General features: G+C 47.8%; 6 protein-coding genes and 1 long non-coding RNA gene across 11 annotated transcripts; 2 read left to right on the top strand and 5 right to left on the bottom strand.

Moving 5' to 3' along the window:
• Positions 1-23,928: 23,928 nt before the first annotated feature.
• Positions 23,929-33,710, bottom strand: LOC122097161. 2 transcript variants are annotated; one of them, XR_006145486.1, is made up of 3 exons: positions 31,193-33,710; positions 28,764-29,488; positions 23,929-27,361 (listed from the first exon to the last, which is right to left on the bottom strand). It is a non-coding gene; the product is annotated as an uncharacterized LOC122097161 (long non-coding RNA). The 2 variants fall into 2 exon arrangements; XR_006145487.1 differs by having other exon boundaries at positions 28,764-29,484.
• Positions 33,711-34,353: 643 nt separating this feature from the next.
• Morc2 (MORC family CW-type zinc finger 2) lies at positions 34,354-76,657 on the top strand. Its single transcript, XM_042667640.1, has 26 exons — positions 34,354-35,184; positions 41,950-42,003; positions 43,049-43,083; positions 49,839-49,907; positions 50,417-50,507; positions 54,114-54,222; positions 57,854-58,013; positions 58,121-58,232; positions 58,669-58,794; positions 59,231-59,310; positions 60,585-60,667; positions 60,874-60,959; positions 62,481-62,621; positions 62,715-62,869; positions 63,009-63,137; positions 63,712-63,817; positions 64,132-64,264; positions 65,621-65,695; positions 65,777-66,157; positions 66,715-66,840; positions 67,688-67,766; positions 68,410-68,551; positions 68,656-68,880; positions 68,972-69,065; positions 72,553-72,741; positions 74,347-76,657. The coding sequence occupies exons 1-26, from the start codon at positions 35,117-35,119 to the stop codon at positions 74,413-74,415; spliced, it is 3,117 nt and encodes a 1,038-aa protein (XP_042523574.1). The 5' UTR covers positions 34,354-35,116; the 3' UTR covers positions 74,416-76,657.
• An 11,249-nt stretch (positions 76,658-87,906) lies between these two features.
• Positions 87,907-208,219, bottom strand: Osbp2 (oxysterol binding protein 2). Of its 4 annotated transcripts, XM_042667653.1 has the most exons (15): positions 207,591-208,219; positions 187,727-187,935; positions 112,554-112,810; positions 100,326-100,518; positions 99,696-99,813; positions 97,451-97,482; positions 97,359-97,387; positions 96,965-97,111; positions 95,738-95,983; positions 94,926-95,046; positions 94,580-94,683; positions 93,830-93,925; positions 93,530-93,714; positions 89,793-90,019; positions 87,907-89,423 (listed from the first exon to the last, which is right to left on the bottom strand). In XM_042667653.1, exons 1-15 carry the CDS (start codon positions 208,217-208,219, stop codon positions 89,281-89,283), a joined length of 2,736 nt encoding a protein of 911 aa, XP_042523587.1. In that variant the 3' UTR covers positions 87,907-89,280. The 4 variants fall into 4 exon arrangements, with proteins under 4 accessions (XP_042523587.1, XP_042523586.1, XP_042523584.1 ...); XM_042667652.1 differs by lacking the exon at positions 97,451-97,482 and having other exon boundaries at positions 97,353-97,413; XM_042667650.1 differs by lacking the exon at positions 97,451-97,482 and having other exon boundaries at positions 87,907-89,426; positions 97,359-97,413.
• A 9,880-nt stretch (positions 208,220-218,099) lies between these two features.
• Positions 218,100-228,144, bottom strand: CUNH5orf52 (chromosome unknown C5orf52 homolog). The gene is made up of 3 exons (XM_042667679.1): positions 227,856-228,144; positions 222,609-222,717; positions 218,100-218,531 (listed from the first exon to the last, which is right to left on the bottom strand). Exons 1-3 carry the CDS (start codon positions 228,101-228,103, stop codon positions 218,340-218,342), a joined length of 549 nt encoding a protein of 182 aa, XP_042523613.1. The 5' UTR covers positions 228,104-228,144; the 3' UTR covers positions 218,100-218,339.
• Positions 228,145-228,369: 225 nt separating this feature from the next.
• Dusp18 (dual specificity phosphatase 18) lies at positions 228,370-233,398 on the top strand. Its single transcript, XM_042667672.1, has 2 exons — positions 228,370-228,554; positions 232,646-233,398. The coding sequence occupies exon 2, from the start codon at positions 232,705-232,707 to the stop codon at positions 233,269-233,271; it is 567 nt and encodes a 188-aa protein (XP_042523606.1). The 5' UTR covers positions 228,370-228,554; positions 232,646-232,704; the 3' UTR covers positions 233,272-233,398.
• Positions 233,399-245,776: 12,378 nt separating this feature from the next.
• On the bottom strand, positions 245,777-253,551 carry Slc35e4 (solute carrier family 35 member E4). Its single transcript, XM_042667636.1, has 2 exons — positions 252,278-253,551; positions 245,777-246,714 (listed from the first exon to the last, which is right to left on the bottom strand). The coding sequence occupies exons 1-2, from the start codon at positions 252,894-252,896 to the stop codon at positions 246,281-246,283; spliced, it is 1,053 nt and encodes a 350-aa protein (XP_042523570.1). The 5' UTR covers positions 252,897-253,551; the 3' UTR covers positions 245,777-246,280.
• A 3,900-nt stretch (positions 253,552-257,451) lies between these two features.
• Tcn2 (transcobalamin 2) lies at positions 257,452-272,492 on the bottom strand. Its single transcript, XM_042667635.1, has 10 exons — positions 272,478-272,492; positions 271,945-272,141; positions 268,428-268,620; positions 266,495-266,664; positions 264,323-264,484; positions 263,339-263,511; positions 263,029-263,215; positions 260,602-260,773; positions 259,056-259,171; positions 257,452-257,911 (listed from the first exon to the last, which is right to left on the bottom strand). The coding sequence occupies exons 2-10, from the start codon at positions 272,012-272,014 to the stop codon at positions 257,850-257,852; spliced, it is 1,305 nt and encodes a 434-aa protein (XP_042523569.1). The 5' UTR covers positions 272,015-272,141; positions 272,478-272,492; the 3' UTR covers positions 257,452-257,849.
• Between the last annotated feature and the right edge of the window lie 11,177 nt (positions 272,493-283,669).

Genomic DNA, 283,669 nt, shown 5'->3' with positions numbered 1-283,669 from the left:
ATCCTGATAAAGTGAGAGGGGATTTGGAGGGCCAGAGACCCATGGAGAGGAGGTAGCATATAAACACGGGGCCAGGGACTAGAGTTGTACAGTTCCCATAAACCAAAGAACGCAGATTCCTGGAAGCTCCCCAGAAGCAAGGAAGGATTTCATTCAGAAGGAACATAGCCATGACTTGACCATGGCCTTGGCTTGAACTTGGATGTCTGACCTCCAGAACCATTTGAGAATAGACAGCAGCCCCAGAGTAAGCCACACTAGGAATCGGACATAGGATTTGTTATATGATTTCTTGTACTCGAGTTTTTGAAAATTCCCATAATAAAAAGTTAAAACAACAACAACAACATTGCCAGCCAACTCACTGTCTTCCATTTTGGAGCTGGTAGGGAGGGGTAGAGACTGGCACAGGCCCAGAGAAGCACATGCTCCAAAGCTGTTCTCTCAGCCTGATGCCTGTAATCTGAGATCTGTAGGCTGAGATCTGAGGATCCTGGTTCAAAGCCTGCCAGGGCAGGAAGGTGAGATGCTAACTTCCAATTAGCCATCAGAAGTGGAGCTGTGGCTCAAAGTGGTAGACAGCTTACCTTGAGCAAAAGTAGTTCAGGGATAGCGCCCAGGCCCTGAGAATGACAAAAAGTGGGGGATATTTCTCTCAGCTCTGGTGATTTTCATACTCTGGAATATGTACCCAATAGTTACAGAGTTTCCAACTGATCAAAAGAAACTGGAGCTGGAGTTGTGGTTTAGTCACTTTGTTTCTTTTTTAAGACAAAAAGAAAAGGAAACTGGGAATCCTTGTTCTTAAGATCTTCAAAATGCTTGTAACTAACTCAAGATCTTAATAAAGTACAACTTTTTGAAGCAATAACATGGTGTGTGTGTGTGTGTGTGTGTGTGTGTGTGTGTGAATTTTTTTTTGTCTTTTCTAGTGGCACTGGGGCCATTCAAGTGGCCTTCAGCTTACACTCTACCACTTATGCTATGCCTCAGACCTTTGTTTTTGCTTGTTTTTCAGATACGGTTTTGTTCTTTTGGCCATGGATGGTCTTGGACAGAGAGCCTCTGTCTCTGTCTTCTGAGCAGCTGGGATTACAGACATATAGCACGAACCCCAGTTACTTTTGTGTGATTTCTTTACATCCATTCATAAAAGAAAGCATGATGAAAGAGGTACCTCCTTCCCTAACTCACACAGATCTAAGATTTCAGCTGGCCGGGCTAAGACTTGTAATTAACTCCAGTAATCTGGGCTCTATAAGTATTATATGTCAAGCCCTGTGGGTTTTATAGGCTGTTTTTCATTTAATCATTATTAGGTCAATATTCAGCTGGGATTTATTTTTATACATAAAGAAACGGAGGCAAGAAGTTTTCATGTGTACCTGCTCCAAAGTGCTGTTTCAAGAAGTCTGATCAGCCAATAAATGCACCAAACAGATGTGAATTCATGTCTGTCAAGTTGAATATTTGACATGTATGATTTTCCTCTTTTTTTTGCCGGTTGTGGGGCCTGAACTCTGGGCCTGGGCGCTGTCCCTCAGCTCTTCAGCTCAAGGCTAGCGCTCTACCACTTGAGCCACAGCGCCACTTCCGGCTTTTTCTGCATATGTGGTGCTGAGGAATCGAACCCAGGGCCTCATGCATGCAAGGCAAGCACTCTACCACTGAGCCACCTTCCCAGCCCACAATGATTTTCTCTCTGTAGGAGAATACTCAAGTCCTCTGGGCCTTAGTTTCTCATATATAAGAGGACATGAGTACTTCATTCATGGGGTAACTAAAGGAGACAGTAGACAGTATAGGCTACATCTTTTATTTCTTATACATACAACCAACAGCTAGAGAGAATTAAGCTCTCATTATGACTTGAAGATAAAATAACATTGCTTCACCTTAGCTACCTCCTAGCACATTTAAAATTTCTGACTTAAAAAAATCCTGCCAAGCCGGGCGCTGGTGGCTTACGCCTGTAATCCTAGCTACTCAAGAGGCTGAGATCTGAGGATCACGGTTCAAAGCCAGCCCGGGCAGGAGAGACCGTGAGACTCCTATCTCCAATAAAACCACCAGAAAACCGGAAGTGGTGCTGTAGCTCAAGTGGTAGAGCGCTCGCCTTGAGCTGAAGAGCTGAGGGACAGTACCCAGGCCCAGAGTTCAAGAAGCCCCACGACCGACAAAAAAAAAAAAAAAAAAAAAAAAAAATCCTGCCAACACTAAATTTTCTAGAAGATTCTTTTGGAAAGGGATCTTTTGGTTTTGTTTCAAAATATATAAAAACAGTTCTTGGGGATGGCCTTGAACTACAAACCTCCTTGTCAGTATCTCCCAAATACTTGGGGTTACCAGAACCACTGTTTTGGGGCTGGGAAGGTGGCTCAGTGGTAGAGTGCTTGCCTTGCAAGCATGAGGCCCTGGGTTCGATTCCTCAGCACCACATAAGTAAAAAGAAAAAAGCCGGAAAGTGGCACTGTGGCTCAAGTGGTAGAACACTAGCCTTGAGCTGAAGAGCTGAGGGACAGTGCCCAGGCCCAGAGTTCAGGCCCCACGACTGGACCCCCCCCCCAAAAAAAAAAAAGAACCACTCTTTTATTTTTATTTTACTTTATTTTGTTTGTTAAGTCAAATTATTTCTGCACTGGCCATTGGGAGCCCTTTCATTTGGATATCATGACACAGTTTTCGTCAATTTTTTTTTTTTTGGGTCCGGTCGTGGGGCCTGAACTCTGGGCCTAGGCGCTGTCCCTCAGCTCTTCAGCTCAAGGCTAGCGCTCTACCACTTGAGCCACAGCACCACTTGCGGTTTTTTTCTTTTTTGCTTATGTGGTGCTGAGGAATCGAACCCAGGGCCTCAGGCATGCAAGGCAAGTGCTCTACCACTGAGCCACCTTCCCAGCCCTCGTCAATTTTTTTGAGCCTCTCTTTCCTTCCTTCCTTCCTTTCTTCCATCCTTCCTTCTTCCCCCCACCCCTCTTTCTTTTTTGGTGCCAGTCCTGGAGTTGGAACTCTGGGCCTGAGCACTGTCCCTTGGTTTTTTTCATGCAAGGCTAGCACTCTACCACTTGAGCCACAGCTCCACTTCCAGCTTTTGGTAGTTAACTGGAGATAAGAGTCACACAGATTTCCTTACCTGGACTGACTTTGAACCACAATTCTCAGATCTCAGCCTCCTAAGTAGCTAAGATGACAGATATGAGCCAACAGGTGCCTGGCTTTCTCTCAGATGAATTTAAATAAGAAGAAAATCTTGGTAAGCACTGAACATGCCTATGGAGGTAATTCTGTTGAATGAACTTCTCTCCGACTTGCTAGAAAACAGGATTTTCTTGTGTCCATGACCCAGAAATTGAAGATCCATTTGCAGTCTGCTTTGTGAGTCAAGAATCTTTGTGAATTCCGAATCTTGCCTTATTTGGTACCCTCCCTTCCATTCTTTTCCCCTTTATCTGTTTACTTAAATTTGTGCTCAGACCTGTGGAACTTGTGCTGGAGTGACAGGGCTCTTCCTTGCCAACAAGGCAATCAATGAAGCTTTGTTTTACCTTGCTTCTTGGTTGTCTTTGCTTCTCAGATCATGTGCATTTTAGCTGACTGTGACTTTCTAGCATAGCTTTTTTTTTTTTTTTGCCAGTACTGGGGCTTGAACTCAGGGCCTGGGCCCTGTCCCTGAGCTTCTTTTTGCTCAAGGCTAGCACTCTACCACTTGAGCTACTTCTGGCTTTTTCTGTGCATGTAGTAGTACTGAGGAATCGAACCCAGGGCTTCATGCATGCTAGAAAAGCACTCTACCACTAAGCCACATTCCCAGCCACTTGCCCCTCCCCCCTTTTTGTCAGTTGTGGGGCCTGAATTCTGGGCCTGAGCACTGTCCCGCAGCTCTTCAGCTCAAGGCTATCACTCTACCACTTGAGCCACAGCACCACTTCTGGATTTTTGTGTTTATGTGGTGGTGAGGAATTGAACCCATGGCCTCATATGTGCAAGGCAAGCGCTCTACCACAGAGCTACCTTCCCAGTCCTTCCTAGCATAGCTTTTGTCCCCCTAGAATTTCCAAGTGCACTCTCTCTTTCTCTCTCTCTTTACTTGGCAGTCAAGGTTTCATCTTTAAGAACTTTCAGATTTTGCTGGGCGCTGGTGGTCCAAACTTGGAATCCTAGCTACTTGGGAGGCTGAACTAGGGGACCATCACAGTTTGAGATCAGCCTAGGTAGAAAAGCTCATGAGACATTCCCTTCTCAACCAAGGGCTGGGCATAGTGGTGCTTGCCCACTGTCCTAGCTATAGTGAGAAGTCTACATTAAGTGGCAGCCCAGGCAGGCTCCTAAGTAGGAAATAAGACTCTACTTAAGAAATAACAAGCAGAGAAAGGAATTGGAAGAATAGCTTTGCAGTAGAGTGTCTACCAAACTGTAGGTAGCCTTTGAGTTAGAGCCTCTGCTGTACTTAAAAAAAAAAAAATTCAAGATTTTTACTTTTCCTATTTATGCAATTATATTTTCTTCTTGAAATTTTTGTCCCAGACACCCCTATCTTCCATTTCTAGTTCTGATAGATTCTAGTTTCAGTCTGCTGCATTACTGTCCGTGTGTTTCTTCTTTTTTGAGTAAAGGTCTTACTATGTAGCACAAACTGGCCTTGTACTCACAATTTTCTTCCTTTTCTTCCCAAGCAACTGCGACTATAGGTTCTTTCTTTCTCTTCCTTCCTCCTTTCCTCCCTCCCCTCCCCTTCCCCTCCTTCCCTCCTCCCCTCCCTCCCTCCCTTCCTCCCTCCCTTCCCTCCCTCCCTACTTCCTTCCTTCCTTCCTTCCTCCCTCCCTCCCTCCCTCCCTCCCTTCCTCCCTCCCTCCCTTCCTTCCTTCCTTCCTTCCTTCCTTCCTTCCTTCTTTCCTGTTGTGAGGCTTGAACTCTGGGCCTGGGCGCTGTCCCTCAGCCCTTCAGCTCAAGGCTATTGCTCTACCACTTGAGCCACAGCGCCACTTCTGGTTTTTCTGGTGGTTTATTGGAGATAAGAGTCTCATGGACTTTCCTGCCCAGCTGGCTTTGAACCGTGATCCTTGGATCTCAGTCTCCTGAGCAGCTAGGATCACAGGCGTGAGACACCAGTGCCTGGCAAAAGTTTTTTTTTGTTGTTGTTGTTTGTTTTTTTTTTAAAAAAAAAACTGTATTTTTTTTTTTGTCTTTTCTTTTTTAGTACTGGGGATCAAACCTAGGACATTCAAGTGCTTTGCCACTGAGCGACTTCCAGCCCTCACAATTGTTAGGTTTTTAAAAAGAGGTAGCCGAGTAAGAACAGCACCACGCACGTGGTATTCAGGTAAGGGGTAGGTTTATTTAGTAGACCTGCTGGGACCAGGCAAGGTTGGCACTCCATGAGGCTGGGAAAGGAGAGAGTCTGGCCCTGGGTTAGGCCTTATATAGGGTAGAGGTGGGGAAAGGTGTGTCCAGGTAAAGGGAAGTGGGACCAGGTAAGAGGTGGGACCAGGTGGGAGAAAGGTGTGGCCACATCAGATTCAGATGTGACCTCAGCTGATGTAGATGTGACCTCTTCCAGGTGTCCCAGTTGCCTAGATAATACAGGTACTGGGCAGGGTCTGCTCGCCATCCAGGAATGGACCTTACAACAATATTTTTCAACCTTCTCCTGCTTTAGATTTTACTGTTTTGTTTGTTTGATTTTACAGTCATGGGGCTTGAACTCTGGGCTTGCACTCTACCACTTGAGCCACAGTGCCACTTCTTGCTTTTCCTGCTTATGTGGTGCTGAGGAATCGAACCCAGGGCCTCATGCATGTGAGGCAAGCACTCTACCACTGAGCCACCTTCCTAGCCCTAGTTTTTGCTATGTTTGTTCCCAGACCTCCCCCCACCCTCCAGAGTTCTTTCTTTTTTGTGTGTGGTAATAGATTTTGAACTCAGAGCCTTATACTTATTCCATTGGCATTTTACCACTTGCCCAGCTTTTAGTGGGTTAACTGGAGGTGGAGTCTTTCAGACTTTTCTATCCTGTCTGGCTTTGAACTGTGATCCTCTGGCTCTCAACCTCCTGAGAAGTTAGGATTATAGGTACATGATCACCAGGTATGTGACTTTTCTAAATTTCTTTATCAGTTTGTTGAAACACATCCTTAAGTAAGTTATTTTCAGTAAGGGTGCACAGGGAGAAAAGTTGTTTGGTTTTTTTTTTTTTTTTGATTGGTCATGGGACTTGAACTCAGGGCCTGGGCACTGAACTCTTTTGCTCAAGGCTAGCACTCTACCACTTGAGCTCCACTTTGAGAGGAAAGTTTTTGAGTCCACTTGTTTTCAAACATCTTCTTTTGCCTTCATACTCACTTAATAGTATGGCTGGATGTTCGGATTTTCAGTTTAATTCATTGTTCCAAATACAATGGTTTCTGTAACTCATCAAAATGTCATTATTTTAACAATGGTTAACAGCTCACTTAAGTATTATCTAAGGGATGAGGAAAATATACCAATAAACTCTTATGGACGTAAGGAGAGAGGTGTATGGAAGAAATCAGAGAAAATGAAGACTGGCTCCATTGCTCATTATGAGTCAAAGGGTGGAATTTGTACTGGTTCTATACTCTGCATCCTTCCCTCCCTCCTTCTTCTCTCCCTCCCTCCTTTCCTTCCTTCCTCTCCTTCCCTCACTTCTGCTGCCAGTACTAGGGCTTGAACTCTGGGACCTCATGCTTGCTTAGCTGGATTCTGTGGCTGGAGTTCTACCATTTGAGCCATACCTCTAGCTCAGGTTTTTGCTGGTTAATCAGAGATGGAGTTCACCAACTTTTCTCCCCAGGTTGGCTTTGAACAGTGATCTTCCAGGGAATTAGCCCTGAGTAACTAGGATTTCAGGCATGAGCTCCTGGTGCCAGCTTTGCACTGGATTGGAGGGGGAAAGAGAGGAGTAGCTAAGGGTCTATGAAAAGTGGATTGTGTTGTGGTAGCGCTTTTGAAAAGATCTGTGTCCACAAATCCTTTTTACTCTTCAAGAAATGAATCTAATTTTCTTTCCTTTGAGTGTAGGCTAGACTTAAGAGATCCACTACTAATGAACCCAACAAAGCAGAAGCTGTGGGGACTAGGTTTCACAGGATTCCTTCCTGTTTGCCTTGACAAGGCCCAGTAGTTTCCACTTCCTCTTTATTAGAATGCTTGAGTTGGAGAAAATCAGTTCTAATGCAGAAGTCTGGCTTTTCTAAGGCCGCCATGCTAAAAGGAAGCTCAACTACTATGTGCAATCACAGTGATCCTCAAGTTACCTCAAGTTACCTCTGACTATTCCCAGGCCATGGGCTGGACACGCTTAACCCAAGAGTCATATCATGGAGAGTAACTGAGAGTTTGGGCACATAACCTGAGTTAAGCTGTCCCAGCAGTCATCAGCCTTCCTAAGCTTACCCATCAATGCCTCAGATGTCTAAGCCCAGAAATGAGTCACCTGTTATGCTCTGATCCTTTCCTGCTTTTATAGGGATAAATATATGCTATAGTTTGGATATGGAATGCTTCAGAGGCCCATGTGTTAAAGACTTGGTCCTCAGCTTGGTGCAATTGAGAGGTAGTGGGAGGCCTTAGGCCATTGATGTGCTAGCCTTCAATAGAGATGATGAGACCCCAGTCCCTTCCCCCTTCCCCTATTCCTGGCCGTATGCTTCTGCCAGCACATGTTCCTGCCATGATGAGTTGCCATAAACCCCAAGTGATTAGGTCAATTAGTCATGGACTGAAATAAAAACTATAAGTCCGATTGAACTTTTCTACTTTTTTAGTTGATCTATCTCAGGTAATTGTTATAGAGATAGAAAGCTAACTAACACAGTATACAATAAGTTTTGGAGTGTTTTGTTATTCAGCAAGAAACTTTGGATCAAGTAGTTTATAAATATCTAACGAAAGCATTTTTTAAAAAAGTTCGTTGTGAAACATTTCCTCTCCCCTCTCCTCTCTTCACCTCTTCTTCCCTTTCTTTCCTATTCCTTCCTTCCTATTTTTCTCCTTTCCTCTACTTGTCTTTTTCTTTTTTCTTCCTTTCCTTCCTTTTCTTCCTTCCTTCCTTCCCTTCCTCACTTTCTCTCTTTCTTTCTTCCTTTCTTCTTACCCCCTTCCCTTTCTTTCCTTCCTTCCTTCCTTTCTTCCTTCCTTCCTTCCTTTCTTCCTTCCTTCCTTCCCTCCCTTCCTCCCCTCATTCCTTCCTTCCTTCCTTCCTCCCCTCATTCCTTCCTTCCTTCCTTCCTTCCTTCTTTCCTCCTTCCCTCCCTTCCTCCCTCCCTTCCTTCCCTCCTTCCTTCCTTCCTTCCTTCCTTCCTTCCCTCCTTCCTTCTCTCAGACTGGCCTCAAACTCCCTATCTGAGTGCTGGGATTAGAGGTGTGCCTATGGTAGCACCAAGCTACCATATTTTCATTGCAAAGGAACCCCCATACATTGTGTCACATTCAAACATAGAAGTGTTGTTCAGGACTAGGACATCATCTTCCCGTCCTCTATAACTTCCTTGCCTAGCATGGGACTTAAACCTTTCAGAGGTTTAAGAGAATTTATCAAATGAATGATTCTGCCTCTTTTTTTTTTTTTTACCTTCTCTTCCCTTATTATCTTTCTGTTCACAATGAAATGAAGGTCAAACTCTAAAAGTTCTAGAATGAGGCTCCAGAAGTCAAGCTTCTACTGCTTTAGAGGCCAAAGGAGAATAGGGGCCTCATGGATGGTAGGCTCGTCAGGTCTCAGGCAACAGGGTTCTGGCTTCCAAAGTTCAAGTTCCTCTAAATACCTCCCTTGACTGGAGAGGCTGCAGATTCCTACGAAGTAAGCTCTCATCAGAACTTCATGTTTGCCAGCTTTGGGAATATAACAGCTAAGCTAGTGTTCTGGGGAATTTCAAGGGGGAAGAAATCTTTGGGTGCCCACGGGTTATCTGTTCCTGGCCTTGTCCTCCTTTCTCCTGGCTCAGATTCCTTCTTATGAAAAGATTCCTTAGCTGAAGCCCAATCTGGAAGAAACCTGAGGTCATTAAAGTGGGATTTGGCAATGTCCCAGATTGCCAGGAACAAATGCAACCCCCCATGATGTTTCAAATTCTTTAGCAAATGTGGGCTGATGGTATGGAAAGAACATTACAAAACAGTCTGCACAGAGTGTTCCCTGTTAGAAACTCTATCCAGCCTTTCTGCAAAGCACTAAGTTGGAGACGGCTGTTTGCCAATGTGTTATCTGTGGTTATCTGAGGGGGCAGAAATTTCTGGGTCTTTTTTTTTTTTTTGGTGTGCTTTCAAATTTTCGTACAATGATACATCTATTATTTTTCATAGTCAAGATATTGAGAAAACATTTTTAAAAGCAGAGGCATTTTGGCACATTGTCATTCTGGAGAACACACAAATGGCTTCTAGGTAGAAGTTTTAAAAAAGTGAGGGATTATTGACTAGAGTAGGTATCTAGGAGGTGGAGCTTGTGGAGTTGGGTAACTTATTTCATTTTGCTAGTACTGGTGCTTAAACATGGGGTCTTGAGTGTGTGCTGGCATTCTACCGTTTGAGCTATGCCTCCAGTGCTGCCTTTTGCTGGTTATTTTGGAAATGGTGTCTGCCTTAGCTGGCTTTGAACCTTGAGTCTCTAGGTCTCTGCCTCCTGAGTAGTTAGGATTGCATGCATGAGCACTAGTGCCTGGTGGGTTTTCTAATTTAGCAGCTGTCAGGTGCTGTGTAATGAATAAGCACAAAATCACACTTATTATATAACAGTTTCTATGGGTTCAGAGAATAAGCATGGCTTAGAAATGTAGAAAGCTACATCAAGGTTTGGACTTGGTTGTGTTTTCACCTGTTGTGAATGGTGCTATACTTTGAATGTGCTTCCCAAAAGTTCATGTGTTGGAAGTCCAGTGTTGGTAGGTCATGCTTATAATCCTACCTAACTCAGGAGGCTGAGACTTACAGGATTTTGGTTCAAAGCCAATCTGAGTCGTTAATGTCGATGAGACTCTATCTCCAATTAACAAGCAAAATGTCAGATTGGAGGCACTGTCAGCGTGGTATAGTGGCTGCCTAGCAAGTGTGAAGCCCTGAGTTCAATCCCTATGTACCAGTACCCACAAAAATAGTTTATGCATTGGAAACTTAATCCTCAAAGTCATATGTAAATAGTGTTCAAAGTGGGGGCACTTAGAAGGTAATTATGATTAAACCTGTCATAATAGTGGGCCTCTATGATGTTATTAGTTGTCTTATAAGACTCTCTCTTATCTAAGAGAGCGTGCTTGCCATGTGATGCTCTCTGCCATGTTATCATGTAGAAAGAAAGCCCCTACCTGATAATCTACAGTGGCTGGCACCTTGCCTCCAAAGCTGTAAGCAATCAGTCTTTTTTTGTTTTTGGTTGGTCATGGGGCTTGAACTCAGGGCCTGGGGCGCTGCTCCTGAACTTTTTTGCTCAAGGCTAGTGCTCTACTACTTTGAGCCACAGCTCCACTTTTGGTTTTCCGGTGGTTAACTAGGAATAAGGAGTCTCACAGGGACTTTTCTGCCCAGGCTGGCTTTGAACCATGATTCTCAGATGTCAGCCTCCTGAGTAGCTAGTATTATAGGCATGGACAACCAGTACCCAGCTAGTGATCCATGTCTTTTTCTTATCAATGACCTAGTCTCAGGTATTTTGTTATAGCATCAGAAGATAAACTGAGATAAATCAGGGAAAAAAATTCATTTTCATAGTCACTGAGGTTATTTGCAGAATTCAGTTTTATTTGTAGAAGAGAGGCCCAGCTCTTGTGGTCTTTTCATTGGTCACCCTTTGTGTCTGGGAGGCGACCCAATTTTTTTCTGGGTTTTCCCAAATATGGCCACTTTATTCAAAACAACAGCAAAGAAGGCTGGGAATGTGGCTTAGTGATAGAGTGCTTGCCTAGTATGCACGAAGCCCTGGGTTTGATTCCTCAGTACCACATAAATAGAAAAAGCCAGAAGTGGCACTGTGGTTCAAGTGGTAGAGTACTAGCCTTGAGCAAAAAGAAGCTCATGGACAGTGCCCAGGCCCTGAGTTCAAGTCCCAGGACTGGCAAAAACAACAACAACAGCCAAGAGAGCTTCTAGAATAAGTGTGCTAACAGGTGTGCTTTGTGTAATACAATGTCTTATAGAATGCGATAAACTCACAGGGGGACATTCTATCACCTTTACCAGACACTATTGGTTAAAACAAATGACCTGTTCCAACTTTAAGATTACATCCAACTCAGAGCGCTCGCCTTGAGCTGAAGAGCTGAGGGACAGCGCCCAGGCCCAGAGTTCAAGCCCCATGACCGACAAAAAAAAAGATTACATCCAACTCAAAGGGAAAGGAATACAAAGGTATTGTTGGGCTGGGATGTAGCTTAGTGGCAAAGCACTTGCCTAGCAAGTACAATGTCCTGGGTTTGATCTCCAGTACCAAAAAAAAAAAAAAATACAGTTAAAAAATTTACAATAAAAAATATTAAAAACCCAAACAAAGGTGTTGTTAGAGACTGAATATTTCCAGATAGTCACGTGCAAGTTCTAGTCTGTAGTACGATTATATTTGAAGATGGAGCTACTAAGGAAGTAATTAAGGTGAAATGATGTCTCAAGGGTGGGGCCTTGAGCTAATGGGATTAGTGCTCCTGTTTGGAGACCTAATGAAGAGCTCTCTCTGCCTCTTTCTCTGTCTCTGTCTCTCTCTGTCAGTCCAGAGGATTGAACTCAGGGCCTGGGTGCTGTCCTGAATCTCTTTGTGCACAAGGCTAGCACTCTTATCACTTGAGCCACAGCACCACTTCCGGCTAGTGCTCTATAGATTTTCCTGCCCAGGCTGGCTTCGAACTGCAGTCCTTAGATCTCAGTCTCCTGAGTAGGTGTGAGCCACCGGCACCCTCTCCGTGTGCATGCATCAAGGGCTGTGTGAAGACCTACTGAGATGACATCCATCTACAAGTGAGAAAAAGAGCCCTCAACATAGATCAAAGCAATACAGAACCCTGATGTTAGGCTTCCAGGCTCCTAAAAGGCAAGAAGTGAATTTCTGCTGTTTAAACCATCCAGTTCATGGTATTGTTAGAGCTATGAAAGGACATGGATTGTTGGATTCAGGTGGAAACACTTTAGGGCTTATCCGTTACCTTTAATATTGTGAGGCTGTCTGGAATTGGAGAAATTCCATTAGTTCCTAGGTAACCTGTGGAATTTTTTTAAAATGCAGATTCTCTGCAAAGATTTTTTTTCATTCAGCAGGCTAGGTTGGGGGCTGGGAAGTATTAAATGAGCCCTCTCAGTATGACTCCAATGATGGAAGCCTGTGGTCTGATGTTGAGGAATGTGAGATCAGTGCGGAAGTTTTGAATCTTGATCATGCCATTTCCCAGCTCTAGACCATAGAGCTTCTTTCCCATCAAAGGTTCTTCATCTGATGACACATGGCAGGTTATTGAAAGAAAGTATAAGACACCTTGTAGCATTAGCAGGTTCCGCTCCTAGCCTGCTCAGCAAAAGAAGCTGATATTGTTCCTTCATACCCCATCCCCATGTCCTTAGTGTTTAGTGTTTCAGTGATTGTGTGTGGTAGTGCATTCCTGTAATACCAGGAAATGGAGGTAGAAATAAGGAGGGTCACAGTTTGAGGCCAGCCTGGGTAAAAAAGTTAGCAAGACTTCATCTTGGCCAACAAGCTGGGTATGATGGTACACATTTTCAATCCCAGCCACCTAGGAAGGTGTAGGTAGGAGGATTTGGGACTGAAGCTGGTTCTGGGCAAAAATGTGAGAATCTATCAAAATATAATTAAGGGCTGGAAAGATGGCTCTGTGGTAGAGTGCTTGCCTTGCATGCATGAGGCCCTGGGTTCAATTCCTCAGCACCACATAAGCAGAAAAAGCCAGAAGTGGCGCTGTGGCTCAAGTGGTAGAGCGCTAGCCTTGAGCTGAAGAGCTGAGGGACAGCGCCCAGGCCCAGAGTTCAGGCCCCATGGCTGACAAAAAAAAAAAAAAAAAGCAAAAATAGGCTGGGAGTGTGGCCTTGGGTTTAGAGCTCCTGCCTAGCAAGAATAAGGCCTTAGATTCAAACCCCAATACTAGAAAAGAAAAAAGGAAGAGAGAGGAAGAAAAAAAGGAAGGAAGGAAGGAAGGAAGGAGGGAAGCCAGGTCAGCAGGAATGAAGGAAGGAGGGAAGGAATGAAGGAAAATCAGAAGGAGGGAAGGAAGGAAAGAAGGAGGGAGGGAAGGAAGAAAGAGACCAGGAACCAGTGGGTCATGCCAGCAATCCTAGTTACTGAGAAGGTTGAGATCTGAGGATCACAATTCAAAGCCAGCTGTGGTAATAAAGTCTGTGAGACTTTTATCTCCAAGTAACCACCCCAAATCCAGAAATAGAGCTATGGCTCAATTGGTAGAGCACCAGACTTGAGTGTAAAAGCGAAGGGTGAGACAGCATCCATGGCCTGAGCTCAAACTCCAGTTACTGGCACAAACAGAAAAAAGAAGAAAGAAACTGGGAGAGGTATCCAGGCAGAGGCATAAACACAGCCTGAGACCTTTATTCCCTTTTTGGGTGCCCCAGGCTAGAAGAAACAGCACTCCATTTGGCTAGGAGCTAAGAACAACTTGGTATCAATTTGTGTTGTGGCTGAAGCCAAGGATGCCTGCTATTATAGACTTGAGGTTTCCTGAGATTTTTGCAGTTATTTTTCATCATGAACTTTTCCCATAGTTAGACATAATGCAGTCTCCCCAAAGAGGCTAGGGGTGAGGAAGTGCTTGCTTTGGGCTAGGAAAGAATGGAAGTAGTCTATGTATGTCTACCTTGTTTCTCTGGAGGACCTACAAGACATATTTTGCTATGCCTTTCATCAGAAGCTCATCTATTAGAGTCTGTGGAACTGGCTTTGAGCAGGTTGGAGGTGTGGCTTATGTGGTAAAGTGCCTGCCCAGCAAGTGCAGGGTACTGAGTTCAAAGCCTAGTACTGCCAAAAAGGATAGGGAGGGAACGGGGGTTGGGGTGGGGGAGGGAGTCATATTAGTGTTGGCAGCAGCTGCAGTGTGTGTGAGAGTGTGTGTGCAGGTTTGTATCACCGTAGGCTGATTCATACTATCTTGGTCATATACTTTCCCAAATCGTGGTCTCCCTTAAATGATCCCATTGGAAAATGAGTATTGTAGAATATATTTCAGCATAACTGTGCCTGTCATGAGATAATAAGCTTTAATTCACAGTGTACTCCAGATGTGGTTTCTGAGGGCAGGATTTGGGTTGAACACTGTCTTGAAGGCTGGCACCGTAGAGCATGTCAGCGAATATCTGTGATCACAGTGGTCTGGGCCTGATAACCTCTGTCCCCACACGTCTATGGTCTTCCTGCTGTGTCTCCTGAGTCTCGCATCACACTGGACTTATATTTTTTCTTTGGCCAACCATCTTCTCCTGCTCAAGTCCCAGTCCTCTGTGTTAGAGGTCAAGTGCTGTCTTTTGGTCCCACTTCTGTTGCCTCAGGAGAATGGAGGCTTAACCTTCCCCAAAGACCTCTCCATGAGGCAGATCATGGGCCTGACTTCTCTACCCAGTGGATCCAATGACGAGCTCTCATATCAGCTATTTCCTGTTGGATATGGATGGCAACCTGGGATAAGTCTGTGAAGTCTTCTGGGCTATTCTAATAGTTTAGAATTACACTTGAACAGAAAAAATATTTTTTTGGTCATTCATGGAGTTTGAACTCAAGGCTTGGGAGCTGTCTCTGAGCTCTTCAGCTCAAGGCTAGTGCCACTGTGCCACTTCTGGTTTTCTGGTGGTTTATTGGAGATAAGAGTCTCATGGACTTTCCTGCCCAGGCTGGCTTTGAACCATGATCCTCAGAAGTCAGCCTATTGAGTAGCTAGGATGGTAAGTGTGGTGCCTGGCTGACAGGTGTACCATTATGCCCAGCTCTACCCTCTTGTTGGTTTTTACTGATTCGTTAATGTTTCTGTAACAGGGAGCAGATAAGTGTACCAGTCCTGGATGTGAGGTAGTTGAGTGGGTATTTCATTCATCCATGGGGAGTGTGCAGGCTACCAGCAGTGCCCCCCTCCCTGCTCCTGAATCCAGGCCTCTTACCCAATTTGCTAACAGGCCAAGTAGCATGGGTGGCATCCAAGAGCCTCAGACTATGAGAAAAACAGAATGTGACATGTTTTGTGTTACTAGCATTCCTGTCAGGAACGAATTTCTCTTACAAAAGAGATTGAATGTGAGAGTGTATGCATGGCATGGATATTGGCCATTGAAGCTGAGGTTCAAAAGATGGCAAGGAAAAGCTGAGGGCTGAGTTGAGTCTTCCAGCATCTGATCTCCACAGTGACATTACTAGCAATTGTCACCGACTGAGGGCCTACAATGTGTATGCTCACCATAACTTCCTTTTTTATTTTTATTTTTGGTGCTGGTATTGAAGGCCTGGGTGTGGTCACTTAGCTTTTTCACTCAAGGCTAACATCATACTACTTGGGCCATAGCTCCACTTCTGAAATGTAGTGGTTAGTTGGAAATAGTCTTGTGAACTTTCCTGCCAGGCCTGGCTTTGAACCAGGATCCTTAGATCTCAGCCTCCTGCATAGCTAAGATTACAGGTATAAGCCACTAGTATCCAGCTACTATCCTACTTTCAAATCAATGGTCTCTGAGGGATGGATTGATGCTATTCTTTTTTTTTAATTAAGGTTTTTATTGTGAAAATACTGTATAAAGGGGTTACAGTTATATGAGCAAGGTAATGAGTAATTTCTTATCCAGCATTGTTGCCTCCTCCTTTGTTTTTCCCCACCATCCCTTCCCTCCCACCTCCTCACCTACTCCCCCTCTTCCCCCCCCCTCCCCGCCATCCTGATGCTATTCTTTTGATGAAAAAAAAAAAACCACTCAAAAGTCAGTTTGCTTAATGTCCACCGCTTTGCTAGTGCAGAAACTTTCTTGGTTCACTACCCAAATAGGCAGGTTCTAAGTTTGGGCCTCTTATAAATGAATCTCACATTATTTTCCCAACACCCACTATTGTGTGTTGCTAATTGGTTGAAGTGAGGATGGTTGAATCAGGATTGCCCATTTCATGAAGATACCACTCATTGAATATGTGCAAATTGGCTCTACTGGCTTGCAAAGGATCCAAGATTAGATTAGCTTCAGGCATGGCTAGATCTAGGAGATAATAACATCTTTAGAAACTGTCCCTTTGTTTCCTGTGTAGGTTTCATTTTCAGATGGGCAATCACTTTTGGGTGACAAGAAGGCTGCCAATCACACAAGGTTTAGCTTACAAATTTAGTGGATTAAATACCTTGTTTCATTGCTTGGAATAGCTCCATTTGCATAAAATTAGCTTTACTTCATCACATATTTCTTATTCTACTATCCTGGTAATGGGTCTATGATGTTCTGCTAAGTCAACAGTATTGTGTTCATCTCTAGAACAAGGAGTAGTTAGCATATAGCTAGATAGTGGAGGGTTGGAACTTATATGCATTTACTAAAAGACGTAGACAAGGATACAAGGCAGATGAAAGCAAGAGATATTCATAGCAATGAGCCTCTTGAAACAGAGGAGTGCTGTCTAGCTAATAATCAAAGGAGCCAATTTGTTAATTTATGATGAGAGATATGATTGGTTCATAACTCAACCAGTGTCCACCAAGGGCAACACCCATTTGTTAGTGAGTTCCGCTAAAGGCAAGTTGATTCAGAAATATCAAACTATTTGTGGGCATAGTGGTTCCACCCTCGTGAGGAACTTCAACTTTTGATGTGGTCTCCATCAACATTCATACATGGTCCAACAGGGGCATGCTCAAGTCACAACCATCAGATCCCCAAGAAGCAGGACTCTTAGAGCAGCTAATCCTAAAAGTTGCTCATTCTTTCTTTGGCTACGATTTAGACAGTGGATGTACTGGTTAATTTTAGGTGTCAACTGGACTGGATTAAGGAGTACCACAAAATCTGGTACAACAGTATATTTATTTACTTGCCAGTCTTGGGGCTTGAACTGAGGGCCTGGGCGCTGTCCTTGAGTTTCTTTTGACTCTACCATTTGGGCCACAGTGCTACTTCTGTTTTTTCTGAGTCGTTTATTGGAGGTAAGTCTCATGGACTTTCCTGCCCGGACTGGCTTTGAACTGTGATCCTCAGACCTCAATCTCCTGAGAAGCAAGATTATGACATGACCCACCAGCACTCTGCCATAAACTTGTGTCTGAGGATGTGTACAGATTAGTTTGCCAGTCTGAGTGGATTAGATAGGGATGACCCATATTCAATCATCTGGGGCCTAGGTAGAACAAAGAGGAAAAGAAAATCAGTCCATTTGGGTATCTTCTTTTCTTGCTCTCTTGAATATTAGAACTCTGGGTTCTCCAACATTTGGAGAACCTCCATTTTCTGCTTCTGACTTTCTGGAAACCTCTAAAACACTGGTTATACCAATCTGCTGTGGAGGCTGGGAAATGTGGAGTTTATTTGAGGAAGAATATGTATTGATGACAGGTGTTTGTCAGAATATGGAGCCTTAGTGGTCAGCTCTTTCTCTGCTGTAGGGAGTGGCCTACTGGAAAGTTGAGGGCCAATCAACTGGAATGCAGCATCTTCAAAAGGCAACTGAATAGAAAAGACTTCATTAATACTCTTTGTGGACCTTTTGGGGGAGGGGGGGTCAGTCGTGAGGCCTGAACTTCTTGGCCTGGGCGCTGTCCCTCAGCTCTTCAGCTCAAGGCTAGTGCTCTACCACTTGAGCCACAGACCACTTCCAGCTTTTTCTGCTTATGTGGTGCTGAGGAATCAAACCCAGGGCCTCATGCATGCAAGGCAAGCACTCTACCACTGAGCTACCTTCCCAGCCCATTGTGGACCTTTTATTGTCATAATCTAATCTGAAAAAGTCCAGGTACAATTTAGTTGCTCTAAAAATTATGTTTAAACTATTTCTTCAGAAACCAGTAATTTTTCTGTTGGAGAAAAATAACACAACAGAACAAAAATATCATCAGAGAAACCATGTACGTATTGTTTCTCAAACTCCTCATTTCAGTAGCAGCCTGATGTGTCCCGTTTTTCTCTTTCATTTACATATATTTGTAGTTTTTCATGTCTGCAAAAATGAGTTAAGATGATATACATTACTCTTGAATTTTCTTTTTGCTGAAGAAAATAAATCATGGACATACCACAGGTTAAGAGATCTGATCTACTTGTTTTAATGGCTACATAAAACTCTAGAGTATATTGTTAGCTTAATGGCTGGCTGACTCATTCCCCACTGGAAAACTTTCAGATCTTTTCCATTTTTCTGCACAGTGAACTTCTCATACTAATGTCCTTATATCTTGGTACATTTAGCTCTTTGTGTTAGTCTTCAAAATAGGAATGCTCTGTTAAGACATTTATATTTTCAAATTTTAATCAATATTGCCTAGTTCTTTCCTAAAAGTTCTCATTCCTACCAACAACATACACAACTTTGGTCCATTTATTCTCCATTTTGCTAGCACTGTAGGTAACTGCTATTTTTGCTGGTACTGGGGCTTGAGTTTGGAACCTCATGTTTGATTAGCTGGTGCTCTATCACTTGAGCCAGTCCAGCTTTTTGTATGTCTCATGAGCTTTTCTGCCTCAGCTGGCTTTGGAAAGTAGTCTTCCAGATCTCAGTCTCTTGAGTAACTATGATTGTGGTTGTGCACCAGCAGAGCCTGGCTAGTAACCGCAGTTTAAAATTTTGCCATCTGATGGATAGGTGCTAAGTGGTACCTTGTGGCTCTGATTTCCATCTCATTGACCGTTTCAATCTTATTTATTTTCACATGTGCTTAGAGAAATGCAGAGGAACATACTAGTTCAAGTATAGATTTTCAGTCTTCATCTGTTGTATGACACGGGCAAGTTACTCTATCTCCTTGAGCCCGTTTATTTAGGTATAAAACAGGGATAATGTTACTTATCTTGTAAGGTAAACTTGGAGAGTTAAATGAAATAGTTATGAAGTGCCTGAAACTAGGCCTGGCACAGAGCAAGCCATAAATGATGTGATTACAGGCATGTACCACATATTTCCATCAATAAAGACCACATACCATGGTGTTCATGAGCTTAGTGATGTCACAGATGTCTTAGTTATATAAATATACTTACTCTCTGATGTCTATATAACAAAACTGACTTAATGCATTTTGCAGAAGGTACACCTGTCACTAAATGATGCATGCCTGTCATCACTGAAGTTAATTTGGAGAAATTCTTTGTATAAAGGATATTTTTTATTTTTTTCTGTTACTTTTGTTAGAAATAGAACCACTTCCTCAGTCTATTATTACATAGACAAATAGATCTATAATTCCCTTACAGCTTCTATGTTCCATTTTAGAAAGATTTCCAAGGTCATAACAGCTACCTACCTAGTCTTCCAATAGCTCATGTTATCACTTAAAGCTGCAGTTCTGTTGGTACTTGCTTTGTAAATGTTGTTAAGCAGGGATCTGAAGGATGTCTGAGCATGTGACTACCACAACTCTCTAAATTGTTACACAAATCAGACTTAGAGGAAGATGTCATGGTAAGAGGTATAAAAGAAAATAAATTATATTCTGTTGTTCAGAACAATCAGTAGGTTTCAACTTATTATTTTTATTTTTTGTTGATCATGGGGCTTGAACTCAGGGCCTAGTTACTGAACATGAACTCTTCTTCTCAAGGCCAGCGCTCTACAACTTGAGCCCCAGCTCCACTTCTAGCCTTTTGGTGGTGAATTGTAGATAAGAGTCTCAAAGCCAGGATTGTGGTTAGTGGCACAGTGCTTGCCTAGCATGCATGAAGCCCTGTGTTAGATTCCTCAGTATATTTAAAAAAAAAAAAAAGTCTCATGGACTTTCCTGCCCTGACTAATCTCAGCCTCCTGAGTACCTAGGATTACAGGCATGAGCCACCAGCATCTTATTTTTTTTTAAAAATAGGACTTTCCCCTATTTTTTTTTTCTAAAAAAAGATTGGAATTCTTCTTTCAAATAAAATATTACAGGAAATTCCAACATACAAAATGGAGTCACTCCCATTTGAAGTGGTAAAAGATGAGACTTGGAAAGTTAACAATGACCCTTGCAACCAGAATATACTTAAGATTTTATTATGAAACCAAGGATCTATGGGAAGGTTCTAAGCAGAGAAGTGGCACAATCAGATTTGTGTATCAAAGACAACTCTCCCTGCTCCAGAGAGCACAGACTGTACAAGGACATTAGCCCAGGGAGACCATTAAAAGACAATGCATAGTCCTAGCAACAAATATTCCCTTAGATGGACTGATTGAAAGGATCCATCACATCCATGCCAGGGGACCATGCAGAGGCAGGCAGGCACAGGAGAATTATTACAAGGTTTATTAGAGGAGCCATATTTGCCTCAGAGAGAGAGAGAGAGAAAGAGAGAGAGAGCACGAGCACAAGCAGCCTCCACTATCTAGGTAGCAGCAGGGTCTGGGGGCTAGGAAGTGAGGTAGATGGGAGTTCAAGTGGGTCCAGATGGAGAGAGGAAGTGGCCAGCAGGTCTAGGTGGAGCTGAGGACCAAAGGTGGGCATAATGCTTACAGTGATAGAAGCAAAGATGTTTTTCAAGTATATTTACATGAGAACACCAAAAGAACTTAGTACCTAATAGTGATGTATGAGGTAAGAGAAAAAAGCATGAAAATTGCTGTATTCTGGTCTGAGAAACAGCATCGATAGTGGAACCTTCTACCAAGAAAGGAAATCAATACCTGAAAGGGAGTAAGTTTTGAGCAAACATGAATTAGGTGTTTAATATGAGTATGAGAAATGGGATGAAGAGCATTTTATTTCTGTTAGCAGACCAGAGGACTGTAGCTACAGTTTATCTTCACATATATGATTAGACACACATACATACATTTTAATTACATGTAACATAAAATTTGTCAAGGATTTTTGACCCCAAACTTTCATTCCTGAGATGTTTTCTTTTTTTTTTTTTGCTGGTCATGGGGCCTGAACTCTGGGTCTGGGCGCTGTCCCTCAGCTCTTCAGCTCAAGGCTAGTGCTCTACCACTGGAGCCACAGCACCACTTCCGGCTTTTTCTGTTTATGTGGTGCTGAGGAATCGAACCCAGGGCCTCATGCTTGCAAGGCATGCACTCTACCGCTGAGCTACCTTCCCAGCCCCTCCTGAGATGTTTTCAAGGTTGAGGTTCTCTAGGTTTTCTGAGTGCACCCAAATACCAACACTATTTTCTGATTCTCAGAAGAGATTTCAGTAATGCTCCAAATTAGACTAACATAATTTAGCGATTTGCAACATCAATCTCCAAGTGCTAGTTTGAACTCAAGCACATAGGAATTCACACAACCTTGACAAAAAGGCCCTGGGTCTTATTTTCTGCTTTAAGGTTTTAGGTTTGAGCTGGTTCTTCTTGTTTGAATTATCCAATGGGATCCAAGTGACCAACCCTGCTCTATATTTGGCACTTGAATCTGCATGAAAAAGGGAGGGGAGACTGTTAGCAGTTTCATCACAATAGAGTGTTGCCACTACGGGGCACAGAGCATGTTACTGATCCTTTTGATTCCATCACTGGGTAACAATCAATTCCAGATCCTCTTTTGTTTCCTGAAGCTGTGAAGACTATTTAACTCTCTGCTATCAACTTGTGGAATTGATCTGGTTTCAAGCAATAGAAACCCACTGTGGTTGACAAAAACTTGTAAGAACATCCAGTAGACTATAGTTAAGGGGGAAAAACTAGATAATCAGGTCCCAGAACAGAGACACAGCTATCAGAATTAACTTGTGTCACTTCTATCACCCCGCTAAAATTCTTTTTTTTTTGCTGGTCATGGGGCTTGAACTCTGGGCCTGGGCGCTGTCCCTCAGCTCTTCAGCTCAAGGTGAGCGCTCTACCACTTGAGCTACAGCGCCAGTTCCGGATTTCTGGTGGTTTATTGGAGATAGGAGTCTCATGGTCTTTCCTGCCCGGGCTGGCTTTGAACCGTGATCCTGAGATCTCAGCCTCCTGAGTAGCTAGGATTACAGGCGTGAGCCACCAGCGCCCGGCTAAAATTCTTTTTTTATGTAGTACTGAGGAATTGAACCCAGGGCCTCATGCATGCTAGGCAAGCACTCTACCACTAAGCCACATTTCCAGCCTTCTCTAAGTTTCAAAGTCCTGGTAAGTGTGGGATTTTAATAGGACAAGCTTGAATTGCTCAAACCTTAGCCAGAATACCCTAACCTATATATCCACCAAAACCACACACAACAGTAAGGAGTAGCTTTCAAAAGTGGACTGGGGAAAGGGAAATGATCTGAGCAGGCCAAAGCAATTAATATCCATCACACCATTTAAGTGTTGGGAAGACACTGAATTGCAGCAATAGCCAAGAACTTGGGATGAAAATGGCTTTGTCACAACCCTTAGGGAAGATGCTAGTGGGGGTTGCCTTATGTGCTGCAAGTTGGAGCAGGGCAAGATGCACATCCAATAGGTTTAGAATAGAAAAGGTTATTGATCTTCAGTGTAAGGACATCATAGTAACTACAGTATTAAAAACAAAAGTGACTTCTTTCTCAATGCCTAATGTGGCTACATGAGAACTGAAATAATCTTCTATAAACACTGAAATCATAAGGCTTTGTAACCTGAATACTAGCATTTGAAAGACATGCTTAAAAAATTCAGGAACAGTTTCTGAGCTGAGTTCTTCAAAGTGTTGCAATATCACCTAGAATAATAGATGAATATCTTAATAGTCATTAGCATGAAAATAGGTTTAAAAAAAGATTGGTACTGGGCTGGGAAGGTGGCTCAGTGGTAGAGCACTTGCCTTGCATGCTTGAGGCCCTGGGTTCGATTCCTCAGCACCACATAAGCAAAAAGAAAAAAGCCGGAAGTGGTGCTGTGGCTCAAGTGGTAGAGCGCTAGCCTTGAGCTGAAGAGCCGAGGGACAGTGCCCAGGCCCACGACTGGACCCAAAAAAAAAAAAAAAAAAAAAGATTGGTACTGGTACTGGGTTTGCACTTGCTAAGTAAATATTCTACCACTTGAGCCACACTTCTATCCTTTTTAAATAAAAAAATTTTCTTTTGGTGGGGGTCTGAGCTCTGGGTATTTGATAGTCAGGTGCTTTACCACATAGCCACACCCCAAGCCTTGAAGGAGGGTGTTTTTGATCATTTGATCAAAACGGGCTCAGGGTTAATAAGCAACTTGCCAAGGTCACAGAGTAAACATTACATACCACACACACACACATATGCTTTAAAATTGTGTGTGTGTGTGCTGGTGCTGAGGCTTGAAATCAGGGCCTGGATGCTGCCCGAGCTTCTTTTGCTCAAGGCTGGTGTTCTACCACTTGAGCCACAGCACCACTTCTGAGTAGTGCTTTTTCTGAGTAGTTTATTGTAGATGAGTCTCACAGACTCTTTTGCCCTGGCTGGCTTTGAACCGTGATCCTCAGAAGTAGGATTGTAGGTGTGAGACAATAGTGCCTGGCAAAATTCTTTATTTTTAAGTAAGTTTAAAAGTGTTCTGTTTCAAATACAGAAGTGTATAAAGTTGACATACATGTAATCTACTGGTCAAAGCCACTGACTTTCTATGCATTTACAAACAAACATGCACATTATTTGGAGTTCATACTATATACTTTTCTATCAATGTTGTGTTTCACTTAATATATCATGGCAATGTAGATCTTCTTATGTCTGAACTGTTATCTTTCTCAACCAGTCCTTCACTGAATTTTCTACCATGTAATTTTTATGCTTCTTGTTTTCTTTAGAAATACATTTGTGTGACCATTACCTCGATTTTAGTATTTAGACCTATTTTTGAAGTTGGTAAATACCAGTTAAGACTCAGTTCCAAGTAACAGAAACCCAACTCAAAGTAGCTTAAGCAAAAAAGGGTATTTATTGGTTCACATAACTGAAAAAGTCCAGGGGATATACTAGCTTCAGGCACAGCTGGATCCAGCGGCATACACATTGTCACCAGGACTCAAGTCTCTTCATCTTTTGGCTCTGTTTCCCTCTGCACTGGCTTTGTTTTCTGACTGGCTCATTCAACATACTGATAAACTGGTTTGAGTTTTTTCATCCGACAAAGCTAAAACATCCTCAGTAAAGAGAGTTTCTCTCCCATAGTTCAGTAAACTTCCTAGGGCTGAGTATCACTGGACAAACGAGTCAAAATGGGAAGAAACAGTTCTGAGAAACATCAAGGAGTTGTCACGACGAGATGGAATGGATGCTGGGCAAAAAAAAAAAAAAAAAAAAAAGAATGTCCATGATAAGCCCAGATACTGAAGCCCAATTTCTGACTGTTCAGTGATAACAGCTAGCATTATTTCCTTAGTAGTGGAATTTTTCTAAAACAATTTTGAGGGATGTTTTGTTCTGACCTCAGGAAGCCTAGCTAAAGTCCACTGGGAAGGAATACTCATGTTGAAGAGCGTACTTGGGGATCACACCACAGTCTCTCAGCACAAGCAAACTCAACTGAGTGCGAGAGTTTCTGCCTGGGTGTTATAAAACGGGATAGCTAGCCTCACACTAGCAAATAGTTCTGTGAGGCTGTGTCAGTTGTAAATGGAGTTCAGTGGAAACGTTCTTGTTTTCCTGTTAAGTCTTCTGCCAAGTTGAACTGGTACAATTTTTGTGAATCCAGATGAATCAATCACTTTTCAATTACTGCAGAAGAAATGGGACTCTGCTTTCAATCCATTGTACTCCTTCCCAATTTGGTAGCTGTCCCAGGTGCTGAAAATGATTAAGCATAAGACTTACTTTCCACTTAACAGCAATGTCCTTATTGTTGTGAATATTAAGTTCTGGCCGGGTGAGGTGTAGGTTGCTTCTTGTTCAGAAATCCTTGGTGGAATTGGGCACAAGATTGGCTGAAATCAGTTGTTGTCTTCTCAAGGCCAGTTGGATTGCAACAACATGTTAAAAAAAGGCAGGTTAAGAGCTGATTCAGGTTAATAGACAAGCAGGACAATTTCAGCAGGGTAGGACCAGCCATACCAATAACCAAGATATAATCTGACAATAGGTAGATTAATAATAATGAAGCCCTATAAATTAATGTTTATCTTGGGTACTCCAGAGTAAACAAACAGGACTTACTCTGGATATAATTTTCTGATTGTGAAGGGCTAGTGACAGCAGCTTGTATTTTCCTGCGTATCTGCCCAAGAACTGTCAGCTCAGGAAGGCGGCCATGTTCTCAATCCAGACTAGAGGTTCTGTTTAGGAGTTTATGCTACATCTGGGAGCAACAGGGTCGGTAGGGCCAGGTTTGTCAAAATTGGCTCTACTTTCTTTGGTAATCAAGTCTTCATCTTCTGTAACTAAGCCTATCTCCAAGAACCATTTTACAAGCAAGTCAAGGCCTCAGACTGGTTGGATGGCACTGTTGAGAGCTTTAGAAGAGATCTGAGGCATGGAGACAGTAGGCAAGCCCCTAGGTCTTTTGCCTTAAGGTTTTAGGCTTTTTTGTTTATTCAGTCACCAATTCTTATGTACAGCTTACATTAGACTGAGATGATCTTCCTCTTAAGTTCCTCATTTTGACCACTGAATATGGTGGGATCAGAGGGAATGACTGGCAGTGTAGAACATTATCTTTCTGTAAGAACAGGAAGAAGCAGTGGGGGAAAAACAGCTGACAATTTTGAGACAGTAGAAGAGTAAGCTGGTTGCTGATTTCTTCTTTATAAGCAATAGTTGTATATATATAAACAGAAAAGTCATCCAGATTCTATTCTGCTGAGGGTCAGCAGTCTTGAGGAAACAGCCCTAAGCCTTATTTGATCATCTGTAGAGTAAATCATGCAATCACCATTAGAGAGTAAAAAGACAAAGAGATAAAGAAACCATTTCCATTAACCAGTGCATTCATTAGATTAGGTGAAGATAGCTGGTCCTTAAATTGACTGTAAAGGAATGAGATTTTCTCAAGACACAAACAGAAGTCTCCTTTTTCACGATAATATGATCTGGGAGTTCAGGAAGTGAATCCTTTCTACAGAAATAAGTTGTCTTAGTGCCTAAGAGTATTTCATAGTCAAAAATGAAAGTCAGGCTCTCTAGAAATCAGTGTAGATCAACAGTATTGAGAAAGATGTGCTTCCAACAAAAGATCCACAAGGACAGAAGCTCTTGAGACTGATAAAATCCTTAGCTGCCATCTTTGATTTTTTTCCCCCCAAGTCAATCTGCATTTCCAGCAAAAAGGTAGACAACATATTGTTTGAGGTGCCAAGCAAGTATGCAGTCATGGCCAACTATCACTGTCACATATAGCTGATGGTACCAGTTTTTTTTTTTTTAAAGGCTATAGTTTAAATCAGATTTATAAGAAAGGTTGTTATCTTCAGGATAGAGATGAGGAGTCATAATTCTGAAGAATAGGCAGACATGACAGGAACTATTTTGTTTTTAAAGGCTATTAGCTCATTTATCCTGGAAACAGTAAACTGAAACCAAGAAGCAGTGTCCTTAACTATGACTGAACTATGACTGAACCATATATGGATTTGTACTTTAAGATGAATAACCACCAGGTACTGAGCTTCTTTAGGGAATGTTGGCCAGGATTTGAATTCTGCTTTCATAATTAACAGTTAGTCTTTGGAGTACCATGGCCAATGATGAGAGGTCAAATGTTCAAGTTGTTCTAAGATGGTCTCAATGTGGCATCAGCTTCAATACCAGCTTGTAGGCAATTTGTATATCCGAGGAGGATTCAAGACTTCAAAGTCATGTATTCAAGTACCACTAGTACATTTGGAGTCTGTGCAAATTGTTTAGTGGGTTTGTCAGTGTAGGGTGCTTATGGATTTCTTTCTGGATATATCCAATTCCAGGAATCACTCTAAGTCCATCTGGGGTGGAGTGCTAGTAGTGAAGGTTGCTTGACGCCACTTTCAGCCCATACGCCCATTCTCTGGGGTAAGGGTATGCCCATCTTCTTATACTTTTCTAAGTTCACACACAGTTAAGTATTTCTAAAAATGTTCTGTATCAACTTAATACAAACTATACTGAATAGAGGTACATAAAAGATCAGAATGCCATTCCGGTCAAATATGTTGTCTAGGGCAGTGGCTTTCCAACTGTGTCCTGAAGAATCCTAGAAGTTGTAAAGAAGTCCCTGTAGGTGTCACCAGGGTGGTGATGGCTGTGGCAGACCCCAATCCTGCTTCACTACGTCATCCAGAGAAGCTTCACTGTTACTCTGGGCTTCCACATAGTGTTCAAAGGGCTTCATGGCCACAAAGCTTTTGGAAAACCAATGATCTAAGAATAAGTTGTTCACAAAATGCTGAAATACAAAAAATAGGTCACACAAACCAGAAAGAGGGTAAGCAAAGCCTGTAAGACAAGGGATTTCCTATTTTTCCCTGATGTAGATAATGATATAGACTGAAATTAAAATTTCAAGTCTGCTTCATATAAATTTTTTGATTGCCTGCAGTTGGACTTAAATGCCTAACACAACAAAACTATTGGCTTTAAATTTCTATAGCAATGGATCTTTAAAAATAGGTACAAAATTCACTTGTTTCTTTGGAAATATTACTTCAAGAAGTCCATGGCTGGACAACTTCTCTTAAGCAATAATGAGTTACAACTCTCAAATTCTAGACATACCTTCTCACCTCTCCCCCTTATCTCCCCTTTCCAACCTCCTCACTCACCTGAGATGCAATACCCTTAAAGTTTACATCTTAATTCTAGGGAGTATATTGCTAAATGTCATGGAACTCACCCAATCTGGAGACAGAATTTCCCACCCCATCCCCAGTTCCAAAAGCAAAGCAGTTAATGACAAGTTTTGAGAAGAGGGGGTTTCAAAGACATTGTATTTATTATGAGGTCTCCAGGTCAACCTGTTGTTAATCAGGAAGTATTGGGTATGGTGCTCTAAAGCAGTTTCCCATTCTATGAAAAGGAATGCTCAAAATAAAAAAAATTAGCAATCTGTATTTGAAACAGGAGGCAAGGGGCTAAACAACTAAATGAAACGTTTTGGTGCAAGTCCTCTGAGATCCTTTAAAATATCACACTGTACTTGAGGTTTGGGAAAGGGACATATATTACAGTATTTTAGCCACCTTATTGGCTAACAGAAATTCTCTACATATGGTACATACACAGATATTTAAAAAAAATGGATGGCTCATTTTCTATAAATGGGGGCAGAATATTATAACCTCTTGGTGTCCAGGAGCACTAATAAAACTTAAAGTTTTATAAACAGGGATCTCTAATAGGCCATCCTTGAGAAAAATAATGAAAATGGACAAAGGATCTAAAAGTGGTTCTGTTTCATATAGTCTTATTTGGTGAACATTGCTGATTTGACTGGACAATCTAACACCATGGGAACAGTCTGCTTCTATAGGCTGCCATGCAAACTTGATCTAAATCACATGATTACATTTATAACACCCTACACAGATTAGGAAGTTGCAAAATTCTACCAGTTCCCAATCTCTCATTTTAACACTGTAAGGAGACAGCTTACTTAATGTCAAGGGCAACACTGGACTAGGAGTCAGAAGGCCTTGTCTCTACCATGTTGGAACCTTGTACAATTGTATAATATCTTAAATTTCTATTCTCTCATTTAAAAAAGGGTTAGGCTACCGTGATTATAGAAATAAAATGTATGTAAAAGTGCTCTGAAACTGTAAAGTGCTAAATAAACAAGAGGGGATTACCATATAGGTTTTATCTTGATGTATCAAGTAGCCTTTTCTGACTGGAGCCTTGTGAAATGCTGTTAGGTTAAGGGATTCCTTGGTAGAATTTCTTATATTTGTATGAAACGTTCTGGTTCCTGAGTAATCCCAAAGATGATGCTAGGAGTTCACTGTGTCTTTGTTTTGATCCCAATGAATCAGAATATCTGCTTTATCATTCAGTAGGCTACTACAGAAGTGAAGTAGAAAAAGATCAGGATCCAGTCTTGATGTGTTCCTAATTAATTCATGAACTTCATATTTGAGATTGTGGGGTATGGTCCAATGTTCTCAAAGAGAGGTTGCCTTTCTTCAGAATATACTGATAATGAAAAGTCCCCTGGTCCATACTACGTGTGTCTGCAGGCTTCAGCTGAAGAAATGAAACATATTTAGGGGAACAAACTAGGCTTTTGTTGTGATAAAATAGCTTTAGCTATTTGGCTTGAGAACTCTTGCATTATAAAGGGCTGTGCTGAATCTGGGTAGTAAGGACAGGAGTGGAGGTAAAGGCCACATCATGATGGCTGAATGCCTTTTGGGTCACAGTGGTCCACTGGAATGGTGTCTTCTTCAGTAGTAAGGTGGTAGGAATCATCCTGGGCAAAAATCCAGACACCAGGTCTACAGGCTGATGGAATAGCAGAAGGCAGGTCATCAGAAGGTCCAAGTGCACATTCAGCAATCAGGAGGTACAGGACTGACTAGAAGAGGAAGGGGAAAAAACAGGGACAAAAATGCATGGAATTACAAACACAAGATTTTGATAATGAAGTAGGTTTGCTGTCAGTCTATCAGCTGCTTGACATATACTAATAATGCTTGAGAAGCCTGGCTTAGAGATTGATGGGTGATAAATGTGTTAAGCAAAAAACAAAAACCTGACTAATAATCACTGATAATATAGTTTCCTGGCAAAGACAATCTCCTGACTCCTGAGAGCGAACTGTATAAAGGATACACCCACAAGAACACCCTATCATATTCTGTGATAATAATTTGAGTCTAGTCAGGCTGCCAGTTTTGGGGAATTAAGTTTTTTTTTTTTGTGCCACTGGTGGCAGAAGTGAGACTTTTTACCAGTAAGAAATCAAAGGAAACACTGCCTTCTTTTCTTTGTGGTTTCAAATTATATTATGACCTTGACTTTTACAAAGCTGTTTTACTTTAACAAGATTCTATATAAAGTAAGAGTAAGGGCTTGGTCCTTGCACCTTCTGTATTTAATACCCCACCAACTTAATCAGTTCTTCTTGTCTGAAGGAGCTCCCTAGATTTAACTTACTTATATTGGAGACAGGTTTTCACTGTATAGCCTAAGCTGGCCTTGACCCTGATGGCCTCCTGCCTCAGCCTTCTGAATGGTGAAGTTAAATGTTTGAGTCACCACACCTGACTCTACATCTTTTTAAATTTAGAATTACCATGACATGAATTGCTCTGCTCCACCATGATGACTAAACTTTCTGAAATCATCCACTGGGCTGAAATTCTCATTGATGATGCAAATAAGATGTATATATCCCACACTTCACCAGAGACTACTCTGTGAAACACTTGATAATTAAGGAACCATTTGTCAGGGACCCATATACCTTCCCTTAAAAAAAAAAAAAAAAAAAAAAAATCTCCCATAAGGCCAAGGATGAGATGGTTTTGGGAAGGCGAGAACTCATAATCTTCCAACATTTGAGCTTGCTAATAAAGCTCTTTTCTTTGTTCACCAAATAAAATGGTAAAACATGAAAATATAAGAAACATGACCCATAGTTGTGACTCCTTTTAATCAAGAGTAATTTTAGTTATTATGCAGTTGATTACACACACTATGTACTGCCCTGCTCTCTAAACTCATAACAGATTGCTTTATCAGAAGTGATGGAATATGTGGACAAAGGTGCATAAAACTAAGATTCTTCCTTTCCAAGAATTTGTCATCTACAAAGAGAACAGGAGCATGCAAATAACTATTTTGAAAGGTTTTTGTGGACTGGGAATGTGGCTTAAACTACCTGCCTAGCATGCATGAAACCCTGGGTTCGATTCCTCAGTACTAAACAGAAAAAGCAGGAAGTGGAGCTGTAGCTCAAGTGATAGAGTGCTACCCTTGAGCAAAAGCAGCTCATGGACAGTGCCCAGGCCCTGAGTTCAAAGCCTAGGATTGGAAAAAAAAAAAATCCACAAAACAAGATTTTGCATATAAAGATAGACAAAAAAATTATAAAGTTTTAACCAAAGTTCTATTCTGGCTAAAGGGATTCATGGGGAGGACAGCATATAGGTTGAATACTGAGGAAAATGGCAGAGCTGTGAGAAGTGGTGAACCAGAAAAAGGCATTTCCAGAGAAGAGAAGAGAGAACATAAATGCAGAAATAGCAAATAAGGGATTTTGGAAAATGGCAAGTACCGTAATTCACTTTGGATGGTGTGGTCAGTTTGCATGAGTCTGGACAGAAATTCAGGTCTTCTAATTTCCAGTAACAGCGCTGGTGTCAGTGCATACTCAGTTGTTCTTTCTTTCCTCACAGCAAGGTCCACATTTCCAAAATTCAAAAGTAAAAAATATCTACCTCCAGAGTTCCTGCCCCAACTTGACAAACTCTTCTGGGTTATAGGTCCAGTTCTTGAGAATCCGGAGTCCATGGCTGTTGATAAACTGAAAGATATCTACTCCAACAACTGCAGAACACCGTAGCAAAATCTCTTCAAGTTGCAATCTTGCACATCTCCTGTCTTGTCACAGACCTTCAAGCTTTGGAGTTCCGGTTGTTATTTCCCCCTCCTTTCTCCAGAGGAAGGTCGCTCATCACCACAGTCTTAATATTCTTTTTGAGGTACATCCAGATTACAAAAGAGCTAAAGGGCAATACATGTTTCTCCAAAACAGTCATTTCTCTGGAAGTGAAATCATATCTTTGCCTGATTCTTTTCAGACATTTGAATGAAATAGAATTAGCAAACATCTAATCAGATAAAATACACTCAAATGTGTTTAAGAAATGTTCACTTGCTTAGAGCTGTACCACTTGGTAAGCACCACTCCACAAAATGAAAATGTTTGAAATCCAACTGTTCAAACATTTTTAGTGTTTGCTGGAAAATGACCTGGACTTTTGATTAAAAAAAAAAAAAAAGCAGCTGACAAGTAACAAAGAAACAAAACATAGCATTTTGCCATCTCAGTACCACACTGGCAAGCAATTAGAATACAAGGCAGGCCAGAAACAAACTGTGAATCACTTCCAAATCTACTAATATTGAAGTTCAGCAGTTCTAACAAAACGTTTCAGAACAAGTTAACTTCCAATTAGCAAAGGGAAAAAGCTCCCGAAATATCTTTCAAGTTTTCCATTCCTGGTTCAGTCAGTTCCAGTGAGCCCCCTCGCTTAAAATCCACGTGCACCATTAATTAGCTGGGCTTGACAGCACCATTTTAATAAGCCTGTTCACTACCAACCACACAAACTAGGGATACAAAATAGGAGCAAGCGACAGATGGCAACCACGGTCAATGGGAAACAGTCAATGAAAAAGACAGGACGGTAGTCAGGCACCAGTATAAGCAGCAGCAAACAAACGATTTCTAGGCCAAAGATTAAATACGCTTCTTCATACTGCAGAACACACCCACTTTGAATCGTAGCTGCTTTATATTGGGTGCCATTGTACCATACGCATCAGACAACCTTCAGGCACCCCTTGGTGACAGGACTCAGAAGCCAAGCAGAGTTGGGGCAAATGTTACCCCATATTCATTGTGCACAGAAACAGCTCACATATCCCAGGGACTCAAACGGGGGTGGTGGGGGAGGGAAGGAGGTGTTTCTAATTGGTTGTGAAGGGTCCCAAATGACATCTAGGCCTCAGTTTCCTCACTGCGGCATAGAGGAAGTGTTAACTCTTCTGGGTCACAGCCCCCTTTGAAAACTTGCTAGCGATGGATCATCATTCCCTCAGCATACACGGTCCCATACATTGGTGCATATAAACGCACGGAGTCTCAAGATCTCCAAGGTTTCCCAGGGTATCAAGTTCAGGGAATGGGCAATTGCTAAGTTTTCTTACAACTCAAGCATTAAAAACTCGCACACACATACACGTTACAAACAATAATCATCCTTGACACATAATACCGACGCTTTATAGTTTAAGAAGCGCTTTCAATCCCACACACACTGATAGGCAGAGGAGGAAACTGAGGCGCAGACAAATTACTGAGCGACTTGCCTAAAGTCACTCGGCCAGCTGATGGCTGGGCCCGGAAGCAAACCCAGCTCTTCCGACTCCGGAGCTCGAATCCCCACCCCGGAGCTGCCGCCAGAGCTCCCGCCTCTCACTAAGGGGGCATAAGGAGAAAAAGGCAAAGTAGGAAGCCCACCACCAACCATCCTCCAGCTCCCTCCTGTCCCCCCAACTGGGTCCTTGCAGGCCCCGAAGGGTGACGCCAGGCCTCCAGGCCCGAGCCGGCCACCCCCGCCTCCCCGGTCGCGCCAAATCCCGCCGCTGCCGCTGCCGCCGCCGCCGCCGCCTCCCCGGGAGCGGGGCGGAGCAACTGCCCGCCGCCGCCGACCACCCGGACGACTCCTCGTCGAATCGCAAAAGCATAGGCCGCCGCCCGAGTTCTGCGAACGAGAAGAAAGACGCGGCGCGAGCGCCAACGGCCACCGGGCGCACGCCGCGGCGGCCGGGCCTGCGCCCCAAGAGCTGGATGCCAGAGCAGGAGAAAGAGCCGCCAACCGATCGCTCGATCGACCGCGCGCCCACTCCTTCGCCCTACCAGACCGGGGAGGGGGGGAGGGCGCGCCAGGGCTTCTTCGAGTTAGGGGCCTGACTCCCCGGCGACGAGACAAGATGGCTCCTCCGGTCCGCGCTGCAGCTACCGTCCCGGCTGCGTCGCTCGGCCCGCCCCCGGTACTGTTTCTTTAAATGGCGGAGAGGGGTCAGGAAAGCAGGAAGAGAGGCGCGCGCTGTCACGTGACAGGGGCGGGTTTGGCCAACCAAGATCCGGTCACGTGGGCTCACACTGCCCGCCAATTAGGAGGCGGGGTAGCAGGGCGGAGGCGGGAGGAGTTTCGGGCTTTGTGATTGGCTGAATGCGCCGCGGAGGCCTCGGGGGTTTGGGGCGTCGGAGTGAGTGAGGTGGCCGGAGCTGTGTGCACTTAGCGGAGACAAAGCAGTGACTGAGGCGGTGGTAACGGCGGCATCCGAGGAGGAGGAGGAGGAGGAGGACGTGCGGGGGGGGGAGGAAAAAAAGCAAAATTTCGAGGCGCTGAATCCTTCCAATTCATCTAAACGCAGCGCTAGAACGGCGGCTGCGGAGGCGCTGGCGGCGGCGGCGGCGGCGGCGGCGGAGGAGGCGGCAGCACATGGTTCCAAGAGCGCGCTGCGGTTGTTGAGTTCAATTCTGCGGGGAGGGACAAAGGCAGCTGCGAGCGCCGGGAGACGCCCGAGACCGCGTGGTGCGCGCCCCTTAAGTCTCCATCCGGGCCTTGAAAAGCCGGGACTAACTTCTCTCCGCGAGGAGGCGGCGGCCGCAGGACGGAGGCGCGGGGGAGGGGCTGAGGGTAGTGGGGGAGGGGCGCGGCGCGCCTGAGGGGTTCGGGCCGGGACTGTCGGGAAAGGCCGTTGCATCCGGGTCTTTGTGAGGTAATTTGACCGCCCACGACGCTGCTGTGGAGATCGAGGGCGCCGACGCCGGCTGGATTCTCGGCCAGTTTGCCTCTCTTCAGTTGGGAAGCTGAGAAACCGGAACTGGCGCCATACGTGCTCTAGCGACCTCGTGGTCTCCGGCCTCCGGTCTAGAGCCTGTTGAAGGATCTTGACGTCACCGGCGGCGAAGACACGAGTGAATGAATGTTCAATTTTATGACAGAATTGGGTAAATAATTTAGGGTTGGTAAGTTTTCCTAATCAAGGAATTTAGGGGAAGAACAACAATCATAAATCACATTACAAATGTTTGAAAAAGAAAAAGACTCGAAGAATGTCAAGATGAAGCAGTAATAAACCGCCAACTCCAAGACCCGCCGTCGACTCCAGAACCTTCTACACGGACTTGGATTGTCTGAATTACTGAAACGTAACGCTTCTAAGTCGTTTAGGACACAGGTTTATGACGTAATTCCAAAATATTCCATCATAATCGTTGAGAAGAAGGACTCGATTGTAGTTCTTAATATCTGGCTGTATTTTGGATAGATTTTTTTTAGGCAACTTGTTTAGCTGATATTAAGCACACAGACATAACTTTACTGGACTGAATCCTGGAAAAATCCGTTGAGTTCCATGTCTTTCTGAGCGGTGAATAGAAGATTTGGAGACCATTGCAGTCATGGCTTTCACAAATTACAGCAGTCTGAACCGAGCTCAACTAACTTTTGAGTATCTGCACACAAATTCGTAAGTATCTTACAGGGGCCACTCAGGTTAATATGGAAATCCTTTCAGCAGGAAAAAGCTTTTTCTTTTATTTTGCATTTTCACTCTAGGATATATCACTGGAGTGTATCATTGGATATCTTGAGCTCTGTATTGAAGAACTGAGATTACTGAAATATTGGTAATCCAGAAGAATCTGATGTTCATTTATTGGATCAAAAATTCTAAGTACAGATTTTATGTGAAGTCAGTTTTACTGAGTTGTTTAGTAGGAATTCCACAAGTACTGCTCTTTGGATCGTCAAAAGTTAGACTATTTTAGCACCAACGGTTCTTCGTCTAGTAACAACAGTTTGTAGACAGTAAAGTTTATAACAAGTATTTCTAACCAAAAAGAAGACATTTAAACCATCTTAGGAGAAGAAAACTTTTTCTTTTTTTCAGCAAACAATTGGCTTTATCTTCCTAGTACATTCCAGTATGGTTTGTACTACCTAAACCCTGTAGATAGCCTGGAATCACAGATACATGCTGTGTACATGGTTCTTCAGTTCATCCTGACATTATCACTCCAATTTGGTCTGGAATATTTTAGGGCTAATACTTAAACCCCCCGTCTTTTAAGTTGTCCAGTGAGGTCAAAACTTTTTCTGTTTTAATACATTCACCTGTTAACTGTGAAGATGAAGGTAAGTTCTACAATTATACTGAGAGATGAGGTGATGGAACACCTAAATGAATTGTCCAGAGTTAGCTGAACAACCACTTTCAGATTTGAGTGTTCACTTATTCTTTAATCATACACCAAGTTTTATCTTTTGTGGCAAAGGCTATTATTTAATTCTATGATGAATTCCATGAGGTCCAACTTTTTTTTCCTTTTTTCTAGTCAGAGAAATAACTTTTTTTTTTTTTTTTTGAGCAGTGGTTTGTCATACTGAAGGTGGTTTTATTTAGCTTTCTTTAGAAAGTTTTTTTTATTGAGTTCCGTTGTTTTAGAGAAGGGTACCTCAGGTGAATTCCCGAATAGAGGATTAATCTAGAACCTAGTTAGATGGGATCATGGGTCAAAGGCTGTAGCACAGCAATAGGCAAAACCTTCAATGTCCTATGTTCAAACTGCCATATGTAAAGAAGGCTTTCACATGAAGGCTTCTTAGATGTCAGTCCATGAATGACTTGTGTTTTGGATTTTTGAATAATAGTATATCAGAGATTATAAAACTCTTGGAAGACCATAAAATGGCTTTTAGAATATTGAGTTCCTGTTTCAGGTTGGCTATAGGTTTTATGCAATAAAATAATGTCAACAATTGATTGCTTCATGCTGATAGCTGTTTTAAATGTAATTTTTAAAGTAATTGGTGATTGTTTTTGTTTTATATTTGAGGAAACAGGCTCAAAGTGATAATAGTTACATCTGCTGAGTCAGTTGGCTGAATTGAGAGGTACCTTGAAGTATAAGAAGATTGATTTGACCTCAGTGCTTTTAAACAAAAGTGCTGATCCAGTCAGTCTTATTTAGCTGGGCCTGCTTTCTTGTCTATAAAGCACTTTAAAAGATTTTACTTTCAATTCCAGTGAGTTTCTTAATTTGAGGATTATGAGCTATTTCTTCTTGCCTTTTTTTTTCTTTTGTTATTGCATAGGTTATTAATGGTAAGTGGGCAGTATCAAGGCAAAGAATCAAATATTAAGTTACTTGTAAGTTCAAGGTAATGTTGGAGATTTGTTTGTGTGTGTGAATTTTACTTGCTCATAATGAACTGGAACTAGTTGCTTGAACATAGTGAGGTTGGGCTCTCATTTTGGAATGTCTGGAATTTCCTATCTGAATCACAACTTTGACCTTTGAAGTTGTTTTGCTTTTGAATGTGTCTTGTCGTTACAGAAGAAAATAGCAGTAGAACAGTTTTTGTTTTTTTGTTTTGTTTTGTTTTGTTTTTTTGCCTTTTCTCGTTGAGACAGGTTTAATAGGTAGCACAGGCTGGCCTCAAACTCCCTATTTACTTCAGTCTCCTGGATGCTGGATTTTTTAGCACATGACACCATACTTGGCATCTGGGTTGTTTCGTTGGTAACTAATTTCAAGATTTTTTTTTTTTGTTGTGATAACTTGAGTAGAAGTTTATTCTCAGAAGAAACGAAAAATTTTAAATTCTCATCTGCTATGACTTTTAATGTTAATTATAAAGGTTGAAGATGAACTTGTGAGACACCTTCAGGGAAGAAAGATTGCTCTTACAGTACCATCTCTGTTCTATTAAAATGTTAAACTACAAGACCATTCTAAGATGTGTGACATATACAGTATTGCTAAATTATGAATTGTGAAAGGAATGGTGCCTTGTTTACCTTCTATTTAATGCAGACTTGCAAAGCCCAAAGTAGAAGGATGGACCTCATTGTGGTTTAGTGAAAAGCCTGGTCTTGGGAGCTAGTTTACCCTGGATTTGACTGGCTCATATCTGGGTCCTTGTACATCAGCTTCTTGAATTTCAGTTTCTTCCTCTATGGAGTTAATCTGGTAGTGTAGTGCTTAAAAGACACTGTCCAGTGATATAAAGGTCTTAGCTCATACATGGTACACATCGGATAATGGGGATATATGTGTTTAATCTTAGGGCCTCTCTCACCCTTGGCTTTTTTGCTTACAACTGGTATTCTACTTTTTGAACATAGCCTCCAGTTCTGCCTTTTTGCTAGTTAATCAAGAGAGTCTCAAGGATTTGTCTCCTGGGCTGACTTTGAACTTGATCCTTAATAATTTCAGCTTCCTGAGTAGCTAGGATTATATGAGCTATCTGTACCCAGATATTGTGTTAGTTTATATAAACCCAAAGTTAGTGTTTTGTGATTTTGGTCATTAAGGCAGATAAATTTTTAGTAAATTTAGAGTCTTTACATAAAAGGCATTTATACTGTCAGCTACACTTTATGGTGGATTTTATGAATATTGTTGTTACTGTAGTGGTGGTGTTATCCTTCAGCATAAGGTGTATATATATATATCTTAAATCACTTGATTTGCCATTCCACTGTGTGGTCTGATAGAGTAGGATACTTAAGTCTTAAGAAGGCTGCTTTTTTTAATATATATTTTTAAATTGGCATTTATTAAATTGTACGTAGTTATACCATGACATTTCCAAACATGTATATGGTGTATTTTGATCACAATCCTATTTTTTTCTTATCCCTCTTCATCCAAGATGGCTATTTTTTATGTCTTTGTTGGAACACTGAATAATTTACCTTGGACATACAATATTTCTAAGTTGTTTTAGCCATATGTAAAGTGAACATAGAGAGTACTGTCAACTCAGAGACTTCAATTTCTAATCGTTTACAAGCCATTTGAATATAAAATAGTCACTCTAGAATTTGTATGTGTTTGTCAGTTCTGGAGCTTGAACTCAGGTCCTGAACATTGTTACTAAGCTTTTTTTTTTTTTTTTCCCTTAAGGCTAATGTTCTACCACTTGAGCCACAGCTCTACTTCTAGGTTTTTTTGGGTGGCTATAAAGAGTTTTAGACTTTCCTGCCTGGGTTAACCTAGAATTTTGATCCTTAGCCTCCTAAGTAGGGAGGATTACAGATGAGCCACTAGAACCCTGTTCTCACATTTCTTTTTTTTTTTTTGGGGTCCCGTCGTGGGGCCTGAACTCTGGGCCTGGGTGCTGTCCCTCAGCTCTTCAGCTCAAGGCTAGCGCTCTACCACTTGAGCCACAGCACCACTTCCGGCTTTTTTCTTTTTGCTTATGTGATGCTGAGGAATCGAACCAGGGCCTCAGGCATGCAAGGCAAGCGCTTTACCACTGAGCCAACTTCCCAGCCCCCTCACATTTCTTTTTAACTAAGGCAATTAACTCTCTTTTCAACATAACCAACTCAGCAAAAACTGCCACTGTGTTATGAACTTGTGGGTAATCTGTTGGTTTAGATTCAGCCTGACTATAAATAGGGAGACCATTTTCCTTACATAACAAGCTAATTAATTTACACACGAATTTGTCATTGGAAATGCTGAGCTGCAGAACTATTTCTACTATGGCATGACCAGTTGAAAGCAGAAGTTTATAAAAATAAATGTCTTTTTCCAGATGGCTGATCTTTCTTGGATCACATGCAAAGGATTTTTAGTTCTATGAAGAAAATAATTTCTTTTGATATCTATCTCAAATGCCATCTAAAATGAGTATCCCTCTTGAAATTGAATTACTGTTTACCAGAATATGTATTTTTTAAAAAGGAACTTTTGCAGTTGGTATGCTTTCAATTATTTACCAGATATTTCAAACTATCATGTTAGCATTTGAGAGGTCCATCATTAATTAATTGAATCTTTGTCACAAAAGCCTTTATTTTATGATGTGCACTGCCATCATAAAAGTACCCTTGCTACCTTTAAAGGTATCTGTTATTTTATTTAAAATATGTGTGGACCAGCATTGATATTGTGTGGAACAAGAAAAACTTTGGAATTTTTTCAAGCCTTTGGAATTCTTTATTAGGGTCCACATAAAGGCTCATTTCTAAACTTTCGTACAAAACATTGAAAATTTATAGGTACTTTGTGCTTGCCCTTTTGTGATCTTACTGGATTCTAAATACTGCTTTCACATGAAATTATCAGAAATAGGTAGTGCGGGAATACAGTTGATATTTTATTTTTGGTTTCATGTCTCCATGGCAGAAGATGTCAGAATTAATTTTTCTGATAATTCCTATGCACTGTTCTTGCCAGCAAAGGCTAGAAACTTCATTTTTTAAACTCACATTCTGAAATTAGTGCATTTGGGTATTATGGTTATTCTTAGAATAGTTGTGCTTTTTTTCTCTTTAGCACTATATTTTGAGATTACTTGACTTAATGTTAAAATACTGTTTCATTACTAAGTACGAAATATTTGGTTATTTTGTATGTCTAGGCAGTAATTCTCAGTTAAAAGAGTTTTAACTAACTTACTTTGAAGTTTATAAGTCACTTATCAATCAGAGTAGGAGACAACTCAGAGCTTGAGAGCAAATCTTACCTCTTTTTGAGACAGAGTTTCAATATGTAGCCCAGGCTAACCAAGGATCCTCTTGTCTCAGCCACTTGAGTGCTGAGATTACAAGCATGTAGCAGCATGTCTAGATGAAAGTTAAATATAACATAGAGCTCTTTTAGGTAGTTTTCCTTTTAGACATTTAGTTCTTCCATGTGAAATAGTTAAGAATTGCACTTTAGGGGTTGGACGAATGGCTCAGTTGGTAGAGCTCTAGCCAGTGAGCAAAGATGGCAGGTACTGAGTTGGAGTCCCCATCTTGGACCTAAAAAAGAAAAGAATTACATTTTAGTAGAAGAATTCAAACTCTGTAAGTTATTTGATGTATCTTATTGGTCTGTTTTAGCAGATTAGCAACAAATATGTTCACTGATCTTATGTGGGATAAATTTTAGGATCTGGTAGTTTTAAATTCAAAATTCTTAGAAAAATTTGAAGAGTTTCTTGAGGAAAATCAAGTGTTCCTGGACAATTCAATCAAGTATTTATTTTATAAACAAATGTTTTACAGTTTATAACAGTATGAGGATATAACAATGTAATGATATGATTAGAGATTTTTAGATGCTGGTTATTTAATATTGTTGTGTTCTAAATTTTTAGAAAAATTCACTTTGTGTATTGGTTGAAATTTTGCCCAAAAAAAGCAGAAATAGTTACTTGAATATTTAGGAAAAATTGATGATGGTAAATGTTGTGTGAGTTAGGGATTTTGCATTTTCTCAGGCTGAAAGTCAGGCTGGTTTTCCTAGATGGCTCTATGTAGCCATATGCTACTAGATTTAATGAGAACTATTCAAATGAACAAATTAAAGAAAGCATGAATTGGAAAAGGGAATTAATGTGCTTTTGTATAGCTTAAAAAGCAAGAACATTCCTTTTGAAAACAGGAGAGAATAATAGTAATCTTGACTTTCTCAAGTTTTGGCTAACAACATTGAAGAAAGGAATTCAATACTCTTATCCTTTCTAAGGACAAGATCTTAGTGTGGTTTCCAGGAAAACTCCTTTAAGAAGGAGGAGCCAATGATCATTTCTTTTAGGAAATGGCTGAAAGTTCGGGTTGAGAATATGCCCAAGTACTAAATTATTCAGACTATAAAAATGTACACACATAAAATGTATGCTTGTAATTCTTCCCACGAGGTGTATAGAAACTGACAGAAAAAAAAATAAGGAAACATAAAATAGACATTTTTTGACACAGAATATCTCTAAGTATTTAGTACATGTGAAAGTTTTAATGCTTTAGAGTAGATTTCTCAACTCAAAATAAGAATAAACATTTCTCAGCAGATAGCAGGAGTTGTTTAATACTTGAAGGGAATTCTACAAAATCTTGATTTAGACATTGAAATTTCAATTGCATAGCTGGGCACTGGTAGCTCATGCCTGTAATTCTAGCTACTCAGAAGGTAGAGATCTGAGGATCATGGTTTGAAGCCAACTCAAGCAAGAGACTCTGTGAGACTTATCTCCAATTAGCCACCAGAAAACTGGAAGTGACTCAAAGTGGAGCACTAGCTCTCAGCAAAAGAGCTCAGGGACAGCACCTAGGCCCTGAGTTCAAGCCTTAGCCTAGAACTGGGCACACGCACAGTAGTATAAATAATGAAAATGGAGATTTTTAGATGCCCTTTTTCCTAAAATCTTTTAAATATTTAGCATTTCAGCTTATTAGGAATTATCATCCATTCGTAATTCTTTTGCTGAGTGTTTGCATTTGTAATTTCAGAACTACTCATGAATTCTTGTTTGGTGCTCTTGCTGAACTGGTTGATAATGCAAGGTATGTAGTCTTCTAGCATATAAGCTGCTTGGAGTGGAAACTTTTTTGGATCATTGTGACCTTTGCTCTCTGAAGACTTGAGATGAAGACATTTCTGTACTAGCTGCAACTCCCAGGAGGCCTGTTAGCAACAAAAAAATTTTTTAATAGAACATTAATTGGTGCTTGCACTTTGTTTCTTGATTAACTTAAATTTGTTCATTATTGTTCCTGTCCTAGCCTAAAAATAGTGAATATCATCTCCCTAACCACCTTCCTTTGTGTATTAGAGTATAATATTTGTGAAAAACAGAGAAATATGATAGAAACTTAGGAGGCAAATTAATGGGACAGATAAACTGTGATTTTGTGTCCAAAACAGTACACTAATGAGTGTGTGTGTGTGTGTGTGTGTGTGTGTGTGTGTGTGTGTGTAGTGTGGTGTGGTGTTTAACTAGGCCAGAGTTTTGTATCTTCCCAAAATGTTATTGTTAATAGCTGTACTTGGAAGGAATCACTGTTTAGCAGTGTTAATGGTTCTTAGTGATGAAAGCATATACATATACTGTGTAAGACTAAATACAAGTTTGGGTTTACTCATAGACCAAGACCTTAGTCAATAAAGATTTTATTTATGGCTATATTATAAAAAATATTATCTTGGGGGCTGGGAAGGTGGCTCAATGGTAGAACACTTGCCTTGCATGCCTGAGGCCCTGGGTTTGATGCCTCAGCACCACATAAGCAAAAAGAAAAAAGCCAGAAGTGGCGCTGTGGCTCAAGTGGTAGAGCACTAGCCTTGAGCTGAAGAGCTGAGGGATAGCGCCCAGGCCCCATGACCGGACCCTCCAAAAAAAAATTATCTTGGAGTTCTTATTCTTAAAAATAGACATAAAATTCAAACATGCCATTTATTGGCCATTCTTGATTGTGAAGGAAGATGATAAGAGTTCATAGTAATACCTTGAAATAGTTCCTAAGTGAACTTGCTTATAGTTACCAATGCCTGTGTAGTTAACCTGATAGTTCATATTCTCCTTTGGCTCTTGCCTTTTTTTCTTTGCAGAGATGCTGATGCCACCAGAATAGATATTTATGCTGGTAAGTCTGACTTTAAACCTTTCTTCTAATGTCCAGTTCTTAGTGGGTACCCAGGAAGATGGGAAATAATTGGTTTCTGCAGTCTGGGAGATGGCAAAATCACTGTCGTAGGTAGAAACAGGGTAAATCTGGTCAGGCATGTCTTGGAAACCCAGAATACTGGTTTTGAAACTAAGAGTAGGTCTCCTACTCTGTGGAGACCAGCAGTATTGTGGGGTTATGGAGAGAGTTGTGGGGAATGAAGTGACCGAGTTCTGGTTGTCTTGCTGGAAAGGGATCTTGTTGGAGTTTTTCCCCTGCCAAATAAGAAGTAGACAACAATTCCAGCCAGGAGTGTAGCTGGTGTCCATTGCAGAAAACAGGTGCCGGTTGGGATAGCACTGGTTTTGCAGAGATGACCTCAGATAGAGGTGTCCTTGATAGGAAGGAGGAATGCCTGGCTTGGAATTGGAAGCTGTAAACAGCTACTTTTTGATTAATTCTCTTGTTTTATAGTATGATCTTCTCTTTTTCCTAGAGTGGTTGAAACAATGAAAAAAAAATCCTTAGTTAGATCAGTGGCCTTTTATTTATTTATTTTTTACATTTTGTGCTGGTCCATGAGCTTCTTTTGCTAGCTCTCTACTACTTGAGCCACAGTTCTACTTCTGGCTTTTTTGGTAGTTCAGTGGACATGACTTTTCTGCCCAAGCTGACTTTGAGTGGGATCCTCAGATTTGTCTGGCCTTTCATTTATTTATTTTTTTTAATAGTTTGTTGTTTGATATTTGCACCAGCACCTTTTTAGGTCATTTAGACATTAAAAATCTGGAGACAGAATAGAGGAAGGCAGCTCTTAAATCCAATTTGACTGGTGTGATTTATTTTGCTGACACGTTCCTGAAATCTTTTGAAAAGTTTGTAGATATGTGTGTATTTATACAGAGTTATCTAATCTACATATATATACACAATGTACATTGGAAAAAGTACTTGGTACTGTGGTTTGAACTTAGGGCTTATTGCTTGCTAGACAGATGCTCTATCACTTGGGGCCCTTTTGCTTTTATTTGGGGGCTAGGTTTTATGTTTTCTGCCAAGATGGATCTATGTGAACATTCTCTCTATGGTTCCTACATAACTGGAATGACAGGTGCATACCACCATGCCCAACTATTGGTTGAAATGATGTCCTGCTAACTTTTTCCCAGCTGACCTCAAATTGTGATCCTTCTCATGTTTGTCTCCCAATTAGCTAGGATTGTAGATGTGAGCCACTGTACCTGGCTGAGGTCATATTTTGAGTAACATTGTCTTGCTTCTGAAAGTCTGTGTGTTTTATGTGTTATACAGTTATATGTGTTATACAGTTATCAACCCCTCTTCATGGGCTCACTTGGTGATTGGGAATAAGCACACAATAATTCTCAAACCTTTAGTATCATATAATTATGGAGAATCTCCAGATAGATGCTGAAGTTCTCATGCCTAATATGCCTGGAGCAAAGAAAATATTCAGAACATGTACATATCACCTGCACTTCTTCAATTGTGAAAGTCCTCTTTTGGAAAGTGGTCTCACTTTTGAGACATGGTCTCACTTTGTGATTCCTTTTTGATTTAGAAACAGGAACAAGGGGTACAACAGAAGAATGTTAAGAAGGTTACTAAAGCCAGGGGTGCCTTTTCCAACCTGCACCTGAGTGTACTTTCAGCAATGGTAGCAGTTACCTTGAAAAGAACAGAGGCTGTTTTAACCACTGCACAGATGATAAAGCAGTAAAAATAGGTTTTTACTCCAAAGATGTATGATATCAGCAACAAATACTCATAACTGAATATTTGTAAGAACTTTAAAAGAAAAGATTACCTTTCTCCCCTGCGCCACCTTCAGTGGGTGAATTTCTAGAAGGAAATTTAGTTCTTGTTGCTCAGAATGCTGCAGTACAGTTGGATTTCAATTTAAGTGAAAAATGTCCAGTGCTCATTTGTTCTGAGCTTAGTGTTCCTCCTGTTGTGCTTTGGGAAATTTATAGAGGATGAGATTAGGCCTTTGCTCTGAGAATTTAGCCTCTAATTGGAGAGACAATTAACACACTACAAATCATTAGAGAATGGTAACTAGATCTTAAGGGAGCAGTCAGAGTTAAGGATTAAATGGTATGATGGAAGCAGAAAGCAGCATAGTGTTTTGGAAGAACACTTGTTTTAACTCTAAGTACGTTGAGATTGCAAGATGGGCCTCTACAAAGATGTGTGATATCAGTAATAAATACTCACAACTGAATATTTGGAAGAACTGTTCTTCAGAAACTAGATTGATATTGTGTTTGGGAAGCTCCTCAAATATAACATAGGGACTGAAGTCACCATAATAATCACATTTTAAAGACTTCATTTAATCTGAGAAGGGCAAGCTGAGCATGGTAGCACACTACTATAATCTTAGAAGTAGAAGGCTGAGGCAGTAAGATTGTGAATTTCAATCCATCTTGAACTAAATAGTAAGACCTGTCTTTAAAAATGAACAGAAACCCCCAGCAACAACAAATAAACAAAAGCAAAAAAAAAAAAAAAAAACCCACAAAAACAAAAAAATAAAAAAAGCTAAGAAGAGAAAGGAGCCAGTCTTTCAAAGTACAGAGATATTCACTTACCCAAAGAAATCTTATTAGTTACAGCCAGACTATGAAGATGTACACATAAGTAATAGTTCTCAGTTTTTTTTGTTTTTGCTTTTTGTTTTTTTTTGGTCGGTCGTGGGGCTTGAACTCTGAGCTTGGGCGCTATCCCTCAGCTCTTCAGCTCAAGGCAAGCGCTCTACTGCTTGAGCCACAACGCCATTTCCAGTTTTCTAGTGGTTTATTGGAGATAAGAGTCTCACGGAGTTTCCTGCCTGGGCTGGCTTTGAACCTCGATCCTCATATCTCAGCCTCCTGAGTAGCTAGGATTATAGGCGTAAGCCATTGGTATATGGCCTAGATTTTGAGTTTTTATTGACTTTCTTACCTTTCTCGAAGCATAGTACCAACTCCTTTAGGAGGGATCCCTTTTGTGATCCAAGACAATGGTTAATAAATGGAAAATAAGTGAAAGTGAAATAAATCAATTCTGCTCATTTGGAGCATGTGAAGTTTAAGATTGCAGAATAAAATGAAGAACTTGATTGTCATTTCATAGCAACTTCTGTAAAGGACACCATTATTTATCACCTACAATTTTGACTTAGAGCTCTGTTTTATTTCTTTCCACTTTCTTTTTTTATTTTCATTTAAGACAGGGTATCATTATATAGCCCAGGCTGGCCTCAAGGTCAAGATCCTCCTACCATAGTCTCCTAAGTGCTGGAATTTCAGGTGTACACCAATACACCTGGCTCTTCACCTATTTCCAACTCAGGATGAATTAAATGGAAGGATATCAGGTTTGGTTGGAGAAGCTAGACTTTGTAAGAGTTAGAGGAGTTTTGAAGTTCAGCCTTTTGCTGGTATGCTGGTACTTGCCCATAATCTCAACCTTTGAGAATATGAGGCAGAAGCATCACAAGTTAATTAAGTAGTGGATTGTCTGGGGAGATAGTTTTGAGCAGGGATGACTGCTTAGTTTTCTTGTTGGTTCTATATCAGTGTTTCACCCTCATAAACATTTCAACACAGGAGAAATGCATATTCACAGACCCTACCTTAGATCTGTGCAGTCAGACTATCTAAGGTCCAACCCAGATTCTGTATTTTTATAAGCTCTTCAGGACGTTCTTAGGCACATTACACTTTGCTCTTGTGGCTTCTTTCCCCACCTTATCCTTTAGCCAACTCCTGTTCTTTATCTCAGGTGCTGCAAAGAGTGGCAGAAATTAGAATTATTAGACTACAAGCTCCATGAAGACACTGGGCACATCTGTCTGTATTGGTCACTGCTCTTGTCCCTGCCATAAGAGGTTTTCAGTAGTCATTAGGTAACCAGTGGTTTACATGTACCTCACCACCAGGTGAAGACATCATTCTATCTGTTTATAAATTGAAGTTAATTTTGAATTATCCAATCTTTTCCTGCCCTGAGGAATTACTACATGTACCATGGACCTTGACACTCCTGAACATGTACAGTAGTTATACGGCCTTACCATATGGTTTCTTACTCTTGTAAAATACATTAAAAAGCTCTTGAGCCCACTATTAAGTGATGATTGTGCTGAAACAGCTTGCAAGCCTAGAAAGTAGCTTCTTAGGTACTTTGAGGGATGCCAGTAATCTTGGGGACTTTTCAGTTGCATTTGGCTTAAACCAATTTCTAGATCCTAGAGTTTCACATACCTTTTATGGCATAGTGTATGCAAATGGCTCTAAGCTAAAGTTAGAACTCTATTGCCAGCAGACTTCATGCCTGAGCTAGTTTGAATCTCAGTGTGGCATTTTGCTTCTGCCAGATGGAAACACAGATATTGTCCCTCTCCTCACCCCCCAACTTTTCTTTCTTTTTTTTTAAATTTAATTTAATTTTATTTGTGAACATACTGTACAGAGGAGTTACAGTTACATGGGCAGGATAATGCGTACATTTCTTACCCCCCCCCCAACTTTTCTTATATATGTTCTTGCTTGCCACATCTCATTTGGACTCTCCAGTAATAGGAGACATTACAGTGGGAAAAATTTTCTTCTCTACCAGTAGTACTTCCAGGAAGACCCTCTACCCTGAACTTTCAAGAGGCACTTGTAATGCATATTCAGCTTCCTGAACACTAAGAGATACTTGAAAATCTCTGTGGTTTATAGCCCTTTCAAAATAACATTTTAAAATTACTTTAAGCAGTCTGTTTGCCAGGGGGCAGTAACAGCTCACTTGAATTTTTCGCCTGAGGGGAGGACAAAGAGCATTTAAAGCAGATGTGCCAGCATTAATAGTTATACAGATTTGGTGAACTACAGCTAAGTGTGAGAAAAAAAAACCCTCCGTTGTGAAGAGGCTCCAAGCACCCTTACCTTTGTCCTTTTCATACATAAAGATTTCCTTCCTTGTTATTAGCAGTGCTATTTTTGCCCCTGTGCCAAACAGTGGACCATGAACAGCAAGTTTTACTTGGGTTGATGTTAGCTTATGTGGGTCCCCTTCCTCCACCTCTGTTTCAGGCTTGCTTTCATGTCTCCATATTTCTAATTCCAAGACTAGCACCTACTATTGAGTCAAAAGGCACCTTGGAATCTAGTATAACACCTTCCCTGTTTGGAAATCTCTTCTCCATTGTCTTTTTTTTTTTTTTTGGTCAGTTGTGGGGCTTGAACTCTGGACCTGGGTGCTGTCCCTGAGCAATTCAGCTCAAGGCGAGCACTCTACCACTTGAACCACACAGTGCCACTACTGGCTTTCTGTTGGTTAATTGGAGATCAGAGTCTCACAGACTTTCCTGCCTGGGCTGGCTTTGAACCACGCTTTTTTTTTTTTTTTTGGGTCCTGTCATGGGGCCTGAACTCTGGGCCTGGGCGCTGTCCCTCAGCTCTTCAGCTCAAGGCTAGCGCTCTACCACTTGAGCCACAGCGCCACTTCCGGCTTTTTTCTTTTTGCTTATGTGGTGCTGAGGAATCGAACCCAGGGCCTCAGGCATGCAAGGCAAGCGCTTTAACCACTGAGCCACCTTCTCAGCCCTGAACCACGCTTTTGAACTGCGATCCTCAGATCTCAGCCTTCTGAGTAGCTAAGATTACAGACATGAGCCTGACTCTCCATTGTCTTTGACGTGCTAGACCAGACTGCTTTGGGTTCCCACATGTTGCTACAGGAGACATCTGCTAAAAGAAGTTCTTAATCTTCCCATTGGAGTGGCAGCTGCTATCTGTTGTGTTTCCTTCGTGTCAGCCAGGCTGTCTTTCCTTGGCTATTGGATCTTATTGTCAGAAGACTGTTGTAATCAGGTCCAGCCACTGTACCTGGTGTCATCTCATCCCCTTTCAAGGACCCATTGCTAGTAGGGAATATGATGGATACCAATTAGCTCCCAAACTGTAGTTGGCCTGGAGAGAAGCATATATTAGTTGTCACATAGTAATTCTTTTAGATGGCAGCTGCTTCCATTGTACCATATCATGGCCAGCTTCCTTTTTAATAAAAGTTTTCCCAGATTATAATCACAAAAAAAATGGGATACCCACTTAGGTTGAGTAGTGTAGGTAAGGTACAGTGTGTAATAGAGTACTTCACTGATTATGGGCATAGGGCAGATAGTAATCTAGGCTGAGAGACAAGGCTGACTGATGCTATGTGTGAAATTATACATACTCAGTGGTCTCTGGTATGATTAGATCCTGGACTAGGTAGTATGTACCACCTTCTTAAAGATTCTCTCAAATATTTGTCATGAATTAGCATTGCGGCTGGGAAGGTGGCTCAGTGGTAGAGCGCTTACCTTGCATGCATGAGGCCCTGGGTTCAATTCAGCACCACATAAGCAGAAAAAAAAAGCCAGAAGTGGCGCTGTGGCTCAAGTGGTAAAGCGGTAGCCTTGAAGTGAAGAGCTGAGGGACAGCTCCCAGGCCCAGAGTTCAGGCCCATGACTGGACCAAAAAAAAAAAAAAAAATTAGCATTGGAACAACTTTGAGATAAGATTCATACCCTGAAAGGTTTTGAAATTTAATTTACGTTATCTAGGACTAGTAGGAGAAGATAGATTTGACCTGACCCTTTTGTGTTAACCTTCACATTGATGATTCTTCGGTTCATACCCATATTGCTGACCTCTAGTGAATAACAGCCTACTAATGGCAGCTACTTCTTTTCATAGAAAGGCGAGAAGACCTTCGAGGAGGATTTATGCTTTGCTTTTTGGACGATGGAGCAGGAATGGATCCGAGTAAGTGATGAAATCATTGTTTTTCTTTTGGGAAGGATATATCCATTTTTATAAAACACTTACTATTAAACGTGGTTTTCTATGGCCTCACTGTTGCTGTAGGGGAAGTGAGAAACCTGAGAAGAAGACCAGTTGCGACATCTCAAGTTTAATTCCACTGTAGATCTGCTAGGTCCTGCCCTAACATAGGAGATACAATCTGAATGGCAACTTAAAGTCAAATTACCTGTCTCTTGATGTGGTATTCATCTGTTTGTACTACATCCTGAGGCTAGAAATTCTGAGGTCTCCCCCATCCTGTTACCGTGTTCTGGTAACAGAAAATATGGTGCACCCATGGTACTGACAAGCCATGCATGTGACCTCCATGTGAGTCATGGTTGCCAGTTTCCTCGGAGAGAGGTTTTAACACACACAAACCTAGATTTAACAAGGCTTAGACTTTAGACTTTGAGAAGCCTCGAAGATAAATACTAACTTCTCACTTTCTCTTGTGTCTGCCACTTCAGGTGATGCTGCAAGTGTGATCCAGTTTGGGAAGTCAGCCAAGCGAACACCAGAGTCCACTCAGATCGGGCAGTATGGAAATGGGTTAAAATCGTAAGTATACTAGAAGATTGTCCCAGGGCTGAAAACAAAACCACATGAAGCTTTCTCTTACTGTCCTCCCACTAATCCTTTCATGACCAGGACTCCAGAAAATGATTTGGGGGTAGTTTATAACTACTTGTCCAGCTCAGTGTGCTGTACAGAATGGAAAACATAAGTGTTCAAAATAAGTTGATAGGGAGAAGCTGTGTGTTTCTCTCCGCATGGTGTTCTAGAACTGTGTCTCTCCTTGTATTGAAACTTCTCCTGTGTTTGAGGATGTGAGTAATTCTTTTATGGGGTTAGGATGCATAGAAGATGGTAAGGGGTTGACCTTATGGTATAACAGTGTTTCTGAGGGCCTGCAGTGTGTCATGCTTTGTGCTGGGTGCTGGGGAGCCAGTGTGTGTGAGAGAGAAGCCCTCCCCCCAGTCGATGCGGTCTTTCATAACTTGAAAGGCCCTTACCTCATGTCTCCAGCTCCCCTGAGACCTCTCCCTCAGCCCTTAGTTCCCACTTGTTTATAAAGTGTTTGGAATGTGTTGTTCTGGTTTTGAGTGAAACCCCAAGAGAAAGGTTTCTATTTCTGAAATGCTCATTTCCAGCTGTACATACCTTCGATGGAATAAGATTTAGTGGAATTGGAGTGTGTACAAATGGAATTAGGAGTCACGTTTCTAGTCATGCTGTGGAAACGGGTTGTTTTGAGAGAGGATCTATCAACAGCCATTATTGGGCCTCATATACCATGTGCTTCTGGTGTGGAGGAGAAAGAGAGTGCTTCCAAAGAAATCAGGGACCTGGTTCCTGGACTTTCACAAGGTTAGAAACCAGATGGTAATAATAAGAACCTACCCTAGGTGAGGCCCTGCTAAAAACCTCACCTCGGTGGTCGCACTTAATCTTTATCACCCAATGATACACAGGGACTGTATTCCCATTTTCAGATTAAGAAATGGAGGTTTATGTGGGTGATGTGACTTGCCCAAAATTTTAAGTGTCTATTTGGACAGCTAGGCTATGAATCAGGTCTTTCTAACTGCAAAATGGAAGCTGATGTTCATTTCAATAAGACAAAGTAAGGTTCAAACCATACCCATTTCTGTAAGCTATAGTTTCTTTTTTTGTAAATGGAGATTATAATGTATAACAAACAATTAAAGATTAATTGCTATCATTGCTGTGAGAGTCCCTGGTCTGGTTTCTAGCTTCTGTCTCTTCAGATCTTGCCATAGCAGGCTTTTACTCTAATTAAGCGAGGGCTTTTGTTGTTAGTCTTTTGTTGTTGTTGTTACTGTTTTTTTTTTGTTGTTGTTGTTAGTTCTGGGGCTTGAACTCAGGGTGTTTTGCTCTTGCCCAACTTTTTTGCTCATGGCTGGCACTTTACCAGTTAAGTGATGCCTCTAGTTTTGGTAGATGGATTCTTAATGATTTTTCTGCCCAGGCTTGCTTTGAACCATGATCTTTCAGTTTCCTGAGTCTCAGCTTCCTGAGATAACAGGTATGAGCCTCTTGTGCCTGGTACTCAGTAAGTCTTGATAGGACCAAGGGAACTGTGTTTTTCACAAATGAAGTGAATCATTTGGGAACATTCTCCAGGGGGTTCTCATACAGGTGATCTAAAACTCAGGTTTTTCTAGAGTCAGTGGAAAGTCTGATTTCCCAACTGGATTGAGGGTTTGCCTTTATCTATCTTGTCCTATCAGTTCTCAGGGGCTCAGTTTCATTTTTCTGAGGGTATCTTTCCTAATCTAGAAAATGAGGTTTGGGCCAGGTCCCAGTGGCCCATGCTTATAATCCTAGCTATGCAGGAGGCTGAGATCTGAGGATCGTGGTTCAATGCCAGCCCGGGCAGGAAAGGCCATGAGACTCTGATCTCCAATTAACCACCAGAAACCAGAAGTAGAGCTGTGGCTCAAAGTGGTAGAGCACTAACCTTGAGCCAAAGAGCTCAAAGACAGTGCCCAGGCCCTGAATTCAAGCTCTACAACCAGGGGGGGAAAAAGATGTTTTGGCCTCTGACATTCTCTCTTACACAGGGAGGTTTAGGAGTAAGTGAAATGCAACTCAGAAGGGCATAGAAGACTGGAAAAGAACACATATATTCAATAGACTAGTGCAGGTTCCATTAAAATGGGAGCCACCTAGTGTCTGTTATGGACAATGTAACACTAACAGTTCAGGAGTTGGAAAAGAGTACCAGGAAAAGGTGACTTGTGAGAAACCATCAGGTTTTGGGGTTCTTGGTATCAAGGCCCTATCTATAGTAAGCATCAAAGAGGAAAGAACACAGAGAGAGAGAGAGAGAGAGAGAGAGAGAGAGACTTTGCCAGGCTAGAGCAAGCATAAGCTTTTTCAGAAGGCTACTCTGAAAGCTTGAGTGAAGAAGGAGAAATGTGAAATTAAAGAGGAAGGAGCTCTGCCAACCCCCCAGGTGCTGGAGGAGGAAAAGAAACAGGATTTGGCAGCCCCTAGGACATCTCTAGAGAGTGTCCCAGGAGTTTTTCTGTTTGGAGAAATGGGGCATGACATTCATTTGTGTGCTTGGCATGCTAGTCTGGTTTGTATTTGTACTCAGATGAGAGTAACAAGGCTTCCACCTCTGTCATCTCCTGGGGATGTTGTGAGGACTAATGAGATAATAGCCATAAAGCCCCAGAAGCTGCTCAGAAGAAAGAAGCTAAACAGCCTTCCTATTGAGTAGGCAGTTCTCCTCCTAATGCTTCATGCTTCTGCTCTTCCTCATGCTACCTAGTAAGGCCTGTCCCTGCCTGCTCCCCAGAAGGATTAATGTAGCTAAGATGGAAGGAAACCATCAATTCCAGACGTTTTTGCTTGTGGAAGGCTCAGTTCCCAGAAACTGGCAGCATCTGAAAGTAAGGACCTGCCTGTGTCCGAAGGAGCTCAAGGCGTCAAAGCCATTCTGAGACAGAGGATGGCTGTGGTTATTGGACATCAGCCAATCGTAGTCCTCCTTGAACACAGTTGTCAAAGGACCCAGTGTTTGCTTGAGCCTTGACTTCATTCTAGCTTTTGGAACACGCATGAGCATAAATATTGAACTGTTCCATTGATGGTGCTGCCATTTGCTAAGTGGACAGGAGACATGTTTGTGCTAGTGAAGGAAGGCTAGAATGGAAACTGAGTGTGGCCCACACAGAGAGATGATGTGTTCATGGTGCTACCTAATAAAATGGCATCCAATGGCATAGAGCGCACAGTGGACCTCGTGTGGCTGGGATGAACTCTGAACTCAAGGGCAATTACTGTTCATCTTGTGGTGATAAGCTAAGAATCCGACTAATATGAGGCTTGTGGCCAGTAATAAATATCTGAAAAGATGGAAAGATGAGAGATGGAAAAATGAACGATGGAAAGAGCCCTATGTGGAGGCTAGGTATGGTTGAGAAAGTTGGAATTACAAGCTATCAGAAAAGCAAAGGAAAGAGTGTTGAATGAATGAAGACTGAACAAGAGCTGTGGAACTCAGCTTAGAGGCCTTGAAGAGAGCTCTCAGTTTCAGTCACATGGTGGGGTTGGGGGTGTGGTTTATTCCTCTTAAGGATGAGAATTGAATTTCTGGAAGAATAACCAGTTTTCTCCTTTCTTTTTGTAAAGAGGCTCAATGCGTATTGGGAAAGATTTTATTCTCTTCACCAAGAAAGAAGATACCATGACCTGTCTCTTCCTGTCCCGCACCTTTCATGAGGAAGAAGGCATTGATGAAGTAGGTCACATCCCTGTGGCCTGAATTGCCACTTGCAGATTCCTGGGGTTACAGGGTTGTAGCACATAGTCATTGTTATGGGACTAGCTTGTTGCATGAATTGTGAGAGGAAGCAAAAGCTCTCTTTTGTGTGTATGTGAGATCCTGGGATTTGAATTTAGGGCTTCGCATTTGCTAGGCAGGCACTGTACCACTTAAGCTACACCTCCAGTCCTGTTTCCAGTGGTTTGGGCTGGGTTGTAGTCATAAGTCACTGTTAGGGGCAAGAAATCAAATCTCAAAGCACTGATGTGCTATTCTGTTTCTGAGAATCAGGCCATCAAGTGGCAGGAGCCAAGAGTTGGATTTGCAGCTCCTCTAGACCTGCAGCATCCTTTGGTTCTCATCTGTACAGGCTAACACTTGTGTAGAGCTGTGTTTTCTGTGTTAGCTGTGAGGAATTTTGGGGGGCTTTCCTGGCTCTGGGTGAAGTCATAGCATACAATAATAGTAGATAACAGTATAATGGTAATTTTGTGCATTGTGTTGTCCTTTTGAGGGAACATGTTGTTCTGATATAGCCTATATCAGAAGTCCCAGACCAGACACCTACAAAGCCCTCACAGGTAGCGAAGTGGACAAGAGAATGGAAACCATCATTTGTGAGTTCAGTGGAAGTGGCAGCTGCCTCCTGGTCTTACTTCAGAAGTGGCTGCTGGAAGAACGGCCTAATAAATCCAGTGTATTTTTTTTTTTTTTTTTGGGTGGGGGTCCAGTCGTGGGGCCTGAACTCTGGGCCTGGGAGCTGTCCCTCAGCTCTTCAGCTCAAGGCTAGCGCTCTGCCACTTGAGCCACAGCGCCACTTCCAGCTTTTTTCTTTTTTTGCTTATGTGGTACTGAGGAATTGAACCCAGCGCCTCATGCATGCAAGGCAAGCGCTCTACCACTGAGCCACCTTCCCAGCCCCCAGCGTATTCTTATTTTAAAAACATTTTAGTAATTAATGATGTAAGCTACACACATACGCAGTTGCTTCTCTTGGTGGCTAGGTAGCTCAGATATCTGCAGAGCTGTTTCTTAATTGAGGGGAACAGGAAAGTTGTGTCTAGCCTCTGACTGGACTTACCTCCCTCCATGTGTGAGTAATAGAAGTCAGAGCTTGAGAGAAGTTTTGTAGAAAGAAGTCCATAGTGCAGATAGTCAAATTCAGAATGTCAGTCTAAGTCTTCCTTGTTGTTTAGTTGTGAGTGAATTTGTACTGGTTCTGTTGAGACCTAAAATTATGTTAAATTAAAAAAAAAAACATAGTGGGCTGGGAAAGTGGCTCAGTGGTAGAGTGCTTGCCTTGCATGCCTGAGGCCCTGGGTTCAATTCCTCAGCACTACATAAGCAAAAAGAAAAAAACCAAAAGAGCACTAGCCTTGAGCTGAAGAGCTGAGGGACAGCGCCCAGGCCCAGAGTTCAGCCCCCACGACCGGACCCAAAAAAAAAAAAAAGACATAGTAAACTATTTCATGTTGAGAGTGGCAGCCTATCTTTTCTTACTGTCTTTCCTTAGCAAGCCTGTGGATTTTTCCATCTTTTTGGTGCAGTATGTCACTTCAGTCAGCATACCTGGAGTGAGAGGTATGCTATAGCAACAAAAAACAGGCTTTCTAGAGAAAGTAGGACAGGACAACGTAGCCTGGACTGGGGTGTTGAGTAATGTTTCCTGGTGGAGAACTGTTCAAGTCTGTGTAACAGCCTGCTCCAGGCCCTCAGGTCTGGTGAGGGTGGGGCTGCTCAGGGGGTCTCTGGGAGCAGGGAGGCTTTACCTCAGGGCTTTGTTGAGTGAGTAGGGTTTTATTAAGCAAGAGTGTGCTAGTGTCAGATACCTTCATCAAAGTCTGTGTGGTTACTGTGTGATGATCAGCTTACAAAGATGGAGATGTGTGTAAATGTTGAAGTGGACAGCTGAGAAACCCTGGCTGTGCTTTCCCAGTGGGAATCATACATAGCAGGGGTGGTGAGAGAAATAAAGGAGGGGTTGGGAATGACTTAAAGGATCTGGTGTGGCAGTTGGGGATGGTGTACTATTCAGAGCTGGGAAAGAATGGCAGGGGGGCAGTTTGGAAGGGAGAGTGTAAGCTTGTGTAAGTGAAGTCTGAGTCTGGACTTGGGAGAGGTTTGGGCTCAAGCAGAGAGGGGAGTGAGCAGAAGACCTGGGAACTGGGTAGGCCAGTACAGAAAGGTTGGGGAGAGGAGAAAGCAGCAAAGGACACAAAAGGTAGGAGAAAAAGCAGGAGAATGTGACATTGAAACTGAAGGAAGAGTGCCCAGTAGAAGTGAGTGCCTTTGTGGAAAGGAGTGCCCACAGTCTAAACTGATGCCGCTGTCACCAGCTGCTGCCATAAAGAATGGAAATGAAGATACAAGTTCATAGAACATAAATGGCACTCACTTCTATTGGTGGAAAAGCTAGGTTGAAATTTTTTCCTTACTTGGTGCTAGAAGGTCACTATTTTGGATTGTACTCTAGTGTGAACTCAGCCAAAATTTCAAAATAAAGATCATAGTTTAGCCTAGGTGGAATGTGTCCAAACCAGCCCTGTGGTTGAATGCTTTCAGCAGGAAGCTTCTTAGAAACCAGCAGTGTTTCAGAACTCTTAGCAGTTTATCATCCTGGCACTTGTGGAGATACAGAGTCCCTTTGTATAAGGATAGGCCATCTGGCTCAGACCCCTGAGGTACCTCAACTAGATTGTTATACTCTACTGGACTCTGCATGGGGGTTGGCATAATTAGGGGGAGTAATGTTTGAAGTAGGAGTTCTAAGAAAGATAATATTTTTAAAAACATTACTTAGAAGCAAAATCTATACATGTGGAAGAATGTATTAAAATAAATATACATTTGAGAGTATAACTATAAACTCAGCACTCATAATTGCCATTATAACAAGTGTTAGAAGTTCCCTGTAACCTTCTCACCAATCAAATTCCTAACTTTGCCACTGGAGGGAACACCTTTGAGTCTTTTTGGGGATGATCGTGTTCTTCTTTTTTGTATACATCTATAAATAGTAGTTTACAATTTTAATTTAGTTTTACATAAATGAAGTCACTTTTTGTACCTTCTTTCATTAACATTGTTTTTGAGATTCATCCATGTTTGATGCCAAGTTGTCAGTGTGTTCATTTTCATTGCTATGTGATTCTCTGGCTAAATATTCCATAATTTAATATATCTGGTCTTTAGTGCATATTTATTATTCCTACACCTGTTTGTAGGTACATATGTAAAGTTTCCTGGAAGATATAGGGTATTTACTCAGGAGTAGAATTGTTGAGTTGTAGATTATGTGCAGTTTTAGATTCACTAGGTAATTGCAAGTATGTTTTTCTTAGCTATAAGAGTAATATTTTAAACGAAATTAAGAAAGTAGTCAGGGATATCCCAAGCAGGCAATTGCCCTTGCAGCTGGACATAAACCATTATGAATCTTAGAAGATTGTGTGGTGAAGAAGCCACAGAAGCTCTCTGCTAGACTTCAGTGCATGGGCCTTAACTCTGGGCTGTGTGGAATCATGGGAAGGGACCAGATGGCTGCCTCTTTTGGGGGAAGGCTGTTCTGGTTCCTTACTCCCAGAGTGCACCTGTGCTTACTCCAAAGGTGATAGTTCCATTGCCCACCTGGAATTCTCGGACCCGGGAACCTGTCACAGACAATGTAGAAAAGTTTGCCATTGAGACAGAACTCATCTACAAGTATTCTCCTTTCCGCACTGAGGAGGAAGTGATGACTCAGTTCATGAAGATTCCTGGGAACAGCGGTAAGAAGGCTTTGAGCCTCTGCAGCCTTTAGAATCCAGGATCTCCATGGCCACAAGTGGCATGGGCCAGGGTTGGCTGGCAGAATAGAAGGATTTCTGTTCCCTAGGAACCCTGGTGATTATCTTTAATCTCAAACTCATGGACAATGGAGAGCCCGAACTAGACATAGTCTCAAATCCGAAAGATATCCAGATGGCAGAGACCTCCCCAGAGGGAACGTGAGTATGGCTGGGGAAGTGTGGCAAGCCTGAAATTCTCCCTGAAATCCTCCTCTGGATTTCTCTCTGTGGCTGCACCAGAGCTATTGGAGCTGAGAGCTGCCTGCCTACTTGCCACAAAGCATCAGGGCTGTGTAGCAGGAGAGTAAGCAAAACACTAAACTAAGAGTAATGATTTAACAGAAGAAACTCTAGGGAAGAAGATTGCCCCCGTGTCTCTGGTAATGGCAATGCTAGGGCAGGTGAGCTGTCCCTGGGCCACCTGTGCTGGAGACATGACCAGGCCTAGTGCCCATGTTGAGGGAGCACTCTGCCTCAGGCCAGCAAGAGATGACAAAATGTGAGGTGGAGAGGAGGGGGGCCCTGTAGAGAGGCCTTGGTTGGACTCACTTGGGTTTGTTGTGGGACAAATGACATCGCTCCTTTCTGCCTCCAGGAAGCCAGAGAGGCGCTCTTTCCGTGCCTATGCTGCTGTGCTCTATATTGATCCACGAATGAGGATATTTATCCATGGACACAAGGTGCAGACCAAGAGGCTCTCCTGCTGCCTGTACAATCCTAGGTAGGGGCCTGCCTACCTTGGTTTAGGCTGAGGACAGAGCCTGGCTACATTTTGAGAGTGATGGAGTGTGAGTGAGGGACTGTTTGTGTTTGGCCAGCCTATGATTTGCCAGAGTCACTGGGTCCTGAGGGAGAGGCAGGGGTGAAGGGTCAATTGAAGAAGTCGGCTGGCCTGACCCTTTTGAGGTAAAAAATGGCAGAGTAAGCTCTTAGGGCAGTGCTACACAGAAAGCAAAGGGCATCACTTACCAATGGAGGCTTGCTTCTGATGTAAAATTAACAACACCCAGGTGAATAGCAAAGACACAGAAATATGATCTTTTTGGATAAAATAAGCTCAGATTTGCTTCATCACAAGGGTTGTAGAAGGAAGCTGCTCAGGCTGGCCACTGGCTCCCCTGCTCCTCAGCCCTTAGATTGCTTTTTCCATTGTTCAGGATGTACAAGTACACATCAAGCCGTTTCAAGACCCGTGCAGAGCAGGAGGTGAAAAAAGCGGAGCACGTAGCTCGGATCGGTAATGCCACTCCCTGTGTTGGGCAGGGTTTGGGTGAGTGGGGTTCACGTGGGGAGCCAGCCAGGGACAAAGCTGCTCAAAACTAGTTCCTCTGCAACTATTGCCTCATGTCCAACCCCTCAGCACTTTTCTCTCCAGACTCTACTCTCCTTCCTTCATCATTTATAGAGACTTAAGTGTCAAGAAGAATCCTACACTGCCTCCTGTCCCAAATACTCATTTAATTGTGTTTTTTTGGCTCCGGGGCAGAAATCTCAAGGTGTATCCCCAGGGCTCCCAGCTGTCTTCTTAGCTGCTTGATAGGAGTGATTGAAGACTTCTTTAGCCTCCAGTTTATGCTGAAGGTTTAACTCGTATTGCCTGGAGTGTTTTTTGTGAAGTTTGAAAAAGCACACTTCAAGTATAAATAGCATCTATCCCTTGAGCTCTCCATTAATATTATTTTTTTAGTGATACTTGGGTTTGAACTCAGGGCCTTATGCTTGCTTGGCAGGCATTTTAAAACCCCCAACCTTTAAAAAATTTTGTTTGCTTTAGCTATTTTTCAGGTAAGCTCTAGTGTTTTTTTTTTTGTTTTTTTGTTTTTGCCTCCAACCTTCTGCATAGCAGGGATCATATGTACAGACCACCATAGGTATAGACTTATTGATAAAGAGGGGAAGGGGCATGTTTTGCTAAGGTTTTGCCTTGGCTGGCCTTCAACCTTGATCCTCCCTATTTCTGCCTTCCCAGTAGCTGGAGGACTGCAGCCATGAGTCATCCCTTGTGCCTCTATGATCTTTTGAATGACAGATTTTCCTTTCTGAAGCAACTCTGCAGCTCAATCCTGGAGGCTTTTCCTTCATTACCCAGCAGCTGTTGTTGCTGTACACACTTCTTGTGTAGCAGTGACTGTTCACACTTCTTGTGTAGCAGTGATTGTTCTGTGAATCTAAAAGGAAGGACAACTTGGAACCTCTGAACTTACTTATTTTTTTTGCAATACTGGGGTTTGAACTTAAATTAATAGGTAAATATCCTACCACTTAAGCCCCATACCCCTAAGCCCTCGTGGCTCAGTGGTAGAGCGCTTGCCTTGCATGCATGAGGCCCTGGGTTCAATTCCTTAGCACCACATAAGCAGAAAAAAAAAAAGCCGGAAGTGGCGCTGTGGCTCAAATGGTAGAGCACTAACCTTGAGGTGAAGAGCTGAGGGACAGTAACCAAGCCCAGAGTTCAGGCCCCATGACCGGACCCCCCAAAAAATATTCTTTATGATTTCTTCTGGTTTTCAGCTGAAGAGAAGGCTCGGGAGGCAGAGAGCAAAGCTCGGACTTTAGAAGTACGACTGGGTGGAGACCTCACGCGGGACTCTAGGGTAAGGCCCCAGCCCTGTGTTATTCTCTAGTGTTTCTAGCACTAGGAGCCCATGGCAAGCTAGCCTGCCTGGTCAAACAAAATAGACTACAGGTTTGTCTCTGTTGGCAGCCATTTTCTTCAGAAAGCAGGAAATATGTAGATGTGGTTTTGCATCCATATCGGTGAGATTTTTTTAGATATAATGCCGTAATACTGTATTGCCAGGTGATGTTGCGGCAGGTTCAGAACACCGCCATCACCCTTCGTAGAGAAGCTGATGTCAAGAAGAGGATTAAGGAGGCCAAACAACGGTGAGTTCTTGGACTTTCCTTTGGTCTTCTAAAGTTACATACCTTTTGTACTGATGGCCAGTTTGCCATTGTGACAGTAGGATTACTTTGAGAAAATGATGAATATTGTGATCCCAAATGCTTGTCAAATCCCCTTTTAGGACAGAGGTCTAACCTTGAGCTCTCTCTCAGTCTTTGATTCTGTATGAGAAAGGACAGACCTGACACCTTGAACCACCAAGCCACGTTTGCTAGTTCTGAATCACCTCTGTCTCTGTTTCTGTCTCTCTCTCTCTCTCTCTCTCTCTCTCTCTGGTTCTACAAAACACTCATTGTATAACATTTAAGGAAAAAATTTTAAAACTTACGCTTCTACCACCTGGTAATATCTTCTCTTAATCTTTTATGTTGCATATATTCATAATTTATTCTGCCCTCATTGGCTACAAATGTGGCATACTGATATAAGTTGACTTTCTTGTTTAGAATGTGTTGCCTTGGGCCATGATAGTAGTTCTTTGTCCCTGGTCCCAGCTCTGTGTGGAGCTGCCTGGGTTCTGAGGCATGAATTGCTGGTTTGCTTCTGGTTGGTCTCCTTGCCCTAGGTCTAGGTTTCAGGTTTCTTCCATCTAAGTCATTCCATTGCTCATCGATCTGCTTTTCTGTTCCAAGATTTTTTTGACACAATCATGTGGTCGTATCATAGGTGTTTTTAAATTTTTGTCCTCAAAAATTAATTTACCAAGGCTGAGGGCATGGCTCGAGATAGAGCACCTGCCTAGCAAGTGTGAGGCCTTGGATTCAGACCCCAGCATTGCTCTCCAGAAAGTTGATTTATGAACTGAGGATGTGGTGGTACATGCTAGCACTTAGGAAGCTTGAGGCAGGAGAATTGTGAGTTTGAGGCCAGCCTGGGCTACATAGCAAGGTTATGACTCAGAGAAGCCACCACAATAAGAAGTCACTATAGAGAATTAATTGGTGGAGAGTCAGAGAAGGAATGAAGTAACTTTGTGTTCTACCATGTAACTATCTTTGCAAAGATTTACAGCAGCTTCATACTAACCCATTAATAGTCCATTCCTATTTCATTGCCAAAAAAATGAAAAACTGTATAGTTTTAGTTACGGAAGGCTAGAGTCATTGCACAATGCAGATTCTTAGCAAATCTAATACATAACACATTGACTCTTGGAGATACGTTCTTGGTTTTTTTGTTGTTTTTTTTGGGGGGGTCTGGTCGTGGGGCCTGAACTCTGGGCCTGTGCGCTGTCTCTCAGCTCTTCAGCTCAAGACTAGCGCTCTACCACTTGAGCCACAGCGCCACTTCCAGCGTTTTTTCCTTTTTTTGCTTATGTGGTGCTGGGGAATCGAACCCAGGGCCTCATGGATGCAAGGCAAGCGTTCTACCACTGAGCCACCTTCCCAGCCCGCGTTCTTGTTCTTTTGGTTTACTGTATCTAAAGTTTAAGCTTAACCATCTTTATCACCTTGGTGTTTGTGTTTTTGACCATATCTATCTGATTTTTTTTTCTTTCTTAGAGCACTCAAAGAACCTAAGGAATTAAATTTTGTTTTTGGTGTCAACATTGAACACCGAGACCTTGATGGTATGTTCATCTATAACTGTAGCCGCCTCATCAAGATGTATGAGAAAGTAGGCCCACAGCTGGAAGGGGGCATGTGAGTAAACTTCCTCCGGGGACCTTTCCAGCCCGATATGGATGCAGGGCTTTGGTTAGTGAGGTGACAGCTGTGTCTGCTTTCTCTGTGCAGGGCATGTGGTGGGGTTGTTGGGGTCGTTGATGTGCCCTACCTGGTCTTGGAGCCTACGCACAACAAGCAGGACTTTGCTGATGCCAAGGAGTACCGGCACCTGCTTCGGGCAATGGGGGAGCACCTAGCACAGTACTGGAAGGACATTGCCATTGGTAATGGGGTCAGGCCCCTGGGCTTCTGCCCTTTTTCTCTTTACCTGTAGCTTTAAGATGCTCTGATAGCCTGAGAGGGTGAATTTCAGAAGAGGGTGAGATTGGCTCCTAATGTGACAGGTTTGTATCTACCTTACAGCCCAGCGTGGAATCATCAAGTTCTGGGATGATTTTGGCTATCTTTCTGCCAACTGGAACCAGCCCCCATCTAGTGAGTTGCGTTTCAAACGCCGGAGAGCTATGGAAATCCCAACCACTATCCAGTGTGGTGAGTTGAGTGGTTGGAACCCTCTTCTGATTTTTTTGCATAGTAGTCCACCTACCTCTCTGTCCATCACAGTGCTTGCCTTTCTGGTCTGACTTGGCTCCTACTAGGGATCTGATTGGCTGTGGTCCTGGAAGTATAGTCTTATGGCTGTGCCTCCTAGATGAGGCAGAAAGTCACCTAACCTTCCAGGCCTCTCCCACCACAGCTGGGCCAGGTGCAATGGATTTTATACCATTGAGTGTATGAGGCAGGCAGGAGAGAAGCTAGGGACATTAAGAACCCAGAATACTGGGCTGGGGATGTAGCTCAGTGGTGGAGCACTTGCCTAGAATACATAAAGACCCGAGCTTAATCCCTAGCACCAAAGTAGTACAATATTAACTTTTCATTCTTGTTTTAATCACTGTCCCCCAAAACATTTACTGCTTTATAAGGACAGAACAGAGTTGGAGCCAGAAGAAAGATCATTGTGTGAAAAGTCTGGAGCATCTTTGCTTGGGCTTGGCTGTGAGGAAGACTCCAGATATTGCTGTTGGGTGTTGTTGGAACATCTGTGGGTTTTTCTTTGTTGCAGATTTGTGTCTGAAGTGGAGAACCCTCCCCTACCAGATGAGTTCAGTGGAAAAAGATTACCCTGACACCTGGGTTTGTTCCATGAACCCTGATCCTGAGCAGGACCGGTGAGCCCTAATAGGGTTTGTAGGTACTTCCCAACTCATATACACATGCACACCCAGCCAATCATCCCTTTTCCATCCACTCTTGAGATAAGTAACTTGGTGTTTCTTAAGGTCATTGCTCATATCCTTGAATCTCTGTCTTGCTGTACATAATAAGCACACAGGAGGGAGGAAAGAGTATGTCCCGTAGTACATGCCAGTTCCATGCCCTGGAGCTCAGCTGGTTGCTCCTGTCTCTCCTTTGAGAGACATCAGAGTTGGCTGAGGAACAGGGCTCTGTCTGGTATGACCTCCCTAATCTCTTCTCTCTCCAGGTGTGAGGCTTCTGAACAGAAGCAGAAGGTTCCCTTGGGAACATTGAAAAAGGACACAAAGACACAAGAAGAGAAGCAAAAGCAGCTGACAGAGAAAATTCGCCAGCAGCAGGAGAAGTTAGAGGCTCTTCAGGTGTGTAGATCATGGGCATTGGGCAGATGGCCATCCTGTGTTGTGTCTGCCTGGCAGTGGCTTTCAATGGCTCTATGTGCTCTCCATGGTGTGTGCTCAGCAAGGCTTTCCAACCTGGGCTTCTGGTCCAAACATCCTGTTTTTTAAGTACACCTTGCTTATTTTTTCAAATAACAAACTTTTTTGTTTATGTGCTCCAAAGTGGTCCAGTTTATTTAGAGAGTATAACTCCAGAAAATACAGTCACTCTTAACTAAATATCATTCTAATTTTTCATGTATCACATAGTATTTATTCACACATAGATAAATATATATGTGCATGTACATATTTTTACTGTTTATCTTTCTTGATGAGTTTCTAGATGTGAAATTCAAAAAAGTTTGCAGAACTTCCCAAAGTTAATTTCTGCATATGTAGAAGATAGGCAAAGATACCCATCTTGTAATTTTAATTTCATTTATTTATTTGTGTCAGTCCTGGGGCCTGGGCACTGTCCCTGATCTTCTTTTGCTCAAGGCTAGCACTGTACTTGAGCTCTACTTCCAGCTCTTTTGGTAGTGGGGAAAAGAGTCTCACAGATTTTTCTGCCCAGGCTGGCTTCAAACCACAATTGACAGATCTGTCTTCTGAGTAGCTAGGATTAAAGGCATGAGCCACCAGCACCTGGCTTTTTTCTTTTTCTTTTTTTTTTTTTTGTCGGTCATGGGGCTTGAACTCTGGGCTTGGGCGCTGTCCCTGCATTCTTCAGCTCAAGGCGAGTGCTTTATCACTTGAGTCACAGCGCCACTTCCTGGCTTTTTTTTACATTTTTAACATTGGACAATTTCTTTGTATGTACACTTGTATTTCTTTTAGAATTCTTAAATTTATTACATCAACATTTATTGTTTTCTATTTTCTTGAGCTATTTACTAGATTTTTTTAAAGATTTTTTTTTTCTATTGTGTCGATTACACAGAGCGTTTTCCTTTCTGGCTTTAAGCAGTGCTCTAACTTATGTGTACCCTCCATCTGCTGAAACTCACTTGTTTTTTCTGGCTTTGTCAGAAAAAGTTTTCCTCTTCCGTTAGGCCTTTTCCCCCTTTTGTGGCTCATTTTAGAGAAGTTTGTCCATTGATACTTTCCCTGTCTCTCAGTTGCTGCATCAGTCTCATAGTATCATGTAATTGCAAATAGTCTAGACTTCATGTAGTTTTTGACTCTCCAGTAAGAGTAGGAGGTTTGTCAGGACTATGTTTTGACTCAGGTTTTGTCTATTTACTGTCTGGGACACATAGTGAAGGTCCAAAAAGAGTTGAACTCTTTCTGGACTCAATGTACCAAGATGTACAACTTCATATGTTTTGCTTGCAGAAAACCACACCTATCCGCTCACAAGCTGACCTGAAGAAATTACCCCTAGAAGTGACTACCAGACCGTCCACTGAGGTAAAGCCCAGGACATGGTGGGGCTCTTCCTCTCTTGTTATGCTGGTATCAGTGTTCTTGCTCCTCATGGACTCTTTTTAGGAACCTGCGCGGAGATCTCAGCGTCCTCGGTCGCCCCCATTACCTGCTGTGATCAAGAATGCCCCGAGCAGACCCCCTTCCCTGCAGACTGCCAGATTAACCAATCAATCTCGAAAGGCTCCTGTCATCAGCAGCTCCCCAAAGCCTCCTGTTCTGACAGCCCGGGCAGAAGCCAGTACCTCCAGGCTGCTCAATTCAGCTGATCCACCCCGAAAGCCTCTGAGTGTTCCCATCAAGGCTGCATCCCGGCCTGCCCCTGTGGTGCAGCCATCGCCATCATCTCTACTGCCCAACTCCAAGAACCCTCGAGAGATCCCTCCCCCCAAAGCCATTAAGAATCCAGTGGTCAAGAAACCAGAGCCGCCAGTTAGACTCTCCGCGGTGAGATGCTTTGACTCCTCCAGGCCCCTAATTACTGCAGGTGTTATAGGAATAGAATCGTGCAGTGTCAAAGCTGTACTAGAGGAGCCATAGGAAAGTCACCAAACCTAGCAGATTTTCTGCTGCCCTGAGGAGGGAGAAAGAACAAGAAAGCTAAAAGGACTTGCTCAGAGACATGGAGTAGGTTTGGTTCCCTATCCAGGGAGTTCTTCCTGCCTAAGCTTTGATGTGCCACAAATGGAGTCACTAGCACTGGCTTTTCATAGTGTAGGCAGAGGTTAGTGGCTTGGGGACAGTTGGCTTTAGTGGGCTGTAGTAGTTGTCAGCATGTGTCAGGGAGTGTACAACTGGCTAGCCAGGCAGGCAATCAGGGAACAAACTCTGAGCAAAGTTCCTCATGGTACAAGAGCCAGGATGTTGCTTACCTGTGTACTGAGTAGAGTCATGTAGGGACAGGGTGCAGTCCCCTCTGGGAATAGCCTCCTTTAGCCACACAGAATCTTCCTGTGCCTTTACACCTCACAATCCCTCACATTCCCACTCTTCTCTTACACTAGGCTAATCGGAAGCGGAGTCTTGTGATCTCTGATGAGGAAGATACTGAGGAAGAAGCTGAGAAGAGGAAGGAGAGGTGCAAACGGGGCAAGTTTGCTGTGAAGGAGGAAAAGAAGGAATCAAATGAGGTGGGTAACTGAGATGAGCTTCTCAAAGCCTCCCTCTCTGTGGCTGTGTGCTGGCTGTGCTGGCTCCCATTGTGTTGATGATCTGAGCCTTCCACAAACCTAGGACTCTGAAGGATTCTTAGTCAACCAGATGACTACAAATGCAGTGTCAGGAAAGACTGAGAGTGAGAGTGGCTCTAATGACAGGCCCAGAGCTCAACTGGTGACCTGGTGGGGTCCAGAGAGATCACTTCTTTTTTTTCCCAGACCTGGGGCTTGAACTCAGGGCCTGGGTACTGTCCCTGAGCTTCTTTGGTTCAAGGCTAATACTCTACCACTTGAGCCACAGCGCCACTTCCAGCTTTTTCTATTTCTGTGGTGCTGAGGAATTGAACCCAGGGCTTCGTGCATGCTAGGCAAGCACTCTACCACTGAGCCACCTTCCCAGCCCCCAGGGATCACTTTTTCCCCATGTCTGTGATATGCCTTATGCCTTAATTTTTTTTATTATTATAATAAAGGTGATGTACAGAGGGGATTACCACATTTATTTTATTTATTTATTTTGGGGTCTGGTCGTGGGGTCTGGGCGCTGTCCCTCAGCTCTTCAGCTCAAGGCTAGCGCTCTACCACTTGAGCCACAGCACCACTTCTGGCTTTTTTTTCTTTTTGCTTATGTGGTGCTGGAGAATCGAACCCAGGGCCTCATGCATGCAAGATAAGCGCTCTACCACTGAGCCACCTTCCCAGCCCTACCTATTTTAAAGATGACATGTCCTAGCACTATGATTTTAGAGAGTGAAACTGCAGCTCCAAAAGACACACCGATGACTGTGGGTGGCCAGTAATACAGAAGTCTTTTTTGCAGGTCACTGGAGATGCCTCCTTGCAGCAATCAGACAGTGCTGGGGAAGAGGACCAAGCTGAACTCAAAAATGCTCAGAAAGGTGAGCTTGGAGAGGTCCCCACAGCCTGCAATAGCAGTAGATCTTTCACTTGTAGCAGTTTGCTGCAGAAGGCTTAGAGGTCTTGCTTAGGCTTGGGCCTGATGCAGCAAGTGATTTCAGTCTAATCCCAAGCAGAATTCCAAAGTTAATATCCCCTTTGCAGGGTTTTTGTTGTTGTTGTTGTTTTGCTTGTACTGGAGATTAAACCCAGGGCCTTGCTCTATCAATGAACCATCCATGTTCTCAACCCCACTGTATGATCTTTTTGTGTGCGTGTGCACGCACACATGCTCTCATGAATACTATGCATGTGTAGTATTGTTTTGAGATAGTCTTCCTATATAGTCAGGCTTGCTTTGAACTTGTTGTTGTTGAACTTGTGATCCTTTTGCCCAGCCTTCTGAGTGCTGAGATTTTAATTGTATGCCATGATGCCTGGCTTTTTTTTTTTTTTTTTAAACACTTAATCCTTTGATGTTCACTCATCCTCTTGCTTCCCAGCAGCCTCGTGTCAGGTGAAGGGTGGTGGACTGGGTCCCTGGGGCAGTAAGGCAAACATCTGGGGCTCTGTGCTCCAACTCCCCCACCTGGCTAAATGGAGACAGTAATCTAGTTCTCTGATCTCTTGCTTCTGAATTCTCAGATAAAGGGCTGCACGTAGAGGTTCGTGTGAATAAGGAGTGGTACACTGGCCGTGTGACAGCTGTAGAATTGGGCAAGAATGTGGTACGGTGGAAGGTGAAGTTTGACTACGTGCCTACAGACACAACGCCAAGAGACCGCTGGTAATGCCCCTTTCTGGGAGGCCAGGAACAGGTCAGCGAGGACAAAGGGAGGAGGCAGCATTTAGGATCCCAAGATGTCCTGACACAAGCTCTGTGCCCCATAGGGTGGAGAAAGGCAGTGAAGACGTGCGGCTGATGAAGCCACCTTCTCCAGAGTATCAAAGCCCTGACACACAGCAAGAATGTGGAGAAGAGGAGGAGGCTGTGTTGGTCCAGCAGCCTGTGGCCTTGGTGGAGCCCTCTACCTCTGACTGTGCCCGCATAGAGCCAGATACCACTGCCCCAAACACCAGCCATGAGACCATTGACTTGCTGGTCCAGATTCTCCGGTTTGTGTCTTTGGCTTTCTTCTCTGGGCTGACAGTAACACTCCACATCACACTATTCCAAGTTCTCATTCTCACCTTCTTTCTTGCTTAGGAATTGCTTACGGTATTTTCTGCCTCCGAGTTTTCCCATCTCCAAGAAGGAGCTGAGTGTTATGAATTCACACGAGCTAATATCTTTTCCTCTGGTGAGTCTGACCCGCCTTTGGTATTACATCCCCATTCCCTGTTTGTGCTTGTGATTGCTCCTGAGATTGATTGCTACCTTTCAACTTTGCACTCCACCTCAGCTTGCTTGTGTGTGTGTGTGTGTGTGTGTGTGTGTGTGTGTGTCTTGGTACTGGAGATTGAACTCAGGGCCTGGGTGCTGTCCCTTACCTCTTTCACTTGAGGCTGGTGCTGTACTGTTTGAGCCACAAACTCTACTTCCTGGCTTCCCTTTCTTCTGCTCAGAAAAAGAAGGAAGAGACTGTGTTGTGGAGAAAACGTAGTTTTGATACTCACCGTAGAGGCTAGATGTTGAGCATTCCTTGTAGTCAGAGACATGGTTTAACATTTTAGTCAAGTACATGCCTTTTTTATTCTAGTTTATTCTAGTACAAGTAAACCTGTCCCAGGTAACAGAAAAGTGTAAAACTTGGGGCTGAGTGTAGGTAGGCTGACACTGTAGCATATGATGAGCACCAGGGCTCAGGTGGCCCAGCAAATGTTGATGTGTCACCTCCTCCAATCCTTTCTTGGACACTTAAGATGCATTAGAGACATGCTGAACACAGTGAGTGGTGGGCAGTGGCTAGAGCTATGGCAGCCAGGGAGGGAGGGCGAAGAAACAAGGTTCTGCTAAGTGCTTCATTTGTGTAAGCAAGGGGGGGCGGGGCGGCTAACTGAGGTGAAGACTCCAGTGGCAAAGGCTCAGGTGGGGGCGGGGGAAGGCTGGCAATAGGGTTAGGGCAGCAGGTTTTAAGTTAAGCATTTAGGAGAGAAGAGGCTGGAGAGTAGGAAGCGGTGCATTTTAGGTGTCTACTGTAAGCGTGCTGGCCTAACCTCTGTGCAGGGAATGGATGGAGGGCCAGCAAAAGTTTGAGCTGCAGGAACCATCCAGTCTGCACCATGTCCAGGGCGGGGGCCTATAGCTTTTTAATAGGCCAGTTAGCAAGTACAGCTTTTCAGACCATCTAGTCTCTATGGCAACTACTCATCTCTGCCACTGTAACATGAAAGTTGATTTGGTCCAGGGGCTATAGTCTGCTGCCAGTCTCTGCAGTGGGTATCTTTAGTAGTAGCATGTGTGGATAGGATTGATGGATGTTGAGATAGAGGCAGAGAGGCTAATTGTAAAAGGTCAGAGGTGAGAGGATGGGAATGGAAGCCAGGACTATGGGAATGGGCAGAGGGTGAAAGGACTGAGTGCCAGAGGTTATTGACAAACTCTTGTCATTCAGTGACATGAGACAGTAAAAGCAGATTTTTAGGCTTGTATGCAACTAGATGTTATTTTAACAGAGAAAACAGGGCAAGGGTAAGGAAAGTGATAAGCTGAGGTCTGTGCTGCACCTGTTTCTGGTGATGTGCGAAGGGCCAGCAGAGATGAGAAGCCAGGAGCTTGGTGTCATCCTCCTGATGTGGGACATTTATATGATAAGATTTTCTAGGGAAGGGAAGAGGATGAGAATAGAAATTGGATTAGTTTATCCTGAATGTAGATCCTCATGTGGAAGCCAAGTTCTTGATAATAGTTTGCAAGAGAGAAAACATGGGCTTTATTTAACTTTTCTATTTTCAACAGTGAAATAAGATAGTAGTTGAAGAACCTTAGGCTCAGAGAGAGAAGTGAAGAAGTCTGTGAGTTAGAGACAGCCCAGATTGGAATTCAGGCACTTCTTCACACAAATCTGATTCTTGCCACAATGCGGTCTTGCTGTCACAATGAATGAATGAATGAATGAATGAATGAGAGGGCAGAGTGCTTGAGGAGCCCATGACAGCCCATGACAGTTTCTTCACAGAAAACTCCAGGCTTTGGCTTTTGTCCTTGTTTAGCCTGTGGGTGCCCTGGGCAGATCCCAGGACAGCAAACAGCTGATAGGACAGCTGGGTCTAGCTGGCATCTTCTTGTTGGTCAGATTTGTTGCTTTTGTCTTAAAGTTGTTACCAAACTCAATGCAAAGCCTGGGGACAGCAGGAAGTCTGCAGTGAGCCTTGACTGCTCAGCCCAAAACAAAGTGAAAGTGAGTCTGTGTCTAAAAATAATAGCTAGCTTATTTTACAAAAAGAAGTATAATTCCAGCATGCATCACTGAACTTCTGGTTGTTGTGATGTCTAAAACTTGAGGATGGGCCAGGGACTTTGCTAAATTCGTATGTCCTTATCAATCTGCGAATGCTGGTTCTTTTTCCTGTTATGCTAGACCAGGGGCCCTGCAAATACATTATCATTTTTAAAAAAATTGAATATAGGCTTCCAGCCAGGCTCAGATTATAGTGCACTGCATGGGCTGCCAGGAGAAGCATGGTGATTTCGAGCTGACTCTGGGCAGTAGCAGTGCAGCTCTCAAGGTGGCAGTGGTGCTCACCCTTGGGCTTCCAAGGACTCCTAAGTACTTAGAAATGATTGAGTTAGATACGGGAGATGTCACTCAAGTTTATATTGCACTCTTGGTTTTCCTGGACTTCATGGAGAGTCAAGGTTGGCATGAAGTAAATTGAGAGTACCAGAACTACAGTTCATGTGTCTCATTGGTCCAGATAGAGAAGGGGAATGGTTACAGACTATGGTGTTTACTCCCATCTCAGCTTGAAATCCTGCAGGCATCTCAAAAACTGCAGAGGCAATCCAATTCTTTTATCTTGGCCACAGTGGAGTCTGATTCTGTTATAAACATACTGATGTGTTTGTACTGCCAGACCCTCAGATCGTAGATGCCTTGTATTCACAAAAGATTGGATCTGTACTGTCAAATAGAGGTTGCTGTGGGGATTTCTTACTGCATTTGTATGCACATTATGGCATGTGCAGAGAGTTGAGGCCGTATGGTGTTACCACTCTCCTAGCTGTCACTTTGAGCTCATGGTTGAAGCCACTTCCTCCCTTCTTCTTTCCCTTCCTCAGTCCTTTTGTGCCTTCTGGTCATCCCAGCCAGCTTGGCATGGCAATTCACATGGCCTTAGACAGCTGAAGAGTCGACTGCTCTGATTTCATTCCCTGTAGAAGGAGTCTTTCAGTTTGATTCTTTTCCTGTTGCATTTTCCTCTTCGATTAACCTCAAATCAGAACTGAAAATAGGCTCCTCCAGACTGAAAATTTACACATGTGTACTAGTTAGGACCTCTGGTTACTATCTACAGGAACAGTAGGCCTTCCGTTACACCATCCTTATATCACAGTTACAATACTGTATGAGACGTGTAGAAGAGAGTGTCAGCCCTACAAATGTCTTTATTACCTAGATTCAGTGGTTCCATTTTTCTTAATCCCCCTCAATGTAAAAACAAAACATACCTGTTGCTGCCTTCAGGACATTGTACACTTCAAGAGGCAGCCCTGTAAGATCGGTGCTGAGGTCTCCCCGGATCCTGGAAAACTGCTTGCCTCTGTACTAAGATGGTTTCAGTGCACGCTCCCACTTACAAGAGCCCTGTGAACTCATGTGTCCTTCCCCTGGCTTCCTTCCACAGAAAGAATACTTCAAGCAGTACGAAGCGGGACTCCAGAATCTGTGCAATTCCTATCAAAGCCGTGCTGACTCCCGAGCCAAGGCCTCTGAGGAGAATTTGCGTACCTCTGAGAGGAAGCTCCGTGAGACAGAGGAGAAACTGCAGAAGTTGAGGACCAACATTGTGGCTTTGCTGCAGAAGGTCCAGGAGGTGAGCCAGGCAGCCCTTCCATTGCAGCTAGACCACATGGTCTCTCAGGCAGGGGACCTGGCACCTTCTACCGCCATCTCACAGGACTCTGTCTACCCGTAAGAATCTCTGCTTCCAACCCTGGCTGCACAGCATCCTGACCAGAGGGTTTGAAGTGGGCCTTCCCCACCAGAGCCACCGAACCCGTCTCTGTCCCTTGTTTGGACACTCCCATGTACAGCCTGATTTGAGCACCTTCCAAGCCATAAAGAAAGTTCTTGCTTTTCCAGATGATGTCCCGGGTGGAATTGCGAGTCCGGAAGTGGGAAGGACCCTTTAGGGTACTCTAGGCAGTGAACACGGGGTGTCTATTCTGTGCCTGTTCTGGGGCCCTGGGAGAGGAAGACAAGGCACTGAACACGGGGTGTCTATTCTGTGCCTGTCTGGGGCCCTGGGAGAGGAAGACAGGGCAGTGAAAACATGGGGTGTCTATTCTGTGCCTGTTCTGGGGCCCTGGGAGGGGAAGACAGGGCAGATGAAGTCCCAGCTCTCATCCCCTCGTAGTGTAGTGGGTGAGTGAGTTAGTAATGGTGGGTGTTTGACCACGGTTGTTTGGGTGGCATCTGAGGAGATATTTGAGCTGAGACTGGAAGCTGACCATCACAAGTGTGGGACCTGAGTACTCTAGGCAGAGGAAAATCAGCAGGATTTGGCCTGAGTGGGGAGTAGTGGGCAGGAGGGACAGGCTGGTGTTAAAGTGGGATTTGATCCTGAGAACAGCAAGTCACTAGAAGCATGTGGGGTGGTCCACTTTTAAGTATAAGACACTTTAGTTGGAGGCATGCAGTTTAGAACCAGGGAATCTGGTAATAAACTTCCCACATTGTGAGAGCTAGAAATAGTAGTGACCTATACATTGGATAGTAACAGTGAGAAGGAAGACGTCTAGTATGGGATATAGAGGTAGGGCAAGAGAATGAAGCCTGGATAGGGATTATGCCAACATCTCATCTGTAATCCTACTCAAGAGGCTGACGTCTGAGGGTCCTAGTTCAAAGTCAGCAGGAAAGTCTATGAAACTCTTATCTTCAATTGACCAGCAAAAAGCTAGAAGTGGCTTGAATGGTAGAGCATTAGCCTTAAACTAAAATGTTCAGGGACAGTGCCCACACCCTGAGTTCAAGCCCTAGAATTGTCCCCTTCCGCCCCCCACCCCCCAAGAAAAAGACAGGAAGACCAGGCATGGTGGTTCTTGCCTGAAATCCCAGTGTAAAATGAGAGGATTATGGTTCAAGGTCAGTCCAGGAACATGAGATCTCATCCCAACCAACAAGCCAGATGTGGTGGTATATACCTCTTATCCCAGCCAGAATAGGCTGGAGGCCATAAGTAGGAGGGATTGTAGTCTGAGGCCATCGCCAAGCAAAAACACAAAACCCATTCTGAGTAATGTACTGAAGGGCCTGGGAGTAAAACTCAAGTTAGCCCCAAGTTCAAACCCTGATATAAAAAAAAAAAAAAGGTTCGACAGCTAAAGTGAAGAGAATGAGAGGGAACCCTGGCCTCCGCTCCAGGAACCACTCACTTTGCAGCCCCAGCTAACCCCTCCACCATGCTCTGTTCCAGGACATAGACATCAACACAGATGATGAGCTGGATGCCTACATCGAAGACCTCATCACCAAGGGGGACTGAGAGGCCGGGAGCCAGAGATCCACTTCCCACTCCCTGCCCTTCAATACAGCAGTTTCCTGGGAAGGAGGGTGCCTTCATGAGCTGCTGGACTGATACTTGTTTTGACTTATAGGACATGTGTGCTTTTGGAGGAAAAGACTCTTGAATCTTCCTCCCTGTTTATAAATATTTATTTTTTAAAGAGACGATGCTGCGCCTGCTGTGAGACCATACATTTTGTGCCTGTGACTCTCAGGCACAGGATGGAAAACCTTCCCATTTTTGCCACACTGGGTGACTGAGCCTGAGCCACTTCAGCTCCTGGCTCCTCACAGTAGTGGTGAGGCTAGTGCCAGGGTAAGGTTGGAGAAGCTCCAGGGATGGCAGAGGTTTCTCTCCTAGGGGATAGAAAGTGGAATCCGGGGGCCGCAGGTGGGCAAGAGTCCTCCAGAGCTGTGTGATCCCAGGAAGCCCCTTTCTCGGGGACCCAACAAGGCTGTGGTCAGAGCAGGCTCAGCATCTGAAGGGACTCTTCCCTCATAGCTCCTGTCTTTTGTCTGGGGTCCTCAAGTCTGCAATTAACCCACGTGGTGGTGGCATTGTCATTTGGGGAAGAAAGCTCTGTTCAGCCTCCCTGTGCACCACCTAAGTTTTCTCTGGGGGAGCAGTTCCTCAGCCACGGACCACCAGGTTTCCAGTCTTGGTAGTTCACATCAAGGTTGAGGAGCAGATACTCTGATGGGTCAGCCCTCTGGCCTGAGTAGCACTCCAGGTGTTGAGTCCAAAGGATTGATTCCTCAGGGAAGGTGCAGGAGTGTGAAGGTGGCCTCTCAAGGAAGAGGCCTCCGTCCATGGCTGCCTCAGTGGTACTGGTTCCTGCTGCTTTTCTACTATCTCTTGTGCCCCATGGAACACAAAAAGGAAGGGACCAGGGAACCTCTCGCTTCAGGGACTTCAGCAAGCACACTTGGCCTTCCCTCCTTGCTGGGTCACAGCCCCAGAAGCCGTGTCCTTTAGACAACTTCTCAGGGTCAAAAAATGCTGCTGAGTTTTCTCTAATGAACATTGGAAGAACTGGTTCCATTCCCCACCACTCTTTTTTTCCTACTCCTTATCCGGGGCCTCAAGGCGTTAAGAACTTTGGCCTGTACCACTGACCTGTGATTCATACTCTCTTGGATGTTTCTACAATTTACCTACCCCAAGTCAGCAGTGGCATCCTGCTGCCCAGTGCGGTCTCCAGAAGTCAGGGAAGCCATGCACGGGACCTTGGCCGCAATGGAATCTGATGGCCTTTCCCACTTGTGCGGGAAGCACTTGTGACAGGTAGGTCCTGCATTTCCTCAGACCAGGTCCCTGGGAGAAGGCTGGGGCATCACTGCTCAGAAGTGATCCTCTTCCTCTGGAACATTTTAAGCATCTGGGGTTTCTTGAACTGGCAATTCCCACTTACCCAGCTGTCAGATGACCCTTAGGCAGTTAGTTTGTGGGCTACTTTTGTCCCCAAACCTGTTTCCATCTGAAAGGAAGTTGATCCTACATTTTTATTGGAGGGTTGAATTAAAATATTCAAGTTTTTTACTTACATGTCATCAAAATGCAATACTATAAACTCTTCATGAGACTCCCAAATTGTGCTCTGTGAAATCCAGTATCACCTTCTTCTATTTTCTTGTACCTTGTGACTCTAATGGTGTTCAAGATCTTTCCCATCTCCACTCATTTCAGTTGCATTCTCCCAAAACACCCACAGAAAGGGAAAGACTGAACTTGCCAAATGTTTTAGCTTCACTCTAGAGGTGTGTGATCCAACTTCTGCAGATGTTTTACCAGGCAGAGCTGCTGGTGTTCTGGATAGGAAGACAAAATGCAGTGCCTGTGTCCCTGTGGGCCAGTCAGCATGGAGGGGGTCTAATGATGTAGGAGGGCAGAGGTGGGCTGGGTCCACCTGTGACAGAAGGGCCTCAGGCCTGGCTTGTAAGTAGAACATGTGCATGGTAAAAATCCAACACTACAAGGCTGGGCTGTGGAAAGCAAGTCTCTGGTGCGCGTGTGCGCACACGCACACACCACACACACACACATACACCCTTCTGTTTCCACCTGTTTTACCAAGTGTATCTTAAAGCCTGTTTCAAAGTGATTTATTATATGGGTCGTCTTTATTCTGAACCACCCCACAGGGAATTTCATTGTCTTTGGTAAACTGTCATTTAACAGTTTTCCGGAGTTATAAACATTTGGGTTTTGAACAGTTTTGAAACATGCTGTGATTGTGTTTTCATTAACATATCTAATAGAGGGTAGATTTCAAAAAAGGGAGGCTGTCAGACAGTGGGTGCATTAACAATTCAAAGATACATTCCTGAACTGCCTTCCAGCTTCTACAGACAGCATGCCCCCTCCTCACTTGCCAGTATTGTAATTACATCCCTTTCAGCTATTTACTAATGTGAAAAGTGATAGATTTCTGAGTCAGTTGGAATTAACTGATGAGATTGACTTAATTAGCCAGTTGTGTTTCTTTTCTGGGACTGGGCTATGTGTGTTTCTGAATCTTGGGTTAGGTTGCCTTTTCTAAGTCAGATGGTAAAACAAGGGGTAATTTATCCCACAGCAAAGTATCCCTTAGCCCCTAATTATCCCAGGGATTTATTATAACAATTCCACCTCGGAGTAAGTGATGTTTTTTGCCAGTTCACAGAACAAGGGCATGGCATTTTTATTTACTAAAGGAAGGCAAGGGTCAATGGCAGGTTGATTAAACCTTTTTGGTTCCCTCTTTTGAGAAATACTGCCTTTTGGTTTAGAGGCTTTTCTCTTGTTGGGTCCAGCTTCCTTTCCTGAATCTGGGTTCAAATAAGGTTGGCCAGAAGTGCACAGTTAAACAGACCAATAAGGCAAGCCCGATAGAACTCCAAACCTGCTACTTACATATAGTTAAGGGCTGACTTGAGTGGTCTAAGCCTCCAGTGGCTACTTGTCCCCGTTGGAAGGTCATTCTGCAACTGAGCCAGGTTTTAAGGGAATCATTGATAGTTGCCAAGGTGCCAGGAACTTTCTGAGAATTCCACTGCAGTGTTCTTTCCATTGTTGGAGATAGAACTCGGGCTCCTTGTGAAATGGCCATGTTGTGCTTGGTTCTCAGAGTCGCTGCACAGCCAGCCTTGGCCCCAGAGGCAGAACCAGTTTTGTGCTAGTCCTGGGGCTTGAACTCAGAGCCTGGGTGCTAGCCCAGAGCTTTTTTGCTCAAAGCTAGCACTCTACCCCTTTAAGTACAGCTCCACTTCAGACGTGATTAATTGGAGTTAAGTGTGTCTTTCCTGCCCATGTTGGCTTCGAATCGCCTTCCTCGGATCTCAGCCTCCTGAGTAGGACTACAGGCGTAAGCCACTGGTGCCGGGCTACTCTTGCCATTTTTATTCAGTAAATTGCCATGTGCCAGGCCAAACTAGGGCCACTAATGATGGGTCTGGCAGAAGCTTCCTCTTTCCAGGTTACAAGTCACGGCTTTGCTCGTCTCAAATAACGGGGTTGGGGTGGCAGGGAAGGTTTTCCCTCTGGTTCAGCCAGAGCGCCCGTCCTGGAGCTGCTCACGGAGTCGGGGAGGGGCGCCGGCGCCTCTCGGTGCCTCGGCCTCCGTGCAGTGCGCGATCCCCCGATCCGCTGCGCTGGCGTCCGGGCCGCCGCCCCCGAGGCCCGGTCGGGGTCCTCCTTACCTGCTGTGAGAGCCGGGATCCCCCTTCTCCGAGGCAAGGCCTCCAGAGGCCTCGGAGGCCCCCTGCCCTACCGCTGCAGCTTCCCGCCCGGCTCCACCGGCCACTTGCCGAGCCTCTCTGGGCGCGGCGCGCCGGCCCGGCCCCGCCGGTGCCCAGGCTCCCTGGGCGGGCGAGGGAGCGGACCGCGGCGCGGCAGAGGGGCCGAGTGTCCTAAGCTCACCGGCGCCAGAGCGCAGGGACGGAACCCGTCCGCGTCTCCCGAGACCTAAGGGGCGGCCGGGGCGCAGCAGTCCCGGGGGGCGCAGCCCTGCGGGGCGCAGCCCTGCTGCTCAACGGCTCTGCCCCGGGCGCCCCAGGCGCGCGGCCCAACGGAACCCGCGCGGCGTCACCAAGGCCGCTCGCCCGCATCCTGTGTTACGCGTGTGCGGCCGCGTTCTGCGCGTGCGCCATGCGTTCACGGCAGCATCAAGGGATGCCCTTCCCTTAAGCAGCAAAGTGAAACTTCCTTCTTGTTTTTACCTCTGAAGACGTCACTGCCTTCTTGAACTTTTTGTATAGGCCTCGGTGCCCTTCTGACCAAGTGCCCTTATTTCTCAAGGTGGTGGACTTGGAAAGAAAGATTCCAATTTACAAGCAAAAAGGCTAGGCTGGAGGCCTGGCTCACGTGGTGGAGCCCCATCTGCGAGCTGGAAAGCTCAGAGCACAAGGCTCACCTGAGTTCAAGCACCAGTACCAGCATCCAAACAAAAAAAACCAAAAAACCTTTTTCAGGTTAGAATTTGTTCTCATGAAATTTTAAATCACTTTGCAAATTCTGTTCCACCCCAGCCTTTTTTTAAAAAATGCTTCTATCGAGATTTAAATTTTGAGTGCATAAAATTTTAATATTTTTTAGATTTAAATTTTTATAATATTAAAACTCCCCAGAGAATATGAAATGCTTTTTCATTTGCTTAAGACTTCTTTTGTGGGCTGGGAAGGTGGCTCAGTGGTAGAGCGCTTGCCTTGCATGCATGAAGCCCTGGGTTCGATTCCTCAGTACCACATAAGCAAGAAAGAAAAAAGCCGGAAGTGGTGCTGTGGCTCAAGTGGTAGAGCGCTAGCCTTGAGCTGAAGAGCTGAGGGTCAGCGCCCAGGCCGAGTTCAGGCCCCACGACTGGACCCGCCCCCCCCCCCCAAAAAAAAAGACTTCTTTTGTATTCTCCAGTGGTATTTTCTATTTCTTCATAAAGGTCCCATAGTTTCTGGCCCAATAAACATTTGTAATTTCTTTATACAGCTTTTTAACTTTCTGATTAAATTCATATATAAATGTTTTATGATTTTATCACTAGTGGAATGGAATAATTTTCCCTGTCACTACTCTTTTAAAAGTTTTCAAAATAGAGACAATTTGTAAATTTGCCAGTATACGAGCTTAATTACAAATTTGTCTTTGAGATAATCTCTGAAAAAAATGTAAATAATTACCTACGTATTGTTCCGAATGTGAAGGGAAATCCGTGTGTGAGAATATTGGTCTGGTATGAGTAAAATGGACTTTGAAGTGTCAAGTTTTGTTTCTTTTCTCTTCTGGGACACATAGCTACTTGTCCTTCCTGAGTTAGGCACTAGGGGGCAGCAGGCACACAATAAAATGAGGGTTGTGTTCCTTAGAGACTGATTAAATTTTCTCATATGTTTTTCCACTATTAAACACACACACAAACCCACAGATAGCCTATCATAATAGTTCACTTCCTCAATCCCAGCAAGTAGGAGGCTGAGACAGGTGGATCAGGAGTTTGGAGCTGCCCTGGGTCAAAACAACAAAAATCCCCCCTCAAATTATATAGAGCATTTTCCTTTAGGGTGTTGCTATAATAAACTACTTTTACTAGACAGTAGTGGCAAAGTTTTCCTTATTAAGTATTCTAAAGTAGAGATAATATACAGTCTTCTTGGGCACCATTCCTCTCTACTCAGAAGAAACTATCATCCTGAATCTTTTCTGTGATTTGTTACACTTTAAAGACTTAGATTTGCGTTCATAATTATTTGCTTTGCCTATTTTCCAGCATAGATGGGCAGAGGAGGCTATTTACTACATGGCAGTTTTGGCTTTTCAACATTATGTTCCAGAAATTCACTTGTGTTGTTGGCTGTAGGTATAGTATTTTACACAGTTAATGAAAATAAGAGAAATATACTTAAAACCTGTGTTTTCTTTTTCCTTTTATTTTTCTTCAGTAACTGGAGTTTGAACTCAGGACTTCATGCTTGCCCAATGGGCACTCTTCCTGCTGAGCCATACCTCCAACCATTTTTTGTTGGTTATTTTGAGATAGGGTCTTGCTTCCTGCCACGTGATATGTTTAGGTCTCGATCCACTTAAACTAGATTTCCTGTTGTACTTAGGATGACAGGTGCTCATCATTGTACCCAGTTCTTCATTGAGAAGGGGAAAATCTCACAATTTTTCTGCCCAGGCTGGCCTCAAACCTTGATCTTCCCAGTCCCAGCCTCTCATCCTTGTAAGTAGTGAAGCTTACAGGTGTGAGCCACTTTTGCTGTGCATGCAAATAGGACTTTGAAGCAGATTTACTGAGTCACACTCATGCCCGTTGTAACGTTACTAACTTTACTTGCAAACTAGCACTTGCTGGCCTCTTATACCCATCTGCTTCCTACTTCTTTGCCAACACTTGATATTGCTAGGTTTGAGATCTTTTGCCAATCTGATCCGTGTAGAGTGGCATCTCATTAAGGGTTCAATTTGCATTGCCTTATTAGTTTTTTATGATGGTTGAGCACCTTTCAAATGTTTAGGATTTGAATTCTGGGCTCTACCATTTGAGCCACATCCCCAGACTCTCTTCCCTTCCCCCCCTCATTTCTTCCCTTTCTCTCTTCCTCCCTTCTTTTCCTTCCTTCTTCCCCTCTCTCTCTTTCTCCTTTTTCTGGTTGCCTCAATGCCCCTTATTGGAAAGTCCTGTCATTTGCTATCGATCCTTAGTGATGCTACTAATATATCAAATGTTCCTATATGTATGAATCTTACTGGACTTTGGGTTATATGTATTCTCTCTAAACCAACACTGATTTATTTATAGTATTGTAATAAAGTTTTTAAATCTAATACAGCCAGTTCTATGTTTTTCTAAACATCAAGACTATTTTGACTGCTTAGCTTTTTGCATTTCCATATATGGCTTAGAATCATCAACTCCATGAGAAACCTACAGGAGTTTCATGGTAATTAATCAGATCTATCTTCAGCTTGAGAAGAATTTATAAATCTTTCAACCACTTTAACTCTCCATTAATTTAGATGTTTCTTTAATCACTATCAAAAATACATATATAGTTTTCCTTTTAGAGGTCTTGTTAGATGTATACTAAGTAAATCTACTTTTGTAATGCCATTGTAGATGACTTGCTTATAAAAGTTCAAATGAGAGGGCTGGGAAGGTGGCTCAGCGGTAGAGTGCTTGCCTTGCATGCATGAGGCCCTGGGTTCGATTCCTCAGTACCACATAAACAGAAAAAGCTGGAAGTGGCGCTGTGGCTCCAGTGGTAGAGTGCTAGCCTTGAGCTGAAGAGCTAAGAGGCAGCTCAGACCCAGAGTTCAGGCCCCATGATCGGCAAAAAAAAAAAAAAAATTTCAAATGATTTTTGATAATTAAACCCTATCATTATAGAGGAGAAGACATAGTATATAAATGGTTGTGCCATTGATGATTTCAGACATCTGCTGAAGGCCTTGGGAAATCCTCTGTGGGTAATGGGGTATTGTCTTTTGTTCTTGTTCCATTTGTTTCTGGTCTTTCTTTTCCTTGAGTTTATCCTACTGTTTCTTACTCAGATTGCATGTTAAACTCATTAGTTTTCCTTATATAACATAAGCTTTTTTCCCTTTTTTTCCCCCCTGTCCCTGGGTGCTATCCCTGACCTGTTTTATTCCAGGCTAGCACTCTACCATTTGAGTCACTTCTGTTTTTTTGTTGATTAACTGAAGAGTCTCATGGACTTTGCTGTCCAGGCTGGTTTTGAACTGTGATATCAACTTTGTAGCCTTCTGAATAGCTAGGATTGCAGGCATGAGCCACTGGCACTTGGCTAACAAGATTTTTAAGTACTTAGGTTTGAACTTAGGGCCTTGTACTTACTAGGTAGGCAATCTTCCTCTTAAGTTATGTTTCTGGTTGACTTCTTTCTTTTTGTCAGGCCTAGGGCTTAACTCTGGGCCTGGGCGCTGTTCCTGAGCTGCTTTTTTTGTTCAAGGCTAGTGTTCTACCACTTGAGCGACATCACTTCTGGCTTTTTTGAGTAGTTTATTGGAGAAATGTCTTCAAACATCGTTCCTCAGATCTCGGGCTCCTGAGTAGCTAGGATTACAGGCGTGAGCCACTGGCACCCAGCCTGCTTTGACTATTTTTAAGATAGAGTTTTATATTTTTTCTGACCTGCCCTGCATCAATCCTCTTATACATACTTCCTTCCATAGCTGATATGACAAGGTGCCACCACACACAGCTTTCTTTCTCTGTTGAGATATGGAATCTTGTGAACTCTTTGTCTAGGGGGGCCTGAAAGTACAATCCTCCCAGTCTCAGCCTCCCAAGTAACTCAGATTATACAATAGAAACATATGCTATAAATTTTCCTCTGAATACTGCTTTACCTGAATCTTGTATGTTTTGACATGTAGTATTAATTTTTAACTGCTTTAAAAAAAAACTTTCTTCCTTGACCTGTGAATGACTTCAAAATATACTTGTTGATGTTGTCATGTTTTTCCCCTGATTATCTTTTGGTGGTTGATTTGGAATTGACCTCATTACTTTTTAAGAATAAGGAGCTGCATAGAGTTGATCACTGATGTTTTTTGACTGGCCCAGATGTGTGATTGATCTTCAAACACTTTCCATGTATGGTTACATGTAGTGCCTTGTATGTTGTGTCTAGGAGCTTAACTGGTAGTTTTTGTTTGAGTTCTTATTTTACTGAGAGAGACATGTTAAATTTCACTCTCATTATGGACTTATTTCTCCTTGGGATTTATACTTTTATATATTTTGAGATGTTACTTAGTGAATAAGTATCTTTATAGCTTTGTGACTTTCACCTTTAAAAATATCTAGTAATTGATATCTAGAAGATGATTTTTTACCTTAAAGGCTGTATTGTCTGTATAATTATGTTTTACATTTCAGGCATATTCCTGTGTAAATACCATATAGCCTGCCTGCCTGCCTCCTTCCTTCCTTCGTTCGTTCGTTCCTTCCTTCCTCTCTTTCAAATTCAAGGCCTCATACTTGCCAAGCAAGTGCTCTACCACTTGAGCCATGTCTCTAGCCCTTTGTTTTGTCTTTAACCCAGATTTGTTTTCAACAGAAGCTATTTAGGTCACTGAAATTTATATACATATTGGTATTATTTTTGCTGGTACTGGGACTTGAACTTGGCTTTTTCATTCAAGGCTCGTGCTGTACTGCTTGAGCTACAGCTCCACTTTTGGCTTTGGCTGGTTAACTGGAGTTAAAGGACCTCATGGACTTTTCTACCCAGGCTGGCTTTAAGCCTCAATCTTCAGATCTTGGCCTCTTGAGTAGCTAGGATTACAGGCATGAGCTACCCACACAAAGATCTTATTTATTTTGTGCCAGTACTGGGGCCTCAAATTCTTGGTCTTTTTACTCAAGGCTAGTACTACTCTACCACTTGAGCCATACCTCCAGTTCTTTATTGCTGTCGTTTTATTTTTATTCCTCTGTGTCTCTATTTCTTGTACTTTTCTTTTGCCTTCTTATCTTCCACTTCCCTTCCAAGTCCTTCCTTTCTTTCCTCTTGTTTTTGCTATGTAGAAGATTGAACCCAGGGACCTTGACATACTAGGCAAGAAATGTCCGACTGAGTAATTCTCCAGCTCTTTTGTTTGAGATTTTTTTGTGGTGTGGTGGTGGTGGTGGTGTGTGTTTTGCGCATGCGCCCATGCACCAGTCCTGGGGCTTGAACTCAAGGCCTAAGCATTGCCACTGAGCTTCTTTGCTCAAGGTTAGTGCTCTACCTCTTGAGCCATCGTGCCACATTTGGCTTTCTGGGTAGCCAACTGGGGCTCTGGGTCTCCTGGGCTTTCCTTTCCCTGGATGAACTTGAACTGTGATCCTGTTGAGTAGGATTTACAGGAATGAGCCATCAGCACACAGGGTCTTGCTATGTAAGTCAAGTTGACCTTTGGGCTTGTGAGCTTTCTGCTTCTACCTCCCAAATACTGGGATTACAGAAATACGGCACTGTTCCTGCCTTCCTGACTTGATTTAGACTGAGATTTTCTACCTCTCATTCAATATATTTTATCTGTTTAGGAAAGTAGTACTTTTAATAATTTCAAGTTTTATACAATGATTCATCAAAGCCTATGCCCACAAGAGACTATTAATAGTGTTTTAATAAGTTTTCATTGAAATAGTGTTTTAGTATGTTTGTGTTAATATCTTTGTTTTGGTTCTTAAAAGATACTTTGGGAATACTAACATTTTCTCCTCCACTTTGGAAATAGATTTGATTGTTCTTTTTTTTCTTTTGGAGATTGATCCTTAATCTAATTGGGTTTTGTTTTGCCATTCTACCACTTGAACCATGCCCCCAAACTTTCTTGCCTTATTTTCTTTTTTGGGGAGGGGTCCGTCGTGGGGCCTGAACTCTGGGCCTGGGTGCTGTCCCTCAGCTCTTCAGCTCAAGGCTAGCGCTCTACCACTTGAGCCACGGCACCACTCCCAGCTTTTTTCTTTTTGCTTATGTGGTGCTGAGGAATCGAACCTGGGGCTTCATGCATGCAAGGCAAGCTCTTTACCACTAAGCCACCTTCCCAGCCCTTGCCTTATTTTCATATAAGGTCTAGGGCTTTATGCTCCTGTGGGCTTAGACTTAGATCCTCCTACCCATATCTCCCACATGCCTGGAATTACAGGTGCAATCTACCATGCCTGAACTTGAGATGGGATCTTGCTATTTACGCAGGACAGTTTTGAACCCAGATCCTCCTGGTCTCTGCCTCCTGGGTAGTGAGGCATGAACTACCACACCTGGCTACAAGAGAGTATTTTCTAGGAACAAGTCCACCATATTGCCAGAAAGGAAAGTCCTCTTTCAACTAGATGATGGAATGTCTTACCAGGCAAAGCTTCCCCAAATCAACCATGTGTGCATGCGTGTCTGTAGCAAACCCTGCTTGGCTGGGCTGTATTTCCTATGGTCTTCGATTTGTGAGAATTTTTTTTTGGCAGTACTGGGGATGAAACTCATTGGCACAAGCTGAGAAAGTACTCTATGCTGGGCACTAGTGGCTCATGTCTGAAATCCTAGCTGAAGATTGCAGTTCAAAGCCAACCTGGGCAAAAAAGCCCATGACACTTTTTTTTTTTCCATGAGACTCTTATTTCCAATTAGCTACCCCAAAAGCTGGACCTGAAGCTGTGGCTCAAGTGGCTGAGTTCGAGCCTTAAGCAAGCAAAGCTCAGGGACAGCGCCCAGGCCCTGAGTTCAAGCCCCAGGACTGTCAACAAAAAGAAAAGCCACTCCACTCCTTAATATTTTTTTTATATTTGATCACTGTCCTTTTTTGTTCTTTGAAGTTACACATGTCAGCCGGCTTTAGAAAAAGAATACCGTGTCCTTCCCTCATGTTGCTAGAGAAGACAGGCATGCGCTACTCCACCCAGCCATACAGTGAGATGGAGTCTTTGTGAACTTTTATGCCCAGGCTGGCCTGAAACCATTATGCCCCTGCTTCTGCCTCCCAAGTAGATAGGATTACAGGCTTGAGCCACCTCACCCAACGAACTTGTCCAGTGTTTGAAAGATATAGATAGAACTTTGATAAGGGACCAGTTTAAATGCTATTTTCTGGGTTACATACTCTTCGGAACTTGCCTCTGTGGCAAGTTTGGGAGAATGGGGAGTTGCTCGGACTCTCCTGAGAGACTCTCCCAGCTGCAGCCATACTGCTTGCTGCCTAGGAGGCTGCCTTCCCGGGCCTGCGGGCTCTAGCTTGTCTTCCTGGCCTATTCATTCAATAGTCATTTATACAGGGCCAGCCACTGTGGGTGTGGCAAGATACCCACCCTCCTGGAGCTCACAGCTCCTGGTGGAGTTGAACAAATCAGCAGAGGGCTCAGTATGCCAGATAGTGCCCAGTATATTGTGCAATGCCAGAGTACATTGTTTGGGCTTTCTAACTTGTTTGGGTATCTATCTGTATGTCAAGCCCTTGTTGGTTTTCTCCTGTCTTGTGTTTCTTTTTTTTAAATGTTAGCAAGGATTTGTTTTAGTATAACAGCATTAGGGGATGGAGAAAAAGAAAGGAGAGAAACAGATTTCTTGCTCCCTATGCAAGAAATGGGAGTTACTCTCCTGATTTTTTTTTAATGTTGAAAAAACTTTAGCCATTTTTTTTGTGTGCAATTATTCTTCCATTCATAGAAATCTCACCAGCTTGTCAAATTATTTTCTTTTTGGCAGTCTTGGGGATGGGACTCAGTGCCTTATGCTAGCAAGACAGATGCTCTACCACTTGAGTGACACCTCCAGTCCACCCGCATCATTTTCAAGATAGGATCCTGCTTATGCCCCGGCTGCCCTGGGCAGTGATCCTCTCATCCGTATGCCCCGTGTCACTTGGGACGACAGATACCTTCCCCCACACCCAGCCATTGGTGGTGATGAAGTGGTAAGAACTGTTATGCCCGGGGTTGGCTTTGAACCACAATTCTTCCGTCTCAGCTTCACAAATAGGCTTACACCATCTCTCCCAGCTGGCTTAATTTTTAAAACGATATTGATAAAACTTCAATAAGGGACTGTGTTACACTTGTAGCTTTGGAATCAGCAGTGATGGCCCATCTGTGAAGACGGTAATTTGCCTCTGAACTCAAGGTATCTTTCAATCATCCCCATAAAGGTTTTTGACATACTTTCCACTGCTTTGTGGGATCTGTCTATGGTCCCTTGTAGTCTATTACATTGCAGATCCTTTAAATTTTCTATAGTGGTGGCTGGTATACAGGGTTGGTCTGGTGGCTCTTGTTCAGAGTTCCCCTGGTCCAATGCAAGCTCTTTGGTCACCTCTAGGCTGCCCCCAGACAGTCTGTTCCCTGCCCTGACCAGCTTTTCCTCTCCCCTCAGGGCCAGTTCCATCCCCGGGCTACCTCCTCCCTGCCATTCCGTGGAGAGCTGCCACTCCAGCTCTTTTGTCCCCACTCACCAGTGGCCTCCTCCCCATAGGCTTGAAGCAGCTCTGCAGAGCCAGTGTGGATGGTGTGGTGCTGGGCATCCAGGCAGCAAAGGAGAATCTGGGCTCCCATGTCCCTGTGGCGTCTGGCCTGCCTCACCCCTTCCCCTGGCCTCCAGCACTGGGCCTCATCTCAGCAGATTGTGACCCACGTTGCCTAGCAACTGAGGCAACAGAAGCAACCAGGCCACTGTTGTCAAGCAACTAAGCAATGCAGAGGAACTCCCGGGCAGGCCGGCCCTCTTGAAGGGCGGTGGGTGCCTTGGGCTTTCCCTGGGCAGCCTAGGAACCTGAAGTTGGTGGTGGCTACAGCAGGGGGCAGGGATCTGTGCCAAGCTGTGATCTTCCAACCCCCACAGGCCTGCCCCCTGCTGCTTGGGACCTGGACAGAATAAAGCCCCTGGCTCCTCACGCTGCTGCTGCAGTGAAAGGTCACTGTCCCTTTAACACCTGCAGCCCCTCCCCACTTCTTCCCACCAGAGACCATGGAAAACTCCAAAGCCAAGGGTTTTGTTGTTTTTGTTTTTCAATTTTTATTACAGTCAGAAGGTGCTCACTCACACACAGTGCTGGGGAAAGAGGTACACTCCACAGCGCTGAGGAGAGGCAGATGGACACCCCTTTTACTCCCCTCCAGAGTGGCATCATAAGGCATTTCATACATTGGTGTTTTCACTTTTGTGTGTTTTGTTTTTGTTTTTAATAAAAAAAAGAAATCCCAGTCCTGGAGTAGAAAGAAAAGCTCGAGATGAACTTTCAGGACCAAACTCAAGTGGGAAGGGGGGAGAGGGGGTTTCTGAGGGTTGGGATGTGGTCACCATGGTCCAGTCCTCCCCAAGGCTGGCAGAAGCCACTGGAAGGAGCAGGAAAGGGCAGGGCACAGCTGACCGGAGGCTAAACTCAGACAGGAATGCTGTCTTCATCATTTTTCACTTTTACATATCATAGAAATTTAAGCAAAATAGCTATTTTATATATTTATATATCATATATATATATAAATTAGGCAAATAAAGAGTCGGGGGGAGGGGTCGATGAGCTGGAGCACCCCAGATCAGGACAAGGAGAGGGAGGCGCGGGGATGGGCCCCCGGGTCACCAGCCCAGGTCGAGCCGAGGGTTTGTTCCTTATTGCTGATTTGGGGCCCTGTTCTCGGGTGGGGAGCACCTGCAAGGCCCTGCCTTCCAGCCTTCCTGGCCTCTTTGGGGTTAGGGTGTTGCCAACACCCTCTGCAGTCCCCCTGTCCCGACCCCCCTGCTATGGGGTGTCTGTGGGCTCCAGGCTCTTGGGGAGGGGGCTGGGCAGGACCTTGCTGTGCTGAGCTACCAAGTGCTCCCAACTCAGGGGGTCTGGCTTTTCTGATGTCTTTAAAAAAGGGGGGGGGGCAAAGGGGAAGGGAGGTTCTTGCCAGGGCAATCAATGTACGGCAAGGAAGCACACTTGGAGAGCTAGTACTAAGTGCTGTGCTAAAAATATTACTAAACCTCATGGCTGGAAAAGAAATGCAAATTTTTTTTTCTTAAAAAAAAAGTCAAAAGAGGCTCCCTACGAGGGGCTGGTGATCTGGGCCGCCCCTGGCCCGGGCCAGCCGGCCTGAGTTGTAGGAACTGGGGTGCCCATGGGGCCCCCAAGTCCATGAGGAAAGGGGCGCGGGTGACCTGGTGCACCTGGGGGCTGAAGAGAACCCAGGTCGGCCCTTCCCCCTTCTAATCGAAGAGAGGAGCCCCCCAAAAGTTTCATTGTAGGAAAAGGAGAAAACAAGGGTCAAAAAAAAAAAAAAAAAAAAAGAGGAAAGGAAATGAATGTGGGTGGGGAGGGCCATTCAGTATTCAATTGAGTGCATTAAAGAAAGGGGGGACCTGGCTGGGCAGGTGCCTGATGGGCCGCAGAGGGTGCTCAGAAGATGTTGGGGCACATGTGCCAGTCTTGCCGCTCCTTGGCCTCCCAGTAGCCGCCCTTGTACACACAGGCCGTCTCCCCGGTCAGCGGGTCCAGCCTCTTCTCGAACCACAGGGGCATGTAGTTGTCAGACTCCTTCTCTGCTGGGCCGGTGGTGGATTGGGGAGTCAGAGGCCAGCTCCCAGGGCGCCCCTGCACCCTGTCTCCTGGCCGTGGGAGTCTTCTCTCTCTCTCCCTCTCTTCCCCTCATCTACCCCTCTCTCTCCACCTGACCCGCGCACGCACACACACCTCTACCTGCTTGATCCTTCCCCTCTCTCCCTCGTCTCAGCACACCCGCCTCCACTCCACCTGCCCCTCCCCCTCCCCCCTGCCTGGCCCCTCCCTGTTTCTCTGTCACTCTGTCCTCCACCTGCGCTCTCCCCCCTTCCTCTCCCGCCAACCTGATCTCTCATCTCTCATCTCTCTCTCGGTCTCTCCTCGCCTCTCCCTCCCTCCAGGCTCCCTACCTTCCTCTGCGGCGCAGCCCGAGGCGCACGACTCCATCCTGCGGCGGCGGGACAGGCGCTGCTTCTCCTCCAGCCGCTGCTTCTCGGTGTTGGCCTCGTCCCAGCGCCCCTTCTCCATCAGCCGCTGGTCGGGCCGCAGGCGGCTGTCGGTGGGCGCCACGCCCTCCTCCTGCTCGTTCAGGGTCAGCGCCAGCTCCGAGAAGTAGTACATGTTCTCCGCGTTCTCCCTGCGAAGCGAGGGGCGGGGGGCGGGCTTGAGCCCCGGGGACCCCCGGACCCGGCCGGGCCTTCCCGCCCGCAGGCCCAGCGCGCCGAGCCCCGCCCAGCGCGCCGAGCCCCGCCCAGCGCGCCGAGCCCCGCCCAGCGCGCCGAGCCCCGCCCAGCGCGCCCAGCCCACCCGCCCCGCCCAGCGCGCCCAGCCCACCCGCCCCGCCCAGCGCGCCCAGCCCCGCCCAGCGCGCCCAGCCCCGCCCAGCGCGCCCAGCCCACCCGCCCCGCCCAGCGCGCCCAGCCCCGCCCAGCGCGCCCCGCCCACCCGCCCCGCCCAGCGCGCCCCGCCCAGCCCCGCCCAGCGCGCCCAGCCCACCCGCCCCGCCCAGCGCGCCCAGCCCCGCCCAGCGCGCCCAGCCCACCCGCCCCGCCCAGCGCGCCCAGCCCACCCGCCCCGCCCAGCGCGCCCAGCCCACCCGCCCCGCCCAGCGCGCCCAGCCCCGCCCAGCCCCTCCCAGCGCGCCCAGACCCGCCCAGCGCGCCCAGCCCACCCACCCCGCCCAGCCCCGCCCAGCGCGCCCCGCCCCGCCCCGCCCAGCGCGCCCCGCCCCGCCCGCCCAGCCCCGCCCAGGGCGCCCAGCCCCGCCCGCCCCGCCCAGCGCGCCCAGCCCCGCCCAGCGCGCCCGCCCCGCCCAGCGCGCCCCGCCCCGCCCGCCCAGCCCCGCCCCGCCCGCCCAGCCCCGCCCGCCCCGCCCAGCGCGCCCAGCCCCGCCCAGCGCGCCCGCCCCGCCCAGCGCGCCCAGCCGGCTCCGCCCGCAGCCGCAGCTGCTTTGCACTGCGGGCCCTTCTGGGCTCCGAACTCGGTCCCTCGGGCCCCCTCGGGGCTCCCCGCTGCGGCAGGGCGCGGGCGCGGCCTGGTCTGCACTGCACGCTGCTGCGCATGCGTCCCTCACGTCCCAGACGCCTCGGTCTCCGGCGATTTCTCTTGGCTTTCCTGCTATAGTCTTTCCTTTCACTTGGCTGCAATGCATTTTGCATTTCCCTTTCGCGGGGAGGAGCCCGGGGCTGGAAGTCGGGACCCTGTGCTGGCGGGGAAGCTTTGCTCACACCCACCGCTCGCTCTTTAACGTCGGGGGCTGCTGCGCTCACTGTAACCCGGGAATGCTAGGGCCGCAGTCGCTCCAGGCACCGTGTCCTACCACTTTTGATATGTGTTGATTTCATTATCAGCCAGGTAGACGTTCTGATTTCCTTTGTATCTTCTTTGACTATAATAGGTTAATTGGAAGCCCATCCCCCCCTTTTTTTTTGGTTAGTTGTGGGACTTGAACTCAGGGCCTGGACGGTGTCCCTGAACCTCTCTCTACTCAAGGCTAGCACTCTACCACTTGAGGCACAGCACCTCTTCTGGCTTTTCCTGACTAGTTTATTGGAGAAAAGAGTCTCACAGACTTTTGTGCCTGTGCTGGCTTTGAACCGTGATCCTTATCTCTCAGCCTCCTGAGTAGCTCGAATGATAGGCATGAGTCACCAGCGCCTGGCTGGAAGTACATTTCTTTTTTTCCTTTGTGCTTATACTTAGGCCTGAACCTAGGGCCTCATGCTTTTGCACAGCTTTGGGCTCACAGTTGGTAATTTACCACTTGAGCTACATCTCTTGCCTAGCTTTTTGCTGATTATTTTGGAGATAAGAGTCTTGAGGACTTTTCTCTCTGGACTGGCTTTGAACTTCAATCCTAGTCTACATTTCAGACTCCTGAGTAGTTAGGATTACAAGCATAAGCCACATCCAGCTTCTTGGGTCATTTCTGTCCACTTTCATTTTTTTAAGGTTCTCCTTTGGCCTCGCTCTCAGGTGCTGTAGTATTGCCACTCATCAGGACTGGTCTACAGTTCCAGGATGAATCTGTAGTTTCCTAGATGTGTTTGTTTTTAGTTTTGGTTTTTTTCAGCTAACTTTCTAAGAAACGTGAGAGCATATGTATTTTTTGAGTCCATGTATATATGTAAATGCCTATTTAAAATCAGTCTAGTATGCCCTGGAAAAAAAATTAAACAAGATTACAGAATGTTATTCTTTTTTATACATGAGGAGACTGCATTTTCAGTTATCTTGCTTTGGAAGTCAAATGGAGGTAGAATGTTACTACCATTCTCTTAGCTTGATCTGGTATAAGAGTTGCTTTGGCTTCAGAATAAAAGTGAAGATTATTTTCTCTTTTTTCCTGCTTAGTCTGAAAGACTATATAATTGGGCTAACAAAATGTGGAAGATACATATCACTTGGCTGTCTTCCAGCTCTTAGTATTGCTGGAAATAGCTAAGAGGGCTCTGGTGCTCACCATGTAATATCTTCTATAAATTGGCTACTTTAATAGATGTAGAAAACTGCTAGGCCTGGGTGTGGTAGCTTATGCCTGTAACCCCAGTTACTTGGGAGGGGGAGATAGGATGATCAAAGTTTGAGACAAGTTTAGATAAAAAAATGGGAGACCATATCTGAAAAAATAAATCAAAAAGCCCTGAGTTCAAAGTCCAGTACTTCTAAAAAAAAATAAAACCAGACAAACCCTCTGTTGTTTGGGGCTTGGATTAGGACACTCAACTGTGCTGTCTGACTTGCTGAGCTGTGAGGCTGTCCAGAGACACTGAGAGTCACGTGAAACCTCTTCTCCCACTTGCTGTCTCCCCCAGGCTTCATCTTTGCTGCAGTGTGGTCATATATGCAAGAGATGTCATCTATTGCTCCTTTATTTCCTGTGCAGTCTCCATGATCTTCTCTTTGCAATCTTCTGTGGTACTTTTTTGTTTGGTTGGTTGTTTGTTTTTTGTTGGCTGTGGGGCTTGAACTCTGGGCCTGGGCTCTTCAGTTCAACACAAGGGCTCGAGCCACAGCGCCACTTCCGGTTTTCTGAGTGGTTTATTGGAGATTAGAGTCTCACAGACTTTCCTGCCCAGGCTGGCTTTGAACCGCGATCCCCACACCTTTGCCTTCTGAGTAGCTAGGATTACAGGCATGAGCCATTGGCGCCCAGCTAGTTTTGGTTTTGTTTTGTTTTCTAAAATAAATAGCTCCCTGTAAGATATTTTCAATGTTCAAGGACAGCTCTCTACCGCTTGGGCCACAGCTCCACTTGTGGCTTTTTGGTGGTGTATTGGAGATAAAGGAGTCTCACTGACTTTTCAGGCAAGGAACCGCAATCATCTCTCAGATCTCAGCCTCCTGAAGTAGCTAGGATTATAGACGTGAGCCACGGGCATCTGGTGTCCTGTCACCTTTTAAAGAGCCTCTGTCTGGCCCAGGATCCGAGGCCACCGGAGAGTTTCACGCTTGCTCACTGTGGGGCATGGGGCTTTTACAGCAATGACAAGTGCATGACTTTATTCTCCTACCATGTGCACGCATGCGCAGACCGAGACCTTCCAGCTGGTCAGGATTTTTTTTCTGGGAGGGGGGTCCTCTGCCTGTCCCCTGCTCCCTGGCCTCTCCCCCACAACCCCAGGACGGTTCCCCACCCCCAACTCACGGCAGCGGGTACTTCTTCCACAGCAGCTTGGCTGGCAGGGTCTGGTACACGGTCTTCTGCTTGCCGTCGGAGCTGGGGCTGCTGGGGCTGCTGTGCACGATCTTGGAACATTCCATCTGCTCATCCCACGAGCCCGACAGCACGTAGTGGGCCTGGCCCTGGCTGTCACTCACCACCCCGGTCACCTGTGGACGCGGCAGGGCCCGCGTCAGCGCAGGCCGCGCTCCCAGCCCCCCCTTCTCCTCCGCCCCCCCCCCCCCGCCCCGGGGCCTCCGGGGCTGCGGTGGGGGCGCCGCTCACCTTGCGGGCCGCCTCTTTGGAGAAATAGCTGTAGGGCACGAACTTCATCTGGCACCGGTCTTTGGTCTTATGGTTCACGATCTCGATGTCCCCTGACTGGTTAGGGCGGGCGGTGGTCAGCGCGGCCCAACCCCGGGCCCGTGCCCCCTCCTCCCAGCCCTGTCCCCCGCCTCCCAGCTGCCCAGCCCCGCCCCTCCACCAGCTCCACCAGCTCCACCCCCTCCGCCCAGCCACGCCTCCCAGCTCCCCGCCCCGCCCCTCCACCAGCCCCGCCCCTCCAACCAGCCCTGTCCCCGCCTCCCAGCTGCCCAACCCCGCCCTCCGCCCCGCCTCTCCACCAGCTCCACCCCTTCCGCCCAGCCACGCCTCCCAGCTCCCCGCCCCGCCCCTCCACCAGCCCCGCCCTCCTCCCAGCCCTGTCCCCGCCTCCCAGCTGCCCAGCCCCGCCCCTCCACCAGCTCCACCCCCTCCGCCCAGCCACGCCTCCCAGCTCCCAGCCCCGCCCCTCCACCAGCTCCACCCCTTCCGCCCAGCCACGCCTCCCAGCTCCCCGCCCCGCCCCTCCACCAGCCCCGCCCTCCTCCCAGCCCTGTCCCCGCCTCCCAGCTGTCCAACCCCGCCCTCCGCCCCGCCCCTCTACCAGCCCCACCCCCTCCGCCCCATCCCGCCTCCCAGCTCCCCGCCCCGCCCCTCCACCAGCCCCGCCCTCCTCCCAGCCCCGCCCCTCCTCCCAGCGGCCCTCCCACCGACCTGGTCGATCCAGAGCTTGCCCACGATGATGTTATGGACAGTCGAGGTGCTCTTCCTCCACACGTAGTGATTCCCACTCCCCTGGAATTCTAGGTGGATGGCACCTGGATGGGGGGGGGTCAGAGGTCACGGTGCCTCCCTGTCTGGGCCTCTGGCCAATCCATTCACAGGCCCAGGGTGGGAACCAGAGAAATACCCATGCAGACTGGTGCCAGAGCACAGGTGGGGAGGCTGTGGGTACTGGTGTGGGGGGAGGGGCAGACCTGCACCGCGGTCTCCCCTGGGAGCCCCAGGCCAGCTTTGGGGGGGGGGCAGAGCTCCCAGTGGGCCCCCCGTCCCAGCTCACCCAGCGGCATGATGGAGATGTATTTGCCCCGGAACTTGCTGGCGATGGTGATCTCCTGCCAGAGGCTCCAGCCGTTCTTGGAGAACACGTAATGGGCCGCGGAGGGTGGGTGGTGGCTCACCTAGGGCCAGACCACACAACGTGACCTTGGCTGGACGGGAAGTCACCCACCTTCCCAGCCAGGGGCCCAGCTTCCTCTGGGGCCCAGGGGTGGTCCTGGACCCAAGGCAGGGTCCAATGGCAAAACAGCACGATATGGGGGCCCGCAGCCCTGCCCAGCCCACCCAGTGAGATGAGCTGTAGCTGAGTGTGGCTCTGGGGGAATAGGAAGTGGGGAGGGGTGGAGTGGGTGGGAGCAAGTCCTCACCAAGTCCTCACCATGGGCGGGGACGTCCAGGGACTTCCTCTCCTGTCCCCCCCTTGAGCTGCCCTTCCGCAGCATGGGCGCCCCACTAACCCCACTTCCTGGACACCTGCCCTGGCCTGTCTCAACTCTCCACAGCTTTTCCTCACTCCACAACACGGGCTCTGTGGGCTCCCCTCACTCCCTCGGGCACCCCAAGGTTTTGTGGCCTTTGCCAGGCACCAAGCCCAGCCTCGCCCTGAGCCCCACCGTGGCCACTGCTGTAGTAGTGTCCTGTCTGGTGAGTGGTCTCCTCGCCCACCCCCAGGCTTTGAACGTATAGGCCCCCCCCATGCCAGTCCTCCGTGTGATGGCTGTGCTGTCCCTGAGCCCAGCGGCTGGTCACCAGTGGTTTGGTGGTCGGTCACAGGCCGGAGGGGCAGCGCAGGGCCAGCCCGGGGGGGCTCACCTGTTCGCAGAGGGAGCGCAGGCCCATGTCCTCGAGGCGGTCCAGCTCAAAGGTCTCCCCCAGCATGGGGTTGAAGGGCTTGGCGATGCGGTGCACCGTGGTGGAGTAGGAGGACACAGAGAAGGCGGCCACCAGGCACATCTGCTCCACCGAGCTGGCGCAGTGCACCGCCTTGTCCAGCAGGTGGTGGTACTCCAGGTCCTCTGTCAGCCGCTGGAGCATGGACAGGGGCTCATTGAAGTTCACCTGCCCATGTGGGGGGAGGGGGAGGCGGGGGGGGGGGGGGAGAGGGTGGGTGGTCAGCCCAGAAGCTGGCCCCTGGGTCACCACAGCACCCTTGCTCTTCTCACACTCTTAAGAACATCCTTGCTCTGAGGGGCTCCTTCCCCTAGATGTCCCTTTGTCCCCCTGCCATCCAGCACTGTGGCCCCACCTCCGCTTTCTTCCTCACTTTCTGCTATGCTCTGATGACATTTACTCCCCCCCCCCCCCCCCCCCCCGCACCAGTATGTAAACTGTGGCCAGGCCACTGCAGGTGTAGGGCCATCAGGATGGAGGGACAAGCACTGGCTCAGCCATCCATAGTGGAGGCGGGGGTTTTCTTCAGATTCTGAGCTGTGGTTTTCTTTTGAGGGCCCCAGTGCAGAGGCCTGCACAGGATGGGTGGGGTGGGCCTCAGGCAAGCACCCCCGCCCCCCTCCCATCTTCACTGTAGTCTTTTTTGTGCTACCTAGCGCGATACCCCAGATTCTCAGCAGGGGGCGCTGTGGCTCCACTGTGAGATCTAGACACAGGCCAAAGGTAGGAAGGGCTTCAGGAGTCCTACAGTGGAGCTGTCTGGCCTGGAATCCTCAAGCCCGTTCATGGAGGAGAGGCCACTGCAGCCTGGAGACACAAGGACCCCCAGCTCTGCCCTTGGACCTTTGTGTGACCTTGCTTGAGCCTTTATTTCCGGGTGCGGATATCAGGAACGACCCCTGGTATGAGGGAGAATTTCCCCTCTATTAGCAAAACCCGCTCCCACCACTTTCCATCCACCCAAGGCCAGGACAGCTGGGACCTGGCGCGGCCCTGTCTGCTCCGGAGTCACTCCCTGTCTCCCTCCTGCTATCTGGGGGTTTGGTTGATGAACACCTTGTTCCTCGGGTGCCATGAAGGAAATGACACCCCAGGGTGGGGGGCACCCAGGTCCCAGCCCGGAGGGCCCCAGGTCCGCCGCGCGCGCACCGGCATCGGGATCCTGGAGAGCTCACGGCCGATGCAGTTCTTCATGATGCTCCAGAGGTTAAGGCTGTAGTTGGGCTTGTCGGGGATGCGGGCGCGCCTCTTGACTTTGGATGAACCCTTGGGTTCAATCGAGGCACTGCCTAACACCTGCCAGAGAAGCAGGACACGCCTCTCAGCAGAGGCCCCCAGGTCACCCCTGGCCTTACCGGCATCAGAGCTCACACTGCTTGTGGGAAGAGCAGGTTGGCTCTGCCTGTCTGTGGCCTGGGAGGCAGATGGGTGGGGGGTGGGTGGAGAGGGTCAGGGAGTGGGGGGTGTGCCCTGGGGACTCTGTGCCCAGAAGACCCCCCAGCTTCTGCCCCATGCTGCCTCTCGGCTGATCTCCCACACTCACATTGTCTGACGAGGTCCAGTCCACGGAGCCTAACACAGGTCCCTCTTCTGTTTTTCTGCAGGACACAAAGGGGGAAGGCAGGTCAGAGACACTGGTACCCCGCCCACCTTCCCAGCAGGCTTCTCTGAGGGCCCCAGGCAGTGATTCAGACTCAGCCCAGCCCGTGTGTGCAGCCCCTGTGCCCAGCCTCTCCTGGGGACCATGACACAGGACTAGGAAGAGGTGGGGGATGACCATCACCCTATGAAAGACTTGTAGCTCTCATAGAGTGGGTCCCCAATGGGCCCCTTTCTGTCTCCAACACATATTGCATGACCTTTCAGTATAGGCATCTTTCAGTATGGGCATCTGACTCGCACGCCAGATAGGCTCCTGGGGGCAGGAAATGGGTCACCTACATCCCTGTGTTCTGCAGGGTGCTGGGGGCTCACACCTGTAATCCTAACCACTCAGGAGGCTGAGATCTGAGCATCCTGTGAGATTCTTATCTCCAATTAACCACCAAAAAGCTGGAAGTGGAGCTGTGGCTCAAGTGGTAGAGCACTAGCCTTGAGCAAAAAAGCTCAGGGACAACACCTAGGCCCTAAGTTCAAGTCTGAGAACGTGTGTGTGTGTATGTGTGTGTGTGTGTGTGTGTGTGTGTGTGTGTCCTGACACTTGTTGCACAGATGGCCAAAGCAGCAGGGGACACCACGGCCAAGGGGTCAGCAAGCCCTATGGGGGCCTTGAATGGCAATCAACTCAGCCCTTGGTGGCCAGGAGCTACTTGGAAGATTGGAGGAGCCCAGACCTAGGGGCTTCTGGTGTGGAGGGGTGGGCAGGGGCATCCTGGCTTCAGAGCCATGAGCGGAAGGAAGCTGAGGAGGCAGGACAGACAGGCTGCAGCTTAAATATGCTACTGAGAGGTAGGAAATGGTCCCAAGCTGGAGTTGCAGGGCTGACGGAAGGGGAAGTACTAGCAGGTGCGTCCATGGAGACTCCAGCCCCAAGGGAGCAGTGGCTGTGTCCAGCCCATTTTTAGATTTTCCCTCTGTACCCACACCCAGAAAACGGACAATGTGTTCACTGCCAGCAAGTGCCCTTTCAAGGTTGTACTTGAGTGGATTAGAAACATTCTGAAAGAAAGAACAGTTTTTTTTTCTTTCTTTCCAGTATTGGAGTTTGAACTAAGGGCCTGCACTCTATTACTTGAACCATGCTCTATTTTTGAATTCTTTTCTTTTCTTTGTTGTGGGGCTTGAACTTGGCCTGGGTGTTGTCCCCGAGTTTTTCTGCTCAAGGCTAGTGCTCTCCCACTTTGACCCACAGCTCCACTTCTAGTTTTCAGATGGTTAGTTGGAGATAAGAGTTTCACAGACTTTCCTGATCCAGTTGGCTTCGAATCATGATCCTCAGCCTCTTGAGTAGTTAAGATTTCAGGTGTGAGCCATCAGCACCTGGCTTGAATTAAGTTATTTTCAAGCCTAGAGTGGCCTGGACTTCAATCCTCCTACTGAGCTTTCCCTGTTAACAGAAATATGCCACCTTGCCCAGCCACTGGCTGAGATGGACTCTTGTGAACTTTTATTTATTTATTTATTTTTTGGTGCCAGCTCTGGGGCTTGAACTCGGGGCCTTGAACTCGAGGCCTGAGCCTCTCTGTGCTCAAGGCTAACTCAACCACAGTGCCACTTCTGGCTTATTGGAGATAAGAAAAGATTCTCACAGGCTTTTCTGCCCAGGCTGGCTTCAAACTGTGATCCTCAGATCTCAGTCTCCTGAGTAGCTAAGATTACAGGCCACCAGTGTTTTGTGAACTTCTTTTTGCGTGGGCTGGCCTCCAATCTTGATTCCCTGATTTCAGCCTCCCAGGCAGCTATCATTACAGGCTTGGAGAGCACACTTTTTATAAATAATTGAAGGCAAATAAAAAATAATCCCTTAACATTGTGGATGGGACTAGCTGTGGGATCTTCAACTGCTCTGAGAAGAAAATGAGCAGTTGGCACCTGCTGGGTTTCCGCAGCTAGTTCAGTGAGTGCCCATTCTCAATAGAAGGGAAAGCTTTTGGCTGTGCTGGGGTCTGAACTCAGTGCACTAACATTTAGGCCCCATCCCCAGCTCTATTTTTCAGATGCATTTTTGCATAAGGCCAGCCTCAGACTGCAGTCCTCCTACCTAAACCTCTGAGTGGAATTACAGCTGGGAGAATAGAATCTAAGCCCCCACTCCACCTGGAACAGACTTAAAGCCTGAAGAACATAGCTGGCCAATAGACCAAATGGAGAGAACCAAGTGGGTTCAAAGCTGACCCTCGGGATGGGTAGTACCTCCCGTCCCCACCTGCAGAGGGCACACCTGTCTTCCTTGGACTCTGTGATCACAGTGATGAAGGACGTGGAGTCTTCCATGGCATCGAAGTACTCGGTATCTTCATCTTCCTCACTGTCCTCTCCTTTAGTGTTCAAGAGGCTTCCTAAAAACACGCAGAGTCCCCGGCCCAATTTACTGTCTCAGAAAGGAAGATGAGAGCCAAGGACGTCCAGGCCCTCTCCCTCTGCCCGCCCTGACCTCCCCTCCCCACAAGCCTGGACTGTACGTGCTAGCTCTCATTCCCTTCTTCCTTTCAACACACAGCTGCTCTGATCCCTCCTCCTGGAAGCCTTTCCTGATCTCTTGGCATGGTGGACCTGTCTGAGGCCCAGCTTCCTTTCCTGACAGAACCCTGTCCAGGGTGCCTGTAACCTTTAGCCTGCCACAGAGTAGATTGATGGGCTAACTGAGCTTCAGAGAATTGGAACCAAAGCATGGGACATCCACCACCATTGAGAGGCAGGCTGAGGTTGGCCAGGCAAGCTGTGTGTGTGTGTGTGTGTGTGTGTGTGTGTGTGTGAACTGGGGTCCACAATGAACTGTAAGCAAACCTGGTGGGCAGAGGGAGGCTGAGGGTAGAGGATGGCCTCCTGAGGTCCCTGAGGCCATGCTTACCCTGGCTGAAGCTCTGAGTGGGGTCGGTGGTCCTGCCGGGGGCGCTACGGAAGGCTCGCTCGAGGCTGTTGTGCTGTTTGGCCAGCTGCTCGATGGTCTCCTCCAGGTGGACCCGCTGCTCCTGCTCATACTGCAGGGCCCGCTGCCATTTCCGGCTGTGCGTCTCCGCTAGTTCCAGGAAGTCCCTGCAGGCCTGCAAGGGACCAATCCAGGCCATCACTGCCTGTCCGCTGAAGCTGGGGGCTTCCAACTCAGCACTGCCTCCTCCTCACGGGATGCCAGGCCTCTTGAGAAGCAGAGACGGGTCATTGTGCCTCTGTCCCCAGAAACCAGGCCTGGGCCCTAGCCAGTCCTGGAGAGCATGGAGTCCAAGCCAGGAAGTCCTAGCTTTGCCCTCTCTGGACACCTTCACCCAGTGGGAGGGGTCACATTTCCTCCATGGTTTCTGGCAACCCCCCCTCCCCCACCTCATGCCAGTCACCTTGAGCTCTCGGTCCAAAATTGGTCCAAAATTCGCCTCTGTGACAAAGACCCACCAGCCTCCGCACCAACAGCACATTACTGAGTTTGACCAGTTTCTCTGATCGCTTTCTAACCCTCTTCCTCAGGGGTGCCCCAATACTCAAGGTGATGATCCCCCAAAAGAAAGAATATAAAATGTGCAATTGTTAGGACCAGGTCAAAATTAAGCAGATAAGGTACTGATTAGACCAAGGAAGAAGAAAACTGAACTGGGACAAACAAGTCCCAGGTAACCCAAGAAACACAGGTACAGACCTAGGGAGGAGGACAACACTGTGGTCTGCCAGTTACCGAGACTTGACCGTTTATATTGACTAAGAATAGGGCCAAATGTTACATTTCAAAGCTAAAGGCTTGAGTAGAGAGTTAAGCACCAGGGTGGCTGTTCTAAAGGATGGCCTGTCTGCCTCTAGGCCATTTGGGGAGCAAATCAGTGCTTCCTGCAGTTTGGGGAGGTCAGACATCATGGCCAATTGACTGATGGTGTTGGTGCCTCCGTTCACTGATGGTGGGTTTGAGTCGCACTGGCCCTAGGAAGCTGGGATATTTCACTCAGCAGGTATTGAGATCTGGTCCTGGGGCTCAGACTGGTGGGGATGAGTGTGATGGGGGGTGTCCTGGGCTGCCCCTGGAGAGAAGGAGGACAGGCTCCCCAGCCTGGAGGATGGCAGCCCCTCAGGGACAGCCTGGTGGCCTAACTGGCTTGGGGTCCTTGAGAGGACTGCTGGCCATTACCCAGGCACCGTTTGTGTGTGTGTGGGGGGGGGGGGGGGGAAGGAAAAGGTAAGGGGGGGAGAGGAGAGAGAGATCGTGTATTATGGAGCTTGACCTCAGGGCCTGGGTGCTGTCCCTAAGCTTTTTTTTTTATCACTCAAGGCTGGAGCTCTACCACTGAAGCCATAGCTATTTCTGGCCATTTTTTAACTGAAGGTAAGAGTCTCTCAGGTTTTCCTGCCCAGGATGGTTTGGACCCCGATCCTCAGGTCTCATCCTCCTCCTGAGTAGCTAGGATGACGGGCATGAGCGGTCAGCAGCTGGCTCTGCACCTCATGCCTTTTAACAGGCCCAACTCTGGACTGCTCCTTCCACCTCCTCTAATACCTATGGTGGGGCAGAGCAAGGCTACTCCTAACCCTATTCTGAAGACGCAGAGATGGGTCTGCTTTGCCCAAGGGAAGCAGCAAAGCATTGTGGGAAAGGGCACATCATTAGGAGTTGGAAGAATGGCTCCAGCAGAGCCCCGGGGCCCTGGCAGCCCAAGTCCTCGTGAACAGTAATGTCAGACACAGTGTTCCCAGGCTGCTCTGTCTCAGCTGTGAATCGAACTTTCCCCATCAAGTTCACAAGGTAAGGGCATTCCCTCCATCCTCAGGTTGAGGGTTCTCCTGCCCTCTCCCAAAAGGCCTGGGTGTGAGGCCTGGCCACACCTAAGCAGAGATTCGTCCTGACCTGGCAGCGGCCGGGCGGTGGGAATGGGAGGGGGGAGGGAATCTCCTTATCTCATGCTCTTAACAGCTCGCAGGTGGGAGGGGCTGCATCCCTGCCATTGGCTCGTGAGCTAGTCAGTCTGTAAATGTGGGGTCTGTATGGCTCCCCCAGGGCGGGGTGGACACCTCTTCAGCCAGTCACGCCTGGCTCCCAGACTGACTCTGTTGTTCCCTGGTGACCCTTTATCACCCTGCCTCCTGTGGTCTGCCTGCCCCCCACAACCCTATCCCCCATCACATGAGGGAGGGGACCCCCATGACACACACAGCAAAACCTCCAGACCAGAAGACACCCAGGCTGGCCGGGCCAGTGGATACAAGAAGTGAAGGTGGCGTATCCTCCCCCTTGGATGCTGAGAACATTCCAGACCCCACAGAGGCCCTGCTGGATGGGTGGACGGACACCTCCACCCTGCTCCAAGATGGTGGAACCAAGATGTCGATGTGTCAGAGCAAGGTGGCTACAGAGCCAGACCCGGAGCGCAGGTCCTCAACCCGGAGCCCCCTCTGCCTCCCGCTTGCCCGGCTGCTCCCTGTCACCCATGCCAGGGCCATACGCTTGGCCTCAGCATGCAGTCTAGTGTCAGCCCCTGCAGCCTGTGTGCCCACCAGAGTGAGGCCCTGGGCATGGCGAGCCGCTATGACTGCCTGGCAGCGTGCTGGGTGGGCCAGCACGGGCAGGAGAAACTCCACAGGCAGGGGGTTGGGCTACAAGGTTCTTAGAACTTTGCTTCTTCCTTGTATACCTCCCTTCATGCCACCCCCCCAAACCACAGAACTGAAGCTGGGGCTGCCCAGGTCAACAGGGACAAGCGCCTGGGAGCAAGCATGCAGAACCAGGCGCAGATTCTCAGGGGTTTGCTGGTCTGTGGGTGGTCCGTCTCCCCCCCCCCATTGCCCTGGTCCACCCCCTCTCTCTCCCCAGCGCTCCTCCATCCCATCTGCCCACCATTTTCCTCTCCAGCCCCTGAGAGCATCATAGCCAAGCAGGCAGGAGCTGTGCCTTATAAATGAGCCACACTGGTCAAGAGCAAAAGCAAAATACAAGCAAACCCAGAGCACGGATGAAGTAGGTTCCCTCTTCCTACGCTTGCTGCCTGCAGGCTCTAGATACTTTAGGCATGATCACTGGGGGGGGGGGGGGGGGGGGGGTGGATGGGCTTACACCTGTAATCCCAGCTATTTGGGAGGGGGACAGTGGGAGGATCACAGTTGGAGGCCAGCCTCCGCAAAAAGTTATTGAGATTCCCTAGCTCAACCAACAAGCTGGGTGTGTGGGGGTGCACACCCGTGATTCCCAGCTACCTGAGAAGCAGAGAGAGGAGGATTGGGGGCTGAGACTGGCCTCTAACAAAAATGCAAGAACTAATCTTCAAAAATAAGACAAAAGAAAGGGGGGGGCTGTCGAGCAAGAGTGAGGCCTTGAGTTCAAATCCCCCAGTACTACCGAAAAAGACTATTTTCTCATCTGAGGGAAAAGAGGACATTCCGCTCACCCAGATGGCCCCAGCTGATCTGAGATGTGGCTCCTAATCCCTCCTAGCCCATCTCTGACTACACCCGCTTCCAGGCCCTCCCGATTGGCCCACCACATTCTTGTGCCTCCTTGCCCTTCTTGGCTCCATCCCAACCACATCTGGTTACCCTGGCCTGGCTCACTTCTTCCCTCCACACCCCCTTCTCAGGCTGCTTCTCACAAGTGCTCACCAAGCCTGACCCGGGGGTAACGCGGGCTTGGGCGGTGAAGGGCTTGCCCCAGGCCACAGAGAGGTATGTGCAGAGATGGGGTCTGAGTCTCGGCGCTCCACCTGCCTACAAGGCTTGAATTCACTGCGCTTTCTTGGTCAAGGCTGGTGATTTACCACTTAAGCTACCAGTCCTGCTTTTTGCTAGTCCTGGACTAGGCTTTGAACTGACCTCAGCCTCCTCAGTAGTTAGGATTACAAGTGTGAGCCGCTGGTGCCTGGGGTACAGCTGGATCTTTGTTGCTCTCTGGGGAAGGGGGTGTCCCTTGAGGTGAGGGGCCTCATGGCTGTCCTCTGGTGGAGCTGGGATCTGGGGATGATAGCCTTGTACAACCTGCCCTGGCACTGTCATCAAGGCCCGGGAGTCAGGCATGACCTCTGTCTACCTCAGTTCTCACAGGGCCTACAGCAATGCAGCATGTTGACAGGAAGTCAAGTCCCCTGGGCAGCTGGGTGGCATCTGAAGATCACAGAATGTCATGGAAGAGGGGGCAGGTTGTGACTGTCTGCGTCATTCGTGTGGCTGGACCTAGGGATTCTGCCCCTGTCTCCGGTGGGGGATGCCTGCAGCAGATGGCCTGCCCTGGTCAGCCCGTGGACTGCAGAAACCCATTGTCCCTGCTCTTCCCCCCATTGCACCCACCTGGTGTCCATCCCCAACTCCCAGGCTCTCCTCTGCGGCCGCTGGCCTTCGCCAGGTCCCATCCTGCCACTGCTATGGAGAGAGCCAGGTGCTGGCCTGGCCCCTCTGTCCTGGAATGCTGAGCTGGGTGTGTGTGGTGCTCTGTGGGCTGTGTGCTCACTAAGCTGGGTTAAGCCTGGGGCCCATGAGGGGGGCCCGTGAGGGGAGGCTCCCCAGGGGCCCAGGGAAAGCCTGGCTGACTCAGCCAAGGTCTCTGAACGCGGTCACATTTCCCCTGAGACAATCCTACCCAGATGGAGGTTTGGGCCCATCCAGAACCCCTAACCTCCCCACCCTCCGTGTGCTGAGTGACTGAGGGGAGTGGGTAGCATGAGTGGAAGGCCCAGGTCTGGGACTCCTGCGGAGATCATGGTTCTGGGATTTGTAGGGTCAGTTGTCCTCAGGATGTGGACGAGATTCCAGGCCCCTCCCCTTCTTCCCAGCCCCAGGGCTGCAGAGTGATTTCTGGTGAAAGGGCATGGATGGTGGGAATGCTGCTGAGATTCAGAGGGATGGGCTGATGTCCCAGTCTGCAGGGTCTGCTGAGGTACTGCTGAGGTGCCCAGGGTAGCAAAGGTGGGCCTCCCCTAGCAGGTCTCCCTGCTCAGCTCCCAAGATGGGGTGTCCCCGCCCTGCCTGCCCATTGGGCATTCCCTTCCAGAAATCCCTGAGCTGGTAAAGGAGGCTGTGAGTGAAGTCTGCCCAGGGGAAGCTGAGCCACCCATGATGCTATGGGCTCCATAGCAATTTTCTCTGGTCACCTTAAGAAGATACAGAGTGTATCTGACCTGGAAACCTCTGCCCAGCTGTACCCCACGAAAGCGGGGGGGGGGTGTCTCTAATCGCTTTTGCTGCTCCTAAGCCTAATCCTTCCAGTGACCTGGCTGCTCCTCAAACACAGGCAGGAGAGCAGGAGTTGGGTCTGTGTGTGACCTCCCCAAGTTGGTGGAAGGTCTGCAGAAGCAAGGACCCTAATGGGTGTGGCCTTCCAGTGGTCACTCCAACTGTCAATCTTCGCCCCAGCCAGAGGACTGCAGGATGTTGGGGTGGATGGCAACTGAATGGGACAAATACTGGGAGGGCCCAGGCTGTGTAGCCAGCTGACTCCAGCCAGCAGGTCCCAGGAGGACCAGAGAAAGAGCCATGTTTCCAGCTGCGGCTACAGAAGCACCTGCCAGCCACCTGACATCTCTGGTGGCATTCGAGCCCTGGGGTGAGCAGGTGGAGGGCCTTCTTACACCCCAGGTGGCTAGCATTGAGGCCACCAACCCACCCTGCTGTCATTACCACAGCCCCTGCCACCCACTGGCCTGGGCTCCCAAAGGTGGTGAATAGGGAGGAGATGGCAGAGGCACCCTGTCTCCTGAAGACCCCTTACTTAGCCAGACACTCAACCCAGGGGACCCAGTGGGGGTCTCCCCTCCCCTTCCACTGGGGGATTAGCAGCATTTCATTTACCCAACAAGAACCCGACGCTCAGAACAGCTTGCACAGGAAGAAAAGAGAAGAGCTGAGACTCTGGTACAGCAGTCTGCCTAAGCCCAGAGGCCGCCATCCCAGAAGACATAGGGTTATCTCAAGTGCCCTACCCCAACCCTGAGGACGCCTGAGCTCTGTGCAAGGGTTGAACTCAACTGGAGGTTCTCCTGGCAGGCCAAGCCACCATGATCTGTGCTATTCCTCTCTGGGATCCCGCCAGGCTGAGCTTCCGGGGTAGGGTCCTGCGGGCCATGGGCCTGTGCTGGCTACTCCTGTGCAGCCTGGCCTGGCCAGCCCTTCCCCCACACTTGTGGGCTCCCCTGGATGTGACTCTCCCTGTGTGGGAGAGCCAGCTTTATCTGCTGCAATGAAAACTCTAAAATAGCTCTTTCCACATTCAAAATAGTTCACCCCTTTGCAACACAGGAACTGGTGCCATCTGGCTGCTGGTTTGCCAAGTGACTCGAGACCATTTTGGAGTCTATTTTTACCCATCTCCCCAGGCCCCAAGTGAGCAAGCTGCTGGGAGCAGAACAGCGGTCAGCTGGCAGGAGCCCCAAGGACCCCTGAAGCCTGGGGCAGCTCCAGGCCTCATTCCACAGCTGGCCTTGCCAGAGGAACCACACACGTCCTCCTGGGCAGTGAGCTATGTGTGACTTTTGGGAAGCTTCTCGTATTCCAGAAGTGAGCAGCTCCTTCTGACCTTGCCGTTATGTCTCGGATGCCCCCAATAAAGGCCTCTGTGCTGCCCACGTTCCCCACGCATTTGTTTGAATGCTCGGTACCTGTTCTCATCTTTCTCCCCTATCTGTTCCCCTCTCCCCTGCAAGGCCTCCTACCATTCCCCTCGCCCTTGACCTCTCTCCAACCAGACTGTCCTTAAGTCCATGTGGGTCCTGGCTGGGCGGGGTGCCCCTCTTCCGTGGACTCTCCCACACTTTTCAAAACTTCTTTTTTATTTTTGTACCGATCCTGGGGATTGATCTCAGGGCCTGAGTGCTGTTTCTGAGGGTGTGTGTGTGTGTGTGTGTGTGTTGCTTAAGGCTACTACTCTGCCACTTAAGCCACATTTTAACTTCTAGTTAACTTCTGGCCCCCTACCCTAGTCCTGGGGCTTGAACTCTAGGCCTGGGCACTGTCCCTGAGCTTCTTTTTGCTCAAGGCTAGTGCTGTAACGCTTGAACCACAGCACCGCTTCCAACGTTTTTTTGAGTATTGGAGATAAGATTTTCCTGCTCTGGCAGGCTTTAAGCCATAATTCTCAGATCTCAGCTTCCTGAGTAGCTAGGATTACAGGCAGGAGCCACCGGCATCCAGCTCCTCCCACTTCTTATACCAGGATTTCCCAGGTACCCTCAATTCTACCAGCTGTGAGCCGTTCCCCCTGTTGGTAAACTCAGGGGCCCAGATTCAGAGCTTGGCCCCCTCCCTGTTCTCTGACCTCAGTGTGCACCTAGATGGCCCAGATCTTCTGTGGGGTTGTCCTCTACCTGTTCCTGTGTATCTGTGGGATATCAGAGGGAGGTTGGAGAAGAAGGGTCTTGTTTATCTGTGACTCAGACCCACACTTCGGGGGACTTTCTTTTTTCTTTTTTGTCAGTTGTGGGGCCTGGGCACTGTCCCTCAGCTCTTCAGCTCAAGGCTAGCACTCTACTATTTGAGCCATAGCACCATTTCCAGCTTTTTCTGCTTATGTGGTGCTGAGGAATTGAACCCAGGGCCTCATGCATGCAAGGCAAGCACTCTACCACTGAGCCACCTTCCCAGCCCTCAGGGGACTTTGAAGGCCTTACTCCTTACCACACAGCAGCTCTGCCAGCTATGCAAGAGTCGTCCCGGCCCCCCTTGCCAGCATCAGGGTCCCTGTCCCCAACCACCAGGCTACCTGGCCCCACCTGGCTCACCAAGCTGTGGGGCTTACATTCGGAGTAGAAGGTAGAGGCTAAATGAGCACTGTGGGCCTCAGGATGGCTTCTGAACAAAACAGATGATGAGAATGACAACAAAGCTCTAGTGACATTCACTTCATGCACAGACATGAACTACCCTCAGCCCTCAGGCCTGTCCTTCAAGCTGAGCACTGGGCTTCAACACCAAGATAACCTTAGAGATGGCCCAATAAGCCTACAGGACTTCTTGGCCCTATTTTATAGGAAATGAATTCTCAAAAGCCTGGGCTGGCCGTGTGCACTAATCCGACCATTCTCACCACAGGCTCCGGGTCACACCATGGGCAGGCTCTGGTTCTGAGGCCTGGGACTTTGGGAAGCAGGTCCCCACCCTGGGCAGAGCACCTCTGCTGGCACACAGGCGTTTGTGGCTCCTCAATGGCAGGCGAACTCTCATCACTGGCTGGCCGTTATTCGTGGAAAAACTCCTCACAGGGAATCGGGCCATTCATTCCTTTGCTCCTGGGCTCATTTCCAATTCTCTCCCGACTTTCCTCTTCCTCTCCTCTCCTCTCCTCTCCTCTGTCTGTCTATCTCTCTCTCTTTCTCTGGCCTGTGTGCTGAGGTTTCTGGGTGCCAGGCCTTGTGGCAGGCATGGAGATTACAGGAAGGCCAGGGCCAGTGCTGAGGTAGGAAAGCCCACAAGGCACAGTGGACCTGCCGATGGGGTGGCAGGTGGCGCTTACCTGGAATGCAGGGCGATCCTGCCCTCCTGCTCTCAGCCAAGGGGAGGGAATGAGCCCAGGGAGACCTGGGCTCCTATCCCTGAGCCTTCTTCCCCCATGCAAGCTACCTCTGCCCTCTACTGGCCGTCAAGGTGCAGAGACACAACTAGTACCCAAGGTCTCTCCCCCTGGGGCTGCAGATGACCAGGCCTGAGTCTACTTTCCAGCCTCTCCTATAATTGGCTTCCAAAGTGGCCATGTCAGCTGTGGGCCCTTGGGTGACATTCCTCTGGAAGTTTACACATCAAACATCCACAGGACATTGTTTCATGAGGAAAGTTGCTGGATGAGGGATGCGGTGGGAGTCCAGGGCAGCCACCCTCCTGTCCCATGCGGAGTCCCACAATGGCACAGGTATGGGCAGGGCTTTGTGGGAAGCTGCTGAAAGGTCTGAGTTAAAGGCCCCCAAGGGCACTGGGTGCTGGGGATCCTCGCTGCTCGGGAGGCTGAGATCTGAGGATCATGGTTCAAAGCTGGCCTGGACAGGAATGTCCCTGTGAAGCTCTTATCTCCAGTTAACCACCAGAAAACTAGAAGCAGAACTATGAGTCAAAGTGGTAGAGATCAGGAGTAAAAACACGCAGGGACAGCTCCCAGGCCCTGAGTTCAAGTCCTAGGACTGACAAAAGAAAAAGGCCAAGGGCAGGACTACCCTAGACTGCTTGAGCCACATGACCATGGTCCTACTGTGCGGTGAGAGGGCGGCAGGGCATGAGCAGAGGTGTCATGGGGAAACCCTGGGGTTACTCACACCCCCCGTTTGAGCACCTAGCTCTCACCAATGGGGAAGAGGCCATGCTGGGTGAAAGGTGAGGACGCTGCCCCAACTCTTGGGGAGCCAGTGGGCATCTGGGTGTGCTACACCACTGGCCATGGGGCCTGGCCTCTCAGAAACTGTGCAGGGATCCCCACTGATGGTTTGGGATCCAAAGACTTAGGCTACTGATGACCTTTCCTGAAGTTAAAGGCATTCTAAAGACTGTCAGATACGGTTGTCATCCTAGCTACTAGAGGCAGAGGTGGGGAGAATTATGGTCCGAGGCTATCTCAAATAAAAAGTTAGCTAGACCCTCATCTCAACTAACAAGATAGATTGTGGTGGTGTGTGATTGTCACCCCAGCGACCCTGGAGGCTGTGGGTAGGAGGACTGTAGTCTAGGCTGGCCAGGGCAAACGACCCACAAGACTCTATCTGATAAATAATAACCCAAGTAAAAAGGGGCTAGGGACATTGCTCAAGTGGTAAAGCATCTGCCTAGCAAATGTGAGGCCCTAAGTTGAAACCCAGTACTGCAAAACAAACAAAGAACAACAAAACCAGGTCCCCTTACTTTTCTCCTCAAGTCTGAACACAGACTCCTTGCCATCTTGGGAAAGTGAGCTGAAGCAGCCGCCCTGGGCTGACCTGAGGCCTCTAGGGGGCGCTTTTCCTGGGGAGTTTGTCAGACCAGCCGGCCCCTACTTCCTGTTCCATCATGAGCCACTCTGTCAGAGACACAGGGTGGCAACTCTCAGCCTTCCGCCAGGCCAGGAGGAGAAGGGGACTGGTCACATCCCACGTGGGAAGAGGCCCCCCAGCTCAGGCTAGAAGCTTCCCTCACAGCCAATGTTGGGTTGGGGTGGGGGGCAGTGGACAAGCATCAGACTCCTCGCAGCGGGGAGGCTGGGAGATGGTATGGGGGCTTGCATCTCTGGGTCCCCAGGTTTCCCAGGTGAGGCCTCAGCCATGTGGATCAGCAGCCACATGGCTGCTTACAGGTAAAAGCTGTGCCAGGGAGTACGAGCTCCTGGGCCTGGGAGACCAACATGAGGGAGGTGGGAAGCCACTGCCTGTGACTTCAGAGGGCAGCCATTACGAGGGATGGGGCATAGAGCGCTACAGCGGGCCACACACTCCCGTATCCTGGCCTGGTGACACTGGAGCAGCTTAGGTGGCTTCTCTGAACCTGCTCCCTCTCTGGCACTTCCAATTGCTCATGAACCCTGTGAGGTGCAGGCATGAATAGGGATGGGAGGGGGAAGGGGCACAGTTGTGGTCCAAACCCCTGGCCAAGGGTGACCATGTGTCCCATGGCCCCCAGCAAGCTTGCCTGTGGGGTCCCTTCTCCCACAGTGGGGGTCTGGGCAGCTGACTGACAGCTGTGTGTACACAGCCCTTCCAGAAAGGATCTGTTCCTTCAAGATGAGGGGCAGATGCTAGGAAAATCCCAGGGGTGGGACCTTGGGGTCACTGAGTGCTCCCTTCCCTGCCTGAGTGGCTCCTGTCACTCCAGGCTGACTGTTCCCTGAACTAGAACTGCAGACAGGCCTCGGAGGCAACCCCAAGGGGCTTCACTTCTCATGAAACAATTCGTCATGCACTTAGACCAGGAGAGCTGTTTTATGGCTTTGTGAACAGATGAGCCCCTACTGTCTCATGAAAGACGGCGCTAGACCAGAGCCTGCCGTGAACCTCATTATCTTGGGAAAGCCAGACCTTCCTCTCCAAGGTCAAGTAGCTTCTGTCTTGGGTGAGAGGCAGTGCAGGTGGACATGGATGGGTGGCTGGTTACAAACACAGCTACGTCATTAATTGCTTGACATTCTGGGAATGTCAAGTACAGAGACCGGGCGCACAGAAGCTGTAAGGAAGATGGTGGTTCAAGAAAATGAATGGAGGGGGGAAAAATTGGTCAGGCTGTTTTCCGGTAGTCTGGGAAGAACACTTAACGTTTTTGCTTTGTGCTGGTCCTAGGGCTTAAACTCAGGGCTTGAGCACTATCTCTGAGCTTTTGGCTCAAAGTTGGTGCTCTACCACTTGAGTCACATCTCTACTTTTTGATGATTAATTGGAGAAAGGTGTCTCATAGACTTTTCTTGGCTAGGCTGGCTTTGAAATTCAGATCTTGGCCTCCTGAATAGCTACGATTACAGACATGAGCCACCAGCACCTGGCTCAAAGGGTACTTCTGGCTCCCCCTCAGGCCTCAGAGTGAGGATTTCTGAGGCCATGTCTGAGCTTCTAGACCTGAGCATGCCTGGGCAGGTGTAGGTGGCTTGTGGCCCACCAGCCTCCCAGCTGAGTTTTGCATGCCAGGGGTTCAGGCTGGTGATCTGACCCGCTTCCTCTCCCGTCCGTGAGTTTCCTATCCCAGCCTGGCTTTGCTCTAAGTCCTGAGTTTGGAGCTGGACACCAGAATTACCCATTGTTTCCAGCCAGCCTAGGGCCTTCCTGAGCCACACACTGAGTGGATCTTGACTTCAGCTCTGTAGCAACTTCCGTTTTTGCACACTTCCAGACTCCATATGACTAGTGCCTCTGGCCTGGGTGCCTTCTCTGGCTGGGTGGCTGTCCCAACAAGGACACTGTGGTCAGACCCATGTCTGGAGAGTGACAGTCTGGGGAACACTCAGGCAGACGGAGAAAAGGGTCCAAAAGTAATCAAATGCTATACTCAACAGCACGGAGACACTTCCCCACTCCCAGTTACAGCAAGGCAGCTTCCAGAACCCAGGGAAGGCAGCCCACTCCCATGGCTGTGCCTGCCAGGTTCCAGACCTGATCTGTCTGCTGTCATGCTGGCATGATCCTGGGCAAGCCCAGTTGCAAAACTCTTCTGGCCCAGTCCCCACCCCACCACCAGGGGGAGCACGACTCACGTTGATCATAGCATTCGACGTGATGCGGAAGAGGGTGGCCCGCTCGTTCACCACCTTCAGTTTCTCGCTGCTGTCCGATGGGATCTTCAGGCTGTCCAGCTCATTCAGGGAGCGCTGGAGTGCGGCGCCATGCTTGGCAATGAGGTCATTGCACGTGCTGAGGTCATCTAACTTCAAGGAGAGGTTCTTAAGAGTGTGGTGGAGCTCGTTCTTGTCAGCTGGGGAGGCAGGCTCTTCGTCGTCGTCCCCAGAGTCATCTGTGAAGAGGAAGGAGAGTTGCTGGGACTTGAAGGCGTAGCTTGAGGGGCAGAGAGCCTGCCTGGCAAGCCTGAGGCTCTGAGTTCAAACCCTGGTACTGCCAAGAAAGAATTGAAGTGATTTGTTTCCAACCAGTGTGGTATGCGATGGCCCTGCCTGGATGTGGAGAGTAGCCACTTGAAATGGTGAGTTCTATTCATGGTGCTGGATGCATGAAGACATCTCAGGTATAGCAGTGCACCTGCCTAGCCCTGGCTGGCGCAGGCCCAGTTGAGTCGATGGGAGGAGACATAAGGCAGAATGACAGAGCTTGGATTGGGCTGCTTTGTCTGTAGGGAAGTCACAGCCTGTAGGCAAAGGAGGGTGGAACTGGGTAGAGAGGTGAAGGATTTCTCAGTGGGCACAGACACCCCGAGAAGAGAGCCAGGGCTCCTCTCCTGACCTTGCAGGCCTATGTAGACTGACTGACCTCTTCCTGGCCAAACCCACTCAATATCTGGTCTCTTCTCCCTTCCCACAACCCCATCAACTAATCCTGTTATGGGCACACAGACACTTGAGTGTGTCATTGCTTAGGGACTTGCCCATTGGGTCCCCACAGCCTAGAACTTGCTCTCAATGGCTCAGCCCATTCATCCATGTGAGGCCCAGGGGCAATGCCAGCCCCGTCTCCTGAGTCTGCCTGCAACACCCTCAGGCCTAGTTATATCCTTTATCTCCCTCCAGCCAGCCTACACCCATGCAGAACCTGGTGTTGTGTGTGCAGACAATGGATGGGGGTTGGGGACTAATGAAGTAGCTGACATCCTGAGAGGGAGCATCATGCCCAGGCTGCCCAGGTTGCTGGCCCAGGCTCTCCCTTCCCCATTCTCTACTTCTAGCTCTCACACTGTGGCCCAGGTATCCTCAGTGCTCCCTGTCCTGCCAGCCCAGCCTGGGTTCCCGGGGCAGAGAACACGGGGGGGGGGGGGGGGGGGCGGGCCTCTGCAGGCAGGTGGCCTGGCCCAGCTGCTGCTTTAGTGCTGGGTGCCTGTCAATCCTGGAGCCCTGTGTTTGCCAAGGGGTTTCTGAAATGCCTCATTTCAGACAAAGAAAATCTCCAAGACTTAAAAAAAAATTTTTTTAGATGAATAAAATCTGTAACCCAACATATAAAATTAAAAGAAGGAAGAAAAAAAAAAGAATACATATTTTGAGAGAACAGCTTTCTTCCCACGGCAAGCAAGGTGCGTGGGGGTGGGACGCAGCTGATTTTCTGCTCCCAGTGTCCCTGAGCGCATGGCAGGCCATGGCAGGGCTGGGTCAGCCAGCTGTGTGGGGACCGAGGGAGGGGGAGCCGGGTGTGTGTGGGGGGGGTGTGTGTGAACTGCACACTTTGTCTCTGCTGGCCACAGAGCCTTGGACCAGCACCCAGGCTAAGGGCAGAGACCCTCCCTCTGGGCCAGCCCATCTGCAGCTCCAGAGTGCCCAGTATCTGGAAAACACATGCTGGGCCACCGTTTTCACTAACTGGAGCTCTGAGTCTCCCAGTGGAGGCTTGGACAGGGGCTCTTCCTCCCTTCCTGAGAAGGAAGGAGACAAGCAGGCTCCAAGGATTGGCACTGAATTGCCCAGGGCCATCAGGCAAGGGGATTCTGGAACAGCTTGGTCTGTCTGGCATCAGAACTTAGATTCTGATCATCTTTATAAATTCTCTCCCTAGTGTAACAACCCGACTGAGCAGCCAATAACTAGACATAATGGCCACCAACTGGACATCAAGAAGGCCCTGCAAGGACATACAGATTGCAGATGACCCGCAATATGATCCCCAGTCCTCTGAGCAAAGCAGAGGGAGGGTGACATACAAAACCCCAGACAAGGAAGATAAGACTTAAGAGTCACTCTGGGCCTGTGCAGGAAGTGGCCTCTTTGGTTCCCTAACTCAGAGCTCAGGTGGCCTGGGTCACTTCTTCCTGAGGAGGAGCTGGGCTTTGTTCCTGATCTTAGAGTTAGCTTATTCTCTGGGTTTCTCCTTTGCTAATATCTGGTGCTCCAGCTGGGTGCTGGTGGCTCAAACCTGTAACCCTAGCTACTAACAAGGCTGATACTTGAAAGATCATGGGTCTAAGCCAATCTGGGTAGGAAAGTCTGTGAAACTCTTATCTCCAAGTAACCAGCAAAAAGCTGGAAGTATAACTATGGCTCAAGTGGTAGAGCATTAGCTTGGAGAGAGAAAAAAATAAAAGCTCAGGGACAGTGTCAAGACCCTGAGTTCAAGTCCCAGGACTGGCATCAAAACAAACAAATGAATGTAGAAAACATCATTTGGTCCTGCTGTCTCTGTTTAGAGCAACCAGGGGCATTTGCAGATTTCTCTGGCCTTCTAAGAAGGAAGTCATTCTAAGGGAGGAGAGCCAGCCAGCCAGGGGCACACGTCCTGTTACAGAGGTGATAGCCAGAGCACCTGGAATTCCAGCATGGCTGCAAGCTCCTTCCCCCTCCTCTACCACTGCCTTCTCCCATTCTGTCAGTTACTGTCAAGCCCAAGCAAGGCAGCAAGAGATATCCCGGTGAATCCTGAGCTATCGGTGACCCTCGTTCATGAATGTCCAAGTCAACCCTGAGAGTGCAGTCCAGGCCATGAACAGGACATGTCAGGTCAGGTCTGGTCCATCTAGGTCCAAGCCTTTGTTTTCAGATGCATAAACTGAGACCCCGGATCAAGCAGAAGGGTTGAGCAGAGGGCAGGGGCCAAAGTAACGATCACCAATCTCCGGCTGGAGCCCCTATCCGAATAGAAAAGACTAGTCTTTGAAGGCTAGATCCTCCGACATCCCGCAGGCTTCCCTGGCAGGAGAGAAGAGGACACGCAGCTTGGGCACTGCTCCTATCAGAGCCACCCTGTGGTGGGTTGCTGGCCTTTGATCACCTGCTGTGCCCCAACAGGGAGCCCACAGAGGTTGCCAGCACTGTGAGGGCCCAGGTCTGTAGCAGCAAAGGACGCTGCTCACTTTCCTTCTCTGCAGAGGAAGGCAGGGGTGAGCAGGTGCTGGGCAGCAGCTCAGAGGAGGGGCCAGGCAGAGGGACACAAAGTGCACCTGGCACCTGCTCTCCACCGGGTGGGGGGAGGGGTCTTTGGCCTATCCTTCCTGTCCAGTTTCATGCCTGGTTGGCCTGAGGCATTAAACTCCAAGAAGGGAAAGAGAGCAGGGTGCCAGTGACTCATGCCTTAATCCTAGCTGACTTAGGAGGCTGAGATCTGAGGATCATGATTGAAAGCCAGCTGAAGCAGGAAAGTCTGTGAGACTCATCAACAGTTAACCACCAAAACTCTGGAAAGTGGAGCTATGAATCAGGTGGTAGAGTGCCAACCTTGAACACAAAAGCTCAGTACCCAGGCCCTCAGTTCAAGCCCCAAGACTGGCATTAAAAAAGAAGGAAGGAAGGAGGTAGAGGTCCTGGTCTTCCCTGCTAGGCAAAGGAGGCTTCAGCACCTTCCAAGACCAATGACTCCTCCCTGATGGTAGGGAGTTGGGCCTGCACCCCACTGTGCTTCCCCCTTTATATGGTATTCTTGAACCTACCCCACCAAAGTGACAAAGACACCAGGCTGTGGAGTGCAGAGGGAACAAGGGATTTGTCTCTGAGCCAGTCACAGAGCCTGGAAATGAGGCTCCTCTCTTGGATGCTGGAGCAAATGACTATGAAAGACACCTTCCCTCCTATTCAAACATGAGAACACCAATTCCTAAGATACCTATCAGCTTTAACCAGTCACATGGGAGAATGAATTTTTTTTGTTAAAAGAGAATCAATTAGCTAGGCGTGGTGGTGCATGGCTGTAATGCCAGCTACTTAAGAAGATCAGGAGAATCACAATTCGAAGCCAGCCCAAAAAGTTAATGAGATTGGAAAAGGCAAGGGAAGGGGTTGACCTTGTCCAAAAAGAAATGTACTGTACTTGATTTATGTAATGGTAAGCCCTCTGAACATCACCTTTATAACAACAGTAACAATTTTTTTAAAAAAGCTAATGAGATTTTTCTCAACCAATAAGCTAGGTTGGGTGGTATATGCCTGTGATCCCAGTTACCCAGAAGGATTGTGATCCAAGGCCCTGAGTTCTGGGGTTTGAACAAAAAGAAGATAAATCCAGAAAACCAAGGCAGTGGTCACAACTTCTCTGTCATCTTGGTGGGGCCAATAAAGGGTGGCGTCCTTGTCCATGGGAGTGGGAGTTCCCAATGTTTAGTGGCTGTCCCCCACCCCAAATGTATGCCTTGTCCTGGAACTTCAGAACTTGACTTACTTGGAGGCATGGATGCAGATTTGTTGGGGGCTGTCAGTACGGTTTGTTTTGGCACACTTCCCAAGGGGTGGTCCTGGGACCCCTTTCTGGACACAGACACCACTTAACTCTCAAGTCTCTCAGGCTCCCCTAAACGCCTGACACACATACCACCCTAGTTGGCCCTCTACAGGGAGAAAATGGCCTGCAGCACAGTTGGAGCCAAGTGTTTCTGCACCCAGGCTCTCACGATCTGGGCTCAGCATCCCAATTCTTACTGGGTATTGGGGGCATGCTAAGTATCCAATGTATGACCAGCACAGTGTTGAGATCCCATACCTACCAATGCCTTAGGGCTCACCAAACCCTCTGCCTCTCACCCAGCTCAGCACAGAAACCCCCTTAAACCGACTTCACATTAGAGACCAACACCAGAGAGAGCTCTCTGTTCTCTGTGACACCCTCTTCCTCCTCAGCGTCTTTCTTAGCAGGATCTGGTTTAGGAGCCCCTGGGCATCTCCACCAGGTTCAGGACCCTCTTTCTCCAAGTCTCTTAGGAAAGACAGGTTGCTGTGGCAACTGTGGTGCCAGGTGGGCTATTTTTAGAAGTGGAGCTTTCTTTCATCTTTGAAGAAAAATGAATTGAGGGGAAGCCCTATTTGGGAAAGAGGTGGGGAGGAGAGGGGAAAACTCTGGGAATTTAAGAAACGAAAAGGAAGGGAGGTGATTGCAGAGGTCCTGTGGCCACCCCTGTGTGCTTCTTGTTTCATTGTAGGGAGCCCTGTCCACCAGCTCCTCGGGGGTCACGGTCCAAGATGGCCTGTGAGGACCCCTCCTCTCACACACAGTGCATGAGAGCCACGTGGGCGGGGCTTCAGCTCCCATCTCCCACTGCGCCCACTCCCAGAGCTGAGCTGGGAGAGTCTGGGGGAGAGGTATTGCAGAGGGGTGCGGGAAGCCCCAGCAGGGTCCTGAGCACACACCGATGCCGGGATTTCCTTCCTCCTCCTCTCTGCCCAAGGCTTCAGATGGGTCACTTCAGACTGAGCAGTGCCGGAAGCCCTGGGGCTCCCTCCCCCAGCCCCTGTGTGGCTTCCAAACACTTCAAAAGAGCATGGGGAAAAGGTCCCTCACTTACTGGTCTCTGCATGTCCCTGGGGAAGGCCTTGTCCTGCACCCCATCACTGCCCCCCACAACCACAGCAGGGGAACCTGAAACTATGCCCTCTGGGGCTCCCCTGAGCTGGCTGCAGGGCTAAAGAGAACGGCCCCTTCCTGCCAAATTGACTCCTAAGTGTAGGGCCTAAGCCACCCTGGGTAGCTTCGTGGCCCTCTCCCCAGCAGCCTCTTGTCTAGGGCTCTCATCAAAAGGCTACGAGCCCCCTCCATCCTGGGCTCTACAGAGTGACACATCTATCCTGGGTTCTTTCCCAGCCAGGCTGTGCACATGCCCCATCCATGCCTTGAAGATGCAATCCAGCAGGGGGATGGTTTTAAGCAAGAACTGCAGAACACAGCCAATTCTGATCTGTATCATTTGTGTCTTGGGCATGCCACGACTACAGCTTCGGTGGCTTGTATTTATATCTCAGGTCTGGTAGGCAGCCCAAGCTCCAGCACGGAATCCAGTCGGCAGGATGAGGCTAACAGACAGGGACCGGCCTTGAGGTGGGAGTAGGGCGGGCATGGCCAGTGGCGTCAGCGCATCTGAGAATCAACAGCCCAGTTGCTCAGTGGCTGCCTCCTCTGCACAGGCATACGTCACCCCATTCCAGGTATCATATATAGAATTCCACAAGTGACTCCCAGAAGTGGCCAGGGTGGCCTGGGTCTTGTTGTGCCCAAGACCCAAGGCCTCTTTCTAAGTGTTGCCGTTGGGATGGTTGTGGGATCATCGCAGAGAGCCGGTGGCACCTGTCACCCCTGTGCTCTTGGAGGCTACCTGCACCTAGGCTACAACCACAGAAGCTCCGCCCACTCAAGCAGTGAGAGGTGGAGCTTGAGAGACCAATGACAGAATGGAGGCAGGGCTCTGGAAGCATGGGGCAGAGGCAGAGATGACATCACCTGGGGGTGGAGCCCTGCGAGGGTAGGATGTGGAAAGGAAAGAGCAGCAAACTCAGGACAGAAGCAGGGACAGGCCAGCACAGCTTGAGCAGCCAGCCAGCCAGTGGGGTGGAGGCTCCCACAGCATAGGGAGCCACTTAGGGCTCCAGAGAGCAGGGACAAGACCCTCTGAGGCACTGGCCCACTCTTCTTTTCTTTTAGGTCCAAAACTGGGACTTGAATTTGGCACCTGACCCTTTCCTCATTGGCTAGTGCTCTCCCAACTGAGCTATGCTTCCAGCCCGTGGCCCACCCTTCTGACTGGGGGAACTTGGAAGGATAACAGGTCTGCCTTCCCTGTAGGCTGAGGATGCTTGCAAAGGACAGAAGGATCTGAGAGGCTTGGCCCTGCCACTGGAAGCTGAGTCACAACCTAATCTGATGGAAAATCAGATGATGATAAATAATGAATTGCACAACCCTGGAAGGTTAGAAGGGAAACATCAGCCAGGCTCTTGGTGAGCTCTTAATCCTTCTCTGTGGGCCCATCCTTCTCCTTTGCCCAATGACCACACAGTATGCTGAGAGTGTCCGAGAAACTACTGGGGCCACATCTGGGCCTCTGCACGGGGAGATTTCCTCACCAAGGGACAGCTAGTACCAGGGACAGGTGGAGCCTGAGGCCAGAGCTCTGGGTTCTTCCAGACAGAGGTCATTCCACCACCCTGCAGGGCTAGAAACCTCATCTGATGAATGTGAATCCTGAGTCTCAGTGTGGTGGTTCACATCTGTAATCCCAGATACACAGGAGGCAGAGATCAGGAAGATTGTGGATCATTGCCAGCCTGGGCAAAAAGTTAGCGAGACCTTGCCTAAAAACAGCTAAAGCAGAAAGGGTCGGAGGAATGGCTCAAGTGGTAGAGCATCTGGCCAGCAAGTTCAAGGCCCTGAATTCAAATTCCAGTATCTCTCCTCCCCAAAGCACTAATTGTGAAAGCTGGTATCTATAGACACCAGATACTGAGACTTTATCTTTGCAGGGCGGGGGGGAAGTTCCCCACTGGGCTAGAGAGAGACCAAGAATCACAAATCCCAGAGATAAAAAAAGAAGTGTTTCCCCCAGTACTGGAAGAAACTGGAGAGTATATGGTTAAAGCCATGGGCAAAAAAAAAACCCACAAAAGGCTGAAAAATAGCATGCCTTCAGAACTATGATGTCTCAGTGTTCCATAGAAGGCCAAGACCTGGAGTTGCACGCTTGGTCATCCTTGGCTGTCTTCGGGATGACGCTGGCTCTGGGCAGCTGGGCCCACCTCCAGGGAAATAAACACAGGCAGAGATGCAGTGCAAAAATAGAGGCACGGCCTCCATTTATGGCATCTGCTGTGACATCGAAGGCGACCTGCCACGCACAGCCTCCTCCTCCTGGGACAGAGCGCTCCACCCACCTACAGCCTCTACCCCGAGGTTTCCAGGAGCCTCCTGGAAGGGATGCAGGTGTCCTAGTGCTGTGGAGAGTTGACCCTTTCCAGGTCACCCAGGCTCCCTTCCTATAGCTGTCCACTGGGTACAGCATGGGCAGCTGCAGCCGGGAGGGGCCCTGTGGCAGGGGCACTTGAGAAGCTGGCCACAGTGACACAGCTTGGTCTCCTGGGCTGGTCTCAGTGGAGCTGGGTGCTGGTCCTCACCTGGGTGATGCGTGTAGAGCTGAGGCATACGGCTCCCTCCCCTTCCTCTGCCCTGCTGGGTGGAGATCTCTGCCCTGCCTATGGCTCAGCACTGGGGGGCACTTCCCCAGGGACCAGCCGCTCCGGGTGTACCAGGCAGGTGCCGGCCTCCATTGTCTCCACCATCTCTGCCCATCTTTCTGCCTGTTCACCTGCCTGCTCTACAATCTAATGAGAAACTACCTGCCAACTTGGAGGTGGGGAGAGCATCTGTACTTTGATTTAATTCATTTATGGTGCCAGTACTGAGGCCAACTCCAAGCCTCAGAGTCTGGGTGCTGTTCCTTAGCTTTGTTTTTATTTTTTGCTCAAGGCTGGTGCTCTACCACTTGTATTGCTGGGGCACAGGCCGATGCAGCCAGCCTCCCTTGGCTGAGATGGGAGACTCCAAGACTTTTCTGCCTGGGCCTAGTCTAGAACCAGAATGATCCTCCCAATCTCAGCCTTCCACGTAGGATGACAGGTGCATGCCACGTGTCTAGCTATGGGTTGAGAAAGTCTCATAAACTTTTCTGCCTGGGTTGGCCTCGAACCAGAATCCTCCTATTCTTAGCCTCCCAAGTAGCTAGAATACAGGTGTGAGCCGCTGGCTTCCAGTGTGGTTGCCGTTTACAACTATTAGTCCAGAAGTCTTCTGAGTTGGCTGTCTAGGAGCAGCTACCCAATCTTCCTTCAGGTTATGGGCTGTGGCCTTTCTACCCTGGACAGACTCAGACTGCAGCTTCCTCAGAACCTCTGGCCCTACCCATGGGTGAGGCAGACAGGCTGGATGGAGGCACCTGGGGTCAGCCCACCCTGACGAGAGAAGAGTCCCTTCATGGGCAATGAGAAGGCCCCTTTCCACACGAGTATTTCATTGGGTGTACCATCCATCCCTGTCTCAAAGCCAAAGCAAGTGGGACTCAAATCTAAAACAAGCATCCGGTGATCCGCAGGGTATAGCCTTTGCCCCGTCTCCAATGGCACTGGCACAGTTACAGGTCACTGGAAATGACTAGTTTACATTTTCCTGGCCTGAACACAGCCATGGCTGCTTCTCCTTAGATGACATCTGAGGTGCACACCATCACACTCAAGAGTTTTCCACCAGTGGCTGCGGCCAAACATCAGTGATGGGGGGCAAATGCTGGCAGGGAAGGAGCCATGGGGCCCTAACAGGGCAGCTGCTGCGCAGATCCACAGATGTCCACCCAGAAGGCACTGGGAGAGCCAGCTGGAAGAACACTTGACCCAGCACGTGAGGAGCCGGACGATGTGTCTGCGAGTGCGAGCAGTCAGGATGCTGGTGCTGTGGGGTAGGAGAGGAGTTGGGCTGTGGGGCCTTCCTGTGGGCCACCCCTGTCTCTTGAACCAATCAAGGAGTCAAAAGCAAAATGAAAGCTGGATGTGGTGATGCACACCTATAATTCCAGCTACTCAGGAGTCAGAGGTTGGAGGCTGGACCCAGGTAAAATCACAAAGACACTCTATAGATGACAGACTGAAAACAACAACAACGACAAAAAGGGATGTGGGTGTGGCTCAAGTGGTAGAATGAGGCAGAATCTCACCAGATCAACCGGGTCCAGTGGCTCAAGCCTGTAATCCCACTTACTGAGGGATAGGGATTGGAGGAGTCGCATTTAAAGCCAGCCTTGGCATAAGATGTTTATGAGACTCCATCTCACTCAATGGCTGAGTATAAGTGTGTGCACTGTACTCACAGCTACCAGGGACACACAAATAGAAGGATGGCAACCTGGGGTGGCCTAAATCTAAAGTGAAACCCTTATCTTGAAAATAACCACCTTCCCAGGTGGCTCAGTGGTAGAGCGCTTGCCTTGCATGCATGAGGCCCTGGGTTCGATTCCTCAGCACCACATAAGCAAAAAGCCAGAAGTGGCGCTGTGGCTCAAGTGGTAGAGCGCTAGCCTTGAGCTGAAGAGCTGAGGGACAGCGCCCAGGCCCAGAGTTCAGGCCCCACGACCGGACCCAAAAAAAAACCAACCAAACAAACAAACAAAAAAACAATGAAAGTTGGGCGCTGTAATCCTAGCTACTTAGGAGGCTGAGATCTGAGGATCACAATGCAAAAGCCAGGTGGGGCCTAAAAGTCCCTTGAGACTCTATCTCCAATTAACTATTCAAAAACCAGAAGTAGAACTGTGGCTCAAAGTAGTAGAGCACTAGCCTTGAGCAGAAAAGCTGAGGGATAGGGCCCAAGCCCTGAGTTTAAGCCCCATAACTGACACAAAAAAGAAAGGAAGGAAGGAGAAAGGAAGAAAGGAAGGAAGGAAGGAGGAATGGAAAATATAATGGTTCAAGTAGTAGAATACCTGCCTAGCAAGCGTAAGACCCTTAGCACCATGAAAACAAAAGTCTCACTCTACCAGATAAAGGGGGACAGAGCTGGCCCTGGCCTGAACGTTGGGGCACCCTTAGTGGATGGCCCAAGTAAGAGCCCTTCTCCCCTCTTAGGCTGTTTTCTTTGCTATTTCTCAGCCCTGCAACCTCACACATTTTCATCATGTCTTAACTCTCAGGATTCATCGCTACCGTGGGTTCATGCCTGATAACCCTCTTCATCCATGGAAGAGCCATAAAACAGACCCATGCTCAGAGGATAAAAGCCAGAATGTGCCGCACAGAAAAGTGCACCATTGTGCACCTCTGCCCCCAAGATCTGATGCTGAGGGAGGCCCCGCCCTGCTGCACCTGCTGCCCCTGCCTGGGGGCTCTCAAGATCCAGCCAGCGACAGGGCTGGGGGTCGGGTGGGGACTCTTGTCCATTGAAAGGCTGGGCATCCTGTTCCCTGCCAGCCAGTCAGCTGGCTGATTCCCCAGTCAGCTCCCCCCTTCCCCCTGTGGCAGCCCTGCCAAGGCTGTGGAGGCGGGGCTGGGGACCAGGCTGGCTGAGGTCCCCTGAAGTCCGCAGAGAACCTGGGGACTGGAGGTTAGCATGCACAGGGAGCTTCTTTGGGCTCCTCCAAAGTCCCCTTTATTCCTGTTGTGCAACATTGGCTGTATCGCCAGGAACCTGCTGGGTGCCATGTTATTTGCAGGTGTCCGGGCACTGCTCTTGGGGGACGCTGGGGCGGGGTGGGCCACTCACCCTCACCTCGGGAACCAAAGCAGGGTGCATCATTGGAGGCTGTGCTTCCTACCTGGAGCTGACTGGGAGAAGGGGCCCAGGAGGCCGTGCCTGAGTCTGGAAGGCGTGAAGATTGGTGCAGTTCCCAGTACCAGTCCCAACTTCTGACTTCCATGTTCCTAAGTCAGTGGGGAGATCACTGGGTGAGCAGGTACTAGCTAAGCTAGACTCTCACTTTGTCTACCAACAGGGCAGTATGACTGAGCAAGGGCCATCCCTGCTCTGGGCCTCAGTGCTTGGCTCTGAAAAAAGGAGGGAACCCCATTTGGGCCCTGATGGCTCACACTTGTAAACCTAGATATTTGGGAGGCTGACATCAGGAGGATGGTAATTGGAGGCCAATCTGGGCAGCAAAGTTCATGAGACTCCATATCTCCACAGAGGGAAGCTGGGAGTATGCCTGTGTTCCTAGCAACTATAGGAAGCCTAAAGTAGGCAGACTGAGCAGGAAGCCAGACTGAATCCTAAAAACACTCAGGGCTGGAGGTGTGGCTCAGCAGTATCAGGCCAGCCTAGCAAGGGTGAGGTCCGGCCTTCAAATGCCAGTACTGGCAAAAGAGGAAAAGGAAGATGACCAATTTTCCTCAGGGGCATGGCCCAGCATATTGTCCCGTCCCCAACTCCTCCTCTCCCCTACTCCTCCCGGAGGGAGGAATTCTGCAATCACCATGGGAGGCAGGTGGAGGGAAGAATTCTGCAATCACCATGGGAAGGCAGGTGGCTTTTGCCCGGGTGAAAAGCTAACCAAGCAGTTTTTTTTGCAAAGGAGGAAAATCAATCTTAAAATAATGAGGCCCCAGAAAAGCCTGTACTCAGGGCCCACGCTGCAGTCAGAGAGCATGGGCAGAAACAAAGGCTATGGGGAATTTAGCTGGCTCCTCTCCTGGGTCATCACCCCAGCCCCCCCCCAGTCTCCCCCACACCCTCAGACAACCTGCTTCCTCTGCCACCTGGGGAGAGGACTAGAGCTCCCCATTCTCTCGTTCTTGGCAGTTACATTTCTTACTATAAATAAACTGCTTTGTTATTTTCCCGAAGAAATCCGAAAGTAGAAATTCCAAGAGATGATGGTACTTGTCAGGAATGTAAAGCTGGTTGGGAGCTGGTGGCTTACACCTGTCTTCTAGCTACTCAGGAGACTGAGATCTGGAGGACTGTGGTTCGAAGACAGCCCAGTCCTGGAGACTTGATTTCTAAAATAGCTAGCATAGCAGGGCTGGAGGTATGGCTCAAGTGGTAGAGCACCCACAAAACAAGAAGCTGGATGAACACAAGGCACTGAATGCAAACAAACCCCAATACTGCCAAAACAATAAATAATAATAATAACAATAATATGACAGCTGGATGTGGCAGTGTACACCTGTAATCCCAGCTCTCAGGAGGTAGAGGTAGGAGGATCAGGAATTCAAAGCCAGACTGGGCTATGACACCTTGTCTCAAAAAGTAAAAAAAGAAGAAAAAGAAAAAGAAGCAACAGTGACAAGTTGTTGCAAGGAATGAGGAGCCATTTTGAATTGCCCAGCCCTAGTTACTGGGAGCTGTACCTGAACAGGACAGACTGACTCAGAGAACCTTCTAGGTGGTGATGTGGGGAAGTTGGGCCAAGTGTCAGACCACCTGAAGTACGGGGAAGGCCTTATCTGAGCCCAGGTGCTTTCTCCCTGAGTCCCAGAGACCCCACCGCTCAGCAGCCACTCCCTAAGTCCACGGATGCTTCGCAAAGCCCAGGCCATGGCTGGGCTCGGGGGGCTGAACCTGCCCCTCTGTGCGGGGAGACCTGATGCATAGCTTACAGAACTGAGGAAGACATGTGGCTACACTTCGTGACACTCTAACCTGAAACCCCATAGTCAGGCAGGCTTGAATTACAACACCGGTGGGTCCTCAGCCTGGGCGCCAGGTTTCCATTGGGACCCATCTCACACTGGCTCCCGGCAGCCTGGTGGGGCACCCCACAACCACGGCACCACTGAGAAAGTTCCAGCGTCCTTGCCCACGTCCCATCAGCCTTGGAGGGACAGGGACTATGGAGCATGGAGTGGAGGTTAGGAGGCCTTTTGAGGCCCATGCTGAGGCCCTGGAAAGGCCTTTTAAGGACCACAGGGCCTTGAAACAGCTGTGGCCCACAAACAATTCCTTTCCTTAGGGCGGGTCTCTAAGGCACAGAGCAGTAATGGCAGTGAAGCCACGTTCCTGCTGGCCACGGTCGCCTCACCACCCATGGAGCACTCTGCTAGACTCCACGGAGTCCCACCCCCTCTGCCATGAGTTCTACTTCTGGCCTCCTTTAACATCAAGAATGCTACTGCGCTGGGTGCTGGTGGCTCACACCTCTAATCTTTGCTACTCCAAGGTTGCAATTTGGAGTACTGTGCTTTGAAGCCAGAGCAGGCAGAAAAGTCCAAGAGACCCTCCCTCCAAAGATAACCAGCAAAAAGCTGGGTGGGAGGCGTGTCTCAAATGGTAGAGTACCACCCAAGCATGTGAGAGGCCTTGAGCTCAAACCCCAGTCCTAATAAATAAGTAAACTCATAAATGTTGCTGTGGTTTCTGTATGGTTTCAATCTGCTCCCCAGAGGTTCCTGTGCTAGAGATTGTCCCCGTGTGGATGTGTTTAGAGGCAGGGCAATCTTTCTTTAAAAAGTGCGTCCAAGGCCAAGCACTGATAGTTCACACCTGTAATTCTAGCTACTCAGGAGGCTGAGATCTGAGGATTGGCGTTTGAAGCCCAGGCAGGAGGGTCTATGAGACTCCAATTAACTACCAAAAAAGCAGCTCAAATGGTAGAGTGTTAGCCTTGAGCAAAAAAGCTCAGGAATGCCAGGTGTTGGTGGCTCATGCCTATAATCCTAGCCACTCAGGAGGCTGAGACCTGAGGATCTTGGTTGGAAGCCAGCCTGGGCAGAAAACTCCATGAGACTTTTATCTCCAAAAAACTATTCAGAAAAGACAGGAAACGGTGCTCACAAAAGGCAGGAAATGGTGCTGTGGTTCAAGTGGTAGAGTACTAGCCTTGAGCCAAAGAAGCTCAGGGACAGCACTCAGGCCCTGAGTTCAAGCTCTAGGAGCAGCACACAGATACACAGACACACAGACACACAGACACAGACACAGACACAAACACAGACACACACACACACACACACACACATACACACACACGTGCGCATGCACCCATGCACACAAGCATGCACCCATGTGCACGCATGGTACAGAGGAAGGTGATTAGCTTATTGGAGGCACTGCCCTTGGAATGGGTTAACTCACTTCTCTTAGGATCCCGGTTGGTTCCCAAGAGACTGACTTGTTATCAAAAGAGTAAGCCAGATAGCCGAGTGTGGTGGCTCACGCCTGTAATCGTAACTACTCAGGAGGCTGAGCTCTGAGGATTGCAGTTCAAAGCCAGCCTGGGCAGGAAAGGCCATGAAACTCATCTCCAGAAAAGTTGAACAAGGCCCTGAGTTCAAGTCCCAGTGCTAGCACACACATAAAAGAAAAGTACACTGGACCCCTGCCTGGAACACGGCCTCAGTGGTTCCTTCTTACCATGGTGATGCTGTGCACAAGGTCCCCACCAGGGACGAGACAGCTGGTGCTGCTTGTTCCTGAACTTTCAGCCTTCTAAACAGTGAGGTAAATAAATCCAGCCTTGGGGTATGGATATTTTGTTATAGCAACAGAAAATGGTCTAATATGGGTGCTGAGACTCTGTGAAGCAAGGTGTCTGCCCATGGCCCAGAGCTTTGGCTCTAGGATTTGGGTACATGGATCTGAAAAGAGATGTGCAGGGGAGGTAAGCACATTGGAAGCCCAAAGCTAGACAGTATCCTTATGCTGCTGAAAAGGGGGCGGGGGTGATGGTGCTGGAGGGGGATCCCAGGATTATATAGCCCATAGAAACGGTCTTGAAAAGTGAAGAGGAAAAGGGTAAGTAAAAGGAATTGTTGCTAGTTGACCTGCATGCTGAGAGATGCTAAAGTCAGTTCAGGCTGAAAGAAACTGATGGGGACACAGGGCAGTAGAGGGCTGGAAAAGACAAGGTCATGTGCTGTGAGCAAACATAAAAGATGTTGTTCAAGTTCACATGAAGAGAACTGGCTGTATAAAGCACGACTCTTCAGTGCATGGCCCAGCCGGGCCATGTGCAAAGGAAGACAGGACACCAGACAAAGGAGACAATGCAAGTTCACTGTTGTAAGGTCCTCGTGGTTTTGATTGAAATGGGATATCATTTGGAGGAAGACTGAAATAAGTTAAAGATGCAGGATGTAGCAGAGTGTTTTACTTGTAATCCCAGCTATTTGGGAGGTAGATTTCAGGAGGATCACAGTGTGAGGCAAAACAAAAAAAAATCCAGAGAACCCCCCCCCTTTCATAATTGATAGCTGGGCATGATGGTAAATGCCTGTCATCCCAGCTTGTTGGAGGCTTTGATCAGGAGAAACACAGTTTGAGAGTAGCCTGGGCAAAAAAAAAAAGTTCAAAAGATGCCATCCCAATGGAAGAAGCTGAGGATAATAGCAAGTGCCGGTCATCATAGCCACATCTGGAAACATGAAATAGGAGGACTGCAGTGCAGGTGTTAGCCTGGGTAGGAATGGAGAGCCTTTATTAAAGAATTACCAGTGTGAAAAAGATCTGCAAACATAGCTCAATGGCAGAATACCTGCCTTGCAAATGTGATGCCCGGAATTAAAAACCCACACCAGGAGTTGATGGCTCACGTCTGTGATCCTAGATGCTCAGGAAACTGAGGGCTGAAGTTCAAAGACAGCCCAGGCAGGAAAGTCTGTGAGACTTTTTTTTCTTGTCAGTCATGGGGCTTGTGTGCTGTCACTGTGCTCTTCAGCTCAAGGCTAGTGCTCTACCACTTGAGCCACAGTGCCACTACCAGTTTTCTGGGGGTTAATTGGAGATAAGAACTTTTCCTGCCCAGGCTGGCTTTGAACTATGACCTTCAGATCTCAGCCTCCTGAGTAGCTAGGATTACAGGTGTGAGCCACCAGCACCTGGCCTATGAGACTCTTATCTCCAATTAATCACCTAAAACACTGGAAGTGGAACTATGACTCAAGTGGTAGAGTGTAAGCCTTGAGCAAAGAGCTGAGGGACAGCACCTAGGCCCTGAGTGCAAGCCCCAGGACTGGCATGTGCGCACGCACGCGCACACACACACACACACACACACACACACGCAAGACTCATTATACATTATCCACAATGTCTATATAAAAGCATAGACAAAGCAGCCATATTGTCAAAACAGAAATGTACACATTACATGACTTAGGTAACTATAACCCCTCTGGACCTGACCTTTATAATAACAATTTTAAAAACAAGCATAGATTAAAAAAACACAACCAAACCAACCATATACTTTTCATAAGAAGCACAAATGTAAAGGTACAGGCAGGCATAAAAGTAAAAAGTTGGAAATAGACACAACAGGCAAACACCAATCCCAGGAAAGCCAGAGTGGCCTTCCTTGCTTCAGAAAGCAGACTTCTGTACAGAGACAGAGGGGAACTTTGTCACTGTGAAAGCTTCTGTTCACAACTTCGGAGCAAACCCATGAGTGTGTACATGGACCCCATGGCAGAGCTTGAGAGAACGTGAACCAAAGCATAGAAACGAAAAAAAGAGGCAAACGTAGTAACACAGACAAGGTTCAATTCCATAATCTATCCCTGTGGAAGTCCCCTTCACCCGTTACCAAGTTGAAGTAATTGCCATGTATGGGACTGCACAGCCTGTAGTGGCAGAACACAAATCCTTTACAAAGACGCATGAAACATTCGCGTTTGATGGAGCATATTCTGGGTCATAAATCAATTCTTCATTTAAAATTATTTTTAAAAAATGATGTTCTGTGGCTAGTAGAGATTTAAGTTAGAAAGAACAACAGAAAGTCATTGATACAAAAACACAAATACCTATTAACCACATAATTCTAAAGAACCAGCGGGTGAAGTAATAAGTCATGAGGGAAATTCTGAAATGATCAAGAAAATATAACAACAGGTAAGTCTGGCAGCTCACACCTGTACTCCTAGCTACTCAGGAGGCTGAGATCAGGAGGACTTTGGTTCAAGGCCAGCAGGGGCCAAAAACTTTGTATAACTCCATTTCAACCAATAAAAAGCTGGGCACAATGGCATGTGCCTATCATTCCAGTGATATGGGAACCATAAATAGGAGGATCATGGTCCACGCTTGCCCATACAAAAAGCTGACAGTTATCATATGCTTAATAATGAAAAACTAAACTTTCCCCTAAAGTCAAGGACAAGGTATTTCTGTTCTCACCATTACTATCAATGCTACGCTGGAGGTCTTAGCCTGTGTAATACATCAAGAAAACAAGAACTAGGCATCAGTGGCTCACACCTGCAATCCTAGCTACTCAGGAGGCTGAGAAATGAAGGCTGCGGTTCAAAGCCAGCCTGGGCAGAAAGGCCCCCATGAGACTCTTATCTTCAATTAACAACTCAACAAAGGAAGTTTTCCCTAGACAGGAAGAGGAAGAGGAAGAAAGGAGAAGCAAGGAGGGGGAGGAGGCTAGAGGAGGAGGAAGAGGAAAGAAGAATTAGTTCTATACCTATGTAACCAAGTAATTTTCAATGAAGGTGTCCAGAAAGTTGGCTAGGGAAAGGGAGCTTTTTAAATTTCACAGCGGTAAACAAGTGAATATCCAATGGAAATAAATAGACTTCACAATGATCTCACATCGCACGCAAGTTAATGCCAAATGCAACTAAATCTAAGTCAAAAGCCAGCAGTGGAGGCGTGGCTCGTTCCACTTCTGGCTTTTTGGTGGTTAATTGGAGATTAGAGTCTCATGGACTTTGTTGCCCCAGCTAGCTTCAAACCACGGTCCTCAGACTTCAGCCTCTTGAGTAGCTAGGATTTTCTGTTTAATTTACTTTATTGTTGTTATAGAGGTGATGAGGGATTACAATTACATGAGTCAGGCAATGAGTTTATTTCCTTTCCTACAGTGTCATCTGTTCCCTCATTCTCTCAGTCCCTCCCTCCCATTCCACCCACGAGTTATATAGTTCACTTTCACTGGTGTGAGTTCCACTGCTGCACTTTTTCATCCTTTTTCCCTCTAGTTCTGTGCCCTTCCCCCACTCCTGAAGATGTACATGTGAATACACCATACAGAAAGAAAACAATCATCAAAAACTTAAAAACTAAAAAAAGTCTTTGGTTTCCATATCTTGGAGTTCATTTCAGTATGTATATTGTTTTATATAAATATGAAGAGACACTGAGGCCTTGCACCTTTGTGTTTTGGCCTCCCTGTGTGTAAATTCTGTAAAATGTGTCATATCCCAGTGCATTTTAGATCTAACTTCCACGTACCAGAGAGAACAGAGTAGCTAGGATTATGGGTGTCAGACACCACTGCCTGGCAGTTACTTTTTAACATCTAAAAAAAATAGCATGGCAATCACCACGAGCAGTCAGAGCACACACATTGGAAAGAGAAAGACCAACATTGTCAAATGATGAGGGTGTGAGCAGCCTGAACAACTACAGCGCTCCCACAGTGCAAAACGACCACTGGAGTTCATTTTGGAGAATCGTGTTCTTCCTATAAAAGGAAACCTAAAATTTACCCCGTAACCCAGCAATTCAACTATTTACCCAAGAGAAATGAAAGAAAATAGAAAGGAAAAGACCCACACAAGAACACCGATGCCATCTTTACTTGCCATGGACATCATTGGAGCCAGGTGGCCATCAGGAGAATGGGCGAGCAAAGCAACCTTTTATACAATGACATACTAGTAGCCAAAGAGCAGACCTATTATGTAGACAACAGGAGAAAGAACAACAACAAAACGCCTGGCACCCAGGATGGCGTGCTGCCTGATCCCATAATTGTGATGATCTAGAATGGGCACAAAAAGAATCAGAACGGTAGTGATGGGAGGGCGGGGGACTGGGGGCTGTCGGGGAAGAGGCATGGAAGCCACAGGGGTGACAGGCAAGCCCTCTGTCCTGACAGTCTGCTCACAGAGGTTAGATACACTTCTCAGAAGCCAATAAGATTTGTGATCGTCAAATCATCATTTTAAAAAGCAAACATAGCTGGGCACCGGTGGCTCATACCTGTAATCCTAGCTACTCAGGAGGCTGAGATCTGAGGATCACAGTGGGAAGCCAGCTGTGGCAAAACAGTCCCCATGAGGCTCTTATTTCCAACTAATCACTCAAAAACTGGAATTGGGGCAGTGGCTCAAGTGGGAGAGCGCTAGCCTTGAGCAGAAGAGCTCAGGGACAGCACCCAGGCCCTGAGTTCAAGCCCCACACCTGCCAAAAGAGCTCTGATTAATAGCATACTGAAGTGGGTGCTGAATGTGTGTGTGTGTGTGTGTGTGCGCGCGCGCGCATTGGTGATTGACTCTAGTATCTTATGAAGGTCTCACTTTCCTCAGGCTGGCCACAAACTCATGATCTTCCTTGTTTCTACCTTTCAAGTAGCTACCTTACAAGTGTGCACCATGCTGCCCAACCTGAAGTATTTTTCTTTGTTGGGGGAAGGTGGGTAGGAGATATTGATGTACTGATGCTCTTAGCCTAAAAAGCAAATGTGTTTACTTTGAAAAGCATTTAAAAACTAAGATGGAGAGCCAGGTATGGAAGTGTATGCCTCTAATCCCAGCTATTTGGGAGATGGAAGTAAGAGGTCGTGGTCAGAGGTTGGCCTAGGCAAAAGAATTGGCGGGGGGGGGGGGGGGGGGGGGCTGGAATTAAAAGTTGAAAGGATTAGAGCATGCATCAAGTTTAGTTTAGCTTAGCATGTGACAAGCGCTGGGTCTGAGCCCTAGCACTGCAAAATAATACTAAGATGAACTGATGGTAGAGGAGGGATAGAAAGGATACATAGGTGGTAAGTAAAAGGTAAATGTAGGGGCTGGGAAGGTGGCTCAGTGGTAAGAGTGCTTGCCTTGCATGCATGAGGCCCTGGGTTCAATTCCTCAGCACCACATAAGCAAAAAAAGAAAAAAGCTGGACGTGGCGCTGTGGCTCAAGTGGTAGAGTGCTAGCCTTGAGCTGAAGAGCTGAGGGACAGCACCTAGAGTTCAGGCCCCATGACCGGACCCCCCCCCCAAAAAAAAAACAGTAAATGTAATCAACAATAATGGAAAGCAGGTATAATGGTGTGTATACAGATGTTGACATTGTAATCTTTACAACTTTTCTCTATGAAGTTTTTCATAAGAAAGTGTTAGAGGAGGAACACTGATAAAGAGTCTGGCCCTACTACAGAATTCATTTCCAATGGCAACGATCATATTCACATGGTTTGGGTTCACTGTAATCTAGCTATTTAGTAAACTGAGAAGAAGGATTGAGTTTCAAGGCCAGCCAAGGCTGAAAAATTCTTGAGATCCTGTCCCAAAAACCAGCAAAATCCAGGGCTGAAGGTGTGGTTCAAGTGATACCACACTTGAAGAAAGCTCTGGACTCTAGGTAATCTAGAGTAATGCAGAGTTCAGTGTACCCCTGCCTAGTGCCCATTCTGTGGAAACCCAGGGAGTCTATGCTCAATGCTGCCATGCAACTTAAACAACCCCTCACCTCTGCCACCCAGAAGAAACCTGGCGGCTGTGATCAGAGAGAAAGCCACACGGGCATTTCCAGTCAATCTCAAGGCCAAACTCTTGTGCTCATTACCTTGCGGTACAAGTGGAGGCTCTTCCATGCCTAGCTGGTAAGGGGCAAGGGGTGAAGGTGGAGGGGTGAGGAGGGGAAAGCAGGAGGGAAGTGGACAGAGCAAAGGCAGCAAACTACTGCAAAAAAAAAAAAAAAAACATCCAGAAGGTTCTAGAACAGTAAAAGCTGCTTCCTGTTCTCTTGCTCTACTTGGCAAAGATGAGCAGAAGAGCCAGATGGCCACCAGCAAGAGCAGCAAGGGGACAGGGTGAGGTCAAGGGGAACACAGAATTGTCACAGGACATGACTTGGGAAGGCACTGGCCCATGCAGGTCAAGGATTTTTCTGTGTACTGACTGCTGGGCTGATCAGAGCAGTATGAGTGGGAGGTCCCATGCCTGGACCCTGTCCATGCCTCGCCTAGCACCTGTGAGCTGGAATAGCCCCTGAGAAAGCTAAAAGCAGATTTGGGCTAGAAATAGCAGCTCATGACTACAGCCCTAGCTGTGTGAGAGGACTTAAGTAGGGGGCCCATTGTGGTCAGAGGCCAGCTGGGCAAAGGCATAAGATCCTGGGGCTAAGGGTGTGAGTTAACTGACAGAATGATAGAGGCCCCGAGTTTAAACTCCAATATGAGAGAGAGAGAGGGTGGGGGAGGAAGGAAGGAAGGAAGGGAGTTAGGGAGGGAGGGTGGGAGGGAAGGAAGGCAGATTCAAGATGGTCCAGAAAGCCACTCCCAACCAAGGAACTCCAGAGTGCTGGGCAGGGCATGGGCTTGAGCCGGTACACAGGGTGCACACTCAGAAGGCCCTGTGCTTTAGTTAGTGCTCCATTATTGCTATCTTGAGACAGCAACTTCCTAGGGGCCCTGCATTTTCATTTTGCAATGGTCCCACAAACCTAACAACAGGTCCTGCTAGGGGATGACAGACAGGTCTGTCCAGGGATCAACTACCAAGGCCAGGGGATCAGTGGCTCAGGTCCCTAGAGTCCTGGAACTCCTGCTTCAGTTCTGGGCAAGCATAAAACGAACTAACTCCATTTCCAAAGCTGTGTATGACAAGCCGGGGGGTGCGTAGGGGAGGGGGTGCTGGGAATGGAACCCAAGGCTCTGTGCCTATAAGCCAGCCCTCTGCCACTGGCCTACACACCCAGTCAAGTACAAGTTGAAAGGTTAACAAGACACAATTTTGTGTCTGCTCAGAAGCCACACGTACTCAGAACCCTAGTTGGAGGCACACAGCTTGGGGATGTTGGGGTCCACACCCAGCTCCAAGCATCTCAAGCAAGAACCGGCTCTCGCATGGATTGCAGTGCCAGAGGGAAGCGCTCACACACGCTGATTCAGCAATCACACTCTTAGGAATGTGTGCCGGAAGGAAACACAGATGAAAAGTTCCACATGCCAAAGATGCTCAGGCAGCAGCCTGGCTGCAGGGACAATCTGGAAAGAACTTAACTATTTGACAGAAAAGCATTCCAAGCCATCCAGTGTACCTAGGCTGAGTGAGGTACAACCACTGGAAACTGGTAAGATCTTCTTTCTTCCTTCCTTCCTTCCTTCCTTCCTTCCTTCCTTCCTTCCTTCCTTCCTTCCTTCCTTTCCTCTCCTTTCTTTTTCTTTTTGGTATCTCCATGTAAAAAGAACATCCACATAAAGGGAAAAAAGGCTGATCCAAAATAGGGATGCTAACAACAGCAGAATGAGAGATGACTGAAGTCAGGGACACACTTTGGCCTTGAACTTCTGGGACTGTCATCTTCACAGTTAAGTTGCTCACCCCTGTAATTCCAGCTACTTGGGAGGCTGAGAACAGGAGGATTGGGGTTCAATACCTGCACACTTGCACGTGCATGCACATGCACATGCACACGCGCGCACACACACACACACACACACACACACACACACACACGACCTCATTCTTAATCAATAACTGGGTATGCTGAGGTAACTTGTCATCTCAAGTTATGTGGAAGACTGAGATTGTCATAATCAAGGGGCTGGACCAGCCTGAGTAGAAAAGTCCATGAGCTCCATCTCCACAGCAGAAGAGCTGGCTGTGGTGGGGAGCACTTGTGATCCAGCAACAACAGGGAGCCTAAAGTAGGCAATACAGGTAACCACCGTGCAGGTTATTTTTACCCTTTAAAAAGCAAAAAACGGGGCTGGAGTCATTGCTCAGCAGTAGAGCACCAGCTTAACCAATGTGAGACTCTTGAGTTTAAATCTCCAGTACCACCAAATACATAAATAAAGTATATGATGTATGATCAGGACCCAGAGGATTGGCCAGCGGAACCTCCAAGGGTTAGGTGGAGAATAAAGTACATGTGATAGTGGCCAAGGAAGGAGTGGGCTCAGGAATCTCCAGACATCGAAATAGGGAGTTAAAAGTCCTGCTGGACTCCCCAGTACCCAGTGGCCTAGCCAGCTGTCAGCTCAAACTTCCCAGAAAAAGCTTCCACTTGGCCTCACCTGGCCCCACTGCGGCCACAAGGATGCTAGGGGCACCAGGCCAGGGCACCTCTAGTAGCCAAGGTACTGTCCACATGCAGTTCCAATCCTCCAGTCTGTGGCCTCTTTTCTTCTCAAGGCAAACACTTGGTGTGCATAGCTGCTATTTCTGAAGATGTGCGTCAGGAGGCATTATTCAACACACGTCAGAGGGAAACGGGACATAAAAGGAAATTTCTCTTTGGCAGCCCAAAGCCCATAACTTCATCTTTATTCATAGCGCTCATCTACTCGGGCAGAGGCTGCTGCTGCTAGTCTGAGACTTTATAGGAAATGCTGGCATCAGTGAATCGGGCCCACAGCAGGTGGTGCCCTCCCCTGGCCTCCCTTTGGCTTATACTGGGGACCCACTGGGGTCACCTGCCTTGGTTTAGCAACCCTCTCTGGGCCCAGAGGCAACAGAGATCAGGGTGCTATTCTCTAGGCTGGCCAAACACTGTGTCAGATAACTGTGTCTATTCACCAGGTGGCTGTGGTCGTTGCACAGGTTGTACACTGCACAAGTGTAGGCTGCACCAATCATAGAGAATGTAGATTGCTTTTCGTTATAACACACATGCAGTCAGTGGGAGCAGAGCACAGGACATCACAGCAAACGTAGGATACGTGGGAGCAAAGGGCTTCGAGGAACTTGGCAAGTCTCCAAGTGTGCCTACCAGGACCCTGCACAAAATGACCCATGAGGGCCAAGTGTGCCCCGCCCTGCCCCTCCCCGCAGGCTCCCTGGGACACTGGCCACGGGGACACAGCTTTGCCACTCTCACCCTGCTGATGCCTTTCTCAGATGGCTGAGTGACAGAAAGCCGCGGCCCCAGTGTCTGTGAAGGGGCTTGAATTCACCCCTTATGGCTTGGGTCATGAGCTGGCACCTCCTGCACAGCGGGCCATGCCTTCCCCAGGGTTCAGAGCGGCCACAGACACAAAGCTTGTGAGCAGAGACCGTCCTGAGCCCCAGGGAAGCCTGTTCTGCACACCTCTGCCCATATGCTCTCTGCTCCTTTTATCTGTCCCTGACACAGAGGGTGCCCGCAGAGGCACGGGTGTGGTGCCCTCCTCTGCTCCCCCAGCCTGGCAGACCCTTCGGCACCCCCTTACCCACCTGTGGGCAGAGGGCCCTGGGTGTGGATGCTCCCTGCCCTACTTTGGCCTCCCTGCCTGGGGGCAGTCCCTATTCTCAGCTAACTGTGCTGCTCCAGGCTCCCAATAGTCCATCGGCCCTCCTGGGCTGGGCTCCTGGGAGGTGCAAAGGCATCTGGGCTGGGAAGTGGAGAGTCTGACTCTCAGTCCCTCAGCCTGAATGCACTGGACTCCTGTCACCTGGCTGCTGACTGTGAATGACACACACACACTTGTTGCCTTGAATTTCTGCTACACAGAAAGGATAAAGATGACTGTTTTTCCTCATCACTTACCACTCTTAAGTCTGCCTCAAACCACATCTAAGCACTGCCTGGCATTTAGCCTCTCTTAAGTGACAAGGAATTCCTGCCCCCTGAATCACCCCATTTTACAGCGCCAGGGCCCTGAGGTTCTGAACCAGAAAGTGAGCCCCAAGACCAAGTGCCCCAAGCTTCTAGCAGATTCCTGGTCCTCAGTCTTCCCCAAGGAAAGCTGCAGGCAAGAGTCCCATTTCTGCCACATCTTCTACCACCAAAAAATAAAAAGTAAAGTAGAAAATAAAACCATGCTCCCTGCCACAGGTTATGTGTTAAAGTCCTGATTGCTGGTGGATGATATTCGGAGAAGCTGTGGAGTTTTGAGGTCAGCAGATCCTCCCTATCTCTCAGCTCTGTGGCTGCCCCCAAGGCAAGCAATTTTTCCCCCTACACTATCCCACCATTGCCTAGATGCAACAGAATCAGCCAGCCATGGATGGAAGCCTCTGAACGCATGCGCAAACAAACCTTTCTCCCCTGTCTCCTCGGGCATGTTCCACAGTAATGGAAAGCTGGCTACTGCAAAGGCATATTCAAGCTCCACCAAGGCTTCGGGTTCTGAATGGTGGATCTGGAGTGGCCGCTCCCACAGCACCTGGAGGGGTGCATCTAGCTCCAGAGTCACGACTTGTACCCTGCATGTGGTCCCCTGCTTACCCTGCAGGCTGGCAAGCTATACCCCAAAAGACCCCAATTTGGGACTTCCTTTGATGGTACTAGGGATTGAACTCAGGGCCTTCAAATATTTAAGCTATAATCCCCCCTTCCCCCCCCCCCCACTGCCCTTTGCTTGTTCAAATCAGGTCTAATGCTATCTTTGTTCCATTTGCTATCTTTGGCCTTAGACTGTGAACCTCCTACCTCCACTTAGGAGTGGAGTGGCTGGGATCACAGGCGTGGACTATTACACTTGACTTATTCACTGAGATGGCATCTCAATGAGGCCCAGACTGGCCTCAAAACCCTGATTCTTGCAAGTAGTTGGGATTACGGGCATGTATCACTGCACCTGGTCTACACCTGTGACTTTCTGAAGACCCCCTACCATCCTACATCAATTCTCAGCAGGTGTTCTGAGGTTCCTTCTCTGAGAATGATTCCTGTCCTGGTCCTCAAAGATGCACAAAACCACAGGCCTGCAGAACACGTAAGTCCCTGGCATTTATGTCATAGCTGCATGCAGGGCTGGAGCACCAAATTTGCTGGGAGCCTGTGTAAAGATACAGGGCCTCCACAGGCCATGTTGGCTGTCATCACTCCTACATCGGTGACACAGTGTCACTCGCTTCACTCAGATCAGCTCTCTGGGTCCTGCCAAGTGAAGCCCAACAGAGCCCCCAGCTCAGAAGACAGCGGCTGCTTGTGAGCAGGTGAATGAGAAAGTTACCATCTTGGCTGTGCATGGTCCTGGCCTACTGTGAGCCCCCTAAGCCAGGCCCAGACACTTGTGCTCTGCTCTTCTGCTGTCACACACACTCACACACGCACACACGTATACACCAAAGGCAAAGGGAGGCTGCTGAGTCTGAGAGGCCGGAATTGCCTCTAGGTGCCACACGTGATCTATTCTTCAAAACCCTCCGGACTTCACCTAGTCTTGTTCCTTGAGCTCTAGCCTTAATCCACACGACCTGTGAGTTACCTTCCACTCACCTTCCCCAACACCTCAGGCCCCTTGGCCCCAAGCCCTTTACCCCCAGGAGAGGTGGATTTGGGGTTTGCTCTCCCTTCCCCCACAATGCAGAACTCGCGGTTATAGTATGGAGGGCAAAATGGGAAAGATGGCCACAGCTGAACAATGCTTACATGAGATCCCTAAGTAGACTCTCACCTTGCTGTGAGTCTGAAGAGCACAGACGGACACCGAGAAGAGACTAAGAGATTAGATGACACAGATCCCATTTGACCTCATCTCACCCTCCAGCAGCCCGGCCTCTAGTCCCGGAGGTCTAATGCCACTTTTTTTTTTTTTTTTTTTTGCCAGTCCTGGGGCTTGCACTCAGGGCCTGGGCACTGTCTCTGAGCTTCTTTTGCTCAAGGCTAGCACTCTGGTGCTGAGGAATTGAACACAGGGCTTCATGCATGCTAGGCAAGCACTCTACCCCTAAGCCACCTTCCCAATCCCCTACTATCTTTTAGATGAAGAAACTATGACACCAGTTGACGGGCAGTCAAGTGGCAGGACAACGGCCTACCTGCTCTGACCCCCATGCCTTCCTCATAGACCAGATGTGGGAGCAGGGTGAGTACCCCTTTTTACAACACTCCAGCTCCCTCAGAAATGGGGAGCAAATGTGACTTACTTGGAGGCAGGGAAATGCCCAGGAACATGTATCCTGGTCAGACAGGACCCTGGGTCTTCCCTTGGCACAGTGACATGGGACCTATGCGTTAACAGAGCACGGAAGAAGCCCCAGAACTCCCATGTGGTCCTGTGTCCAAGATGGCCACACCCCAAGCCCAGTTCCCCCTCAGCTCGCAGAGAGGGGCCCAGGTGTGGGATGCGATTTTACTAGAACCTGCTCCAATTGGGGGGGGGGTCTTATCTGCAGTGACCACCTCCACCCCATGTCAAAAGCCACCGTAGTGTCTGAACAGAGGAGCCCAGTTTTCTTTTTGTTCTTGTGCTGGGAATGGGGGCACATGCCCACACACAAGAGAGCCCAGGAGGTTGCTAGTTCCTAAAGCTGATGCAACCCAGCTTCCCGCAGCCTGGGGCCCGGCATCCCTCCTTCCTCTCTCTTTAGCTGGACCAGCCAATACTTTAAAAAACCTGGAAGCTTTCCAGCTTGTCTTGGAAGCTCCATCCTGGCCCTCCTAGGCCTGCCCTCACGCGAAGAGCACCTGCAGAGAGTACACACCTGTGTACTCTCTAGGGCCTGTGTCAGCCCAGGCTGCTCTTGACCATGCTCTGGGAGGCTGGGCCTCCTCCTGGTGTTACCACAAACTCTACTCTATGCCCTGGTCTAAGCATTCTGCGGCCGCACACAACTTCCAGAGCCCACTCATCCATTCACACAATGACAGTGCCACGGGAGGCAGGATGGGAGGCAGACCCAGAGGGGCCTGGCAATCAGCCAGGTTACCCTGCCACGGCAATCTGGCCACACCTGTGCTACCAAACAAAGGCGTGCATTTTACCACAGCTATGGGAAAGCAAGGGCTGAGCGTCCACCTAACAGCAACCAGAAATCATTCGGTGCATCCACGGATGACTGGCCTGATATGGTTTTCCTCCAAACTTCACCTTCTGAGTAAATCCACCCAAATTAATATCAGAACCACTGATTAAACTTTGCCTTAAAGAATAGAACTGCTCCAGAAATATGTATCCCAAATAAAAACTGTAAAGGAAGACCAATTCTCTTAATTCCTCCAGAAATTGTCCAATGAACAAAATTTACCTGCAATTTTTTTAAGGGATGCTTGCTTTCTTTGTGTGTGGTGCATGTGTGTGTGTCTGTGTGTGTGGTGGTGGTATGTGTGTGTGTTTACGTGTGTGTGTGTGTGTGTGATACAAGGATTTGAATTCAAGACCTATTACTTGCTAAGCAGGTGTACCTGAGCCCAGTCCTTTTTTGCTTTAGTTACTTTTCAGATAGTGTCTTGGACTTTTAGCCTGGAGCTGTCCTCCAAATTTAGTCCTCCTACTTGTGGCCTCCTATACAGAAGTAATCGCAGATGTAGTCCATCATAAGTTATGGAGTGTGATGTGAGATGCTAACTTTTTGTACAGGTAGGCCTTGGAACTATGGTCCTCTCAATCTCTGCCTGACAAATAGCTGGGACTGTAGTCATGAGACACCATAAAGGATTTTGTTAAATGTGACCCTAATACCAGCTTGCCAGGCAGGTGCGCTCTCCGTCTAAGCCATTATTTAAAAAACGAAATAAACTGCTGTTCACAATTTCAAACATCCTGTACTATGTTTTCAGGCGAATACACATGGTTAAATGTGACCCCTGGGCTGAAGTTTGGAGAATGCTGGAACTCACCACAACCTGCTGAAGCCATTACAAGAGCCAATCAGCAAGCAAAGCTAATTACAAGGTTTATTACGGGTCAGAGGGTGTACCTTTCTAAAAGGAGCCCGACACCCAGTACGTTATATCAACAGCCTCTCTGTTAGGTCCGCGGCAATTAAAGCATCCTCCTTTTCCCTAGAGATTCAAATGATAAGGGAAACACTGATGGATGCGCACGGCAAGCTCCACTCACGGCAGAAGTCTTCATTCAGCGAGGAAGGACGCGCGCACCCGGATGGGCAGCCCGAGCTGGCGCCTTTGCCTGGCGTCCGTTTCCAACACGGCCCCTTCCTCCTCCTCCTCCCCCCATCCCCGCGAACGGGAAGGCGGGGCTCCCCAGCCATCCCCGGGGTCTCCGCGGGAAGGGAAGAGGGGGTGCAGGCAGGTCTGGCCTTGGCCCCAACCCGGGGGAGGGACACGCACGCTGGGGGACACGCATGAGGAGGAGGGCACGCCCGGGGAGGGGGTACACGCACGGGGACCGGGCGTGGGGGGCACGCCCGGGGAACGGTTTGGAGGGACACGCCCGGGGGGGGGGGTGTCCACGCACGGGGACCCGCAGCCGACAAGGGCTGCGGATGGGGTCCTCAAGGGCAGACCCCGCTCCGGGCATGCAGGCCGTGGGGGTGACCCTGGGAGAGGGGGCCAGAGGAAGGGTCGGCGTGGTGGGCTCCACGCGGCCGCCACTTGCCCCCTGCTCTCCGGGGAGATCTGGGTTGCATTTCCTCTCCTGGTTTCCGCTCTACCGCAGCCCCCAGTCCAGAGCGCGCGCCGCGTGGGGAAGGCGCGGGACGCGCGCGCGCGCGGGCGGGCGCGGGGCTCCCGGGCGCGTGGAGCCGGCGCGGGGCTCCCGGCGCGGGGTGACCTCGGGGCTCGCGCGGGGGCCTCCCCCGCACTGACCCTTCTTAAACGTGTGCAGGCAGCCCGAGCCGCAGAGGGCGCGCACCGAGGCCGCCTCCCAGCAGCCGCGTCCCTTCATCCCGCCGCGGGGCGGCCTGGCCCGGCGCGCTACATGGCGCGGCCGCTCGGAGGGCCGCCCGGCGGAGGCGGCGGGCGCTCGCGGGCCCGCGCCGCGCGACCACAATGCACCACTGCCGCCCGCCGCCCGGCCCGGCCCGTTAACCCCGTCGGCGCCGCGGGGAGGGAGCCGATCGCCGCCCCCGGGGCGCCGGGCGCGGGGCGGCCCCCGGGTCCTCCCCTCCGGTCCCTGCGGCCGCGCGCTCCGCGTGGCTTCGGTGCGGAGCGAGGGGCGCCCTTGAGAGCCCCGGGGAAGAGGGGATCCCCGGGGCCCGGCGGGACTGCAGGAAATGGAGGTCGCCCTCGGGACCCCCGTCTTGCAGGCCGGGGCACCGGCAGCCACGTGCAGCCACCCGGGCACCTTCCGGGAAAGGCGGCAACAGGCGGGGCCTGGGGACTCGGGATCGTAAAACGCTGCTGCTCCGGGCCGCGGGGACGGGGACACCGGTCCCCAACAGACCTCGATGGACACAGTCCCGCCCGAGCTCCGTGCGCCCCCGTGGGGCGTCAGCACTGACTCCCCGGCTTCTTACGCCCACACCCTGGGGGCTGCACCCAGGGACCTCAGCCAGATCCCCCCCCCCCCCCCCCGCCTCCCAACTCCAGGGTGACCCTGACATTGTCGCCCAGCGAGTCTCCTGCTCCCTTCGGTACAAGGGGGTGGGGGTGGGAGTCTAACACCAGCGGCCCCTCAGCCCCTCAAGGCATGGCCCTACGTCCTGGTGCATCCTGTCTCCCACCCTCTGCCCTGCCACGCTGGACACGCAACTCTGGGCTCAGCTCTTGCTCCAACCCCTAACCTCCCCACCTCATGGGAGCACAGCCAGTGGGATTTTCCAAATGTAATTTATTAAAGGAAATCCATTCTCGCCCATTCAGTCTTTTCAGAAACACAGCTGAGCGCCCATGTTAATATCTAACAGACTCGGGCAGGTGGGGCTGGATCAAGAATTCCAGGCCTGCTGGGCGCTGGTGGCTCACTCCTGTAATCCTAGCTACTCAGGAGGCTGAGATCTGAGGATCGCGGTTCAAAGCCAGCCCGGAAGTGGCGCTGTAGCTCAAGTGGTAGAGCGCTTGCCTTGAGCTGAAGAGCTGAGGGACAGCGCCCAGGCCCAGAGTTCAAGCCCCACGACCGACAAAAAAAAAAAAAAATTCCAGGCCTTTGAAGCAGCCAGACACTCAGTTTGACTAAAGTCACTAGACCAGGCTGATGGGTGCTGCCATTAAGAAAGGGATCCCAGAAGCAGAGAGCCCCAACACCAGGTGCAGGGCTGCATGCTGTAGCTGACTCCTTAGGCAATCCTCACAGAACAGCTGAGTTTGTAGGGTCCCACTGGCCCCCCCTCTTTCCAGAGGTCATCAAGGTTCTTGAGTAAAGGGACTTACCCAGCACCACCAATTTGCCCAGGGAACCCTCTGTATTCTGGGAGGGGAAGCCACATTTTTAATGCAGCTCTTCCTAAGCAGCTTCTGCCTCCCTAGACAAAGGAGGCCTTGTGAAATAAAATGGGGAGGGGGAGGGGGAGCCTGGAGCAGTGTTTTGATTGCTTTGGGACAACATTCAAGTGATACAAGAGATCGTTGTACTTCTGCTATGGGTTCTCCTGATGCTGCTCAGGCTGGACCTAAACTCCTAGACCAAGTGAGCTCACCTCAGCCTCAGAAACAGCAAGGACTACACATGCCCCATGCCCAGTTTATGGGCAATCCTTTAAGGATTGTACATGAGCTAGAATAAATCTAAAGCCGTTCCAGAGTTCAGACTCAGAAACTTGCACTGCTCAGCAGGTGCTCTACCATTTGAGCCAAGCTTCCAACCCTTTTTTGCTTGTTATTTTTCCAGACATGGTGTCTCATTATTTGCAGTCTCAATAAACCACACAAATTATTGTCTCCTTTGTACATAATTACACTGTAAGTCACATAAAAAATAACAAGTTAGTTGGGTGCTTGTAGCTCACTCATACATGTAATCCTAGCCACTCAGGAGGCTGAGATATGAGGATCATGGTTCAAAGCCAGTTGAGGCAGAAAAGTCTGTGTGACTCATCTCCAATAAACTACTCTAGAAAAAACTGGAAGTGGTGCTGTGGCTTAAGTGGTAGAGCACTAGCTGGGACAGCTCCCAGGCCCTGAGGTAAGAAAAAGAGAAAAGAAAAAAAAAAAGAAAAGAAGGAAGGGAGGGGGTCCTGGGAAGGTGGCTCAGTGGTAGAGTGCTTGCCTTGCATGCCTGAGGCCCTGGGTTCGATTCCTCAGCACCACATAAGCAAAAAGAAAAAAGCCGGAAGTGGCGCTGTGGCTCAAGTGGTAGAGGGCTAGCCTTGAGCTGAAGAGCTGAGGGACAGCGCCCAGGCCCAGATTTCAGGCCCCTCGACTGGACTCCCCCCCCCCCCAAAAAAAGAGGGAGGGACGGAAAGGAAGGAAGGAAAAAAAAAAAAGAAAAGAAAGCGAGCAGCTTCTGTTCCTGTGAAATACTTGGAAGTCTACAGCCTAGTTGGTGTAACAGCCAGAGTGCCAGTTGGTAGAGTGCTAGCCAATCAGAGAAAGGAGGCAAACTAGCTGAAAAGCTGATCAGGCAGCACAGAAGGCAAAGACAGCCCAAGATGCCCCTGAGTGACTCTACCATATGCGTCCCTCCTCCCATTCTAGAGAGGTGGGGTGGAGTTCCAGCCCCTTCAACCCCATCTGCACCCATCCTGGAGTGCCCAGGCCCTGCGTTCAAGCCCCAGGACATGGACACACACTCAAGCTAAATGAAAAAAAAGGCAAATTATACAAAAGAAAACTGTACATATACTCAGGCACCAGTGGCTCACACTTGTAATTCTAGCTGCTTGGGAGGCAGAGATCAGGAGGATGACAGTTTGAGGCTACTGGGACAGAAAAGTCCAAGAGATGCCATCTCGAAGGAGGAATGTAGGTATAGTAGCACACACCTGTCACCATCCTAACTACAAAAGGAAGCCTTAAAAGGTGGATTACAATCCACTCTATCTAGGCACTCATCTGCCTAGATAGGAAGCAAGAACCTATCTCAAAAAGTATAACAACAGAGCTGGAAATGTGGCTCAAGGATAGAATACCTGTCTGGCAAGCACAAAATCCTGAGTTCAAAAGCCAGTACTGAAAAATGCAGGTATGAGTAGAATCACAAGTAAACGCCCTCAGGCTGTGTTTTTTTCTTCCCCAGTACCTGGGGCTCCTATGCACTTGTCACTCTCCTGCTCCAGACCACAGGGGCAGAGAAGGTGGCCTTTTCTTATTTATCCCTGGGCTCCAGGGTGGCCTAGCAGCAGTGGGTGCATAGTGAATGAATGAGCACAGGCTTGACTTCATTGGTGATCTGACAGAGGATAGCAGCTGAGTCACTATATTAAGAGCCCTTGCCCTCCTGCCTGCCCCAGCCTTCCATCACAGAGCCCCAGGTCTGCATTTCTGGTACCTACCACCTCAGAGCCCCGTTTACTCTGCACTCCTGAACGGCCCTTGCCTGGACAGCACAGAGGACAGGACCAGCTCAAGAGGCCTGGGAAAGCAAGACAGCATGGTGACTTCCTGACCTCAGTTGGCCACAGCCCTCAAAAGCTCTGTGGACATTGGGGATCTGTGGCTCCCACTCTGGGCCTCAGGCTGATCATTAATGAAAATCAGGGCCATATAAATGAGGAAGGGACTTCCATATTGGTCTGGAGAAGCAAGTGTGTGTCCCAACCCCCCCCCCCCCACACACACACCCAAAGGCCCACTGGGTATGCACAGTTCCTGTAGGGCGATTTTTAAGAATGAAGACCCTGAAGGCAGCCGCGTTCTAAGAATAGCCAGGCATAGGTGCTGACTGCAGGCCTTGCTAATAAATGTTTCTGTACTGAAGCCAAACGATTAATTCAAGAGCTACTTATAATAGGTTGCTAGGCAATTAAAATAAACTTCCTGAGGGGGGAAAAGTTCAAATTATTTCTGATGAATTTGGATTTTTTTAATGGGATGGGAGAGAGTATATACCATTCAAATTGTTTTGAAAATGGAAAGCAGAAGGAAGTAGCAGATTCTGTCCCCACCTGCCCTAGATACTGGGGCAGAAGAGTCAAGAGGCCTGAGGCTGGCTGGCTTTGTCCTGGGGAGAGGGAGGAGCTACACCAAGGCCCCCCTCCCCAACAAGCATTTGGTAGGGGCTGCCTGCCGGTGAGCAGATGGCCCAGAGGATCAAGGTAGGCACTTGGGGTCAGTGCCACCATACAACTCTAGGGACACTGCCTTAGTGCTTGTGCCAATTAGTAACCAAAAGGCCTTCTGCTTGTTGGAGTCTAGATATCCCTTCCAGAAACAAATTCCTCAAGATAAGGAGTTGGAATTCCTGAGTGGAGGAAGGAAAGACAGAAGAAAAGAAAGGAGAGAGGGGAGGAGGGAGGAAAAGAAGGAAGGAGGGGAAGGAGGCACTAGTGGTTCACAACTAGCTACCAGGAAGCCAAGGCCTGAAGAATCATGGCTTGAACTCAGTCCAACCAGGAAAGTCCCTGAGATTTCAGCTGCAAAGTTACCAACAAACAGTAGGGCTGGAGGCATTGCTCAAGTGGTAGAGCACCAGCTGAGTAAGGATGGGAGGTGCTCTGAGTTCAGTACTCAGTTTTGCTACAAAATACCAACCAATAACAAGCCAGGCACCAGTGGCTCACACCTGTGGTCCTAGCTACTCAGGAGGCTGAGATCTGAGAATCATAGTTGGAAGCTATTTTAGGCAGAAAAGGTCCATGAGATTCTGATCTCCAATTAACTACAAAAAGTTGGAAGTGGAGCTGTGGCGCTCAAGTGGCAGAGTGTTAGCCTTGAGCAAAAAACAGCTCAGTTCAAGACCTGCACAAAAACAAGCAAAAATACCAACCAGGAAGTGGCACTGTGGCTCAAGTGGTAGAGCCCTTGCCTTGAGCTGAAGAGCTCAGGGACAGCACATAGGCCCAGAGTTCAAGCCCTAAAACCGACAAAAAACAAAAAACCAACAAACAAAAACAAAAGTAGTAACAAGGAATTGAAAAGCCACAAATCTACTACAAAATATCCTCCCTTGACAGCCTGGATGCACTCTTGGAAGGTACTAAAATAGTAAAAAAAATTATTGACCCCTAATAATCTTGTCAATGAGATTGAGATTACAAGGGAACTGACATGCTCACTCTGTAGCTGGTTCATCTGTAAATGGGCAACATATAACTGCTGTTACCCTTATTTCAATCACCTGGACCTGGGGAATTTTCCTTCAGGAAATAATTCAAGAGAAGAAAAAGCTTTCTGCATAAAGCCACTCACAGCATCATTATCTCTAACAGCACAAAATGGGAAACTCAAATGCTCAACAGTTGAAGGATGATTAAAAACATTATATTCTGTAATATTACCTGTGGAATACTACACAGCCATTAAAATGATTATAAAGGCCCAGGAAACTGTTAACTAGACAGTGAAGTGGAAAGAGCAGAGCATAAAGTGGCGTGTTTAATAGGACGCCAAAGATGGGAGATATTCATGGGAAGGAATAAGTGAAAATCAAGAGGAGCTTTCTGGGAAAGGGGTGTGTGTGTGTGATCAACCAGCAATTTCCCATATTCCAGAAACTCTTCATCTTCCTGTGCAATCTTTTGTCCATATGGCAAAAATGCACCAAGGAAACAAGCTACATCCAATCCACTAAATGATTATTGTAACCCTTTCTCTACAGGACAGGGCAGGAGGAGGAAAAGAATGCTTCTTTGGTGGTGCTGAGGGCTTGAACTCAGGGCCTTGAACTTGTTAGGCAGGTGCTCTACTTATTACTTAAGCCATGTCCTAGCCTCTTTTTGCCATCCTTGGCAAAAAGTGGAGACCTTATTTGAAAAGAAAAAAAAACTAAATTTAAAGGGGCTAGGGATGTGGCACAAATGGCAGAGCAATGCCTAGGAAGCACAAGGTCCCAAGTTCAAATCCTAATACCAAGCCCTCTTCACACACACACACACACACACACACACACACACACACACACACACACACACACACACACACACACACACACAAGGGCCAGGCACTGGTGGCTCACGCCTATAATCCTAGCTACTCAGGAGGCTAAGATCTAAGGATTACAGTTCAAAGCCAGCCAGTGTAGGAAAGGCCAAGAGTCTCTTATCTCCAATTAACCACCTACAAACCAGATATGGAGTTGTGGCTCAAAGTGGTAGATTTCTAGCCTTGAGCAAAGCTCAGGGATAGTGTCCAAGTCCTGGGTTCAAGCCCCATCTCTGACCCCTCCCCCCCAAAAAAAGGAATGGGGAGCCAAACAGCAAGCAAAGACCAAAGACCAGAAAAGGGCCAAGAATGCAGTTTGTTAAGCCTCCAAATTCATTTTCTCCCACTAGTAAAAAATGATAAATGCTCCAGGCATTGGTGGCTCACACATGTAATCCTAGCTATTCAGGAAGGCTGAGATTTGAGGATCACAGTTTGAAGCCAGCTGGGCAGTTAAGTTTCTGAGATTCTTATCTATCTATCTATCTATCTATCTATCTATCTATCTATATTGTCAAGGTGATATATAGGGGGGTTACAGTTACATAAGTAATATAGTAAGTACATTTCTTGTCAAACTTGTTACCCCTTTTTCTTCTACTTTCCCTCTCCCCAACCCCCCACCTCAAATTTCTGAGAGTCTTATCTCCTTTGAATCACCAAATAGCCAGAAGTGGAGCTGTGGCTTCAGTGGTAGAGTGCTAGCCTTGAGCCAAAAAGCTCAAGGACAAGGCCTAGGCTCTTGACATCACAGAAAGAAAGGAAGAAAGAAAGAAAGAAAGAAAGAAAGAAAGAAAGAAAGAAAGAAAGAAAGAAAGAAAGAAAGAAAGAAAGAAAGAAAGAAAGAAAGAAAGAGAGAAAGAGAGAGAGAGAGAGAGAGAGAGAGGGAGAGAGGGAGAAAGGGAGGGAGGGAGAAAGGGAGGGAGGGAAGGAAGGAAGGAAGGAAGGAAGGAAGGATAGATGTTCCCACATAGGCATCCACAGCACCACAGATGCCATAAAAACAGCTTAAAGAGAAAGCAACCAAGAGAAAATGGCTTGCAAAATATATAGCCAAAAAAGGAGAAATAATCTGAACTACAGGAGCTTTTAGAGATTAGAGATCAGCATAAAAACCAACCAACATCCAGAGAGTAAAATGACAACAGAAAGGAATTTATACACAGGATGCAAACTGCAGACAATAGTCAATAAACAGATCAAGGCACATGCAGACAATGAAGCAAATTGAGGAAATAACTTCCCATTCACCCATCAGAGTAAGAAAGAATTGTCAAAACCAAAATCCACACTGTTGGGAAAAACACCTTTCTGGCTGACTTTCCCTTCTCCCACCCCCACCCCCACCCCCAGCCCAGTACTGGGACTTGAACTCAGACTCCAGTTCTTACTCACAGCTGGCACTCATCACTTGAGTGCTTTTCTGGCCTTTTGCTGGTTCCTAGGAGATAGGAGTCGCTTGGATTTATCTGCTCTGTTGGCCTTGACTTGTGATCCTCAGATCCCAACCTCCTAAGTAGCTAGGATTACAGGGTGAAATACGGGTGCTCAGCCTTGGCTGGTATTTGATAGTGCATGTTGATATATATCATGTACATACGCTTATCACCCAGTAATTCCACTGTTCAGAATCTTCACAATGGGAAAACTCATGCTCATGTATGCATTTTAGAGAGGGTTCATTGCAGCCCTCTCTAGAATAGCAATAAAATCTAAAGAATCTAATTATCTATTGAGGGAGAAATGACTAAGTTATGACACACTATGGAATGCCGTGCTCTTAAAACTGAGATAGGTCTATTTGGATCGACATGTAAAAAGCTTCAAAACATCTTGGTAAGGGGGAAAGAAAAAGCTTTATACTAATACATAAAGCACACGCTCATTGGCCTGGGGTACGATTCAAGAAATAGAACACCTGCTAATCAAGTTCATGGCTCGGAGTTGAAACCGCAGTATCACCAAAATAAAATATACAATCTCGTTTATATATGTGGGTGCCAGGGTGTTTACGTGTGTATGTGTGTGTGTGTGGGGGGGTGAGGGTTGCATGTTCTTGTATGGCTTTAAAAAAAAAGAACCACCTTTCCCAAAATGGCTCGTGCATTTTCTTGGGAGGAGAAAGGGTAGCAGCGAGGTGACAAGATGACTCGATTTTATATTCCATATCTTATGATCACTTAAATAGTTCCCAGTCTTGGTCAATGTGTGAAATGTCTCGATAAATGACAGCTGGAATTAGTGTGTCCAGATCAACTCCGATGTTGCCTGAGGCAGGGCTGTTTATGGTGGAAGGTCAGGCTGGGGAGAGTGGTGTCATGGCTGAGTCTGGGGACAGGGAGACTCTGGAAGTCACATCAGAGAAGCCAGCACACCAGCACACATAGACCAACCTGGCAGGCAGCAATCAGAGAGGGGCTGGATCATTTGTCGTACCCGTGGTACAATCCCCATGAGACGGAGGAGCAGAGTTGCCCATGGTGATGGGCCCTGCAAAGAAGGGACATGGCTGCAACCAGGTGTTGGGGGCGGGGCAGGAAGAGAACAAGTATCTGTCACCCAGCCAGGCTGCAAAAGCCTCACCCCACCCTCAGCTGCCAGGCCATGGGGGCCAGTGGCCTCCAGATGATGGTTAGGGTTTAGGGATGAGGCTCAGGAGGGAGCACCCATGTCCGTGTCTGGGCATCCACCTGTGCTCACCTCACCAGGCCTGATCCAGGCAGCATGGTCAAGAGATGTGAGGAGAGGTGTCAGAAACAGCAAGAGGGCTTTGGAGGGGAGTGTAGAGGGGAGACCTAGGGAAAGGCAAGACATGACAGGTGCATTGCTGCTCAGAGTCATCCTTGATCCCAGCGCCCTTCTCTTAGGGCCCTTCCTGTGGCAACTACTAGCAACCACCGCTCATTGAAATCCCTGCCTCCTGGTCCTCTCACCACCTGCCTACTGTTCTCAAACCTGTTCTAACCTCACTCTCAACTCCATTCTCTTCTCGCTTCATGCTGGGGACCACGAGGTAGGGTCTATATCCATGACTCCCTGTCCCAGCCCCCAGCTGCATGGCCCCAGCTGTAATTAGAAGTTGAGTCTTGCCCTCTAAGCTCCAGATCTCCACAGCCAGCTGGCTATCCTCCTCCCTCCATTGAGAAGAGAGTGCTCCTCTTCTGCTCCTCAGGACAATGCTTCCCATTGGGGACAGTGCTTTCTGCCCCTAGGGGTCCTAAGGGTGGGCTGCTGTGTTTTCTTCCCTCCTCTTGGGCCCCTCCCATATGCAATGATCCCCAAAGGGCTTCAGAATCACTAGCAAATCCACAGCCTTTTCTCCACCTGAACCACCAGTAACGGAATCCCAGCTTCCACACTGACATCTTCAGGCCCATCCTCTTGGTTACCACGGGGACCATGGACTGAAAACACCATCTGCTCCTCAATGGCTCCCTTCCGAGGCTACCTCATACCAACTGAGGCAAGTGCAAGTTCACAGCCTACAAGAAGCTAAGCTTGCTTGCCATGGCACTTCCTACTCCCAGCTTCCATTTTATTCCTTTACTTCTCTCCCCACCTTTGCTCACCTGGCCTGAATGATCTACCTTTCTTTCCCAGGCTGAGTCCCTGCTCTGTTAAGTCCAGAGTGGGGTCCTCCCCTCTCCCCTTACAGGACCTTCCTTGACAGCTGCCTCCCAGCCAGTGGTAGCATGCAGGGGGACCAAGAGGCCCTTGTTCCTCACACTCTTCCTCTCTTAATGCACAGTCTCTTAAGGACCTGGTAGAAAGACTCTCTCTTGCAAAACAGGTCAGTACCTTGAGGGTCAGGATCTGTTTCCCAGGGCTGCCAATGCCTAGGAGATTCATAATATCAGAAATGTATCCTTTCAGCTTTGGGAGAAAGAAATACAAACTGGAGATGGTAGCAGGGCCAGGCTCCCTTCAAATGTTCTAGAGGAGGATTAATCCTTCCTTGCCTCTCTCAGCCAGGTCTTGGTGTTTCTTGGCTTGTAGGCACATCACTCCAACCTCTGCCTCTCTTCCCTTGGCCTTTCCCTATGCCCTCACATGGTCTTTGCTTCTCTGTGTGTTTCTGAGTCCAGGTTTTCCCTCTTCTTACAAAGACGCCAGTCATATTATGACAGATCATCTGAATGACCCCATTTTAAATAAACTGGATTACATTTGCAAAGATCTTTATCCCCTTCTCTGCACCCCCCCCAAAATAAGATCACATTCACAAATACAAGTAGGAAGAATGTCAGCATCTCTTTTTTTTTGTGGGGGGAATGGCACAATTCCACCTACAACACTCATTTTGGCATTAGTGGTGCCTGGCACCATGTCTGATCCATAGCTAGATTCCCTGTGAATGGCTGGCTGAGCAAGAGTGATTAGGGTCTGGGCTGGGGGGGGGGGTGGGAGGGGAGGGAGCCTGTGGGAGGATGGTGGCTTGGAGGAGGTAGCTTGAGCCTGAAGGAAGTAAAAGAGGAAAGGACAGGTACAGGCAGGAAGAATTTTGAAAGGAGAGGAAAGGAGTGGAGAGGAGAAGGAAGGCAGCTGTGTAGCTGTGTGCTTTGCAGTCAGGGAGCAGGGCTGATCTGCAGAAAGGCTCTCCAGGCCGGCCCAAGGCAACTGTTCTCATCCCAGAGACAGCAGTGAGCCTCAGATTCCTCGGAGAGCAGTGACCAGATGTGTCTCCGAAAAAGTCATCTGTCAGAGACACCCGGGGGCAAGTCCCAGAGGGATCCATGCACGGAGGTGGCTAGTCAAAGGGTATTACAAAAAGTCATCAAATAACAAAGAACTGAATCAGGGCCAGAGACAGCATGCTCTGCTGGAATGGAATCTGGAGAAAATGGACATGGCTCAGCTTTAGGCTACCTGGAGAGAGACTGAGGCTGGGGGTTAGGAAGTAGGGCAGGAAGCTGGAATCCAGGATGGGAGACACTGCTAGGGCCCAGTAAGTAAAATGACAGCCCAGGAAAAGCAGCTATTTGGAAGGGCAGTGCTTGTTTTAGCATCATGAAATGCTACTCAATGAAAGAAACCAGCTCCTGGGTCTGCTCATTTAGTAACCACTGAGGCAGGTTTTGAGGTTTTGTGTGTGTGTGTGTGTGTGTGTGTGTGTGTGTGTGTGCGCGCGTGCACGCGCGCGCACAAAGCAGCTATAAGAGGTCTACATATACTTCATAAATGGTCATAAATACAGTTGTTTATGGACAAGAAGAAGGCTTTTTGGTATCAGTGCCAGGTGCCTAGGCTGTTAGCAAAAGGAGGAATTAGAGAAAGGTGTCCAGTCAGAGGAACCAGAAGCATATCTAAATAACCTCTGCGTGCCCTCATCAACCCCAGGAAATGGAAATCAATGCAGTCTGCCAATGACAGCCAAGGGGCAGCCGAGATCCACCTGCAGCTGTTTTGCAGGCAGTGAGCCTGGGCAGAGGGAGCTGTCCAGCCTGTTTGCAGGGTTTGGGAAGCCTTTTTCCATAGAGCCAGTGGCAACTAGAAGTGCTGTCTCTCTGTGTGTGTCTCTCTGTATCTCTCTGTCTCTATTTCTCTCTGTGTGTCTCTGTCTCTCTGTGTCTCTGTCTCTGTGTCTCTGTCTCTGTCTCTCTCTCACTCTCACACACACACATACACACAACCTGTGAGGAGATGTGTAGAACACAGACTTACCCTGTCCCCACTCCACACCTGAGTCATTTCCTGTTTGGGTCTCAGGCTCTTCACTCTTGATGGGAGAGCTTGGCCTAGATGATTTCCAAGGACTCTTCCACCTTTGTGCCCTGTCTACTGTGGTGGCTACTGCCCACTGGCAGTGACAAGTCCTGTCCCCAGCCCTGAGACAGGATGATCTAGCAGGCTGGGAAGGGAAGGTACCAAATATTCCTCCCATTGTGATTTTCCCAGCCTTGCCTGACTCCTGCTTGCATTCTCACTTGTCTGTCTCTGTCCTCTCTCTGACTCTTTCTCTGTTTCTGTCTCTCTCTGTCTCTCTGTCTCTGTCTGTCTGTCTCTCTGTCTCTCTCTCTCTGTCTGTCTCTCTCTCTCTCTCCACCCAGCAGGGGCACTGTCACCCCTGCATGAACACAAAGCAGTAGACTGTGGGTATAGAGAGCCAGGTGTTGCTCCCCTTTCTGGGCCATCCGCTCATCTGAGGTCCTCTCTGGAGAAGCAAATGCTGAGTGGGAAGCTTGGGCACATGAGTCTCCTCTGCATGAGTGGTTGGTGATAGGATCTTCCAATTGAGGTTTTTTTTTTTTCTGGGGGGGGGTCCAGTTGTGGGGCCTGAACTCTGGGCCTGGGCGCTGTCCCTCAGCTCTTCAGCTCAAGGCTAGCACTCTACCACTTGAGCCACAGCGCCACTTCTGGCTTTCTTCTTTTTGCTTATGTGGTGCTGAGGAATCGAATCCAGGGCCTCAGGCATGCAAGGCAAAGGCTCTACCACTGAGCCCCACCTTCCCAGCCCCCAATTGAGTTGTTATAGGAAAGCCTGACCCACCCAAGCCAGAGTCCCCCAGTGTTAGCTGCTCTTGCCACAGGGCATGCAGGTAGAGAAGACATACCTCCTAAGCCTGAAGGGGAAGGGAGAATAGGAGAGGGGAGGGGAGGAGAGAGAGGAGGAAGGAGAGCAATAGCTTCTCTCTGAAACAGAACCTCCCTAGAACCAGGTGCTGGTGGCTCACATCTGTAACCTAGATGTGAGGATTGAGGCTCAAATCAGCCCAGGCAGGAAAATCCATGAGACTCCTATCTCAATTAACCACCAAAAAAGCCTAAGTGGAGCTATGCCTCAAGTGGTAAAGTGCTAGGCTTCAGCACAAAAGATCAGGGATAGCACGCAGTCCCTGAGTTCAAGCCTCAAGTTTAGCATAAACACACACACACACACACACACACCCCTTCCGACACACACACACACACACACACACACACACACACACACACACACACACACACACACACACACACACACACACACACACACACACACACACACACACACACACACACACACACACACACACACACACACACACCCCTTCCGAGCATTCCCTTGCAGCTTAAGGCTCCATTTGTCCTGAAGGAATAACAATTTCTTTGTCCTTTCACTCAAGCCTTAACTGCTGGCCAGCCAAGGTCTCTAGATAAGAGCAGACCCTAGGATTGTCCCCACCTGGAGTATGTCACTTCTGCCAGGTCTAGACGACTCCCAAGTATTTGAGTACAATCAAATTTCAGGGGGCTTTGGCTGAACACACTGGCGCCCCTCTAATTCCCAGGTAGCACTATGGCAGGGGACACCTACATGCTGATCCCACGCTAAGAGTTCACATACCAGCAAGGTTTTGTCCATTTTACAAGTCATACCTTTATGACCCCAAAGAGTACATGGTGGTACCCAGGAAATCAGAGGGTAAAGTCAGCATTTGAATTCAGCTCTCCTACTCTGCACAGTTGAGCCTATTTTTACTCTTTGATGCCACAAAGTAATGGCACTGTTCCTAACACCCACTGCTATTCTACCAGAAACTGGACCTCAATTGCTTTCATCAGCACACAATTTCTTCTATTGCTAAAACATTTGTCATGAGGAAATCCGGATACAAAAGAGTCTATCCATGTTTCTCATGTGCTTTTTATAACTGCGCATAAAGACAGGACTTCTAAGCAGAGAAGAGATCTATAAGCTAGATCTAGGACTTAGTATCACTCAGAGCCAGCCCTCAAATAATACCTTCTTCAGTGACAGAGGAGAATATGAATCCACTTTAATTATTAAGGGGGTTTTAAGTTGCCCAGCCTAAGGGTAAAAATAGGAACCCTGGTTACATTACAGGTGTGCAGCCTGCTAAAAATATACATATACCTTTTCAATCTGATCTACCTACGGAAAACTTTTTTACTTGAAATACAATGTTCAAAATAAGCAAGATGCAACGCTCAAACATATTGTCTTCCTAAAACAAAAAAAAAACCATCTTGCTGTTTGGCTGACATGCTATTATATTTCTGGACTTCGTATTTTTCATGAGACAAGTCATCGAGGATATCAAGGCAGTCATGAGTCACTCTTCTTTCCAGAAAATCCTTCTCTAAAGGGGTCCATTCTCCCAGCCATACAAGGTACTTAACATAGTCAACTAAAACAAAAAAAACTTTGGGGCAGGAAAAAAGAGATCAAGGACAACACAGATGGATTATCAGTCATGTGCACACTTGTTACCTTTTCCCCCTTATGACCTTTCTCCACAGACCACAGGAAGAGACAAATGGTACCTGGGTAGTAAGTGGTCTGCTTGAAGCAAGCAATGCCAGTGCCTCCTTGGCATGCATTTCCACCAGCACTGCAGCACCACTGCAGCTGACTGACCCTAAAACCAGCTCAGCAGCTAACATGTCCTCTCCACCTCCCTCCCTTGCCATCCCTACCATCAAGCCAATGATCGGGTCAGTGCCCTGATTGCCCACCAGTCACTTATGATGCACAGAGCCTAGCTAGTCATAGCGAATCGCACCTCCCAGGGCTCCAGCAAAGAGTGTCAGCCCCTGGAGGCTTGGAATTTAGCACTAGACCTCTCCAGCATCCTGTACGAACATCCTTCGATCTCCACCCCACTCTTTCCACTCCCTCTCCTAAAGCCCATCACCTGGGCAGTGAAGCCCCCCCCCCCCCCAGCAGCCTTCCCACCCGACTCCGACTCTAGGAGTTAAGCAGTCTAGCTGTCTGACCTTGCCAGGTGATGGAGATGGGGACGGATTGCTGGTAGGATCGAAGGCAGAGGTGACCCATCAAGTTTAAACACATCTCCCCCACCTTCAGCGGATGGCTCAAGGCAGAAGGGGGCAACTCTAGGGCTGAGGAAGCCCAGAGCTCCTCTGGCTGGGCGCTGCCCAGTTCCTTACTCCAAGCTGCTTACTCAGACACAGGCAGGCTGGAGAAGGGCTTTCCTGTGATTGTCACCAGAAGAGTTTAAAATCCCCTTTGCGTGCTGGGAACACGAACACGAACACACACACACACACACACACACACACACACACACGGTGTGCCTGCCCAGTATCCACTCCAGAACACCTCTGCCTGAGCCCGGCTCAGGTACATGGAGTGACCCTTGCCCTTGAAGCCTGGTCACTGGGCAGCTTAGGTGTCCTGAGAAAGAGGACCTGGGGAAAGCGCTTTACTTCTCTATTGCAGCTCAAGGCAAGCGAATGCCTGCTTTCCTGGGCTAAAAGATGGCTGGCCTCTTCAGGGCCCCATTCCAGTGTCTGGGTTTCCCAGGGTCAGCCCCTGTCCCTCCACCCCCCGCCCCCCTGCACAGAGAGGGACAAGGGTCTCCTCGCGACACCAGCCTTTGCGGTCTTTCTGGTCTTTCTGGTGCTGGGCTACGTGCTCCCCTCACTAGGGGTGTCCACGCCCCGTGACTGTCTGACTTCTGGCTGAAGCTTTTTTCCCCTGGCTCCTGAGGGCAGAAGGGCCTGCCCTCTCCCCTGGCACCCGGATTACTGCAAGGCCAGACCTCTGAGCCCTGCAGGCTGCTCCAGCCAGAGCTTTTAAAAAATAACACTGCGGTGGGGAAGGCAGATTTGGAGATCGGGTGCCCGGGACTCGTCCGCCCCACCCCTGCTCAGCCCGCCCCGACTCACCCCAGGGAGGGGCTCCCGAGTGTGGACGCGGCCGGGGTCCCGAGGCTGCCGCCGCCGCCTTCGCGCCGCCGCGCTCTCCGTCCGCCACGGAGCAGCGCCCGCCGCCACCGCTGCCGCCGCCGCGCCGAGCCCGGGCGAAGGAGGGCGGTGCTCGAATTGGGCGGGAGCGGCCCCGCCGCCCCGGGCCCGCCTCCCCGCCGCGCCCGCCGCTTCAGCACCGCGGACAGCGTCCAGCCCGCGCGCCCCCAGCGCCGCGCAGCCCGGCCCAGGGGCCGGGGCGGGGGCGAGGTCGGGACCGGGGGCGCGGGGGACGGGGGACTGGGGAACTACGATCCGGGGAGCCGGGGATCCGGGGAGCTCAGTCCCAGCGCGGCCTCACCCCCCACCCCAAGCCTCCCTCCACCCGCGACTAGGGGCCGCCTCCGCCCCGCACCCTCGGCGGACCCGGCGGGACCGGAGCCCTCCGCCAGCCCCGTCCCGAGCGGGCAGCGGCTGGACAAAGGCGCGCTGTCCGCGGCGGGGCGCGGCGGCCCGGTCCAGCCTCTTAAAGTAACGCCCGCGCGTGGCCGGAACCCGAGCCGCGCCGGGGCGCTCTCTGGGCCGGTGGAGGCCGGAGGGGGCGGCCCCTGGCCGGGCCGCGCGCGGGGAGGGGCCCCGTGACCAGGCACCAGCCTTCATTCTCCACCGCCAGACGCCCAGGGGTGGCAAGGATCTCCGCCGCCACGGGCCAGCCCGTCTAGTGAACGAGGGGTGCAAGGGACAGGGCTGGGGGAGGGGGGGGTCCCACTCCCTCCTACCCCCACCGACCCCAGCCTGGGTGCCAGAGCCTCAATCAGACAACAGATGGGACAGCCGGAGCCGGTGACATCACGCAGAACCACTTCCGAGTTGTTTTCCATTTCTGCTCAAATTCCTTCTGCTGCTCCTTTATCCCTGGGCCAGGAAAGTCCCCGGGCTGAAAAGGAGTCCGGGTTGCAACCCGACCGTGGCGGCTGGAGCCTCCCCACCCCTCTGGGATGGGTGGGGCTCTCGCTGAGTCTGGGGAGGTCCTCCGAGGGGACATTCGCCACGCCCACGTCCAGTCCCGCCCGCTAGTTGACCCTTAGGCTACAGATCGTGGGTCCCAGAGGAGAAGACCCGCCCTTCACTGAACTGAGCTGGAAATCTTTGCCTAATGCCAGGTTTTTGTTTGTTTTTTTTGTTTGTCTTTTTGTAAAGGTGATGTATAGGGGGGCTACCATTACGTAAGCCAGGTAATGAATATTTTTTTTTTTTAACAGTGTCACCTCTTCCCTCAGCCCAATTCTTTTTTTTAAAGCAACCACAACTTGTGTTTTGTTTTCTGAGACAGGATCCTGGCTAGGTACCTGCAGATGGTAGCCTCTAGATCTTCCTGCCTTCGCCTGCTGAATTCTGGGATTCCAGATGTTCACTTCCATTAACCGCCCCCCACCCAGCCACAACTTCTGGTCTCATTAATTCAAATTCACAGACACACACTTTCATGGTCCCCAACCCCCACACCTTTGAAAGGGGAAGAGTGAAGGACAGGCATTCATCTGGAGGATCACACCGGCTATCCAGGCAGGCATGGGAATCTCTGTTCAGGCATTCTTGCACTGTGGCTTCTACACAAAGAGCAAGGTACTGAATCATTCAGAAGGACACAGCTAGAACAGAAAGGGGACATTATCATTCAGGACTTGTGATGGGAGCAGGGCTCCTTCAGTTCTCACATATGTGATGCCTTGAAAAAAAAAAATAGCTGGCCATGATGGCCTCAGGAAGCAGAGATTTGGATTGCTGTGCCCAGGCAAAAAGTTATCAAGACTGCATCTCCAAGCCACGTGTGGCTGTCTGCCCTGTATTCTCAGATACGCAGGAGGTAGATGGGAGAATGGAAATCCAGGCCAGCCCTAGGAATAACAAACTATCTGACTGCCAGCTATATATCAGATGATGGCCTAATATCCAGACTATTCAAAGAGCTCAAGAAAATGAACTCTCAAAGAAGCAACAATAATAGCCAACATTTCAGGCATAGGTGGGGTTGGGATGGATAGAGGAAAATGATGGGTGGGGGTAACATTGATCAGGATGCACTGTACCGACAAACTGATTTGTTGAAAGGCAACCCTTTGGTGCAACTACTTAAAGATAATAAAGATATAAATTTAAAACTCTATCAGAAAAATAGGAAAAAGGTTGGAGGTGTGGTTAAAGTGTTATTGTGCCTTCCTAGCAAGAGCAAGGCCCTAAGTTCAATTCCCAGTACCACCAAAAACAAAGAACCAAAAACCTCTCCATTCTTTGCTTGAAAATTTGTTCCAAGAGCTTTATCTTTTTTTAAAAAAAAGTAATGCACTTTTTAAAAAGCATATTTCTTTTTAAGTAATATACTTTTAAAGTAATGTACTGTCAGCTGGGTACCAGTGGCTCATGCCCAAATAGCTCAAGCTATTTGGGAGGGAAAATGGACAAGGCTCTCTATAGACTGTCAGCACTGATGGGAAACCTAAAATGGGTGGATCACAGTCCAGACATATAGCCAGGTGGGAAGCAAGACACTATGTTGAAACTAACCAGCAAAAACAGGGCTGGAGGCTTGGTTCAATGGTAGAGCATCTACCCAGCAAGTGTGAGGACCTGAGTTGAAACTCCATTACTCCTCCCCCCCCCAAATTTAGACAAAATAAAGTTCTGTCCCAACTCAAAGACAAGAAAAATGTGCCAAGAAGTATGTACAAGGAGCACCAAGTCAAGTGGGTTTTCTGCTGCAGAGGTCATAGGCATCCATTTCCACAGCTGAATGCACACATACACAGATGCACACACATATACCGATACCATACATTTACACGTGCACATGTATAGACACATACCCATGCACACAATAATACAAATACACATGCATACAACATATACATGTACAGGTATGTGTGTAACACATACTACATATACCACTAGCACATACACACACCTCTAGCACAAAAGCTCAGAATTTCCATTGACATGCCCATATTTCTACTCAAGACCTCCAGATTCAAGATTTGAAACTGATAGAAACAATCTGAACATGAGCATGACTTTCTATTTCAGTTTGGTTATTTGGTCAGTTTGGTTATTCCCAAAGCCTGGAACACGGACCACTCACAAAGGCTGGAAGCCATTTCTGCCCTGGCCCTCCTTCTGCCCCACAGCTACAGGCCCTGGGCCTTTCACCTGCTCTCTACAGCCTCACTGTGATGGCAGATGGAACACTACGGCTGAGATTGCCAGTCACCCATGCGTGATCTGCCTACAATCCCCTTCACCCCAGATGTTGTGAAATCCAGTCTAATCCTCCTTGTGCTGTCCCAGCTGTGGTTCACTGGCTCCCTTTGCTGTGCCTGAAACTGGAGCAAGTCCATGGCTCATGCTCTTCTTTCTTAAAACCATGCTTCCTTCCCACCCTTTTCTTTTGTTCCTACTGGGGCCCAGGGTCCAGATCTTCTCCTCTCTCCCCAGTCCCTCTTCCTGGGCTCCTGCCACTCCCCTTAGCCTCATCCAGAAAGCCCCCAAGAGTCCTACTTCCCATTCTGATGGTCTATTAGAGGCACTTAGTAATTTTAGAATGAGGAAACCAAGCAGAGATCATATCAAGAATGGCATCCTTTAAATAATCTGGCATCCGGCTAATTCACATTCCATGTTCTCACTATCCTCTTAGGCCTGGTCTACACCCTGCCAAGCCAACCATGGGTATGGCAGCCGTGTCTTCATCTGTCTTCCTGCTAGACAGAGGAGAAAGAGGATCTAGAAAAAAAATCCATGGAACAAGTTCCTTACCATGAGGGCAATAAAGACAATTGTGTCCAGATGTGGTGGTATCTGCCTATAATCCCAGCACTCAGGAGAGTGAGGGCAATAGGTTGGCTACATAGTGAAATTCTGTCTTTAAACAACTGAGCACCAGTGGCCCATTCCTATAACCCTAACTATTCAAGAAACTGAGATCTGAGGGTTGCAGTTGGAAGCCGGCCTGGGCAGAAAAGTCCCTGAAATTCTATCTCCAATTAACCATCAAAAAGCCAGAAGTAGAGCTGTGGCTCAAGTAATAGAGAGGTAGCCTTGAGCAGAAAAAGCAGAAGTTGGACAAGCACAGGGCCCCTGAGATCAACCCCCAGTACCAGCACACATACATGGCAAAAGCCAGGCAAGGTGGCTCAAATTTGAAGCACATAAAAAATTTTTAAAAACCACTGGGTAGTTTAATTTTTCTTGTAAATACATTTATAGCATTTGAATTTTTGTTATATCTGCCAGGTGTTGGTGGCTCACACTTATAATCCTAGTTACTTAGGAGGCTCGAGATCTGAGGACTGTGATTTGAAGCCAGCCTGGGCAGAAAAGTCTGAGAGACTCATCTCCAATAAACCATTCAAAAACAGAGGCTCAAATAGTAGAGCACTAGCCTTGAGCAAAAGCTCAGAGACAGCACCCAGCCCCAGGACTGGCACATGCAAACACACACACACACACACACACACACACACACACACACACACACACTAATAATTGTGATATCTAAGAAAAAATGTCAAAGTATCTCATACCTATAACCCCAGCTACATTGGAGGCAGAGATTATGAGGATCATTTTGTGAGGCCAGCCTAAGGAAAAAGTTAGCAAGACCCCATCTCAATTTTTCAAAAACAAATCCAGTCATGTTATTCATGTCCCAGGTATGAGGAAGGCATAGGTAAGAGGTAATAGGTAATAATCTACAGCAAGAAGGGCTAGAAGCAGAACTCAAGTAAAAGGGCACCTGTCTCACAAGTGTGAGGCCCTGAGTTCAAAACACAGTACCATCAAAGGGAATTTTTTTTTAAAGGCAGGGAAATCAAGTGAATTCAACACTGAATATAATCTGTGAGGCCTTAGCTGGCCAAGGGGATATTAGTGAAATGGACCCAGCCTGGAAACCAGCATTTCTCATGGCAGTTGGCAAGCAGCTAGATCCACCTGAAGTTGAGCCTTGAGTCACCTAATTCATGGCTCCTGGGAAGTGTTCAAAAACTTACTTTCACCCCCTGAATGAAGGTCCTGGGCACTTGTGATAACCAAAGGAAATACTACTACAGAAGAGAAATGAAAAACTTCCAAAATTCCAGATGGCTGAAATGCCAAGAGCCAGGGAGAGGAACTACTTGTCATATTTAATGTGTCCTGAGCAGCTGGGTTAGCACAGCACTAACTAAAAAATAACCATGATTGCCAAGCACAATGGCTCAAACCTATAATAGTAGTTGCTTGGGAGCTGGAGATCAGTGAGTGATGGTTCAAGACCAGACCAGACAAAAGCAAGTTCATGAGGCTTCATCGTGACTAATGGGTGGGCATGGTGGTGCACGCCTGTCGCTGTGGGGAAGCACAAATAGGAGGATCAAAGTCCAGGCTACTCCAGGCATAAAATAAAATATCCCAAAAATAACCCCCACACAGTGGTACTCACTAGAAACTATGTTGAAAATGAACTATACTACTTGTGAATGGGGATGGGAGGGAAAAACTGGAGAGAGGGAGGGAAAGGATGACATTGTCCAAAAAGAAATGTACTAATTACCTGACTAACCTACTGTAACCTCTCGGTACATGACGTTTATAATAACAATAAATTAAAAAAAAAACTAGCCAGGCACTGGTGGCTCACGCTTGTAATCCTAGCTACTCAGGAGGCTGAGAGCTGAGGACTGTGGTTCAAAGCCAGCCCAGGCAGGAAAATCTGTAAGACTCATCTCCAATAAACAACCAGAAAACTAGAAGTGGTGTTGTGGCTCAAGTGGCAGGGTGCTAGCCTTGAGCACAAAGAGGCCTAGGAACAGCAGAGAGAGAGACAGACAGAGAGAGAGAGAGAATCAAATAGCTAGGCATTGGCACCCCTGGCAGGAAAGTCTATGAGACTCTTATCTCCAACTAACCACCAGAAAACCAGAAGTGATGCTGTGGCTCAAGTAGTAGAATGCTCGTTGTGAGCTGAAGAGCTCAGGGACAGTGTCCAGGCCCAGAGTTCAAGCCCCATAACCTACAGAAAAAAAATAATCAAAAAGACATTCAGTGAAATAAAAATCTTGTATCTAAAATTAAGACTAATTGGGTCGGCTTAACAGTAGAATGGATAAAGCAATAAAGAAAGCTTAGCAAAACATTACTGGACAAACAAAATATCTAGTGAGAAAAATGAATAGAAAAGACAGAATTGAAAGACTATGGGAGACAGCCACATGCATATAACTTAAGTCCCACAACAGGAAGAAAAGCAAGCAAGCATCAGAAGTAGGTGTGGAAGAAATAATGGCCACAGAGCTTTCCAAATCTAGTGGAAGTCAAAGCACAGATTCCAGAAACTCAATGGGTCCTGAGAAGGTGAAATAGAAACCAACCTTACCAATGCATATCACAGAGTCCGGAAGACCAACAATAGAGGGGAAACTTTAGGAGAAGTTGGAGAGAACATAAAAGATGGGCTGAGTCTCGCTTACCTGAAATACTTGGAATCAAAGTTTGCCTAGACTTTACTAGCTAAGCATTCCTGATATGAACATCTGAAATCTGGAATGTTCTAAAAAAAAACCCATGATGCTAAAAAGTTTCAGATTTGGAGCTTTCAGATTAGGAAAACAATCTGTATATTATCTTTCAAGGAGTCTGGTTTAAAGGGGACTGATTTCTATCTTTTCAACATAAAACACAGCAGACTGAAGATAATGTCAGCTCCAAAAATCCATGCATGGTAGCACATGTCTTTAATCTCAGCACTCAAGAGGCTGAGGCAAGAGGATGATAAATTCAAGGTTAGCCTGGAGTATTGGTATAATCCTATTTTTTTAAAGGAAGAAAAAGCTATTAATCTAGAAGAATCCTATATGGTGTGTGTGTGTGTGTGTGTGTGTGTGTGTGTGTGTGTGTGTGTGAAAGAGGGGGGCAGGGAGAGAATGAATTGTGGGGCTTGAACTCAAGGACCTGGGCACTGTCCCTGAGCTTTTTTGCTCAAGGCTAGCACTCTAACACTTTGAGCACAGCTCCATTTCTGGATTTCTGGTGGTTCATTGGAGACAAGAGTCTCATAGACTCTCTTGCCCAGGTTGGCTTTGAACCATGATCCTCAGCTTCCTGAGTAGCTAGGATTACAGGTGTGAGTCACCAGTGCCTGCCAAAGCCCCTGTGTTTAAAATGTAATTAATTACAAGTAAATCAATCATTTAAAGCACTACTTGTGGATGAGATTGTACCACCCAGTGGCAGAAGACTTGCCTAGCAGGAGCAAGGCCCTGGGCTTCACCCTCTACATTGAGAAAAAAACAGGAAACAAAACAAAACAAATAAAACACAAATTACCATGCCTTGTGGAATTTACACACATATAAGCTAGGTAATAATAATAATAATAATAGTGATAGCTTGAAGAGTGAGGGGATATAGGAAATGTAACTGTTAAGTTATTTAAAAGTAATCAAAGTAGTAACAATTTAGACTATATCAAAGACTCATAGTCTTTCAATAAAATACAATTCAGAAAATGAAAAAATATATCATTTTAAAAATCAGAAAGAAGGAAATTCTCATTAAGTCAGAGTTTCTTTCCTTTTTGGGGGGAGAGTACAGTCGTGGGACCTGAACTCTAGGCCTGGGCGCTGTCCCTCAGCTCTTCAGCTCAAGGCTAGCGCTCTACCACTTGAGCCACAGCGCCACTTCTGGCTTTTTTCTTTTTGCTTATGTGGTGCTGAGGAATTGAACCCAGGGCCTCAAGCATGCAAGTCAAGCGCTCTACCACTGAGCCACCTTCCCAGCCCATTTCTTTCCTTTTTAAGGCTAAATAATATTCCACTATATATACATACCACACTTTTTTCTGATCATCAATGAACACTCTGGTTACTTCCACTCTAGCTACTGTGAATAATGCTGCTATGAATAAGGGTGTACAACTTTTGAAGTCAACCTCTCAGCTGAACTATACAACCTTAATCATTCTGAACCTTCAGTTTCAGACAATATGGTGGACAGGATGGAGTTGGCTCAATCTAGATTCACAGCCAGTTACTAGCTCTCTGAGTGTACCTATATCATTAAAGAATTACCCATAATCCCCACCAACACATGGCACATGGAAGCCAATAGTACCTGTGATGCTTGTGAGTTCAGGACACATTTCCACCATCTGGGTTGGCTGGTGAGTGTCAAAGACCCTAAAAGCTGGGTTAGAAACAGTGGTGTTGTGGGAGATGCCTGAGGCTTGTGTTTCCCATGTTATTCATGTCTCCCTAAAATACAAGAAGATAAACCCCAAATCATAGCAGCTGCCATTCAACTTTTATCTCCATAAAATACACAGCCAACTAACAATGATCGGCAGAGAGCATTTTCCATTTAGTTCCACAATCTTATTTCTATTCATTTGATTCTAAATACCTTGTGCAGGGGACAACAGAGACTGGAAATGATTCAGGCATCAACATAAGGCTAATTAGTCCCTAAAGAGATGATTCAGCAAGAATCTAAATGCAAAATTCTGTACCCATGAGTTCACAAGAAGATGTCTACAGGAAGTTTTGGCAGGAAGCTTTATAAGCTCGAGTCCTTCTACACACAGAACAGCAGATGGTAGAGCAGAAAGCACCCGTGTCCGTGAACTGTAGCCTATTGTACATGGCAATGGAACTTCTGTGTGTGTCCTGAACAGCTTGGGTTTTGCTGTTTCAATAAATGCTTATGGGCTCTTAAAAAAAATCTTCTTGGTTCTTCTGCTGGGTCTGGGTAGATATTTATGCATATGTAGATATCCACATTGATGTATGGACAGGGCAGAGACTAAATAGATTCTGAATCACAGCTTGGATTGCAAAGTCTGCACTGCTCAAGGCCTGTGCCAGGATAGTGACTGCGGCCTCCTGGTCACAGGTTAGGTTGCTCCATCTTGGCTGAGGCTTGCTGACACTAAGGTTTCTCATCCTCTAAGTAGAGGGAAGTGGACAATGAGACCAGATGGATGGTATCTGGGTCCCCCATCAGGGAAGCTCTTAACATCTAAGAGGTATGGAAGCTCTTGCCATCTGACTGAGTCTGATCAGAAACATTGGCCTTGGCTGTGAACACCCTGCCCCTTCCTCAGGACAGCCTGATGACAGCCTGAGAAGGCCCACCCCTTCCTCAGAACAGCTTGGTGATAGGCTGAGGCCTATGAATGTCCTGCCTCTTCCTCAGGACAGCCTGTGGTAGGCTGAGAAGGCCTGTGAATGTCCCCTTCTCAGGACAGCCCAGTGATAGACTCCCATGAGCCAGAGATAAACTGAACTTAGCTGATTTTTAAATGGTCCAACCAGAAGCTTATTGGTCTTCACAGGACCCTTATCCATGACTTTTTCTGTTCTTAGCATGTGATCACATCTCCAAAATTTTCAACCTTTAAATATCTCATTTATTATTTTTGTTTGTTAAATATAGTTTGGCAGAAAACCTGACAAGCTCAGGGCCACTCTTCAGGGCAGATTTTGCTTCTTGCTTAGAGGCTTGCTATAAAGCTGCCTGAAAGCCACAGGTCCACAGGTTATGTAAGTGAGCAGCAGTCACACACACACACACACACACACACACACACACACACTGATACACAAGCAAACATGCACATGGTACACATACAACAAGTCACACATTCATACACATGGTTCATGCATAAAACTACACGTGCAACCTCACACATGTACCCACACATGCATGCAACAGCTACATGTATACACACATCTTCATATGTGCACACATGACATGTTTCACATATGCATGAACATGTGCGCGCTTGCACATAAAATGCATGTTCATATGTGTACATATATGCATGTTCATGTATGTACATGTATACATGCACATGTGAGCATGCATGTACCCATATATACATGTGTGCATATGCAATGCACATACATGAATTCCTACAACTAACATGCACATACTCAGTCTCATGCACATATACACATATGCATGTATACATACTCAGTCTCACATGCACACTCATACAGACACACATGCATGCACACACACACACACACACACACACACACATTTTCCCTCCTTCACCTCTCCCTTTCTCTCTCTCCAAAGCTAGACCCTAAAACCAAGGCCTAGAATTCTCAAGACTCATGTGGAGCTTCTAGTTTTGTCCACTTACTGCCTATTTCAAAACTATGACAAGTATGTGTGCAAACTAGACAAGCAACCCAAATCTCTTCCCAAATGAGGGATGTGCTTGTAATAGCTTTCTAAATCCCCTCCTTCCCTAACAAGCAGGTCACTAGCAATGCCATGCATTTTTATAAGGGTCATGTAACCAGTCCTTCTTGAACCTGGGCATCCCTGCAGGCCAACAGTGGCACTTGAGAGGACATGAAGAATAAGCCATGTGTGCCACCCATGTGGCCTCTGTCCCAGGCACTGACACTAACAAAACCACTCATCAGCTAATCCTTGTCCTCTCTCTTTTTCTTGACCATACTGGGTTTTAAGCTCAAAACCTCATGTTTGTTAGGCAAATGCTCTACCACTTGATCCACACCCCTATGCTTTTGTCCAGGGCTGGTTGTGGACTTCAGATCATCCTACCTCTGTCTCATGGGTAGCCAGGACTATAGGCATGATCCACCATGCCTGTCTCTGTGTCCTTTTTCTGCTTCCTATCACCTTGTTGAATGGAGGAGGAGCCCCTCCTCACTTTCACTTTGCTTCCTGCTATGACAGCCATGGCATGCGCACAGAGTTACACAAGAAACAGTATATGTTCCCACTGTGATACCCACTTCTCCTTCCCTCAAATAGCATGGCACAAAATAAAATGAAGCTGCGATCTAAAATGGGAGCAGTCGCCACTAGTGGAGGAGGCAAAGAGAGCTGTTACAAAGAGAATCTCAGGCCAGGTCCTCAGTCTCAGAGACCATATTACCCTGCTTCATGCTCTGGGGGCTAGAGAGGAAGTCTGTCTTCTGGTCCACCTCTGGTCATTGGTGCTGCCTTCCAGAAAGATGCCTCCCAAACCCTCTCCACCTAAACCATTTCCCTTCCCCTCAGGGTCCTCTAGTGGACACAGGAGCCTAAGCAAATGCTTGCTCTGTATGGATGAACTAGGACTCAGATGCACCCGGCTTTCCTGAGGCTCCCAGTCTTTCTCTGATTTTTACGTGCTCTGTGAGTGAGTAGGGTCAGTGTGGGGGAAAACTCTCATTTACCTGTATTAACCACTCAAGAAAAATCTCAGCTTCTGAATGCACAGAGGTTCTGCATTGTCTAGGTGGTGGGTATAGATCTTCGCCCTCCATTAAGAGTTAGGCTTTTCCCAGAGTCCATCTTTAGGATCATTTCCTAGATGACCCAGTGATCCCAAAGTCCCCTTTTGTGCTTCTAGAAAGCCAGGCCATCCTTCCCATGAGGATGCAATAATTGGGTGCTTCCATTCCTCCACACCAGGAGCAAGCATTGCATGTTCACCTTCCCCTACAGACACAGCCTCTGTGGTGGCATCAGGTGTTCGGGGAGCTGGGGAAACAGGCTAATGGCAGAGATTTTTTTCCTCCTTTGTTATATCACCTGTAAATTAGTGCGAAGCTATTAAAAATAAGCAAGTCATCCCCTACAAAGCCCCAAATCAAAAGCCAACACATACAACTTATTAATTAACACAGTCCCTGGCATTAGAGACTCATTATACATGAGAGCTAGAGTGATAATCTAATTTTCCATGAGAGGAGGCATGTAATTGCAAGAGCTCATTGAGTCTGAGCCACAGCAAAAGCATTTCATGCTCCTCTTTGAGCCTGTCACACTAAGTTCTACGAAAGGCCTTGGCTGGTTTGTCAGCTACTCCACACACTTTTGTCCTCTTACCAAAGGGAAAGAATTCAGTCGTGTGAGTCAAACAGCTCCCAGAGCTGCAAGGGGATGGGTTGTAACTAATGATGGCCTCCTTAACTGGGTAGAATTTTCATCCAGCACATCAGAGGACTGGGGAAGCTGTTTATAAAAGGAGCTGGAAGCTGGGGGTCTGTGACTCACGCCTGTAATTTTAGCTATGCAGGAGGCTGAGATCTGAGAATCAAGATTTAAAGCCAGCCTGGGCAGGAAAGTCTGTTAAACTTTTATCTCCAATGAACCACCAAAAGATCAGAAATGGAGCTGTGGCTGAAGTGGCAGAGTGACAGGTTTGAACTGAAAAGCTAAGGGACAGCCAGGAGCGCCCAGGCACACACACACACACACACACACACACACACACACACACACACACACACACACACACACACAAGCTGGATTCAGTGCTATGTACCTATTATCCTACCTACTGAGTAGCCTAACAGTGAATTCTGTCTGGCCAGGAAATAAGATTTCATCTAAAAATTAACAGCAAAATATCAAAGTATAGGTGTGGTTCAGTGTTAAGATTGACTGCTTAGCAAGCACAAGGCCCTAAGTTGAAACTCTAGTACATTAAGAAGAGGAAGAGGAAGAGGAGGAGGAGGAGGAGGAAGAGGAGGAGGAGGAGGAGGAAGATGAGGAAGAGGAGTCAGGCAGAGTGTGCATACCTGTAGTCCCAGCTACTTTGGAGGTTGAGGTTGGAGGATCACTTGTGCCCAGGATTTTGGGGCCAGTTTAAGCAACACAACACTAGTTGGGATTATGGCAATATTTCCCTTCTCTTTTAAACACCCTGCAGTGTTGCTGTGATTTATGTATGTGATTCTATGCATGTGTACATGTGTGTGTGTGTATATATATATATATATATATATATATATATATATATATATATATATATATATATATATATATGTCTGTGTGTATGCATGTACACTGGCCTTGAACTCAGTGTCTCACCATTTTTGGCTGGAACTCTACTACCTGAGCCACATCACCGCTTCTGGCTTTTTGCTTAATTGATGATAGGAGTCTCTTGGGTTATGTCTACCCAAGCTGGCTTCTAACCACCATCCACAGATCTCAGCCTCCTGAGTAGCTAGGATTACAGGTGTGAGCCACTGGCATGTGGTTTACTATGATATTTTTAACAGCACGGGGATTTATGTTCAAATGTGCTGCAGTGGATTGGTTTTTTTCTCATCAGTTGTCTCTTCCTCCCTCTCCCCTAAAGTGCAGTATCAATTTCCTCCCACCAGCCTCCAGACAGAAGAGCCTGTCTGGAAATCTGCAGGCTGCTCCAATAGGGCCTTCTGTCTTGCTGCACTTCCAGGCTACTGTCATCGTTTGTGGGGATAGCTCTGTGCCACGGCCCCTCCGGAGAAGGGCCGCATGAACTGTTGCTGCAGGAGCTCAGCATTTTTCTCTGGAATCTGGTGATGAATTGGTAGTCCTGAGCCCAGACCACATCTGGGAGAGCCTGAGCTTGGTGTGAAAGGGCATTTAGGCACAAATGGGAGCAAGCTGCTCTATATGACCTTTGGTTGAATTACATTGTTACTATATATATGTTATATTGTTATAACAGCTGTTGATAATATTACACTTGCAATCACTTCACCAAATATACATGATTCTTCTTTTAAACATCAGAGTGATTGAGGCTTAGAGAAGCTGAGGATCCTGTCCAAGATCTCACAGGAGACTCAAGGGCAATGTCAGGATCCCGAAGTTTACACCTCTTTAATGAAGACACCTCATTCAGAGCCTCTGAGACTTGGCACCCAGACCTCGAGTTCTAGTGCTTGGAATACTTCACCTGGGCCTTCCCAGATTTCTCTCACATCACAGCTTTAACCACCAAAGGAAAGTGCAGGAGTCACCCAGGAGAGTATCACAGTCCTACCTGCCTCCAGCTTAGGTCTGGAGTTCCGACCTGACCTTCAGGGCCCTGGGTGGGAGGAGGAGGATGCAGGGAGCCAGTGCGCAGGCGCATGCATCCAGGCAGGTGGGCATCTCTCTGGCAATACAGCTGTGTCAATATGTTGACTACATACAAGCCCCTAGTGTGCTCCTATATTGCAAAGGACTTAGAATTAAGTAATTGCCCTGGCAGAAAAATGAGGCTTTAAACCATGGTAATGGCAAGAAGGTACCAAACGCAGTGACTTCTGATGTGCTTATGCCTCTTAATAAGAATACACAGCCAGGCACCAGTGACTCATGCCTGTAATCCTAGCTGCTCAGGACGCTGAGATCTGAGGACAGCACGAGCAGAAAGGTCCCTGTGAAACTCATTTCCAATTAACTACTCAAACACTAGACATGGCACTGTGGCTCAAGTGGTAGAGCGCTAGCAAAAAAGAGCTCAGGGACAGAGCCCAGGCCCTGAGTTCAAGCCCCACCATTGACAAAAACAAACAAACAACAAACAAACACATACATCCAAGTTTAAAGACTCATTCCACGATGTCTTTTTTTTCCCTGTTGCAATAAGGGGGCCCCATAGGGGCTGGTCCTTTGGCTTGGCTGGCAGGCTGAGGTCCTAAGAGAAGAGAGAGGTGGACATAAATACTGCCTATCACCTTCCTGAGAAAACCCAACTGAGTTTCTCCAAGCTCTGAACTCCATCTCTTCTGAGCACTGCACACACATCCAAGCTCCCCACAGACCCTTTCTGGAGGCTTTCTGGGTTGATTTACAGGGTCCTGGGGTGCTGGGGTGAAGCACTGCCATCTATGTGGGTGGCAGGGTGACATCTAAATCCAAACTGTGGATGCCCCCACAGGACCAAATGCCATCACTGGCCCTTGCTTCTCTGGTGTCCCTTCCCTGATGGCCGCAGACCCCCAACTCAAGTGTCCACACTTTTCTAGGCCCTGTCAAAGCCCAGTCATCAGAATACTTCACTCTCCAAGGCCCAGACTCTCCCTTCTCCAGGAAGGGCCGGCATCCTCTCTCAGGCAAAGACCTTGATCTTCCTTTGGGGGTTCTGAGGACTCTGGGACTCAGAGTCCAGCTTCTCAATCAGCAGCACATATGGGGTTCCCCCTTTTCTGCCCCTGCATTCCCTTTTCTATCTCTCTCATGCTTTCTAGGATGCAAGGACCAGGATAAAAATTGGCTTTTGCTGGCAGCCAGTGACTCATGCCTACGATCCTAGCTACTCAGGAAGCTGAGAATGGAGGATTACAGTTCAAAGCCAGCCTGGCTTTGAAGGAAGTCTGAGAGACTCATCTCCAATTGACCAGCAACAAACCAGAAGTGAAGCTGTGGCTCAATTTGTAGGGCACCAGAATAAGCAAAAAGGCTAAGGGACAGGCTTTGAGTTCAAGCCCCAGTACTAGCACAAACAACACTTCTTTTCTCACAGTTCGGGTATTGAACTCGGAGCCCCCAAGCTTGCCAAAGAATCCCTCTGCCACTTGAGCTATGTTCCCAGCCCTTTTGTTTTTAATTTTTCAGATAGGCTCTCCTACCTCCTAGACTGGCATTGAACCTCAATCCTCTTGCCTCTGCTGACCAACTAGCTGGGATTACAGGGGTGAACTACAATTGGCTCTGTCTTGGCTCTGAGTGAACTTCATTCAATCCAGGGTTAATTGTGTAGATATAAGTGTAATACTTTGGTTATGCTTTCTTGAACTTGAGGCCTTGTGCTTGCTAGGCAGGCATTTCGCCATTTCTGCCAGGCCCCAGGCCCTACCCTATATTATTGTTGCTTTAGTTCCTTTTCAGGTAAAGTCTCATTTATTTGCCAAGGGCTAGCCTTGGGGAAGATCTTCCTATGTCTCCCATCTAGCTGGGTCCACAGGCCCCACCACACACAGCCAACCTGTATTTCTCAAACTTCAGTAGCCACCCTCCCTTAGCCCCATGGAATGGGACTGTGCCAGCCTCCTGGCCTGGCATCACAAGGGGAAGCCATTAGCTCTCTCATTCCTCTGTTTTTCTCCATGAAATCACCCATGTGAGTCACTTGGGAAGAAAGGTTGACTAAAGCAATGTTTGTGGGGGGGGGGGGGCGGCATTTGGGTGATTAATTGCTCTGTTCTTCATCCTGGAGGCTAAGTGCCTGGAGCCAGGACACATGTGACCTCCACCTGGACTGGAAGTGTGGTAGGAAGCACTGACCCCATCCCAGGCTCTAGCCCTAAACACCTGCCAACCTTCACAAAGGTGCATTGGCACTTTCACCAAAACCCCAGGGATTGAGCCAGGTGTTGGTGGTTCACACCTGTAATCCTAGTTACTCAGGAGGCAGAGACCTGAGGATCGCAGTTCGAAGCCAGCCTAGACAGGAAAAGTCTATGAGACTCTTATCTCCAATTAGTCACCAAAAAGCTGGGAAGTGGAGCTGTGGCTCAAGTGGTAGAATGTGAACCTTGTGAAAAGAAAAGAAAAGAAAAGGAAGGAAGGAAGGAAGGAAGGAAGGAAGGAAGGAAGGAAGGAAGGAAGGAAGGAAGGAAGGAAGGAAGGAAGGGAGGAAGGGAGGAAGGAAGGGAGAAAGGAAGGAAGGAAGGAAGGAAGAAAAAGAGAGAAAGAAAGAAAAGCACTCAGACCCTGAGTTCAAGCCCCAAGACTGGAATAACAGCAGCAGCGGAAAAAAAAAACCCAAACCAGGAATTTTCTCATAAATAGGCTGACTCCGGGGCTGGGAAGGTAGCTCAGTGGTAGAGCGCTTGCCTTGCATGCATGAGGCTCTGGGTTCCATTCCTCAGCACCACATAAGCAAAAAGAAAAAAAAGCCGGAAATAGTGCTGTGGCTCAAGTGGTAGAGCGCTAGCCTTGAGCTGAAATGCTGAGGGACAGCGCCCAGGCCCAGAGTTCAGGCCCCATGACTGGACCCCAAAAAAAATAAATAGGCTGACTCGCTCAAAAAGCTGTGCAGCTTCTGGAAAGCCTGAATTCACCTCCACAGTGGGCGGGGGTGGGGTTACTCAGCTGGAGCTGCTACACCATTGGCAGCAACGGCTGCCAACCGGGCACCCCTCCAAGTGCACGTAGGGACCGCCAGTCCCTCCTGTGAGCAGTGCCCTTCCCCGCTGTGGGTCTCAATGGCCCTTGTTCTCTCCTGATCCCAGGAGAGGTCTGTGAAGAGGAAGTTTAGGGGTGAAAGCACACCCCAAAAAGGCACAATCCTTCTAGGGTCACGCACGAGAGGCTGCACCTCAACCCAAAAGTCGGGGGTCAGGAACTTGATCGCAAGGTGACAGAGAACCCTCATCATCTCCTCTACCCTAGATCCTCCCATTCCTGCAAAACGTGGGCAACCACAAGCCAGCTGTAATCTGGGAACACCGCCATTCTTGTGTGGAATGTTTCCGCAAATGGGGGCTCCTGAGTGTCATCCGACCACTGGACCTGAATCTCCCCCGCCCTAGGAACTTGCAGTTTTAAGCTCAACTGGGAGACTTCATGTCTGCCCATGTTAGTTAGTTAGGACCTTTTTCCATGTTTGTTTTAACTACCTTGATTTCACAAGAGACCTTGGGATACATTTGACAGCTAGGGGTGTTGGATGCGTCCTCCTGGGGCCTGAGCATGCGCAGCTTGTAAACAGCCACATTTTCTTTCTCCTGAGAGCGCGTCCTGTCCCTGTCCAGCTTCTTAGGGCTGAGGACAGAGGCGGTAGCCATAAAAAAGACCACTGTGGGCCAGCAGTGAGGTCTCTGAGAATAAAGGACTCCTCCACCCCACCCCAGAGCAAGGAAGAAACTCTCACTTCAGGAACCCATTCCATCAGGCCGGGGAGAATGTGGTGGAGGCCACTTGTACCCCCAGTTTTCTCAGCAGTGCTGTTTGCTGAGCCAGAACAACTCCACACTGCCCAAGAACAAATTCCACCCCAGGGTAGGTGTGACTTTAGCCAACCAGGAAAGAAACTTCCCCACCACCACCAAAAGAAAATATCCTACCTTTTATAAGATGTTCATTTTTGAGCTGGAGGCCAGAAGGCTGCCCAGATGTTCCTTAGGGCCAGCCCCAAGGGCCTTCGGCCACCCAAGCTCCCCTCAGCCCCTACTTAATGGCCTGTCCCAGCTGCTCTAAGGGCAGTTCGAGGGCTGCCCTTGAGCATTCCAGGGGCTGGATTGTGAGATCACAGTTAACCTATGACATCACTATAAGAGCATGCCAGCCTGGGGAGGGAGGAGGAGCCGGGCTAGCCTCACTAGAAGTGAAGGCCAGAGAGAGAAAGGGGAGAGAATGATCAGATAACCAGCTCTGGATCTCATCTCTACAGCCTCCTTCCTACCCCCATGCCAGGATACAGCCAGGAAAAGCTGAAAGGGATTCACAAATGCTGAGAGGTATTTGCAAGCCAGCCTACCCACTGGGCTGTCCAAACCATCCATTTAGAAGCTAAGACAGTGGACGAGCCATCCTCTAGCGCCCTCCCGTGTCAAGTGAAAGGATATTCTTGTTTTTCACCAGAAAGTTTGGTTTGCCTTTGAGTCCGCAGGTCTACAGCAAAGTCCTCAAGAGGTCTCCAGGGTAGGTTTAAATTCAAGTAGATAGAACATAAGATGTTGCCAGGCACAGGTGGCTCGGGTCTGTAATCCTAACTACTCCAGGCTGAGACCTGAGAATGGGGTTCAAATCCAGCCCAGGCAGAAAAGTCCAAGAGAGACTAATCTCCAATTTACCGCCAAAAAGTTGGAAGTGGAACTGGCTATGGCTCACAAGTGCTAGACTTGCGCAAAAAAGCTCAGGGACAGTGCTGAGGCCCTGAGTTCAAACTCCAGGACCTGCACACACACACACACACACACGCACACGCACACGCACATGTATACACACCCATGCATGCGCACGCGATGTCTATCACAATTGGATTTCATATATGCAATAAATAAATTTAAGTATAAGTCTCTCAAGTAGGATAGTCTTAGACTAAAACTTGACTTGTTGTGTATTTAAGGTTCAAATTAGACTAAGTTGAGTTAGACTAACTTGAGTTGCTGCATCTGACCACTCTATTCAGGGAAGGTGTTTTAGGTTTTTTTGTTTTTTGTTTTGAATTTCTGAGATGGTGTCTGGCTGTGAAGCCTAGATTAGCCTTAAACCTGTGAATATTCTGTCTTGTCTTGTACTAGGATTACAGGTGTGTGCTGGAACACACCTGGCTTAGTGGGTTTTGTAAAAAAAAAAGAGAGAGAGAGAGAAAGAGGGAAAAGGAGAAATAGGAGGAGGAAGAGAAAAGGAGGAGAAAGCCTTTTAAAATATGTTAATGCTTTATTTTTAAATTCATAGTCTATTTTTAGTTTTGTATCCGTGTAATATTTAGGTTGCCTATATTTTTTGGCCCATACATGTCAAATTACTTCAGCACTATATATTGAAAAGATTGTCCACACTAAATTGTCATTACACCTTTGTTTTTGTTTTGTTGGTCATAGGGCTTGAACTCTGGGCCTGGGCACTGTCCCTCAGCTCTTCAGCTCAAGGTGAACACTCTACTACTTGCGCCACAGCGCCACTCCCAGCTTTCTGGTGGCTAAGTGGAGATGAGTCTCACAGACTTTTCTGCCTGGCTTTGAACCGCAATCCTCAGATCTCAGCCTCCTGAGTAGCTAGGATTATAGGTGTGAGCCACCAGTGTCCAGCTGTTTTTGTTTTTGTTTTAAAAAAAAGAAAAAGCAAGAGCTGGGAATGTGGCTTAGTGGTAGAGTGCTTGCCTAGCATGCATGAAGCCCTGGGTTCCATTCCTCAGTACCATATAAACAGAAAAGGCCACAAGTGGTGCTGTGGCTCAAATAGTAGAGTTCTATCCTTGAGCAAAAAGAAGCTCAGGGACAGTGCCAAGGCCCTGAGTTCAAGTCCCAGGACTGGCAAAAAAAAAAAAAAAAAAAAGCAGTTTTGTATTTCTGTGCTAGTTGAGTTCTAGGATCTTTGCTATTGATCTGTGTCAGTTCCTCCACTTCTGTGCTGACATCACATGGTCTTTTTTCCCTTTGGTGGTACTTTTTTTGGTCCTCATGTTTGCTAGGAAGGTGCTCTACCACTTTAGTCATGCCTCCAGCTCTTTTACATTTGTTATTTTTGCATAGGATCTTGTTTTTTTGCCCAGACTGACCTGGGCTGTGATCCTCCTACTTATGCTTCCCATGTAGCTGGAATAACACCCTATTATACCCAGCTTTTCATTGGCTAAGGTGGAGTCTCATAGACTTTTTTTGCTGGCCTCAAACTGTGATCCTCCTGATCTCTACCTCCTGAGTAGCTCCGATTACAGGCATGAACCACTGTGCTCAGCTTCATCAGATGGCCTTGGTTACTGTTGCCGTATCATAAGTCTTAACATTGGATTCAGAGGTTCTTTTCATTTCTCTCTTTCTTTTTAACAGAAATTGCTTTTGCTATTCCAGTATTCCTGTGTTTTCACAAAAAAAATCAGTTGCTACAAATATTCTTCCTGAGATTTAGATGAAAATGGCATTAAACCTACAGTTTTTACATGAATGAGGGTGAATTTAAATTCTGCTTCTGCATGAATTGACGTGATCATGCAGTGTTTCTTGTTCTTGTTGATATAATGGTTGCATTGGCTGATTTTCAATCATCAAGCCCAGTGTTTACTGCTAGCATTAACCCTATCTGATTATTGTGATATGTGTGTGTGTGTGTGTGTGTGTGTGTGTGTGTGTGCACGTGCGTGCACCTGTGCATGTGTGTATTGCCAGTACTGAGGCTTGAACCTTAGGCCTAGATGCTGTCTCTGAGATCTTTTTGCTCAAAGCTAGCATTCTACCACTTAAGCCACAGAACCACTTACAGCTTTTTCTGTAATTAGTTGGTAGTAAGACTTTCCTGCCATGGCTGACTTGGTGATCCTCAGATTTCAGCCTCCTGAGTAGCTAGGATTACAGGCATGAGCCACCAGTATCTGGCTTATTGTGGTACATAACAATGATAAGGTATTCATACTATTTATATGCCATACTACTTATATGTATACATCTTACTGGATCCAAAATGCTAACAATTCTGCTGGGGCTTCCCCTCCTCATGGATAATAGATACTATTGTGAAGTTTTCTTTTCTTGTGCTATCTTTACCCAACTTGGTATCTTCACTGTCCTTACAAAATGAATTGGGAATTGTGCCCTCTCCTATTTTCTGGAAGAGCTGGTGTATCAGAGAAATGGTTCAGAGAAATCATGTGAAATCATCTAGTCTGAAGATCTTTTTTTTTTCGAGGTTCAAACCAGGAGCACAATTATTTTATTAATTACAGCATAGCTTTGGTTATGGACTTGATCCTAGGCGAGATTTTGGAGTTTGTGATCTTTAAGGTATTGGTTATGTCATCTAAGCTGTCAGATTTGTGGGCAGAATGGTTAATAGTATTCCCTCGTGTCCTTTTTACATCTGTAGGAACTGCACTGTTAAGTGCATGCCTCGTTCTTGATACTGTGAATTTCATGTTTTCACTTAGCAGGCAACCAAGCCAGTGTGGCTCAGACCACAGGTTCTGTTAGCAACATCTCTGAAGGACTATTCAAATCTCTCCCCCGTGTGTGCCAGCCAGTAGCCAGTGCAAGCTGGGTGTCCATGTGGCCTTTTGTTTCGTTCTCCAAATCTGGTTAACTTCTTGGTCAATGGCAAAGTCTGGACAGTGACCTGAGGTTTAGGCAAGGGTTGTTTCAAGCAGCAGGTTGTGGGCCATATGCAGTGGGAAGAAGCTACAGAAGAGGCTGAGGTTATGGGAGAGATGGAAGAGCAAGTCCTCATGGAGGAGGAAGGACATGGTCCTTAGGACCAGCTGCTGCTTCAGCTAGGAGAATGGCAGTCACCAGAGGCCTGCAGGGTGAGTGCAGAAATCCGAGTGTGGAAAGCTCCAGTGGTCTAATAGGTGGACTTGTTTTTGTCAGGTGCATGAGGAAGCACGATCTTTTGTTGGGGTGACTGCAATGAATAAATGTCCGGTGAGTGCCACCTGCTTCAAGAGCCACTGGGAGAGGAAGAGGGTGGGGTGTGACAGGATTTGATTAGGGCTCAGCAGCAGCCCCGGGTTTGTGGAAGCGCAGAGAAGTGTAGCTCCCAGCCCTTGGCCATATGGCAGAGGTCTTGGGCCCCTTGAAAGGGCCCTAGCCCGCCTGGGGGAGATAGTGTTGAATCCATAGGTCATCACAGAAAACCAGCAACCTCACTGCCACTGACTAGACACATGGGGTGGAGCCAGGGGTACCATGTTGGGGCCTGGCTAGAGATGCAAGGGTGTGCCAACTAGAGGATAAACGTGGGGGTTGAGGACAAGCTCCAAAGGGTCCAGGTGGACCTGAGGCTGAGAAGGGTAGGGATCAGTCCTAGCAGGAGCACAGAGATGCCAGGATTTGGAGGAATGAGTGGCATGGGGAAGGCCCGTGAGAGGAGGTGTGTATAGCTGCCCCATCTCTGGGAACAAGACTGCCTAGATGGAAATTCCTTCTTGTGACGGGACTCCTTTTCCCTGATCTCACACATTCCCACATACACCCCCCGCCCCACACACACACATACCACCACAGGGGACCTGAAAAAGGTGTACAGCCATGCTAGTGGTGCCATGCCAACATACCCTGATCTAGCCACCAGGTGGCAGTGGTGGGCACGAGGTAAAGCTTTCAAACATCAAATAATGCTGATGCTTTCGAAGCTACTTAAAGAGCAAGGCATCCAACCCCAACACAGAACTCCAATGACTTTCCTCACCGGGAATTTTCTAATAAGAAAAGGGTTGAGAATCCAAAAACAAGAGAGGACTGTCTGGAAAGCTTGCCAGTTTCCAGGTGAGCTCTGGTCTCTGTGACATAGGTGCTGCCCATCCATAGCCCTGCAATGGGGCTCCCTGACCTACCGTCCTGGAAATCATCTGATGGCAATCACCTGGAGATCTGCACATGTGGTTCAGTAGAGAAAGTTTTACTTTTTCTGTTTCAGTTTTTTCCTTTTCTTTATTTTTCTTGCCTAATTCCTCTGTCTCTAACTTCCAAGAGAGAATTGAATAACTATGGTGGGAATGGGTGTCCTGGTCTTGTTCCTGATCTTAGGGAGAAATCTTTCCATCTTTCTCCACTGAGTATAGTTCTTAGCTGTAGATTTTTCATAAACATTCTTTTCAAAAAATCATTTTAAGGAAAGTCCCTTTCATTTCTGTCTTGCTGAGTATTTTTATAATGAAAAGGTACAGTATTGGAAACCACTTATGGCTCATGCCAGTAATCCTAGCTACTCAGGAGGCTGAGAGCTGAGGATGGCAGTTCGAATTCAGCCTGGGCAGGGAAGTCCATGCGACTTTTATCTCCAATTAATCACAGAAAAAGCCAGAAGTGGTGCTGTGGCTCAAGTGGTAGAGCACTAACCTTAAGCAAAAAGGAGCTCAGAGACAGCACCCAAGACTAGAGTTCAAGCCTCAAGACTGGGAAAAAAGAAAAAAAAGAAAGGAAAGAGTATTGAATAGGTGCTGTCCTTTTTCTTTATCAGTTGAGATGATTGTGTGGCTTTTTTCCCTTCAATCAAATTGGTACCTCTGGCTTGATTTTCTTCTCTTGAACCAACATTGCTTTCCTGAACAAATATCACTTGGTTATGGCATATATTCCTTTTGATATAATGTTGGGTTTTGTTTGATAGTATTCCATTGGGGAATTTCGCATCTATATTCATAAAGTAATATAACATAGTTTTCTTGTGATATCTTTCATATCAGGTCTCACTTCAAAAAGCAAGAAGCAGTTCTTGGGGCTGGGAAGGTGGCTCAGTGGTAGAGCGCTTGCCTTGCATGCATGAGGCCCTGGGTTCGATTCCTCAGCACCACATACGCAAAAAGAAAAAAGCCGGAAGTGGGGCTGTGGCTCAAGTGGTAGAGCGCTAGCCTTGAGCTGAAGAGCTGAGGGACAGCGCCCAGGCCCAGAATTCAGGTCCCACGACCAGACCAAAAAAAAAAAAAAGAAAAAGTATTTCTTCCTCTTCAATTTTTTTGGGGGAAATGTTTATGAAGCATTGGTATATTTTTATATGCTTGGTGTAAAATTCACCAATGAAACCATCTGGTCCTAGGCTTTTTATTTTTTTGGGTCTGGTCGTGGGGCCTGAACTCTGGGTCTGGGCGCTGTCCCTCAGCTCTTCAGCTCAAGGCTAGCGCTCTACCACTTGAGCCACAGCGCCACTCCAGCTTTTTTCTTTTTGCTTATGTGGTGCTGAGGAATTGAACCCAGGGCCTCATGCATGCAAGGCAAGCGCTCTACCGCTGAGCCACCTTCTCAGACCCTAGGCTTTTCTTTGTCTAAAAATTTTTGATTGACAATTTATTGTAAATCTGTTAAGATTTTCTATTTTTCCTTTAGTCACTCTTGGCAATTTTGTGTGCTTCTAGGAATTTGTCTCTTTCATCGGCTTAGTTTTTTGGAACATAGTGTTCTCTCAGAATTCTTTTTATTTCTGCAAGGTCAATAGTAATGTCTCCACTCTGAATTCTGATTTTTTTCAAATATCTCATTTTGCTAAAATGTTTGCCAACTTTATTGATCTTTTCAATGAAGCAACTTTTATTTTCACTGGTTCTCTTGATTGTTTTTCTGTTCTCTTTTATTTATCTCCACTCTAATCTTTGTTTTCTCTCTTCAGCTGGCTTTGGGTTTAATTAAACTAATATTTGGCAGGTTTTTTTGTTTTGAACTCTGGGACTGGGCACTGTCCCTGAGCTCTTCAGCTCAAGGTAAGTGCTCTACCACCTGAGCCACAGTGCCACTTCCAATTTTCCTGGTAGTTAACTGGAGATAAGAGTCACACAGACATTCCTGCCAGGGCTGGCTTTGTACCACGATCCTTAGATCTCAGCCTCCTGAGTAGCTAGGATAATAGGCATGAGCTACCAGCACCCAGTTTAGCTGGCTTCTTAAAGTATAGAGTCTGTTTGTTGATGTCAGGTTTTCTTTCTTTCTTTCTTTCTTTTTTTTTTGGTTGGACCTTAGGCTTGAACTCTGGGCCTGGGTGCTGACCCTCTTCACTTCAAGGCTAGCGTTCTACCACTTGAGCCACAGAGCCACTTCCAGTTTTCTGAGTGGTTTATTAGAGATAAGAATCTCACAGACTTTCCTCCTGGAGCTGGCTTTAAAGCACAATCCTCAGATCTCAGCCTTCTGAGTAGCTAGGATTACAGGCATGAGCCACCAGCGCCCAGTGGTTTTCTTTCTTTTTAAACATATCATTTTATAGTTATATTTCTCTTGAGCACTGTTTTGCTGCATCCGTAGATTTTGGTATATATTGTTCTTCTCATTTTCATTCTTCTCAGAGTAGTTTTAATTCTTCTTGTCATTTTATCTTTGGTTTTAAAAGCATTGGGGATGATCTTTAATTTCCTCATATTTGTGAACTTTGAAGGGCTTTTTGTTGTTGTTTCGTTTTGTGGGGCTTCTTTTTTGCCATTACTGGGTCTTAAACTCAGAACCATCTTCAGTCATCTTCCTTCTTTATGACTGGCACTATTCCTCTTGAAACCATGCTTCCAGTCTGGATTTTTATCTGGTCAAAATGGAGATGGAGTCTTGGCAGACTTTTCTGCCCAGGCTGGCTTAGAACTGTGATCCTTCGAGTAGCTAGGATTACAGATGTAAGCCATCCGCACTCTGCTCTGCTACCCATTTTTAGTTTCATTTCACTGAGGACAGAGAAGATATTTTTTTTTTGGGGGGGGGGGGTCCGGTCATGGGGCCTGAACTCTGGGCCTGGGTGCTGTCCCTCAGCTCTTCAGCTCAAGGCTAGCACTCTACCACTTGAGCCACAGCGCCACTTCCGGCTTTTTTCTTTTTCGCTTATGTGGTGCTGAGGAATTGAACCCAGGGCCTCATGCATGCAAGGCAAGCGCTCTACCACTGAGCCACCTTCCCAGCCCAGAGAAGATATTTCATAGGATTTCAGTCCTTTAAGTTTGTTGAGACTGTTAGGTGGCCTGAAATACATGATCTATCTTGAAGAATGTTCCACATGTATTGAGAAGGAAAGATATTCTGTGGCTGCTGGGTAGAGTGTTCTGTGTGTGCCAGTTAAATCTAATGGGTTTACAGCACCCAAGAGATTTAAGCAGTGGAGGAATCTGACCAAATTATCTCTCTCTCTCTCTCTCTCTCTCTCTCTCCTTTTAATATGCTCGTCTGCCTGCTGGTTGGAGTGCTGCCTGGAGGCAGAAAGAGAGGAGTCTTCTTTCACTCAAGCTCCCCCAAACTGACTCCAAGCCAGGCAAAAAGTTCCAGCCACGACTCTGACATCAGCCTGCCAGCTCTAGAAGGAGAATATTGTCTTGCGGAGAAGACCAGAACCACAAGGCTATCCTCTCCTCCCTTCCGTCTTGGGGCTTGAACTCACTCAAGACCTAGGTGCTATCCCTAAGCATTTTTTTTTTTTTTTTGCTGATTGTGGGGCCTGAACTCTGGGCCTGGGCACTGTCCCTCAGTTCTTCAGCTCAAGGCTAGCACTCTACCACTTGAGCCACAGCACCACTTACAGCTTTTTCTGCTTCTATGGTGCTGAGGAATTGAGCCCAGGGCCTCATGCATGCAAGGCAAGCACTCTACCACTGAGCCACCTTCCCAGCCCTATTCCTAAGCTTTTGTACTCAAGGCTCACATTCAACCACTTGAGCTCCACTTCCAGCTTTTTGGTGATTAATTGGAGATAAGAGTCTCACAAACTTGCCCAGGCTGGCTTTGAACCTTTATCCTCAGATCTTAGACTCCTGAGTAACTGGGATTATAGGCATGAGCCACTGGTAGCCAGTAGGAACTGTTTTTAAAAAAAACAGATGATATACAGAGGGGTTACAGTAAGTAAGGTAGTGAGTACATTTCTTGTCAAACTTGTTACTCCCTGGAATTTTTTTTTTCTAGTCATGGGGCTTGAACTCAGGGCCTGGGCGCTGTCCCTGAGCTCTTCAGCTCAAGGCAAGCACTCTACCACTTCCCATTTTCTGGTGGTTAACTGGGGATAAGAGTCTCACGGGCTTTCCTTCCCCAGGCTGGCTTTGAACCTTGATCCTCAGATCTCAGCTTCCCGAGTAGCTAGGATTACAGGCATTGAGCCACTGGCATCCAGCAATGGGATTTTTTTTTCCCCAGTCCTGGAGCTTGAACTCAAGGCTTGGGTATTGTTCCCTGAGCTTCTTTTGCTTAAGCCTAGCATGCTACCACTTGAACCACAGCACTATGTGTGGCTTTTTCTGTGCATGTGGTGCTGAGGACTCAAACCCAGGGTTTCATGCGTGCTAAGCAAGCACTCCACCACTAAGCCAAACTCAGCCTCCTGTAGCTAGGATTACAGATATGAGCTATCAGCACTCTGCTCTGCTACCCATTTTAGTTTCATTCCACTAAGAACAGAGAAGATATTTCATAGGATTTCAGTCCTTTAAGTTTGTTGAGACATGTTTGGTGGCCTGACATATGGTCTATTTTTTAATTATTATTTAATTTTAATTTTATTTTCTTGTAAAGATGCTGTGCAGAGAGGTTACAGTTAGAATTATTTTTTAAGACAGAATTACAAGGACCCAGCAACCCGGTTCCTAGAATACTCAGTCACATTTACATGTTTAAAATTAAGCGGGGTGCTGGTGGGCTCACGCTTGTAATCGTATCTACTCAGGAGGCCAAGATTTGAGGATTCTGGTTCAAAGCTCCCTGGGCAGGAAAGTCCACAAAACTCTTATCTCCTATTAACCATCAGAAAAATGAAAGTAGCGCTGTAGCTCAAAGTGGTAGAGCACTGGCCTTGAGCAAAAGGAGCTCAGGGACAGCACCCAGGACTAGAGTTCAAGCCTCGGGACCAGTGCACATGCGCCAGCGTGCATGCGCGCGCTCCCACCCACCCACCCACCCACACACACACACACACACACACACATGCATGCACACACACAAAAATGAAAAAAAAAATTAAATAAAATGCTTGCAAAGTTATCTGTGGCACAGTGTCATAACAAATAGAAACAGAAAGTTTTAAAAAAGAAAGAAAATAACCCAAATACTCATCAACAGACCAGGCTATAGGCTAAATAAATTTGAGCACAACCATCAGTCAGTGAAAAACTATATTGTTGTAAGGAAAAAAGTTTAAAGAAATCTTTTATGTCTTCATAAGAAAAACATTAAGATTCACTGCTACATAAAGACAGCAAGATAGAAGCTGGAGGCGTGGTTCAAGTGGTACAGAGATAGCTGTGAGCAAGCAAACTGAGTGAGAACGAGGCCTTGAGTTCAAGTCCTGGTACTAGCAAAAGAATATGAAATTAAATTAGTACCTATTTGGGCACATTTATAAAACATATTATTGGTACCTTTATTTGCCTCTTGGTGAGAAAGTGAAGTAGGTCACTAGAAACTGGAAAAGTTAGTCTTTATTCATAGACTTTTTTTTTTTTTTTGCCGGTCATGGGGCCTGAACTCTGGGTCTGGGCGCTGTCCTTCAGCTCTCCAGCTCAAGGCTAGCACTCTACCACTGGAGCCACAGTGCCACTTCTGGCTTTTTCTGTTTATGTGGTGCTGAGGAATCGAACCCAGGGCCTCATGCTTGCAAAGCATGCACTCTACCGCTGAGCCACCTTCCCAGCCCCTATTCATAGACTTTTGGAACCATTGTTTTATAAACCATATAAGAATTTATAGGTTGGGGCTGGGAAGGTGGCTCAGTGGTAGAGCGCTTGCCTTGCATGCATGAGGCCCTGGGTTCGATTCCTCAGCACCATATAAGCAAAAAGAAAAAAAAAAGCCGGAGGTGGCAAATTTGGCTCAAGTGGTAGAGCGCTAGCCTTGAGCTGAAGAGCTAAGGGACAGCGCCCAGGCCCAGAGTTCAGGCTCCATGACCGGACCCAAAAAAAAGAATTTATAGGTTAAAAAATAAATACGTTGCTGGGCATAGTGGTGCATGCCTATAATCTCAACACTTGCGAAACAGAGGCAGAAGGATCAAAAGTTGGAGGCCAGTTTGAGCTCTTTAGTTCCAGGGCGGTGTGGGCTACATAACAAGACCCTGTCTCCATATGAAACCAACACTAAGGAAAATAAGGGACACCTTTGTTAAAATAGCACGCTGTGCTCAGAACATCGGCACTTACTTCCAACATCGCAAAGGCAACAGCTCTGGCTAACCAGTCTCTACAGCAACCTGGGCAAAGTTGGTCCCAAGGCACAGGTGCCCCAACCCAGAACTCCTAGCCTAGACCACTGCTTGTAAGCCACAGACCCTGCAGTACCCAAGTCCAGTGACCAGACTCCTCATCCCAAGGAAGGCTCCCACAGCCCCTGCCACTGCCAACATCCCGTCCCCAGGGCTAGGGCCAGCCGCGATTGCCAAGGCAGGCTGATGTTTGACTGCTAAGGACCCTCCGGGCTGAGTGGGCATGGTCCCCATTGCCCGCCTCCCAAGCTTCCTGTTCCCACCCCCTCTAGACCCACGACCCTGGTGATGTACACCCACCGTGCGGAGCGCCCACTACCTGAATGTGCCTTCATCATGTGGACTGCCTTGGCCTTGGCCAGCTCCAGGGTGGTGATCCACTGCTGCCGGTCCACCTCGGAGCTGGCCTTCAGGTGATAGTTCCTTGCGCCACTGACCAGCAAGATTCCACAGGAGTCTTCCGTGTCGATCTGTGTGGTGGCCAGGTTGATGGTGCCACGACAGGTGTGGGCCATTTCACCCTGGTTCCTGCCATAGTCAAGAGAAAGTAGGTGAGACTCCCAGACTCCAATGCCACCAACTAAGACAATTTCACAGGATCTCAGGACCTCGGGGCTGGGAGAGGCCCTGGAGCCATTGTTGGAAGGCAAGGCCTGTCGGAATTGCCCTATTCCAGCTGTCATGGTTTAGTGGGACTCTGAGGTCTAGTCTGCGCACCATGCCCTGGTATGGTTTGAGCCCTTGTAGACATGGAGACTTCCAGGGTTCCAGAAGGCAGAACAGGCCTCAGGCTCTGTACCAGACTCTCTGCACTAAGTCTCAGAACCATGGAATCGGAGCAGGGTGAGATTCTGCCACTAAACAGAAATTGGAAGCCCTGAGCCCCAGGGGGTAGATTCAGAAGCACCTCCTGCTCAGAGCAACCTGGAGACACCCTCATCCCTGACTTTTTCCTATGACATCAAGAGATCCACAGAGGCTGGACATCAGGGGCTCATAACTATAATCCTAGCTACTCAGGAGGTTGAGATCCAGAGGATTATGGTCCAAAGCTAGTCTAAACAGGAAAGTCCGTAAGAGCCCATCTCTAAAATAAGTGGCCAAATACTGAGCTGGAGGTGTGGCTCAAGTAGTAGAGTACCAGCCCAACAAGCAAGTCAAGCAAATGTGAAGCCCTCAATTCAAATCCTAGTACTGGTAGAGGATAATGGAGAGAGGGAAGAATGGAGGGAAGGAGGGAGGAAAGGAAGGAGGTAGAAAGATCCACAGAGCAAGGATGCCACCCTTCTTGGGCTCCACAATGAATGAACTGAAGGCACTGGCTGGACTAGGACAGTGTTAGCTCACAAGGAATCAACCCCAACCTCTTTGGGAAGTAAAAGATTAGCAAACTAATGGTGTCAGCACAACAGGAAGTGATGGAGATCCAACTGTGTACCACTTCTACCTGTGAGCAGTGTCTGAAAAGTCAGAACCAACCACCATGACTGGTTCTACTTAGTCCCTGAGCTGCAGGAAATGCCAGAACCCCAGCCCAGCACCAAGTCTCTCCACAGACGGTGCTGGAAAGGAAAGGGCAGGGCAGGAGGAGCTCCATGGCAATTTTCTGCTGCCTTTAGGTTCTTATTGACATTCCCTGCCTCTTCATTACCTCTCATTTTTCTTGCTTTTTCTACCAGTTTATTATTATTATTGTTGTTGTTGTTGTTGTTTGGGGTAGGAGAGGCTTGAACTCTTGGTCTGGGCACTGTCTCTGAGCTTTTTTTTCCTCAAGGCTAGTGCTCTATCACTAGAACCATGGCTCCATTTTTTTTTTTGCTTTCTGTGGTTAATGGGAAATAAGAATCTCATGGACTTTTCTTCTACCCAGGCTGATTTTGAACCCTGATCCTCAGATTTTACGCTGGGTGTAAGCCACCAGCACCTAGCCTACTCTACCAGTTGTGAAGCCAAATGAATTCACTCCCAATGAGACATTTATCTTTCTTTGAACAGTGGTTTGCCTGTTTGGGCTCCTTTCTGCCTGGTTACATTCCTTAGAGAAAATGCCCAGCTTCTAAGTGCTGGCATCACGCACGCTCTCGTGTAACTGGCATTGCATAGCTAGAACTGCCTGCCAGGCAGACGCTCCAGCCTTAGATTTTAGGCGCATTTGAGGCTGGCAATTTGTTCAAGTGCTAAATAGTATAGTGACAGGCCATAATTGACATTAAAAAAGAGGGTCATGAGCTGTGTTCTAGAGGAGACTAGAACAAAAGTTCTAGGATCCAAGCTCTGAGAGCAAGGGAATAGACGAGACAAAAGTAAAAGCCAGGCACTGGTGGCTCACACCTGTAATCCCAGCTACTCAGGTTGCCGAGATCTGGTTATTGTGGTTCAAAGCCAGCGGGGGGGCAGTAAAGTCCAAGACTCATCTCCAATTAGCCAGTGAGAAGCTGGAAGCGGCTCAAGTGGTAGAGCACCAGCCGTAAGCAGCAGAAACAAAAAAGGTGAGAGAACAAGGTCAAGATCACAAGGTCCTGAGTTCAAGTCCTAGTACCGGCAAAAAGTCAGGAAGGAAAGAAGGGAGAGAGGGCGGGAGCAAAGGAGAAAACAGACTAGAGAAGCAGGCAGGGACCCTGTGCAGGATTAAGGATTTAGACTCATCCTTCAAACCTGTAAAACAGAGGGCCTTTAGGCTCAGAAAAGGTGAAGAGTTCCAGAAGTTTCTATAGATAAATGGAACGCAAGTGGAGTTCCTGTGGGTACCAGGTCACTAGTTCAGATCCACGCACTCACCCTCACTCAATGGATCTCTCTGCTGTTCGCCCAACTACTCAGCTTACTAGGCTGCACAGCTCGCCCTGGGCTTCATCTATCCACTCAGAAGCCCTGACAGTTGGTCAGGCGGTGCTATTTGGAAAGTGCCCAACATCACAAGTGCCAGGCAGTGCCCATCCCACAGAAGCTGCCTCTGTGTGCTCGTTTCCACGGTCATGGGGAGGCCTGACACCATTTCACGTGGCATCTGGCCTCCTTCTTTGCCACTGAAGATTTCTCTGGAGAAATGCTAAATAAAGTCTGCCACGACAAGGACAGTTCTGATGCCATTTAGAAAGGGAAAATTAAAATGAACAGGCCATTCTCCTGTTCCTGAGATTCACATTGATGTGAATGTTCGGCCCTAACAAAATGACAGGAACTTATAAAAACAGCGCAGCATTTGAATGGGTGCGGCCGAGGGAGAAAAGCAGACGTTGGTTTGTTTCGTAAATATTTATCAAGAATGTTCCAGATGAAATGGATGGACCTAGAACACATCATGTTAAGTGTGGTAAGCCCAAGCTCAGAGAGACAAACTGCATGTTTTCTCTCATATGTGGTATAAAATACTGGGAACATAATAAATTCCACAGGATTCTAAGCATTCACACACAGTGAGATCAAAGGAAGATAATCTTAGGAGAGGAACAGAAAGGCCCAATGCCCATATGCATCTGATCATACAAAATAATAAGTATCTTAATGAATCCAGGAAATAAAGTTGTTTTTTTTTCATTTGTTCATTTATGTGTCTTTGGAAGTATAAGCAAAGGCACAGAACTGGAGGGACAAAGGGTGAACAAATGCAGCAATGGTTCTCAATGGACACTGTTGAAAACAAACTATACAATTTCTGGGTAGGGATGGTAGGGGAAAACTGGGAGACCAGTGAGGGAAGGGGTGACATTGTTCAAAAAGAAATGCTCTCATTACCTGACTTATATAACTGTAACCCCTCAGTATATCACCTTTGTAATAACTAGAAAAGAAAGTAAAAAGAATGTTCCATATGAAAGGCACATGTAAGAGAGATTTCACTCCAATTTACAACCAAAAAGGGGAAGCCAGAAAGATCAGTCACACATCCCAGTTCATAGAACTAATGAATATCAAAGCCAGAGTAGAACTAGGCCTCTTGGCCCCCTAGACAGGGTTCTTTCTACAAAGAACACAGGACTAACTGTCCAGAAATGGCACTTTGATTTACTTGATCGTTATCTGTATCTACCAGTCACAAGTTCTGAACCTAAATCCTTCACTGGGTACTAGTGGCTTATGGCTACAATCCTAGCTGCTCAGGAGGCTGAGATCTAAATGACTATGGTTGGAGGCCAGCCTGGGCAGAAAAGTCCAGAAGACTCCATCTCCAAATCAGCAAAGAAGGAGGAGGAGGAGGAGGAAAAGGAGGAAGAAGAAGGAGGAGAAAGAAGAGGAGGAGGAAGAGGAGGAGGAGGAGGAGGAGGAGGAGAAAGGAGGGGGAGAAAGAGGAGGAGGAGGAGGAAGAAGAAGAGGAAGAGGAAGAGGAGGAGGAGGAAGAAGAGGAGGCTTCTTCTTCATGGCTCAAGTAGTAAAACATCAGAACAGCAAGCAAGTCAAGCCCTGAGTTCAAACCTCAGTATTGTCCAAAACAAAACAAAACCCCCTAACATTCCATGAGACACAGTGCTAGCCTTGCCTTGTCCCTGCACAACTCAAACCTAACCCATAATAAGAGCTCTGAGACCACATGCTGCTTTATGAATTCATGCATGAGATTCAGACAGGCCCTGGGAGGTGATCTAGCTCTAGCACCAGGGAGTTCCCAACATCCCAGCCTCCAGCATCAGTCACAGAAAACCCATCAGGGCCCTCAGAACATCAGAGCATCATTGAGAGTCAGCCACGGGGGAGGAGGTGCATCACAAGACCATGCCCTGCAGAGCCTGCCGAAGATGATCAGCGATTTCCAATAGAAATGAAAAGCTCTTGACCCATAGGAAATGGATAAACATGACACAAGAAACCATGGTACCTTTCTTTCCATGTCAATACAATTTTTTCATTCAGTTTCGGGTGTTTTTTTTCTTTATACTGGAGTCTTCAAACTTGTGTTCTACTTCACTTCTGTTTAGTTTTGTCTCACACTTTTGCCCAGGCTTTCCTCAAAACTAAAATTCTCCAGGTTCTATCTCTTGAGTACCTAAAACCACAGCATTTATTACTACATTTGGGTGGGGTGATTTGTTGAGATAGTCTTTGGGGGGGAGCGGAGGTGCTGGGATGATCTGGAACCCTAATTCTCCTATTTCTGCCACCTGAGCATCTGGGATTACAAGCATGTGACATCACACTCAGCCCATTGTAAGTTTGTTGGTTTGTTTGCTTGCTTTTTTTTTTTTTTTTTTTGGTTGGTCATGGGGCTTGAACTTGGGCTTGGGCGCTGTCCCTGGGCTCTTCAGCTCAAGGCAAGTGCTCTACTGCTTGAGCCTTAGCACTACTTCTGGTTTTCTTGCGGTTTATTGGAGATAAAGAGTCTCATGGACTTTCCTACCTGGGCTGGCTTTGAACCATGATCCTTAGACCTCAGCCTTCTGAGTAGCTAGGATTACAGGCATGAGCAGCACCTAGCTTCATTGTAGTTTTGAATTGTTGAGACTGATAAGCTTAAAGTGACACCCTGAACTCACTAAGCAGAATTCAGCCCTGAGCCAGGCCATGGTGGTTTTCTTTTTTTTCTCTTTTTTGCCAATCCTGGGGCTTGAATTCAGGGCCTGGGCACTGTCCTTGAGCCTCTCTGTGCTCAAGACTAGTGCTCTACCACTAGAGCAGCACCATTTCTGGCTTTTTCTGAGTAGTTTATTGGAGATAAAAGTCACAAACTTTTCTGCCCCAGCTGGCTTCAAACCGCTACCTCAGCTCTCAGCCTCCTGAGTAGCTAGGATTACAGATGTGAGCCACCAGCACCCAGTCCGTAGTTATTTCTTTAACCACCATTAATAACAGATAAACTGAACGTCTAGCAGAAATCTACATATACACCCATATCAGGGGTTTAATTTTTGCTTCAACCATCACACAATTTGGAAAACTTGAGAGAAAGAAAGTCTTAGTTCATTTTTTTTCTTTATTTATTCTTTCCTTTTTTTTTTTTTTTTTTTTTTTTTGCCAGTTGTGGGGCTTGAACTCAGGGCCTGGGCACTGTCCCTGAGCTCTTTTGCTCAAGACCAGCACTCTACCACTTGAGCCACAGCTCCACTTCTGGTTTTTGAGTAGTTAATTGGAGACGATAACCTCACAGGGACTTTGCTGCCTGGGCTGGCTTTGAACTGGGATCTTCAGATCTCAGCCCTCTGAGTTGCTAGGATTACAGGGATGAGCATTGGCACCCACCACATGTTTTTTTGTATATTCCTGATGTCCCAGGTTTTTCCTTCTCTCATCTCCTACAGGGCATCTGCTAGGCATATGCTCTACTGCCTGAGCTATACATCCAGCCTCTTTTGCTTTATTTATTTTTTAAAGTAGGATCTTGCATTTAGGTCTAGGCCCAGCCTGGACTGTGATCCTTCTATTTATTTTTCCACATAGCCAGGATGTCAAGAAGTGGCACCATACATAGCTTCTATTGTTTAAGATTAGGGTCTCAAATATTTTTTGCCTAAGCTAGCCTTGAATCATGAACCTCTTGGTCTCAGTCTCCAGATTAGCTAGGATTATAAGCCACTATACCTGACCTCTATTCATTCTGCTGCTGACAAGTTCTATTCGTTTTCCATTCATTCCAGAAGACTTTTTTGTTACTGGATAAATATTTCTTTTTTTCAAGCATTGGGAAAATGTGTCCTCCCCTTCTGGTCTCCATGTGTTCTGATGAAATCTTCTGTCATTCAGGTTGTTTCCCTTTAGGGGCCATGTCGCTTCTGTTTCAGATGGTTTTGTCATTATTTTTTAAGAAGTTTGATAATGATATATGTTAATTTTTGTCCTTTTTGAATCTGTGCATTCATGTCTTCTGTCAAACTTGGGGAATTTTCAGACATTATCTCTTTACTTTTCCTGTGTCACCTTTCTTCTCTTCTGGGAGACCAAAGGCACATATTGAGGTTATTTTGTTGTTACAGTCTCACTGGTCCAAGATGCAGCCAGCTCTACATTGGTTTTGATGGAACAGGGTTTGAACACAGGGCCTCATGCTTAATAGGCAGGTGCTCTTCTGCTTGGGCCATACCACCAGTCCTCAGTTCATTTTTTCCCAACTATTTCTATCGTGTTCTTTAGATTGGATCATTTTTATTGTTCTGTCTTCAAGTTAACTTTTCCTCTGTTCCTTCATTCCGAATGTTTTGGTTATTATGTTTATTTAATTCTAAATATTTAGATTTGGCTTTTCTTTCTATCTTCCATTTCTTTGCTTTAACATTCTATCTTTGAGACTCAGTATTAAGCCTGCTATGAAAATACCTAGGAGATCAGGTATAAGCACTGTTTAAAACATATCTTAGGCTGAGCAGTGGCTCGTATCTGTAATCCTAGCTGCTCAAGAAGCAGAGATCTGAGGATCGTGGTTCAAAGCCAGCCCGGGCAGGAAAGTCCATGAATCTCTTATCTCCAATAAACTACTGAAAAGCTGGAAGTGGCTCTGTGGCTCAAGTGGTAGAGTGCTAGCCTGAGCAAAAGAAGCTCAGGGACAGCACCCAGGCAGAATTCAATCACCAGCACCGGCAAAAAAAAAAAAAAAAAGCCTGTTAGACTCTCACCTCCAATTAACCACAAAAAGCAATTAACCACAAAAAGCCAGAAGTGACTTTGTGGCTCAAATGGTATAGTGCTAGCCTTGAGCACAAAAGCTCAGGGACAGTATCCAGGCCCTGAGTTTCAAGATCCAGAATACACACACACACACACACACACACACACACACACACAAACACACGCACGCACGCACGCACGCACGCACAGTAAAGACAAGGAAAGAATTGTATCATTGCTTAGCTATTGCTTATTTATTCAAGTAACTACTGATAACATTTGCACCTTGGCATTTTACCTTTGCTTACCTAAATGGAGTGTGTGTGTGGGTGTGGGTGTGGGTGGGTGTGTGTTGTGCATGTGTGCGTGCTAGTACTGGATCTTGAACTGTCCCTGAGCTTTTTCACTTAATGCTACCACTTGAACCACGGCTCCAATTCTGGCTTTTCGGTGGTTAACTGGAAATAAGAGTCTTACTGACTTTCCTTCCCCAGGCTGGCTTCAAACCTTGATCTTCAGATCTCAGCCTCCTGAGTATCTAGTATTACAGGTATAAGTCACCCAATGCCCAGCACCTAAATGGATGTTTAAGACCATATTGATTACCTAGGCACTGGTGGTTCATGCCTGTAATCCTAGCTACTCAGGAAACTAAGATCTGAGGATCACAGTTCAAAGGTAGCCCGGGCAGGAAGGTCCTGGAGACTCCCATCTCCAATTAACCACCAGAAAACCGGAAGTGGCACTGTGGCTCAAGTAGTAGAGCAAGCCCCACGACCGGAAGAAAAAAAAAAAAAACCATATTGATTGTCAAAAACTTGTTCATTCAAGCTTGTCCACATTCTACTTAAATGCCCTCCAGCCATGTCCTCTCTCCTTTAGAATGACAGAAACAAGGGGTTCATTATACAACACCTCCGATTCCCATAATCAAAAATACAGTCTCCATGTATTATGTTGTAACTTGTCTTCACGTGTGGCCATGATAAACAGCAATGCCGAATGGCAGGCAGCAGAGGGGAGCCCAGAGTCACAGGGAGCTGAGCCAGGAGTGAAGTGCTACATGCTGTGTCTAAGGTGAGATTAAAATGAGGCAGGTCCCCTAGGGCTCAGGCTGGATCTATTTTGAGCTCAGTCGTGGGCCTGTGCATTGAGATTCTCCTACACAGAACAATTCAGGCTCCAAGAGCAGACTGGTTGATTAAATCACAAAATCTCTGCAGCTGCAGCCACAACCTACAGGATGTTCTCATGACCTCGGCTCTCCTCCTACCCATGATATTTAGCTTAAAAACCTCAGCGGCAAAGTCAGGCACCCGTGGCTCACACCTATAATCCTAACTACTCAGGAGGCTGAGAGCTAAGGGATGGCTCAACAGTATCATGGCAGCCTAGCAAGCTCAAGGCCCTGAGTTCAAATCCCAGTTCTAACTCCAGTACCGCCAGGGGAGAATAAAAAGGACAGCACAAACTGGCAGTGTTCTATGCAAGCTCAGCAATGCCATCTGCCTCTTTCTCCATTCCAGGCAATGGCCCAGCAGTGCAGATGACACAGTGTGCATGGAGATGGTTCAATCAGTGTTGAATGTACAGAGCTGTGCTGACCGACCACGTGATCAAAAGCACAGCACGGCCAAGTGATCAGAACTGGGAGAACTCTCTAATTATTGAAAGAGGTGGGAAAGCACCACATAAAGAACCAGCAGTGCCCAGAGTATCTACAAAGCTCAATCACCAGCGCATTCCCAGGCTGTGTCAGGAGAGCCTCGTGAAGCCACATTTCTGTGGTGACACCTGGCATGTGACTCAGCATTTGTGGAGCTAGCTGCCAGTGACAATTCTGTGCAGGGGAGTATCTTACCAGCTCCTTCTGACACGTAAGTATCCCCGTATGGTCCAGGAAACAGGCCAGTTTCCTCTGTATTCCTTTCCCTTGGAATAACCAGGTGCTGATCATCTTTTTCTTTTCTTTTTTTAGTTGGTTGTAGTGCTTGAACCCAAGGTATAGGTTCCTGAGCTTTTGTGCTCAAAAGTAGCACTCTACCACTTTGAGCCACAGTTCCACTTCCAGTTTTCTGGTGGAGATAAGCATCTCATGGACTTTCCTGCCCAGGCTAGCTTTGAACCAGAATCCTCTGATCTCAGCCTCCTGAGTGTCTAGGATGACAGGAGCCACCAGCCCCAGCCAGATTCCTGTCTTGTAATGAAACCCACACCCTTTCCTTCCTTCCTTCCCTACATCCATTCATCTTCCTTCTTTCCTCACTTCCTTCTTTCTTTCCTTCCTTTTCTTCCTTACCTCTTTGCTTCTTTTTCTTATCTTTCCTTCCACTCTTTCCTTCTCTCTCCTTCCCTTCCCTTCCTCCTACCTCTCTCTCTTTTCTCCTTTTCTTTCACTCTTCTTTCTCTCTCTCACTGAGCAGTCTTCCTATGTAACCCAAAATAGCCTCGAACTCACAATCTTCCTGCCTCTCCTTCTTGTGTACTGAGCTAATAGATGCACACTACCATGCCCAACTCACAAGCCTGTCTTTCTTTATGGGGATAACTTGCCAGTGATATCCCAGAAGGCTCTGGAAAGAGTGAAAGCCACATGCTACAATCCTAAGCTCCCTGGGAATTCCCAAGGCACTTGGCCTAAACCTACTAGCTTCTTCCTGCATGCTGTGACACCTCCACCATTCTGTCCCCGGGCAGTAATTGGAGAGTGGCACACAGGGCTGTTACCCACAGGGCCTTGCATGGTGCTGGCATGGCAGGAAATCCAATAAGTGATATAATCAAGGTTAGTACTTGTTCACAGTCACCAACATTCCAAAGCGTTTAGCAGGGAATCGTGAGCTAACCAGCCCTACCATTCCCACCCCACACTGCCACTAAGGCCCAGGTTCAGAAGCAGCTGAAGAAGTCATATGCAACATTCCACCAAAGACACAAAAATACTGGGGAGCAGGGAGGCCCATGTGACAAGGGTACCCCAGTCACATGGAAAAAAAAAAAACAGTACCAAAGATTTGTGGCCCTTAGATCAAAACATATGACCAGCATAGTGGCACATGCCTGTAATCATAGCACTCAGGAGACCTGAGACAGAGGATGGAGAAGTTAAGACCAGCGGAGACTACAAAGTGAGTTCAAGGGCAGCCTAAGCTTTATAGCGAGATTCTGTCTCAATAAAAAGCCAAGGGAGGAGGAGGAAGAGGTAAAAGATAGGAGTGAGGGAGAAGTTAGGTGTTAAGCAGAAGGGAAGGAGAAGGAGAGAAAGGTGGAGGAGGAAGGGAGAGAAGGGAAAGGAAAATGGAAGTCTATGAAGCCAACCGCATGGCCAGAGGCTCCACAGAGCTGCACAAGTTTGGTCTAATGGGAAACAAAAGGCCACGCTGACACCACTGGTAGCCAAGGCTAAGCTTCTTGAACTTGAGCCAGTGTGACATGTTAGCCTTTACCTTGAACTGACAGCCCCAAGGTGTGCAAGGAGGCAGGAGGCCAGTCCTGTGGGAAGCTGCTGCTCCAGAGGCCTGATTCCACAGGCTAGCAAGTATAAGCTCTGGATCTGATTCCACAGGCTAGCAAGTATAAGCTCTGGATCTGATTCCACAGGCTAGCATGTATAAGCTCTGGATCTGGGGAAGGTTCCACCAGTCCCCAACCAGAGTGTTCCCTGGGCCTAAGCTGGTCACTCGATGTGCAGCATGTTGAATACCTGTGCTTTTACTGGGAATCTGGGATTGGGGCACATGCCAGGTAGCAGGGGGTGAGGGGTGGGTAGAGTAATGGGATCATCTGTGAGCAAAAACCCTGATCCAGCTTCTACAAGACCTCCTTGGTGGGCAATGTTTGATGTGTTGCCACAACTCGTGTGTTGTGGGAGCCCTTGGGCAAAGGATCTTTGCAAGCTGGCATCACGAGGATGAGCCTCCTCTTGATTTTCCCCTATTCCTCTTTTCTTTTCCTTGTCAATTATGCTCTATTTACAGCCTTTGATTGTCATAAAGCATAGCTGTGTGTGGCTACAATCCCAACTCCTCAGGAGGTAGAGGCAGGAGGATCAAGGTTTGAGGCCAACTTGGACAAAAAAAGCAAGATCCTTCCTTCCTTCCTTCCTTCCTTCTCTCTTTCTCTCTTTCTCTCTCTCTCTCTCTTTCTTTCTTTCTTTCTTTCTTTCTTTCTTTCTTTCTTTCTTTCTTTCTTTCTTTCTTTCTCTTTTTGCCAGTCCTAGGGCTTGAACTCTGGGCCTGGGAACTGTCCCTGAGTCTCTCTATGCTCAAGGCTAGCACTCTACCTCTTGAACCATAGCATGACTTCCAGCTTTTCTGTTCATGTGATACTGAGGAATTAAACCCAGGGCCTCATGCATGCTGAGCAAGCATTCTATAACTAAGCCACATTCTCAGCCAAGATTCTATTTTTTCAAAGGCAAGCCAGGTATGATGATTCATACCTGTAGTCCCAGCTACTAGGGAGGTGGAGATAGAAGGATCTTGGTCCAAAGCCTGCTTGGATCAAAGCAAAAGAGCCTAACTAAAAATAAAAGCAACAAAACAGTCTAAAGCAAAAGAACTTGGAGCGGGGAGTAAGTTGTAGATGGAGCTAGCAAACATGAGGCTCTGAGCTTAGGCTCCTAGTACCAAAAAAGGGGGTGGAGTAAAAAGCATAGCTGTGGGTACAATTATACATGGCATCTTATAGCAGTGCAGAGCTAGTCTTCAGCCCAAGACCCCACTGAGGATGTGATGTGGGCAGGCACTTTGCATGTACAGACTCAGAGGGCTGCATTCCACTCCTGTACTGTCCACAAGCTTCCACCTCTTCCTACATAAGAGGATGGCAAGGTTGGGCTACTCAGGAGGCTGAAATCTGAGGATCACAGTTCAAAGCCAGCCTAGGCAGGAAAGTCCATGAGACTCTTATCTCCAATAAACCACTCAGAAAACCGGAAGTGGCGCTATGGCTCAAGTGGTAGAGCACTGGCCTTGAGCTGAAGAGCTGAGGGACAGTGCCCAGGCCAAGAGTTCAAGCCCCACAACTGACAAAAAAAAAAAAAAAGAGGGTGGCACTCCTTCACTAAAACTGTGAACCACAAATCACATCTGACTTCTGGCAAGCATCCCACAGGTGGCAAGACCTATAGCATACAGACCTCATCTTCCAACTTGGACCTGCTTCTCATGGGGTCTTGAACATGCAACACACAAACCATCAGGCACAAGGCAAGGTTTTTTAGTTGTTACTGTTGTTTTTGTTGTTTGTCAGTCCTGAGGCTTGAATTCAGGCCTTGGGCATTGTCCCTGAGCTTCTTTTGTACAAGGCTAGCATTCTACCATTTGAGCCACAGCACCACTTCCAGCTTTTTCTCTTTATGTGGTACTGAGGAATGGAACCCAGGGCTTCATGTATGCTAGACAAGCTCTCTACCTACCACTAAGCCACATTTCCAGCCCAAGATAGGAGTTTTTAAAACCTGTAAGATCACAATAAATTCTTTTTTAAAAAGCCTTTTCTTCTCTCCCCACACCATTGCTGACTTTACAAAGTGATAATAGTGCTAGACAGACACAGACCACATAGTCAAACATTTGCAATGCTACAGAAATCCATATAGGGACCATGGAAATCAGCTACTGGATCATGAAGGTGCCCATTGCAACCCAGTTATATCCATATTGTCTACCTCTTTTCTTCAGCTCCTGACTTAAACCTATAGTCTCCCTCAGAACATCTCAATCTTATTTAAATAAACACGTTTTTCTTCTTTTTCTTTTTTATTGTTATTATAAAGGTGATGTATATTCACATAGCTTAGGTATTTATAAGTACATTTCTTTTTGGACAATGTTACCCTTTCCTTTGCTCTCTCCCACGTTTTCCTTCCCGTCTGTACCTACAAGCTGTATAGTTCACTTTCAACATAGTGTCTATTGAATACCATTGTTGCATTTGTTCAATCTTTGTCCCTCCATGTCTCTGCAAAGACAAATAAAGAAAAAGAAACAAAAGATGCAGAGAAAAACAATGACAAAAATCTCTTGCTTCCATTTCCTGGAATTGATTTCAATCATTATTTTATATGATCAGAGGTACATAGGCACTGTGCCTTTGTGTTCATCCCCCAAGAGTATCTTCAGTCTCACTGTGTGTGATTATCTAGAGTCCTGTATAACGTATCATGTCCTCGTGTATTTTAGATCTTGTTTCCACATATTCAGTAAACAAGTTTTTGAGATAGAAAAGAAGCTAAGAAAAATCCAAGCTTGGCATGAACATACTTCGCATTTTTTAAAAGCCCATCAAAGCCTGGGCAATTGTCACCCATTCATTCATTTTAGTCACAGACTAAGTGAGCACGAAAGGGGGTTTCAGTGGCTAAGCACCATGCTAGATTACAAGTAGAATACAAAGATGAACTTGGCTATGATGACTTTGGGGATAAAGCTGTCTGCAGAGATGCCTCCAGAGATAGATAGATAGATAGATAGATAGATAGATAGATAGATAGATAGATAGATAGGTAGGTAGGTAGGTAGGTAGGTAGGTAGGTAGGTAGATAGATAGATAGATAGATAGATAGATAGATAGATAGATAGATAGATAGATAGATATCCTGTAAAAGTCCCAGAGGAAGAAGAAGTTGTCTTTGAAGCCATCAGGGACCACTACAGGTATTTCAAACAGGAGGAATTCAATGCAGGGGTTGTACTTACCCAGAAGATCAACTGTTGAGCCTGAAGTTTGACACAAGTGAGACAACTCTGGGGCCAATGGCATGAGAGAGCCAGGACCATGGACTAGATGCTCACCCAGAGCAGCAGCTGGAAGCTGGGTCACCAGTGCCACAAAAGGCACACTACCACAGTGTGACATTGGGCCAGGGAGAAGGAACTCAGAAGATAGACTTGCAAACTCCATCTGATGTGGGGGGAGAGAGGGAGGGAGGGAGGGAGGGAGGGAGGCAGCAAACATGACTCAGAGGTTTTCAGCTATTCGTGGAAAGAGGAAAAGTTAGGAGGGGGATTTGTGAAGAGAATTACAATCCATGTCACCAGAGCTTAATAAGAATGTTGGAATGTACATTGCTCCTCCATCTATTCCCTCTGCAGCAGCCCTGTGCTATGTGATAAGAAATACACTAAAAACAATAATCTATACATGATCAGCATGTGCATCTTTTTAATGGCCTCCTAAATGGTCTCCCACTAGGAAACACTAAGTAACATATTTCAAAAATAAGGCTGATTCCAAGCCAGGTGCCAAAGGCTACCATCTGTAATCCTAGCTGCTCAGGATGCTGAGATCTGGAGGATCATGGTTTTAGGCCCGCCCAGACAGAAAAGTCCATATGAATAAATCTCCAAACTAAGCAGCAAAAAGCTGCGCATAAATAAAGCCATCTGCTGTGGGGACCCCAATACTTGACCCTACCGATGTGTAGGTTCAATTTCACATCTAGATATTTTGTAATGAGTGTTCTTTTCCTCCTTTATCCTTTGAGTATTACTGAGACTGACATGAGAAAACACTAAATTTTTTTTGCCAGTCCTGGGGCTTGAACTAAGGTTTGGACACTGTCCCTAAGCTGCTTTTGCTCAAGGTTAGCACTCTATCACTTGAGCTATAGCACCACTTCCGCTTTTTCTGTTTATGTGGTACTGAGGAATCGAACCCAGAGCTTCATGCATGCTAGGCAAGCATTCTACCATTAAGTTACATTCCCAGCCCTAGTACATTATTTCTTGGTGCCCATTATTCAGAATTGAGTTCACTGGAGGAACAAATGAGTGACATAATCCATCTAGAGGCAAAGATGTCCTGGGGTGTCATCTTTTGCTACCTTAACCCACCCCAAAATGGAGCCAGATCATGAAGTATTCAGTGATGGGATTTTAATGTTTACTTTCACTTGGTAGACAGTAATAGTTTACACCTATAATGCCTACATAGGAAGCTTCAATCTTCAGGATTGGGGTTCAAGGCCAGACCAGATGATCAACAAAAACCCAAACTAGAGGCATGGCTCAAATGGTAAAACACCAGTCCAAAGCAAACCAAACAAACACAAGGCTCAGGGTTCAAACCCCAACACTACAAAAGAATACTTTTATTTGACAGTAGACTTTTAAGACCTAAACTAATTTCTTTAAGGCCTTTCTTGCTAACTGGTGTAGTCATCACTAAACATTCATCAACCTAAACAACAAATTAAGATAAATGTTCCTGTTTGAAACCACTCCCTTAGGTAACATTTCATTTATAATGCCACTAAACAAACCTCTGGTATACAAGACAGAATTTTGCCCAACATAATCCATTTTGTTTTTAATGTGGGGGTTGTGTTTGGGATACTCCATAAGAACTTGCTTAAGCTAACACCCTTGAAAACTCTGTTTCAAGCCAGGTGCTGTAGGCTCATGCCTATCATCCTAGCTACGCAGGAGGCTGAGATCTGAGGATTGCAGTTCCAAGCCATCCTGGGCAGAAGACTTTGGAAGACTCTTATTTCCAATAAGCTACTCAAAAAAGCTGGAAGTGGCACTGTGGCTCAAGTGGTAGAGCACTCATCTTGAGCAAAAAGAAGCTCAGGGGGGCTGGCAATGTGACCTAGTGGTAGAGTGCTTGCCTAGCATGTATGAAGCCCTGGGTTCAATTCTTCAGTACTACATACACAGAAAATGTCAGAAGTGGCACTGTGGCTCAAGTGGTAGGGAGCGCTAGCCTTGAGCTGAAGAGCTCAGGGACAGCGCCTAGCCCCAGAGTTCAAGCCCTACGACTAACAGAAAAAAAGCAGCAGCAGCAGCTCAGGGACAGCACCCAAGCCTAGAGTTCAAGCCCTAGGATTAGCAAAAATCAATCAATCAATCAATCTGCAGCAAGACCCGGTGGCTCCCACCTGTAATCCTAGCTACTCAGGAGGCTGAGATCTGAGGATCACTGTTCAAAGACAGTCTGGGTAGGAAAGTCTGTGAGACTCTAATCTCCAATAAACCATCAGAAAACCAGAAGTGATGCTGTGGTTCAAGTGGTAGAGCAGTGGCCTTAAGCTGAAGAGCTGAGGGACAGCACCCAGGCCCAGAGTTCAAGCCCCACGACTTATGAAAAGAAAGAAAGAAGGAGAAGGAAAGAAAGAAGAAAGGAAAGAAAGAAAGAAAGAAGAAAAAGAGAGAGAGAAAGACAGGGAGGGAGAAAGAAAGGGAGAGAGAGAGAAAGGGAGAGAGAGGAAGGAAGGAAGGAAGGAAGGAAGGAAGGAAGGAAGGAAGGAAGGAAGGAAGGAAGGAAGGAAGAAAGAAAGAAAGGAAGGAAGAAAGAAAGAAATCTGCTTAGTGATGAATCTTTCCTGACATTAGGTAATTACATGTTCTCTCTGAAACAAGAACTAGGGATAAAATGCTTAAAATGGGAATTAACAGCCAAATCATGAAAAGAAAAGCCACATCCTCTTCTTGGTATCTGAAGAGACATATGATTAAGAGTACCAAACAATGAGAGCCAGATGAGGTGGTGCCCACCTGTAATTCCAGCTACATGAGAGGTATTAAGCCAATTATAATCCAGGTTGGTCCAGGCAAAAACACAAGACTCTATCCCCCCCCAAAATAACTAAAGCAGAAAGGGCTAAGTGTATGGGTCAAGTGGTAGAGCCCTTTTCTAGCAAGTGTGAGGCCGTGGCTTTCAAACCTAGGTAGATGAATCAAGCAGCAATTATACCTACCTCGGAATCTAGAACTATCCAGAAATAAAAGTCCAGCCCTGCTATGTGAGCACACACACAAGCGACGGACTGCCTACTCCCTCCCCCAACAGGCATTACCTCCACTACGTTATCAGCTAGCAGGAAGAATTGTTCTTAGTTACCCAGAGAATCTGCATACTTGAGATTACCTTCCAACACCAACCGCCTATACAGACAAAGAATAGAAAATGGGACATCTTTGCTCTTCCAATGAAAACAAGATAAAGCAGAAAAGCCATGGGGCAAGTCTGTCACTGCGGGGTCACATGCTCCTAAACATTACCTTGCCCTCTACAGTTTTAGTGAGGACCTGGGAAATACAGATACAGAAATGCTGGATTCCAGGGTAAGAAGATAATGATGATGGATCTGAGATCAGATCCTTGCAGACTTGCACATTCAGGGTCACACATTCAGGGACTGTTTCATCAAAATTGTCCCTGAAATGTTGTCAAGACTTTACAATACTTCTGCGGTATCCAGCTGCTACAAAAGCTGGCTTTTGAGAGTTGAGCTCATGTAAGAAGTCTGAGTCCACTGGGCATTGTGGTTCACATCTATAATCTCAGCTACTGGAGAGACAAGAAGTGGGAGAATTGTAGGCTGAGGAGAGTCCTGAGAAAAACCATGAAATCCTAACCAAACTAAAGCAAAATGGACAGGGGGCGTGGCTTAAGTGGTAGAGCATGTGCTTAGCAACAGCAAGGCTTCGAGTTCAAACTCCATTAACATGGGGGGGGGGGGGCGGGGAGGAAGAACTGAGTCGAAGAAGTTTGGAGCAGATCTCCTTCCATTGGCTACTGGGCTGGTGACTGGATGACCACATGATCACCTCTCAAACTTCAGATCTCATCTGTGCAATAAGACAACATTGAAACTGCCCTCACACTGTGAGATGTGAGAATGAAATGAATGATTATAACAGAAAATGGAGCATGGGGGCCACCGCTGCAGGTCCTGTGTATCAAGTCCTTTGCCTTCAAGAAAAAGTGACCCAGTAACTCACCAGGTCCTAGTCTTTGTCTGTTTTAAAGGTAAAATATTTACTTAACTGACAGATAATGGTAAAAGAGATTTTTTAAAAAACACAAAACACCATTTGGAAAAGGACCTCTTTTTGCTCAGTCTCTTAACTCTAAAGACAATGTGTTCTAGGTTGTATTTCTAATGCAGCTGACAAAGGCCCACTATGATACGATATGGAAAAATTCATTAGAAATACATCACGTGGGCTGGGAAGGTGGCTCAGTGGTAGAGCGCTTGCCTTGCGTGCATGAGGCCCTGGGTTCGATTCCTCAGCACTACATAAGCAAAAAGAAAAAAAGCCAGAAGTGGCGCTGTGGCTCAAGTGATAGAGCACTAGCCTTGAGCTGAAGAGCTGAGGGACAGTGCCCAGGCCCAGAGTTCAGGCCCCATGACTGGACCCCCCCAAAACAAAACAAAACAAAGAAATACATCACGTTCTCAGGCTGGGAATGTGGCTTAGTAGTAGAGTGCTTGCCTAGCATACATGAAGCTCTGGGTTCAATTCCTCAGTACCATATACAAACAGAAAAGGCTGGAAGTGATGCTACTAGCTACTAGTGGTAGAATACTAGCTTTGAGCAAAAGAAGCTTGAGGGACAGTGCCCAGGTCCTGAGCACAAGCCCCAGGATTGGGATGGGGGGAGAGACCACATTTTCCTTCTATTAACACTATCATAAACTGAACAGCCTCTACTGCAGCTGTGTCCCCAAAGCACCACATAAACCTGTTGCCCAGGTGAAGGGAGCCAGGTGACCTAAAAACCACTTTCGAGATGAAGTAGAGCTGCTCAGAGTGTGATCGGGGACCATCACGGTGGGGGGCCCACCTGGGAATTTGTTAGAAAAGTCAGCCTATGGTACCTTTCCCCAAGCCTCCTGCTTAAGAACCTCACTCCAGAGGCCCAGCTCTCAGTCTTAACAAGCACTCCAAGAATCCTGCTGCAAGCTCAGGTTTCAGAACTATCGGTCTCCAGTGATCTGAGATTGCCAAGCTTCGATTGATTACTCCCAGGAAAATTGCTGGGTACTGATGACTGGTGCCTGTAATCCTCCCTACTCAGGAAGTTGAGAATCTGAGGATCACAGTTCAAACCCAGCCTGGGCAGAAAAAGCATGTGAGACTCTTAATCTTGAAGTAATCACCAATAAGCTGGAAGTGGACTAAATGGTAGAGGGCCTGCCCCAAGTGAAAAAGTTAAGGGATAGTGTCCATCCCCTGAGTTCAAGTCCTAGTACCAGCACAGAACAAACAAAAAACATCCCCAGGAAAGGTATCCAGGGAACATCCAGAACAAAAGGAAGGAAGCCTGCAGGTGCCTCCCCCTTCTAACCAGAACCAGTGAGGGGATGGTTAGCTGTAATTCTCAGTCCTGAGCACTTCGAGGATGAGAGGAGATAGCAAAACACTTCCTGGTTCTGGAAGAGCGGGAGCTATGTAAGAGTTATCTGTGGGTCACCTGGGCACCAGCAGGTCTTAGAAGAGGTGAGAGAAAAACTGAGTGACTGCCTGAGGAGCGGACTTCAGCCAGTTCTGAACCCTGTGACTGGACTCCCTCAATCCCCAACACAATGACCTTAGCTCCTCAACCAGAAAAGACAGTGACTTGGGGGCTAACTTCTAGTTAGTCTTCCCAGACACCGCCCCCCCCCCCCCCCCAATGATCAAGACTAGCCGGGGGCTGAAGCCCTGGGTCGCTCTCTTACGCCTCCTCTCCACTCTCCCTTTAAATAAATCTAAGCTGGCCAGGGGTCATGACCACCCTTACCAGAGACGATCAGGACCCCCAACTTTTGGCCTGCCGAGGGAGTCCAGGCTCCCAAACATTGGTGGCGTCTGTGCGTCACCCTCACGGCGGCTGCGCCACCCTCCAGCCTCAGACGTGGCACCGCGGCCCTTCCATACCTGTAGTAGGACAGCAGGCCATTGCCGAGCACGAACCAGCGGCGCTGGTAACCCTTCAGGTAGTTGGTCCACTTGAGAAGCCAGCCCTTGTAGCTGTCGAGGGGCGGCGAAGACATCAGGACACTGGGGGTCGTGCCAGACACCGGAGCCCCAAGCGCGGTCTTCACCTGTCCAGGTGGCAGGGCCTTGGTCGCCAACCCGGACTCGGGGAGAGGCGCGGGCACAGCCCCCACTCCGGACCTCGGCGGGGACGCCTGCTCCACGGCCTTGCTGCCGGGCCCGCCGGCCCCCAGCCTTGGGCTCGACTCGGACCCCAGACGCGTCCCCGGCGGTTCCGATCCCTGCCCAGCCGCCGGGCCCGGCGCAGACTTCGGTCGGTGCCCGGGCTTCGAGCCGTACACTGACTCGGAAACTGGCTCCCGCACCTGCTCGGGCAGCGGCTCCCGCTGCGGTACCCACACCGGCTGGGGTGGAGGCTTGGGCTCCGATCCGGAGCCGGACGTGTGAGCGCTCATGCCCGGAGCCGCGGTGTGGCAGGACAGGCAGGGGACGACGGTGAACAGCGACGAGAGTCCGCGGGAGCGGCCGCCGCAGCCGGCGCCTCGGCTCGGAGCGACCGCTTTCCCCATAGAGCCCGCCGACCCGAGCGCGGCCAAGCAGGGCGCGGGGGCGGGGCGCGGCTGCGGGCGGGGCCGGGCGCGGGGCGCGGCTTCAGGCGTGGCGGAGAGCAGGCACCCGGGGGGGGGGTGGGGGGGGGGCGCTGTGGTTTGTGGGCGTGGTCTTGGACAGGGGGTGCGAGTGTGGCTTTGTAGGCGTGGTCGGGGCGGGGCTCTGTGTGGGGGCGTGGTCACGGGCGGCTGCGGGTGCTGTTTGTGGGCGTGGCCGGGGCGCGGTGGGCAGGGCAGTCACGTGCTCCAGGCGCGGGGCCGGGAAGCGCGCAGTGCCCTCTGCCTCCCGCGTGCGGCTCCCGTACCCCCACCCCCGGCCGCAGATCTGACTTTTATCCCTGCGCCTCCGCCTGGGTAAGTCTGGCCCTTCGAAGGCCTCCTGGAAACGCACCGGTGGACCCAGACCTGGGCGGGAGACCCGGGGCGGACCGCGCACACCAGGCCACCACCCGTGCCAGGCGCTGGGGGAACAATGATGAATGGTTCTCTGTCCACCGTGTCCCTCCCTCCCCCTCGCCCGGCCCTCCCCCCCTCTGCTGGAGTGGGTTCGCAGCCCTCCCCCAACCCAAGAAAGAAGGCGCAGCAAGTGCAGCACCCAAACCCCACCACGTACGTCCGAAGCTTCGGGGCCCAGCTCGGTGGGGCTTAAAGCTGGAGAAGTTGCCCTATGCCCCCCATAAATCAGAGCTGTGGGGGGTCCCTGCAGTAACCAGGAGCCGGAGCGGGTGGGAGGAAGCCACTCCCGAGCCACCTGGCCTGCCGTCTGTGCCAGGACGCTTCGCCGTCGGGGTCGCTGATGGCAGATGTGAAGAGTTTTATGAAGCATGCACGTTTTCGTCCACGGAAAGCATCTAAAAAGGGAGGGACACCTGTCAAGTTTCGCGCCTTTTTCTGGCGAGAAGTCCCTCCTGGGGATTCCCAAGGCGGAGCTGGGCTCCGCAGAGGCGAAGCACCAACTGGTATTGAGGGACGAGGTTACCCCTCTCCAGCAGCTCCTGACCAGCACTTCAAGTTGAAAGGTTGTATGTTGGCTTTTGCCCGGCCCCTCCCAGCTTAGACCTCTTTCGTCTCCGCTTGGGTCCTGATCAATATCCATGCTGATCTTTGCTTTATGTCAAAATGAGCAGTACGGGAACCGTTTCCTACACGAAGTGGCCGCTGAAATGGAGCAGCCACAAAGATCCTTGAAGGGCTGAGCAGAAGTCCCTGCTATCTTTTTCCTGGTGAGACTCCTTCCGGGGACATTTGTCCTTGAACGGTGGTATCACCTCCAATTGGGCCCTGAATTCTAGAGACCTGTACCCTAAGTACAGACAAACCTAAGTGGGCAAGTTACCCCAGGAAAAGTGACTGCCTCTGGGCAACACTGGGAATCCGGAGAACTGAGCAACTGGGAGCTGGGGTGGAGTGCTTGCTTGCCTTTGACTAAGACGTTATGAATGATTTAATGTTTTATTGTATGTTCCTCCTATTTAAAAAAAAAAAAAGAGCTGTTTAAATCACACTGGGAAAGCTGATTAGAATTCAGTTTTCCATCCCTCATCTCCCTGAGATTCTGACTCAGTGGGTTTTAAGATGGAAGACGGGAACATTCATTTTAATGAGCTATTTAAGGGATTCTGTGGATGGATGGGTAGACCATGGACCATATTTGGTGGACAGTGATATAGAGGAAAAATCTTGGGCTCTAGGAATCGTGCTCAACCACTCTCTGGCCTTAGGACCTTCAGCCGCTGTGTGAGTTTCCTCTTACTCATCAATGTAATAGAGATAATATGTGCTTTTGATGCTGTAATTAATTGAAATTCATAAAGCACAATTGATACAGTAGATGCTCAGTAAGTGTTCTTTGGTGCTCCATGAAGCATTTAACCAGAGGCCAGAGCAAAAGCTGAGAACAAGGTTGACAAGCTTGGGAAGCAGCCTCAAAAGAGAAAGCTCAACATCAGCTAGGGATGTGTCAGGTATGTTTGTGAATCTCAAGGAGAGAAGCTGACACATAAATAAATCCTTAAGCTGGGTGCCAGTGGCACATGTTTGTAATCCTAGCTACTTCGGAAGCTAAGATCTAAGGATCACAGTTCAAAGCAATGTCCAGGGAAGAAAAGCATGGAAGACTCATATCCAATTAACCAGCAAAAAGCTAGTGGAGCTGTGAGTCAAGTGGTAGAGCACTAGTCTTGAGTTAAAAAAGTAAAGGACAGTATTCAGGCCCTAAGTACAAGCCCCAATACTGGTACACACACACGCACACACACACACACACACACACACACATCCTTAAGAATGATTGGACTTCTGTAACAAATTGCCAAGTTGCTTAAGATGACAGGGCCTAAGTTATGAGTTTTCCCAGAGTAGGTGGAGTCACAGAAAGGCCCGTTTGCACAGAGTCAGAGCAATACGGATGGTATTCAAGGTCAAAGCAAGCAGGGAACCCAATATCCCAAATTGGGAGAGAACAGCTGGTTTTGGAAGAGCTGGGAAGGACATGGAATACGGTTTGGGGGATGCTACAGTGTGGGGGATGTTTTTGTTTCTAGAAACTGGGTATCCTAAGCTGGGTGCTGATGGCTCACACCTGTATACCTTCCTAGCTACTCAGGAGGCTGAAGATCGTCAGTCAAAGCCAACCTGGGCAGTAAACTCTGTAAGACTCTTATCTCCAGCACCAAAATAGTCAGAAATAGAGCTATGGCTCAAAGTGTTAACATACTAGCCTTGAGCAAAAGCAGCTCAGGGACAGTGCCCAAGCTCTGAGTTGCAAGCCCTAGTACTGAAAAAAAAAAAAAGGAAGAAAGGAAAGAAGGAAGGAAGGAGAAAGAAAATGGGTATACTAAGGACAAGGGGATTTTTTTTTTCACGTTTAAAATGCTAGATTCTTTCCCATGGAAATATGGTGACTCTTAAGTCTTAGACAGGAAAATGCAAAGCTTGTCTGGAGAAATGGCTCAAGTGGTAGAACACCAGCTTAGCAAGCAAACCTGCTAAGCTCAAGGCTTCTAAGTTGTTTTTTTTGGTCAAGTTGTGGGGCCTGAACTCTGGGCCTGGGCACTGTCCCTCAGCTCTTCAGCTCAAAGCTAGCGCTCTACCACTTGAGCCACAGAACCACTTCTGGCTTTTTCTGCTTATGTGGTGCTGAGGAATCGAACCCAGGGCCTCATGCATGCAAGGCAAGCGCTCTACCACTGAGCCACCTTCCATCCCCAAGGCCTCTAAGTTTAAAAGTTTAAACCCTAGTACCCAGGAGCGGAGCGGGGTGGGGTGGGGGCAGAGGATGATAAAAATTGCAACTCAGGCCAGTGCTGGTGAAAACATAAGACCCTCTTTAAAAAATAAAGTAAAAAATAGTCAAGTTATGTCTCAAGTGGAACCGCCCCTGCCTAGTAAGTTCGAGGTCCTAAGTTTAACAGTTTGAGCCCTGGTACCAGAAGGAAAAAAATAAAAGGAGGAAGAGGATTGCACCCAGGCCAATCTGGGCTAAAACATAAGACTATATCTGAAAAATAACTAAAGCAAAAAGGGCCAAGTGGTACAGCTGTTGCCTAGCATGCAAAGAGGCCCTGGGTTCAAACACCAATACTGCTTTGAAAAGAAAAAGAAAAAGATTCAAAGGGTAAACAAATGTAGTACCATTGTACTCACTGGACACTATGTTGAAAATGAACAATACAACTTGTGGGTGGGGATGAGAGGGAAAAACTGGGAGAGAATGACTTTGTCCAAAAAGAAATGTACTCATTACCTGAATTATGTAATTATAGCCCTTCTGTACATGATCTTTTAAGAAAAATAGTGACTATGATCATTTGAAGTATCACCTTTATAAAATCCATACATTAGCTGCACAAGTGCCTAAATTTACGAAAGCAAAAACACATATCGTTGGCCACCTTTGAGGTTACTGCAGTACCAATTCATTATTCTGAAATTGATAAAGGGAAATAATTAAATCCGTATGTTTATAGCACAGAAGTAAGTCTGGACTATAAGATACAAAGTGGCCGGGTACTGGTGGCTCACACTTGTAATCCTAGCTACTCAGAAGGCTAGATTTGAGGATTGCCATTCAAAGCCAACGTGGGCAAGGAAGTCCTTAAGACTCTTATCTCCAGCTACCTACTAAAAAAAAAAAAGAAAAATATGTCTGAAGTGGAGCTGTGGCTCGTGTGATAGAGCCACAAAAGCTAAGAGACAGTGCCCAGGCCCTGGTTCAAGCTCTAGGAATGACATACACATGAAAACAACTTCTCTAGATTAACCCCCATGATCAGCCTGTAATCTGTCATAGCATGCATATCCTGGTTTAGAATCCTATTTACTCTTCAAAAAATTTTAGGGTGTTTCTGTATGGTTTTCTTTTTGTTATTTTCTTTTTGTTGTTTGGTTTCATCTGTCTGAGATGCGATTCAAACTTGGTACTTAAAGCATTTGCTCACTGGTTGGCACTCTACTTGTTTACTTTTTGGTGATACTTGGGTTTGAGTCAAGCCCTCCTGCATCTGTGTGTGTGTGTGTGTGTGTGTGTGTGTGTGTGTGTGTGTGTGTGTGTGTGTACATCCCAATAATGGGGCTTGAACTTGAGGCACCTTTTTTGCACAAGGCTGGTGCCCTATCACTTGAGCCACACCTCCACTTCTGGCTTTTGCTAAGTAACTGGAGATAAGCATCTCAGAGCTCAAACTCCTGAATTAGCTAGGACTGTAGGTGTGAGCCACTAACACCTGGCTTATCATTCCAACTCCTTAGAAAAGACTTTTGCTTTGTTTTACCTGGTAGGAGAAATGTCATCCATACTTGTAAAGGAGTAAAGAACAGGCTAGGGTAACAGGTTACAGCAGCATTTCCCACAGCTCCAGATTCTGCGCAAGTCCCTGCTTACATACGCTGACTTGATACAAAAGGATACAGGGAAGTCTGTGTAGGGCAAAAGAATAGGGCTAGGATCCCCCCTAAAGACCCATCTGTTACAGGACTTTTCCCTAGCTTGGCACTATCAGGAAGCAACAAAACCTGATATCCACAGATACCAGATAAATGAGCCTCTCTGCGGCAGGGAGGGACGAGGACACATGGCCTGCAGGCTGCAGCCATCATTTTCAGTGGCCCAAATGTTGAACGGGCAATTGCTATACAAGCAGATTCTCCCTAGAAAGCCCAAAGGAGCCCTGCACCTTCCGGCCAGAGGCCCCAGACCCCCAACACCCAGGGTTTTCATCTGATTCCTTTTATTTTCTCCCTAGTAATGCTCAAACGTCAACTCCATGCTGGTAGAGAATTGCAGTCTGTTTTGTTCACTGATTTGCAGCACTTACAAGAGTACCTGGTCCACTCGGTGGGTCCTTCATGATGCTTTCTTACTTCACTGGGAGGACCCTGCTAAATGTCCCCAGCTCATCTTCAGAGTTCCATGAGAAGTTTCTACAGGAAGGCTGCCAAAGGCTTCAGGAGACCCCCCAGAGCTCCAGGATCTGGACTCCTGTGTGCTTCTGCTGGTGAACATCCATACCCACATCCAGGCCTGCTTTGGAGCTTGATCTTGCTATCTCTGCCTCCAGAGAGCTGGGATTACAGGCATCAGCCCCATACCTTTTAAGACTATTTTTGTAAAAAGAACTTTTTGTGTTCTTGCACTTAGGACCTTGGGACATGCTAGACTGGGAGATTTTTTTTTTCTATTATGTTTGTGGGTTTGAGGGTGGATGTGTTGTGCTGGTGTCTGGAACCTAGGGCCTTACACATGGTAGGCCAGAGCTCTACCATGGAGTGACAGACATTTCCAGGAGGACTCGGATATTAGACATTTATTTTGCCAGTCTTGGGGCTTGAACTCAAGGGCTGGGTACTGCCACTGAACTTCTTTTGCTCAAGGCTAGTGCTCTACCACTTTAGCCACAGTGCCACTTCCAGTTTTTTCTTTTTATGTGGTACTGAGGAACCTAGGGCTTCATGCATGCTAGGCAAGCATGCTACCACTAAGCCACATTCCCAGCCCTATATTACACATTACCTGGTGGGGTCCGGTAGTGGGGCCTGAACTCTGGGCCTGGGCGCTGTCCCTCAGCTCTTCAGCTCAAGGCTAGCGCTCTACCACTTGAGCCACAGTGCCACTTTCAGCTTTTGTTCTTTTTGCTTATGTGGTGCTGAGGAATCAAAACCCAGGGCCTTAGGCATGCAAGGCAAGCACTCTACCACTGAGCCACCTTCCCAGCCCCATTTACCTGGAATTCTTATCCAATACCTTTGGATTTTGTATAGCTTAATTCTTCTGGCAGATATGATGTAACTTTTATCCTATTTTTTGTGACTTTTACTCTTATAAAATAAATATTTTTCTTTTTCTTTCTTTTTTTTTGGTCAGTAGTGGGGCTTGAACTCTGGGCTTGGGCGCTGTCCCTGCGCTCTTCAGCTCAAGGCGAGTGCTCTACCACTTGAGCCACAGTGCCACTTCTGGTTTTCTAGTGGTTTTTATTGGAGATAAGAGTCTCATAGACTTTCCTGCCCAGGCTGGCTTTGAACCACAATCCTTAGATCTCAGCCTCCTGAATAGCTAGGATTATAGGTGTGAGCCACCGGCACCCAGCTAGAATATTTTTCAAGAGGAAAAGACAGTGCCTGGTTCATATCTGAGAATGCCAAGGAGATCCCCTTAATAAAAATCTACCACAAAGCCAGTCATGTTACACACCTAAAATCTAAGCTATACAGGAGGTAAGAGGATGGATCATGGTCAAAGGCCAGTCTGAGTCAGTGTGATACCTGATCTAAAACAAACCAAAACTGGGTGCTGATGGTTCACACCTGTAATCCTAGTTACTCAGGCTGAAATCTGAGGGTTGCAGTTCAAAGCCAGTCTGAGCAGGAAAGTCTGTGAGATCCCTATCTCAAATTAACCACCAAAAAGCCAGAAGTGGAACTGCAACTCCAGTGTAGAGAGCCAGCTTTGAGCAAAAGAGTTCAAGGATAGTGTCCAGACCCTGAGTTCAAGCCTCAGGACCAGCACATAAAAACAAACAAAAACCTGGAACGAAACAACTGGGGACATGGCTCAAGTGGTAAAGTGCTTGCCTAGCAAGTACAAGGCTTTGAGTTCAAACCTCTTGAGGTCAAGAGGTTTGAGTACTACATAAATGAAATTATTTCCCACATATAACATGTTATGGTTAGAGAACAATGCATACAGAACATAGTAAGTGCTCTAAAAGACAGAACACTAGTAAGACACAGATGTATTTTCTTATTTCTGAGGAATCTTTCATTCTTGGTTGCCAAGGAAGGGTTCCATCTGCCCCTTCTGTCTCTACACTCCATAAAGAGCCAAGGAATGCCTGGAGAAAGATCATTTGTCTGTTTCTGTCCCCTTAAAGGCCTGTTATCAAAAGTCTGGTCTACAAAGAGGTACTATTTAAAGACAATGAAGCCTTTAAGAGGTGGGGCCTAGTGAGAGGTCTTTAGGTCATTGGGGGGGGGGGGATATGGTCTTGAAGGGAAAAGTAAGACCCTTTCTACTTCCTCTGCCTCCTTTTACTTTTTTTTCCTTTCTCACTGGCCATGGAGTGTGTTTGCTGTGCCATGTACTCGATGTGCATGCCATGATGCGCAGCAGCCTCTGTGGCTCTATCCTTCCTCCCCCAGTGACATTCGTCAGCAGATGATGGGAAACACAGGGGAAGGGAGTCAAGCTAAGTGGAGGCATGGTGTTCTGCCACCAATTTTACTTGACTGCTTCAGTGAAGACCTTTAAAGGTGGGCGGGGGTGGGCAGTTGCTGTACATTTTGGAACTCATGTAGAATCAACCGTACAGTGTATCTTAAGGATAAATAAATAGCTGTTGTGGCATCTTGCCAGTGTACATGGCACCACCACTTAGATATTTTTTTTATTTTTTTACTAATCTAGAAGACCATTTGGACTTTCTTTAACTCATCTGATTAATTCAGCTGATTTTTGACCAGATGGCCAGTTTCTACCAGTTCTCTCAGGAAGATGCTTCTGGAGGGAATTAAAGAGTCTATGTGACTACCTGGGCTTCAGTTAAACAGCAGATCTAGTGAAAATGCCTGGAGGGAAATTCTGTGCCTTTCCCTTCCCTTGTCCTCATTCGAAGAGAAGTGCTGAAGATTGAGCCCAGGACACAGAACACATGGGCAGATAAAGAATAAGACTGAAATGAGAGGCCAAAGTGTTCTCATCTGGGTGCTAGCTAGCAATGTCCTTTCCTGCTGGTCTAGTGACAGGACTCAGGGGGTCCTACCACCTAGATGGTTGCCTCTTGCAGTGGTTACCCTGGGGATTATATCTGGTCTCGCCACCAGATGGAGAGGCCCAACAATAACTATCTCTTCTGCATGTCATTTATCAAGAGGCACCAGTGGGTGTCGCTGTGGGCTATGGAACAAAGCTGTGGCACAATACACATAATTTTTTAAAGCTGGAAAACTGGATGCTTTATGTTAGCGATGAATGAAAAGTGACAGACGCTGAGCACTGGTGGTTCACGCTTGCAGTCTTTAAGGGGCTAAGATCTGGAAGCTTGTGATTAGAGGCCAGCCCAGGCAGACGAGTTCCCCAGGTTTCATCTCCAAAATAACCATCAAAGGTCTGGTCTCGGGGTGTGACTCAAGTAGTAGAGCCTCAGAAGCACAAGGTTCTGAATTCAAATGGAAAGGGGGGGGGGAGTTTGAGCTCTCACTAAAAAGTAGCAGCCTCTAGTTCTCAAAGAAAGTCCATAAAAGGGGAAATCAAGCATCATGAACATGTGTCTGCCTTTCCACTCCTGATCTGACCCTTCAGGGCTCTGGAATAGCTGAGAACACCAGCTTATGAGAAAAGCCACTGAATGGTGCCAAGCAGCAGGAGGCAATGCCGGGGAGGAGAATGAGAACTTCTGAAGACAGCTTCCAATGGCTACCTGGAGGACCGAGGTCCTCCCCGAGCAGCTGTCATGATGCAGAATCATCACAGGAGTCAGGACACACACCTGGTTTTAGTTCTCTACTACTAATTTTCTGTGTGACTGTGGGCAAAGTCAAACTACCTTTCTGGTCCTCATCTGTAAAAGGGGGTGGGGGGGTTAGGATTTTTGTTTGTTTGTTTGTTGGTGGTTGTAGGACTTGAACTTTGGGCCTGGGCACTGTACCTGAGCTCTTCATCAAGCAAGAGGTCTACCACTTGAGCCACAGAGCCACTTCCAGTTTCCTGGTGGTTCACTGGAGATGAAGAGACTCACAGACTTTCCTGCCTGGGCTGGCTTTGAACAGTGATCCTCAGATCTCAGCCTCCTGAGTAGCTAGGATTACAGGTGTGTATGAGCCATTGGTGCCTGGCTAAAATGCGATTCTTCTAACTTAAAAATAAATGTACAAAGCCAATAAACCACCAGAAAAACTGGAAGTGGCACTGTGGATCAAGTGGTGGAGCACTAGCCTTGAGCTGAAGAGCTGAGGGACAACGCCTAGGCCCAGAGTTCAAGCCCCACAACCAACAACAACAACAACAAAAAGTACTGGGCATCAGTAGCTCACACCTGTAAATCCTAACTCCTCAGAAAATCTGAGGATTCCAGATTGAAGCCAGCCTATACAGGAAAGTACGTGAAACTCTTATCTTCAATTAAGCACCAGAAAAAGACAGAAGTGGAATTATGGGTCAAGTGGTACAGCACTAACCTTCAGGGAAAAAACCCTCAGAACAGTGCCCAGGCCCTGAGTTAAGCCCTAGGACTGATAGGTCAGTGGTAGAACATGTGCTGGGCTGAGAATATGCAAGGTCTTGGGTTCAATTCCTAGGAAGGGAAAGAAAGGGAAAGGAAGGAGGAGGGGGGTGGGGGTGGGGGAAGGTTCATCTTTGCCCAAATCTTGGAGGCTGGCTTGATTCAGCCTCTTGCCTGAGCATCCAAGGGACTATCAATCAGGACTTTTTAGGCTAGAGGACAGGAGATATTAGAAGACACAGACAATTAGAACTGCTGAGGGTGTTTATGTTCTGCTGTCTATTGGTCTTGTTTCATTGTTCTGATGGTGTGGCTTGGCTCCTTTCAAGTTCTTCTTGGGTCTGACTTGTGATTCTCAAAGGTCATAACTAGGGAGGTTGGTTTGCCTTGCGAGACTGGAGTTGTGCCTTGTGAACCCGCAGGTTGTCCAAGTACTGCTGGATGTCCAGGGACTCCTGTCTCCAGTTCCCCAGCTTACGCTGCTGCTCTGTTACGAACTTTTTTTTCAAGTGATCGTGCAAGTGGCTCATCCTTTTCTTGGTCTTGTCAGATGTTCTTATCTTACAAAAAACAAACAAACAAACCCACAGGTAAGGTTAAGGTCAAGAAGCCACTTCAAAGCAGGAGAGGCAGCTGAGGCTGCTCATAGGTGAGAGGCAGATGGCCCTGCTGGACCCAATATTTATCTAGAACATCTCTGACTCACAGGAAGACTATTTCTCTGTTTGTAAAAAGTAGGCAGGAAACTGGATAACCACTTTGGTTGGTGCCTTCTGATGGAGTGCAGTTAAAGGCTTTACTTTGACCTTAATAGGATGTCTAGTTGAAAACTATTCCAAAAGAAATGGGTTGTGGTTTGCATTCCTATGACCCAGAGTGATAGAGGATTCGCCTGTCTCTTACCCATAGTGCTTTTCACATATTATCTGTAACACTTCTTATGTCTTGTGAATTCTACAATTCCTGTCCTATCTCCAACACAGTAAAGTCTGGGAAGGCCTACTGTCTTACTCTTTTTTTCTTTTTTTTTCTTTTCTTTTTTTTTTTTTTTTTGGTCATGGGACTTGAACTCTGGGCTTGGGCACTGTCCCTGTGCTCTCAATCAAGCTCAAAGCAAATGCTCTACCACTTGAGCCACAGCACCACTTCCAGTTTTCTAGTGGTTTATTGGAGATAAGAGTCTCACAGACTTTCCTGCCCAGGCTGGCTTTGAACCACTATCCTCAGATCTCAGCCTCCTGAGTAGCTAGGATTACAGGCATGAGCCACCGGGGCCCGGCTGCTCTACTCATTGAGTGATTTATTCCAATAAGCTAGTTGTGCTGCTGGAAAGAATGCTAAAAAATATTAGCTGCAGGTGTTCTTGGTGCTATAATATAATCAACCAAGAGATGGGACACATATTTCTAAGCCAGGCAGAAAGTTACTTAGCCCTGAAAAAGTTCACTAGGGGTTAGATGAGTTAGATGAGTACTGCTTAGAACAGGTGAGGGGCCTGAGTTCCTTCCCCAGGGAAGAAGGAGAAAAGGAAGGAAGGGGAGGGAGAAGGTTGCAAGGGAGTGTCAACATTGGGTTGTCCAGGATGGGGAGGCTGGGAACAAGTAGAAAAATGAATCTGGATGGGATCGTGGGTGTCCATAACAAGTTTTTCTAGGGGGTTCTAATAAACTTGATGTTTAATTTTAGTAATGATTTGAAGACGTAGCACATGTTAATTCATGCAAAAAAGTACTTCCTAAAGATCAGTCAATGTTGACATGATTATTTTGAGGGTAGCGTAGATGGCAAATGAGAGGGGTGCCTTTGAAAACAGTTCAACCAGTGGTTTTGACATCTTGCTGACATCTGGTTTTGACAGATGCATGACAAGAATACAGACCCCAGAGATTCCAGTTTAGTAAAATTTGGATGGGGCCAGCTAGGTTAGCTCACACCCCATCCCACCAGGCTGCTATAACTGAGCATGAGCCAGGCCCATGACTCAACTTGAGCTAAACCGCAGTCCTTCTCCAGGATTTGTCTAACTGGAATGACAGCAGAAGCCAGGCTCTCCTATCCCAGGCAGGAGACAGCCACCCTGCTCAGGGCAACATTCAGAAGACGGCAGATGAGCTGCAAGTATGTCCCAGAGGTAGAGCACCTGCCTAGCAAGCATGAAGTTCAAACCTCAGTATGGCTTCCACCCAAAATGAAAGAAAATAGGTGAAAAGAAAATAGAAGTTGAATGGTGTAGGAGCCTTTTCTCTTCCCACACATAGGCACCCTGCCCTATTTAATTTGCTTGAATTACTTCAAATTCAGTTTATATAACCTGGAACTGAAAGTGTCTTAATTCATCTTGTGGTTTTTTTTTTTTGTTTTTTTTTTGCTGTTGTGCATTTTTTTTTTTTTTAAATATCAGTTGTGGGGCTTGAACTCTGGGCCTGGACAATGTCCCTCAGCTCTTCAGCTCAAGGCGAAATATTTACCCCACTTGAGCCACAGCACCATTTCCAGTTGTCTGGTGGTTAACTGGAGATAAACAGTCTCACAGACTTTTCTGCCTGGGCTGGCTTTGAACTGCGATCCTCAGATCTCGCCCTCCTGAGTAGCTAGGATGACAGGTGTGAGCCACTGGTGCTCAGCTAATTGGGCTTTTTTTTTTTTTTTTTTTGGTGGGGTTTGAACTCAGGGCCGGGGCATTGTCCCTGAGCCTTTTTTGCTCAAGGCTAGTACTCTGCTACTTTGAGTCCCAGCTCTACTTCCCGTTTTCTGATGGCTAACTGGATATAATAGTCTCACAGATTTTCTTGCCCTGGCTGGCTTTGAATCACAGTCATCAGATCTCTGGCTCCTGAGTAGCTAGGCATGAGCCACCATCCTGTTTTATCAATGAGAAAAGTAAGCCCTAGGGCTGGGAAGGTGGCTCAGTGGTAGAGCGCTTGCCTTGTATGCATGAGGCCCTGGGTTCGATTTCCCAGCACCACATATGCAGAAAAAAAAAAAGCCAGAAGTGGCGCTGTGGCTCAAGTGCTAGAGCATTAGCCTTGAGCTGAAGAGCTGAGGGACAATGCCCAGGCCCAGAGTTCAGGCCCATGACTGGACCCCCCCCACCCCCCAAAAAAAAAAAGAAAAGAAAAGTAAGCCCTAGAGGACAACTAGCTGGCCTGCTCATCCCCAAATCCACCCTATTTCCACTGTACCTCGCTATGGGAATTTTAACAGGGGGAGAGATATACAGGTTACAGATCACCACTCTAGTTTGATTTAGTTTTTTGTTGGTTTTTTTTTGGGGGGGGGGCAGTCCAGTCATAGGGCCTGAACTCTGGGCCTGGGCGCTGTCCCTCAGCTCTTCAGCTCAAGGCTAGCGCTCTACCACTTGAGCCACAGCGCCACTTCCGGCTTTTTTCTTTTTGCTTATGTGGTGCTGAGGAATCGAACCCAGGGCCTCATGCATGCAAGGCAAGTGCTCTACCACTGAGCCACCTTCCCAGCCCCCTTTTTATTGTTGTTTGTTTGCTTTTCCAGTCTTGGGGCTTGAACTCAGGGCCTGGGTACTGCCCTTGAGCTTCTTTTGCTCAAGGCTAGCACTCTTTTACCACTTGAGCCACAGCACCACTTTCAGCTTTTTTTGTTGTTGTTGTTTATATGGTACTGAGTAATCAGACCCGGGACTTCATGCATGCTAGGCAAGCACTCTCCCACTAAGCCATATTCCCAGCCCCTGGTTTAGTTTTTGTAGTACTGGGGACAGAGCCCAGGGCCTAGCATCGGCAAGGCAAGAGCTCTTCCACTGAGCTCTAGCCCTTGCTTTTGGCTTTCTTGGCCCTTAAGAGAATCTTTAAGGTTCTCCAGCTCTTTTCAATGACAGAATCCCAAGGGCCCACCCAGATTTGACCCTGAACATGTAAGGAAGCGCAGCAGTAGGAAGAGCTGCCTGCTCTGCTTGAAATGAGTCTGGTCTTAGATTATCTTGTTCACTTTTCTCTTCCAGTGTTTAATAGTATCTGTCTGGAGTAGGCCATGAATTCATCAATGTCCAAAAGAATCAACAGCGTGACTGCACCTGAGATTTCCAATAAGCGGGTCAAATCCTACCTATCCATACACTAACAGTGGGAGAAGAGCCTCAATTCTCATCTGGAAAATGGGGATGACCTTTATGGGGGAGGGGAAGCATGATGGGCAGTATTGCTGCTGATTCAAGCTCGAGGATCTGCGGTACTAGTGTCATGGAGTCTTTCTCTCTGGCCCCTTCAGCTCAGGGAAAACAGGAAAACAGGTGTGACATGTCTGAGCAAGTCACTGGTTTATATCATCTGCTTCATGTGTAAAAATGTGGCCTGGCTGAGGCTACTAGCTACTAGTTACTCAGGAGAATGAGATCTAAGGATTGTGGTTCCAAGCCAGACAAGGCAAGAAAGTCTGTGTGACTTTTATCTCCAATTAATCGCCAAAATAGCCAGAAGTGAAGCTGTGGCTCAAGAGGTAGAGCACTAGCATTGAGTGAAAAAGCTCAGGGACAGCACCCACACCCTAAGTTCAAGCCCCAGGACTGGAAAAAAATGGGGCCTGCCCACCTCAGGATACTGGGATTGGGAAATGAGGATGGGTGGGGCCCTAGCAGTAGAAAACATAAATCCTTCTAGCTATTTTACCTTTGGCTCAGAGACTCGCAGTGCACTGAGGTTGTCCCGAATGATCACCCGGGACAAACAGCTCTTGGGTAAAAGTTTTTTCACAGCAGCTTCAACGGAATTCATTACACTGAAATGGAGAGGATAAAATGGAAAAGGTTAGAAATGGCCAGAACTTGACAGGCTGACGTCCTACAGAAGTTAAGGACTCTTGCTTATGACAAGCCCTGATTTCCCGTAATTGTCAGACAGACCGGAGTAGCCATTAAGTTATATTTTGTGGACAAAGTGTGTAAAGGGTTAGGTCCTCTTTATCCAGAAAAGCCAAAAAGAAGGAGGAAGAGGGGGAGGAGGAGGAGGAGGAGGAGGAGGAGGAGGAGGAGGAGGAGGAAGAAAGGAAGGAAGGAAGGGAGGGAGGGAGGGAGGGAGGGAGGGAAGGGAGGGAGGGAAGGGAGGGAGGGAGGGAGGGAGGGAAGAGTGAGTGAGCTAGTGAGCTGGGCACCAGTGTAATCCTAGCTACTCGGGAGGCTGAGATCTGAGGATCACAGTTCAAAGCCAGCCTGGGTAGGAAAGCCTCTAAGACTTTTATCTCCAATAAACCACCAGAAAACTGGAAGTGGTGCTATGGTAGAGTGCTAGTCTTGAGCTGAAGAGCTGAGGGACATTGCCCAGGCCCAGAGTTCAAGCCCCATTACACACAAAAAGAAAGACGGGGGGGGGGGGGGGAGGTGGCTCAGTGGTAGAGTGCTTGCCTTGCATGCATGAGGCCCTGGGTTCAATTCCTCAGCACAACATAAGCAGAAAAAGCTGGAAGTGGTGCTGTGGCTCAAGTGGTAGGTTGCTCGCCTTGAACTGAAGAGCTGAGGGACAGCGCCCAGGATCCAGGGTTCAGGCCCTATGACCAGCAAAAAAAAAAAAGGAAGAAGGGAGGGAAAGAAGGAAGGAAAGGAAAGGAAGGAAGGAAGAAAGGAAGGAAGAAAAGAAAGGAAAGCTAGCTAGGTGCCCATGGCTCATGTCTGTAATCCTAGCTACTCAGGAGACTGAGATCTGAGAATCACAGTTCAAAGTCAATCCGGGCAGGAAAGTCTGTGAGACTCTTATCTCCAATAAACCACCAGAAAACCGGAAATGGTGCTGTGGCTCAAGTGGTAGAGGGCTAGCATTGAGTGGAAGAGCTCAGGGACAGCTCCCAGGCGGGGAGTTCAAGCCCTACAACCAACAAAAAAGAAAGAAAGTGAGGGATGTTTGGGGGAAAGGAATTTAGGGGACTCTAGAGAATGAGAGGCAGATGATGGAGTAGAGTGGGAAGGGGTAGGGTGGGGTACGAGGCAGCTAGAGGTTTAAAAAGAAAACAATGTGGACAAAATGAGGAGGTGGCTCTACCAAAAAGTGGAGGTATGGCTCAAGTGGTAAAGTGCCAGTCTTGAGGGAAAAGCAAAGTGAGAGTATGAAGCTCTGAGTTCAAGTCCAGTACTGACACACAAAAACACACTTTGGACAAGATGATTCATTGATTAAAAAAAACTCAGACACTGAATGTTTCACTTTTTGGTAATTTGGTTACTTACACCTTGCTTTAGAAATACACTCCTTTAAACTGTTCTGCTTTCTTAAAAATGTTTATATTTCCTTTTTCTCTTTCTTTACTTTTTGGACTGAGTCTTCCTATGTAGACTAGTCTATCCTCAAACGTTCTCCTACTTCAGCCTCCCAAGTGACAGGATTTCAGGTGTGCATCATTTCCTCTGGATAGCTTTTCTTTTTCTTTTTCTTTATACTGAGGATTGAACTCAGGCTACTGTTTAGATCCTAAAGTTTGGAAAGTAAATGTGCAACAACCAGAAAGCAAGTTAATATTGGCAAATCATACAGTAAAATACATATAGTCAGCTGGGAATGTAGCTTAGTGGTAGAGTGCTTGCTTAGCATGCATGAAGCCCTGGGTTCGATTCCTAGTACCATATACACAGAAAAGGCCAGAAGTGGTGCTGTGGCTCAAGTGGTAGAGTGCTAGCCTTGAGCACAGAGAGGCTCAAGGACAGTGTCCAGGCCCTCAGTTCAAACCCTGAGACCAACAAAAATAAAAACAAAAAAATACATATAATCATATATAAACATCCTTGGTGTACTAAATGGGGGAAAAAGCCAACAGTGTACTTTTTGTGATGTATTTTTGAGGCTATTTTTTAAATGATTTTGTTTATCTTTACTAGCTTACATATAGTTATACAGAGGAAGATTTTACTGTTACAATTCCACAGGTTTATATTTCAATTGTGATTTTTTTAGTAGGTATGACAGCTGGGTGCCTGTGGCTCATATCTATACCCAGCTAATCAGGAGGTAGAATTTGTGAGGACAGCAGTTTCAGGCAAGCCGGGGCAAAAAAAAACAAAAAAAACCCCAGAAACTCCCATCTCAACAGAAAGTGATCAGTGTGGTAGCATATTCCCACCATTTCAGCTATGGTGGGAAGCATAAATACGATTGTAGTCCATGCCAGTCCCAGCAAAAAGGGAGACCCTATATCAAAACCAACCAATACTGAAGAAAAAATAGTAAATTATAATATGTATATGTGGATAAACCTAGAATCATACACATCATTTTGCTGGTCTATCTCATTTTCCTCTAAGTATACACTCCTCTTATAATTAGGATAAAATTGTGCTTGGTACTAGTGGCTCACACTTGTAATCCTAGCTACTCAGGAGGCTGAGACATGGAGGACTGAGATTCAAAAACAACCCAGGCAGAAAAGTCCACAAGACTCCAACTCCAATTAACAAATTGTTGACCAGAGGTATTGCTCAAGTGGTAGACAGCCAGCCTTGAGCAAACAAGAACTCAAAGCCCCGAATTCAAGGCCTTGTACCAGCACGTGCCCATGTGCGCGCGTGCAAACACACACACACACACACACACACACACACTAGAATAAAAAGACAGTTTCTGAAAGGTAAAACATTTTGGAGAATTTGACATTTTTTTCCAAATACATTTTCAGCCAATTTGTAACAATGGTCGTGTGTGTGTGTGTGTGTGTGTGTGTGTGTGTGTGTGTGTGTGTGTGTTGTATGTGTCAGTTCAGGGGCTTGAACTCAGAGCCTGGGCGCTCACTGTCCCTGAGCTTTTTTTTTTTTTTTTTTTGCCAATCCTGGGGTTTGAACTCAAGGCCTGGGTACTGTCCCTGAGCTCCCTTTGCTCAAGGCTAGCGCTCTACCATTTGAGCTACAGCGCCACTTCTGGCCTTTTCTGTTTATGTGGTACTGAGTAATCAAACCCAGAGCTTCATGCACACTAGGCAAGCACTCTACCACTAAACCAAATTCCTAGCCCTGTCTCTGAGCTTTTAAGTGCTAAAGGTTAGTGCTCTATCACTTGAACAACAGTTTGACTTCCAGCCTCCTCTCCTCTCTCCCTCTTTCCCTCTCTCTCTCTCTCTCTTCTTCTCTCTCAGCTAATTGGAGATGAGAGCATCATGGACTTTCCTGACCAGTTAGCTTTGAACCAGAATGCTCAGATCTCAACCTCCTGAGTAACTAGAATTGCAGGTGCAAGCCACTGGCACCCAGCTGTTGTTGTACTTACAAACAAGTATGAGCCGGGCACAGGTGGCTCATGCCTGTAATTCTAGCTACTCAGGAGGCTGAGATCTGAGGATCGCGGTTCAAAGCCAGCCCAGGCAGGAAAGTCTGTGAGACTCTTATCTCCAATAAACCACTAGAAAACCAGAAGTGGCGCTGTGGCTCAAGCGGTAGTGTGCTCCCCGAGCTGAAGAGCGCAGGGACAGTGCCCAAGCCCAGAGTTCAAGACCGACCAAAAAAAAAAAAAAGTATGAACAAAGTAAGCATCCTCAAACTCCCTTGCCCTGTTCTGTTTTTTTTTTTTTTTTGGGGGGGGGGGGAGGTAAGGGGATAGGCACTGGGCTTGAACTGAAGGTCTCATGTTGTCCCTTAGTTTTTCACTCAAGGCTGGAGTTCTATCCTGAGTCATACCTCTGCATCCCTCATGCCCACTGCATTTTTTTTTAACCTCTGTGTAGGACAACATGGCAGACATGAGCTGATGGGAAAGGCTGAGTCATACATAAGTCTCTCAAAGCACATTTAGAGGCAAAACAAAACAAAAAACCAAATGAATTTCTAAGCCAGGTTCAGTGATTGAAGCCTGCAGTCCTAGCTACTTGCCAGCCCCAGGGGGGAAAAAAAGGGTTTACAAGACTCCATCACCAACAATGGCTGGGTGTGGCTGTGAGCACTCGAAATGTGAGTACATTTTAACCCAGGCCAGCTGTCCTAAATGAAGAACTTCCTCCTTTTTTTTTTTTTTTAAAAGACCATTTGGGCCACACCCTAAGTATAAAATGGTATCCTATCTCAACAATGTAACGAAGTAGGAGAGCACTTGCCTGGCAAGGGTGAGATCCTGACTTCAAACCCCAGTGCAGCAAACAAAAAGCCTAAATTTACTTAAGGATGCACAAAACACTCTTTACTTAGTAGTGTACTAAACTTACAGATACAGTACTAGCAAGAAAGGAAAAGGGCAATGATTGGAGATAATCCAAATAATGGTTATTTTGAACCAAATTGTTTTCCAGTGAAGTCTCTGGGAGCCTGAGGGTGAAAGCTAGGAGTAGGTGAGAGGGTTTGTTTGGATTGGGGCCAAGCAGAAGGAACTGGAGGGTTTTTTTTTTTTTTTTTAATGGGGGGGGGGGTGTTTGTTTTGTGCTGGTACTGAGGCTTGAACTCAGGGCCTGGATGCTGGTCCCTTAGCTTTTTTTTTTTTTACCCAAGGCTGGTGTCCTATCACTTGGGCCACAGTTCCACTTCTGGCTTTTTGGTGATTAACTGGAGATTAAGTCTCATGGACTTTCCTGCCCTGACTGGCTTTGAACCGTAGTCTCAGACCTCAGCCTCCTGAATAGCTATGATTACATACAGGCACCCGGGTGCCCGGCTTTTGCTGAGGAGTATGTCTGGCAGGTTTTCGCTTGGGAAGATCTGGCTCTTGCTTGACTTCTGCTTGGTTCAGGACTCACCCCCAAAGGGCGCTGAGGGTCACCCGAGGTCCAGCCTGGGAGATGGAAAGTCCAGGGCTGGGTTGCAGATGGAAATGTGCAGGAGTTAGGCCCTGGAGTGGGTCTGGGGGAGGAGCTGGGGGCCAGATCTACGAGAAAAGCGGGATTTCGGGGGTCTAGGGGCGCGCCTCGGGAGTGCGAGAGTTTGCGCTGTGCCCGGGGGTGAAAGGGCAACCCAGCCGCACCTGAACGGCACCAGAGGCTGCTCGCTCCGCGGTCGCAGGAAGCAAGTCTGCGACTGGACCCCGAGGCGACTTTCAAGCCGGTGGTCAAAGTTTCTGCGCCGGAAGTCCAAGCTCCGGATGGCGCCGGAAGCAGAGGCAGCTTTCGTAACGACGTTACCGTCCGTCGACGATTCCGGGTCACTTTTGTACGGGGTAGTGCCTTTCATATCCCGCAACGACTGGAAAACGGTAGGCTGGCTGTGAGCCATGGTAGATGAGCACTGGCGCCAGCGCAGGCAGAGGAAGACAAAGCGAGGGTCCCCGGAAGCGAAGTTCTCGCGCGTTGCCCAGGAGACGCGCGAAGGGGCGTGGCCTGCGAGGGAGGGGACGTTCTCGTAGCCTGGTCTCCCCACAGCCGCCAGGATGGGGGGGGGGCGGAGGCCTAGCGCGTTGCCATGGAGACGAGCTGCCGTGAGGCGGCTCCACTTGGCTTGGAAAACGAGTCCCGGGCGAGGCCGCGTCGCGCTCAGAACAGAGGTGGGAATTTCTCGGAAGACCTAGCGCCAGCCGTTCCTCCCCGCCGGGAGGCACCGTTACAGTAGCCATCAGAGCCTCGGGCGTGCGAGGATCGGAGATCGTCGTCGAGGATCCGGAACTGGTCGATCTTCTCCCTCCCGAGAAACCCTCGCCCGGGACTTCCCCACCCTCTGCGGGTAGCAGGTGAGACCCACGGGGCCTTGTCTCCTGCGTCTCCTGGTCGAGAAGCCTATTCCAATGCTAAATCCCCAGGAACCCCCCCCCCCACACACACACACACCCTCCCTTGGAAGGGGCAAGTCGCCCTTGTCTGCCTGTGGACTTTGTTCCCTTTTTTTTGTCAGTCATGGGGCTTGAACTCTGGGCCTGGGCGCTGTCCCTCAGCCCTAGGCGAGCGCTCTACCACTTGAGCCATAGTGCCACTTCCGGTTTCTGGGTGGTTAATTGGAGACCAGAGTGCCACGGACTTTCCTGCCCAGGCTGGCTTTGAACCGGGATCCTCAGATCTCAGCCTCCTGAGTAGCTAGGATTACAGGCAATACTGCTGGCGCCCGGCTTTGTTCCATTTTTATAACGCAGAGTTTTACCACGGTTTTTTTTTTTGTTTTTTTTTTTGCTGATTTCTTCCACCTATAATGGAGCAGCTTTTAAACTGTGCTGGGTGACCCACAACTAGTACCTGACTCTTCTGTTTCTCTATGACACTTGTGATAAACCAAGGTTTGATTAGGTTGCTTTAAAGATCAGACCTGGAATTACAGATGTGAGCCACTGACACCAGGCTTCTCTGACCACTTTTTTTTCTGAAAACACTAGCTTCATTTAGACCTGGAAATATTTGGGTGATTGGAACAAGATGAATGAGTTGGGCATTTCTAATCTCCTTTTGCTGCCTTAACCTTTGGGTCAAATTCTATTCAGCATGATTGCCAATAAGAACTGGTCTAGCTGCTTCAGTGCCCGAATCCCTTTGGCTTTTACTCCATCCTCTTTCATCTGAAGTCCTCAGGACCACCTGTTGCCCATCCCAGCAAGCCATTAAAGACCTGCTTCCTCCTGCCTTTGCTGGAGGGGTAACCAGGTCTTCACTCTGGTCAGTGTTGACTCCCTTCTGCTCAACAGGGCCCATGCACTACGATCTTTCCTGTGCACCCTTACATTTGATTGTGTCTCATTTCTATTGCTTCCGTGCCAATTGACCCTAAGTGGCGTGTTCAGTTACAGTTGGAGCTTGGTGATGTGGAAATTCCTTGTGAGTGATTTCATTTAACTTTTTCATCTAATTGAAACTGAGCACAGGACCTTAGTTTAAAACTGTGGGCTATAATGGTTGCTTACTACTATTTTCCTGCTTAGTTGTACTTGTAATTAATGTCTATCTCTCCATTAGACTGAACTCCGTGAATAGGGGGACCATGACTGAGGTGTACTTTTCAGTATCCCCAACACCTAATACAGTGCCCTGATTTGGATCTCAGGACCTCGTGCTTGCACTCTATCACTTTGAACCATGTCCTCAATCCTTTGGTTTTTAGTTTATTTTTCAGATAGGATCTTGAGCTAACTTTGCCCAGGCTCATTCCAATCCTTCATTCTTCTACCTCTGCCTCTGAGTAACTGAGACCACAGACTTAACAGCACCATATCTGGCTTGCTTTTGAGATATGATTTTTGCCAAATTTGCCTAGGATGCCCTTAAACTGTAATCCTGTTATTTCCCAAGTAGTCTTTTTTTTTTTTTTTTTACTAGCATGGACATGACTCTTTCCCCCCTAACTATCCACACTTCAGAACAGTGTCTCTTCTGTACATTTGTTGTCACCGTGAAAAACATCAGACTCCTCTATTTCTGTTATCACTGAGCAGTAGGCAGGGTGGGGATGGAGGAAGGGGTGTCCTCGCTTCACTTTTCTGGGGTATTTTCTGATAGAGTTCAGATCATTGCCTGGCATTTAGGTATCCTCCTGGAGTCAGAAGGCTTTCTCCTTGTCCTCCCTATGATGTTCAGAATAAACCAGCCTCATCTGCCCTTCCTAGAATGAGCAGGATACACTAGAACCTGGCATCTGGGCTTTGACAGGACAACTTTTAGGCTTTCTCTTCAGTAGACTAGGATCTGCTTTCTACCAGTCCTTCCTCTCCTGAAATCCTAGAGAAACATGTCCTTACCTGACAAGCTTTTGCTTAAAAGGCAGAATTGTGGCTGTAAGGACATGAACTCAGCACTGGCAGGTGTTGGAGCTGGAGTGAAGATAGGCCATTGTAACCCTAGAGTGCTCAAGGTCTCCTGAGGAGACAGATGTTTGGGAAGTAGACCCTAGCTCAAGGCAAAGCCACATCTTTAGTAGTGTTAGGAGGGGAACACAAGGCTATAAAAACCCAGAACCAGGACTTGATCAAGTGTGGGGGTGTAGGGGTCCAGAGTGGAGTGCTCCCAGGGCATTTCCCTTAAGGAAGCAACCCTTGGACCAAGGGCTCCTCAGATCTCCACTGAACTTTGCTGAATGGAGCAGACCAGGATGTGTCAAGCTTGTGAGGAAAGAGGGTTCTGGGTGAGAGCTCAGCGTAGGCACAGATGGCTAGAAGGGATTGGCAGTGGTTCCGTCTAGCTAAGGCCCTCAAGAAACAGGGCAGGCTTATAGGAGGTTGGAGAGGTCAGTAGCAGCCAGGCCATTTGTGGCCACAGATTTCCGTCTTAGCCTGGCTGTGGGCAGCCATTGCTATAGATGATGCATTAGGTCCTTACTTTTCTGGCTAAGACTGCCAATGGTGTGATTAAATCAAGATATCCCTCTTTCAGTGAGACCTAGGGAGATGTATAATCTTTTCCTTCCTTCCTTCTATCCTTCCTTCCTTTTTTCTCTTTTTCTTCTTCCTTTCCTTTCCTTTCCTTTCTTTTTTTTTCTTCTTTTTGTTTTTGTTGTGCCTATCCTGAAACTCAGGGCCTGGGCACCATCCCTGAGCTTTTTCTCTCAAAGCTGGCACTCTACTTCATGAGTCACAACTCTACCTCTGACTTTTTGATGGTTAATTGGAGATAAGAGTCTCTTGGACTTTCCAACTCGAGTTGGCTTAGAACTGTAATCCTTAGATCTCAGCCTACTGAGTATATAGGATTATAGGTGTGAGCTATTGACATCCAGTACAATGTATAGTTTTTTGCAGGGTGTTTTGTTTTGTTTTTTAGGACTAGGAAAGTAAAGGTCCTGAGATTTCTTAGAAGATGAACAATAGGCTCACATGCCCTTCCTGGGCAGTGGTCTGTGTGGCTAAAGATTAGCCTCTGGCCTCTGTGCTCACAGTGGCTGTCAGTGCTGGCCTCCAGGAAGCTCTTAGCCACTCCCTTCCCGTGCCCTCTCTGAGAGGCTCGGGGATGGGTTTAATGAGGTAGGACTTTGTTACTTAACTTCAGTTTTACATTACACCTCCTACCTCTTCAAAGAGACAGAAGAAGGGACACAGGTCCTTCCCCACCCTTACTCAACCCCTTCAGTGACTCCAGCCCTGTGGGCTCTGGTTTCGGGTCACTGATTTGGGTCATTATCCAGAAGACAAGAGAGGAGATAGCCCAAGTGTTTCCCACTTAGAGGAGCTGGAAGGAAAAGACTGGATTTTGGTTTTGTTGCCAGTACTAGAATTTGAACTCAGGGCCTTGCACTCTTGCTTGTTTTTTTTTTTTTTTTTTTTCACTCAAGGCTAATGCTCTACTACTTGAGCCACACCTCTACTTCTGGCTTTTCACTGGTTAATTGGAGGTAAGAGTTTTGGAGATTTGTCTGCCCCAGCTGGCTTCAAACCTCAGTCCTCAGAACTCAGCTTCCTGAGCAGCTAGGATTACATGTATGAGCTTTCAGCATCTGGTGAAAGGAGAGAATTTTGAAGAAGGGAGAGGGCTCTGTGATTCGGGATGGAGAGCCAGGCAAGGGCACAGTCCAGGCATGTAGTGAACATACCCAATGAGATAGAAGGGGAGTGGGAGGGGGAGGCTTAAGAAATGCCAGACTCAGTGGCTTGCTCATTGTCCTGTAGGCTTGTGGACCTCAGACCACATGAGAAACATGCTAAAATGTAGGTTGGTGTGCCTTACCCAAAAATGTTACTGTTGGTTTGGGGACAAGGCCTGGTATCTGAGTAATTTTCTGATGGTCAGAGGACTGCCTTGGAATATCCCAGGGGCTCAGTCATCCATTTTCCAGAATTCTCCTGGGGTCAGCCTGTGTAGGGGTAGGTGTGGGGGGGAAGCTTCCCTCTAAACATCCTCTCCCTCCCTGCAGTGTTTGGGGGTCATGACCGATCAGAAGGATGCAGACCTCACCCATCTCTAACGGCCTTGATGACCGCAGCCCCAGGTACCTCATTGCCCCCTTGCCAGCAGCCCACCATCAGTGGCCTTTCTCAGATCACCAGCAGCCTGTATATCAGCAATGGTGCAGCAGCCAACAACAAGCTCCTCCTAACTAGCAACCAGATCACCACAGTCATCAACGTCTCGGTGGAGGTGGCCAACACCTTCCATGAGAACATCCAGTACACACAGGTGCCGGTGGCTGACATGCCCAGCTCACGTCTCTGTGACTTCTTCGACCCCATCGCCGACCACATCCACGAAGTGGAGCTGAAGCAGGGCCGCACGCTGTTGCACTGTGCCGCTGGTGTGAGCCGCTCTGCCACCCTGTGCCTGGCCTACCTCATGAAGTACCATGCCATGTCTCTGCTGGATGCCCACACATGGACCAAGTCGTGCCGGCCCATCATCCGGCCCAACAGTGGCTTTTGGGAGCAGCTCATCCACTATGAGTTCAAGCTGTTTGGCAAGAATACAATGCACATGGTCAGCTCCCCAGTAGGAATGATCCCTGACATCTATGAGAAGGAGGTGCGTTTGATGATACCACTCTGAGCCACACAGCCAGCCCCTGCTGATTGTTGATACAGACCATCATTTATCCTATACAAGGATTGGAAGTTGAACATTTCTACTTTTCTTGGTACAGGAACATGGCAAATACCTTTTTGTTTCTTTTCTTTTTTTTGGGGGGGGGGTCCAGTCGTGGGCCTGAACTCTGGGTCTGGGCACTGTCCCTCAGCTCTTCAGCTCAAGGCTAGCACTCTACCACTTGAGCCAAAACGCCACTTCTGGCTTTTTTTTCTGCTTATGTGGTGCTGAGAAATCGAACCCAGGGCCTCATGGCATGCATCGCAAGCGCTCTACCACTGAGCCACCTTCCCAGCCCCCCTTTTTGTTTCTTTTATTTCTTTTTTGGGGTATGTGTGCCAGTACTGGGTAAACTCAGGCCTAGGTACTACCCCTTACTTTTTCAATGAAGGTTGGTGCTCTGCCACGTAAGCCATACCTCTACTTCCAGCTTTTTGCTGGTTAATGGGAGATAGGAGTCTTACAGACTTTCGTGCCTGGGCTGGTTTTGAACCACCATCCAGATATCAGTCTCCTAATTAATTAGGATTGTAGGTGTGAGCCACTGGTGCCTGGCTCAAGATAGCTTTTTTTTTTTAGAGGTGGGATTTTTAGTCCCAGGGCTTGAACCAGGAGCCTGGGTACTGCCCCTGAACTTTTTGGCTCAAGGCTAGCATTCTACAACTTGAGCCACAGTGCCACTTCTGAGTTTTTTGGTGCTTAATTAGAGATGAGTCTCACAGACCTTTCTGCCTGAACTGACTTTGATCTGTAATCCTCAGATCTCAGCCTCTTGAGTAGCAGGGATTACAGGGGTAAGCCACCAGCACCTGGATGTTGCTATACCTTTTACCCTTGTAATACATATCAAGATTAAGCTCACTGATTATAACATGGTAGAGCTATGTTTTCTACCATGTTAAGTGGCAGTGCTGGCCATAGAGGGTGAGGCTGGTAGAAGCCCGGACCAACAAACTAGTGCCCAGTGCAGCTGGCAGGCCTGGAATCATGCAGCCCTCCTAGAATGAGCCTGCCATAATTCCTCATTCCTTCAGAGCCAGAGTCTTAACATATCATGAGCTTCTCCCAGTCAGTGCCAGCCTCCTGGATACATGGCCCGCAAAAGGTGCTCAAGGAACCCTGGTGGACTCCACCAACGGTTTCACCACAATGGCCCAACTCTGGTGTTCTAGGCTGGACTTACAGTGGAATTGGGCCACCATGGTAAAATACATGTCGCCCTAGTCCACTTCGTATTGGCATTTCTTCCATCTGCACAGAGCCACTTACTGTTTACAAAGTGCTCTATCCAGAGTCGGTGTGGGAGAAAAACTACTTTCCATTCCACCTCAGAAGAGGCTCAGGCTTAGACGCCTTTTCAGGGTTTCCTCTGAGGAAAGCTGGGTCACCAAAAGGCTTGGTGGTGAATTGCTGACTATCCAGCCAGTGCCCAGGCTGGCTGGCCATCAGGATCCACGTGCACAAGTCAGAGGGACAAATGAGTGCTCCAGCAGGCCCTGGAAATCCAGAGTCACTCCAAACCTGCGGTGCCAGGATCTAAGCGAACACTCGCTGTCGTTCTAGCCTGAGCTTTTCAGATCATGAATGAATGAGACAAAGAAATGCACTGCTTGGCTTGATGTCCTGACCCAGAGCTGTGCATCTCCAGCCCAGAAAGGCCCAAAGCTTTCTCTCTAAGCCTTTCCCTGCAAACCCTACTCTCACAAAGGGAGTAGCCAGGGGTCAGATGTAGTAAATCCAGAGAGAAGAAAAAAAAAATCACCATTCTAGACTGGTCTCAAAGTTCTTGTTTTAAGAAAAAATTTGAAATAAATATGCCATAAAGTTAACTTTGGGATATACAGTTCTTTGAGGTTTATTATTGTTTGGGTGATAGCGGGGTTTGAACTTTTATTTTTCATATAGGGTTTTGTGTTTGTGCCCAGGTCCAGATCCTCCTGTTTGGGCAGCTCACATGACAGGCATGAGGCACCACACCCACCCATAAAGGCTTCCCCCCCCAGTGCTGGGGATTGAACTCTGGGTCTTGGGTCTGTTAGGTGGGCACCCTGACACTTCAACCACACCTCCAGTTGTTTTGTTTGTTTGTTTTTGAGAGAGGGTCTCAAAGCCCAGACACATCTGTAGCCCATGTAGCCCAGGTTCACCATGGAGCCTCAATCTTGAACCCCCTGCCTCTGAGTACTGGAATCACCGGTCTAAACTTCCATGGCCAGGGGACATTATATCTACCTTTACCTTCACTAGTGCTACATGGCTATCTTGATTACTATGGCTTTGTAATTAACTCTTCAAACCAAGAAGTTTGTTTTCTCCAGTTTTATTCTTTTAAAAAAATTTTTTGGTGGTTTTTGTTTCTTTGCTTTCTGAGTCAATCAGCTTGTCTTTATCAATAACCCAGGAATCCTGCCAGAATTTTGCTTGGAATTAAGCCTATTGATTGATTGGGGGGAGCGGGGAGCCTATTGATATCTTTACTATATGGAATCTTCTGATCTATGAATATATTACATCTTTCCATTGATTCAGGTGTAGTTTTCAGCACAGAGAAGGTATTTACACTTACAATGATCACTTCTTGTGTAGTGCAGTTAGCTTTATAAATTAAATAATTATTTCATTTTTGGGAAACTTTTTTCTAGTTGCTCATCGTTAGCATAGAGATGCTAACAATGATTATTTGGGTGTTGATCTTTGATTTTTTGTTTTTGGGATTTTTTTTTTTTTTTTGGTCCGGTTGTGGGGCCTGAACTCTGGGCCTGGGCGCTGTCCCTCAGCTCTTCAGCTCAAGGCTAGCGCTCTACCACTTGAGCCACAGCGCCACTTCCGGCTTTTTTCTTTTTGCTTATATGGTGCTGAGGAATCGAACCCAGGGCCTCAGGCATGCAAGGCAAGCGCTCTACCACTGAACCAACTTCCCAGCCCTGGGATGGTTTTTTTTTTTTTTGCTGGTCCTGGGGCCTGAACTCGGGGCCTGGGTGCTGTCCCTGGGCTTCTTTGTGCTCTAGACTTGAGTCTCAGTGGCACTTCCTGCTTTTTTGAGTAGTTTATTAGAGATGAGAGTCTCATGGGTACTTTTCTGCCCAGGCTGGCCTTGAACTGCAATCCTCAGATCTCAGCCTCATGTGTAGTAGCTGGGTTTAGAGGCATAAGCCATTGGTTGCCCAACTGGGTGTTGATCTTTTAACTTGGGACCTTGCTAAACTCATTTAGAGAAGCGTTTTGTCCAATCCAGGCAGAAAGGTCTGTGAGACTCTTATCTCCAATTAACTACCAAAATAGCTGGAAATAGAGGTGTGGCTGAAATGGTAGAGCACCGGCCCTGAGTGAGAAAGAATAGAGATTGAAAGGCCCTGAGTTCAAGTCCCAGAACCAGCACACACAATAGACACAGACACAGACACACACACACACAATTTATTTTTAAAGAGGATCTAATAGAGCCAAATGTGACCTTTGAGATTGGATCAACAGGGTCCTTGTGGCCTCTTGCTGTCTTGAATTATTCTGGTAGAAAGCAGCTCAAATCATGAGAACATTCCAGAGCCCTAAGGAGAGGGTCACATGGCCAGGAACCAAGGCCTCCAGCCAACAGATATGAATAACTTTTTTGTTGTGTGTTTTTTTTTTTTGTTTTTGTTGGTCATGGGGCTTGAACTCAGGGCCTGGATACTGTTCCTGAGCTCTTTTGCTCAAGGCTAGTGCTCTACCATTTGAGCCACAGTGCCATTTTCAGTTTTTCAGTAATTATTAGATATAAAAGTCTCACAGGACTTTGCTGCCTGGCTGGCTTCCAACCATGATCTTCAGATCTCAGCCTCACGTATAGATAGGATTTTGTTTTGGGGATTTTTGTTTTGTTTTGGTTTTGGTTTTGCTTTGAGACAGGCTCACTGTATAGGTCAGGCTAGTCTTGAACTCCCAATCCTCCACTTCTAGACTGGTAGGAGAACAGGCATACATCATCACACCCAGACTGAATCACTGCTTCACAAGAGCCTAAGCCAGAACCACCCCCACTGAGCCACACCCACATTCCTGATCCTGTGGTACTAAAAGAGGAATACATACTTGTGGCCTTAAGCCACAAAATTTCATGATAATATTGGCAAATGACAAAATTATAATAATTTATTGTAAAGATCTTAAATTTCCACTCTGTTCTCCAAAAGAAAATGTATGTTTTAATGGGCTTAGTTGAAGAGTTTGATTTTATAAGAGGAGAAAGGCTGTGAAAGAGGTGAATAAGAGAGAGGGAGAGGCCGGGCGCTGGTGGCTCACGCCTGCAATCCCAATCCCGGCTAGTCAGGAGGCTGAGAGCTGAGGATCGCAGTTCAAAGCCAGCCAGGGCAGGAAAGTCTGTGAGACTCTTATCTCCAATTAACCACCAGAAAACTGGAAGTGGTGCTATGGCTCAAGTAGTAGAGTGCTCGCCTTGAGCTGAAGAGCTGAGGAACAGTGCCTTGGCCTAGAGCTCAAGCTCCATGACCACCACCAACAACAACAAAAAATAGAGGGAGGGAAGGAAGGAAGGAAGGAACGAACGAAGGAAGTTTACTTATCATTTCAAAGTTACTTTTTGCTTTTTTTCTGAGATAAAAATCTCTATTGTAGCTTCATATTTAAGATCTTCCTGCCTTACTTTCCCAAGTACTGGATTATAGGTGTGTACCACCAAGCCTAGCTTCAAAGTTAGTCATCATAGGGCAGAAACAGAAACAGAGAGACAGAACATGAAACAAAAACTAGTTTTTTAACTTCAGTTTGCTTCAGATTACTTTTTTTTAAGGATTAAAGAATTAGAGTGGAAGGGACCTTTGCTAGACCTTTTGAAACAGCTTATTTGAGAAATTTCATTTTTATTTTCTTCCTCTCCTGATTCCTAAGGCTGGATAATGATTTAGTTTCATTTTGGAATTGTAGCATGGGTAAATCCATTTTGATTTTCATTCTGAGATATATACACACACATATATTTATAGTCTGATATATAGTGTATAGATACATACTAGAGAATTCTATATAGTGTACGTATATAGAATATAGAGTGGTCTGTCCATAGTGCATAGAGATAGATAGATAGATAGATAGATAGATAGATAGATAGATAGTATGTGAAGGACTTACCTCTCCCCTGTTGGCCTAATCTTTTTATGTATCCAAAGACAGAATATGAAGGATTGACCCCCACCCTGTTTTCCTAGCTACATACAAATGTCAGGCAAAACTCTAGATATACACAGATGTGCTTGACGCAGGCAGGGTAACCTTGGCTGTAAACACTGCATTGTGGGCCTAACCTGTAGGGAACTCTGAGGCCTAGCTGAGTGACCAGGAAAGAGTTAAGGGGTTGGAAGACTGAGAAGTAGACCCCAAGAAGGTCAAACCATCCAGGCAAGACAGGTGTAGAGCTGTTTGAATGCTAAAAAGCTTGAGATCTTGGATAAGGGAGTCAACTTTCCCTATACTTACCCTATTCTCTGCCTGCACCTGCAGTCACCTTCCCTGAACTGGACTCAAGTAACCTCTGTTTCCTTGCTCAGACCCCACAAAAGCCTAACTCCAACCCCTACCTCCTAGCACAAACTCCAATCCCGTGGGAAGGTTTCTGCCCCTTGCTGTTCTTCAGGAACAGTCCTTCCTGTGGAAGATCAAGTCCAGCCTGGTTCCTTCCTTTCTCCTCCATTTTCCTAATATGTATTATATAAAATACACATAGTAGGTAGCTGGCTGGCTGGCTGGATAGATATTAGGGTCATCTATATAACTGGACCAGTACAACATGTCTCGTGATCTCCTTGCTTCCTGGCTCAAACCCCTCCAATTTTTCCTTCTAAGAGGACTCACTCTTAGGGGCTGGGAAGGTGGTTTAGCAGTAGAGTGCTTGCCTAGCATGCATGAAGCCCTGGGTTCAATTCCTCAGCACCACATACACAGAAAAAGCCAGAAGTAGCATTGTGACTCAAGTGGTAGAATGTTAGCCTGAGCAAAAGAAGCTCAGGGGCAGTACCCAGCCCTGAGGTCAAGCCCCAGGACTGGCAATAATAATAATAATAATAATAATAAATAAAAGAGGACCCAGACTTAGGTCGGAGGCATGGCTCAAGGGTAAAGTGCCTGCTTAGCACGTTCAAAGACCTGAGTTCAAAACACCAGTATAACCAAGAGACTAACTGAAGACCCGTTGTGGCTCCCAATGAAGAGGCCCTCACTTCCAGCCACAGCCCCACTACAGCTTTTGTAGGTGAGTCAGTGGAGATAAGAGTCTCATAAACTTTTCTGTCCAGGCTGGCTTCAAAGCATGATCCTGGGATCTGTCTTCTGGGTAGCTAGGATTACAGACATGAGCCATCTATGCCCTGGGAGTGTGCAGCTTTGAACAGGTAAAGGCAGAGGCAGATAACTCCTTTATGTTCCCTAAACTGGTAACATCTGAAAGTAAATGAAAGTAGCTAATGACTTGACTTTTTCTTTAGCTTCTTGATTTTAATGTCTGAGTCTGGCCCTTTCACTATTCACTAATTTGAATTTCTCTGTCTCCTCATCTGTCTATCCTGCTTCTTCCCCTGGGGGCTGGGGCAGCTCAGTGGTAGAGCACTTGCCTAGCTTGTACAGGGCCTTAGGTTCCATCCCTGCCACTGCCCTCTGGCTTCCTAGAATGATCAAGAGTGGTGGCAAGAGCCACCAGGCAGGGTGGGAGGCACACCAGCTCAGACATTGCTTTGTTCCTGAGTCCACAATGGCAGGATGCCCAGGCCCAGCTTTCCAGGCTTTCTCCAAGTCGGGGGTGGGGGGGGGTGTGTGTGGGGGGGGATGAGGGGGACATCAGTCCTGCTCTTTTTAGGCAGAATCAGGTCCCAGAATACCCCAAGGGATGGGGTAAGGAGATGAAAATGATAGAAAAGGTTGTTTCTTTGATGTGTGTATATGTATTGGGACTTGTACTTAGAGCCTCCAGCTCACTTTCCATTCAAGGCTAGCACTTGAGCCACACTTCCACTTCCAGCTTATTTGTCTGCAGTGCTGGCTTGGAATCTTGATCCTCAGATCCTAGACTCCAGAGTAGCTAGGATTATAGGGATGAGCTGTCAGCTCCTCTAGCTTTTAGGAACTTCATCAGCCTTTATCAGCAGCTGCTGCTACTGCTTCTTTTTTTTAAAAAAAGTTTTTTATTGTGAAAATACTATACTGAGGGATACAATCACATGAGCAAGGTAATTCTTTTCCTTCTCCTTCCCCCCCCCCCCCCTTCTCCTTCTCCTCCTTCTTCTTCCTCTTCTTCTTTTTCTTTCTTCTTCCTTCTTCATTTTCTTCTTCTTCTTCCTCCTTCTCCTCCACCTTCTCCTTTTTTGTGACAGTCCTGGGGCGTGAACTCAAGGCCTGGGCACTGTCCTTGAGCTTCTTTTTGCTTGAGGCTAGCACCCACAGCGCCACTTCTGGCTGTGTATGTGGTACTGAGGAATTTAACTTAGGGCTTCATATGCTAGGCAAGCACTCTACCACTAAGCCACATTCCCAGCCCTGGAAACAGGGCTTATCAGTTTTGTTTTTTTTTTAAACCAGAACTTTCTGATGAGTTTAGGGAGATGACGTTAGGGTTTGAGGGCATATCCTGCAAGGGGTAGGTAGGTCTTGGGCCCGTCTGTGGGCTGCCCAGTAGCCCTGTTTTTATTGCTCTGGCAACCAGGGCCCCTACACTTACTGCCTTTCCCTGACATTCTTTGTAGCAGGATGAGATCAGCGGCATGTGGATCGTCCCTTTTCCATGGAATCTTCATCTTCTGAACTACCTACCCATTAGTCACTGTTGGGCTTAGTTATCCTAGTTGTCAGAGCAACTGTGGTCATGGTAATCCTTACTGTACTTAGTAATAGCCTGAAGGCAGTTAGGACATCAGATAAGCAGTAAGATGCTTCCTTTAAATGAAAAGGTGAGAGCTCCACTTAATAAAAAGAAAAAAAGAGCTGGGTGCTGGTGGCTCACGCCTGTAATCTTAGCTACTCAGGAGGCTGAGATCTGATGGTGGTTTAAAGCCAGCCGGGGCAGGAAAGTCCGTGAGACTCTTATCTCCAATAAAAATCACTAGAAAACTGGAAGTGGCGCTGTGGCTCAAGCAGTAGAGTGCTGAAGAGCACAGGGACAGCGCCCAAGCCTAGAGTTCAAGCCCCACGACCGACCAAAACAAACAAACAAACAAATAAGGTAAAAATGATTTTATTCTGAAGTTAAGATCCAGAGGAGGGCTGGGAAGGTGGCTCAGTGGTAGGGTGCTTGCCTAACATGCATGAAGCCCTGGGTTCCATTCCTCAGTACCACATACACAGAAAAAGCTGGAAGTGGTGCTGTGGCTTAAGTGGTAGAGCACCAGCCTTGAGCCAAAGCAGCTTGGGGATAGCACCTAGGCTCTGAGTTCAAGCCCCAGGACTGGCAAAAAAAAAAAGATCCAGAGGAGTGCCAGTGGTTCACATTTTTAATCCTAGCTACTCAGGCTGAGGTCTGAGGATCCAGATTTGAAGCCAGCCCAGGCAGGAAAGGCTATATGAAATTCTTTTTTTTTTTGGTCCGGTCGTGGGGCCTGAACTCTGGGCCTGGGCACTGTCCCTCAGCTCTTCAGCTCAAGGCTAGTGCTCTACCACTTGAGCCACAGTGCCACTTCCGGCTTTTTTTTTTTCTTTTTGCTTATGTGGTGCTGAGGAATCGAACCCAGGGCCTTGAGCATGCAAGGCAAGCGCTCTACCACTGAGCCACCTTCCCAGCCCAGGCTATATGAAATTCTTATCTCCATTTAACCAACAAAAACCTTGAACTGGAGCTGTGGCTCACATACTAGAGAGCTGGCTAGCCTTGAGTGAGAAAGCTAAGAACAGTGCCCCGGTCCAAAGTTCAAGTCCCAGCACACACACAATAAATAATAATAATAATAGTAGTAGTAATAATAATGATAATAATGGTGTTATTTTCCCCCTGGAGACGACCTGCTTCCAGCCTATTGAAATAAACTATTGAAACATACTTGCACTTTTTCTAACATTGGCCTCTTGCCTGACTTCTCACACAAAGCTAGCTTTCAGGCAGGTGGAAAGCCAAAGTGAGGTGGGATTCTGAGGTGATGGGAGCAGTAACTGCTCCCTAGGGGCATTGCTGCCTAAACCTCCCAGCTCCCAAATCAAGCCGGGATCCAATGCACCTTAATCATCTGGGTTTGCTCTGAGACATGCATCCATCCCCCAGGGCCCAGGAGCCTGGGTGGCAGTGGCCCCTTTAATGTGGAAGGCTTGGGAGTCACCAGGAAGGCTCTGCCCAACCAATGCCTGGCCAAGCCTGAGCATGGAGTCCAGAGATGCCCCAGCCGCATGCCAGCTGGCCTGGGCTGGGCCCAGTGGCATCTCTGAGTCACAGACAGAGTAGATGGTAGTGACTCAACCAGGCCTGTTTCCCTTCCTGTAAGACCAGCTTGGGTGGAGGCTGGGACCAAGAAACCCCGTGCCTGTATTCCTGGGCCCTCACCACCTACTCTCTTCCCCTGCTCAGCCTTGGGCTGACCCTTCATGCAGCCCATACCCACCCACCCCCCACTGGCTGGCACAAAGGTCCTTTATGGAATGCTGGTTACATGAAGGGGCTGTGATTGGGTCCCTGGACCCCAGGCCCAGCCTGGTCTAGTTCCCCACTCCTATCCATCCCTCACAAAGAGCCCAAGAGACGGACAGAGCCAGTGTGTACTGCTGTTCCCTGCTTCCTGGCCTGGGCTCCCCAGGCAGGGACTTCCTCAGCCCCATTTTTCAGATATGGAAAAAAGACTTAGGGAGATAAACTATCCCAGGTTCACCTGGGGTAGTGAGGTAGGCAGAACACGATTAGGTCCCAGGTCTCCACACTCCAAAATGGGCCCTTAGCACTCTTTAACGGAGGGTCTCTGGAGGAAGTGACAGGCCTGGGAATAGAGAAGAACACTCAGGGAAGACTGAAGAGACCAGCCGTCAAAGCGGGTGCAGGCCTGGGTATAAGTGGCTCATGCCTATAATACTAATTACTCAGGAGTTTCAGATCTGATGATCCAAGATTTGAAGCCAGGCCAAGCAGAAAAACCCATGAGACTCTTATCTCCAATTAACCAGCAAAAAGCCAGAAGCTGTGGCTCAAGAGGTATAGCACTATGGGCTTAGTGGTATGTAGCTTAGTGGTAGAGTGCTTGCCTACCATGCATGAAGCTCTGGGTTCGATTACTCAGTACCACACAAATAGAAAAAGCCAGAAGTGGTACTGTGCCTCAAGTAGTAGAATGCTAGCCTTGAGCATAGAGAAGCTCAGGGACAGTGCCTAGGCCCTGAGTTCAAGTTCCAGGACTGGCAAAAAAAACAAAAACAAAAACAGAGCACTAGCATGGAGCAAAAGAAGGCTCAAGGACAGTGCTCAGGCCCTAAATCCTAGTCCCAGAACTGACACAAAGTTTGTGGGCTGCCAGATGCCAGTGGCTCATGCTTGTAATCCTAGCTGCTCAGGAGGCTGAGAGCTGAGGCTCATGGTTCCAAGTCGAACAGAACAGAAAAGCCCCTGAGAGAATTATCTCCAATTAACCATTAAAAAGCCAGAAGGGGCACTGTGGCTCAAAGTGGTAGAGTGCTAGTCTCGAGCAAAAAAGCTCAGAGACAGTGCCAAGGCCCTGAGTTCTAGCCCCAAACACACACAAAGAAAGTGTGTGCCCAAGTTTTCTCTCTCTGGCCAGGATGTAGTTAGAAGGAAGGAATGCAGGAAGAGCCAAGACCTTGGAGAATGGCTTGTGCAAAGGCTCTGGTGACATTATCTAGCACTTAGCTCAGTGGGGCTGGAGTGCAGAGCCCCAAGGGAAGAAAAGCAAAGGAGACAGGAGCCTAGCTAGGCCACAGGACCAGATCCTGGAATAGGAAGCTTTTTGAATTCAGTTCCTTGTGCTTGCTAGACAGACATTCTACCACAACTCTGCCAGCCCCTTTTTGTGTTGGTTATTTATTTTTGCTAATCCTGGGGCTTGCACTCTGGCCCTAGGTGCTCTACCTGAGCCTCTTTATGTTCAAGGCTAGTGCTCTACCACTTGAGCCACAATACCACTTCTCCCTTTTCTTGAGTAATTTATTGGAGATAACAATGTCACTGAGGGTTGGGAAGATGGCTCAGTGGTAGAGCGCTTGCCTTGCATGCTCGAGGCCCTGGGTTCGATTCCTCAGCACCACATAAGCAAAAAAAAAAAAGCTGGAAGTGGCGCTGTGGCTCAAGTGGTAGAGCACTAGCCTTGAGCTGAAGAGCTGAGGGACAGCGCCCAGGCCCAGAGTTCAGGCCCTACAACCGGACCCCCCCCCAAAAAAAAAAAAAAAAAAAAAAACAAACAGGAATGTCACTGACTTTCCTGCCTGGGTTAGCTTTGAACTATGGTCCACAGATCTTAGCCTCCTAAGTTGATAGAATAATAGGCATGAGCCGGGCGCCGGTGGCTCACACATGTAATCCTAGCTACTCAGGAGGCTGAAATCTGAGGATATCAGTTCAAAGCCAGCCCAGGCAGGAAAGTCTGTGAAACTCTTATCTCCAATAAACCACTCAGAAAAACCAGAAGTGGTGCTGTGGCTCAAGCAGTAGAGCGCTCCCCTTGAGCTGAAGAGATGAGGGACAGCGCCCAAGCCCAGAGTTCAAGCCCATGACCAACAACAACAACAACAACAAAAAAGGATTACAGGCATGAGTCACCAGTGCTTGGCTATATTGATTATTTTATTTATTGCCAGTTCTGGGGCTTGACCTCAGGGCCTGGGCACTGTCCCTGAGCTTCTTTTGCTCAAGGCTAGCACTCTACCACTTGAACCACAGCACCACTTCCGGCTTTTTCTGTTGATGTGATACTGAGGAATGGAACCCAGGGCTTCATGCACGCTAGGCAAACACTCTATGTATTGGTTCTTTCTTTCTTTTTCTTTTTTTTTGGGGGGGTGGGCTACCCGGTCGTGGGGCCTGAACTTTGGGCCTGGGCGCTGTCCCTCAAGGCTGGCGCTCTACCACTTGAGCCACAGCGCCGCTTCCGGCTTTTTTCTTTTTGCTTATGTGGTGCTGAGGAATAGAACTCAGGGCCTCTACCACTGAGCCAGCTTCCCAGCCCCATGGTTATTTCTTGAGATAGGATTTAACTGATGTAGCCTGTACAGTGATCCTCCTATTTGTTTCCCTTTGCTTCTGGGATGTCAGGCATGCACCATCCCACCAGCCTTTGTTTGAGTAGTCTTGTTGACTTTGATGCATGGACAGGCCTTGAACTGTGATTCCCTCAGTGTCTGCTTCCCGAGTAGCTAAGATTACAGGTGTAAGGCAGTTGTACCTGGCTTTGAGTCCATCTCCCTCTATAGCCCAGGTTGGCTCAGGAGCATGTCCTAATTCCTGCATGGTGACCCGCCATTCTCCCTAGAGACCCTGGCTCCACCCCCCCAAGGAATGACATGGATGTTCAAGCAAAAATAGTTTATTTGAGGATGGAAGACTTAAAATTGGATGGTCCAAGAATGCAGCAGCAGCTGCTGCCTGGAGTTGACCCAGACCACCCTGAAGGCCTTGGGGGAGCTGGGCAGTGAGGATGCCCATTCCCTGGGACCCCCTTGCTGCCTCCCCTGGGGAGGGATTGTACAATACCAGAAGACACTGTCATTGTCCAGACATGTGAAGGTTTTTCAGCTTAGTGGCTAGTAATCCTGACGAGGTACAGACGCAGCCCAGTGCCCAGGCCAGCCATCCAGTGTTGGTGGAGTCTAGACAGGGTGAGGCAGGGATGGCGCATGGCTCTCCTTGTCAGAGCCTGGCCCAGAACCTCCAAGCAGCTCTTCCAGAAGTGGCCTCTCTTCCTTCAGCCCCAAATAGCAGCTACCTGCTCTGTACCTTCTCCATGGCCTTGGTTAGGTTCAAGCTAGGCCCGGCCCAAGTTTGGCTTATGACCCCTCCCACCCCCCCAATGTCTCAAAGACCCTTGCCAGGCTGGTCTCTGTGCCACGGCCTCCGGCGGGCAGCCCAAGAGGCCACAAACTCACAGTTGTGATAAAGGAACATTCCAGAAAGGGTCAGTACAATGCCCACATAGCTGAGGGTGCTGAGTTGGCTGCCAAATAGAACCCGGGACAGGATGAGGTTGCCCACGACGGTGAGGTTGCCCAGGACGTGGACGGTGAGGGCCGAGGTGAGGGCCAGCAGGGAGAAGCTGGCCAGGTTGTAAACCACAGACAGGAAGCAGCTGAGCAAGATGCAGGCCCAGAGCTGGGAGTCAGCGGGCGCCGGCAGCGGGGCCATGCCAGCCTCCAGCACCAGGGCAGCGCCCGCCAGCAGGCAAAAACTGGGCAGCGAGGTGGCGTACAGCAGGGTCACCGCGTCCATCCTCTCCTCCTGTAGCAGGGCACCTGCGGCCAGGACAGCAGCCGTCAGCACAGAACAACCGCACGCCCGAGTGCTGGGATTACAGGCATGCACCACTGCACTCAACCAAGTCCCTAAGACCACAACCCAGTTGTGAAGCTTCTGTACCCACTACCCCGACCTCCTCTTTCTTAGAGCCATCTAGTTCCCACACTAGCTCTGGCCACCTAGCAGGCACAGGTCAGCAGAGGGTCCCAGCACTGCTGTGTACTAGCTGCATGGCAACAGGAACGCAAAAGGGGAGAAAATGGAAGGAGAAGCAGAAGGAAACATGACGAAGGAGGCAAGAAGGGTCTTAGAATGATTTGAGTCAACATGGCATTCACTTCTGATCATTGGGATGACAAGGGAACAAACAGTCATTGTTGGATTTGGGCTGTCACTGTTCATCACTGATGATCAGCAGGGGTTTGGTTTTTACTGGGATTTGAACTCCAGACCTTATGTTAACCTTAGTTAGATATTCTATCACATGAGCCATGCTTCTAAGCCCTTTTTGCTTTAAGTTATCTTTGTTTTGTTTTGTTTTGTTATTACTGTCTTGCCCAGGTTAACTTCAGACAGCAATCCTCCTCCCCATGCCTTCTGTATAGCTGGGATTACAGACATGAATCACCATACCCAGCTTGTTGGTTGAGAGGGGGTGAGGGGAATGTCTCAGTAACTTTTTGCCTGAGCTAGCCTCAGACTTGGACCCTCTTGATCTCTGTCTCCCAGGTCATTGGGACTACAGGTGTGGATCACCATGCCCAGGCAAGCAGCGGGTTTTGCTACCAACTCTGGGTTTACGTAGATGAATCCAGAATGAACAGGAAATCCTGTTCAAGAGAAAGAGTTGCAAGGGGGGGGGTTAATACTTCCACCTGCCCAGGTACAGTTGCATGCCACACCCGTGAGCCACACCTGCTTCTACCCAGCCTAATCCACCAAGGAAACAGAGCCATCATCAAATCAGACACAGCCCAGCTGTGTGCACATGACAGCCTGTGCACAAGAGCAGTGATTACCAGGGTGTGTGTGTGTGTGTGTGTGTGTGTGTGTGTGTGTGTGTGTGTGTGTGTGTGTGTGTGTGTGTGTGTGTGTGTGTGTGTGTGTGTGTGTGTCGCGCACCAGTGCCAGAACTTGAACTAAGAGCCTCAAACTCCCCTTCAGCTTTTTGCAGTTATGACTGGGTGCTCTACCACTTGAGTTAGGTCTCCAGTCAGGTATTTGTGGAGGGGACTTTTTTTTTAATTGTAAAGATGATGTACAGAGGGGTTACAGTTACATAACCCAGGTAATAAGTACATTCCTTTTGGGGGTCAGGTGTGTTTGCTGATGGGAGAGTCTTGAGGAGCTTTTCTGTCCAGGCTAGCTTTGACCCTCCATCCTCAGAGCTCAGCCTCTCAATAGCAGGCTCACAGGCGTGAGCCACTGCAGCCCACTGGTTTGGGGCTTTCTGTGAGTGTGAGCCGAGGAGGATGAGTAACCCTTTCCCAACCACTCCCTGCCTAGCAGAGCCAGGCTGAGCCTTTTCCTGACACAGACTTTCCAAAGAGCCACAGCGGGGTTGACGCACCGGCCCTGCCTCCTGCTCTCTTGGCCTCCAAATTTAGCACTCCAACAAGCTGCCTGAGGCCTCACACTTCAGATCTCATCACAAAAAGGTCAAGGTCATCAGATGACCTTCACCTATGGAGGCCTGCAGGTTCTAGCCTTCCCTTCCTGCCTCTCCCACCTGACTCCCAGCCTGCCCAACCACCGCCCTCCATAACCCCTCTCCCAGGGGTCAGAGGGGAGTCATCCCCCCAAAAAAGTCAAGCCTGCCATTCTGACTTCTTAATGCCCCTGCAACAAACCCTCCACACTAACCTTCCCCCAACCCCCCCCCCCCACACACACACATAGGCTTTTTTGTTTCAGCATCTGCACTGGCTTCATACACACCTGCTCCTCCAAACCCTGTTCTCCCCTGCTAATACCTATCCCTTGTTAAGTCTCTGCTTGCTGTGTGATGCACTCACCCTGTGTCTCTGCCTCCTTGTAGTTAATGTGGTAAGGGTGATATGTCTCTCACAGGAGCCTGACACCCAGTGTGCCCAGCCTCTGCTGGCTGCTACCCAGTGCCCTGCACAGCCTGGATCCCATCCCGGAACACATGTTCCCATGGGATCCATAGGAAGAGCCAGGCATGGATTAAGTGGCTCCTTGTAAGGGCTCAGCCAGTGTGTGCTATGATGATCCCATTGTTGTCACTACCATGGCTGTATGCCTCCGCTTCCAGGCAGCCCTCTCAGGTCACTCCAGGAAGAAGCCCCACCTCGGTCATCCCTGTGCCCACCTTGCTCTAGAAGTTCTGTCCTGCTGAGTGAGGCTCCCCCCAGTCAGCCTGAAAACTCAAGACCACATTAGGCTGCCCTGTGATGCCAATGGGTAGGGCTGAAAACAGCCACAGCAGTCTGGCACCCCACTTCCCAGCCCTTCCCTCCCTCCCCCCCCCGCCCCGTGGACAGGAGGGCACCATCACCCCTCTCCCCATGCTGCCCCCCTGAGCCTACCACACAGCTGCCTGAGCTGTCTTCCTCCCAGACTCTGATCCATGCCTCCCAAGTGCCGGATCTCAGGAACAGAGCTGGAAGCAGCCACTGACACTCTAGTCTGAATTGAGTCCTGGCGCCTCTGGCAAAAATAAACCTTTCTCAAAAACCCACCTGGGGGGCTGGGAAGGTGGCTCAGTGGTAGAGTGGTTGCCTCACATGCATGAGGCCCTGGGTTCGATTCCTCAGCACCACATAAACAGAAAAAGCTGGAAGTGGTGCTGTAGCTCAAGTGGTAGAGCACTAGCCTTGAGCTGAAGAGCTGAGGGACAGCGCCCAGGCCCAGCGTTCAAGCCCCATGACTGACCCTCCCCCCCAAAAAAGTCTAGGGAGGAAGGTACAGAGTCAGAGGGAAACGGGGAAATATACAACAGAAGGGTCCATCAGCTTAATCTCAATAAAAAATTCAAAAGAAAAAAACCCATCTGGGCTCCCAGCTCCCGTCCTTCCTCATTTTGGCTGGGCTCCTATCTCCTGTCAGTAGGGCCTCTGGCTACCTTTGCTACCTCCTTAGCATCTGAGCCAGATAACCCCACCAGCTTACCAATCAGGATGCCAGAATTACCCACCAACTGCTCTCTGCCAGGCCCCAGGCCAGGTGCTGGGGACACAGAGAGACACTGGCCCTGGGACAGCCCAGAGCAAGCGCCCAACCCACCCAGGAAGCGAGGACGCTGGAATTGGGGGGAGGAGAGGACTGGCAAAAGCCAGGATGTGGCTGGATGCCAGGCCCATGCCACCTGGTGCCTGCATGCTCTAATACCTGGCTGGCCACAACCCCTCCTGTGGAGGGGGCGGCTGGGCCATGCCCGAGGCATATGTGGTCTCAGCAGGTGCAATCTGGGACCTTCTGGGCTTGGTGGCCTTGCCCAGGAGGCCCCATAGGGTCAGATTTCCCAGAGTCAACGCATGCCCAGAGCTCATATAACTGGAGGCTAAAATAGAACTAGGCTTGATCCTGCCTCAGGGCCCAGAATAGTGGGGACAGGACCTCTGGGTTCCAGCTCCAAAGATGCTATGGCAGGGCCTAGTTCAGACACCAACCTTCCCCGGCTACAGACGGCCCTCAACCCTAGCCCGGCACACCTGGAAATCCCTTCCTTCTCCTAGGCCTGGGCCACCAGAATCTCTCAAATCTCCTCATGCTCCAAAAAGGTGGAGAAACTGAGGAAAGAGACGACCTAGACAACCTGCTCCACACCAAGATGAATGAAGGCAAAGGCGGAGCCTTATGTGCCCTGGCCCTCCCCAGATCTCGCTTGGATTGAGGCTGAGATGCAAGCTGGGCCTCAGTTGTCCTCTACAGCATGGGCAGGAAGCACTGCTACCCTCAGGCAGATGGGTATAATAGAGTCTAGGCCTAGGGGCTGGGAAGGTGGCTCAGTGGTAGAGCGCTTGCCTTGCATGCCTGAGGCCCTGGGTTCGATTCCCCAGCGCCACATAAGCAAAAAGAAAAAAGCCAGAAGTGGCGCTATGGCTCAAGTGGTAGAGCACTAACCTTGAGCTGAAGAGCTGAGGGACAGCGCCCAGGCCCAGAGTTCAGGCCCCACAACTGGACCCCCCCCCCAAAAAAAATATTTGAAGCCAGTTGATTAAGGTGTTTAGCTGTTAACTAAAGATTTGTAGGTTAATATCCTATCAATCTAGAAAGGATTTAGCTTAATTAAAGCTATTGATTTGCGTTCATTAGATGTAGATGGTAGGTCTGCAATCCTTATAGCCAGAAATTAAGTTTATAAACTTACTTAGAGCTTTGAGAGTCTAGGCCTAAAGCCTTGGATGGGTCCTGAAGTCCTTAGGAGTTGTGTGACCCTGAATCAGTCATGAACTTCTTGGTACCAGGCCACCAGAAAAAAAAAACAAAAACAAACAAAACAAAAAATGGGCTGGATGTCAGACACCAGTGGCTCATGCTTGTAATCCTAGTTACTGAGGAGGCTGAGATCTGAAGCCAGCCCAGACAGGAAAGTTCATGAGATTCTTACCTCTAATTAACTACTAAAAAGCTGGAAGTAGAGCTGTGGCCCAAATAGTAGAATGTGAGCCTTGAGCAAAAAAATCCCAGGGACAGTGCCCAGATCCTAAGTTCAAGCTCCAGGACTGGTACACACACACACACACAAAACCAAACCAGGGCACACTAGCCTAACAAGGCCCCAAGTTCAAACCCCAGTATATCAAAAAACAAAACAAAACAAAAATCCTCTTGACAACGCTTTGGCAGGATAATCACAAGTTCGAGGCCAGCCTGAGTACACAGCAAGACCCACTTTCAACCCTCTACCCCTCTCTCCAAACCTTCTATGGGTCTTATATCACCAGTAAAGTGCTGATGAATAATATGGTTGCTATGACAACTAAAGATCAACATCTAGCTCCAGGCCTGTCACACTGCAGCCCAGCACTTCCAAATCATAGCAGTGGCTTGACCTCTTTCCCCTCCTCGTCCTCCCTCTGGGTTCAAAGCCTCACTTGAAAAAGCCACACACACCAGGGTGTCTCCAGCACCTGGGTTCAAACCCGGCTTGTGCTGTTCACAAGAAAGTATCTCCATCAGTCCACCAATAATACAGTACCAGCTGTTATCAGGCCCAGCAAGATTTAAAAAAAAAAACCTTGACTGGGAACAAAACAGAGATCTTAGGACCTCTTTGAACCTCAATTTCCTCTCTATACAATGAGATAATGGCCAGGTGCCATTGGCTCATGCCAGTAATCCTAGCTACTTAGGAGGGTGGAATCTGAGGATCACAGTTCAAAGCCAGCTCAGGTAGGAAAGTCTGCAAGACTCTGATCGTCAATGAATCACCAAAAAGCTGGTGGTAGTGGAACTGTGGCCCAAGTGGTAGAGTGCTAGCCTCAAGCCAAAGAAGCTCAGAACAGCGCCCAGGGCCTTAGTTCCAGTCTTCCCTGCGGCCACACCCCTCGGAGCATCCTGACCACACCCCCACCCGACTCCCCGTGTACTCACTCTGCTGGACGGATTTGAGGCCTCGCAGGCAAGTGGCTGCCAGCAAAAAGCCACAGCCGGCGGGAGGTGCCCGGAGCTCCCCGGCCAGGCTGCAGGCTGCCCCCAGGCAGAGCGGCCCCATGGCTGCGAACTGAAGGGGGTGGTGTCTTCGGCCCAGCAGCAGCGCCGACAGGGCCAGCGTGAAGAGGGGCGTCATGGTGGTGGCCAGCTGTGCCAAGTCCAAGGGGACGGTGCTCAGGCCCACATTGCCACAGGCCATGGAGGTGCCGAAGGTGAGACTGAGCAGCAGGACTCGGCGGTGGGCGCCCCCCGGCATGGGGCGCCGTGCCCTCCAGTGGCAGGCCAGCGCCGCCGCGAGCATGTGGAGGGCAGACAGGAGCAGGGGCCGCCCGAACCCATGCACCGTGAAGACCCACTTGTTCAGGCTTGACATGCTGGCTCCTGCCAGCACCCACACCACGGCTGCCACAGCCACCCGGGCCCGGCCAGGCCTCCGGAGGACCTGGGGGGTGCCGGGGGACCACGTGGGGGGGCCAGCCTCCCGGGCCCTTCCGGGCCCTTCCGCGGCTTCGGCTGAGGTCATCCTGCCTTCATGGCACTCGGGTGGGCAGCGGCCCATGCGCACCGGTGGGGCTGGGGCAGGAGGCAGGTCTTCAGGGCCCAGCGCAGGGCCGGCAGATCTCCGCTCGGGGCCCGGCCGGATCGCGGGCGCCTCTCAGGCAGGTCGGGGGTGGGGGGGGGCCCAGCCAAGGTCGGGGTGTCGGGCTGACAGCGCAGCTTGGGCCGGGGCACAGCCCAGGTCGTGGCTGCTGGATGCCCGGCCGTTTGGGGTTTTCTGGTCGGGTTTTTTTTGGTTGGTGCGTTGGTTGGTTTTGGCCTGGTGAGCTCCGGGCACCGCCGCCGCCCGGTGCTAAGCGAAGTCTCCCCGCCGCTCCCCGGCCCGTGCTCACACCGCGCTCCCGGATGGAATCCTCGGTCCTTTCTCCCGCCGTCCCCAGGCCGATCGGGCGGAGATCCCGACTCCTCGACCTCCTTTGTGCTCAGGCCGTGACGAGGCCTTGGTCCGGGCGACCACGGCTCCGGGTACCCAGGAGCTGGGAGGGTCTGGGGTCGGCGGTCGCTGATTGCTGCCTCCCACAGTGCCTAGGAGATGCGGCCGGCACCGACCCGCGTTCCAGCCGCTCCAAGCGGCGAGGTCGGCTTGGCTCGCGCAAGGCCTGCGCTCCGGCTCCCGCTCCGGCTCCCGCTCCGACTCCCGCTCCGGCACCAGCTCCAGCTCCGGCTCCCTCTTCGCGCTGCTCGGGCCGGAGGCTTAGGCTCCCTCAGCGTTTGTCCGCGGCGGGCGTGGCCCCACGCTCAGGCCCCGCCCCCTCCGCCCGCGCCCCACCCGGAAAGTTGGGCTGAGCCCCGGCCACGCCCGATAGGTCCAGCCCACGCGGCCACGCCCCCTTAGTGGCCACGCCCCTCCGCGCTTTCGCACGTCTTTTGCTGCCTACAGGCCCGCAGCCTCTTCTCCGCCATGCTCCCGCCCAGATCCCATCAGCTCCTCCTCCTCCTTCTTCCCAAGGTGTCACCGCTGCTGCTGGGTGGAGTCCGCCCCAGTTGGAGTACTCAGCCTGTTTTGTCCACACCAATAGGATAAGAGCCTTCTCTATTCAGCGCCCAGGCGCCACCCCACCCCCACCCCCGTAGAGATCAACACAGTGCCGGGGTAGGCCGCAGGTTGCCCAAGCTATCTTCAAAAAACAAATCCTTGAGGGCCCTGGCCACAGTCATCTCGTGGGATCTTGAGATCCAGCAGAGCTGGGCCACAGCTGGACACTTGAGAGCCCTTTTAGATCCAGTGTTTTTCCACCTCCTTCTGCAGATCAGAGTTGGAAGCTGAGTCACCAAGGCCGACCACAGCTGCGGGCAGAGGACCACCATCCAGGCTGACCCCCATCCTGGCCATCAGTCGGTGTCCCACCCTCTGGGCACTGAGAGCTGACTCATAGTGGACTCCTAGAATGGAAAGCAGGGTAGCTGCCACTAAGACCTTGTCCTGTCTGGAGTTTGGTTTTCCCATCCAAACCACAGATACTGTCTGAGTCAACAGAAATTGCAGGCGTGGCTCTAGAGTGCAGTTAAAAAACGAGCAAGGCTTAGCTTGGAGCCCAGTGCTGGCTGCGAGCCTCCTTCCCCTAGGAAATCTGTCCTCTTTCCCCTGCCTATCTGGAAAGTCCTCAGGACAGGCACCTGCCTGTCATTTAGCTTGGTGCGGCTCGCCCTCTGGTGGTCACACTCGGAAATGGCTGCAATTAACTCCTTTCCTGTCATTGGACACGGGTGAAAAATAAAAACAAAAACAAAGAAAAAAATAGCTTTCCAAAGCTCAGTAAAGAACCAGACCTCTCCTTGTCAGGAACACCAGGAATCTAGTTTTCTTCTGGCGATTCTGATGCTTCCTGAAGACTAAAAGCAGCAGCAGCAGCTGCTGCTGCTGCTGCTGCTGCTCCTCCTCTACCTCCTCCCCTCTCCCTCCCTCCCCCTTCTTCTTCTTTTGTTTTTGGTTGGTCCTGGGGCTATAACTCTGGGCGCTGTCCCTAAGGTTTTCAGCTCAAGGCTAGCACACTACCACTTGAGCCACAGCGCCACTTCCGGTCTTCTGAGTGGTTTTTTGGAGATAAGCGTCTCAGCCAGGTGCCCGGGGCACATACAGATAATCCTAGCTACTCAGGGGGCTGAGATATGAGGATTGTGGTTCAAAGCCAGCCCCGGGCAGGAAAGGCCATGAGACTCTTAACTCCATTAACGCTCAAAAACTGGAAAAGATATAATAGCTCAAATGGTAGAGTGCTAGCCTGGAGCTGAAGAGTTCAGGGACAGTGCCCAGGCCCAGAGTTCAAGCCCCATGACCAACAACAAAAAAAAAATTGCTAGATGTTGAGGAGCAGAGTACAGACTAAGGGATTTTCAGGCTGAGGTCCAAAAGTATAGGGACATTTAGATGGGGTTTCTCTAGGAGAGGGTATGGGAGGAAAACAGCCTGAACCAGCCAAGGAGGTAGAATAGAGGCATTTATTTTCTTCCTATATGTATGTATTGTGTATGATGTAGGATTTATTTATTTATTTATTTATTTAGTGCCCAGTTCTAGGGCTTGAACTCAGGGCCTGGACATTGTCTTTGACCTTATTTGCTGGTCTGGTACTCTACCAATTGAGCCACAGCTCCACATCTGGCTTTTTGGTGGTTCATTGTAGATTAGAGTCTCATGCACTTTCTTGCTAGGGCTGGCTTTGAACTGTGACCCTCAGATCTCAACCTCCTGAGTAGCTAGGATTATAAGCATGAACCTTTGGTGCCTGGCTCCAGCCTACTTCTTTTTGTTTGTTTGTTTTTGGGGAGTCCGGTGGTGGGGCCTGAACTCTGGGCGCTTTCCCTCAGCTCTTAAGCTCAAGGCTAGTGCTCTACCACTTGAGCCATAGCGCCACTTCTGACTTTTTTCTTTTTGCTTATGTGGTAATTTTGTTCATCTTCAAGCTTGTTTGTTTTTGCCAGTCCTGGGGCTTGAACTCAGGGCCTGGGCACTACACCTGAGCTTCTTTGTTCAAGACTAGCACTCTACCACTTGAGCCACAGAACCACTTCTGGCCTTTTCTGTGTATGTGGTACTACTGAGGAATCAAACCTAGGGCTTCGTGCATGCTAGGCAATCACTCTACCACTAAGCCACATTCCCAGCCCCTCTTTTCCAGTTTTTGTAAATTCACTCTCATAGAAAACACAATATTAAGAATAACTTCTCAAAACAAAAGCAACTGGAGGTTTCCAAAGCAGGAGTTTCTGGGAGGTTGAAATCTGTCTGTACCACCCCAACACCACCACCAAGTCGCCTCCATCTGGTGCCAGGACACTAGGAGGAAAGTAGATTAACCAAGTGTGACCTGGGTGGGCCCTCCTGGGATGGAGAAGGAGTCTGAGAGCCAGCCAAGATGCCTAGGAGGTCCTCAGTTTTCTCCCAGGGCAGGTAAGAATGACAGAGGCCTTAGGCACAAGAGAAGGAAGCCTGGTGGCCAAGGATATGCAGCTGGAGTGAGATCCCCACAGCATCTGGGGATCTGGAGTTACAGCTTTTAACCTCCCTTAACTGGAGAACAGCCAAGCTTTCCATAGGCTGTTCCCATGGAGAAGGGATGCTTCATATAGGGCTGTTTCCACGGAGACAGGGTGTTTATGGCAGCAGAGGGCTTCTTCACACTCATTGGGTCTACTTGAAAGCCCAGAGCAGTCAATACTGGCCCAGAGCTCCTCTTCCTTCTGGCCTTTAAGGGCCAAGCTCTTACTTTGGGAGGCAAGTGAGGTGGAAGGAGGACACTGAGGGATGCTGGGAAATGAAGAAAAACACATCTCTAGTAACTGGACTGCAGAGATGGTGGAAGGACCTCTTCTTGTCACTGCACGAACCTGGACACATCTCTTCCTTTTTGTTGGTGGTGTTTTGGCAGTACTGGAGTTTGAACTCAGGGCATCGTACTTGCTAGACAGGTACTCTACTGCCTTACCACCAGCCCTGCTTTTTGCTGGTTGTTTTGGAGATAGAATCTTGTGAACTTCTCTGTCTAGACTGGCCTAGCCGCCGGCTCCTGAGCAGCTAGGATTATAGGAATGTATGATCAGGCCCAACTCAGGCCATGCCCTAAGCCTTGCCCACTACTTGACACCTCCTCCTACAGCATTACTGTGATCTTGGGTGAACCACTTCCTCTTTTTGAGTACCCATGTCCTCATCGGCAAAGCAGAAATGAGATTTGGCATGGTTGCTCCTGCCTGTAATCTCAGCTACTCAAGAGGCTTACAATTCATGGCCAGCCAAGGCAAAAAAGTTACTGAAGACCTCATATCAACAAATAAGCCAGGCATGGAAGCCCATAGCTGTGGCTGAAACTGTTTGGGAATAAATAGGAAGTCTAAGGTCTGAGGTCAGCCCTAGACCAAAACCAAAACCAAAACCAAATCCCAAACCACAAAACCCTACCTGAAAAAAAAAATAACGAAAACAAAAAGGACTAGTAGTATAGCTCAACTGGTAAAGCACCTGCCTAGCAAGTATAAGGCTGTGAGTTCAAATTCTCGTGCTCTCCTCCCTTCCCCTGTGCTGCCCAGCATCAGACACCAGCATGCTCCAACCCTGCTTCAGACAACCAAGACTTTAATGGAGTCACAGATGGGAGATGAGCATTGCGGAGACCTTGCGTAGCACCAGGCCCAGCTCTGTGGCTGTCACCTGTCGGGAGTGGAGAGCTGAGGGTCAGGGCCACAGTCCCTGGGCGGCGGAGGCCTTCCTGCAGGGCGTGGGTGGGAGGCTGAGGGCCAGGGCACCCCTGATCTGGGCTGGCAGACATCCCAGGAGAGGCGCCCAGCTCTCTGCTCTGGAGTGAGCAGTGTAGCTTCTTCGGATCTTTGCAGGGGTGGTGGCTGAGGTGGTGCGTGTGCAGAAGGTGGCAGCAGAGCCAGGCCAGGATCTGTTCCAGGAGCGAGGCCAGAGCATGGGGTCCCACCAGGCTGGGTACTGGGCGACGCAGTTCAGAGACTACCAGCTAACCAGCCTCAGCTCAATGGTTTCTCCATCCTGGGGTTTGTAGTCAGCAATGCCTGCAGGAAGAGGTAAGGGCAAGAGGATTCACCAGGAGTACGATCCCACCTGACCCTCAGCATCTGGACCTCCCCTGCCCGCCTAAAGCCACGGTCAATAAGATCTACTTAGACTGTTTGTTGTTGGTGTTGTGTTGTTGTTGTTGTTGTACTGGTCCTAAGGCTTGAACTCATGTCTTCTTGTTTGGCTTTTTCAGTAAAGGCTACTGGAGCCACTTCTGGCTTTTTGCAGGTTAATTGGAGGCAAATGTTTCATGAACTTTCCCTGCTCAGGCTGGCTTTGAACTGAGATTCTCAGATCTCAGGGTCCAGAAGAGCCAGAACTACAGAGGTGAGCTACCAGTGTCTGGCTATACTGCTTACTTTTTGAGATAGGGTCTCTCTTTCTGCCTGGGCATACACCTGGACCACAATCCACCTGTTTTAATCTTTTCAGCATAGTGAGGATGTCAAGCACACATCGCCGCACAAAGCTTTCCAATGAGATGGAGTTTCTTGTCCAGGATATAGTAGAACCATGATCCTCCTATTTCCCACCTCCCACAAAGCTGGACTGACAGTCATCCACTTCTGATGTCTCATTGTTTTTTTGTTTTAAGTGGAAAACCCAAACATTGGGGGTATATCTAGAAGCAAAAACACCCCCAATTTATTTTTAAGTGGTTGTTTTTAAATAGTGAATTATAGGTGATTTTATGTATGTATTTATTTATTGTGGGGGTTGGGGGGCTTGAACTGTCTCAGAGTTTCTTTTGCTCAAAGCTAGCGCTCTACCACTTTGAGCCACAGTTCTACTTCCAGTTTTTGAGTGGTTAATTGGAGATAAGAGTCTCACTGGGACTTTTCTGCCTGGGCTGGCTTTGAACTGGGATCCTCAGATCTCAGTCTCCTGGGTAGCTAGGGTTACAGGAATGAACCACCAGTGCCCAGCTTACAGATGATTTTAATTTTCTTCTTTTAAAACTCTTTCTAGTACACGTGAAGATTTCACAATAGCTTCCACAAGAAGTCTACCGAGTTAATGAAATGAATTATATTTAACCATTGAGCATCGGTGATTTGCAGCTTTAACCCAGGAAGGCTCACTGCGGGAACAGCGTGTGTACAGGGGGCACGTCTAGGGGTGATGGGCTAGCAGACCCACCTTGCAGCAGGGGAGTGTCAGGAGCTCGGAGAAGCTGCCAGTACTCTTGATCCCCGGCTTCTTTCCCCATCACTGAGGTCAGGTAGGGGCCTGACAAGGAGGCCTTGGTTCCATACCTAGAAAAGGGAAAGGTGGAGAAAGAGGAGGCACCTGTCATCCCCAAGGGGAGATTGAGAGTTCACATACATCTGCAGAAGTCCTGCCTTCACCTTCAGGGCCAGTATCTAGGACCGGGCATCCTGTGCTGCTGGGCACAATGGTGACTAAAACTACAGTGGAGGCAGGACCTGGTGGCTCACACTTGTAATCCTTGCTACTTAGGAAGCTGAGATCTAAAGCTCGTGGTTCCAAGCCAGCCCGGGCAGGAAAGCCCATGAGTCTCTTATCTCCAATTAGCCACCAGAAAACAGGAAGTGGTGCTGTGGTAGAGTGCTCACTTTGAGCTGAAGAGCTCAGGGACAGTGCCCAGGTCCAGAGTTCAAGCCCCATGACCAACCAAAAACAAAGTGCAGTGGACGAACAGTACAGGCCTGCACTTCTGCAGGGTCCTTATGTCAACGTTATTGGCTTTTCAGTTTTGTTGTTGTTGTTTGCTTTTTTGTTTGTTTGTTTTTTGATCAGCTGTGGGGCTTGAAGCCACAGCTTGGCCACTGCTCCTGAGATTTTTGGCTCAAGGCAAGCGCTCTACCACTTTGGGCCACTGCTCCACTTCCAGTTTTCCAGTGGTTAATTGGAGGTAAGAGTCTCTTGGACTTTCCTGCCTGGGCTCTGGACTTCCCTGCCTGGGCTCACTTTGAACTATGATCCTCAGATCTCATCCTCCTGAACAGCTAGGATGACAGGTGTGAGCCACCAGCACCTGGCTAAGACTCCAGTTAGCTACCATGATGCCAGAAGCGGAGCTGTGGCTCAAGTGGTAGAGGTCTAGTTTTGAGCAAAAGAAGCTCAGGATCAGTGCCCAGGCACCAAGTTCAAGCCCAAGGTCTGGCAATAAATAAATAAACAAATACATACATACATACATAAATAAGAAACAACTTTATTTATTTGGCAATACTGGGGTTTGAACTCAGGGACTCAAGTTTGGTTGACTGGCACTATTCTACTTGAACCACACCTCTAATCTAGTTTTTATTTTCTTGCTGGTTAACTAGAGATGGAGTCTCCAAGGCTTTCCTGCCTGGGCTGGCTTCGAACTAACATCCTACGCATAAGCCATTGGCACTGGGCTTTATTTCATTTTTGAGATAGGAACTTACTTTGTCCAGGTTGGTCTCAAACTTGAGATGCTTCTACCTCTGCCTCCCAAATTGCCAGGATTAAGTGTGCATCACCACACCCAGCCCTAAGCCTTCCTCACAAGGCTGCTCCCTGGCTCCTTGTTTCCATATCAGTATGGACTAGCAAGGAGTACAGAAGACAGACACCGAAGTTGGACTGGTCCTTCTTCCAAGGAAGCCCTCTCCTCTGTCCTCTGCCCCTTCCTGATCTCATTTTGTGCCCGGAGGCCTTGAGCGGGTGAGGGCTGGGAGGTGAACGGACTCACGTGAACCCTCCAAGTTCTTGGGCTTTCTTCAGGACATCCTCCAAGGAGGACCCAGCGAGGATGGAGATGGCCTGTTGGTACGGCGGCACAATGCTGGAGACCTTCAGGGTGACACTGATCATCCTGGGCGCGTGGATCAGGGACGGGCCCTCAGTAGCTGGCATCAACATGACTGCCAGGGAGACAGAGAGCCCAGATGTGAGTCCTCCTGTCTTTTTTTTTTTGTCGGTCGTGGGGCTTGAACTCTGGGCCTGGGCGCTGTCCCTCAGCTCTTCAGCTCAAGGCGAGCGCTCTACCACTTGAGCCACAACGCCACTTCCGGTTTTCTGGTGATTTATTGGAGATAGGAGTCTCACGGTCTTTCCTGCCCGGGCTGGCTTTGAACCGAGATCCTCAGATCTCAGCCTCCTGAGTAGCTAGGATGACAGGCGTGAGCCACCAGCGCCCGGCAGTCCTCCTGTCTTCCTGCAAAGACCCTATGACCCTGTGGACCATGGCCCTCCCTGGGTCTCAGCCATGATCACAGGATCAACAGCCCCATCTCTTTGACCCTGGCCTCCACAGCCTCCCAAGGCCCAAGGGCCCTGGTTTCTCTGCTTCTAGTACATTCCCCTCCCACCTACCTGCCCCATTGCACCCTGGGGGCTCCTTCTAGAACACTCATTGCTTACGCTTCCTTACCTCTGATGGTCTCACCTCCTTTCCCTTCCTGCTTCCTGCTCTCCACCAATTGCTAATTTCCCTAACCCCCCCCCCCCAATTCTTTTGTTGTTGTTGTTGTTCTTGGAGATTTGTATGTGTGAGCCAGTGGTAGGACTTGAACTCAGGAGCTTGACTCTTGCTTGATTTTTTTTTTTATTGTTCAAAATTGGCTCTCTACCAATTGAGCCACACCTCTACCTCTGGCTTTTTTTTGCTAGTTAATTGGACGTAAGAGTCTCACAGATTTGTCTGCACTGACTGGTTTTAAACGAGGATCCTCAGATCCCAGCTTCCCTGAGTAGCTAGGATTACAAGCATGAGTTACCAGATACTGGCATAAATGATGGGTTTGCTCATTTGCTTTTTTTTTTTTTTTTTTACTAGTCCTGGGGCTTGGACTCAGGGCCTGGGCACTGTCTCTGAGCTTCATTTGCTCAAGGCTAGCACTGTACCACTTAAGCCACAGCACCACTTCTGGCTTTTTCTGTTTATGTGGTATGAGGAACCGAACCCAGGGCTTCATGCATGCCAGGCAAGTACTCTACCACTGAGCCACATTCCCAGCCTCTGTTCATTTGTTTTTGAGATGGTGTCTCACTACCAGTCCGAACTGGCTTTGAACTTGACATGCACCCCAGGCTGGGCTCAAACTCATGATCCTCCTGATTCAGCCTCCCAACTGCTATGCCCTCTCAAATTCTTTTTTTTTTGGGGGGGGGTGCCAATACTAGGGTTAGAACACAGGGCCAGGGCACTATCCCAGGCACTATCCCAGCCAAAGCTCCACTTCCAGCTTTTTGGTATTTAATTGGAGATAGGAGTCTCATAGACTTTCCTACCCAGGCAGGCTTTGAACCAGGATCCTCAGATCTCTGCTTCTGAGTTAGCTAGGGTTATAGCTGTGAGCACCAGCTTTTGCTGGTTACTTTGATATAAGAAAATAAGATCTTACTTCCTGCAGCTATCCACTTCTGTGAGGCTTCCCCAGTAGCTAGGTTAGCAGGTGCATGCCACCTTGTCCAGCTCTCCATTGAGAAGAGGCCTCATGAACTTTTCTACCCTGGTTGGCCTCAAATTGTGATACTCCTGATCTCAGCCTCCCAAGTAGCTGGGCTTACAGGAGTAAGCCACAGGCACCCAGTTCTCCCAAATTCTTTACCTCTCGGTGTTGTGCTTATGATCTTGCTGCCTCCTTTTCTCTTTCCTTTCTCCTTGCAAATTCCCTCAACACCCTGTTTCATGGCTGCCGTCCTTGAGGCTCACCGTGAAACAGAGTTAATCAAAACATGTCTCTCCCTATTCCTCAACCCATTCATTCATTCACTCAAATATTTTTCTCCACTGAAGCTGGGTGCTGGTGATTCACATCTATAATCCTAGCTATTTTGGAAGCTGAGATCTGAGGACCCTAGTTTGAAGCCAGCCCGGACAGACAAATACAAGAGATTCTGATCTCCAATGAACCAACAAAAAAGCTGAAAGTGGATGAGTGGCTCAAGTGGTAGAGCACCAGCCTTGAGAGAAAAAAAAAGAGCATAGAACAAGAGTACAGGGCCCTGAGTTCAAGCCCCAGCATTGGGCTAGCACGCGCGCGCGCGCACACACACACACACACACACACACACGCCAAGCAACTTCCCTCTTGCTGGGACCAGCAGACAGCCGAGAGGCCTTGGGGCTGGCAGGTAACACAAAGGGCTTGAAGAATACAAAAAGCCCTGCTACCTCTTGGTGCCTGGCAGTCTGGGAAGATGAGATCGATGTAGGTCTTGCTGTTCAGGACAGGAAGCAGCTGGGAAATCATGAGAACATTCTGGAAGCTCTCCTCCTGCAGGCTGGCCAGCAGAGCGGTCCTCGCCTTTAGGCACGCAGCACCCAGCTCCACCGCAGGCATTGAGGAGGTCATGAGCAACTGTACCAAGGCAGAGAAGACAGGAAGGAGGGGCCAGTCAGTGGGAGGAGCCAGATCTTCCAGCCACTGACCAATCCCCAGCAGCCCCTGGGAAGAACCAAGGCTCCAGTGTCTCCTTCCCACCTGCAGTGCCAAAGGGGTGCTGTAGACATTCCCAAAGTAGCCCTCGGGGGTCTGGGCCAGCAGGACTTTTTCTCGTGTTGTGGCCACGGCCACGGTGATCCGTGGCCTCAGATCCGGGTTGAAGCCAGAGCGCTCCAGACAAGTGAAGGCCAAGCCAGCCATGGCCATTGTGTCTGAGTAGGGGACAAGAAAAGGGTGAGCCAGACGACCCCATGGAGCCAGGCCTGGCAGGGCATTGGGGTTCATGTCCTTGTGGTTATGGGCAACTAGTGAGGGCTCAAAGAGGGGGGACAGCTATGTAATCACATCAGCTAGGTGTTTTGCCCAGGATTCTCCTGGTCTGGAACCGAACTCAAGAAACTTTACTCCGTGTGTGTGTGTGTGTGTGTGTGTGTGTGTGTGTGTGTGTGTGCCTGCCTCCTCTAGATAATTTTAACGTGTCTGCTGTAGTTTTTTTTAATCTGTTCTCAGAGCCCCTGCTGTTGCCCTTTCGGTGGGTATCTACATACCCTTCTCCCCTTCCCCTATGCAAGGAGCATACTCTTTCACCCAAGACCTAGACAAGACCTTAACTTTTCGTAAGAAATGCAAAAAAGCAAACTAAGGTCACACAATGCAGAAGCGGGTCCAGAACTCAGGTCCCCAAATCCCAGCTAATAGAATGCTAAGATCAGAGCTATGTGCCTGGAACATTCTCCATATCAGGCTCATGCTAAACCCTTGGCTTGTATGACATCCTTTATCAAGAGATTCTGTCTGGAAGGTCATTTTAAATGAACCATCGCTTGGCTTGCCCTGGGGAAGGTGTGTGTGTGTGTGTGGGTGTGTGTGTGTGTGTGTGTGTGTGTGTGTGTGTGTGTGCGCGCCCCCCCCTCCCCCATGAGCCCCTCATTGCTAAGGAATTTGATAAGGCTGGGTCCCAAGGGAACAGTGAATATGGGGACAGGTCCTGTAGGAGGCTTCAATGGGCTCAGGTCCACTCACCCACAGAGAAGTGGCCCTGGTGGAGATGGTGGTCGTGTTCCACCGCGTACAGCAGCTTGCCCACCACGTGGTCATGGACCCGCTTCTGGTGGAGACACAGGGCCAGGATGCCGAGGCCGTACTTGTAGTAGCCACTATGGGGGTGACCCTTGTGGTTGTGCCCTGAGAAGGAGAAGAAGGAGGTGATGGGAAACAGGTCAAGTGCTAGCATCTGGGGATACTCGTGCCATTTCCTGAATCTCCAATCCATTCTTACTTTGTTTGTGATTGGTTTATTTTTTTTGTGCCAGCCCTGGGGTTCCAACTCCAGGATCTAGGCACCATCCCTTAACTTTTTCTCAAGGAGGGTGCTCTACCACTTAAGTCACAATCACTTCTGGCTTTTTGGTGGTTAACTGGAGATAAGTGTCTTATAGACTTTCTTGCCTTAGCTGGCTTTGAACCATGATCCTCAGAGCTCAGCCATTGCATAGCTTGGATTACAGGGACACTTTCTTTTTCTTTACCTTTCTTTAGGTGTGTGTGTGTGTGTGTGTGTGTGTGTGTGTGTGTGTGTGTGTGTGTGTGTGTGTGTGTGTGTGTGTGTGTGTGTGGTGCTTTACATTTGCTAGGTTGGTGCTCTACCACTTGAGTCATACCTCCAGCCCTCTTTTTGCTTGTTATTTTCAAATAAGGTCTCAAGATCTTTTCGTCCTACGTTGGCCTCAAATTTAAGGTCTCAAGATCTTTTCGTCCTACGTTGGCCTCAAATTGTGATCCTCAGTCTCAATACTCAATCTCCTGTGTTGTTAAGATTATAGAAGTGAGACCACACCTGGAAAAAAGATGTTTGTGTGTGTGTGTGTGTGTATGAGAGAGAGATACTGACATTTTTAATTCAGAGCCTTGAGCTTGCCAGGCAGGTGCTCTACCACTTGAGTCATGAGTCCCATCATTTTTGCTTTAGTTTATTTTTCAGATAGTATCTTCCACTTGTTCCTGGCTTGGACTATAATCCTACTTTTGCTTCCCAAGAAGCTTGGATTAGAGATGTTTACTACCATTCTTAGCCTGGGATTTCTATTGAAAATACTCGCTCTAGCTGCTAGTGCTGGGTTGAGTTGGGAGCCCAGGAAATTGGCAGCGAGTTGACTGCTTACAGAAGTAAGCAGTAAAGAGGCTGGACAGGTGTCCCAGAGGTGGGTGGTCAGGTCAGCCTTAGTGGCTGAGCATCAGGTCTTATCAAAGAGTGGAAAGGCAAGAAAAGGAGGGCTAGGCTGCTAGCAGCTGGGAGTCTGTGGTTCCTACCTGTAATCCTAGCTACTTAAGAAGCTAAGAGGGCTGGGAAGGTGGCTCAGTGGTAGAGCGCTTGCCTTACATGCTTGAGGCCCTGGGTTCGATTCCTCAGCACCACATAAGCAGAAAAAAAAAGCCGGAAGTGGCGCTGTGGCTCAAGTGGTAGAGCGCTAGCCTTGAGCTGAAGAGCTGACAGCGCCCAGGCCCAGAGTTCAGGCCCCACGACCGAACCCCCCCCCAAAAAGAAAGAAAGAAAGAGAAAAGCAGCTAAGATCCAGTGGACCATGGTTTGAAGCTAACCTCAATAGAAGAATCTCCATCTCAAAACAAAAAAATCAGTCAAAATCTGGGCTCTAGGCATGGCTTAAGTGGTAGAACAGCAACTGATCGAGCAAGTTGCTCAAGTGTACTGCCAAAAAAAAATTACAAGGAAGAGAGAAAAAAGGAAGAAAGGCTGGCAGGCAGGCAGGCAGGAAGGCAGGCAGGCAGGAAGGCAGACAGGCAGGCAGGAAAGGCTACTAGGGCAGGTCCAAACCACTACAACATTAGTGAAATGGAAGCATGGAGAAGGAAAAGAGACTGGGCAGGAGACCCAGCGTTTTGTTTGGTACTGAGGTTTTGAACTCAGGGCCTCTCCCTGGTTTGCTAGGCAGCCATTCCACCACGTGTGGTTACACTCTTAACCCTTTGGCTTTAGTTATTTTCCAAATGGGGTCATATATTTTTGTGTTTTCTTTTTTCCTCATTGTTGCAATCCTCCCACCTCGCTTCCTGAAGAGCAGAGATTACAGGCAGCACCCCCACCCCCACCCCCACAATTCAGATTCTCAGCAGGAATCCCAGCTAATGAGCCCTCCCCACTGGTCCTCCCCACACTAGTATGAGGCGTCTCCTCACCAATCGCCCTCTTCTCATTCTCCAGGTACCACTTGAGCTGGGAGACCAGCCTGTCTCCCTTCTGGCCCCCGATGAACTCGCAGTTGGCCCTGAGAGCCAGCAGGTAGAGGGCCAGCTGGCCCATGGAAGGCTTGATCTCACAGTCACTGTTGTCATCTTCAGAGACAGGCCTAGGACAAAGCCAGTGATCAATATTTCTGCGGGTAAATGTCACCTGCATAAGCCTGTTTGGGGGTACTCCCTCCAACATCACAAAAATAAGGGGGAAAAAACCAACAGCTGGATACTGCTAGAACCACCGAATTAGGTGTTAGCCATGTTACAGAGTATATATTACAGATATTTAGAAGATGAAGGGTTTTTGTGGTATTGGGTTTGCACTAAGGGTCTTGACAGGCATGCTACCACTTGGGCTGTATCCCAACGCTCTTTTTGCCTTAGTGATTTTTATCACGTAGAGTCTCATGGGTTTTCCTCAGGGAGTCTTGACTCATGGTCCTCCTGTCTAATCCTCCCACCGCATAGCCGCATCAAAAAGATGTGTGCTGGCCTGGAAATGTGGCTTAGTGGTAGAGTGCTTGCTTAGCATGCATGAAGCCCTGGGTTCGATTCCTCAGTACCACATACAAAGAAAAAGCCAGCCAGGCACTGGTGGTTCATGCCTGTAATCCTAGCTACTCAGGAGACTGAGATCTGATGACCACGGTTTAAAGCCAGCTTGGGTAGAAATGTCCGTAAGACTCTCATCTCCAATAAACCACCAGAAAACTGGAGGTGGCAGTGTGGCTCAAGTGGTAGAGCACTCATCTTGAGCTGAAGAGCTCAGGGACAGCGCCCAGGCCGAGTTCAAGCTCCACGATCAACAAAAAAAGAAAAGAAAAGAAAAAGGCAGAAGTGGTGCTGTGGCTAAACTGGTAGAGTGCTAGCCTTGAGCACAGAGAGGCTCAGGGACAGTGTTCAGGTCCTGAGTTCAAGCCCCAGCCCCAGGACTGGCAAAAAAAAAAAAAAAAAAAGATGTGTGCCACCATTCTAGACTGGTGGTTGAGATGGAAGTCTTAACTTCTGTCCTGGTAGAGTTTGAGCCCTGATCTTCCCAATCTCTGCTTGCTGGCTAGCTGAGATTATGGGCATTAGCTACCAACCAGGCAAGCTATAAGATGAAATATGAAACTCAAGGATAAACTCTGAGGGCTCCTGACTCTAAATTGTCTGTGTGCTTGGCCCACATTTTGGCCATGTTTCATCATACATGCTCTTATCTTTCTTCTTCCTACATCTATTTCTTTTGAGAGGCCAAACAGGACGGGAAGATGCTTTGTGGCTACTCCTGATTCTTTACAACACCCTCCTCCTCCCCCAAATAGGCCTCTCTTAATGTTCCTTGGAAAGGAAGCACAGAACAGTGCTTTCTGGACTTAGTATGAAAGAATGCAGTCACTGATTAGTGATGTCTGACATGCTCAGGAAAGGAACTCAGAAAGGGTCGGGCGCTGCTTCTGGGCTGGGCTGAGAATGTGGTCATGGATTAATGATGTCTGCCTCATGCACTGAATAGAGGAGCTCAGAAAGTCCGGGATTGTTTCTTGCCTCAGTATGAGAGAGTTCAGTCATGGATTAGTGATGTCTGCCTCATGCACAGGAAAAGAGCTCAGAACGTGTCAGGGGCTACTTCTGGGTTAGGTATGAGAGTGATGTCATGGATTAATGATGTCTGCTTCACACACTGAGGCAGAGAGGTGTGGTACCAGGCACAAAGGATCTACATTAGCATCTCTGATCTACTCCAACCAACCCCTTCATTCTGCCAATGAAGGAAAGCCCAGAAAAGACAAATTGCCTGAAGTCTTCCTACTAAGTAGTGCAACAGTCCCAAATCAGACCCCAGGTCTCCCGCCTGTTAGGATATGGGGAAGAAGAGAGTGGGCCACAGTACCCCAGGAGGCACCGCTGGTAGTTGAGCTTGAGGCTGTGCAGGTAGAGGTCTTCCTTAGTCCCAGCCTGTAGGCTGGAAAGGCGCAGGCCCACGTAGATGCTGGGGTTCAGGTGCTCCAAGGAGAGCTGGTCCATCCAAGGCAAGAGACGCTGGCCCAGCTTGTCCACCAGCTGGCTGTCCACCTGTGGTATGACTTAGGGGAGAAAATGGTACAAGTGGAACCAGAAGGCCAGGCCACCAGGAAACAACTGCTTTTATCTTACCCAAGTCTTCTACAGGAACTAAAGTAGATAAAGAGAGAAAGTCTGGGCAGTCAGAGCTGAGTGTGGTGATCCAAGCCTAGAATCCCAGCGCTTGGGAGGTAGTGGCAAGAGGATCATGAGTTCAAGAACAGCCTGAGCAAAACCTTGTCTTAAAAACAGAAAAAAATAAATCACCAACATGCACATCTGTAAGCCCCCATACTCGGAAGGTAGAGGCTGGGGGATCACAACTCAAGGCCAGGCATGATCAAAAGCAAGAGACCCTATCTAAAAATTGAAACTGGAAGCTAAAGGATGAAGGGTGTGGCTCAAGGCCCTGAGATCAATCCCAAGTGCCCAAACAAAGCCAAACAAAACAGGGTCCCTTAGAGATTGTTCTAAAAGAACTTTTTGTTCCCATTTAACTGCCTTCCCATGGCTGCTGGCTCCAGCTGCTGGCCTACCTAGTGTCATATCCCAGGATTCCAAGAAGGCCGCCCCACCCAGACAACTAAGGAAAACAACCACTGGCCTGCCTCTTATCCTGAGAACCATAGTTCTTTGGATACAGCTGAGCTCTCTGAGTTTCCAAAGTCACAGGTATCCTTGTGATCAGGTGACCATTCCCTGGTGGCTGAGCTCCAAATAATTCTTTGCTGTGCAGGGCCAGGCCTGAGCAAGTCATTGGATTCTTACCAAATATTCACTCAGAAAGTCAAGGGGGTGGGGGATTTAAAAATAAGCTGGGTGCTGGTGGCTCATGCGTATAATCCTAGCTACTCAGGAGGCTGAGATTTGAGGTTTGAGATTTGAAATGTATACAGATAAAGCTGTGAGTTGTTTTTTTTTTTTGGGAGGGGTCCAGTTGTGGGGCCTGAACTCTGGGCCTGGGTACTGTCCCTCAGCTCTTCAGCTCAAGGCTAGCCCTCTACCACTTGAGCCACAGCGCCACTTCCGGCTTTTTTCTTTTTGCTTATGTGGTGCTGGGGAATCGAACCCAGGGCTTCATGCATTGCAAGGCAAGCACTCTACCACTGAGCCACCTTCCCAGCCCCAAAGCTGTGAGATTTTTAATCTCCAATTAACTAGCAAAAAGCCAGACGTGCAGATGTGGCTCAAGTGGTAGAACACCAGCCTGAGTAAAAGAGCCAAGTAAAAAAATGCCAGCTGCCGGGTGATGGTGGCTCATGCCTATTATCCTAACTACTCAGGAAACTGAGCTCTGAGGATCATGATTCAAAGCCAGCTTTAGGCTGACTGTGAGACTCTTATATCCTATTAGGCACTATAAAAAGCCAGAAGTAGAGCCATGGCTCAAATGGTAGAGCGCTAGCCTTAAGCAAAAGAAGCTCAGGGACAGTGCTCGGGCCCTGAGTTCAAGCCCTAGGACCAGAAAAAACAAAAAAGAGTACAAGGCCCTGAGTTCAAGCCTCAGAACCGACATAAGAAAAAAAGTTATAAGCTGAGACTTGGGCAGTGGAAGAAGGCTGAGAACCACAGTTTAATCTCAGAAAGAAGACACTGGGCAGACTGACCTGGCTAATAAAGGTGCCTTTGGGTGAGGGCCCTCCCCACTGGTGCCTCCTGTGCCCAGTGCCACCCAGCTGAGTGACATCGGCCTTTGGAATCATAGGTGTCCATCTTGCATTAGCTTAAGGGGCAAATCCTGCCAGGCTCCTGGCCTGCAGAGCTTGAAGCTCAGACAGCAGGTGCCCTGAGTTCTTGGCACCACACCGAGGAGGAGGAGGCAGGAGAGGCCGACATGTTCTCACGAACGGGAAAGAGACCAGGATCAAGTAAATGACATAGCAGCACCAAGTGGCACCCTCAACCCCATCTTAAGTTCTCTAGACCCTAAAAGGAAGGGTCTTGTGTGGGCCGAGGGAAGGGCGTCAGGTTTAGGGGCCAATGCCCAAGGCTGAGATGGGGCTGGTCTGGTGGGAGGCAGGAAGTTTGGCTGGGGTACTTCTGGTCTCCCACAGGAACTTTGTAGGTGGGCCAAAGGCCTGGTCCAAGGACCTTGTGGAACATAGGTCAAGAGGCTTTGGGAGAAGATCCCACCTGCAGATCTGTGAACAAGTCACTTGACCCTTGACCCTTCTGAACTCTGACTTTTTTTCTTTTTCTTTTTTTGTCATGGGGCTTGAATTCATGTGCCTGAGCTCTTCAGCTCAAGAGAAACGTTCTACCACTTAGAGCCACAGTGCCATTTCTGGTTTTCTGGTGGTTCATTGAAAATAAGAGTCTCACAGACTTTACTGCCCGGGCTGGCTTTGAAGCGCGATCCTCAGATCTCAGCCTCCTGAGTAGCTAGGATGACAGGTATGAGCCACCAGCATCTGGCCGACCTCTGTCTTCTTTGCCTGCACACAGCTTACCTGTCTCTCAGGATTTCCCACGGTCACCTGAGCCCTGGGAAGGAGCAAAGGAGAAAGGTGGATGGCTGGGATCCTGAGACCTGTACAGGGGCCAGAGCCACAGGCAGGCTGAAAGGCCCCTCAGTGGGTGGTCCTGGATGAGAGATAGGGGCTGAGCCTCCAAGCATGCCCTTTCCTGGGCCTTCAATTCTCAGCTCCACTCCTTGCTGGCTTTTTTTCTCCTAGTCCTCAGAGACCCTTCCCCATACCCACCACTACCTGAGCTGGCAAACTCTTCTCCTCTCTGCCGCAGCCTGGCTTCTGCTCACCATAACCTGGTTTGCTGATTGCTTTCGTCCGTCCCTTCCCTTGGAATATAAGCTGTAGGAGGGCAGGGATCAGACACATTTTGCTCTTATTCTTTCTCCAAATCTAACTGTAGGCCTGGTGCAGAGAATAAACAGATACCTGAATTAACAAAGATAGAGTTTGTGTGTGTGTGTGTGTGTGTGTGTGTGTTGGCATTGGGGCTAGAACTCAGGGTCTCATGTTTTTAGCTTTGTCACTCTAGGCTAGTGCTCTAACACTTGAGCCACAGCTTCACTTCTGGCTTTTCACTGCTTAATTGGAGATGAGATTTGTCTGCCTAGGCTGGCTTGGAACTAGGATCCTCAGCTCTCAGCTTCCTGGATTGCTAGGATGACAGGTGTGAATGACAGATACTCATCTTGTTAAACATGGCAAACCCTGAGGTCCAGCCATGCCCAAACTACTGTGGAATCTCCCAGAGGCACCTGAGTTTCCCCAGCCCCCCATGTCCCGCCCGCCCCCAGCAAGCCTCAATTTCCCCAGTTATATAACAAGTTTCATCTCTGAGCTCCAAGTTCAAAGGCAGCCTCATGGAGACTGGTGACTCACCACAGTCCTTAGCCAGAGCCCCCAACAGGAAGCTTCCCAACAGGAAGAGGAAGGCCCCAAGACACCCCATGGCTGGGGAGCAGGTGGGAAGCAGGGCAGACTCTTGAGGCTGGCCTTGAAGATACTGGGCACTTGCAGCCTGACCACCAGCGATCCCGGCTTCCTGTCACTGATTAATCCTCCACGCCCACTGGGAACTGCTAAGTCAGCAGAGAGAAAGGGGAAAAGGTTATTGTTATTGAGGGGAGGGCAGGTCAAAGAACGGAGGAAGGAAGGGCAAGACAGCTGTCTTCCAGGTGGCAGACAAAAGGAGGGGAAGGGCTTGGAAGGACTGCATGGGGCCACTTTAAAGCCAACTGCGATCCGATGGCTCTCACGGCTGTTTAAAAAGCCTGGGACCATGTCCAAATCCATGTGCTGCCCATTGCCCCTGTCTGGGGTTCCCCCACCTCCTCCCAGCTGCTGCAGCCCTAGACTTTCAGAACTGGGGTAACACCTACCTGATGCTCCTCAGAGATTCTCAAAGTGCCTACCTTGGGACGAGGAGCGGAACAGGGAGCCGAGATGGGTCACATGAGCGAAAGCTCTAAAGTCAGCTGTTCTCCCAGCTGGCGGGCCTCCCCAGAGGGCGGGGCAGCCGCTGGACCAGGACCAGATAGGCTGGAGCTCTCCACCAACCGGGACAGTCAAGGCAAGTTAGAGAATAAGAGAGAATCATGGCAGCTACAGCAACTGCATGGAGTCTCTATCTAAAAAGATCTCCAGAGAAGAAACAAATGATTCCTCCTTCCCTCCCCCAACACACACACACACACACACACACACACACACGCACACGCACACAAGCACACACACAGGATTCAATGTGTATGAGTCAAGTAATTGTGTGACCTTGGCCAGATCACTTAACCTGAGCTTGAACAGATCCCAGAGATAAGGGGGTTAGACAAGATCATTCTGATAGTGCCCTTCAAGCTCAACTGTGTGACCCCTAATCATCTCCAAATAAGTTGTTTGGGGTTTTTTTTTTTTCATTTCTTTGCCAGTCCTAGGGCTTGAACTCAGGGCCTATGTGCTGTCCCTGAGCTTCTTTTGCTTCAAGCTAGCGCTCTTGAGCCACACCACCACTTTTGGCTTGGAAATTTTATTGGAAATAGGAGTCTTTCCTACCCAGGCTGGGTCAAACCACAACCCTCAGATCTCAGCCTCCTGGTTTGAGGTGAGCAGGAAAAAGGATAAAACCTTGTTTGAAAACCAAAAGTAGGGCTGTGAATGTGGCTTAGTGGTAGAGTGCTTGTCTAGCATGCATGAAGCCCTGGGTTCCATTCCTCAGTATCACATAAACAGAAAAAGCCAGAAGTGGCACTGTGTCTCAAGTGGTAGAGTGCTAGCCTTGAGCAAAAGTAGTTCAGGAACAGTGCCCAGGCCTTGAGTTCAATCACCACGACTGGCAAAAACAAAAACCAAAATTAAATGGCTGGGAAGGTGGCTCAGTGGTAGAGTGCTTGTCTCGCAGGCATGAGGCCCTGGGTTCGATTCCTCAGCACCACATAAATAGAAAAAGCCAGAAGTGGCGCTGTGGCTCAAGAGGTATAGCACTAGCCTTGAACTGAAGAGCTCAGGGACAGCGCCCAGACCCAGAGTTCAAGCCCCATGACTGCCCCCCCCCCCAAAAAAAAACCAAAAAAACCTTAAAATGTAGCTAAAAGGAGCCAAGCACTGGTGACTCATGCCTACAAGGTTAGCTATTCAGGAGGCTGAGATCTAGGGATAATGATTCAAAGCTAGCCTAAGCAGACAGATTTTCAGCGTCTTACCTCCAAATAAGCAGCTAGACTGGATATATGGCTCAAGTGGTAGAGAGCCAGTCTTGAGCAAAAAAAAGAAAAAAAAAAAAAACTGAGTGAGAACACACAACCTTGAGTTCAATCCCCAGTACCAATGTTTAAAAAGAAAAAGAAGGCAGGCACTGATGACTCATGCCTGTAATCCTAGCTTCTGAGGATGCCGAGATCTGAGGATCACAGTTCAAAGCCAACTCGGGCAGGAAAGTCCATGAGACTCTTATCTCCAGTTAACCACCAGAAAACCTGAAGTGGCACTGTAGAGTTCAAGTGGTAGAGCGCTAGCCTTGAGCTGAAGATCTGAGGGACAGTGCCCAGGCCCAGAGTTCAAACCCCACAACCAACAAAAAAAGAAAAAGAAAAGAAAAAGAAGGAGAAGACCCAGTCTTCTAGAGGGAATACCGACAATACAAAGATGTGGAGTGCATGTTTGCTTTCCCTAGAACCATTTTCATACTATTTGAGCCTTTAATCTGTGGCCATTTGTCTAGTGAATTGGTCTTATCTAAATGTACAGTAAAACTTATCTCCCAAAGTCAGTAAAATGGTTATTAACTAGATCCAACTCTAAGTTAAGCTCCCAAGCTTCCAAGAAAACTAAGTGCTATCTTTTCCCTTTCCTTTGTGTGTGGGAGGGGGAGGGGGGACGGGAGGGAGAGGGGAGGGGTCAGTTCTGGGGCTTGAACTCAGGGCCTGGGCGCTGTCTTTTAGATTTTTGCTCAACCATTTGAGCCACAGCTCTACTTCCGGCCTTTTGGTAGTTAGTTGCAAATAAAAGCCTTGCTTGCTTTCCTGCTTGGGCTTTGAATTGGGATCCTTAGATCTCAGCCCCTTGAGTAGCTAGGATTACAGGCATGAGCCAACAGCCAGGCCCCTTTCTTAATCTGTTGTAGACATAAGACACTTAATTAAACAGGATATTTTAAAAGTCTTCCAGGACTGGGAAGGTGGCTCAGTGGTAGAGCGCTTGCCTTACATGCCTGAGGCCGTGGGTTCGATTCCTCAGCACCACATAAGCAAAAAGAAAAAAGCCAGAGGTGGCACTGTGGCTCAAGTGGTAGAGCTCTAGCCTTGAGCTGAAGAGCTGAGGGACAGCACCCAGGCCCAGAGTTCAGGCCCCACAACTGGACCCCCCCCCCCCAAAAAAAAAAATAGTCTTCCAATCTGGAGCTTGTATTTTTTTTTCTGTGTCATGACTCAGATTGCACTTTTATTTTAATTCTACCATTTTGAAGTTGATTTATCATCATATCTGGGGTTTCTATTCAGTCTTCTCCATTACAAGATTTTTTTTACCTCACAGGCAAAGGATCTGGTCCATGATGCCTCAGTCCATTTTGGTTTGTTTGTTTGTTTCTGTAATAGAGGACCTGGTGATTTAAAGAAGCTCATTGTTTAGCTCATAGTTCTGAAGGTCTAAGAGCCCAGTGAGAATATCTTCTCAGCTTCTGGTGAGAACTTCATGGAAAATCAGAACTCACAGGAAATCAGGCAGGCATGTGGCAGAGGACAGCCCACCCGGCGGAAGACTAACCCATTCCTGTGAGAATTAATCCAGTTTCGCAACTGGAGTTTGGATATAAAATTAACACAAGGGCTCTGGCATTGAATGCTTGATCTCCAGCAGATGGTGCTATTGAGACACAATTAGCTCATAGGGCACTTAACTTTGTGCATTAAACCATTGATTTCATAGTTCATTGCACTAATTGGGGGTGGGCCTGGTTGAAGGAAATTAATCAGTAGAGGGACTGAAGGATTAGTCTTGTCCCTGGCTGACTTCCTCCCCTGCCCCTTTCATTCCCCAGCCTCTTGCCTGTTCTTTCTCTGCATTCCTCCCTCTTCCTTCTCTTTCCTCTTTCTCAATCTCTTTTTCCTCTGTCCTCTATTTCCCCCTTCACCCTTCTTTCTACCAAGAATGAGCTTTGTGCTTCGCTCCACTACTTCTGCTTTACCCCATGGCCAACAAAGCCAAGAGATCACCTACCGAAATCACTGAATCTGTCAGCCTCCCCTGAACCCTTTTTCTCATAAATTGTTTTCTCAAGTATTGTGTCACAGTACCAGAAGTGACTTAACACACCTGTAAGAGAGACATTAATCCCTCTTCACAGCCCTACCTCCCGCCACAACTACATTGACGGCTAAATTCAACAGGAGTTTTGACAGGAACAAAATGGGTGTGAGCTGGAGCAGGGAGACTACTCCTCACGAGTCAGTCAATGTTAATTATGCATTCCTTGATTTGGGTTTGAGAAATGACCCTTGTGGGGGGAGGGGGAGGGGCAGTCCTCAGAGCCAGCGTCCCCACTGTGAGATAAGGACCTGCTCTAACAGGGAGCCATTGTGATTGGGTCTTGGAATATTAATATCAACTCAGACCCTTTATCCTACAGTCTTTGAGATGTCTGGGTTTTTTTTTTTTTAATTTCCTCAGTGTACAGTCACATGGGCAGTGGCCCTGGGTCCCTCTGGGGAAGGACTGGGAAAGTCATCTCATTTTAAACATGGCATGCATGATATTGAGAGGTTCTTTTCCTAGGGTCTGATCACATTGTTAATGAGTTCCATATCTGAAAACAGGTTCAGTTCTGGAAACTAAAGATTGTGATTGTGTGTGTGTCTGTAAGTATGTGCGCGCGTGCATACACCAATACTGGGGTTTGAACTCAGGGCCTTGTGCTCTCACTTGGCTTTTTTTGTTTGCGTTTGTTTTTGTCGGTTGTGGGTCTTGAACTCTGGTCCTGGGCGCTGTCCCTCAGCTCTTCAGCTCAAGGTTAGCACTCTACCACTTGAGCCACAGCACCACTTCAGTTTTCTGGTGGTTAATTGGAGATAAGAGTGTCACGGTCTTTCTTGCCCGGGCTGGCTTTGAACCGTGATCCTCAGATCTCAGCCTCCTGAATAGCTAGGATTACAGGCGTGAGCCACCGAAGCCCAGCTTCCCTTAGCTTGTTTTTGCCCAAGGTTGATACTCTACCACTTGAGCCACACCTCCACCTCTGACTCTTGGCTGGTTAATTGGAGATGAGTCTCTTGGATTTTTGTGCCTGAGCTGGCTTTGAATCTTATTCCTCAGATCTCAGACTCATGGATAGAGAAAATTACAGTTCCTCCCTTCTTAGGTCTGTTGTCATTGAGAGGAGGGCCTATCACCTCTCCTCTCCCTCCATAGATATGAATGAGCCTTGCTCTGCAATACTTCTTTTGAAAGCTGGATCAAACCCAGAGCTAAGCTACACACTCCAGCCCTGGCAACCACCTCTCTTAATGTCAACCACAGTTTTTGGCCTGGCACCCAGCAGAGGAGGTAGCTAGCAGTGGTTCCTGAGGTGGTCACCTATTGTATTATAACAAGAGGTGCAGGACCAAAACAAAAGCTGGCACACCTGCTTCCATTTTCTAAGTGTCTTTGCTTTAAGCCATTCTCTCTGCACTGACCTTGCAATCACCTTGGGATCCAGGAAGTGTCAAAACCTTTATAGGCACACAAGACTTCCCTGAAGGAACAACAGAACCTTCTCAGAACAGACCACCCAGCAGGCCATGGTGACTGGTTTATCCTGAGCAATGTTGGCAGTCTAGAAACCTTCCCCAAACAAAGACTGAAATAATGATTAGCTAGGACATACTTTGACCAGGACTATTTAATAATTATGAATACCTCCCTTTTCCTTTGCCCCATTCTTTGCTCGTGTTTGTACTTCTGAAGACATAACACGGAAGTGGAATCTTCTGCTGTTGCTTGTACTGGGGAAGAGGCCACACAATCCCTCTGACATTATGTTCTTTGGGCTCTAAGGCTGGCAGATTGCTAGGCTGCAGGGCCTGTAGCAGACAATGCCTATTTTAGTGTTGCAGCTCAGCAGCAGACAACACCTGCCAGTATAGAGTATGAACAATGCTTACATTCAGATGAAATCTTTTTTTTTTTGAGAAATATCTTGCTTACGGGTCTGAGAGTTCACATACTTCTGTCTCTGGCTGGCTTGAGGGCATGGAGTTTAATACCCAGTGCTGTGCTCGGATCGGTTGCCCCTATGCAAATGAGGTGTAGGACAATTGGCCAACCAGAGAAAGGCTGCTGAGTTACTGTTGAGTCTGCAGATCTGAAAAACAGGTCTCCTGCAACCTCCTCCTCCCCAACTAAGATTATGAGAAACTAGGAAGGATGGAGGCAGGGCAGTCTAATCACTGTGGCTGAGATTTTCTGGAAACAATCTTGCATTTTCTGTAGGCTGGTTTCTACTAGCCAAGCCAGCAATGCCTTCCACTGCAAGATGTTCTGGGGGTGGAGAGGGCCTTGAACCCTAACTAATCTACAGAACCTTTTAACTAAGTCTACCCTTACTGTACCATGTAATGATAAACCTCGCTGTTCCCTTCCCTGTCTCTTGATTTGGCATGCAGGGATTGAGTTGGACAGACGCAACAGGTGAACTCAGGCCAGAAAATGTATGTGTCGTCTTAGTAGAAAGGAGTGGGCACTGTGGCAAGCCCTGGGGGACCAGGGGTGCCCTTTGCAAGTGTCTACTACTTATGTCTTTGGATCCTAGGCTTTGCCCATGTGGCTGTGACCGGAGCATAGCAGACTTGCCTTGGCTGAGCCTCAGCCTGACGGTCATTGCTTGGTTCTGGAACCATCCCTTGCCCACTCATTACCCCTCCACAGGCTATCCTATCTGGCAGCGCTACCTGTTTTATCTCTGGAGTCATGTTGACCCATTCCTTTATGTTTTGGGGTACCTTGATTAGTCCCCTTGCCATAGTAAATCCCCCCCACTGGGCTAGCTTCCTAGCAGTTTTAGCAATTGAACTGCCATCTCTGGGACAGATTCTCCGGGCCTCCACCTAGGCTTGTACCTTCTTTGCTTGCCAAGCAATGAGTTAGTCAGCCACCTGCATCAATGAGGGCATCTAGCAAACAACTTGGAGTTGTACACATAGGTAAAATGCTGTGTCCAAGGAATCTTTTGAACTTTCTGGATACTAAGTGTTTGTTTGTTTTTTGGGTCTGGTTGTGGGGCCTGAACTCTGGGCCTGGGCGCTGTCCCTCAGCTCTTCAGCTCAAGGCTAGTGCTCTACCACTTGAGCCACAGCGCCACTTCCGGCTTTTTTCATTTTGCATATGTGGTGCTGAGGAATCGAACCCAGGGCCTCAGGCATGCAAGGCAAGCACTCTACCACTGAGCCATCTTCCCAGCCCCTGGATACTAAGTGTTTTATGTGAGTGATTTCACTCTTCAGTGGGACAGAGGAACTTTTTTTGTAGTATTGGGGTTTGAACTCAGGCCCTTGTGCTTGGTAGGCAAGTGTCCTACGGTTCAAGTCATTTTCCCGTCCCTCTTGGCTTTAGTTATTTTTGGAATAGGGGACTCGGGTTTATACACAAGCCATCTCGGACTACAATCCTCCTCTTTAAGCTTCCCCATGTAGCTGGAGACAAATGCATAAAACTTTCATTTAGAACTAGTAATAGATAGACAAGTTAGCAGGTAATTTATGGAGAAAAAAAGGGAAGAAGCACAAATGTGTGAATAAATGGTAAGAAATATCTATGAAATAAGAGAAAGTAAAGGATAGTAGAAATAGTATCGCTCAAGAGTGAATGCACATATGAAAATCCAGCAACATGCTTTTTGTTTTGTCAGTCGTGGGGCCTGAACTCTGGGCCTGAGCGCTGTCCCTCAGCTCTTCAGCTCAAGGCTAGTGCCTTACACTTGAGCCACAGTGCCACTTCCAGCTTTTTCTTCTTATATGATGCTGAGGAACCGAACCCAGGGCCTCATGCATATGAGGAAAGCACTCTACCACTGAGCCACCTTCCCAGCCCCAACATACTCTTTTTATCTTATTCTAGTGCTGGCTGGCCTTGAGCTCACTCACCCTTCCTTCCTTCCTTCCTTCCTTCCTTCCTTCCTTCCTTCCTTCTTTCCTTCCTTTCTCTTTCTTTCTTTCTTTCTTTCTTTCTTTCTTTTTCTTTCTTTCTTTCTTTCTTTCTCTCTCTCTCTTTGTCCCTCTCTCTCTGTCTCTCTTCTGTCTCTCTATCTGTCTCTCTGTCTCTGTTTATATTGGGGTTTGCTGTGCAAGCACTCTGTCACTTGAGCTATGCTCCAAGTCCTTTTGTGTTTAGTCTGTTTTAGAGATAGGGTATAGATAACTTTTGCTCAGTCTGGCCTCAGACAACAATCCCCCTGGCTCTGCTTCCCGAATAACTGGGATTATAGGCAGGGCCTACCCTACTGGCTATGGTCTTTAACTTTTTTTTTTTTTTTTGGTCAGTTGTGGAGCTTGAACTCTGGGCTTGGGTGCTGCCCCTCAGCTCTTCAGCTCAAGGCTAGTGCTCTACCACTTGAGCCACAGCTCCACTTCCAGTTTTCAGTGGTTAATCGGAGATCAGAGTCTCATGGACTTTCCCGCCCGGGCTGGCTTTGAACCGCGATCCTCAGATCTCAGCCTCCTAAGTAGCTAGGACTTCAGGCGTGAGCCACCAGTGCCCCGCTTTCATGAGACTCTTATTCCCAATTAACCATCAAAAAAAAGCAGTGGCCCACATTGAAGAGTTCTAGCCTTGAGTGAAAAAGCCAAGTGAGAGATTGAGGCCCTGAGTTCAAGCCCTAATACCAATCAGAGACAGACAGACAGACAGACAGAGACAGAAGACAGAAGACAGAGAGAGATGGAAGATGGGGGGAAACAGGACAAGCACAAGGACAAGATAGCGAGAGCCAAATGTCAGTGGTCCACGCCTGTAATGCTAGCTACTCAGGAGGCTGAGATCTGAGGATCACAGTTTGAAGCCAACCTTGGCAGGAAAGTCTGTGAGGCTTTTATCTCCAATTAGCTACCCCAAAGCCCGGAAGTGGAGCTGTGGTTCAAGTGATAGAGAGATAGCCTTGAGCAAAAAATGTGCTGCCAGTGCCCAGCCCCTGAGTTCAAGCCCTAGGGCTGGCACACACACACACACACACAAAAGAAGATATAATGCTGCAGATAAGCATGTGGGCTCATCTGGTAATGGGTACAATAAGTCCTCTAACATAGCAGGAATTTATGGCCAACTTACAAGAAGGTAGATAAAGCTTAAATTCACTTTAGGAGAGTACTTTCCTTGTTTCTGCCACCTGGTATATTTGTCATACTTGCTGTTAAGCTGTTCTTTTTTCTTTTTCTTTTCTTTTTGTGTGTGTGTGTTGGTCATGGGGCTTAAACTCTGGGCTTGGGCGCTGTCCTTCAGCTCTTCAGCTCAAGGCTAGCACTCTACCTCTTGAGCCACAGTGCCACTTCCAGTTTTCTGAATGGTTTATTGGAAATAAGAGTCACATGGACTTTCCTTCCTGAGTGTGAGCCACCAGTGCCTGGCTTTTTTTTTTTTTTTTTTTGTCAACTGGGTCCAGAAATTTCAAGGTAGGCATGCTGGTTGAACAAAGGGCAGATTCTGCCACATACTCCCTTCAACACAGGTGTCCAGCCTTGAGATACTCATTTTAAACACATTCTATGCCAAGAAGAATTCTTTTCCTGGGGCTGGGAAGGTGGCTCAGTGGTAGAGCGCTTGCCTTGCATGCCTGAGGCCCTGCGTTCGATTCCTCAGCACCACATAAGCAAAAAAGAAAAAAGCCGGAAGTGGCACTGTGGCTCAAGTGGTAGAGCGCTAGCCTTGAGCTGAAGAGCTGAAGGACAGTGCCCAGATCCAGAGTTCAGGCCCCACGACCGGACCTAAAAAAAAAAATTCTTTTCCCAAGTTTTTGCTTTTCTAGATATCCTTGCTCAGTTTCCATAGCATAGCATTATAATTACCTTAGGCAAATGGAAAAAAAGTCTAAGGGAAAGAGTTTTTCTTTTCTTCTTCTTTTTTATTTTTGTTAGTCATATGGCTTGAACGCAGGGCCTGGGCACTACTACTTTCAACCACAGCACCATTTCCAGTCTTCTGGGTAGTCTATACAGTATGTAAAAGAATTGCAAGGATCAGATAGATGGCTGAAGTCTCTGCTCAAATACATGCTTGTCCATTCCTGACCTTTCCATGTGTTATTTCTTGCTTATTTTCCAGATTGGTGTCATTCTCTGTTTATGAGCTTCTGTGGAGCAAGCTTTTTTTTTGGGGGGGGGGAGGGGTCCCATCGTGAGGCCTGAACTCTGGGCCTCTGGGCCTGGGCACTGTCTCTCAGCTCGTCAGCTCAAGGCTAGTGCTCTACCACTTGAGCCACAGTGCCACTTCTGGCTTTTTTCTTTTTGTTTATGTGGTGCTGAGGAATCGAACCCAGGGCCTCATGCATGCAAGGCAAGCGCCCTACCACTGAGCCACCTTCCCAGCCATGAACCTGTTTGGTTTTTTAAAATTTATTCTATACAGTTAGGATTGTCCCCATTTACAAACAAGGGGGAGTGGTAGATAGAGATAAAGTGACTTGTGCAAGGCTGGGACTTAAAGCAGGTGTGTATTGCACACACCGGGCTCTTCTGCACAATGGTAACCAAAGACGGGATTGTACAAAGCATTTTTTTTGGCAGACAGTTCTAAGGGATACTAAACTTTTTATTTTTATTTTTTGCCAGTCTAAGGCTTCAACTTTGGTCCTGAGCACTCTCCCTGAGCTCCTTTTTGCTCAAGGCTAGCATTCTATCCCTTGAGTCACAGTGCCACTTCTGGCATTTTCTGCAAATAATTAGAGATAGGACTGCCCTGCCTGGGCTGGCTTTGAACCATGATCTTCAGATCTCAGCCTGCTGAATAGCTAGGATTACAGATGTGAGCTAATCAGGTACCTGCCTAACCTTTTTTTTTGACAAACTGGAATCTTCCTAGCATTGACCTAGACTCCCACATTAATTTTTCATGAAACTGAGCAGAGGGAACTGTAAGAAGTAGAGTTGATCCAGGCACCGGTGGCTCATGCCTAAGACCAGCACACAAAAAAGTGGAGGAGAGAAGTAGTAAGAGCTCTATCAATGAGAAAAAAAGCAAGAGGTCCTGTGTTCAAAATAAGCATTCACTAATGCACTAATGCTTACCATCTGTGTCTCACAGCAGAGATGGGGAATCATTTTTTCCATCAAGGGCCATTTGGATAGGTGGATGGGCCAAGTACATATATATCTGTCCCGTTGTAGTGATTTCACAGGCTGTATGAGACTAGGCTTGATTTTTTGGTGGTAAAGATTTTGAACTCAAGATCTTATGTTTGTGTTCTTCTATTTGAGGCATGCCTACAGCTCTGGTTGATTTTTTTTCTTGTTTGGATGGTACTTGGGGCTTGAACTCAGGGCCTTGTGCTTGCTAGGCACACACTATCATGGAGCCCGCCCCCAGAGACCTATGCCAATTTTTAAAAAAGAAAAAGAAAGAAAGACGGAAGGAAGGAAGGAAGGAAGGAACGAAGGAAGGAAGGGAGGGAGGGGAATAATTTTTAGTTTAAAAATAAAACTTAAGACCATGGTTGTTTGCTTGGTTTGGTCGGTCATGGGGCCTGAGCACTGTCCCTCGCTCTTCAGCTTAAGGCCAGTGCTCTACCACTTGAGCCACAGCGCCACTTCTGGCGTTTTCTGCTTATGTGGTGCCGAGGAATCGAACCCAGGGCCTCGTGCATGCAAGGCAAGCGCTCTACCACTGAGCCACCTTCCCAGCCCCAAATCATGAATTTTCTAACTCTGCTTGACTTTCCGTTATTTTTCAACCCAGGGGCCACTACCTCTGGTCTTCCTACCCCTGTGAGAGGCAGAGTGCTTTTGCTCGATTTTATCTTCATAAGAGCAAAGCCAAAGGCAAAAAGGCCTAAGCCAGGCTCCGAGGACGCCTAGCAACCGTTGCCATAACAACAAAGCTGTCGTCTAGCGGAACCTACAGGTTGGACGCCCCTCTGCATCCCAGAAGACAC

This window comes from Dipodomys spectabilis, unplaced genomic scaffold, assembly GCF_019054845.1.
Source record: "Dipodomys spectabilis isolate Male_0828 unplaced genomic scaffold, ASM1905484v1 ptg000416l, whole genome shotgun sequence".
Classification (NCBI taxonomy): Eukaryota; Metazoa; Chordata; class Mammalia; order Rodentia; family Heteromyidae; genus Dipodomys; species Dipodomys spectabilis.
This window is presented reverse-complemented; position numbering and strand designations above follow the sequence as displayed.

What these genes read in the sequence shown, in the direction of transcription:
- Morc2 (XM_042667640.1), top strand. Translation starts at nt 35,117, where the DNA reads ATGGCTTTCACAAATTACAGCAGTCTGAACCGAGCTCAACTAACTTTT. An exon ending in CAGAATAGATATTTATGCTG is followed by an intron (nt 43,084 to 49,838) that starts GTAAGTCTGACT and finishes TTCTTTTCATAG; the next exon opens with AAAGGCGAGAAGACCTTCGA. An exon ending in TTGCTGGTCCAGATTCTCCG is followed by an intron (nt 68,881 to 68,971) that starts GTTTGTGTCTTT and finishes TTTCTTGCTTAG; the next exon opens with GAATTGCTTACGGTATTTTC.
- Osbp2 (XM_042667653.1), bottom strand. Translation starts at nt 208,219, where the DNA reads ATGGGGAAAGCGGTCGCTCCGAGCCGAGGCGCCGGCTGCGGCGGCCGC. An exon ending in CACTCAGAGCTTCAGCCAGG is followed by an intron (nt 99,814 to 100,325) that starts GTAAGCATGGCC and finishes GCGTGTTTTTAG; the next exon opens with GAAGCCTCTTGAACACTAAA. An exon ending in ACTGGACCTCGTCAGACAAT is followed by an intron (nt 97,112 to 97,358) that starts GTGAGTGTGGGA and finishes CTTCTCTGGCAG; the next exon opens with GTGTTAGGCAGTGCCTCGAT.
- CUNH5orf52 (XM_042667679.1), bottom strand. Translation starts at nt 228,103, where the DNA reads ATGGCTCACAGCCAGCCTACCGTTTTCCAGTCGTTGCGGGATATGAAA. An exon ending in CAGCCTCTGGTGCCGTTCAG is followed by an intron (nt 222,718 to 227,855) that starts GTGCGGCTGGGT and finishes TCTCCATTTCAG; the next exon opens with TGTAATGAATTCCGTTGAAG. An exon ending in TGCGAGTCTCTGAGCCAAAG is followed by an intron (nt 218,532 to 222,608) that starts GTAAAATAGCTA and finishes GTTTTTTGTAAG; the next exon opens with ATAAGAACATCTGACAAGAC.
- Dusp18 (XM_042667672.1), top strand. Translation starts at nt 232,705, where the DNA reads ATGACCGCAGCCCCAGGTACCTCATTGCCCCCTTGCCAGCAGCCCACC.
- Slc35e4 (XM_042667636.1), bottom strand. Translation starts at nt 252,896, where the DNA reads ATGGGCCGCTGCCCACCCGAGTGCCATGAAGGCAGGATGACCTCAGCC. An exon ending in CCTCAAATCCGTCCAGCAGA is followed by an intron (nt 246,715 to 252,277) that starts GTGAGTACACGG and finishes TCCTGGCCGCAG; the next exon opens with GTGCCCTGCTACAGGAGGAG.
- Tcn2 (XM_042667635.1), bottom strand. Translation starts at nt 272,014, where the DNA reads ATGGGGTGTCTTGGGGCCTTCCTCTTCCTGTTGGGAAGCTTCCTGTTG. An exon ending in GAATGAGAAGAGGGCGATTG is followed by an intron (nt 264,485 to 266,494) that starts GTGAGGAGACGC and finishes TCTCCTTCTCAG; the next exon opens with GGCACAACCACAAGGGTCAC. An exon ending in CCAGGGCCACTTCTCTGTGG is followed by an intron (nt 263,512 to 264,322) that starts GTGAGTGGACCT and finishes TCCCCTACTCAG; the next exon opens with ACACAATGGCCATGGCTGGC.